Source organism: Balaenoptera ricei, chromosome 15 (assembly GCF_028023285.1).
Source record: "Balaenoptera ricei isolate mBalRic1 chromosome 15, mBalRic1.hap2, whole genome shotgun sequence".
NCBI lineage: Eukaryota > Metazoa > Chordata > Mammalia > Artiodactyla > Balaenopteridae > Balaenoptera > Balaenoptera ricei.
The window spans coordinates 18656319-18885906 of NC_082653.1; the positions used below are offsets into that span (position 1 = coordinate 18656319).

Below are 229588 nucleotides of genomic sequence, written 5' to 3' on the forward strand. Positions count from 1 at the left end.
TCCCTCTTCCCTACTTTACTCATTTAAAAAAAAAAATTTATTTATTTATTTGGCTGCGCCAGGTCTTAGTTGTGGCATGTGGGATCTTCGTTGCCACGTATGAGATCTTCGTTGTGGCATGGGGCTGTTTTCAGTTGCGGCATGTGGGATCTAGTTCCCTGACCAGAGATCAAACCCGGGCCCCTGCATTGGGAGCACAGAGTCTTACCCACGGGACTGGCAGAAGGAGAAAGTCCCCTACTTACTCCTTTTGCCTCTCACTCCTGCCCTACAGAATCAGCCTCTGCATTCTGGAGAACCCAGGCTAAGACATCCCCATGGATGGGTACAGCTAAAAGACACTTAGCTGTCTCTGTTTCCCCTCCAGACCCTGGATACTGTGGAAGTGTTTCAAGGGTCAGATTCCACTAACCTTGGTCGGTTCTACAGACTTGACTCTTTGAAGGTCAAGCCTGCTGCCTCTCCTGAGTATAGCTACCAAATCTTTCCTTTGCTTGTACCTGTACCATTCATTTGTGAATCAATCATGCATTCCTATTGATTTCTTGTTTAGTGATATAACATTTGTGTCTTTGCGTGTGTTTAATTTCTTATGTGCTACTGACTTTTCTCAAGTTTAAGAACAGGAATTACTGACAAATCTACCTCCCTCCCCCCTCCCCCTCCCACACCTCACAACACTGTCCTTGCTTTTATGCTTTGGCATACACACTCTCCTCCCTCTGCCTGGAGTCCCATTCCTCCCCCACCTCATTTGTGCTATGTCATCTTTTGTGGGCACAGGATTTGATTGTGTGAAAGGAGGGCCACTCGACTCCCATGTTGGACTCACCAAGTCTGCCTCTGATATAACTCTGCTCCCAGCCCCTTTCCAGAAGCTAAAGTTCACAAACCCAAGTCCCATGAGCAGTTTTAGATCCTTGATCCTGGTGTCAGACTGAAGAGGCTGTAGCTACCAGCTGTCTGGTCCTGTTTCAGCCCCCGAAGCCGCTGGTTCAGGAGGGCAAGTCCGCTATCCCCGTGAGTCAGCGGGGACAAGCAGCTCTCTGCATACTCACTCCCAGCAGCTTGGCAGGACTGGAGCTCTTCAGGATCCATGTGTCAAACTCCGCCTTGTCCTCAGCTAGACTATAAGCTCCCTGAGGTCAGAGATGTCATCTGCCTTGTTTAATGTCTAGAACAATACCTGGAACATAGGTGGTGCTTAATAAATATTTGTGTAAGGAAGGAAGAAAGAGGAGGGAGGAGGGGAGGGCCGTGATACATCTTGGCCAGTCTTTTTTTTTTTTTTTTTTTAATAAAGTTGGGCTTATCCTTTTTTATTTATTTATTTATTTATTTATTTATTTATTTATTTATTTATGGCTGTGTTGGGTCTTCGTTTCTGTGCTAGGGCTTTCTCTAGTTGTGGCAAGCGGGGGCCACTCTTCATCGCGGTGCGCGGGCCTCTCACTATCGCGGCCTCTCTTGTTGCGGAGCACAGGCTCCAGACGCGCAGGCTCAGTAATTGTGGCTCACGGGCCCAGTTGCTCCGCGGCATGTGGGATCTTCCCAGACCAGGGCTCCAACCCGTGTCCCCTGCATTGGCAGGCAGATTCTCAACCACTGCACCACCAGGGAAGCCCTCTTGGCCAGTCTTGAGTCAAATGAAAGAAATGTGCACAGGTGAGGTAGACAGGTGGCGGGGGGCGGGGGCTGCTATCTTTGTATTTTCAAACTGGAGAAATCTCTGGTGTCTGAGGAGAAGTGAAGAAGTGGTCCTCAGAAGAGAGTTAGGGCCATGGGATGAAAATCATAGGAATGCTGGGGTTTCAAAGACACTAAAAATATCCTCTCTCTGGGGTGCAGTAAGGCTCTGCTAAATCATTACAGCTACCTCTGACAAAGTCAAACCATGTTCATCTTAAAAGTATCAGACAAACAGCTCTTGGAATCATCAGGACTCAGATCATTCCTACTTTAATTAAGGTAAAATGAGCCTCCACAGTCAGAAGCCAACCATTTTTTTTTTTTTTTTTTTGTGGGTGTTAAGGAAACACCTGTGAGGGGGCAAGCAGGGGGTAAGGTGGTGAGGTGACTGCCACAGCTGGGAGGGGGGCAGTAATGGATGCCATACAGAGGATTCAGCCAGACAGGCCCAACTCCCCATTCCTCTCTGCCTGCATCTATTTTCTTTATAACATTTATCACTACCTCTCCCCTTGTATTTGTTTATTGTCTTTCTTTCCCCTTAGCAGGTCCATTCCACGAGAGCAAGGTCTTTGTCTTATTGACCGCTGTATCTCCTGTCTTAGATCAATGCCTGGCATTTAGTGGGCATTCAAACATTAGCTACTAACGAACGAATTAAAGAATATTAAACAATTAGTTGAATCACTGCCATATGCTGGGCCTTGTCCTTGAGGATGCTACAAGGATGGTGAGGGAGACAGGCCTGAACATAAACACACCATAGCTCGACACCTGATTTTACGGAGGTATATCCAAGGCGCCGCAAGACCCCCGGGGCTGAAAACTCCCCGGGTGTGCGGGGGGTCCTTGGGAAGAAGCCCGTGTGCCAGGAGTGCCCGGGAGCCAGGAGGAGCGGCAGGGATGCGGCTGGAGACAGAGCTCGGGGCTCCTTGGCTCTTCGCCTGGCTTCTCGGCATCTTCTTTTCCTCACCAACGGGACCTCGGCCCCAGCGGAATCTCTCTGTCGCGGCACCCCAGTCACAACCTCTCCCAGCCCCGGAGACGCCAGCCCAGGGTTTTCCATATGGCTAGCCCGCTACCTAAGAGACCTCCACCTGCTGGCTGAACCCCCGCCCCGCCCGCGCGCGCGCGCTCCAGGTCCCCGCCCCCTGCCCGCTGTCTGCGGCTGCAGGACCCCGCCCCGCCCCCTCGGCCCGCAGGACCCCGGCCCCGCCCCGCCCCCGTGGCCCCGCCGCTCTGTCCCGGGGGGCGGGGCCGCACGCAGCGGCGTCTCCAAGGCGGGGGGCGCGAGGCAGGGGGCGGGGCGGCCCCGGCGCCGGCCAATCAGCGCCGCTATCACATCCATGCAAATACGAGCACAATGGAGCGAGCCCATCACTCGCCCCTGCAAGCAAGCTTGAAATGGGCTTCTGTCTGAGCGGCAGCCAGGCTGACCAATGACTCTGTGTTTTGGGCCGGCGAAGCCCAATGGCATGGCAGGGAAGGCGGGCCCGAGTCGGGTTAGGGTGTCCTTGCAGGGTGTCTGAGCTAAACTTCACCAAATAATAGCTGTTTGTATTTTGGCTGCTGCAGGAGCCATTTTAGGTAAGTTCTTCTCTTAACTTTTTATTTTCCTCCCCGGCCTCGGCGGGTCGGTCTTGTCCGCGGGTCCCCGGCCCCGCACCGCCGGCCGGGCTGCGGTGCCCCTATGAATGAAGCCAGGATGAGGGGATGCGGCGGTGCCGAGGCCCGGCCGGGCCGGGGTCCGAGCGGGGCCGGCGGCGGGCGGCCTGGCGGAGGGCAGGCGGCGGCCTGAGGCCTGAGGCGAGGGGCCGGCCTCCGCCGCGCTCCGCTCCGCCTCGCGCTCAGGCCGGGCGGCTGTCCTTGGGAGTGCGCCGCTGCGGGCCGCGCGGAGGGTTGGGGGTCCGGGCAGCCCCCGGCCCCGGGCCAGGCGTGCGGGGGCGGGGCGTGCGGAGGGCTCCCCCTTCCCTCCCGCCTCCCCGGGGCCCGGCCGAGGAGAGACCCCCGGCCGCGCAGCGGCGGGGCGGGGGTGACCGCTATTCCCGCCGCCGCCCCCGCGGAGAAGTTGCACTATTGGCGTCCTGCGTCTTTTTGCAGGGGTGGAGGAGGGTGGGCTGGTGCCAGGCTGCTGCTCCGGGAGGGGGCGGGGGCCCCGGCGCGTCCTCCGAGCGCGCACCCCCTCCGCCCCCTTCTTACGCACTAGCGCGCACTCGCCCTGAGAATTGGAACCCTGGAGATGTCCAGCAACCCCGCAGCCAAGTTTTGTGCATTATTAGATTGCATGTTTGAGCCTTAAAAAACAAAAACAAAAACGGAATCTGTCCCCTTCAGGGTATTTATTTCCTTCGCTGTTGAGAAGTAACGGAGTCTGTTCCCAAATTTTCGGAGACTTGCCTGTCAGATGTGCAGAGGGTTGGCAGCTACTTGGTTTTTAAAAAGACGCTGTTAGGAAATCCCCTCACTAGTGAGATAATTGAAATTTGAGTTTGTTTGCAGCTTGTTTTATTTGATCCAATTAAAAATGCATAAGCAGACTCGTATTTGTGTACCTAAAGTGTTCCTAGTTCCAGTTATGATTGATGTGACTGTGGTTTCGGTAGTGTATGATCTAATAAGGCAGTATAATTCAATTTTGAACCTGTAGGCCCGTGATCTCCAAATTAGGGTTTATGGACCATTAGTAGTCCGGCCAAGGTTTCTAGTGAATCCTTGGCATCTCCAGGCATCTTTGGGACTGTGTGTGCACCTTATTCTCCACACTGCTCATTTCTGGTGTAGCAGATCCATGAACGGAGAAAATACCCATTTAAAATTTTTTACAATTTTTAGAGTGTCTGCAGTATCGCCTGAGATTCGACTATTGTTTCTCAAATGGCTTATAGGAATACCATCCCGGTAGGCTCCAAATTTCGACGTACTTTAAGGGGATATGCTTGTGACCCCTGGAAGAGTCCAGACAAGGGCCACTCTGCTGTGTTCCCAGGGCTAATTATGAGCTATCTTTCTTACTGGGGATTTGTACCCATCGACTGTGCATGGCACAGGAGAATCTGTTGGTATTACAAATTGGAAGATCAGGTTGGCAACCTCAGGGAGATAGTTCTTCTAAACTTTGTGGCTCTCTGGGAATAGAGAGAAGGTTTGAGATCCATGTGTGATAAAATGATTAGGCGTGAAATGTCAAGTAAAAGGGTTTATGCCAACCAGAACAGGTGGTTTCATATAAGCAATGCATGACTGTAACAAAAGGCCTGGGAAAATGTGGAGTTGTAAAAAGGTTAATTTTGGACTTCTTTTCCGTCCCAGGGCAGATTTCCTAGATGAATTATGATGAATTATTTAAACTTTTTTCTTGATTAATGGGCTATTAAAAGCTAACCTTTACAATTCCCCCCCACCTTTTTTTTTTTTTTTTTTTTTTTTTAGCTAACTCTCCCTTATAGTAGTAACCAGACTATGATACTGTTCTTGCTGTAGTGTGGCCATGGGCAAAGTAAATCTAGATCTGTTGTGAAATTAGCTGTGTCTCATCGCAGTATTACAGTCTGCCTGGAGTCTCATCTTTTATACTGCAGTTATTTTTTTGCTTTTTACATTTAGCTCTTCTGTTATAGCACTGCAAAGTCTTGGAATATGATCACTTTTCCCACAACTTTTTAATGTTCTATAGCTTTCTAATTATTTTTATAATTTATTATTAGTATAGTCCGTAGTTCTCTGAACTCATCAGTGTATTACTTCAGGCAAATCACGGGAGAAATTGAATGGCCAGTTGAAAGTGAAGTGGGAGGCCACAAGTAACGTTACTACATTTCTGGAAGATCCTTTGGCAGTTCGTTTTTTGTATTTATTGATTTACTTTTCTCATAACTATTTCAAATACCAAAGAAAATCTGAAGCAGAATCTTATCTCTTTAGAAACTACATCTCATTTGTGAGTTTTGCTATTATATTACAGAAAACCTATCAGAAACAACAGGCCCTTGGGCTACTGTGTCTTGGGGATCTCTGATTTAGAGAAGTTTCGAAGACGTTTTTCAGATTTCTTGGATGGATATATGGCTTGGGGCAGAGGCTCTGAGGCCAGCGGGGGCAGGGCAGGGTGGGTGTCGGGAGGGTGGAGCCAGAAAGCAGCTGGAGATGTGATAAGAGGCAGGGACTTCATTCAGAGTGCTGCAGAGGCCAAGCAAGGAACGGCTTGTCCAACTGGCTTTCTAGAAAGATCCCTTGGCTGCTGGGGAGGGGTGGACCATGGTGGCCAGAGGGCAGGAGCGAGCCGAGGGAGAGTGACCAGTGGTCGGGCAAGATGTTGGTGGCCTGGACGGGAGGGGCCGCAGTGGTGAGAAATGGGCAGACTGGGGGTGTCCTGGCTTGGGGGACCCTGGAGAGGAGCAGGGCCGGCAGAAGGACGTGCTGTGTGTGAGGTGCTGATGGGACATCACTACAAATGCTGCCTCCCAAGTTACTGTCCCCAGAGGCGACCACGTGGTGACCAGCGGGGGCAAGAGTGCAGCTTAAACTCCTCAGAATCAGAGCTCTGGCCACCTTCCTCCTCTTCCTTCTGAGCCCCCAGCCTTGTCTGCCCCTCGTCCAGCCCTGTGACCGCCGACCCCCCCCCCCCCCCTTCTTGACGTTGGCCTTCCCTGACCTCACCAGCTTTTCCATTTCTCCTAAATGCTGCCCTGGGGGTCAGGAAAATGCCCCAAGCAGAGTTTGTGGTTATGTCTTCCTGTGTTAAACCATGAGGAAAAAGGGTTCCACAACCTCAGGCTTGATTCTTACTGCAGGTGCCTATGTTTTTCAACTTTCATGGGAAGACTTTGTAATAACCAAGTGGAGTCACACATGGATTCATGTTCTGAACCTTTTGAACCGGTTTTAGGATTTAAGGATTCTGCCAGCATAAATATCTTTGATATGTGACAATGACAGTATCTAGGACAATGACAGTATCTAAATCAACTGAGGAGAGTATGTTCTCACCCTGTTCTCTCGTCCCTCCAGTATAGCAAGGTTTGGAATCTTTTTTTTTTAAGTTGTCCAACAATACCATTTTATTTCATGTACATAAGCTCAGGCGCCAGCAGGATGAAAAATAAATAAAACTTTGGGTAATAACTGATAACAACTACTTTTAAGAGAAAACATACCTCCATTAGTGAGTTTCTTGAAAATTTTCTTTTAATTAAAGTATAGTTGATTCACTATGATGTGTTAGTTTCAGGTGTACAGCAAAATTATTCAGTTATATATACATATATATATTTCAGATTCTTATTCATTATAGGTTATTACAAGATATTGAATATAGTTCCATGTGCTATGCAGTAGGTCCTTGTTTATTTTATATATACTAGTGTGTGTCTGTTAATCTCAAACTCCTAATTTATCCCTCTCCCCCGAAATCGTTTTATTTTTAAAAATTATTTAGTATTTTTCTTTATGCTTCCATCCTTCATACAAAGCTTTAGTCTAATTCAGGCGAAAAGCTACAGTGGATTCCACGGGACTGCCTGCATTCCCCTGTACCAGGTTATTACTATATTGAAAACTCTTTGAAATACATAGAATATAGCTAGAGCTTAGATATCTGTTCCCTAGAGAACATTTTTGTTTGCAGTAGAATATAACACACTTGTGAGGGAAGCAAAAAAACTAGCATTGAATGAATGAATACCTGGTCTGTGTCCAGCACTTAGCCAGGTGCTGGGACTACAGGGATGAGAAAAAATATCGCTGTTTTCTTAGCCACTCCATGAGCTCCATGGTCTTCAGCTCAAAGAAATGAAGTAACTTGTTCAAGGCCACAAAGCTGGTTCAGGTTAGAGTCAGAATTTGAACCCACGTCATCTCGATCCAAAGCACATATTCTTTTCACCACCAGCACTCTCTAAAGAGTTCTTAAAAAGCTGGGGTGTGCTGTCATGCTTTCGTGGTATGGTACTAGATTAACTAGCACACTTTGCGTGAGTTCTGTACACCCGTCCATTTTTACTTCTCCATTTCGAGAATTTGTCACTGAAGAGGCAAGTTGGAATACAGTGAGGGCACCCGGCCCCCCCTTGTCTCCATGGTGTAGGAGAGGTCTTTCTAGGGCACTTAGGAGTTCACAGTTAGCCTAGTACAGTAATAACCATGAAGTGCAGAGAGAGAATGCAGTCAGTTTTTCCTTGCCAAAATGTTCTTCTCTTTAGTTCATTTTGTGGAGGCTTTTGTGGAGGCTCATGAGAAATTCTGTTACTTCCATAAAAGTCTTGAAGGTAGTAAACCGGAGTTATTTTAAAATATCCACCTCTTTTCCAATTTCTGAACCAGATTATTTGCATAAAATCCAGAGAAAAATGTTTAGTTTTGCTTGTGGTACCTGTATTAGTTGGTTTTTCTAGTTTGTAATAGTGATTCCTTACATTCTCCTACTTTCATTCTTTGTGTCATTTGCCATCGAGACTGTTAGGATCTTTGATAATATATGACATTAAGAGCTGATTTTTTTTTTTTTTTTTTTTTGGTCTGTGTTGGGTCTTAGTTTCTGTGCGAGGTCTTTCTCTAGTTGCGGCGAGCGGGGACCACTCTTCATCGCGGTGCGCAGGCCTCTCTTGTTGCGGAGCACAGGCTCCAGACGCGCAGGCTCAGTAGTCGTGGCTCACGGGCCTAGTTGCTCCGCGGCGTGTGGGATCTTACCAGACCAGGGCTCAAACCCGTGTCCCCTGCATTGGCAGGCAGATTCTCAACCACTGCGCCCCCAGGGAAGCCCCAATAGCTCATATTTTGAGGAGTTTTTAAAAATTGATGAACCGTTTTCTTTATCGTAATAACGAAGGACTTAAAATTTTTAGCAAAGAAAAAGAACTTAACATACTGAGACAGTGTTTGAAAATTTCAGGAAAACTGGGAAGCAGAATTTTAAGATAACTTCAGGAAATGAATCCAAACACTTACAAAGTGATGGGTGCATGTTTGAATTTTGTGAAAGAGTGAAGGGAGATTTCTTTTTCTTTTTTTTTTTTTGGCGTGGCGGCATGCTGGCGCTTAGTTCCCCACCAGAGATCGAACCCGTGCCCCCTACAATAGAAGCGTTGAGTCTTAACCACTGGAACACCAGGGAATTCCCAAGGGAGATTTCTGTTTGTCTACTTTTTTACTCCTTTATAAAAGATTCTTGTAGGGAGTTTTCACTGATCTAATTTTATGGATCAAATATATTATCAGTAAAATTTCAATATATTTTGAATTTTCTTGTACAACTGTGTGATCAAGGCATTTTATTTTTGGAATATCTATATTTTTAAATTCTAAAATTGTCTTTCTGTAAAAGGTCAAGCTTCAGGTTAAATGAAGGTCTAGCTATTGTAACACTGACCTTTGGTTCCTACCTATTTAGATTGATGCTTTTTATCCTGGGATCCATGGACACCAAGGGAGTCTTTAGCTCATCTGTGAACTGCTCAAAATAGTATGCAAAATATTGTTTGTGTGTGCATGTTTATGGGAAGCCAGTCCATCGTTTCTTATGATTCTTAAAGGGATTTGTGGTCGCCCCCCGCTCCCACCTTCTCCTCTCCCCCATCTCTTCCCACCTGCATGTAAAAATAATATTAAGGGTCATTGATTTAGGTCCTTACAAAACAGTTGTTTTGTTTGAGCAAAATCTTTTTGCCCAGAGGCTGACTTCTTTGGGCCTTTTTTGCCCTTTAGCAGTTCCTGCAGTCTCAGTCTGGATCAGTTGGCCTAGGCTTGGGGAAGTCCTTCTGCATCCTTCAGTGTGACATCCAGGCAAGGGTTGCCCCCACATGCTTCCCTACCTTGTTGTTACACATGGGAAGCTGTTCCATGCCTTTGCCCATGCAGCCTGATAGAGTGAAGGTTGGAGCAGGTGACAAGACAGTCTTAGAGGGTCCTGGGCCTCTCCGTCTCAGCCATCTGCCTCTGCAGATGGGACTGGAGGGGGTGGCCATGGCAGGAGCTCCTCATATTATCTTGCTTTGGATTCTACTTCTTACTCATTCTGTTAGTGCTTCATTCGAGATGTTAGGAGGAAAAGGGTTTTCTTTCTGACACTGTAAGCAGAACAGTTAAAAAGATGGGGCTTCCCTGGTGGTACAGTGGTTGGGAATCTGCCTGCCAGTGCGGGGGACGCGGGTCTGAGCCTGTGCTCTGGAGCCTGTGAGCCACAGATACTGAAGCCCGCGCGCCCGTGCTCCGCAGCAGGGGAGGCCACCGCAGTGAGAAGCCCGCGCACCACCGGAATGAGGAGTGGCCCCCACTCGCCGCAGCTGGGGAGGGCCCGCTGTGCAGCAGCGAGGCTCCAACGCAGCCAAAAATAAGTAAAGAAATAAATTTATTTTAAAAAATGGTTAAAACAGTACATTAAAAAAAACAAATCTCCCCCCATTTTTATATTCCCCAGGTGTTATATGAGATATATACCTTGTAACTTTTAATGTTGTTAATTTTAAGTGGTAATTTTTCTTGAAATAATGTCTAGTTGAGCATGTAACCTTATTTTATACAGAACATGCATATATGTGGAGTTCTGTTAAACCAGATATTACTATAGGAAAAAGGATCACATATTAAAGTTCTCAGAGCCTTATTTTATAATTTATTTAAGTAATAGTCAAACAAACTGGTAAAACAAAACTGTAGAGCAATAAGAAAATTCTTAAGAGTAGTCTCTAGGAAGTGGCCGACCTGAAGTTATCCTGGAGATTTTCTCACAGAAGTCCATCTGTTGGGCTAGACCAGAAGTTGAGTAGAAGAAAAATCAGTTTGTTTGGTTTGGTATATGGATTGAGGAAAACACCTAAGCTTTAGATAGTTTGCTGAAGGACATTGAGTCCTAAAAGGGGATTCTGTTTGATGTGTTCCTTCCCTAAGTATACAAGAGTAAAGAAACGTACCTGGACTGTTCATTTTGGGTTTGGGGAAACCATCAGTATTCATAAGAAATCCTTTTAAGGATTGTGTCTGGAAAGGTAGGTCCAGATCGTCCATTTTATTTACTGAAAGAAATTTTCTGTGATTTAACGCAGAGACTCTATTAATGTTCATTGTGTATCTTGGCTTACCAACTTTTGCAGTGTTAGCAGTCTAAATTCAACCTTGAGTTAGCATGAAAAAGTCAAGCCATCATCTTTGTTGACCATGTGACAGATTTGGATCACATAAATGATGACCTGTCAGGTTGTTTCTTTGAGCAGACCCTGTATATTATTGTTTTAAGGGACTGGGCAGGGGGGAGGTTTCTGCTTAATGGAAATAACATTTTTGCCTTGAGTTGTAAAAATACCTTGAGGAAATGGTAGAGAATAATGAAAGAGATCATTAATGACCAGCTCCAAAAAGATTATCGTAAAAAAAAAGTTCTTCTAGATCAGGGCTACTCACACTTAGTCTGGATCTGTGCAGGTCTGTGAACTGTTTGTTACCTGTCTGTGATGAGGTAAGTTCAGAACTTGAGAGAAGGTATTTAGCTGCTTTTACTACATTTTTTAGAAAAACGATTTGTCTGTTGAATCTGATAATTTAAAAAGTATAAGTTTATGGTATAGTCCTTGTTTAAAATATTTTTTCCTGATAATTAACTTTTCTAGTATTTTATAAAAGTATTGGTCAATGGTGGATAGGAAAAAACAAAAGCTGGTCCTTTACCATAGAGAGGACTACTCAAGATGATAGGCAGTATCAGTATCATCTTGGAGCTTGTTAGAAATGCAGGTTTTGGGCTCCATTCCAGACCACATAAATAAACTACCCGGGGTGGAGACCCAGTAGTGTGTGTTAATGACAAACTATCCTGATGATTTTGTGTACCTTTAAATTTGAGAAACATTGTTCTAGATCATCATTGTCCAGTAGAACTCTGTGCTATGATGTAAAATGTCCTATATCTATGCAGGACTTCAAGTCACATGTGGCTTTTGAAGTGCCTAAAAGGTGGCTAGTATGACTGAGGAACAGAATTTAAATTTTTATTTAATATCCGTGAATTTAAGTTTAAATAGCTACATATGGCTAGTGGCTCTGGCATTTGACAGCACAACTCTAGACCCTTTAAAACCCCTGCCCTCGCCCCCCCGCCCCCTGCTTTGTGGGGAAAATAGTGGACTTTTTTTTTCTTTTCACTTAGAAAGGAGAATACAATATGAGACAAGACTGTCCTTTAGGCTAAAATGAGACTAAACAAATCATATAATAAAGTTTAGCACTATTTTTTCCATTTATGCTTACCTATTTATTTTTATCTAAAAGTTGATTTGATATTAAGAAAATAATAGGATCAGAAAATAAATTTAGATCTGTGTCCTGTAAGGTGTTGCAAATACCAAGGTAGCTGTTCCAGCGAGGCCTTATGACCCTTCATGGCTGTGACTAACATGCATGTCTTTCAGCATGACTGCTGAAGCTTTTTTCTTTCATATAAAGATTTAACACAGGCAGCTTTTAAGTGTAATACTTAATTCTCAGTATAAAACGCTGGTTAGGGGCTTCCCTGGTGGCGCAGTGGTTGAGAGTCTGCCTGCCAATGCAGGGGACACGGGTTCGAGCCCTGGTCTGGGAAGATCCCACATGCCACGGAGCAACTGAGCCCGTGAGCCACAATTACTGAGCCTGCGCGTCTGGAGCCTGTGCTCCGCAACAAGAGAGGCCGCGACAGTGAGAGGCCCGCGCACCGCAATGAAGAGTGGCCCCCACTTGCCGCAACTAGAGAAAGCCCTCGCACAGAAACGAGGACCCAACACAGCCATAAATAAATAAAAAAAAAATAAATAAATAAATAAAAAACCCAAAAAAACCACATAATTTAAAAAAAAAAACCAAAAAACGCTGGTTATTGAGGGTTCTCATTACTTTAGACTAGTTAATGGAGATTTTTTCCTATGTAAAGTATTTCTGGTTTACCAGCTTACTTAGAGGATGGTTTTTCAGTTTATAAAGGTGTAATCTTTGTTTTTAATAATATTCACCAAAGCCCCCTTGAAGGATTGAGCCTTATCCTCTGTCCTCTTCCAATATATTTAAAAATTGAATTGTTAAAAGAAAGGATTTCTTTCACTCATTCAGGGCTGTATATCCTTCCCTGCCTCCAGCCCCATCTACTTGTACTTCAAATTTTAAGCTCATTAAAATCACGGATAGCATTGATTCTAATACATTGATTAATATCCATTGTAGAACTGGAAATTATTTTGTGATTGACAAGTGGAAGGAAATATGGCTATAGAAGTAAATGAAGATCCACATGTAGAATTATAGCTTTTTAGAATGCTGTCTAGACATAATAAAATGGATCTTTCTAAACATAGTGTAATTTTATTAAATTTATTTGCCAGGTTTTAAGTTTTCAAGCAGGAGATTTTTAGTCATTTAGCAGTGACTCTTGAAGCATGAGAGACAGTAAGGAGTGTCCCCATATGCTTTATACACTCACAGATGTTAGAATCAGAAGGCTTCTTAAAGATCATAAATAGGGCTGCAGGAAGAGCAAAATTACTGATGCAGCAGTGTCTCTTGCTTTGTTTATGGCATGAATTAATGTTGTATTGTTTTCCATTGGTGTTCATTAAAAAGCAGCACTGTTTTCCCTTTAATTCTGTTGTAGGGGACAGTCTTATACTCTCAGAGTGAGTTAATGTATGTGGTAGGTTGTATGGGCAGGGGCTACTGTTTAACTGAGACACAAGTATCACTGATTGGGAGAGCTTAACATTTTGTAACATGCAGCTTTGAGCTCTTTTGTTTGACTTTCTCCAAAGGATTTCAAGTTCTTGATCTCTAGGCACATATTTGGATTACTGCTTTGGGGTCTTAAGGAATTGGAAAACCCAGTCTGTTGGAATTGAGACCTGGTAGTTGACAGATCCCAAGTCTTGAAGTTTTGGAGGCTCTTTGCTTCAGGTTTGTTCCTATCACCTTCACTGATTTGCAGAGCTTCGGCTGGAATGTGGTATGAGATGTTACTAAAAGACTGATTCCATAAACCATGCTCAAATACCAGACTCTTTATTTACACATACAGTCATACACTGTCCACCCTTATCTGCTCTTCCTGCGACATTTCATGCTAGCAGGGCTCTCCCCGGGTGCTCCTGACTTTTCTTCCGTTGTTCACTCTTGAACTAAGCTCTGTTGCTACCATCATAGCTGTGGTTGTGGCAGTTATTTCTAGTTTAAGATTAAAGTGTTGTCAAGTCTTACATGATTCAGCATCTTAACTAGATTCTGCTAAACCAGAGCTTCTTTCTGGTTTCTCAGGATTGCAGAAGAGTAGAGTTGGAAGGGATTTCAGAGGCCATCTAGTCAATATTGTCATCTTATGGATGATGGAACAGAGTAACTAGTTGTGTCCTAGTCAAAAATTTTGGTAGGTCATAGAACTGGTTTATGGTCAAGTAAGGATTAGAATTCAACTCTCATTTCACTAAATAAGACTCTTTCCCTAACTCTGATGCTTAGGGTCCTAAAAACCCACACAGGAGGATTTCACTTAAGAACTTACAGGGGGAGTAGGGGAAGGAGTGCTCTGAGATTAGAAGTGAATTTGTGAAAGGCTGCATAATATTTTCATATATTCTCCAAAATAAAATAAAGGTATTGTCACTGAAATTTTACATGTCTTAAAGGAGTCAGAATAAGTGGTACTATTTTGGTAACTCTTGTTTATTACTTTTTGCTTACTAGAAACTTTTTGGCACGTCCCTCCATCATATCATGGTGAGATACTTATAAATTCACCTTTGCTTTATTGCAAATAACGTGCATGAGAGGTTGTTTTCACATCTGCATGTTCATTCAGCTTTATGCCTTAGAGTTATTAGAATAAGTTTTTCCCAGAGCCCTCAATAATCATGATAATAATAACAGCAGCTGCCAGTCATTGGGTGCTTACTGTGTGCCAGGTGTGGTCTGAGCTTCTTTCGTGGTGTGGTGGTGGTTAGGGATGTGCGTCGATATTCTTCTCTTTCTTTTGGGTACATGGTAGGATTGCACTTCTCCATTGCCTTGAAGTTGAGCATGGCTGTGTGACTTGCTTTGGATACTGAAATTTGACTGGAAGTCATGTGAGACACTTCTAGGCAGATACCTTTTTTTTTTTTTCTGAAAAAAATCTGCAGTAGTTACGTGTTGTAAGCAAGCAAGCCCATGCTTTAAACCACTGAGTTTTTTAAACAGGAATTTTAACTGCAGCATAACCAATCCCATCCTGATGAATATACATGGATTATTCTCCTTGATCCTCGTGGCTAAGTGCTGATATTAGCCCATTTTACAGTTGAGGAAACAGGCAAAGGAGTTACTTGTCTGTAATTTCAGAGCTAGTAACCTAGGCAGTTTGAGCCCTACATTCTTAAGCAGTACGGTTTGCTGCCATTCTCTGTGCTGTGCCATCTCAGTACCAACTGCATCTAGAATATGGGCTCTGTCCATGATAACTTCATGCCAGAGCTTCTGTTTACCTCTCTGTTCCATTCCTTCTTACAGATGCTCCTGCAGTTTTAGGTCCAAGGCTGACTATCTCTTAACAGCATTTATCCTTCCCAGTGTTGTGCTGCACACCCTCCATTCCTTTTCTGTCATCTGTTCTCTACTTTTACTGCCTTCTGGAATTCCATCTTTCACGTGATGAGGATAGTTCCTTGCTGTAAATATCCTCGCATCTCTAATGTTTTCCAATAAAATTTCTCAGAAGGTCACATTTAGCTTTATGAATAGGAGGCTGCCTAGCGTTCGTAAGGCACTCCAGCATAGTGGTTAAGTGCATGGATTCTCTAACCAGACCACTGGGTTTGAATCCTAGCTCTGCCACTCACTGGCTGTGTGACCCTCTCCATGCCTCAGTTTCCTCATCTGTAAAATGGAGATACCTGTCCCATATGGTTTTGTTGAGGATTAAATGAGTTAATTTATGTTATGCCTTGGAACAATACCTCACACACTGAAAGCATGACTTAAGTGTTAGATATTACAATTTCAAAGAATCGGGTATCACAGGCCAAGATGAATGGAGGTAAATCATTACTGATTTTAACCTTTCTGAGGTTAATATTAAGATGTCAAAGGTTTGGGACTTCCCTGGTGGCGCAGTGGTTAAGACTCCGTGCTCCCAATGCAGGGGGCCCAGGTTCCCTGCAGGCTCCCTGGTCAGGGAGCTAGATTCCACATGCATGCCGCAACTAAGAGTTCGCATGCCACAACTAAGGAGCCCGCGAGCCACAACTGAGGAGCCCACCTGCTGCAACTAAGGAGCCCACCTGCTGCAACTAAGGACCCGGCGAGCCGCAACTAAGGAGTCCGTGAGCCGCAACTAAGACCCAGGGCAACTGAAAAAAGAAAAAAGATATCAAAGGTTTAATACCACCTTTAATTTTTCCTTTTATTCAGTGGGAATTACTGAGCAACTCTATAAGGCACGATGCTCTGGGGGGAAAATGACCTAGAGCTTGCCCTTGAAGAATTTACAGGGGCGATAAGATATATATATACATAAATACCTGTACACAGAGAATTGTGCTATTATGAAGTAACCCATAAAAAGTGTCCAAGATGAGAAAGATAAAGGGCTTTGGAAGTTCAGAAAGGGGAGGGATGGGGAGTCAGAGAAGGCTTTGAGTCAGACTGGGCATTTATTTGGGTCGGAAGGATATGCAGGATTTGGATATGTGGAGACTGGGTGAGGTAGGGAGCCAATCTCTGCGTGAAAGGAAAGATCAGATCAGAGGCCATAATAAATATGTTCTTTCATCCATTCAGCAAATATGTGTTGAACATTTACTTTGTGCCCAGCACTGATGTAAACCCTGGGGATGCAGCAGTAAACAAAACCAAGTTCCTGCTCTTCGGGACCTTATGTTCTAGTGGTTATTTGAATATGCAGAACTGTAATGTATCAAGTGGTGGTAAGGACTAGGAAGAAAAATAAAGCAGGATAAGAAGACAGAAAATAGATTTAAATAACTAAGAAAAGCATGATTAATTTCTAAAATTTTTTTAAATTAAAAAAAAATTTTTTTAAGGTTATCTCTTGAAGAAACCCAAGGCAGAGCCGAATGGCTTTTCTTGTGCGATGGGCCATATCTCTGCTGTTTTCCATGCTCCTAGTTCTCTGCCCGTTGTTTTCTGGCCTATCTAAATATTTTCCTTCCTTTGAGATTGAGAATAAGTCCCAGTGTCTTCATGGGGCCTTCCCCCTCTGTATGTGCCAGAAGCACCCTCTTTCCCCTCTATACTTCTGAAGTCAGGCTTTGCCTATGTAACTGACTTGGCATTTCATATTGAACTGCCTTTGTCTTTTCTCGTACTGTTACTCGTTTATTCCACAAGTATGTGATGCCCGTTCATTTAGTAAACAATTATCGAACTTTCATTTTGTTTCAGCCATTACTGGGCACTAGGAACTTGAAGATAGATGCACTTGGTCTCTGCCCTCGAGGAATGCACAGTCTATTAGAAGAGACAGGGACTTCCCTGGTGGCGCAGTGGTTAAGAATCCACCTGCCAATGCAGGGGACACGGGTTCGAGCCCTGGTCCCGGAAGATCCCACATGCCGCAAAGCAACTAAGCCCGTGTGCCACAACTACTGAGCCTGTGCTCTAGAGCCCACAAGCCACAACAGCTAAGCCCGTGTGCCACAACTACTGAAGCCCACGTGCCCTAGAGCAGGGGTCCTCAAGGCCTGTTAGGAACTGGGCTGCACAGCAGGAGGTGAGCGACGGGCAAGCAAGCGAAGTTTCATCTGCCGCTCCCCATCACTCGCATTACTGCCTGAACCATCCCCCTGCCCCCCCCCCCCAGTTTTGTCTTCCATGAAACCGGTCCCTGGTGCCAAAAATGTTGGGGACCGCTGCCCTAGAGCCCATGCGCTGCAACTACTGAAGCTCACGCGCTCTGAGGCCTGTGTGCTGCAACTACTGAGCCTGCGTGCTGCAGCTGCTGAAGCCCGCGCACCTAGAGCCCGTGCTCCTCAACAAGAGAAGCCACCGCGATGAGAAGCCTGCGCACCGCAACGAAGAGTAGCTCCCGCTCTCCACAACCAGGGGAAGCCCCACACCGCAACGAAGACCAAATGCGGCCAAAAATTAAAAAAAAAAAAAAAAAAAGAGAAATGTAAACTGCTACTACAAACATCATAATAAATGTCAAATTAGAGCCATGTCCAAAGTTTTGTTAGAAGGCAAGAAGAGGAAGCAACCGTCTACCCAGGGGAGTTGATGAAGGCTTTTGAAGGGAAGGAACTTTTAAATTGGTTCTTGAAAATTGATTTGGAGTTTAATAATCAGAGACTGGGATTGGTGTCTGATTTGAAAAGCTCTTTATGCATAGGAAGTGTCCTGCAAGGGAACAGAGGCAAATGGTTAGTTCATTGTGGGTGGAGTTGGGTGCGTAGTAGGGCTGGAGGAGTAGGTTGGAGGTGTCGAAAGGCTTTGGAGATCGTGGTAAGGAGTTTAGATTTGTGTTGGCGATGAGGAATCGTCAGAGGTTTTAATGCAGCAGAGTAGGTTGTATTCTACCCTTCGTAGCAGCGATTGGTTTAGAACAGTGACGCTCAAACTTTGCTGCGTATTGGAATCACTTGGAAAGTTTGAAATAAATGCCAGTGCCCAGGCTGCATACAGGAAAGTCAGATTCTCTAGAAGAGACACCCAGGCATTGGATTTTTGATAATTTCTCAGGTGATTCCAGTGTGCATCCAAGTTTAAGTACCAGTGGTTTGGAGAGGCTTGACAACCGGTTAATGAATGAGGAGGCCATTGCAGTGGCCTGGCTAGGAGATAAGTCTTTGAATTGAAGCATTGGGAGCAGAGATAAGGGAAGACAGAGTCAACCGTTATTATTGTTCTTCAGTTTGCTGTATGTCTTCTCCAATAAAGTTGTGGCCCCTTGGGTGCAAGGTCCAGTCTTTGTACTTTGAATTCTTCATAGAGGTCTGTGGGTGGTAAGTTCTCAATAAATATTTGCCTTGATTAAAGTCAGTTTTCTTTTGTTCAAGTACCCATAGTTGAGCTCTTAGGGCATTTTTATTTCATTTGTTTCTTTCCTTTTTGTTATTAAATAGAAATTCCTTTAGGGATGAGAGTGGATGGAGATGAAACTTTTTGGTCAGTTTTACTTCCTTGTAATTCTGATTAAAGATTTAGAAAGTTAAAATCCAGTGATTAAAGCAGTGTCTTCATATGGACTTGGTTTATCTGTACTGTCTCTCATTAGCCCGGATAATTAAGTTGGCCTTTAGTTCTTGGCATTTGTGTAAAACCCAGTAGTGTTAATATACCCTTTAAAATAAAGAATCTAGATAGAGTACCTAGATTCTTAAAGTATTCTTAAGGTTTACCTTCCACAACATGTGAAGGGTAAACCTCAAAAATAATACCCAGATTCTGTTAATCTATGTAGTAACTCAGGATGTGGTATAGAAACTGACTTGGTTTGTGCCCTTGAAATAATTTCTCTTTGCCAAATAAATTTATTTATGCATGGGGATAGTATTTTAAAATGCTGTGAAGCATTTTTGTGTCAACTTTTCATTGTGTATTCTAATGGAGGGGAGTTAGAACATAACAGAAATTAAGAACTTTTAAAATATTTGACAGGATTTATACCCCCCTGCCATTTTGTATTTTAAAAAATGTCAAATCTACAGAAAGTTAATGAGAATTGTACCATAACACCATCTCACCTTTACCTAGATTCACCAATGATTAATGTTTTGCCAAATTTGCTTTATGTCTTTTTTCCTGTCTATATATATATAGTTCTTTTTAAAACAATATCCTTTGAGAGTTCCTTGCAGACACTGTGACACTTCACCCCTAAATACTTTTGTTTCTTTATTCTGAGAGAAAGAGTACATAACTATAATAAAGTCGTGTCACTCGGGATACTTGACATAAAACGAACATGTAGTGCATATTTAAATCTTACCCTTCACTTGTTCTCTAGCTTTTTTATTTTTCCTGATCTAGTATTCAGTCAAGGATCATGTGTTGTATTAAGTTGTCATGTGTCCTTTCCTTTCAGTATGGATTAGTGTGATCTGGTAGTCACAGGGTTTCATGAATAGGAATGAAAACCCCCTTTCAAGCATGCTGTGGCCCAGCTTCCATGTTTACCTCCTTCCATGCCCCCCACCACTGGCTGGGAGTTGCCCTTCTTAGACTGATGGCAAAGTTCTAAAGTAGAACCTAGCACCCAGTGCAGACCTGCTTGTACACATCTTCCTGATGCTTGGGGAGGCTTTGTCCTAATAAGCAAGGAGTTACTGTCCATTTTAGGATTAAAGCCATTCAGGTTGCCTAGGTACCTGATTAAGAGAATGTGGTAGCGTTGACCTACTGTATAGCACAGGGAACAATATTCAATATCTTGTAATAACCTATAATGGAAAAGAATCTGGAAAAGAATACACACACACACACACACACATATATATATAACTGAATTGCTTTGCTATACACGTGAAACTAACACAAAATTGTAAATTAACTATACTTCAATTTAAAAAATGGTTAAAAAAATAAAGAGAGAATGTGGTAGTGTTGATGAGACTTTGGGAAAAGATTTTCATAGTTGTCTCTAAATCACCTGAAACATTAGGAGTTAGGAGTTGTCTTCTGAGGACATTTCTTGAGGACCACTGATTGTTATGATCTTGTCTCTATATATTTCGTGGGGCTTTAATTTTTTTTTTAGCTATTAAGAACCTCCCTACCCCACCCCCACCTTTAAATATTCTAGTGGTCGTGTCCTTTTCCTCCTTTACCCTTCTTGCTTTACACTCCGTCCTAGGTAGACTTCTTTCTTGCTTCAGCTCTGGATGACCCTAAAATCTTTTGTTTCCATCCCCATTCTCTTCTGAGCTCCAAACCCTCATTTCCAACCACATACTCTGCAGCTTCACCTATGTGTTCCACATACAAAACTGAACTTGGTATCTTTCTCTGTAAACCTGAGCCCTGGTTTGAATAATTGGGTGGGCGGTGAGAATGAGATGGTATTTGACCAGGACTCTAGGAACACTAGGCTCATGTCCCTTACCAGCTCCTGCCCTCCCTAACGCTTACCCCTCCCTCCTCTCCCCCCCCTCCCCCCCCCCCCACTTCCTGGGAAATAGGCCAACCAAAGGCAAGGCTTTGCTAACAAGACCATTTCTGTCTGAATGTGGAGTCTTGGAAGTTAGGTTTTATGAAATGTTTCTCAACATTTTTTTTTCATTATCACTCCCTTTAAGGAGCCTTTTTACTTTTATTAAAAAAAAAATTTTTTTTAATGTCTATTTTTTTTAACACATTTATTGGAGTATAATTGCTTTACAATGTTGTGTTAGTATCTGCTATATAACAAAGTGAATCAGCTATATGTATACATATATCCCCATATCCCCTCCCTCTTGCATCTCACTCCCACCCTCCCTATCCCACCCCTCTAGGTGGTCACAGAGCACTGAGCTGATCTCCCTGTGCTATGCAGCTGCTTCCCACTAGCTATCTATTTTACATTTGGTGGTGTATATACGTCCATGCCACTCTCTCACTTCGTCCCAGCTTACCCTTCCCTCTCCCCATGTCCTCAAGTCCATTCTCTACGTCTGCCTCTTTATTCCTGTCCTGCCTCTAGGTTCATTAGAATCTTTTTTTTTTTTAACATTCCATATATATGTGTTAGCATACGATATTTGTTTTTCTCTTTCTGACTTAACGTCACTCTGTATGACAGACTGTAGGTCCATCCACATCACTACAAATAACTACAAATAAGAAATTTCATTTCTTTTTATGGCTGAGTAATATTCCATTGTATATATGTACCACATCTTCTTTATCCATTCGTCTGTCGATGGGCATTTAGGTTGCTTCCATGACCTGGCTATTGTAAATAGTGCTGCAGTGAACATTGTGGTACATGACTCTTTTTGAATTATGGTTTTGTCTGGGTATATGCCCAGTAGTGGGATTGCTGGGTCATATGGTAATTCTGTTTTTAGTTTTTTAAGGAACCTCCATACTGTTCTCCATAGTGGCTGTATCAATTTACATTCCCACCAACAGTGCAAGAGGGTTCCCTTTTCTCCACACCCTCTCCAGCATTTGTTGTTTGTAGATTTTCAGATGTTGCCCATTCTAACTGGTGTGAGGTGACACCTCATTGTAGTTTTGATTTGCATTTCTCTAATAATCAGTGATGTTGAGCAGCTTTTCATGTGCTTCTGGGCCATCTGTATGTCTTCTTCAGAGAAATGTCTATATAGGTCTTCTGCCTATTTTTGGATTGGGTTGTTTGTTTTTTTAATATTGAGCTGCATGAGCTGTTTATATATTTTGGAGATTAATCCTTTGTTGATTCGTTTGCAGATATTTTCTCCCATTCTGAGGGTTGTCTTTTCATCTTGTTTGTAGTTTGCTTTGCAAAAGCTTTTAAGTTTCATTAGGTCCCATTTGTTTATTTTTGTTTTTATTTCCATTACTCTAGGATGTGGATCAAAAAATATCTTGCTGTGATTTATGACAAAGAGCGTTCTTCCTATGTTTTCCTCTGAGAGTTTTATAGTGTCCGGTCTTCCATTTAGGTCTCTAATCCATTTTGAGTTTATTTTTGTGTCTGGTGTTAGGGAGTGTTCTAATTTCATTCTTTTACATGTAGCTGTCCAGTTTTCCCAGCACCACTAATTGAAGAGACTGTCTTTTCTCCATTGTATATCCTTGCCTCCTTTGTCATAGATTAGTTGACCATAGGTGCGTGGGTTTATCTCTGGGCTTTCTATCCTGTTGCATTGATCTATATTTCTGTTTTTGTGCCAGTACCATATTGACTTGATTACTGTAGCTTTGTGGTATAGTCTGAATTCAGGGAGTCTGATTCCTCCAGCTCCGTTTTTTTTCCCTCAAGACCTCTTTGGCTATGTGGGGTCTTTTGTGTCTCCATACAAATTTTAAGATATTTTTGTTCTAGTTCTGTAAAAAAATGCCATTGGTAATTTGATAGGGATTGCATTGAATCTGTAAATTGCTTTTGGTAGTATAGTCATTTTCAAAGTATTGATTCTTCCAATCCAAGAACATGGTATATCTCTCCATCTGTTGGTATCATCTTTAATTTTTTTCATCAGTGTCTTATAGTTTTCTGCATGCAGGTCTTTTGTCTCCCTAGATAGGTTTATTCCTAGGTATTTTATTCTTTTTGTTGCAGTGGTAAATGGGAGTGTTTCCTTAATTTCTCTTTCAGATTTTTCATCATTAGTGTATAGGAATGCAAGAGATTTCTGTGCATTAATTTTGTATCCTGCAACTTTACCAAATTCATTGATTAGCTCTAGTAGTTTTCTGGTGGCGTCTTTAGGATTCTCTATGTATAGTATCATGTCGTCTGCAAACAGTGACAATTTTACTTCTTTTCCAATTTGTATTCCTTTTATTTCTTTTTCTTTTCTGATTGCCGTGGCTAGGACTTCCAAAAGTCTGTTGAATAATAGTGATGAGAGTGGACATCCTTGTCTTGTTCCTCATCTTAGAGGAAATGCTTTCAGTTTTTCACCATTGAGAATGATGTTTGCTGTGGGTTTGTCATATATGGCCTTTATTATGTTGAGGTAGGTTCCCTCTATGCCCACTTTCTGGAGAGTTTTTATCATAAATGCGTGTTGAATTTTGTCAAAAGCTTTTTCTGCATCTATTGAGATGATCATATGGTTTTTCTTTTTCAATTTGTTAATGTGGTGTATCACATTGATTGATTTGCATATACTGAAGAATCCTTGCATCCCTGGTATAAATCCCACTTGATCATGGTGTATGATCCTTTTAATGTGTTCTTGGATTCTGTTTGCTAGTATTTTGTTGAGGATTTTTACATCTATATTCATGAGTGACATTGGTCTGTAATTTTCTTTATTTGTAGTATCTTTGTCTGGTTTTGGTATCAGGGTGATGGTGGCCTCATAGAATGAGTTTGGGAGTGTTCCTTCCTCTGCAATTTTTTGGAAGAGTTTGAGAAGGATGGGTGTTAGCTCTTCTCTAAATGTTTGATAGAATTTACCTGTGAAGCCATCTGGTCCTGGACTTTTGTTTGTTGGAAGATTTTTAATCAGAGTTTCAATTTCATTACTTGTGATTGGTCTGTTCATATTTTCTGTTTCTTCCTGGTTCAGTCTTGGAAGGTTATACCTTTCTAAGAATTTGTCCATTTCTTCCAGGTTGTCCATTTTATTGGCGTAGAGTTGCTTGTAGTAGTCTCTTAGGATGCTTTGTATTTCTGCAGGGTCTGTTGTAACATCTCCATGTTCATTTCTAATTTTATTGATTTGAGTCCTCTCCCTCGTTTTCTTGATGAGTCTGGCTAATGGTTTGTCAATTTTGTTTATCTTCTCAAAGAACCAGCTTTTAGTTTTATTGATCTTTGCTGTTTTTGCTGTTGTTTTTTTGTTTCTATTTCATTTATTTCTGCTCTGATCTTTATGATTTCTTTCTTTGTACTAATTTTGGGTTTTGTTTTTTCTTCTTTCTCTAGTACCTTTAGGTGTAAAGTTAGATTGTTTATTTGAGATGTTTGTTGTTTCTTGAGGTAGGATTGTATTGCTATAAACTTCCCTCTTAGAACTGCTTTTGCTGCATCCCATAAGTTTTGGATTGTCGTGTTTTCATTGTCATTTGTCTCTAGGTATTTTTTGATTTCCTCTTTGATTTCTTCAGTGATCTCTTGGTTATTTAGTAACATATTGTTTAGCCTCCATGTGTTTCATGTGTTTGTGATTTTTACGTTGTTTTCCCCGTAATTGATTTCTAATCTCATAGCGTTGTGGTCAGAAAAGATGCTTGCTATGATTTCAATTTTCTTAAATTTACTGAGGCTTGATTTGTGACCCAAGATGTGATCTATCCTGGAGAATGTTCCATGTGCTCTTGAGAAGAAGGTGTAATCTGCTGTTTTTGGATGGAATGTCCTATAAATATCAATTAAATCTATCTGGTCTATTGTGTCATTTAAAGCTTGTGTTTCCTTATTAATTTTCTGTTTGGATGATGTGTCTATTGGTGTAAGTGAAGTGTTAAATTCCCCCACTATTATTCAGTTACTGTCGATTTCCTCTTTTATAGCTGTTAGCAGTTGCTTTATTTATTAAGGTGCTCCTATGTTGGGTGCATATATATTTATAATTGTTATATCTTCCTCTTGGATTGATCCCTTGATCATTATGTAGTGTCCTTCCTTGTCTGTTGTAACATTCTTTATTTTAAAGTCTGTTTTATCTGATATGAGTACTGCTACTCCAGCTTTCTTTTGATTTCCATTTGCATGGAATATCTTTTTCCATCCCCTCACTTTCAGTCTGTATGTGTCCCTAGGTCTGAAGTGGGTCTCTTATAGACAGCATATATATGGGTCTTGTTTTTGTATCCCTTCAGCAAGCCTGTGTCTTTTGGTTGGAGCATTTAATTCATTCACGTTTAAGGTAATTATCGATACGTATGTTCCTATTACCATTTTCTTAATTGTTTTGGGTTTGTTTTTGTAGGTCCTTTTCTTCTCTTGTGTTTCCCACTTAGAGAAGTTCCTTTAGCATTTGTTGTAGAGCTGGTTTGGTGGTGCTGAATTCTCGTAGCTTTTGCTTGTCTGTAAAGCTTTTGATTTCTCCATCCAGTCTGAATGAGATCCTTGCCGGGTAGAGTAATCTTGGTTGTAGGTCCTTCCCTTTCATCACTTTAAATATGTCATGCCACTGTTTTCTGGCTTGTAGAGTTTTCTGCTGAGAAATCAGCTGTTAACCTTATGGGAGTTCTCTTGTATGTTATTTGTCATTTTTCCCTTGCTGCTTTCAGTAATTTTTTTTTGTCTTTAATTTTTGCCAATTTAATTACTACAGGTCTCGGCATGTTTCTCCTTGGGTTTATCCTGTATGGGACTCTCTGCACTTCCTGGGCTTGGGTGGCTATTTCCTTTTCCATGTTAGGGAAGTTTTCGACTATAATCTCTTCAAATGTTTTCTCGGGTCCTTTCTCTCTTCTTCTGGGACCCCTATAATGTGAGTGTTGTTGCGATTAATGTTGTCCCAGAGGTCTCTTAGGCTGTCTTCATTTCTTTTCATTCTTTTTTCTTTATTCTGTTATGCAGCAGTGAATTCCACCATTCTGTCTTCCAGGTCACTTATCCGTTCTTCTGCCTCAGTTATTCTGCTATTGATTCCTTGTAGTGTATTTTTTATTTCAGTTATTGTATTGTTTATCTCTGTTTGTTTGTTCTTTAATTCTTCTAGGTCTTTGTTAAACATTTCTTGCATCTTCTCGATCTTTGCCTCCATTCTTTTTCCGAAGTCCTGGATCATCTTCACTACCATTATTCTGAATTCTTTTTCTGGAACGTTGCCTATCTCCACTTCATTTATTTGTTTTTCTGGGGTTTTATCTTGTTCCTTCATCTGGTACATAGCCCTCTGCCTTTTCATCTTGTCTCTCTTTCTGTGAATGTGGTTTTTGTTCCACAGGCTGCAGGATTGTAGTTCTTCTTGCTTCTGCTGTCTGCCGTCTGGTGGATAAGGCTACGTAAGAGGCTTTTGCAAGTTTCCTGATGGGAGGGACTGGTGGTGGGCAGAGCTCAGTAAAACTTTAATCAGCTTGTCTGCTGATGGGTGGGGCTGGGTTCCCTCCCTGCTGGTTGTTTAGCCTGAGGCGACCCAACAATGGAGCCTACCCGGCTCTTTGGTGGGGCTAATGGTGGACTCTGGGAGGGCTCACTCCAAGGAGTACTTCCCTGAACTCCTGCTGCCAGTGTCCTTGTCCTCACGGTGTGACACAGCCACCCCCCACCTCTCCAGGAGACCCTCTAACACTAGCAGGTAGGTCTGGTTCAGTTTCCTACGGGGTCACTGCTCCTTCCCCTGGGTCCCGATGGGCACACTGCTTTGTGTGTGCCCTCCAAGAGTGGAGTCTGTTTCCCCCAGTCCTGTTGAAGTCCTGCAGTCAAATCGCGCTAGCCTTCAAAGTCTGATTCTCTAGGAATTCCTCCTCCCATTGCCGGACCCCCAGGTTGGGAAGCCTGATGTGGGGCTCAGAACCTTCACTCCAGTGGATGGACTTCTGTGGTATAAATGTTCTCCAGTTTGTGAGTCACCCACCCAGCAGTTATGGGATTTGATTTTATTGTGATTGCGCCGCTCCTACCGTCTCATTGTGGCTTCTCCTTTGTGTTTAGACATGGGGTGTCTTTTTTGGTGAGTTCCAGTGTCTTCCTGTCGATGATTGTTCAGTGGTTAGTTGTGATTCTGGTGCTCTCGCAAGAGGGAGTGAGAGCATGTCCTCCTACTCCACCATCTGGAACCAATCTCCCAGCAGGCAGATTCTTAACCAGTGCACCATCAGGAAAGCCCTAGATTTTTTTGATGATGGCCATTCTGACCGGTGTGAGGTGATACCTCATTGTAGTTTTGATTTGCATTTCTCTAATGAATAGTGATGTTGAGCATCCTTTCATGTGTTTGTTGGCAATCTGTACATCTTCTTTAAGGAGGCTTTTTAGACACTTTTTTTTTTTTTTTAATATTGTCAGCCTCCTACCCATGAAGATTTAATACCACAAATATACAGTGTATCTGTTTATGTACTGCATATATGTCTGCTTAATAACAAGTAAGGTATTTTAACCCCCAAGAACCAGTTTTTGCGCCCTTGGGACGATACTGCCCCATTGAGAATGCATGTTTTAAGCTAAACTGGAGGCAGTCTAAAGTCTAGAAACAACCGAGACCAAAACGTCTGCTTGCTGTCTCGCCTACCCACAGAAAATTTACCTTAGGCTCACATCTGATTGCTGAAGCCAGGGTTTCGTCATCTGGTTGTGATTTTGACTCACAGTAATAACAACATAATATTATGCACAGTATATACTCGTATATGTAATTCAAAGGTTTTAATACTCAATATTTATTCTTACTGCTTGTGATGTACTCTCTTTTTTTCTGTATTCCTTGAAAAGTAGTTTTATTGAGATAATTTGCATACTGTAAAATTCACCTGTTTTTATTTTATATATATTTTGTTTTAAAAAGAAATGCTTGTTGTGACCCACTGACTTGCAAAAGCATGACAGCCAGCCAGCAGAGCAATGCCAAGGCATAGCTGGTCTAGAGACTACCCACAGTCTACCAGAGAGGTGAGAGAAAGATGTGGCATAGTCCTAACCTTGAACCCCTGTAGTTACTGTAGTCATTGGATTTTGTTTTAGTAAATGCCCTTGAACTTGAACAAACTGGCTGTTTTACTCCTTGGTAGGGGTGAAGGCTGGAGAGCTCATGGCAGGGGAGGGCTGCAGTGAGCTTTTTAAGCCCGCAGGTAAAAACTGCTTTGGTGGCAGCCAAAGGGCTTGCCTCCCAAGGAAGGTGAAATGGGCATCTTCATTCTGTGTTTTGTGATGCCAGCACACATACCCCTCTCCCCACCGAAAGAAAGTGAGTGGGGAGATGGAGGGAGGGAAGATTGGGTTTATCCATAAGAATATTGGAGAGAGTGGAATCTGTATATTTGATTAATTTGCTGTCATTGATCTGTTAAAACGGGATAGAGCACTGAGGAAGTGAAGTAGGAAACTACTAAATTTTCATTAGGAGAACGGAAGAAGAGAGGGTCTGAAGAATGAGGTGTAGCTGTGCTTTGTTGGGGTCTATACATGGTCAAAGGGAGGCCTTGCCTATAGCTAGAGGGAATCAGCTGTGCAGACATGGAAGTGAGTGGTCGAAAGGTCCAGAGAGGAGATTTTGCCCCTGCTTACTATTTTTTTTTTGGTCGCACCTTGAGGCATGCGGGATCTTAGTTCCCTGACCAGGAATCAAACCTGTGCCCCCTGCAATGGAAGCGTGGAGTCTTAACCATTGGACTGCCAGGGAAGTCCCTGCCTCTGCTTACTTTTGACCCCGGTGCCAGGCAGGGCAGGAATATGATAGGACCAAACGAAACTGAGGCATCCCATCCCAGAGCAGCAGAATAAGAGCAAATATTCATGGAGTGCTTACTGCATGCTAGAAACTAAACATTTTATATTCTCAGATTTCATCTTTTAAAAGTGTGAGGCTGTAGGTTATGTTAGTGCTCCCCAGCACCCCATTTTATGTTGAAGAAACTGAGTTACAGGGAGGTAAAGAAACTTGTTCAGAGTCACACAGTTACTTGTTCTTACATGTAATGTAAATGCAGGGCACTGGAGACCCTGCCTTGAAGTGGTGAACCCACTGCCTCTGGGACCATGTCTGCTGCGCCAGACTTCTGAGGAGTATAGCCTACCTGGCAGATCCCGTGATCTTCATTTAAGTTGCTTAGTCTCCAGGTTGCTACCCTGAAGTTCACTCTTAGAGGCTGGTGACCACAATACTAAAAATAATATTGTCCTAGAGAATATTTATAGTTTTTTCACTCCCTCTTCTTGAGTACAGACTGTGCCTCATCTGGGAAATACCACTTATTTTAGGACTCTAGAGTTGGACATTTAAATGGTAGGACTTGTTAAGTGGTAGTCATATTTCAAGTTAGTTCTGCAGACATTTGCATGCTTCCTAAGTGCCCTGTGATGTACCCGGTGCCAGGGTGACAAATGTTATCACAATCTGGTAGGGGAAATAGACACAACCAATGTTTAAATTGCAGTGAAACAATGTAAGTAGAACAATAAAAGGAACATTAAGGAGTATGGGAGATTAGGAAGAACTTCCCAGAAGAGTTAACATTTGAGTTGTGTTTTGAAGGATGAATAGGAGTTTGCCTGGTAGGTAAGTAGTTGCAGAATAATTAAGTGAAAATTGCTAGAGAGATGAACAGAGACTTCCTTCTGATATTATTGTCAGTGTGTTTAGATTCTTAATGATGTAGTAGAAGGAGTTTCCAGTTGTAAAATCTCCCCTTTTTCCCTAGTGTCCTGAAATGCCGTTGGGATCCTATGCCTCAATGGTAGGGTTGGACACCTAGGGATTATACTTTGGGCTGGTTATAGGAGGGCCAAAATTGCTACCCATGTAGCACCTGCAGGCACGCTGCAACTCTGAGCAGAGTTTTCAACTTGTGTGAGAAGATGATGGTATTCCCTGCAGCCTAGCTCCAACCCAAGACTGATTGCAATTGCTCAGTGAGATTTTTCTTCTCTCATATGAAAATAGTTGATTGATTGCTGTTACTGAGAAGGTATTAGGCATTCAGCCTCAAAAGTTAATTGAGCACTGACTTTTTTATATGGCGGGTAGGTGAGAGCCATACACAGAAATTGGGTTTTTGAAGTATAACATGCATTCAGTGAAGTGTACAGATATCAAGTATACTGCTTGATGGGTTTTTACATGTGTGTATACCTTTGTAACCACCCACATTCATATCAAGATGGAGAGCATTTCCAGCACCCTAGAAGGTTCTCTTGTGCTCCTTCTCTGGTAATACCCATTACTCCCCCACAGTCTCCCCTTAGCACTATTCTGACTTTGTCACCAAAAATTAACTTTGCCTGTTCATGAACTTTATTTAAATGGAATCATACACAATGTACTGTTTTATATCTGGTTTCTTTTACTCAGCTTTGTAATTGTGAGATTCATACAAATTGCTGGAGAGCACTGATAACCTGTCAAACTGTTAGGAAGACACCCAGAATGTGATTTATGCCACTGAGAGTTGGTATGAATTTATTGGTGGCATTTGTTTATTCAGTACCCATTTACAAGTGCCATACACCGGGAGCTTTGCAAGGGCCTGGGATCAAAGATGAAGACATTCCTGCCATCAAGGACTTTCAGTCTAATGAAGGAGATAGACACATACATAATTAGACATAATACACATAATTAAAGTGAAGAATTGGTCAACTTTTATGGATGAAAATGGTTTTTGAAAGATTTTCTAGAGGAGGTGAAATGTCTTATGATTGTCAGAGGATTAAAATTTTTCCAGGTGGTCAAGTACAAGTGTGGAGATGTGAAGCAGCATGGTATCTTCAGAGACCTGCATTAGTGATGCTTTGACTTTAGATTGATTAAGATGTGTAAGACTGCCAAAAATATCACTTTGGGAAGAAATTTTGAGGGAAACTTTGGTGTGCAAGTTTGGCTTCTGTTTTAGGTGGAGCTGTGGGAGATGACCACTCTAGTGAACGGTTGTAAATGCATCATTATGGAGAAGTCAGAGAATGGAAGTCAAATTTGGTGATTGCTGTAGCCAAGGAAAAACTCCCTGCAGTGCTTTAGTGTTGATGTTGTGGAAGACTTCTATGAAGTCAGAGAAAACTACGGAGATGCTTATAATGAATGTGGTATTTTTTTCAATAATTGAGATGACTTGAGATGTCCCATTAAGCCATCGAAAATATCCTAAGGGTGGATTTTGATGCAACATCTCTCCTTAATTGTGGGGTTTTGTAGCAAAGTGTCTTCCCCCTTCTATCAGTTTGCTGGGGCTACCATAACAAAATACCACCGACTGCGTGGCTTACACAGAAATTTATTTTCTCACAGTTCTGGAAGCTAGAAGACCAAGATCAGGGTGGCTGGTTTGGTTTCTTCTGAAGCCGCTCTCTTTGGCTTGCAATTGCTCCTTCTCACTATGTCCTCACGTGGTCTTTTCTCTGTGTTGTCTGTGTCCTGATCTCTTCTTAAAAGGACATCAGCCGTATTGGACTAGGGCCCACTCCAGTGACCCCCATTTTTAACATAATTATCCCTGTAAAGGCCTGCTCTCCACATACTGTCACATTCCGAGGTACTGGGGGTCAGGGCTTCAACATATGAGTTTTAGGATGGGGGAGGACACAGTTCAGTTCATCATACCCATGATTCAGAACCTGCTCTAACATTGTTGGGCTGTGTGAGGGCTGTCACCTGGGAAACTCAGGGGTCAGAACCACGTCAAGACAAGTGGGGAGCAGTGTTGTAGACCAGAGTCTGCTGTGATCCCTGTGCGGGCTGGGCTTGCTCTTAAAATGCCGTCTCTGATTTCCTCGTGGCTGTCTGTGTACACATAAACCGGTGAGCCTTGGGTAATATGTCTAAAACTGTTAAGACTGGTATTTTGTCAATTAACAGAGGTTGAAAATAGGGACTAAGAAGAAAAGAACCCAACCTGTAAAGGCCAGGTGACTGTCACAAGGAAAGTGATTTCATAACTTTCATAACTCTTAATAATCTGTTCCAGTGCTGAACAAACCATATCCCTCTCCTGCCATTTAACCCTTTTCTTTGATTAGCTGAAGTTAAACAGCCTTGCCATTCTCCTTATCAAAACATTTGAATACCAAAGAGCTGTTTCTAAATCTGATCACCTTAAACTTCCTCCTCCTTGTGGGCAGAAAGTTGTTTTCTGTAGAGGATTTTTTTAAAAATTTTATTTATTTATTTATTTATTTATGGCTGTGTTGGGTCTTTGTTTCTGTGAGAGGGCTTTCTCTAGTTGCGGCGAGTGGGGGCCACTCTTCATTGGGGTGCACGGGCCTCTCACTATCGCGGCGTCTCTTTTTGTGGAGCACAGGCTCCAGACGCGCAAGCTCAGTAGTTGTGGCTCACGGGCCTAGTTGCTCCGCGGCATGTGGGATCTTCCCGGACCAGGGCTCGAACCCACGTCCCCTGCATTGGCAGGCAGATTCTCAACCACTGCGCCACCAGGGAAGCCCCTGTAGAGGATTTTATTTTGAATTTTTTGTTGTGGTGGCCACCTGAGAGGGTGGAGAGTGGGGATTTTTCTTTTAAGGAAGTATCTTAAGGAGGCGCTTTTAGATAGTCACCTCTTAAACTTGTTTCATTGGAGACAGAGAGAAGTCTTGTTAGGATGAATTTTGTAGGGGCTGCTTTTGTTTTAGTCCACATTGGGATTCTATGGTGGCAGATGAGGCTTGTTACAGGTACCTGGGAACTGGAGATCTGGTTTTCAGTGTAATAGTGTTTTCTTTTATAAGGAGTAAGTTAGTTGTTTGAAATGGGTCATAGTTCACAAGTGTACCGAGAATTTTAGTTAGTTTTTGAAGAAACAAAACTCTTTCAAATCTGTTACAAAGCAAAATTCAGCTGAGTAAATTTTAAAGATCCTATTGGCATTATTCGACGATTCATGAATTGGGCAGCATCCCATCCAGCAGACAGAAAGGAGCTCTAAAGAGCTGTACAAAATGAAAGACTTATTTGCAGAAGGGGGTGGGATGAGGAAGTTACTAGCAAAGAGTGGATTGTTTGTGGCAAGGTCACTTTCCTTTAGGGGACTGCAGGGGTCTATCAAGCACTAGGGCTGACCAGGTAATTCCAGATTGACTGGCTTAAGATTCCACTCCTGGGAGAGGTTGCAACTGTAAATTAGGTGTTAAGTCTTTGTTCCACAGGTGACTCCATTTTGGTTCAGTTGTATCTCTCTTAAAAAAGTTCTTTTCTGTTTAGTAAACAATATTTCTCATACCTTCAGCAAATTAAATGTTTTAACTTTCTACATTTTTCTACTTTGTTTCCTGCCATTTCGTTCTCCTCTACTCTTAGATTTGACTCCATCGCCTTTTTTTTGGTGGTCCTTGATTTTTTTTCTTTTTTACAAACTAAGTAGATAATACTATTCTTGAAAAGTGTTTTTTAAGCACAAAGGTGCTGACAATGCTCATATGCTGCGGATATAGGGCGCCTACGACTATTGGACCCACAACAGACTGATTTGAGATTCAGTGTAACTTGGTAGAGTGGTATGTTTTATTGGCACCTTCTATCTGTGGAAATCCTTGAGCATTTGCTGCCATATTATCTAGACATGTCTCCTGACTTTCTTGAGTCCCCCCCGCCCACCCTTTTTAAATTAGAAATATTAAACAAAATAATTCAGATAATATCCTACTTCTTAAGAGAAGAAGAGGTAGGATCCATAGGTAACATTGCACTGGGGAGTGGATGCTCCCAGTGTAGTGTGTCTTTGAGTCTTTGACCCCAATTCTTCAGTTTTCTCTAGTAGTATTTTACATTCCTACCCTTGCCATAACGTCATGGTGGATGGAATTATGTCCCTACTCCTTGATTTTGGGCTTGGCTGTATGACTTGCTTTATAGGCCAGTGGGTTGTTGGTGAACATGATGGAAGCAGAGGTCTGCAGTGTGCTCATGCTGGTGGGCTTGTCCTCTTGTGCCTTTGCCATCACCGTGAGAAGAACCCTGAGTAGCTGTAGCCTCTTCAGTGTGGGCCTCAGAGTGAGACCATAGAGCAGAGCCACCACAGCACATCTGTAGCTTAAAGCAGAGCCAACGCAACTCAGATGCCTGAGGGAAAATTAAATGTTTATGCCAGTGAGATTTTGTAGTTTGTTGTTGTACAGCATTACTGAGGCAATAGGTGACTAATACAGTCACCCTGCTGCATCCAGGACAGTTCCAGGGCCTTAGTAGCAGGCTTTCTTGGATGGTCTCTCCTCCTACCTGGCCATTTACAGGATTCTCAGCTGGCCCACCCAACCCTTTTCTTTCCACCTACTGTTTTCCTCATTCTACCGTATTGTTCTCCTCTACTTTATAGTTTCTGCTTACTTATATATTATGTTCTCTCCTAACTTTTCCATGTCCAAAGCCATTCATGACTCCTCCAGTTTCTCTTACACTCATAACTTCTCAGCTCCTACTCCTGTTGCTTATGCCTTATTCTTTCCATTTCAGATTTCTGAGAGAAAATCGACTTTGCCCAGCAGGTTTTTTTTCCACCCCAGAAATGTCATGTCCTCAGATGTTGGCCTGTTTAGGCACTGGCCGCCCTTAGGTTAGGGGCCCACCTCTGGTCCGGTTAAATGTGTCAGGGACGTGTGGGGATGAGGGACATGTCTTGAAACACATGAGTGCCTAATACTACCTTACTAATAGAGGCTGTGAATGTGTGGAAAGCTTAGTGATAAGACAAGTCTTTTACACAGTATTGTATGTCATCTGGGGATTTTAGCTAGTACTGAAGCTTGTCAGTTTCTGGCCTCATCATTTCTCCAGAGGGGAAGCTTTTAATTTGGCTTTTGCAAGTTTAAAATTTTCTGGGGCTGCATTCCATTTTTCAGTTTCCAAGTTCCAAGATAACCAGCCATACAGCATGAGTTCTCAGGATGAACCTCTTTCGAGGAAAAATGTGAGAGAAGAGACCTTCTACTAGGAAGGAAAGCTGACTCATGGCAAAACATTCCAAAGAGTTGAGAAGAAAATAAGTTGGCCTTATTCTGAAGTTTTAGGCTATTTAGGCTTTCTCATAGCTTTTCTGTATAGGGGAAGAGACTGGTCAAGTTAAAGCTGATTTATAGCAGTTATATGGTTGTGCTTAATTTAGATTTATCTCTTAAGTATTTATGTTTTGGGGTACTATTATAAGTGGTACTTTAAAAATGTTAATTTACAGTTGTTCCTTGCTAGTATATAGAAATACAGTTGGCTTTTGTATGTTGATCTTAAATCCTATGATCTTATTAAACTAATTTACTGATTTTAGAAACTTTATTGTAGATTCTTTGGGATTTGCTGTATTGATAGTTATGTTGAGTGCAAATAAAGACAGTTTTATTTCTTCCTGTTTACTCTGTATGCCTTCTATTTCTTTTTCTTGTCTTATTGCACTGGCTAGGACCCCAGTATGATGTTGAAGTGATATGATGAGATTAGACAACCTTGCCTTGTTCCTGAGTTTAGGGGAAAATTATACAGCCCCATTAACAGTAGGTTTTGTGTCAGTGCTTTTTATCAGCTTGAGGAAGTTCACTTTTATCCTAGTTTCCTGAGAGTTGTCATCATAAATGAGTATTGGATTTTGTTACTTTTTGTGTATCTGTTGAGATGATCATGTGGGTTCTGTCTTTAGTCTGTTGATACAGTGAATTACATTAGTTGGTTTTTGATGTTGAATCCCTCTTGCATACCCAGGATAAATCCCACTTGGTCTTGATATATTATCCTTTTTATACATTGCCATATTCAATACGATAGTATTTTGTTAAGGATTTTAGTGTCTTTGTTTTGATCTTTGTCTTTGACCTGTGGCTTCTTGTATTGCTGTTGCTGGATTTGGTGTCAGCATAATGCTGGCCTCATAAAATTAGATGGGAAGTGTTCCCTCTTCTTCTGTTTTTTTGCAAGTCTATGTAACATATTGGTATACAGGAGATATTGCAGGTTCAGTTCCAGACCACTGCAATAAAGCAAATATTGTAGTAAAGCGAGTCACACAAATTTTTTGGTTTCCTAGTGCATATAAAAGTTATATTTATACTATACTATAGTCTGTTAAGTGTGCAATAGCATTATGTCTAAAAAACAATGTATGTAACTTAATTAAAAAATACTTTATTGCTAAAAAATGCTGACCATCATCTGACAACACAGGGTTGCCACAAACCTTCAACTTGTAAAAAATGTAATATCTGTAAAGTGCATGAAGTGAAGTACAATAAAATGAGGTATGCCTGTAATTTCTTCTTTAATTATTCAGTAAAATTCACCACTGAAGCTGTCTGGGCCTGGAGTTTTCTTTATTAGAAGGTTTTTAACTACAAATTCACCATCTTTAATAGATGAAGGCTGTTCAGGTTTTTTTTTTCTTTTTAAGTGAGCTTGGCTAGTTTGTGCCTTTTGAGGAACTCATCCATTTCATCTAAGATGTCCAAATTTAGAGGCACGAAGTTAATATTATTTTCCTTTTAACTGTGTAGGATTCCTAGAGCCTCCTTTTTGAGTCCTTATGTTGGTAATTTGTGTCTTTTCTCTTTTTTTCTTGATCATTCTGGCTAGAGGTTTATCAACTTTATTGATCTGTTCAAAGAACTGGGTTTTGGTTTCGTTAATTTTTCTATTCTTATTTTTCTGTTCTCAATCTCATTGATTTTTGTTCTTATTATGATTTCTTCTACTTTATTTTTTTTAGACTTTTTAAAATATTCTTTTTCATTATGGTTTATCACAGGATATTGAATATAGTTTCCTGTGCTATACAGTAGGACCTTATTGTTTGTCCGTCCTATATGTAATAGTTTACATCTGCTAATCCCAAACTCCCAGTCCTTCCCTCCCCCACCCCCCTCCCCTTGGCAACCACAAGTCTGTTTTCTATGTCTGTGAGTCTGTTTCTCTTTTGTAGATAGGTTCATTTGTGCCATATTTGTCTTTCTCTTTCTGACTTACTTCACTTAGTATGATAATCTCTAGTTGCATCCATGTTGCTGCAAATGGCATTATTTCATTCTTTTTTTATGGCTGAGTAATATTTCATTGTATACATGTACCACATTTTCTTTATCCATCCATCTGTTGATGGACGTTTAGGTTGTTTCCATGTTTTGGCTATTGTGAATAGTGCTGCTGTGAACATAGGGGTGCATGTATCTCTTTGAATTATAGTTTTGTCTGGATGTATGCCAGAAGTGGGATTGCCGGATCATATGGTAATTCTATTTTTAGTTTTCTGAGGAACCTCCACACTGTTTTCCATAGTGGCTGCAGCAACTTACCCCTCTACTTTAATTTGATCTCCCTTTTTAGTTTCTTACGGTGGAAGCTTAATTCAAGTGAGCCAGGTTTTTTTCTTTTCTTTTTTTTCTTTTTTTTTTTTCTTTAATAAACTTTTAGTGCTATAAACTTTCCTTTAGGCACTGCTTAAGCTGCATCCCGTAAATTTTTATATGTTGTGTTTTGATGTTCATTCAGTTAAAAATATTTTCTAGGACTTTGCTGGTAGTCCAGTGGTTAAGACTCTGTGCTTCCACTGGGGTGTGGGTTTGATCCCTGGTCAGGGAACTAAGGTCCCACATGCCATGCGGTGTGGCCAAAAAAATTGTTTTTCTTATTTCCCTTGTTGCTTCCGTTTTGACCCAGGGTTGTTTAGAAATGTGTTTTATTTCCCATTACTTGTGGATTTTCCAGATACCTTCTTGTTGATGATTTCAAATTTAATTACTTTATGGCAGAGAATATACTCTGGTGTAATTTCAATTCTTTTAATTAAATTTGTTGAGATCTGTTTTATGGCCAAGAATATAGGTTATATTGGTAAATGTCCCCATGCACTTGAAAAATATTCTGCCTTTGGGACTTGCCTGGTGGTGCAGTGGTTGGGAATCCACCTGCCAATGCAGGATCGGACACGGGTTCAATCCCTGGTCTGGGAAGATCCCACATGCCGCGGAGCAACTAAGTCCGTGTACCACAACTACTGAGCCTGTGCTCTAGAGCCTGCAAGCCACAACGAAGAGTAGCCCCCACTCACCACAACTAGAGAAAGCCTGCATGCAGCAACAAAGACCCAACGCAGACAAAAAATAAAAATAAATATTCTGCCTTTGTAGGGTGGAATGTTCTGTAAATGTTAATTAGGCAAGTTAGTTGATAGTGTTATGCATACCATCTATATCCTTACCCATTCTTTGTCAACTTGTTTTATGAATTACTGAAAGAGGAGTGTTGAGTCTTCAAATATAATATATATAATTATATGCTATATATGATTTAAATTATAGTATATATATTTTATATATATATTTCTTTGAGTTCTATCAATTTTTGCTTCATGTGCTTTGACGCTCTGTTGTCAAGTGCATACATATTAAGGATTATTATATCTTCTTGATGAATTAACCTCTTTGTCATTATGTGAATGACTCTTAATATTCCTTCTTCTGAAGTCTACATTGTTTGATATTAATGGAGCCTCTGGCTTGCTTTTGATTAATACTTGCAGGGTATATCTTTTTCCATCATTTGATTGGAAATTTCATTTTCTATCTTTTAACTTGTCTTGAAAGTAGATTTCTTACAGAACATATGTAACTGGGTCTTGTGATAATCTCTGCCTTTTAATTGAGATGTTTATTTTTTTTAAGTCTTTATTGAATTTGTTAAAATATTGCTTCTATTTTATGTTTTGACTTTTTGTCCGGGCATGTAGCATTCCAGCTCCCCGACCAGGGATCGAAACTGCACCCCCTGCGTTGGCAGACGAAGTCTTAACCACTGGAGCACCAGGGAATCCCCTAATTGAGATGTTGAGATTATTTACATTCAACATAATTACTGATATGGTTGGATTTAAATCTATCATCATATTAGTTGATTTCTCTTTGTTCCATCTGATCTGTTCCCCCTTTTCTCTTTATTTCTTCTTCTAGACTGAGAGGTTTTAAACCCTCATTTTATCTCCATTATGGGTATATTAGTTGTACCTCTTAAAAAATTTTTAGTGATAGCCCTAGGGTTTACAATATACATCACAGTCTACCTTCACATAATATTATACTCTTTCACATTTCACATGCTAACAATACAGTGTGCTTCTAGTTTTTCCCTTCCATCCTGTGTGACTATTGGTGTTGTGTGTTTTACATATATTATAAACTCCACAATACACTGTTACTATTTTTGCTTTAGATAGTTTTGGAATAATTAAAAATATGGGGGAAAGGTTTTTTATATTTACTTACATTTTGATCATTTCTGGAGCTACTAACTTTTATGTTAATAGCTGGATCCTCATTTTTTGTCTGGTATCATATGCCTTTTACTTGAAGAACCTCTTTACAATTTCTTGTAGGGCGGGTGTGCTGACATTGAATTACCTCATCTTTTGTTCATCTGAAAAGCCATTATTTTGCCTTCATTTTTGAAAGATATTTTTGCTGACTATAGCGTTCTGGGTCGTGAAGTTTTTTTTTTTCCCCCTTTCAGTACTTAAAAGGTATTACTCCGTTATCTTCTGGATTGCAAGTAGTCTGTTGAATTTTTTTTTTTTTTTCAGAAGGTAATGTCTTTTTCCTCCAGCTGTTTTCCAGATTTTCTCTTTAACTTTGATTTTTAGCAGTTTAACTGTGAAGTGTCCAGGTATGTGCTCTGTGTTGTATTTATTTGTTTGCTTATTGTTTATATTTATTCTGTAGGATTCTCTGAGCTTCTTAGATCTGTGGTTTGATGCCTTTATTTTTGGAAAATTCTCAGCCATTTTTCCTTCAAATATTATTTCTGCCTTGTTCTCCATCTCTAGTTACATGTCTGTGGTATCATTTGATCATATCACAGCTCTTGAATGTTCTTTGTGTTGTGTCCTTCCTATCCCACCCCTATTGCCCCCTCTTTGTGTTTTAGTTTGGGTGATTTCTAGTGATCTGTCTTCAAGTTCATTGATTCCTTCCTTGATTATATTGAGTGTTCTGGTGGGCCCATCAAAGGAACTTTTCATCTCTGATACCTTTACAAAAAAAGATAGCATTTCTGTTTGACTCTTTCTTACATATTCTAACCTTCTGTTGAAATTTACCATCTATTCATGCATATTGTCTACTAAATTCTTTAACATGTTAAGCATTGTTATTTTCAGTTCCCTGTCTGGGTCATCTCTCAGTCTGGTTCTCTTGATAGCTTTGTCTCTGTTTCATACCCACTTAGCTTTTTTGTATACCTTGTAATGTTTGATCAACTGCTGGACATTATTATAGAACAGTAGAGCCTGAGTTGGACATTAAATATTGATATTGAGATTACTATTACATTAGGGGTAGGTTTTTGGGGTAGGAAGGTCATCACATTTGTGCATATAAAATATTCAGGACCTGTTATAGCACTGGGAACATAACTTTACTTTTTCCAGTTATAAAATTTTACATTTCTATAACTTACTGTTCTTTTTATAAGCATCCCTAGGAGTTACCTTATCAGGACTTGCCCTCATAGTTGCTTTCTCATTTGTTTCTGCTCCCACTGTACCTGAAACTCTTCCTTAGTTCTGTTGGCATCCACACCAAATGCCATTTGTTAGCAGGTTTGTCTTTTCTCACTAGACTATGATTTCTTAAAGTAGGTAGAGTGTCTTATTCGTATTTGGATCGCTATGATCTTTTAACTACATTTTAAATATATATATATTTGGTTAGAATTGAATTGATTTTATTAAATGATTTTTATTCCTTAGCCAGAAATCCACACTGCCACCACCCACCCCTCGCCACCAGTTAGTGGGAATATTGTCTCTGGTTTTCCACAGTCAACTGTGATGTATCTAAAAACTGCTCTGGGGTGAAAAGTGAGGCCTGGACGTGGATGAATTTATGAAGAAGTAGCTCTTTCATTACATTTTTTTTTCCTCTACTAGTTTTATATGTATATTTTGTCTCTCTACCTTGACGGTAAGGTTTAGAGAGGAAATAGCTGTCTTCTGCTTCTCCTCTAGTGTCTTTTAGTAAGTAGCACAATGTTGAGCACACGGTAGATGCTCAGCAAATAATTAAATTAAAAATTTCTGGGATTTAATGATACTAATGGATTTTGGAATGAGTTGCCAATAGCTTTTCTTTTTCTGTTTATCCCTAAAAAATTTTGGGTAATGATGAGGATGATATTTTTCCATTCCTTACTGGCTCTGTTTTCTTTGGCAAGTTTCTTAACATCCTGTGCTTTGGTTTATTCAACTATACCATGGGAATAATAACAGTACCTATCTCATAAGATTATTATGGTGATTAAGAAAAATAATGCAGTAAATGTTAGTTGCTGCATTCTAGCTTCTCAGTTATTATTAGCAGTGCATGTTAGAAGGGCATCTTTAAGTTTTTAGACGCTCAGTTCTTTCTGTAGGAGGGTTTTGCTATCTGAAAACCATCTATCTCAGGATGGATAAATATAACTACTTCTGTATTGAATAAGGAAGTAACCTTTGCTCAGAATATTAACAACAAAAAGGGAGCAGAGCTAATTAATTTCTACCTTGTTAGCAATAATGCAATGTTGTACCTTCTCTCTATTCCCAGGGGCATAGAGATCAATACAGAAATAGAGTTCCCAGATCAGCCTTCCCTAGGACCAAAGGTACTTCATCTTACAGGTCATTTTTTAAAAAAAATTATTTATTTATTTATTTTTATTTTTGGCTGCGTTGGGTCTTTGTTGCTGTGCACAGGCTTTCTGTGGTTGCGGCGAGCGGGGAGTACTCTTCGTTGCAGTGTGCGGGCTTCTCATTGCGGTGGCTTCTCTTTGTTGCGGAGCATGGGCTCTAGGTGCTCGGGCTTCAGTAGTTGTAGCAGGTGGGCTCAGCAGTTGTGGCTCACGGCCTCTAGAGTGCAGGCTCAGTAGTTGTGGTGCACGGGCTTAGTTGTTCCACGGCGTGTGGGCTCTTCCTGGACCAGGGATCGAACCCATGTCCCCTGCATTGGCAGGTGGATTCTTAACCACTGCGCCACCAAGGGGAGTCCTACAGATAATTTTTAGTTACAGTTGACCGTTGAACAACACGGGTTTGAACTGCACGGGTCCATTTACATGCAGATTTTTTTTTTTTTTTTTGCTAAATATGTGCTACAGTACTACATGATCCATGGGTGCAGAACCTTGGATATGGAGGGTCGACTGTAAAGTTATACATAATTTTCAACTGCACATGGGGCGTCTACACCCCTTAACCCCACATTGTTCAAAGGTCAACTGCATATTTTAAAACTATATTAATCCTTACCTTTAGGCATTATTTATTGTTGTTTATTTTTACAGTCTCTTCCTTTTTACCACCATTATTGACCAAATCATGTTCAATAGATAAATAAAGCCCAGGGGGAATTACAGAAAGGTGATGATAGCCTGGTGAGAGTTATTTAAAATATTTGGCAGACAACTATTGGGAAAATATTGTTAAAAGTGGTAAGGTGCAATTTTCTGGATTCACTGTTTTCCTTACCTAACAAGAAGGTACAAAACACACAATTACAGATGAAAAAGAATTCTCCTTTGCATAGCCTTGGTGCCTGTATTACTGAACCCCTTTGTTAGATTATTGATTATGATACTTGAACAGTACTCTCTTCTCTAAATTCAGTACACTACTATTATATGTGGGATAAGGATAATTTTTCACATACTTTTTAAGTTTTGGAAGGAAACAGGTGATATATTTGACCTGCAAATCTGTGGTATAATCAGTTAATGTTTTAACTGCTGTGATACCAAGTATAAGGTGATAATAACATAGCACGAACTATGTTAGGAGCAATGGGAATGGAGAAGGGATTGAAAGAAGGGAAGTTTAAATAAACTTTTTTTAACCACAGCGATTTTTTGTTCATTTTACTAAAGAGTATTTCTTATACAAAAATATTTATACGAATGTTGGAAAAAACTGGAAAGTATAGATAAGCTGCTAAAGACTTAGGAATACATACACGCCATTAAAAAAATACGTATTTTGGTAGTCAGTTTCCTCAAATAACTTTTCTCAGGGTAAAGAGGCTTGAAGAGTTCAGTTTGGTGTCAGGACATCCTGTTTGCACCTTGGTAATAGTACATTGCCTAATGGAAAGCACACCTCGAGAGGAATGTTGTAAAGAGAATTTGTGCTGACAAAAGAAATCTGCCCAAAGTATCTCACATACAGTCTTTAGGGGCCACTACTGTCGGCTTTTTTCGTGTTTGTTTTACATAAAGGCTTTCTGCAGTTTTTCATGCCTCGTGGATGGTGGCCAAACTTAGATTTGGTTATGAATTCCTGTCTCTTCTTTCCTTTAACCTCGAAAAAGACAGTTTTTATTATGGGAAATTTCAAACATACACGTAACTGGAGAGAATAATACAGTGAATCCTCAAGCCATTCTTATGTGTCCCTTCTCACTTTCTTTTTGACCTAGAGTATTTTGAAGAAAGTCCCGATAACCTGTCATTTCACCTTTAAATATTTAGTGTGTATATCTGTTGGACAGAAAAGCACATTATCATACACATTAACAGATTCCCTATAACCTAATTCCTTAACATTACCTAATACTGAATCTCTTCCCTTGATTTTTCTCAAAAATGGCTTTTTACAGTTAACTCTTTGAATCAGGTTCAAATAAGGTCCACCTAATGCATTTGATCGATACATACCTTTAATTTCTTTTAATCTGTAATAAATCCCCTCTTTGTTGTTGTTGTTGTTTCTGTTACGCCATTTATTTGTTGAAGAAACTGGATTGTTCCCCTTCCCCACATTATGGATTTTGCTGATTGTATCCTTGTATCATATAACATGTTACTCTTTCACCATATTACCTGTAAACAGGTTGTTAGATTTGGAGGCTTAACTATTTTTGTAATCATTCAGATTTTTTATTATTCATAGGTGGTATATTGTACTTCCCGTTCACATTAGAAAGCCATAATGTTTGACTGTCCTACTTTGTATGCTAAGATTAATTGGCGGGTTCATGTTGGCATAGCCTTTTGTTGTCAAGTTGTATGTATTACCCCGTTTGGCCAACAAAAATCCATGGGGTGACTTTCTGACAGCCTGCTGATTTCCAGGTCTGTCCACCTTTCATCAAATGGTCCTAATTTAACCCTAACTGACGATTGTTGCCTGAATCATTTATTTCACTATTGTTACACTTTAAGAAGACAGAGACTTGTAGAAAATGAAATGAAAAAATTTGGCTAAGAACTTTAAAAAAAACTGAGAGTAAAATGAGGTGTCTGAAAAATTCGTTGAGGCAAAGTACTTTTTTGTCTGATTATGTTTAGTGAAAGAAGTGTAGAAAGGAATGTTTAAAAGTTGTATGTTTAGGAATTCCCTGGCGATCCAGTGGTTAGGACTCTGTGCTTCCACTGCTGCGTGGCATGGCCAAAAAAAAAAAAAAAGTTGTATGTTTAGGTAAATTCCCCTCCATTTATTTGTTTTTGAATGAGTTATCTTTAACAGATTTTACTGGAACAGTTTTTTTTTTTTAACATTTATTTATTTATTTGGCTGCGTTGGGTTTTAGTTGCGGCATGCGGGATCTTTCATTGCATTGCGGCGCACGGGCTTAGTTGCCCCGCAGCATGTGGGATCTTAGTTCCCCGACCAGGGATTGAACCCACGTTCCCTGCATTGGAAGGTGGACTCTTAACCACTGGACCACCAGGGAAGTATGGGAACAGATTTTGAGCTAGACTCCTGCTTTTGGATTATCGTGCATTTGCGAAATATTTTTATCTACGTTGTGGTTTGTTCCAAGGATAAGAAAGTTCTAAGGTTACTTTGGTTGGGGATTATGGATCATGAATCCATATAGGTCACTTGAATTCGTATAGTTCATTTTTTCTCACTGCTGTAGTCACATATTTTTCTTGTTATTTTATCTGGATGGCTGTTGTATAAATATCAATAGTAATATTTAACCTTATATAGTACCTCCTATGTGCCAGACACTGTACTTTGTTATTTGCATGTACTAGTTTATTTAATCCTTACATGATTATCATCCCTGTTTTACATATGAGGAAACTGAGTCAGGGAGATTAAGTGATTTGCCTAGGTCACGCAGCTAATAAATGGCAAGAGCTAGAATTTTGACCCAGACAGTTCGGTTGCAGTATTTATGTTCTTAGCAGAAGGACAGAGTGGATTATGTAGTGTCTCTGTTACTAGAAAAATAGCTCAGGTGCACTGTCCTACTATCCCTAGAGGATAATCTATATTTGTATATAAATAATCTGCATATATACATGTTTAGTTTGCTTGTGTGTGTATATATAGAGAGACACATATATACACATAACATGTCCACTTGGAAGGGCAAGTATGTAGGGTTTTCCCTTTAGGAAGGTTCTTCTTACTCAGAAACCTTTTGTGAATCTCTTAACTGGACCTTAGTTGGAGGTGGCGGAAACAGCCCTCAGACTCTGGTATTATCAGTTGGGGTAGAATCAGGCGGTCAGAATAGATGGTAAGTTCACAAGAGAAACTTGGCAGACAGCTTGAGGTCACAGTCTGATTCACACAGGATATTACTCTGGCCATTGGACCCTTTTTGCTTTAGAGTTCAAGCTACTTGCTCTCTGAACAGCCACCTGGATCTTAGCTACACAATTTCAGGTTGTTTTTGGAGCAGAAAGCCATATAGCTCATATCCAATACCATAAAAACAATTTTTCAAATTCTGCAAATCATAATAAATAGCAGCCATAGGTCTCAGTTATAGAACTAAGAGTCAGGAGGTTCTATAGACTATTTGTCCCAAGTATATCTCTGCTATCTCTTTGCTAAGTAATTTTTTTTTAATTGAAGTACTGTGTCTCATATTTCAACAAATTGTGAAATAATTTTCTTCCCCTCTTTTGCGTCCCCCATTCTATTTCTACTTGAGCAAGTAAATTCATTATTTCTACCAAGTGTCAGTTCAAATGAATAATCTGAGCGGTCATGTTCTTTCACCAAAAAAGTCACTGCCTTTCTTTATGTTTTTATATTCGAATGGTGCTTATTTTGTATTAGTCTGTTAAGAAGTTAATCTGTGTGGATAAGAAAATGACTAGATCCTCAAGGATCTGAACATTGTTGTAACAATCTGATGTTTTAAGCAGTTGGGTATCACTGATAGGGATGAGTTAATACAAAACTATGAGGAAGGCTCCTCAGGTCAGGAGCTGAATGAGCTGGATTTATCTAGTGTCTTTTAGTCTGTGTGTGAAGCTTCCAGCAGTTGTGTACCAGTGGTAAACTTGAACAGGAAAGGCCTCAAGGGATTGATTCTCTAGGTGTAAGAGCGAGGGTGGATTTAAAAACAACATATTTCTTAATTTTATTTATTCTATTTACATATTCAGATATTGACACTTTTATGTAATTTTGGTAATCATCATTGCATGATTAAATTTTCCCAAATTTATAGAATTTCTTAAAGTACTTAACGCATTTTGTTAAAGATGTTCATGCCTTCTAACAGAAGCAGATTTCCTAAATTATCCTCTTGACTTCCATGCATTCTTTCCTTTTTAGTAAGTTTCTTTCCTTTTTAGTAAGTTTCTCTTGGAGAAAAAAAAGAATTTTTTATTACCCTTCTATATTTAAAAAAAAAAACCTAGCTTTCTTATTCACCTGGAGAATGGAGAACTTGGTAAAACAGGGAATATGTTAGTGTTTTTGCAGGATTCGTTTCCCATAGTTTTTTTTCTCTTGATGTGTGGTTATTATATATACTGGGTCACGGAATTAGACAATTTTAGGGCCTAGGATCCTTAGGAAAGGGTTTTTAAAATCTGAGGTCAAATATACCCTCATTTTAAAGTTGAAGAAACAGAGTCGATTCTTTAGCTTCATTGGTGACTGTCCTGTATATCTGCTCTTGTTGGTTGCTTAGTGAGGTGGCCAGCTCCTCAGAGATAAGATAAACCATAAAACCAGAGGGAGATGTTGAATTTGGTGTAATAGAAATTCAAGATGAATATTGTGTTGGGCACATACTAACACAATTCTGGCTAGAATTGAGTTAAGAAAGACAAGCTACATGTGAGTTACCCTCATGTGGCTGAGTCCGTTCCAACATGGTGCCAAACTCTACAGTGGGAGGTTGGCCTCATGTCTGGCCTGTGTAAGTGGGCCTTGGCACCAGTCCCTTGAGCAGGTGGTCACAGCCGGAGCAGTAGAGTTGGTCTCGCTCGGTATGCATGATGTGAACAGCAGCAGCTACATCCTTGAGGAAAACTTGAGGTTGTTTCCTACAAAGTTGGTGATGTTTGTACAGATATATATTTTTTACTGACCTTCTTATAAACTCTTTCTTGGTTCCCATAGTTTTGAAGTTGTTTCTTAAGGGCTTACAGGAAGAACAGTCACATCATATATAAATAATAATTTTGTATCTCTCTTTCTAGTTTATACATCTCATAATTTTCCCATGTATTCTCTAGAATGTCCAGAGCAATGCTTGATGGATGGCGTCCTTGTCTTTTTCCAGACTTCTTAACAGGAGTGCCTGTAGCATTTCACCATGAGATTTGATTTGGTTTTGGATGGATATTTATGAGTCGATACTACTTTAGCTAGATAAAGTGTCTTAGTTCAGCTTTTGATTTTGCAAATTAAGGAGGAAACAACATAGAAAGTTCAGGAGAGAGCTGAAAATATGTGAGGTATTAAATACATGGGGATATTTATCCTAGAGAAGAAAAAACTATGGGATAATTTCATTATCCTCAAGTATAGGTAGGACCTTTGCTGGCAAATTAAAGCTTCCAGGTGATCTTTGAATATGAGAAAACAGTCTAATGCTTTGGGGATGCTACTGGGACAGAGCACCACTAGATGTCCCTACATACTCTCACTGGGCAAAAGCACTGCACCCTTGAACCTGAAAGACAAGCTTCCTTCCTCCTGCGATGCCCCTCCAGCGCCCTCTACTGACCACAAGCTTAACATCACGCTTTCTGTAAAGGGAAAAGGCTTAAAAGAGTCCAGAGCATTATCACAGAGCAGGTACTGAAGGGTGAATTTGGAGTTGAGAGGCAATAAATTGATAACTGGCACTGAAGCCAGACACAAGAGTACGTACTCTATAATTACACTTTTATAAGGTACAGAAACAAGCAAAACTAATCTGTACTGTTTGAAGTCAGGCTAGTGGTTACCCTTGGAGAAAAGTAGTAGTGACCAAAAAGGAGCATGGATGGGGCTTTTGTAGTGCTAAGAGTGTCCTCTTTCTGGATGTGGATGCTGGTTACACGGGTGTGTTCAGTATGTGAAGAGCTATACTTATTTTAATGCATATTATACTTCAATAAAAGTAAAAGTGTGGTACGGTCTGATTCCAAAAGTATAAACTTAAAAGCAAGATCCAGATCCAGGCTAGAACAGGGAAAATACAAAATAATCCAGGGTATCTCAACTTTATTTATTTTTAAAATTACTTATTTATTTATTTTTATTTTTGGCTGCGTTGGGTCTTAGCTGTGGCACACAGGATCTTTCGTTGCGGCGCGTGGGCTCCAGAGCACGCGGGCTCTGTAGTTGCGGCACGCAGGCTCTCTAATTGTGACGCACAGGCTCAGTAGTTGCAGCACGCGGGCTTAGTTGCCCCGCGGCATGTGGGATCTTAGTTCTCTGGCCAGGGATCGAACCCACGTCCCCTGCATTGGAAGGTGGATTCTTAACCACTGGACCACCAGGGAAGTTCCTCAACCTTATTTTTATTTCTTAAAACCTGTTTGAGGGCTGTTCAACTTAATGTCAAAAAACAGGTATCTAGAGCTGCAGAGTTGGAAAGATGGCAGAGGAAGAGCCAAGAAAAAAGATCCCTTTGGTTCCAGAAAATCTCCTGAAGAAGAGGAAGGCTTATCAGGCCCTGAAAGCCACCCAGGCAAAGCAGGCGCTTTTGCAAAGGAAGGAGCAGAGGAAAGGAAAAGAGATCAAGTTTCAGCGACTAGAATGGTTCCTACATGATTCCTGGCGGCAACTACGTGACAGGGTGCGACTCAGACGACTAGAAGTGAAACCTCATGGCTTGGAAGTGCCAGATAAACATTCCTTGGCCTTTGTTTTACGCATCGAAAGGATTAATGGGGTGAGTTTACTGGTGCAGAGGACCATTGCAAGACTTCGCCTGAAAAAGATTTTCAGTGGTGTCTTTATGCAAGTAACTCCTCAAACCATAAAAACGCTTAGTATAGTGGAACCTTATGTGACCTGGGGATTTCCAAATTTGAAGTCAGTTCGGGAACTCATCTTGAAACGTGGACAAGCCAAGGTCAAGAATAAAATCATCCCTTTGACAGACAACACAGTGATTGAGGAGCACCTGGGGAAGTTTGGTGTCATTTGCTTGGAAGACCTCATTCATGAAATTGCCTTTCCGGGGAAGAATTTTCAGGTGATCTCAGGGTTCTTGCGCCCTTTTCAACTCTCAGTGGCCCGCCACGCTACCAAGAATAGAGTGGGCTTCCTCAAGGAAGTGGGCTCACCTGGCTATAGAGGTGAACGCATCAATCAGCTCATCCGGCAGCTGAACTAAACCCAGCATATCTGAAAGCACAGTGCATTGGAAGCATATGTTTTTGTATTATGGAATTGTTACCCAGTATCTTCAAGCAAGATTATTTTCTGCTGTATCATCTTCAGAAACTGGAGGGGAAGGGTCAGGGAAAAGATGGTGATGTTCAGGGCAGGCACTTTTCATCCCACTTCAGTTCCAAGAAAAGTGCCTGTGTGTTTTCTGCAAAGACCGCCGTCCACCTCTGAAACCAGCAAAGGACTTGTGCCATGGAGGAGGGAGTCCTGTTTTATCACACCTGTCCTGGGATTTAATGTTGGTGAACAAACGAATACCCACATACCAATACCAGACAGCAGTGGACCAGGCCCAGGGGCATATTGAACCTGGGGTATCCAAGGGCCTTGTTTTGGAAAGAACTTGAAATACAATTAGAAAGAAGCACACAAAAACAAAAACAAACAAACAAACAAAAAAAACAGGTATCTAATTCATTCAGCAAAAAATATTAGGGCTTCCCTGGTGGCGCAGTGGTTAGGAATCCGCCTGCCAATGCAGGTGACACGGGTTCGAGCCCTGGTCCGGGAAGATCCCACATGCCGCGGAGCACTAAGCCCGTGCGCCACAACTACTGAGCCTGCACTCTAGAGCCTGTGAGCCACAACTACTGAGCCCATGTGCCGCAATGAAGAGTAGCCCCCGTTCACTGCAACTAGAGAAAGCCTGCATGCAGCAATGTGACCCCACGCAGCCAAAAATTAAAAAATAAAGATAAATTTTAAAATACATATATATATTAATTGCCAGGCTACCTTTTTTTTTTCCATTTGGGATCAAATAGTTAATGCTGAGGTGTTCTATAGAGCAACATACACTTCTTATGATGTTGATGTTCTTCTTACCAAGTATTCAAACAGGAGCTTCTAAGTTTTTTTCTTTATGGCTTTTCAGATACCTCTTTGTTCTTAGTTTAAATTCAATATCACTGCTCTCCTCTGTAAGCATTATCTTTGCTTTTATCTTTGTCACCATATACCCTTCTTCTTGAAGCAGTTAAATCACCAGATCCCCTTTTGCCTGGCTAAGAAATTTGGGGGCCCACAGTGGTAACTCCCATGTAAATGTTAATGGGAATGAGAACCATAGATGTTTGATTCAGGAATTTGTGGTGATAGGAGAGTCTCAATGTGTGGCTTTTAAAAGCTGCAAGCAGAAGCAGGTCAGTACTGTGGTTTGTTCAGGAGTAGATAACTCTGGGTACAAAATCTTAGGAATTCACCAAGTTAGGAGTTGAACTTGGATCCACAAGATGGATATGGAATCTGGATAGGAGTCAAATTTCCAGAAAGTGAAGGTTGCTAAGAAACTCTGACATTACACTGTGGATAGAATTTAGGGTGAATTTTAGAGTCAGCTGTGTAAAGCCCAATCGTTGCTAAATCAAATTAAAGTGAATAACAGTAATAGACTTGGAATTACCTACTTTTGTGTACAGAGTTTGGTATCTTCACATATATAGGCTGTGGTTGTTTTTGTGCTTTGAATTGCTGGTGGCACTCTTATATCTAGAGAGGCTTTGTCCAGGCTGAGAGAGTTACTACAAACATGTAACACAGCAGGCTGAAAACATGGAGTGATTCCCTTGCAAAAATTGTTTCCTTATATTTTTTAGCCCTTAAGTCATTTGAGGGTAGAGGGAAGAAAATAGTGTGAGTGGTGAAACTAGCCAGTGAGCCTTTCATTTATAAGTTCAATCCACGTACTCACCAAACAAATACATGGGTATTGACTATATCTTAGGCGCTGTCCTAGGCATCAGGGACTGATGCAGTCCCTTGGCCCTCTGGGGAGTTACTGTTTTGTATTCCTCTGTGTGAGGGCTGCTTTTATTCTACTTGTCTGTGGCATGCAGCTTTGTCACCAACTCCTTTAGGATTCTCTTGAGGCTTCAAGAACTGTTACTTGGATTTCATATCCAGGCTAATGAGAGAGTTTCCTGACTTTATTTATTTCATTTTATTACTAACCTGAGCTTGTACTATGCTACCAATAAAGGGCTTCATTAGCAAATTTAGCATCTTAAAGAAAAGGTGCCTATGATGGAAGTTATGAATCTCATTCTGCACATGTACTCCAGAGTGGCAGGTTGGAAATTTGCTGTCCTCCACAACTGCTCATCTGTATCTAGAACAATTTTAAATCACATCACTACATCTGGTTCTCAGTGCTTGTGCTGATGATGGAAGGGAGCATTGGAACGGGTAATATAAATATAGTGTAATATGAGTGGGAGATTATGGGTATTAAGAAGTTAAATTTAGGGGCTTCCCTGGTGGCGCAGTGGTTAAGAATCCGCCTGCCAATGCAGGGGACACGGGTTCGATCCCTGGTCCGGGAAGATCCCACATGCCGCGGAGCAACTAAGCCCGTGAGCCACAACTACTGAGTCTGCATGCCACAACTACTGAAGCCCGCGCGCCTAGAGCCCGTGCTCTGCAGCAAGAGAAGCCACCGCAATGAGAAGCCTGCGCACCGCAACAAAGAGTAGCCCCCGCTCGCCGAAGTTGAATTTATATTTCAAAATGATTGTCTTTTGATCTGGGAATTGGTACTATTTACCAGGTAAACTAACTGGCCCTTCTCTGTGGTTCTCTTGCTCATTCTGGACGTGAATTCTGTCATCTCCCAGACCAGTCCTCCTTAAATAGTACCACATACCAATCTGAAAACGTGCTGAGTTTTACTTCTGGTTAAGTGATTATTTAGGTGTTAGAAGTCAATAGTTTTAACAATACGTGGTTTGCTAATACATTAATTTAAAATAGGTGACTACATCTATACATCTATACCAATATTTAGGCAGATTAGATGGACCACACATAATATATATACATGGTGTTAGCAGACTTTAGTCAGCTGGCTTAAATTTGCCTCAGGTGGCCTCTTGAGCATTCTACTTATTGCCTGCAGTTTCTGCTCTTAGCGTAGCACAAGCGGATTTGGAGAACCAGGGCATTTTGTTGGCAGGACATTCTGGTTGCCAGCCCCCCGCCTCACCATTCAGCCAGTGCTCGTCTGTGCTTGCTTTTGCAAGGGAGCTTTTCCCTAGTCCGTCACATCATGCAGAGTTTTTTTTTACGTACCCACCCACAGCCTGGTTCTGCGTTTATTATCACAGCGCTCTCTTCCTTTTAGATTTCAGGGAAGGGGGGAGTTGAGGGTGGGAGAGGATTAAGAGCTACTTAATCTTTTAAAAATCCAGAGCTTAAAAAAAATCCTTCTCAGATTCTATTAAAGAAAAATTCTTAGACCCTAAGGAAAGAGCAGGAGGTGCCAGAGTTGTACAGCTTTTAGGAGATAAAACGACCACGGAATCCATCAGGGTGCAGCATCCTCCTGGGTTTGCGGCAGGTGATTTAACGTAAGCTGTGGAAGTTCAGTTTCAGGATTGCACCTTAAAACTGGAATAGTAGGGAATTTGTGTCAGGTTCAGAATCCATTATTTGTCTCGTTTTTGAACAATAGAAAAAAAAAAACCACTTTGGAAAAATCCTGGGTTTTTATTTTACTCTTAACACAGCAGAGTTGTAGAAGTAGGGGAAAAGCCCGTCTTTGTAGTACTAGGAATTCCACAAATTTATTTGATAAGATGTTTTCAGACAGTAGATTGGTGTGCACTTGGGCTGGCTCTCCTGTATCCTGTAGAATAAAGAGTACTGCGCCCGAATGACCATTAATATGTGATTTTTCTTCTATTATTTACCCCAAAGTAAAAACTCTGCTGAGTGTTGTCTGTGTTATGATTTTGTTAATGTGTTTACTTCGTTTCCTGCTGTCTTGGCTAGCCATCAGATAGAGTTTTTTCCTTACTGTAAATTGCTCCAAAACAATTTTATCAATTCAGGATTCAAATGGCAGGCTTTATGAAAGGAGATAAAGAACTTAAACAGAATTACTCGCCAGTTATATCCCTAAAGATTTTTATCTGTGTTTATCATATGAATTATTTGTATGAAATATTTTTTTCACTTGTATGTAATATTATCTGAAGGGTCCATCCTTCTTGTCTAAAATGTGCTTAAAAAGGTCTTCTTGAAAGATAGTTTTATCAGACTGTTTTAATTGCTTCCTCTTCACCCCAAGGATGGATGGAAACCATCCCCTGCTACAGCCTGCTTTTTTTCTTCCCTCCCTTCCTCCCTCCCTCCCTCCTTCTCTCCCTCCCTCCCTTCCTCCCTCCTTCCCACCCTCCCTCCCTTCCTCCCTCCTTCCCACCCTCCCTCCCTCCCTCCCTTCCTCCCTCCTTCCCACCTTCCCTTCCTCCCTTCCCCTAGACTGTAGTAATTTGTCTGTACAATATCTTTCTAATCTCTGCCCTGTCTCCACGTGCCCCAAATAGAACATCTCCAGTCCTGTCCTCTCCCACCATTTTCATATGCCTACAAGAAAGCTTGATATAGTGCTAAGAGGGCTGAATCAGAACCCAGGAAATCTGATTCTTGTACTTTTTGCGTGACTGTGAGCCTTTGGGCAATCAGACTGCTCTGATCCTTAGTTTCATCATTCTTAAGATAAAAGGACTGCATTTCCTGAGCTTTTAAGTTCCCCACCCCTTTACTTTGCTTCAGTCTTTACTGTTCCTTCAAACTTAGCCTGTCCAAAATAGAACTCATCCATTTCCTCTCCCAAAAGATAGTTTTTGTCCGTATTCTGTAAATGAGAAACTAAGACCCAGAGATACTGAATAAATTGTACAAATCATACTACCCTTATGTTCAGAACCTAGATATCTTCGCTCAAGCCTACAGGTATTACTCTTCCTCTACAAAACACATTAAAGTGTAACGATTCAAAAAGGTGTTGCATTACCGGTGAGGTCTCTTGAGACTGAATATGAGTGTCATTTGTAAAACCCTCTGTCTTCCTACATAAGGTTATAGCTTGAATTTTCAGGGCTCTGAACTTTGAGTGGGCTTGGCTGTCAGAAGATTGGTTTCTTCAGTCCTGTGTTCACAGATGGGATCATTCCTGATCTGGGTTAGTTGACATTATAGTGTAGGGTCTAATGACAGAAAAAAAGTGCAGTCAGGTTTTACTTTACAGTGTGTTATTTGATAGCTATGATAATGCCTGGCCATTTGCTTCTACTACCACTGTTAATAGTGATTCTTATCAAGCAAGTTGATTTTCATCACCAGATTAGGAGTTGAAATGATTTTCTCTGATTGAAGAGATGAACTGGGGTTTGGAGTTGATTTTTTATCTTTTGTATTATGCAGATGTGTCTCATTCATCATTAATATCAAAGTGTTTGTGTGATTTCAAAGGTCCCATTCAGTTCTGATTCTGTGAATGCAGCACTATTGAAATGTTTCTAGTCGATTCCAGAGAGCTTCCTTAGTTTACACCTTTACACCATCTAGGTAAAACAGATTATTGTGAGGAATTACGGCAGTGCTAGACATTGGTTGAAGTCAGTAGTAATGAGTTTAAAGTCCTGTTATTTTGCAGTTGACCAATAGGAAGCCTCTTAAAATGGACATTTCTAATACTCTTAATCCAGTAACAAGAGTTTTCTAGCAGGTTATTGCTCTTACTGCTAATTATGCTTTCTCTCATAGACAGGGATTAAAGTCACTACTCTTGATTTGCTTTTTGGCTTGCATTACCCATGTACAGGGTAACAAAGCTTTTAGTGTAACACTTTGAATGTTTAAAACACTTTTCTTTTGAGGAGCGAAGCATCTTAAGTTAATGTTTGAGGCGGTAATTGTACTTTCAAGCTGGCAAAACAAAGTGCTGCCTCAGTTTGGAAGTCGCGATGGTACTGGTGTCTTCTCCCTAGTTATGTTGACAGGTATTTCGAATTAGGCACCTACATTTTTGGAGAGAAGGGTTTTTAGACTAAACCTGGTATATATACCAGTATGATCCTTCTCTTTTGACCCACCATTGATAAATCCATATGTAATATTAATATATTTATTCATTCACAAAATACTGTCCTACGAATTAGATATATAGTAGTATTCAAAATAGATGTCGTCCTTGTCCTCATGGCCCTCTTTTCATCTTGAGAGATGTGAATGCTTTTGACTTGTAGTCATGAAATTAAGGTGGTGTGTTATCTCTAGCCTGTTGCAGAGAGCATCATAGCTCACCCTATACAGATTAGCTCTAGCCTAAATTATACACAAAAGATAACTTTTCAGAGAAAGCGATCTAATTTAAAAATTCTCTACATTGCAAAAAAACTTTCAGGCATCAAAAAATTCATGTATCTGAACCAAAATCCTTTTTTGTTGCTGTGCCACCTTTGATGGAAATATAAAACTCATTCAGAGACTTGAAAACAGAAAAATCCTTAAAATTGTTACAGAGGTGTTTTCTCATGCCAGTTGGACTGTTTTGGTTGTGTAGAAGTGTTTCTACTAGATCACAGCGTCGTCTTTGAAAGGAAAGAGCCACCGCCTGTCATTTGAACGCCCTTCCATTGTTGGTTACTTGGCACAACCTTAGTAGACTATAAGAGTAAAACATCAGAGTCCCCAAAAAAAAAAAGAATTATTGAATGGTGAACATGTTAGCCATAAAAAAAAAAAAAAAGAATAAGAAGGGTTGGAAGATAAAGTTGAGGAAACCTCCCAGAAAGCAGAACACGAAGAGATTAAAAAAATGTTTTTAATGTGAAAATTAGAGGTACAGCCCCGAAGGTGTATCTTTCAAATACAGTAATAGGAGTTCCATTACAAGAAAACAATTCGGGAGGAAATTATGAGGAAATAATCCAAGAAGATTTCTCAGAACTGAGACAGGTGTTTCTAGTTTGTGAAAGAATTCACCAGGTGCCCAAACTCATGGATTAAAACAACCCCACAGTACATCATTATGAAAAGATGTTCCCTGGGGCTAAAGCTTTCTTTGAAGGAAGAGAGGTTACAGATAAGGGGTTAGGGATCACAGTGGTTCAGATTCCTTAACAGGTGGTGGAAGGAACAGGACAGTGGTGAAATGCTCTCAAAATTCTGAGGCGATATCCGTCTCCAACCTGTGATTTGCTACCCACCAAGCCATCAAGGTGGACCATAACATATTGAGGCATGAAGGTCTCAGAAACTTACCTCTCGTTCATATGTTTCCTGGTCAGTTAGTGGACATTGTGATTCACCAGAATGAGAGAGTAAACCCTCAGAGAGAAGAAAGAAACTTGGGAGTTCACTCTTGAGAGGGACAAAGGGAATGAATGAATCCCCAGGAGGATGGCGATGAGAAGTCCTAGGAAATGTGCCTTTGAAACAGATTGAAGAGAGTTGTAACACTCCAGATATAATGATCCAAGGGGAAAAAAATGAACTTAGATTGAGAGGAATTTTAATTTTGAGGCTTCGGAGAAGCATTTTTAGATAAGTTAGTGATTCAAAGAAAACAAAGCAAATTTCTAAATTTTTACATTTAAAGGTACTTACTATCTTTAGGGAAAAAATTACACAAAAAAAATTTTTAGCATAGTATATATATAGTTCATGTCTTAGCTATGAATTGAATATTGATTTAATAAATAATGGTAATAATAACTATATTGGGAAGATATGCTTCATCTTCCATAGCAGGGGGCTACCTGTTTTTGTAGTTTCTTTGGAACCCAGACCAACCCATATGTTAGCATATTGTCTGTGGCTGTTTTCATGTTACAGTGGCAAAATTGATTAGTTGCAGCAGAGACCATGTGGCCTACAAAGCCTAAAATATTTATTACCTGACCTTTTAAAATTTATTTATTTATTTTTGGCTGTGTTGGGTCTTCGTTTCTGTGCGAGGGCTTTCTCTAGTTGTGGCAAGTGGGGGCCACTCTTCATCGCAGTGCGCGGGCCTCTCACTATCGCGGCCTCTCTTGCCGCGGAGCACAGGCTCCAGACGCGGAGGCTCAGCAATTGTGGCTCACGGGCCTAGTTGCTCCGCGGCATGTGGGATCTTCCCAGACCAGGGCTTGAACCTGTGTCCCCTGCATTGGCAGGCAGATTCCCAACCACTGCGCCACCAGGGAAGCACACCTGACCTTTTATAAAAACATTTGCCAACTCCTATTTTATAGGGAGAAGCTGATAGAATAATGTTTAAAATTGGAAAAAACAATATAATAACACTATTAGCGTGTTTTTTAGAAATTTTATTTATTTATTTATTTATTTTGAAGTATAGTTGATGGACATATTTTGTTAGTTTCAGGAGTATGCTTCAAAATCAGGGAGTGTGATACCTTCAGCTTTCTTCTTCTTTCTCAAGATAGCTTTGGATATTTGGGGTCTTCTGTCGTCCCATACAAATTTTAGGATTATTTGTTCTAGTTCTGTGAAAAATGCCATTGGTTTTGATAGGGATTGCACTGAATCTGTAGATTGCTTTGAGTAGTATGGTCATTTTAACAGTATGATTCTTCCAACCTGTGAGCACAGTATATCTTTCCATTTATTTGTGTTGTTTTCAGTTTGTTTCATCAATGTCTTATAGCCTCAGAGTACAGGTCTTTCAGCTTCTTTGTTCAATTTATTCCTAGGTATTTTACTCTTTTTGATGCGATTGTGTTTTCTTAATTTCTCTTTCTGATAGATCATTATTAGTGGATAGAAATGCTATAGATTTCTATTATTAATTTTATATCCTGCAACTTCACTGAATTCATTTACTAGTTCTAATGGGTTTTTGTTGGCATCTGCAGGGTTTTCTATATGTAGTATCATGTCATCTGCAAATAGTGATAGTTTTACTTTCCAGTTTGTTTTTTAAAAGTTCCTACTGAAGGTTCAGGCAAGGCTCACGTTGGGCCAGCTTGGGTCATATGTTCTTTTTTTTTTTTTTTTTTTTAATAAATTTATTTATTTATTTATTTTTGGCTGAGTTGGGTCTTTGTTGCTGTGCTCGGGCTTTCTCTAGTTGCAGCCAGTGAGGGCTACTCTTTGTTGTGGTGTGCGGGCTTCTCATTGCTGTGGCTTCTGTTGTTGCGGCGCACAGGCTCTAGGCGCGCGGGCTTCAGTAGTTGTGGCGTGTGGGCTCAGTAGTTGTGGTTCGTGGGCTCTAGAGCGCAGGCTCAGTAGTTGTGGCTCACGGGCTTAGTTGCTGCACAGCATGTAGGATCTTCCCGGACCAGGGCTCGAACCAATGTGTCCCCTGCATTGGCAGGTGTACTGTTAACCACTTTGCCATCAGGGAAACCCCTTTCCAATTTGGATGCCTTTTATTTCTTTTTCTAGTCTGATTGCTATGGCTAGGACTTACAATACTATACTGAATAAAAGTGGCAAGAGTGGGCATCCTTGTCTTATTCCTGATCTAAGAGGAAATGCTTTTAGCTTTTCACTGTTGAGTATGATATTAGCTGTGGGTTTGTCATATATGACCTCTATTATGTTGAGGTATGTTCCCTCTGTGCCCACTTTGTTGAGAGTTTTTATCATGAGTGGATGTTGAATCTTGTCAAAAGCTTTCTTTGCATCTATTGAGATTGTCCTATGATTTTTATCCTTCATTTTGTTAATGCGGTATATCACTGTTTTCTAGAAATATTTTGGAAAGTAGTAGGAAGAATAGCTACAGATCTACCTCTGGGAAGAGTGAGTCAGGAATGGCGGGGAGTAGGGTCAGAGGGATATTTTTTGCTTTAAGCTTTATATTATTGAATTCTTAAGCTAAGTACATTTTTACTTTGAAAAGGTATGAATGATGCATGCTGAGAAATTGGACTAACAGAACAGAATAAACAGGAAAGGGAAAAAAGATAGAGGCCACCAATTATGATGAAGAAAGTAGGAGCTCAAAGCTTTTTCTGTAAACATAGCTTTCCCATTTATTCACTCACTCATTCCACAGATAGTCATTTATGAGTCCAAATGTCAGGCACTGAGCCTGATGCTACAGGACAGAGTCCCTTCCCCAGAGGGTGCTTAGGCCCTTAACCGATGGCATGCACAGACAGGGAAAAGATGACATGGTGATATAGCTGCTATGGCTTAGTGCTTCTCACGAGATGCTTTCAGGGTTTAGGGAAGTCGGGTAAGACATCCTGGAGAATGTGACACCAGAGTTGAGTTTCAAAGGATAAGAGACAGGAGTGGAAGGAGAGTGGAAGGGTTTTCCTGGTGAAGCATAGCTTGAACCTCAAGTATTCAGTACCGTTGGGTGAATGGTGGACGGTAACGTCAGAGCAGCAGACTCGGAATAGAGGCCAGATCGCTTACGCAGGGCTCTGTGCCATGAGGAGTTTGTTTTCCTTTTTGAAGACACTGCAGAGGTATGATCTGATTTTGTTTATACTTTAGGAAAACATACTCTTGGTCCAATGAGGGTAATGGCATGAGGGTAGAAGGTACTTAGAGTAGAGACTTAGGAGGCTAGATCTGGTTAAAAAAAAAAAAAATCCCCCTGCCAAAAAAGTGGTAATAAACTAAAGAGGTGGACTGGGGAGGAACCACGGGATTCAGGAATTAGGAAGGAGTTAAGGGAAAGAGAAGTAGTTAAGGATGACTGAACTCTGGGCTGGGTGGCAGGTCGTGGGACCCTAGCCTCTAGGGGGGGACATAGGAGCAGGTGTGTGGGTGTAAAGGCAGCACTGAGTTGTGGGGTTTTTTTGTGGCATCTGTGGAATACCTAATTGGAACTGGCCAGGATGTGGATGGACATGCCTACCTGGAGGTCAGGAGGAGGACTTGGATTTGGAAATGTGCAGTCGTCCTGGTGTAGAGATGAAGTCTGGGGGTTGAGTGGAGAACTCAGGGAGCCCTTGTGGTATTAAGCGTGTTTAGCCCTGGGGGCGCCGACATTTAAGGGTTAGGCCTTATATAATAGGAGGATCCTATGGAGGAAGCTGAGCTTTGGAGGCCTGCAGTCAGAGGCAAAGCAGGAGAGAATGGCTTCCAAGAAACCAGTGAGATGAGAATTTTAAAAGGAGGAAATGGTCCATAGTTTAAAGTGCTGCAAGGAAGTCAGGCTAAAGCCTTGGATTTGGCAGCTAGGGAGTCATTGCTAAGAGCAGCTTTAGGGAAGTAATATGGGAGGAAGTGAAAATTCAGGTGTGGGATTTGTTGGTATAGTTACTGTTCTGAGATAGAGTTGAGCCTGTTTCTTTGTTGAGAGAAGAGCTGTAGAAAGAGAGAGGCTTAGTGATGATTTTAGGAAGTGATTCTTCATGGAACAGATGTTTATGGAGCACCTGTTATGAGCCCAGTGCTGGTCCAGACTCAGGAAGTACAGCATGAACAAAACAAAGCTTACACTCGTGTGTGTGCATCTCACAGGTAATAAATTTATAGTCAGCTAGACATAATGTAATGTCAGGTGGCAACAAGTGCCAGGATTCTTCAGCTAAATTGGGCTGAGAAGGTAGAGAGGGCGGGGGTGGGGGGAGTCGCGTGGTTGGGGAAGACTTCAGGGGTTGGGTGACGTCTGAGGGGCAGCCTAAACGAAACGAGGAGAGACTGACTGCAAAGTGATCCAGAGGCTGAGATGGCTGAGAAGTGCGAGAGGACGGACCCCCAGTACTGATGGAAGAGTAGTTGTCCTCAGGAAAGGGGGCCACCTTCTCTCCTCTGACCCTGGCAGGAAGCCCACAGGACAGGCGACACTAGAGGCTGCCAGACAGCTCACGTGCACCGTGCTACAGACACCGGATTCCGAGCCCTTTACGTTCTCCTGATACTCTCTGAGGTGTAGGTGTTGTCACCCTTTTTTATAGGTGAGGAAACAAAGTCTGGAAGAGGTTTTACCTGGCTCTGGCTCATCGCTCTTAGAGCCTGGATCTCCTCTGCTTTTTGGCACTTCAGACCCTCGCTGTTACCCTCTCGTGGGCTGCTTCTGGCCTAGCAAAGGACAGAGATAAATCTGTCCAGTTTGTGCAGGTTGGGTGGGGAGGTGGGAAGTGAGAAGTTGAGGGATACCCCGCCCATCGGACCCTCTTTGTGGTCAAGGATGTCTGTCCCGAGTCTCGGCAAGAGGTGGTCCCTAGGAGCTCCTCGCTGCCTTCTTGATTCGCTTTTCTCAAGTGGGTTGTTATTCCCCATGTCCTGTGCCTGCTCCCTTCTCTCATCCCCACACCTCCCGCCAGCACTGTGGGATTGCCTCATCTGTGCCTGCTGCTGTAAGGGGGGCATGAATTGATGATAAAAGTACATGGTCATTGTGGAAGATTTGAGGTAGATCTGATTTTTGAAGTAGCTTCCCACTTACTCTCTGTCCCAAAGTGCGTGATAGCGTGGAAGGGATTTGGTGGCCTGTTAACAGCGAAGGTCCCTGTCCCTCCTGCTGTCAGCTGTGTCTTCTGCTGTCCCTGTGGATATAAGGACCATGGCAGGGTCTGCTGTGTGTGCACTTGTCCGTGTTTCCGTAAACACACACTCTTGTAATGCAATAGACCCCAGGTGGCAGAATTCTCCAGACAGAGTAAATTTAAATAATTTCTGTAAATGAATGGTAAAATGGTGTGTACCTGTTGTTTTATTATTTTTTAAGTGTCCATAACACAGCACTGAGGAACTTGGAAATGGTGCAGGCACTGGGGCAGAATTTTTGAACTGGAAAGAGAAAAAGTAATAAATTTCAAAATATTACTATTGAAACCTGGCACCCATCTTTCTTAATAGAAGCATCGTGAGGTAGGTGAGTGTAAGAAGGAATGGGAATTTTTATATTGTTTGCTTTTTATATTATTAGCAGCTAACCTTCCTGTGAAGGTAATTAAATGCTACTTTCATACATAAGCATTGAAAGGCAGTGAGGAGTCCTCCCAGTTTTCATGTAATTCAAAAGTTACACACTTTTCTTTTTTTACATACACTTTTTCCTCTTAACAAATTTCCTGGTTTGTCCACACAGTTAGGAGTTTCAGAATATATTTGTATTATGCTTCTAATTAAGTTGTGGGACGCTGAAATTACTGTTTTAATTTTTACTTTATCGAGCCCAAGAGATCTGTCTAATCACAACTTCTGGGTGATGGCAACACAGCAGCAGAGGCCCTAAAACCATTTCCAGTGGTGTGCAGAAGTACCTGCTTTAGGGTAGATCTGGTCATCCATTCCTGCTACATAACATTTAGCTTCACGAAAAGACTAGGTGGTTTTGTATTTTTTAAACTTGTGTCATCAAAGAGGTAAAATAAAAAGTAGAGGTAACCGAAGAAAGAGTGCCTTGTAGCTGTTTGGAGAAATAAAAGTCAACAAATGTTTATTGAACACCTATTGATTTTTTTAAAAATATTTATTTAATTTAATTAATTAATTTATTTGGTTGCGCTGGGTCTTTGTCATGGCAGGTGGGCCCCTTAGTTGCGGCTTGCCTGCTCCTTAGTTACGGCACGTGCATTCATTAGTTGTGGCTGGCAGGCTTATTAGTTGCGGCTCTCAGGCTCCTTAGTTTGCAGCATGCACGTGGGATCTAGTTCTCTGACCAGGGATTGAACCCAGGCCTCCTGCATTGGGAGCTCAGAGTCTTAACCACTGCGCCACCAGGGAAGTCCCTATTGATGTTGTTTGTATCTGTTTTCTTGTGGAGTGGCTGTGAGCTGGTGTGTAGCAATCCATCCAGGTGCTAGAGATGGTTTCACAGTAACAATGTGAGGTTGGCCAAAGACTGCATTCAGTGAACTAGAGCAGTTATTCTTACAGCATCATCACTGGGATGCACTTGGATGTCACACACACCGTCTCTCTCAGAGAATGGGGTGGGGGTTATCTGTGCAGCGTGAATATCCCTGAGGGTGCAGGTGGCAGTATCTTGCATGTGAACAGATGATGGGGGACGGTGAGATTTGGTTTAGAATCTTTCACCCAACTCTTTTCCTCCAACCCTTCTCTCTGCTGAGTAACCACATTCACGCCACACTTGCGTCAGCCTCTTCCCGGTCTTTCCAGCTTGTGCTCATCTGCCGTCTCTGATCTTCCCAGGCCCTGTGATGACACGGGCCCAGGGAATGGTGGGCCCGTGTGACCTCCATGGCCCTCTGCATTGCCTGAGCTCTGCTGTGACAGGCGTTTTCATGTGCCCCACCTCACCGCTGAGCTTCCTCTCGGCTTTATTTCCTGCTGGCTTATTTCCTTGGGATGGATTCCTGAAAGCGGAACTGGCAGATCAATGGACTGTGGCAGTTCATAGATCTAGTGGCACGTTGCCTGAGTGCTTTCAGAAAGCCTGAAACAATGAAAGGTGCCATCAGTAAGGATCAGTTTGGTCCACAGTTTTCCCCACATTCCTGGCAGTGCTGGGGCCCTGTTTTATTTGCATGCTAGTTTGTGGTACTTGATCAGAAATTGTGTCTTTTGATGTCTCTATTGCATTATACTTGATTTTTTTATAAATTAAAAAGTAGTTTTTATTGGCACTGGACTTCTGTATTTTGTAAATGATTGATTTCATTTTGTTGGGTAGAATTTTATTTGAGTATATGTGTCTGGTTATTTATAATATCCCTTTTTATTAGCCAGAATTTATTTTCCAAACGTCTTTCTTCGTTTCAGAATTTGTGGCAGTTTGTGATAGTTGAGAGTGTTGGTTTTCTGGGGTCTGATAATTTGAAATTGAGAGATAAAGAAGATAAACTTGTACTAACGTAGTTTACCTAGTGCTGACACCACTGTAACAGAGTTTAGGTGGTAAAATCCTTTGAACTGCCCTGATTCAGAGCCCTTACCTTGCCATTTCTCAGGAATCTATGGTTTTCTTGAGGAAATTGTTGCATCAAATGCTAGTCCTCACACTGATCCTTAGAAGCACTGTTTGCTGACTTGGCTTTCCCTTTTCTTGATTTGGCCAGTTCTTCTCTGCCCTCCTCTCCTTCCCGCTTGGTCTAGGCCCCGCCTGCACCCACTTTGCAGCTTGTTACCTCCTCGGATGCTATGCTCTTTGCAAGCAGCAATATCCTGGTAGCATTTTATGGTCCTTTTAATAGAAAACGCTTCTGACTCTTGGAGGAAAAAACCCCCTGAAGTTACCAGACTTTAAACTGGTAAACTGTAATTGTGGCCCCAGGGATGATTGAAATCCTTCATTTTTCTCAGTTGCATCATACACACCATGAGCCCACTTAGAAGGTGGGACTGTCTCACTTTAATCTTAAAGTTCTCCCTGATGCCTGCACATCACATTCATTTGGATATGAGAAATAATTATAACGTAAGAATAATTGTGTGCCTCTGGGATGTTTTCCTAGCTCTCTGGGATGTCCAGGAAGTCAAAGTAAACAATAAATATGAGGCGGTGTCTACATCCGGACTAGAACCGGAAGCCGGGATACTATGATCCTTCCATAGTTTGTCTATGGGGAAGGTGAGAGAGTGAGTGACTCAGGCCGCCCCAAATTCTGGGTTTCCTAAAATAGCATTCTTTCTGTTCCCTGGGATGCCCTTAGTGCACTTCAGTGACCTCTCAAGCCACTTGCTGGGCTCTTGTCGCTATGGTGCTGAAAAGTCATTTATGAGAAAAAGTCCAGGTGTCATTATGCTTGGAGTGGGGATGGGGCTTAAGTCCTGGGTACAATAAAATCATTTAAAAAGATCATATGAGGGCTTCCCTGGTGGTGCAATGGTTGAGAATCTGCCTGCCAATGCAGGGGACACGAGTTCGAGCCCTGGCCCAGGAAGATCCCACATGCTGCGGAGCAGCTAAGCCTGTGCACCACAACTACTGAGCATGCACTCTGGAGCCCGCGAGCCACAACTACTGAGCCTGCGTGCCTAGAGCCCATTCTCCGCAACAAGAGAAGCCACCGCAATGAGACGCCCGCGCACCTCAACAAAGAGTATCCCCCTGCTTGCTGCAACTAAAGAAAGCCCATGCGCGGCAACGAAGACCCAGCGCAGCCAAAAATAAAATAAAATAAATAAATTATTTTTTAAAAAAAAAGATCATGTGAAATATTGGAATGGAACTTATTTTGTCAGTTTAAAGTGCACATTGTTTAAAACATCAAGTGATGTAGGAGAGCATGTGATGAAATGCAGGAGTGCCCTGTCCTGTCTCACACCAGCTCCTCTTTCCTTCAAGACGACGACTTTTAACTCTTTTAGCTCTGTTTTATTGTGTATATTTCTTTTTATTTATTTATTTATTTTTGGCTGCGTTGGGTCTTTGTTGCTGCGCGCGGGCTTTCTCTAGTTGCGGCGAGCGGGGGCTTCTGCGGGGGCTTCTCATTGCGGTGGCTTCTCTTGTTGTGGAGCACGGGCTCTAGGCGCACGGGCTTCAGTAGTTGTGGCACGTGGGCTCTAGAGCGCGGGCTCAGTAGTTGTGGCGCACGGGCTTAGTTGCTCCGCAGCATGTGGGATCTTTCCCAACCAGGGCTTGATCCCGTGTCCCCTGCATTGCCAGGCAGATTTTTAACCACTGCACCACCAGGGAGGCCCCTGTTGTGTATATTTCTATTTCTTGATTTCCAGTTGTAGATACTATTTACTGATTTTCTTCCAAAAGAAATGAGGGCTTTGCTTAATTCTGCCCCCTCTCCACCCCTCTCAATATAGTCATGTCATTATTTTTGGTTCCTCTTTTAGTTTCCTTTGTAATTTAATATGCCAGCATCTTTTATAACTTGTTTTATCTACAAAGACAGTATCTTTTTGACTCCACTCCATCTGGAGCAAAAAACTAGGGTTTAGGATGGGAGTAGGTAGGTTTAGGCCTATATGTAGGGCTCTGGCGGGTGCTGGGCTAGAAGACCACTAATTGTGTAAGTGTTCTGTAGAAGTAATCCTCTATTCTGTGTTTTCCTCATGTGTCACAGCTAATCTTGAGATAATCTAAAATGTTTCATTTTGGATTTTAGCATAATCTTTGCCTTTTTTATGTTTTACAGAAATAAAATAATTGCCTTTAATAGATGATAATGAAAATACAGAAGAAAGAGAAGCAGGTAAGAGGTCACATATCTTTTAAGTGAATGCATCCAGCATACACTGGTGCTTTTTTACAAGAGGTGATGCTGGCAGTTTTGGCTTATCTCTTAGCCTCTGGTAGTTACCCTGCTGCCTGTTTCCCATTCTCCACGTGGTAACTGAGAGCTGTGTTCTGAATGACTTAATACATAGATTTTTACTATGCTCAGGTCAGCTCTATCCAGGAATAAATGGAACAAAGATTGTAGATCAGAATATTATTCAAAATCAGCTATGCGAAAGAGAAATAGCTTACCAAGTTTTTATAAAGAGAGAAGTGATCGCTCTTTATAGTTTACATATTTATTATTTTCGATGTTTGGTTAAACTAAAAGCATTCACTTATAGAATTCTTATTTATCGTGATGTGCTGAAGTTTTCTCCTGCAGAAAATAGTGAACATTAACTGTTTGGCATTTGGTTTCCTGAAGGGGAGGGGAGTTGATAAAAACATTTGGCCCTTGTGACGCATCCTGCTAAGATCTTTTTCCTTAGTTGGTACTTATGTGTTCCAGGTGATTACATTTTCAGAGGATCCCAGAGACCTAAACCAGTGTGGCTCAGGGAGGTGAGATGAGGGGACCTGCCTGTGTCTCTTAGAAACAGGCTGTCTCTGATGGGCTGGTTTTCCTTTTACAGAATTGAATGACAACCTGGTAACTGGGGAGATCCGAATCCCTGCCCTTCAGCTGGGACCCTATGCAAAGAGGTTGGGTGGGACCAGCCACTTTCCTCTCTGCTTGTAGAGCACTGAGTAGTCGGATACAGGGTGACCTAGGGCTATGGTTACAAGGACTATTCTCTGTTCTGTTCCCAGTAGATAGATCCTTATGAAACCAAAACAAAACAGCCTGTTTTGGGAAAGAATTGAGTCACCTGCTGCCAATTTTAATAGGAAGAGCAGTGCCTAAACACTGTCTACACGCTGATTTCCTCCTGTCCTGGCTCTGTAGAGTCAAAAGTTAGTAGACAAACACTGTAGAGAATGCAGTTCCATCTGCTAGGATTTTATCCTATGGATATACTCAGATGGGTGTGTAGGTTTCATTGTGACTTTGTTTATTATAGCAAAATTGGAAATGAACTTAAATGTCCATCAAAAAGGCAACTACAGGCATGCCTCATTTTACTGTGCAGGTATTACATTTTTTACAAATTGAAGGTTTGTGGCAGCCCTGCCTTGAGCAGGTCTATCAGCGCCATTTTCCCAACAGCATTTGCTCACTTCGTGTCTCGGTGTCACATTTTGGTAATTCTCTCAGTATTTCGGACCTTTCCATTATTATTATATTTGCTATGGTGATCTGCGGTCCGTGATCTTTGGTGTTACTGTTGTAATTGTTTTGGGGTGAACTTCATTGATAAATGTCTGTGACTGCTCCACCAACTGACTGGCTCTTCCTCCGTCTTTCACCTTCTCCTCCGGTTTCTGAGCCCAGGAAGCAACCATTCCTTGAGACACAACAAGATGGAAGTTAGGCCACTTAATAACCCTACAGTGGCCTCTAGGTGTTCAAGTGAAAGGACCAGTTGCTCGGCTCTCACTTTCGATCAAAAGCTAGAGGTGATTAAGTTTAGTGAAGAAGGCACATGGAAAGCAGAGACAGGCTGCAAGTGAGGCCTCTGGTGCTAAACAGTTTAGCCAAGTTGTGGATGCAAAGGAAGAATTCTTGAAGGAAATTAAAAGTGCCGTTCCAGTGAACACGCAAATAAGAAAGCACCACAGCCTTATTGCTGATATGGAGAAAGTTTGAGTGGTCTGCATAGAAGATCAGACAAATCACACCATTCTCTTAAGTCAAAGTCTAATCCAGAGCAAGGCCCTAACTCTCTTCAATTCTGTGAAGGCTGAGAGAGGTGAGGAAAGTGTAGAAGAAAAGTTTAAAGCTAACAGAGCTTGGTTCCTGAGGTTTAAGGAGAGGAGCTGTCTCCATAACCTAAAAGTACAAGGTGGAAGCAGCAAGTGCTGATGTAGAAGCTGCAGCAAATTATCCAGGAGATCTAGCTAAGGTAATTAATGAAGGTGGCTACACTAAACAACAGATTTTCAGTTTAGACAAAACAGCCTCCTATTGGAAGAAGATGCCATTTAGGACCTTGATAGCTATAGAGGGCAAGTCAGTGCCTGTCTTCAAAGTTTCAAAAGACAGGCTGACTCTCTTGTTAGGGGCTAATGCAGCTGTTACTTTTAGGTTGAAGCCAGTGCTCATGTACCATCCTGAAAATACTAGGGCCTAGTATGAGAATTATGCTAAATGAGATTATCCTAAATTATCCTAAATGAGAGTTATGCTAAATCTACTCTGCCTGTACTCTCTAAATGGAAATTACAAAGCCTGGATGATAGCACATGTGTTTACAACATGGCTTACTGTATGTGTAAGTCCACTGTTGAGGCCTACTGCTCAGAAAAAAAGATTTTCTTTCAAAATATTACGGCTCATTGACAATTCACATGGTCACCCAAGAGCTTTGATGGAGTTGTACAGCGAGATTAATGATGTTTTCATGCCTGCTCACACAGCATCCATTCTGCGGCCCATGGGTCAAGGAGTAATTTTTGTCTTTCAAATCTTATTATTTAGGACATACATTTTGTAAGGTTGTAGCTGCCATAGATAGTGATTCCTCTGATGGATCTGGGCAGAGTAAGTTGAAAACCTTCTGGAAAGGATTCACCATACTGGATACCATGAAGAACATTTGTGATTCATGGGAAGAGGTCAAAATGTCAACATTGACAGGAGTTTGGGAGAAGTTGATTCCAACCCTTATGGGTGACTTTGAGGGGTTCAAGACTTCAGTGGAGGAAATAACTTCAGATGTGGTGGAAAAGACAAGAGAACTAGAATTAGAAGTGGAGCCTGAAGATGGGACTGAATTGCTGCCATCTCATGATAAAACTTGAACAGTTGAGGAGTTGCTTCTTATGGATGTGCATAGAAAGTGGTTCCTTGAGATGGAGTCTACTCCTGGGGAAGATGCTGTGAAGGTTGTTGGGATGACAACAAAGGATTTAGAATATTACGTAAACTTAGTTGATAAAGCGGCAGCAGGGTTTGAGAGGATTGATTCCAATTTTGAAAGGAGTTCTGCTGTGGGTAGAATGCTGTCAGACAGCACTGCATGCTACAGAAAATTGTTTGTGCAAGGAAGAGTCAGCTGATGTGGTAAACTTCATCGTTGTCGTATTTTAAGAAATTGCCGCAGACACCCCAGCTTCAGCAGCCACCAGCCTGATCGGTCAGCAGCCGTCAGCACCGAGGCAGGACCCTCCACCAGCAAAAGCACTGTGACTTGCTGAAGGTTCAGATGATGGTTAGCATTTTTTTTAGCAGCAAAGTATTTTTATTTTATTTTAATTTAATTTTTTTTAATAGAAAACATAAAGGAACTTTAATATCCAAACAGTCAGGGCAAAGAATACTGGATTAATGACCCATTAAGTAAGTGTGAACCACTTTAGGTTCTTCACAGTAACAGATGTATTTTAAAGTAAAATTTGAATGTATATTGCAGAGAATGAATTGAATCCATTTTAAAAACTTTAATTTCCTTACCTGATACTAATACCAGGATGATTTTTAGACTGTAAATTTTTTAAATGATTTAACACTGAGAGTAAGATTTAAAGCAAAGTTAGCAATGTTCCTGAATTACAAATTTGTTCAGTAGTAAGCCTTTGAGTAATAGTACTTTCTTCTCAAAAAGTAGTCAATGTACGTTTTAGAATTGTGCAATAAGAAAATATTGGCTAATAAAAAGTGTTATTACTTGAGATAGTCAAAATGAAAGAAAAACTATACTTTTGCTTGGATTATTTATGCCCAAATAATTTACCCTGCAGTCCACAGATGTATAGGGCATAAAATATTTTTGAATAAGAGAAAAGTGAGGGTCCTAAAATAGGAACATAAACCAGAAGAACCTAAAAACAGCATCCTGTTATTTTATTTTTTGAGTATTTAAGCTGCTTTTGGTTGCATGCCCTGATCTGTAGAAGGTTAATTAACAAGGAAATAAAATTTCCAAGTGTTTAAAAAATTTACTCATCTTCTATAAAGCAAGTTTTAATGTATCAACACTTAAAAAATACACAGTGACTTGATAAAACATCAGTACAACTGCATAGAATTGAGCTCCAGAGAATTATACATTTATGAGCTGTCTTTCCTGGGCTCTGGTTTACAGGTGTATTGGCTTAGAGGCCAGCTTAGAGTCATCTGCTCCTACCTGGAGGATACAGGCCAGGAAACTCTTAGGATTACATGGGCCTTTTCTGTTCCTAAATAAAACACCAGGAGCTCTCTGGTCTTAAAAACAACCAAGCATCCAAATATGTATACTGGGGACCCTTCCCCTTTGTGAGTCAAAGAAGAGGAGAGTTTGTGACTTTCACTGAAAACAAAACAAAACAAAATCTCCCACAATTCTTCTAAGAGACTGAAATGTACTAGAAATTTCAAAACTAGAACAATGCCATCAAAGATTAAACCTCTTAATGCTCGGAGCCACCCCAAAATAATAAAATTGGGAACTCCAGGAGAACAGGTACCAAAAGAATCAAAGTAATGAATGCACTGAGGATTCTCCTCTTTGAAGGCTGTTTAAGGAGGTAGGATTTCACGGGTTTTTGTTTGTTTATCTTTTGGCCTCTGAACATTTTAAAAATGCTTTGCCCAGCCGGTCATTCAGGCTAATTTTGGAGTTCACAAGAAACCGTAAGCCTGACAAGGATATTCTACAGTTTCACAGCTATCATTTGTACATATTAAAATCAAGTTGATTTATTCTTTTTGAGTAAGTATAACTAGAATATGGCAAATTAATATATTTCTTTACATACAACTTTGTGTCTCAAAGTTCTTGAAAAACAAGAGCAGATAACTTTGTATTCAGAGACTATCAAAGTGTGTACTTGATATTCACATGCAAACAAAACCTTATGAATCTCCTGTCAATTGTGCATGATGCCTTTAAGGAGGAAATTACATACAAAGTTGCTAACTGTGCAAAATGTTAAATTGCTAAAACATTTTACATAATGAAATACATGTAAATGTAGAAGTTGACACATGAACTTAACATGGGTTCATAAGAACTTACCACATTTCAGAGATTTTCTTTAGTAACAAGTTTTTGTTTTTATATTTCCTGGTACACAGCAAAGTTTATCACAGAAGATAAAAACCCTTTTAAACAAATTCAACAGGGAATTCTTGAGGCACCTTCTCATATAAAACACAAGATGAATACAATTATCAATCCATCTGAGAAAAGTTTTCAATCTAAAGATCATTTTTTCCCATTTAAGTATATTTTATAGACCTTTAATAAGGCAAGACAAATTTGTGAAAAAATTTAGATACAAAAATGATGTAAACTAATAACTTATACTTAAAAACCCCAAAGGGAAAACAGTGGAGATGGGGCAGCTCAAACAATGCCTATTTCAGAAAAACCTAAAATAGAATTGTGCATATGCTGAAGATTACAAAGAACTTCTAGACTCTGCACAGTTGTGGTTTTCCTTTTTTCTTTTTTTTAATCTTTATATTACATGTTTTAAATCATATCAGGAGTGCAAACTATAACTGCACACACTACTTCAGTGGAAAAAAGTTCAACATTGTGCAATTTTCTGCCTCCAGTTTTAAAAAGTGGCAGCAATCCCTGCATTTGTATTTGAAACAAGGATGTGAGAAACTTTATCAAAAAAGGTAATGAAGGCAAAAATTGGCAGACATCCAGCATATTGTTTCTTTTTAAAATAATGTGGATGGTAATTTCATGATTAAAAAATGAATCTTTTAAATAAATACATTGTATCTGACATTTGCACTGACTGATTTGATAAATCTTTAAGTAAACAACGGCTTTACTACACTCCCTGTAGCCTTAAGCCACTGGCTTTAGGTTCTGGAGTCCTTTTTCACTGGGTTTCATACCCTGCAACTTGATACCCTGCAGGCTGATGAGGCATCATGCTGCCATTCTGTCCTGGAGGCGGCTGCACTCCATAATTTGGTCCCATCCATGGTGCAGAAGACTGTTTAAATCCCTGCTGGTTCCATAGCTGGCCATACATTCCATATGTGGGTACTTGCCAACCATTAGGCATATATTGGCCAATTTGTTGTGCATTCCCATACCACTGGCCCCACTGGCCGTAAGCTTGTGGATATCCAGTTTGATTCTGCTGTTGCATGGGATTTATCATATCAAGAGTTTCTTTGCCCCAGTAGCATTTCACAACATGGCCTTCAATGGTAGTTCCATTAACAGAAACAACTGCATGTGCTGCACTTTCATGGGAATTGAACCAAACAAAAGAATATCCTTTATCTGGAAAGACTCGAATTTCCATTATTTGTCCAAATGGCGAAAAAGTCTGACACATTAGTTGTTGTTTTAGCCCAGAAGTGACACCTCCACCATATACAGTACAGTTGCTTGGACTAGACTGATTTACGACCTCATCCTATGATAGCTGTTTGGTGTTCGACTCATATGTACTCTTTGGACCTGGAGGCTTTCGGGTTGCCCAGTTAGTTCTGATTTGTCTTCCACCAAGCCACTGGCCACCTATCTGTTGAATGGAGTTTTCAGCATCCCATCTGTTGAAAAAGGAGACAAAGCCATATCCCTTAGACTTTCCTGTTGCTATGTCTTTTACCACTTGGGCATCTGATATTCTTCCAAATGGTGCAAAAGCAGCTTTTGTATCTTCAGTTGTAATTTCTGGACTGAGATCACCAACAAAGACATGGAAATGACCTTGTGAACGCTGTGTGCTGACAACGGTACTACTGCTTGTATCCTTTTGACTGCTGTGGGTTGTTGCCCACTTCACTTTGACTTCCTTACCCATCATCTTCCGCCCATTCATAGCAGCTAGTGCTGCAGCTGCATGACGACGCTCATAAAACTCTGCAAAACAATGTGGATCATTTCCAGCTGTGTCCATAATCATTTTGGAGAATTAAAGCTTCTGTCACATCTCAGGGAAGCTTACTGACATATAGAGTCTTAGGCATTTCGTCCTCCATGGCTGCTGCTGTCGTGGCGGGGCCTCTGGGTCCAGCTCTCTACCCTTTACTACCTCACAAATCTTTTGAGCGGCTATGGCTGCGAAATAGCGGATTTTCTCGGCCGACCGGAGGTTACTGCGCCTCCTTCTTCGGCAGCAATTACACCAAACCGCCCAGCCCAGCACGAACAATGAAGCCCCAGGTCAAGATGGCGGTGAGCTGGGCGCCTTGGAGCAGCCTGGGAAGTGACCCGGGCCGCGCAGGCGCAGAAGAATCTTGCACTTTGGACCTCCTGTAATTTAATTTTTTTTAATCGAAGTATAGTTGATTTACAGTGTGCCAAGCAATAAGATATTTTAAAATTAAGGTATGTAGATTTTTTTTTTAGACATAGTGCTTGTGCACACTTAATAGACTACAGTATAGTGTAAACATAACGTTTGTATGCACCTGTAAACCAAAAAATTTGTGTGACTCACTTTACTACGGTATTTGCTTTCTTGTGGTGGTCTGGAACTGAACCTGCAATATCTGTGAGGTAGGCCTGTATATACATCATAGCACATCTACCTAGTGGAATATTATGCTGCTGTTAAAAAGAACACATTACTGAAGAGAATCCCAAGCCCTCGAAACTACTGTTGTTTATGATACATGGGCAGATTTTTATTTCTTAGAACAATCTGCATATTTAATTTTTTAAACATTATTTAAGGTAAGCTTTCATTTCAGTGAAAACATTCTTTACCAGAATTACCCCAACATGAATTTAGGTTCTTTTCTTTTGAAAGTTCATATTAAGACCTTTGGTATGTCAGCCAGTTATCATGTAGCCTCAGTTAGATGGTATTCATGAACTGCAAGACGTTGCTGAGCATGCTAGAGCAATCCACGGGCTCTAAAACCTATCTTTTGACATACCTTAACATATTTTTGTGTTTCTTGTTCTAATTCATTTTGTGCTCTGAAACATATACTTGAGAGGCCAGAGCAAAATGATCAGGATGGTAAAAGACTGTTGACTCATTCAACATGGGGTATGATAGATGAAACTAAGATTACGTAGCCTGAAGAAAGGAATATTTAAAAGCATCTCTTGGAAAAGAGGTTGACTGTGTCTGTTGCTGGACCTGTAGGTGAGATTGGAGAATTATAGGTGGACAGGCTTTAGCTCCATCTGAAGAAGACCGTCCTGAGAAGTTGAGCTGCCCAGCTGTGGCCTGCACCTTGCGGGCACTAAGCTCCCCACTCCTGGGAGAGACTGGAGAGCTGTTTGCTTGTGTGTCAGAGGCCAGGAAGTGGGCGTTTGGGCTGGATGACCTTAGTGGTACATCCTGACTAGAATCCTAGGGTTTACCAGGGCATTTATGTATGGTATTTATCTGTGGTACCAATATAAATAGTAGTCTAAGTAGATACAATTTTTAATTAAAATATTACATAATAATTATATATTACCTAGTGGTTCTTTCAGCTCATGTTACTGATATTACTCAATATATCACTAGCTGAAACAGACACGAAACAATTTTTTAAAAATAGAAATAAGCGGCTGAGTTTTAAATTCTATGAATAAAGTGGCTTTGAGTCCGTCTACATGCAGAAAACATTGGAATAAAGACAACCACTTCTAAACAGTGCATAGAATTGCCTCATCTCCTGTCCTGACCAGAGGGGTCTGGGAATCTCTGGTAACGAGACCTTGGGCCAACTTCAAAGTGGCAACAAAAGATCTAGGATCCGTGACATTTGACAAGTGTCACTGTGACTGTAGAGAATTGCCTCCCTCCATCTAACTTGGATTCACTCTTGGGAAAAGTAGCCCAAAGCTAGTATTCTGAGTATTGTGGGAAAAAAGCAGAAGTAACAGCAGTGAACTTCTTTCCACTTTTGATATGGTTTATGGTTTTCTCATTAACTCACTGTCTTTTGCCTCAGTTAGCCTGTCCCTTTACTATTGATGTGGTTTTGGATAAATTTTGCCAGTTTTGGGAAACTACGTAACATGTAGTGACCAAGGATCAAAAGTTCTCATTTTGGGAGGAAAACTGAAATATAGTACCCACTGCTAACAAAATGTGTTCTTAGGATGGTGGTTTTAGGTCTTCTGGTAGTTGCCAAGTCCACATTTGATGTTCTTTAACCCTCATCTTGGGATCCTTCTGGGTAGAGTTGAAAAGTCTTAGAGATCACTTATTTAATATTAAATGTTCTGCTGGATTGTTTGATTCTTCATGTATTATCCCATTCTGGTCTGGGGAACAAATGGATTTATAAAGAAATGGATAGAAGAGGAAAGTTAATGAGTTAACGGCTTTCTGGGGGAAAGGTTAGGGAGATACCCGTGGTGCTGGGGAGCGGATGATGGAAATCAAGTAGAGGTGGTTAGAGAGTCTTGCTAATTCTTATTCTGAGTTTGGTGTATGCAGAACATGAGGCAGTATCGTGAAGTAGTCAAGAGCAGTGGCTCTTAAAACCAGGAGTCAAACCCGGGTTCAAATCTTAGCTCTAGTACTCACTAGCTGTCTGACTTTGGGTGAGTTATTTAACCTCTCTGAACTTCTACTCTATAGAGTCGTATTTGGAACCATAATATACTTCCTCTTAGAGTTGTTTTGAGACATAATCTGTTTAAGAAACTTAGTATATTGCCTAATACTCATTCCTTAATAAAGTCAGGTATTATTATGATCATTGCTGACATCTATTTTATCTTTCAAATATCAAAACAATTCTGAGTACTCAGAGTGGCTGTGACTAAAGGTCGAGATACATGAAAAGCACCGTTCCCTGCCCACACATAGTATTCCTAACTCCAGGCCGTGGTCTTGCTGGGCCTTGGTATGTGGAAATGGTATTGGCCAGGGTTTGCTTAAGTTCTGGGCTCAGGGGCTCTAGTAACCCAGGACTACAGTGAAATTACAGGTGGGCCAGGAAGGAAGAGGTAGGAAAATAGTCTTATTCTCTCTGTATTTGTTGATCTACTTGGCTTAGAAGATGTCACAAAAACATTTTAGAAGAGGTCTCTCTTAGCCTTGGTTGGCTGAAACAAACATCATTGCACTTTGACAGGTTAGAAAATTGAATCACTTTGAGCTTTTGGTTTGCTCATAAAAACCATAGTTGTTTGGAAAAAAAAACCTCGTACTTTCTAGAAACAACACTTGTTAACAAACAGGCACTTATTAAGTATTTTCCTTCTCTCTTCCTAACTCTTTTCTGTCAGCATCTAAATTTAATAATCTACCTGTCCCCGGCTTTTGTTACCACTTGGAATTAACAAGGTTTAGGTTGGCTTTGCCTAAAGATTTAGAGTAGTCAAAGAGTCTTGAAACATCGTAAGAGAAAAAACCACCACCACCCCATCCTGTTTTAAAAGCAAAAATATGAAAATAGAGGTGGAGACTTGACTGACAGGTTCAAGGACTTTGGGGTAGAGGGGCTTTGCAGAAATTACATCGTCAAATCTGTTGATCACTCTTCAGTCCTTAGCTTACGTGCTCCTCAGCAGCATTTGACACCTGTGATCATTCTGTCTTAAAATGCTCTCATCCTCCGGTTTCTGTGAAGCAACTCTTTCTTACCCTTTTTCCCTCCTATATCACTCACCTGACTGCTCCTTCACCCTGTCTGTAGGTTCTTCCCCCTCTGGGACCCTTAAGTATTAGTGTTCCACAGGTTAGGTCCTGTTTCCTCTTCTCTCTTTATCCATTCTTCTTGGGCGGTCTAATTTATTCTCATAGACATTTCCCTTGGAAAGTATATCCAAGAGTGTCCTGGACACTTCTGCCTGAAACCGAACTCTTCTCCTCCTGGTGCTAACCAGCTGTGACCATGTGAGGAGCCATATAGGATTGAAATACCTGCTTCATCACCCAAAGCACAGAATTCCTGGGTGTGGAAGGATTGAATATGCTGAATACAGGGAAAAAACTCACAAACACAGAGGGGACACACAGACACATGCACACACTGACATTGTCCCTGTCCCTCCTCAGATGGGTCTTGCTCACTCAGCACAAATCTATTTGCCAAATGAATGAGTCCCCGTGCAATTGCAGTGTGATAAAGCCAAGGATATGTGGGGTTTTCTGTCTTTACTGTATTCCACAGGCAGGTGGTAACTATAAGAAGAAAGAGAAGGTGAAAAAATAAGACAATTCTAATTCTAATTGGAAAGTAGCTTTGCCACCTGAAGTGTCCACAAACCAACTCATTAGTAGTAGTAATTACTTCTTATTTTGTATTTTCATTTTTGTTATTTGGACTTCTAAAAAAAGACAGGTCTCAAACTTAGTTAAGCTTGTCTGCTTATTTTTATGTTTAGCTGATTTCTTGATATTAAGTAAGTCTACACAGCAAACACTTTCCTCTCCCTGGGGAAGGTGGAAGACCCTGAAGCGATGGGCAGCAGGGGCTCACTGGGCCGCTCACCGCTGGGTTGAAATTGGAGGAAGCGCTTCTGGGTGAAGGGTGTGCAAGGGCCTTTGCAGCCCAAGTGCAAAGTACACTCTGCCCTGCCCTCAGTCAGATGTAATCATAGTGCTGGCGCCTCTCATATTCTGCCTTTGATTCCTGAATACTGATGATTTGGAGGAGTGTGAATTGTCTGGCAAACAATTTTTCCTTCATTATTAAAGTCTTTAAAATTTTTCTATTACATCTATGTGAAAATTTTTCTATTATAAGTATCTTGAAAGCAGTATTCTCATTATAGAAAATTTAGATGTCTATTTAATAAAAAAAAATTTTAAAACCCAAATTTGCACAGCCTCAAATGATTAACATTTTGTTTATTTTCTTCCATTCTTTCTTCGGTACACAGGTATTTGTTGTCATTTTTGTTTACACGTACAATTTTGTAGACGTCTTTTTTCTCTTTTTTCAAATTGAAAATATTCATTTCATCCAATAATCATATGATTGAGTTTTACTATAAGCCACAAAGATCTTGGGGAACACCACAAAGTCACTGTCTCATGAAGCTTACTTTCTAATCATGGGAAACAGGTAAAGGCAAACAAATAATAACTTTGAGAAAGTTTTGAAAAAATGAAGTGAAAGTTGCCCACAATCTTATCTCCCAGACATAATGATGGTATGTGTCCTAAATTTATTTTAAAAAGCTAATGTTGGTATAGCCTTCTTAAAAAAAAATGGGATTAGATCATAGGTTTTCTTTTTTTACTTTCCCACATGTTGTGGACACTTTTTAAATGTCAACTAAAACTTTGTGTAACAATGGCTGTGTAGTAGTATTCTATATGATGGATGTGCTATTAATTTAAGCATTTTCCTAAAGGTCGACAAATAGAGTATTTACAGTTTTTTACTCTATTAAAAATAATTCTGTATCAGATATTCTTATACATAAACCTTTGGAGTATCTAAATGTTTCCTTAGTTTATGTTCTCAAAGAGAAATTGCTCACTTTAAAAGCATATCCAGGGCTTCCCTGGTGGCGCAGTGGTTGAGAGTCCGCCTGCCAATGCAGGGGACACGGGTTCGAGCCCTGGTCTGGGAAGATCCCACGTGCCGCGGAGCAACTAGGCCCGTGAGCCACAATTACTGAGCCTGCGCGTCTGGAGCCTGTGCTCCGCAACAGGAGAGGCCGCGATGTTGAGAGCCCCGCGCACCGCGATGAAGAGTGGCCCCCGCTTGCCGCGACTGGAGAAAGCCCTCGCACAGAGACGAAGACCCAACACAGCCAAAAATAAATAAATAAATAAAAATTAAAAAAAAAAAAAAAAAGCATATCCAAAATTAAAATTTTAGTATTATTGCTACTCTCCCCTGCAAAAAATCTTTTAATAGTTGATGCTCCTGCCAGCAACATATGAGAGGACCCTTTTCAGTATATTCTTACATTGAATTTTTAAAAATTGAGATATAATTCACATGCTGTAAAATCCACACTTTTAAAACATGCAATTCTGTGGTTTTAGTATATTCACAAGATTGTGTAAAGATCACCACTTTCTGATTCCAGAACATTTCATCATCCCCCAAAGAACCTTATGCCCATCACCAGTCACTCTGTTTTTTCCCTCAACCCCTGGCAGCCTCTGCTCTACTTTTTGTCTCTATGGATTTGCCTGTTTGGGGTATTTCATGTACATGGAATTATACAATATGTAGTCTTTTGTGCTTGGCTTCTTTCACTTAGCATAATTCTTTCAGGGTCTATCCATTTTGTCGCCTGGGTGATCTTCTTAGATTCTAATTTGACTTTCAAGTACTTGAGTGATTCTTAGGGGGTTAACCCAGGTTTGTCCTTGGACCTCTGTTTGGGAACCATTGACCTAGGCTGTGATCTTTCCATTAGTTCTTAAATCCTTTACAACTGACCCAGAACCTGTTTCTCTAGATTCACATTTTTAAGTGTCTTTGCTAGGAGTATTGTAGGTTGATCATCTTCAGTCAATGTGTTTTGTTACTATCAGTGCGGTTTATGAGTTGGCATTGTTGCATGTTTCATCAGTCAGTCTCTCTCAGTTTTATCCTTGTGTTCCTAGATGCTCGTCTCTTTAAATTGTCAGTGTAATGTAAAATGTTGTTACTGTGGTCCATCATCTGAAGTCTGTCCCTTTTAGGGCCATTTTCAAAGCGGTAATTTAATGCCCTTCTTAGTAGAAGCTGAAACAAAGACTTTATTTAGGCTCTTTGCCTTTTTCCCCCACTGACCTTGAGAAACATGGAAGAAATATTTTTTGTCTTATATTTTTAATCCTCAGCAGATATCTTTTCCAGGCTCCCAACAAGGTGCCTTAAAAATAAAAACATTTCTGGTGGATTATTGACTTTCAAGATTATAATTTCATATTTTTGGTTACTAATATCTGCCTTTTGGAACACTTCCTCCTTTTTAACACTGGCTGATTGTGCCGCACGTCTTGTCCCAGCTCTGCCAACTTCCTAGGAATATATCTTGACAAATTGCTTTCTCTCTCTAAACCTCTAAATCTCTAAACAGATTATCTTATCTGTAAAATGAGGAGTGGACTAGACAACTCTCTAGGATTCCTGGGAATAGAATTGCTGGGACATCAGGTAGGTATGTGTTTAGCTTTATAAAGAACCACCTGACCGTTTCCTAAAGCGGTTGTGCACACCATCACATTTAACGTTTCTAACCAAATGTCATCATGCTGGTCTGGTGGCCTGGTTCCCTGACATGTCATGAAATGCTCAACGAAACAAGCATTTGGCCAGAGGGCTCAGATCCAGGCTTCTCTGCTCACTAGTTGTATGGCCTTGGGCACAGCACTTAGCATCAATAATCATTCATTTCTCCATATACAAAATAGGCAGCATGGTGCTAAGTTTGTAGGATTGTTGAAAAGATTAGAGATGTCATGAAACATGCTTTGCGTAATTCCGAGTATATCCATTTGATGTCTGTCCAGTAGCTGCTAGCTGCTGTTAATGTTATTGCCTAGTGATTGAATATCAGTTACCACCACACCTGCCTGAGCTACCTGCTCAGCTTTTTGGAGAGCCCCAAAAAGAGAGACCTTGACATGAGGTATGAGTTGAGGAGAGGTTCTCATTTTGACCTACAGAGTGCTGCCTTGATGGAATTAGGTCTTCAGTGTGTTGTCTTTTAAAGCCTCTTTAATAAACAAACCTGTGTCTCTTGCTTTTTTAGTGTGTCCACCCTTGCATGATAAGCAAAAACTTATTCCTTGAGGGCCAAGTGTCCCTGGCACATAATTAAGTAACATCCCAGGGATGGTTATGCGGTCATAGGATCCCAGCTTTAACTGGATACCTGTTACCGTACTGTTGAGTTGCTTGCTGTCTTTTCTTTTCTCTCTTTCTTTCTCTTTCTTTTTTTCTTTCTTTCTTTCTTTTCTTTTCTTTCTTTTCTTTCTTTCTCTTTCTCTCTTCCTTCCTTTCTTCCTTCCTTCCTCCCTCCCTCCCTTCCTCCCTTCTTTTTTTGTCTTTTTATTGTGGTAGAAAACATAATTATAAAATTTACCATCTAAACCATTTTCTTGTATTTGATTGATTTAAATTTCTTTTAAGTTCACTTAGCTCCTCTTTTTCCTAAGCCTTAAGTACTGAATCAGCAATGAGGTGACAAACTGAATTGTTTTCCTTCCCCCCCCCCCCCCTCCCCGAGTAGTGAGTCCTGCCAGAATGACCAGTTCCCTCTGGATTTAGGCTTGTTTATGACACTGGACTTTATTTATGATAAAAAATCCAAAAGCATCCTCCTTTTCTTTCATCGTTTTCTCCTGGGATTCTCAGTGTTATGTTTGGGAGTATCAGACTATGAAAGGGAACTGGGAAGAAGAACAGCAGGGAAATATGCAGCTGAGTTTTGCACTCCCCGTCAGTTCCAGGGTGGGCCAGGAAATCTCAGCAGAGATTGGGTAACCAGAACGCCAGAGAGAAACCACACCATCTGGCACGTGTCTGTGCCCTTCAGCACAGGCCAGGCCCCTTGGTAAGAGAGCAGGCTACTCAAAAATGGGGCTGGTCCTAAGCCATCATCCAAAGATGATTGTAACCATCTTCCTGGAAAGCCTGCTTGTCTCTCCCCGAGTTATTTCTTTGTTCCCTGAAACTAGCACCCACGTTATTATCAGATTATTGGCAACCCCAGCCTTGTTATGAAATGACAAATGTACTTTGTGACACCAGGCCTGAAAACATGAGATATACCTTCTGCTTCCAAAGAGATGTTTCCTTAAAAGTTGTCATGTCAGGAGGCTGCACTTTTATTTGGTGGTGCTCTAAAACAGCTTTGAAATGTTCTTTTTAGCGTTGCCTTCAGCACCTATGACACTTTCTTTCTAAAGGCGTGTATCACAGTAAAGCACCCTCCCGTACGTTAGTTGGTTTTTGCAAGTGGTCAGAGGTTATCTGCTACTGAGTCTGGTGACAGAGTTAGATGATCATACAGAAGAACACTATTTTTAGTTAAAAATAAAAGGTATAGTTTTGAATGATCCAGATGTTCTCATTGACAGTGAAACCAGGTGAATGTTAATGCTGCTTGATGATATGTGAGAGCAGAGATTTGGGGAAATAAAGCAAGATGTTGAGGTTGACCCCACATCCTTATCACCCTGGTGACATCACCTTTATTCATGAATACATTTGAACAGTAACTTGTATATCAGCATGATAAATGCCACTCAGGGTCAGAACAGTGTGCCTAGGATTCGTGTCTGCTAGCAGAATCTAAAGGTATTTTGTGGGAGACAGTTGTTGCCAGTTCTAGAAATGGAGCTTAAAAAGGTGTTTCAGATTTCTGCACATAACATGGAAATCCTTCAGGTTTTTACATAATATACTAACGACTTAGTCCACAAGGGCCTTGCTCCACAAGGGCAAAAGCAAACATAATGTGTGTCCTGTTTGCCACTCTATGCCCATGACCTGGCACGGGAGGAACTACCACATTGCAGGCACTCAGGAGATGTTGAACAAGTCCATGCATTCAAAGTTAATATCACTATTTCTGTGAAGCTTGCAGTGGAAGAGTAATATGCTTGTCTCTCTCTCTTTTACAGTTGTCAAATTTAAAAGTTCTGAATCACTCCCCAATGTCTGATGCCTCTGTCAATTTTGACTACAAATCCCCCTCCCCGTTTGACCACAGCACTGATCAGGAGGAGAAAACTGAAGATGTTGCCCGTCCCTGTCTGCCCCAGAAGGACCTATACGCTGCTGAAGAGGACGCTGAGACCCTTTTCCCCAGGAAAACGACATCCCATAACGGGACGGAGGACAGTGGAGGAGGAGGCACTGGCGTGAAGAAGAAACGGAAGAAAAAGGATCCAGGAGAGCAAGAAGGGGCAGCAAAGGGAAGCAAGGACAGGGAGCCCAAGCCAAAGAGGAAGCGTGAACCTAGAGAGCCAAAGGAGCCCAGGAAGGCCAAGGAGCCCAGGAAGGCCAAGGAGCCCAAGGAGCCCAAGCAGAAGGACGGGGCCAAGAAGGTGCGGAAGCCCCGGGAGGCCTCGGGCCCCAAGGAGGCCAAAGAGAAGAGGAGCGGCCCTGACTCTGCAGCCAGGACGAAGTCCAAGAAGGCCAGGTGCGTCTCTTTCTTCCCGTCCCGAGCCCCAGGCTCTGCCTCCACAGAGCGGCTGGCCTTGGCCTTACTCCAGCCCCCCTGGACATGACTTCCCCACTTTCAGCCAAAGTAAACCACCTTCTCACCTCCTTAATTAATACTGTGCCTGCAATGTCTTGCCATTCCCTTTGGATTAAGGAGAAGTGAAATATGTTAGCACACACAGGGTGTCAGGGAAGGGACGTCACAGGTGTGACACGGGGAGGGCAGCGATTTGGGGAACGGCCGCAATGTAGGCTGGCAGAGGAGCAGCCGTCAGGAGGGCGCACAGTGCTGGGGTCTGGGAGAGCCGTGGGTGTGCGCAGAGTTCCAGACAGAGAAGGGCTGCCTGGCTCTCCTGGGCTGCGAGCTCCCTAGTGCAGGCCCACGCCTGGTCTGTTTCTCTCATTCGGTATCTAACACGGTGCCTGACATGTCAGCAGGTGCTCAGGAAATGGTGAGTCATTGAGACCAGAGGAGACAGACCGAAGTGACCTGTAGAGAGAGCAGAGGGCGTGGGGACAGATTGGCTGCCGGGGTGATGTCGGGGGCCCTGGCTGTAGATCCTATCAGGATCCAAACACACACTTTATTCGGGGAGTTAAATATTTGTCATCTGTATACAAATGTAATGTTCTTCGTTTCATCTCTTTCTAAATTCTTGGTGGAGAATATTAGATTTAAACTTTTTGAGGACGTACAAAATAAAAAATATATAACCTCTATATATATTTAAGGGGAATTTAAGGAATTTAAGTTTCTAAAATGTAAGTGCAAAGGCAGAGTATAGACCAGGAGCACGCATAAAGATGCAGAGGTTGATGCAATTGCTAACAGAATATAAAGTAATGGGGCCATCAGACCTGTACAGGGTCAGGCATAAAGGAAGTACATTTTAAAGAGAGAAAGCATTTTAGGTGGCGTGTGCTGCTACTCAGAAATTATTTTATGGTTCGGTTCATTTTCAGAAGGACAGTTTGTTGGGACCAGATGGATAATTTTCTAATCCAAGTTAAAACTGCCTTATAATATTCACTCCCTTCTGCCTGGCAGGGGATTTTACCTTTTGTTTATCGTAGAGGCTTGGGTGGGATCCCAGGAATGTAGTTCACAGTGAATGGACATAAAATAACCTCACCAGAAGGTCAAAAGAAGTAGGTAAAATCAGGAGTCTGACTAATGAGCAACATATGGGCCCTGTTTCCGGGTGAACCTCGTGTGCACACACTGATGTCTGATGTGGGTGGGGTGGCTTGTGTGGGGAGTGGTGGAGTTGAGTTTCTATCTTCTGCCAAAAACTTACCAAATTATTTTGGAGAAGCTGAAGTGGTTCTTCAGTGTGGCAGCATGTGTGAAGAAGGAGATTCAGACATGAGCTAGTGGAGTGACTTACTTTGGTTATTACAGGAAACAAAGAAGAATCCTCAAGGATGGTGTTTTAGAATTAGGGCCATTAGAGGAGGGTCTGACAGCTCTCATAAGGAGTTTGGTTTGTGTCTAGAGGCAGTAGAAAGTCATAGGTATCAGGGCTCACTTTAGCCACTGGTCTCTGGTGCTTACAATTTTATCAACTTCTTCTTAAAGGAATTCATATTTACTTTGTGTGGGATATGAAACAAGGTGACGGGTATACCGACATTGCCGTAGATTCCGTTTGGGGGCAATGAGGAGGAGGCATTTCACAAACAAGGTTGGATGTCAAATGTATGCATAGCAATATTAAGGGAAATGATTTGGATCTAGTTAGGTTGTATAAAATATAAGTGCGTTGGAGAAGTGCTTCTAAGTCTGCCAACTTAGAAGACAGCAGAACCTCTTGAGGTTTAGAAATCCAGGAGACACACTCTGAGAGGATACTGACAGATAAGGCTGGTTATCTCTTTGGGAATGTGGACAAGTTTCACGAGGCTTTCAACCTTCCTTGATTTGGGGGCTGTGTAAGACTGACCTGTTAACATCATGGAATTCTTCCATGTAACCCAGATAGGGTTCTGGACTGGTGAGCCTTTCTTGTCTTTTATATATTTATAAAATTGCTTTGGCTCCTTTAATTTATGATCCCACTAGGCAGCAAAAGCAGTTCTAGTTCTGAAAGGACATTAATTGATAAAAAATATGTTGGTAATTAAGTCTTATTTTTTGTGCTCTTTGATTTACTCTCTTGCAGATTGGCTTAAGTACATGTTTTGATTTGAGTCCTTATTGATTAGCCCCTGGATAACACTCCGTGGTTACAGATGATTCGCTGGATGCTTGGATTATTGGAGGAGCTTCACAGCTGATTTAAGGGCTTCTGGTCTTTTCCTGCTTCAGTCCATCTTGCCAGCTGCCACCTGGCTAATCTTTCTGAAGCCCTGCTGTTATCTTACTTATGTTTGTAGCTGGTGGTGGTGGTCAGTCAAACCCCTTCTTCCCTCTCTCCTTTCCAAATCAGCTGGGAAATAGTCAACAGAGATGGAGATAGAGTTATCAGCTTTATTATTATGGGCCAGATTGAAGAACTTGCACTGGCTTGTGGCCAGAATCGGGCTTCCTGTTACTCACTCAGTTGAGTTCATCCACCAGAACTGCAGGCACGTCCCTGAAGCAGAGGGAGGACCCTGGGCCCTGGGTGCTTCATTCCTTTTCCCAAGTCTCAGCAGTCCCATAGGTCCCCAGTCAGAGAAGGTCAGGGAAGTGAGAGGAATTCTAAGAAGGGCCGAAAATATGTGTCCGGTATTGATCCCTCCTTGGGAGTAGGGAAGCATGAGAATATGGAGGGCAGGGAGATGGGATTCCCTCTAACAATTATACCTGCTTAGACACCTCTGATTGTTCCTACTGCCTCCAGGACAAAATCCAGACTCTTTTTTTGTGTTATCCAAACCCTTTGGGGTCTGACCTCTCCCTGCCTCGTGGTCTCTGGCAGCAGACCTGGCCGGCTAGATGCATCTCCTTAGGCCTTAAATAAGGTACTTGGCTCCTCCTCCTCTGGATCGCTCTTCTCCAACATTATGCCCTTTGTCCTCCTCTCAGACTCCCAAGTCCTTCCCTTCTTCAGCTCTGAGTGCAAGTCCCACCCAGTTCCTCCACAGAGCTCCCACACCCTGTGCTAGCGCGTCCCCTCTGAATTTCCACAGCCCTTGGGGCCTCACTTGTATCACAAATCAAAGACTTTTAGACCTTGAAGAATAAAAGAGATCTAGTCCAGCCCTGCTGCAAGCAGCCAGGGAAACAGACCCACAAAGAAGTGACTTGTTTGCAAGGGTGTGTCATAAACGCAGACCTCCTGATTCCCAGTCTTATACACTAACCTCTGCAGTAGGCTGTCTCTCAGTCATAACCCAGTATTTTCTTGTATGTATGACCTGTCTCCTCAACAAAAGTGAAGTGCCTGAGGTCAGGACCACCGTGCTTTGTGTCTTTTATGTCCCTGGGGTTGGTCAGCAGAGAGGTTTGTTGGTTGTTGGACACATAGAAGGGGTGTGTGTGTGTGTGTGTGTGTGTGTGTGTGTGGTTTATATATTATTTTAAAATACTTTATATATATAATTTGTTTTCTTAGAACAAATGGATAGAGCTCTTCTCCCTGAAAATGAGATCCATATAAGATCCCATTGTTAAATAACAGGAGGTGGTTATAATGAAATATTTTATTCTTATAAACTTCATAATTTTAGAAATGAAAACTTCGAGGTAACTTGTCCAAGGCACCAAGCTAATGAGCGGCGCCGTCAGGATTGGGCTCCAGGCTCGCCCGACTGGAAAACCCACTTTTTTCTCCGCAGCTTTGCGCCTCTTTTCACTTTGCTAGGGAAGGTCAGGAATGGATAACAGTGGGGCGATCCCAGTGTCAGAGAAATTGGTTTTTTATTTGTAGGAAACGGCCCCTCTTCTACAGGATTTTAGTTTGCACACTCCATAGGATCCTCTCAAGGACTAAGATGGCCCCAGCTTTTTCCTGTGCTGTGTCTCTTTGCACTTGAGGCAGCAGATAGATAACTGAACACAGTTCCCCTCCTAAACAGATGACAGAGTCTAGCATATGTTCCTTTTCAAGGATGATATTAGTAGCGACACATATCCACTTACTGCTTAGTGGGTAAAAACACTCAGGTAGGAGAAGCCTTTAAAAAAACAAAAACAAAAACTACCCTCTCTTATGGGGATATATGTATATGTATAGCTGATTTACTGTGTTACAAAGCAGAAACTAACACACCATTGTAAAGCAATTATACTCCAAAAAAAAAAAACCTACCCTCTCTGCCTTTCCCTCCAAACTATCTTGGAGTATGAGCCTAGTTCACTCCTTTATTATATAAAAAGCAAGAAGGCTCCTCCAGGAAGCCAAGTTAGGCTCTCTGTCATTTCCCTGACTCTGAAATTTAAAATTCACAAGTACAGTTTATTTGCTTTTACTCTTTTTTAATTATAGTACCTTTTCCCGAAGAGGATGGGGCCGCTGGCATAAGAAGATATACACAAATACACGTACACCTACAAACACATGCGCAGACCTGTACATACGTGGACACCCACGGCCCGCATAGCTGCAGCGAGGGGCTCAGAGAGGAAGGCAGGCCTCAGGTTTGCGAGGTCAGGTAATGTTGATAAGGGCTTTGGGAAAATGCTTTGAGATTAGAAAAGCGCTGGGCCAGTTCCTCAGGGAAGTCAAATTTTTACCAGTTGAGAACATTATGTGACGTAGTGGATACTGTCCTCAACAGTTTTTTACGTCAAATGCTTCTATGTGCCTGTGAATTTCATATTTCTTTTTTGAAATGGCCTTTAGTAAAAGTCAGCTTCATGGCATTAAAGCATGGCTTGGTGAGCAGGAAAGATGGGCCATTCCAGTGTGCGTGAGGGCGTCAGGAGGTAGGTCAATGGCCCTTTGGGTTGCCCTCTCAAACCGGGAGCCAGGCGCTCTGACTGAGCTGGAGGTTGCCTTTGTAAGCCAGGGTCTTGAGTGTTGGTGTCCATGTTGTTGGTTGAGGGCAGAGCATAAGTTTTGGAATTTCCACACATGTCAGAATGGTTTATGTTCTCTCTCAAAGTCAAGAAGTGAATCAGTGTGCTGGCCCAAGTGGAGGGCTATCTAACATCTGCTAGGAATGAAAAAACCAAAACGATGAAAAGAAATGAATGGTCTCATTAACCTCAGCTTTTGTGCCTCAGCTTTTTACCCCCATTTGTTTGGGTTTGTCAACCCAGAACAGATCTTCCTCCAAAATTCGGTAGGTTTGATAACATCCTGGTAGGAAAGTTTTATGTTTTCTGATTTTTGTCTTCGATGGTTGTTTCTAGAAAGGTAAGCCCCAAACCTGATTATATCACTGTTTGAACGGTGAGTCAGCTGATAACTGTGTTGTGGGAGGGGTAATAAAATTCAACCACTTCAGCTCTGCCTCACTGTCAATCACCTGTCTTTGTTCAGCGTGCAGATCTTTATGGAGGCTCGAGAGTGTCCGTTGACAAGATTCTTTCTGTTGGGAGACTTTTTATATTCTGATCATTTATTAGAAGAAAGAAGACAAATATAAAGACATGAATGAGTTCTGAGTAGAGACCCTCTGCTTGGAACCCACTGGGCTTTATGTTAAGTAGGGAAGAAATCTAAATGATAATGTCAGAGACCCACCTCTAAAGCTTTGGACTAAGTCACCATTCCTGTTTTTTTAAGAGCTCCTGGAGTGCTTACTCTGTAATTCCCAGGGCTTTCTGAATTAGGGTCTGGTGTATAGTAGACCTTTACTCCGTCTGTAAGGAAACAGTTACTTAAACAAAAATGCTTGATGAATACCTTCTCATTTACTTATCTAGTATGTATTTATTGCCTCCTGTGTGCCTTGTTTTGTTTATGAGTACTTTTGTTGGGAATGGGATAGTGGAGGAAGGAAGGTATCACAGTGGTATCTATGAGCCTTGTCATTGGGGAACTTTCACAAGTTAGAGAAACAGCCTTGCAAGTGTTCCAAAAACAGGCAAAAATATAAACAAATGAAAGAACCTAGTATAACTGTATATAGAATTAGCTGAAAGGATTTAGAGGATTAAGAGTATTTAGGGAGTTCCCTGGTGGCTTAGTGGTTAGTATTCTGGGCTTTCACTGCCGTGGCCTTGGTTCTATCCCTGATCAGGGAACTGAGCTCCCACAAGCCACATGGTGCGGCCAAGAGAAAAAAAAAAGAGAGAGTCTTTCAGTTCTAGTCTAGGGAGTCCCTTGAAAGAGGTGAGTATTGAGCTAGTTATTAAAGGAATTAATAGATGAGAAAAGACTTAAAGCAAAATGGTATTTAAATAAATGTTCTTTGCGGGATTTCCAGTTTTAAAATGGTAGGCAGAGCATACGTTTATTTTCCCTTCTTCGTCAGCTCTTTAATGAAATGACAGGAAGAACAGAAGGGAATAAATTCTTCGAAGGTAAGAGATGTTATGAATTTCTGGATGAGGGAGACCCATAGTATCATACTGATGGGTGAACACTGTGGAGGGAGTCCCAGCTCAGAGCACATGCAGGAGCTATGTCTGTAGCAGAGGTAGAAGTGCTTCCTCCTCACAATGGCCCTGGCAGCCCTGGAGAAGGGCCAGAACTGGAGGTGGCTGATCAAGGGACTATCTTCAGAGTAGCTGCATGATTTGTCAGCTCCAGGCTGAAGTCAGACAGTTACTCTAAAGAAATTGAGCAGTTTGCTCTGGAAGAGGGTCTAGGCTCCAAGTGGAGACTGACATCCACAACAAGGGGGCACAGGAGCCCAGGCTTCTCTGCCTTTCCCTGCCCATACCCCTAAAAGGGGGAGAAAGGGGCAGCCACCTGTGTATGCAGAGTCCCAGGCCAGGCCTCCCATTCAGGGCTGAGGCTTGTTGGAGAAAATGACTTACTCAGCAGCAGAGAGCCTCATCAGCCACCTGCGTTATCAACCTCGTTCATTTTAAATAGGAATAGTCCACCAAAGATCCCGAGACCATAGAGGAAAAGCAGCAAGGAAGCAGGAAAAAGAGGAATGACCAGGACAACTGTCCTCAGAAGAAACAATTCAAGGAAAAGGACTTGTAAAGATTTTAAGTTAGTATCCTCAGATTCAAGATGATGTCTTGTCTGCAAACAGGAATGGGTTATCATGAAAAAGGAACAGTCAGAAAACAAGAAAGGACTAATAAAAATTTAAAACACGGTAGCCTAAACTAAAAGAATTCATCAAACAACTAGAGTAGAGTAATAGGGGAGATAATATGAGGTCTAAATTCATCAACTTTCGTATCAGGATGTGAGTAGCTATTGCTTAGTGTTGATAAATAAAGAACTAGAGGCATGAACATATTTGGAGTTAGAGAGGTATCAGTCAAAAGCAAATCTCTCTGGAAAGTGGGATTTGGTGATTGTATGTTTCATTTGAAGCCCTTCTACATTAAAAAAAATTATTTTCATTTGCTTTTATCACTTTTAATAAGATTATTTGTTAAAACTCTACTTTTTCATCTTATAAGTATGTAATGTTTTTGTTTCATTTTTTACTATGATAATGTCACAAACTTGTATAATCTTTGTTTTGATGGTGCTAATGATATGATTAAAGGGGTTGAGGACAAGGAGATATGGTTCACATTTTGTCTACAGATGACTATATCTGCACCCAAACCATTTGTTTTGGGTATATGTTTTTCTTTTAACCAATATCTATTTTTTAAAGTATTTATTTATTTATTTTGGCTGTGCCGGGTCTTAGTTGCAGCACGCGGGATCTTTGTTGCGGCATGCGGGATCTTTTAGTGGCAGCATGTGGACTTCTTAGTTGCGGCATGCAGTCTTCTTAGTTGCGGCACACAAACTCTTAGTTGTAGCACATGTGCGGGATCTAGTTCCCCGACCAGGGATCGAATCAGGGCCCTCTGCATTGGGAGTGCGGCATCTTACCCACTGGACCACCAGGGAAATCTCTTAACCAATATCTTAAAAAACCTATGCTCAACTCAGCTCTCTCTATATAGACTGAACGAATATGGGCATTAAGTAAAAGTTGGATTAAGTGTGCAAATGAGCTCTCTGGGGTAATGTCCACGTTTTCAGTGCTGTACTTCCGGGAAGAGGATCAGAGCCCGCAACAAGGCCTGGGTTGGGAGCTTTTCTGGAGAGTTGTTCCTCGAGTGGGGCAGTGGATCCCGGGCTGGACTCCCCAGGTGCGTGCACATCTGCGGAGGCAGTAATTGGCACTGTGAGCTGTTTTCAGTCATCCTGAATTTGGGGGTAAAGGCAACTCACTGTGGCAGTAACTGATTGTTTCCTGCTAAGACTTCGATGGACATTTTATAAGATTTAATTTTAAAATGGGAAGGGGAGTCATTTTGAAATAATGTACTTGGTTTGGTAGATTAAATTTTTTCAATACCTGGAATCCATGGGGGCAAAGTAATAAAAGATTCATAGCAGTGAGTCTCGTACAGTGTTTTGACATAACCAGACTTTCCTCTTCATACTCAGATCCAGGACTCCGTTTCTAACTCTCAGTTCTAGCAAAGAAAGCTGGAGGTTGGGAACTGGAGATAGAGCTAGGAGGAAAGTTGAGGAAGTCTGTCTGTCTAGTGATTTAATAGTACAGTTCCCTATATGGAAGGCAAAAAAGGTACTTATTTTCCTAATGCAACTGCAGAAAGTAAAGATGTATAAAATCTTGGCTAATGAAGTTGTGTAGAAGACAGGGTGAGAGGGCTTTGGGGCCGAGGCCTACTAATAAACTGTTAATTGGTTATTCCCGACGGTTGTCCTGCATGAATGGTATAGTTGATATGTTGGAAATTTCTTGCATGTCATAAATACTTGATAGATGCTTCTTTAAAGTGGATATATGGATATATGTTTTATTATAAAATCAATTTGGGTTTTGTTACTGAAAAAGGGACTTTGAGCCTCTAAAATCTTGTCTGCCATTTTTTTCTGTCCTCTAAGTTAGTTTGTTCTAACTCTGAAAGCTGGAAAAGCGAGGATTATAAAAATTAGATTGCTTCGATCCAGCCTCAAGTGCCATTAAATGGTGAGATTATTCGGCCTTTGTATTATTTAGAACTCTCTTGGTTACAAGTGACATAAACCCAACTTGAATTAAGTTAAAAAAAAAAAATAACAAGGGGGTTCAGTGGTTTTAAGGAATCAGAACCAAGGGCTATACCGTTGAGGGTTCCACAGAGATCTTTGTCTCCCGCCTTTCTGCATCTCTTTGAGTGTCAGCTCCATCCTTGACAACTGCTTTCCTTCTCAAGGTTGAACTGTGCCAGCCTGTAACGGTGGGCTCATAGCTTAACAGCCTTGTAACCTAGGAGGAAAGAGATTCATTTTCCCGCCCACTCCTACCAAAAATTAATCTTTTTTTTTTTTTTAAAGGAAGGAGTCCCAGGTTCGCCTCTCTGGGTCATGTGTCCATCACTGTGGTAAAAGAACTAGGATACCATAGCCCATCCTGACCTTCTGTTCACCGTCGTGGTTTGGGGGATCAGTACTGATTATCAGCAAAAAGATGCTGTACAAACAGTATCCACTTCAGCCGTGGAATAGATATATATCAGAATAATTTATATTTATATATATTTATATGTTTTTTTCCTCCACCATTTGAGAGTGAGTTGCAAATATCATGCCTTTTTATCCCTAAATACTCCAGTGTATCTTTCCTAGGAGTAAGACCATTTTCTTATGTGTAACCATTTATCTAGTTACTGCTTTTGTTTATGTACAACTAATACGCAATCTGTGGAAAGACACCGTAAGATCATGCTAATATCCTGTTCCTCTTCAAATTGTTCTCCCCCCAGATTTAGCATTCCTTGATGATTCTGGACTGTACGTATGTTTACGACAGTGGTTACAAAATGATTTTCCAACTCCACCGATTCTTCTGCATTTACTGTTTGTATTCTATAAGCAAGAGCTTTCCTTTCTCCCTCATTTATTCATTATTTATCTGTCTATCTGTCATTGGAATGGATTCCTATTGTTTTCAATGGCTTATAATTCATTACTGACCTTGATTACTTTGGTGTTCAAATGGCCCCAGTTGTGACCGTGAGCTCTTTAAGCTGACTCCTGTGCCTTTTTGACGTGCTGCCTTAATTTTGTTGAGCACTCCCTTTACTCTCTGACAAAACAAGATGTTTCAGGCTGATCTTATAACTTCCGTGTCTTGGAATCAGCCATTTCTGTGAGGAACTTCGGTGTTAGAAACCAAAATCTGAGCGCTATGTGTGCACATTGCTTTTGGAGCGTCTCTGCTTTTCAGCTCTTTCAGTTGTCAAAGCTAGGGAAAAAATACACAAGACAGACACAGGTACATATACGTACATGCACATATATACACACCTACATGCACACAGTATATTCATAATGCGTATGTACCCATTTATGTGCATGTGTTCATACAGATACTTATTTTAGAAAACATGTGATTACACTGAGGCCTCCAGTTTAGATTCATCCCACAATATCTTCCTTGCCTTACACCATTTCATAATTATGTCTTCCCACTTCTTGGGTGAGAACCACAGCTCCTAACACCAACACATTTACTCATTTGTTTAATCCTATACCACAACTAAAATGGTTTCAGAATTGCTTCACCTATACACGTACCAAAGAGAGTTCAGGATATGTTTGCTGTTCTCCCTACTTCTCCCAAAAGCTGAAAGTATATAGTCAGATATTGTGTTTATAAATTAATGAGATTTTTTTTCCATCTGTTCAGTGTGGGTTATGTTATTCATTTGAAATACTTAGATTCATTTATTTCAGCTTGTTTTCATCTTTCATTTTTAAATTTTTTGATATGTAACATGCTTCCAAAAGTCAGATTTTATATAAAAAGATAGAGAAATGTCACTCCTTCCACCCCATTCCCTCCACTTATCCCTTGTGGATAATCATTGTTTTTTTGGTTTATCCTCTTTGTGTTTCTTTCTGTAAAGTAAGTAGATATATGCAAGTTTTCTTACTTCCTCTTTATTCTTTCACAAAAAGTAGCATATTACTATACTCTTTTGTACTTTGCTTTTTTCACTTAACAATGTATCTTAGAAATCATTCCATATTAGTTTACAGAATTCTTTCTTAATTGTTTTTAAAGCTACATAGTACTCCTTTGTATGTATCCTCATTTATTCAGCACTAATGTTTGGACATTTAAGTCTTTTTTGTTATTTTGAAATTACCAGATAATGCTGAATAACCACGTACATACATATTTTCATATTGTTGGAGGTGTATCTGTAGAGTATATTCCTATAAATGGAACTGTTGGATCAAAGGGTACATACATACATACATAGTTTTGTTACATATTATTTGACCACTATTTTTGAAGAACGTAGAACTTCAAGGAGCAAACAAAACATTCATGGACCAAATGCATCTGTAGGTATAGCAATGTGGAGGTTAAAATGTCTTCATTTGATAAAACTCAAGTATAACGTTTTCAAAGCTCATTCCAAAGACGGGAAAAACACATTTCACCTAGTCTTCCTGGAGGATGAATTCAGGTGATACTTTCTTGATGTCCTATTTGAAAATCCCATTTATAAGCTTATAAGAAATCTTTTCTTCCTGATATTTGTCTTTATCAGAAGAGCTCCAGGAAGAATTTTTGGAACTCAAAATTGATTCTGTTGTCAAAGGTAACCTCCAGAAAATCACTTTCAAGATTTTCCCAGGTAGAGTATCTTCTTGTTTACCCCCAGATAGGTAAGTAGGTGTCACTAGACATTTTCCAGTTTTACTGACATATATTTAAGAAGTTTCCCTTTGCTCCACCCCACCCTCAGCTTCTGGCTAGGAAATCTCGTGGTGCCCCAGGCTGGACTTTGGAGGTGCCTGACTACAGTTCCTCCTTACTTTCATCACTTAATTTGTTTCTGAAAACATGGAAGGCAAATATACAAGCCTTGTTGTAAGGTTTAATATTTTGAGGAGGTTCTGTGACTTCCCTGGTGGTTCAGTGGTAAAGAATCCGCCTTCCAGTGCAGGCGACGCGGGTTTGATCCCTGGTCAGGGAACTAAGATCCCACACGCCGTGGGGCAACTAAGCCCACGTGCCACAACTACTGAGCCCGCACACCATAAACTACAGAGCCCACGCACTCTGGAGCCTGCGTGCCACAAGTAGAGAAGAGAAAACCCGCAGGCCACAACTAGAGAGGAGCCCACGCACTGCAACAAAAGATCCTGCATGCCGCAACCAAGACCCAACACAGCCAAAAAATAAAAATAAATTCCTTAAAAAAAAATGTTTTGAGGAGGTTCTATTCCTTAATTGTGTCTTGAGCTTGGTTTAGTTTTCAGTGGGATATTTCACAATGAAGCATGTTTCTAGCCCATCTATATACAAATATTTAAAATGAAGATTAAACATATACAGACAAAGTTTTCCAATATGAAGTTATATTTAGTAGATAGATAAAATTGATTTCAGATGTTGGGAGAAGGATTTAAGATTTTACAGAAGATTAAATGGGGTTCTGAGCACGGGATCATTATGGTGACTTTCGGTATGTTAGCTGTCTTTAAATGTGTGTCCAAAAAATTAAGCACAAACCTTCTTTTGTTAAGAGAACCAACTATGGATTTATGAATTTTTCTGTATATTTGGGTCACTGGCATGTTTTGTTAACAATTCTTTTGGTCATAATTTTGAGATTCAAATAAGATTAAAGGAGATTTGAAGTTTTTGCATTTATTGAAAGGGAGCCTGGGGTTAAAAAAAAAAAAAAAAAAAAAGGAGCCAGGAAACATGATATGGTATAAACAGTGACAGGCTGTGAGTCACATGAGCTGAGCGCAGGCCTCTGCTCGGCTGCTAACTTTGGGGCCTTTGTTGCTTTTAAACCTGTTTCTTTATGTGGAATATGAAGCTCATGTGCCCTGGCTCCCTCATGGCACCGTGGTTGTAACAGTTCAACGAGACAGAAGCACATAAGTGCTTTGTAGAATATAAATTGCTATGTAATTTTCTTAGCGAGAAGCCATGTAACATGAGATAAATATTCCCGTGAAAATTTGGCATCTTTTTAAACTGTTTCACCTGAGTCTCCTGTCCTGAAACTGACAAGAAGTGCTTTTTTCCCTGGCTTGAGAGCACAGGTCTCTTGTTAAAATGTACAGTTCTCTAAAATGGCAGGATCCCTTGAGTTTCATTTCCTCAAAAAAATTTTCATAAAGAACTTTGCTGATAGGTAGGGAAGCCAGTCTTCAGCCTAGGGAATCGAGGGTGGGCTGGGTCTGCACTCATGTGATGGGTGATCACCGTTGTCGCTGGGTGCTGTCCCGCTACGGGTTCATCCCATTGGATCTCCCGTCTCTGAACGAGGCCGGTGGTGTCCCTGTCTTCCCCCACACTTTCCAGTAACTCACCTGATGGGAAATACCAGTAATCGTGGCTCTTCCTCATTCTCCACATTCTGCCAAGACTTACTGGTACTACTTCTGCTGGATCTTTCAAATCCTTTTCACCGATGAGTTTTCATTGAGCCTATCTCGCCTAGGTCTTCATTCCCTCTTGCCTGGGCTCGCCATCATGCCCTTTTCACACAGGGTGAGTCTCAGCTCTCTGTCCTCGTGTACTCCTGGTTTCCTTCCAGCTCCATTACTTAGTGCTTCTGTTCACTTGCCCTGTCATCCAGCCACACAGGCTATCTTTTACTAAATGTGCCTTTAACACTCTTCCATTCCCCAAGAATGCCATGGTGGTTATGAGCATGCCTGGTTTAAGTACTTTCTCTACCATTTACTAGCCATGTTACCCTGGAAATCTTAACTCACTGTGCCTCTTGATAAAATTAGGTTGATAATACTATCTGCCTTACAAGGTTGTCGTGAAGAGTAAAGGAGATAATCCGTGTAAAGGATTAGAGAACGGTGCCTGCATGTAGTAGGTGTTATATACGAATTAGCTGTAATTATTATTATTCCTGTCTTTCTGTCTATCAAAATTCTGTATATATCTCTGCTCAAATGTGTTTTCCCAAATCTCCCCGATGACACGTAATCGTATCTATCCATTGATGCATCCATCTATCTATCCAGTAAATATTGAATACTTAGTATGTTTTAGGTATAAGACTACTCACTGTGAGGAATACAAAACTTAATCAAGTGCATACTCTCTGTCCTCTGGGAACTTAGAGTCTGATAGGACAGCTCAGAGAAGTGTAAAGTATTCATCCATTCAGCAAATGTTGATCGAGCCACTGCAGAGGATCCCAGGTCCTCTATGGTTCTGAGCCTGGTGTCACGTGTAATGACTAACTTTGGTGAAAGATCAAAGTTTGAATACCTTATGCAAAGCACAGTTGAGGTGCTTGGGAGTGTAGAAAAGAGATTTTATCAGCCAGCAGGGCCCGAAAAGGCTTATTAGTGATGTTGCCATCTTAGCAGGGCCTTTCAGGGTGGATGGACTTTGCCCATTTCCACCTCTCTCAAGAAGCATCCATCGCTGCATTGGGCTATAGCTCTAGGTGGTCTGTAGGAATTCTGTCATTACAACCTCCTCAGGGGCTGGGCAGTGTTGTCTTCAGTTTTGAGCTCCTGGTACTCACTCCAAGTTCTTATGCATAGACCATTCTCAATAGAGGGTGATGACAGATTAGGGAGATGTCTCTTCCCATGTAACTTAAAGGGAGATTGGAAGTGGATGATTCTCAATATCTGTGAAGGAATTGAACTTCCTAGAGAAGACATTTATGTGAAACTGGAAGTGAGGTTTTTTGGAGATGTTCCTATTATTTTATTTCTTATCACATTAATCATATCTATAGTAGTCATGATAGGGGGTATAAAAAAAAGTGAATTTTGCATCATCCTGTGTAGATGTTTCTTCCCATATTTCTGCAAATTTCTGGGAAGAAACTCTTGTAGATTTTCCATTAAAGCCTATCCTGGCCCAAGAATTCCAGGATGTGCTATCAAAACTGTAATCACATGAGAAATCTTAGTTTTAAAAACTGCCCAACAGCTTTAATTCTGAATTTCTCCTTGTAGCAAGGAGCAAGGACCAACCCCAGTGGAGAAAAAGAAGAAAGGAAAAAGGAAAAGTGAAACCACAGTGGAGAGTTTAGAGCTGGATCAGGGCCTGCCGAACCCATCCCTGCGGAGTCCCGAGGAGTCCACTGAGTCTGCAGACAGCCAGGTACCGCTGTGCCCGGAAGCCCTGGTGGGCGTGACGGCTGCCGGGCGGGGTCTTGCCGACACTGATCTTGTTACTCCTCTCTCCCTGTCTCCCGCCTGCATCTCTCGCACACAGACCTGGGCTGGGCTTTCAGTGTTTTAGTGGGTGACGGACCACAGGCTTTTCTTTAGCATCCTGGTCCTTTTATTAATAATCTCCCGGTTTTTTAGTGGTGTTTGCTGGCTTCTTACAAAGTAGCATGATATTAGGCCGCAGTAAGAGTGAATGTGGAAAGTGGAATTGTAATCCAAACTAGGTAAGGCTCAGAGGGCCTGTTTTGCTGTGTAGGTAATACATTTAGGGCTCAGCGTGCTGGGCCAGTCTACACAAGGACACTTTCATAATCCCAGATGCTGGAGAAGTCAGGGATGGATTCATTTTGCCAAGATGGTAAGGAAACTTGGAAACAAGGAGTTGTCCACCTAAGTGAGATTTCTGAAAACATGCCAAAGTGTGCCCAGGACATTGGTAGGAATTTTCTGTCTGAGTTGAGGCTGCCTCTCTTGGACGTGAGTTCTAATATTTGAGAGTGCTGTTTCCTCTGACATCCACAGCAGTTTGTCTGGGCTGTGCTACTGCATGGGGGCCATTTAGGGTAAGACCAACTTACTGCTCCTTAAGAATCATCTGGACCCTCATAGATTCCTAGGTGATCTTCGTTGTAGGAAGGTGTCAGCTCCTAAGGTCGTAGTGGTAAATAAGTAGTAGTGTCTGGAGTGTCAGATCAGAGACCCCCTTTCACTGCCTGTAAACTTGAGTTAGTGGCTCTTCAGTGTCCTGACGGGCAGAGCAGCAAGTACATCAGGTTGATGGGAGTTGGCAGGGGGTTCAGTGTTTCTAGGATGGTGATCTGTACGCGGGATTGGGGGGAGAGCTTTTTATGTGGAATCCTTCATGTAAAATTAAATGTCATAGAGGCGACACAGTGAAGGAATGATGGGAACACAGAGAGAGCCCCAGGAGGTATCTTTTAGATGATAAGGGGGGGGTGAGGTTTGGCTTTTCGTTTTGTTTTGTAAGGTTTAAGTGTCTAAGAGTAAGCTAGCTGGTGAATGGTTCCCAGAAGTGTTCCTACTGCTTGGATGTGATGTGTATGTAGAGATGAACCATGTGTTTTACTGTTTGAGGAAAGCCACTGGGTTGCTTTGTTGTAGAATGTTATCTCTCTAAAAGGTCACAAGCTACTTAATTATAGATGAGTCCTTTCATGGTGAGTCACGAATCTTATTTGGTCACACTTAAGATGTCTGCTTGCATTTCAAAGGGTGTTAGGAGATTCTCAAAATAAGTCCTAGTAAAATTGGTATTATTTAGTTGTTTAGAAGTACATGGTAAGTATGGTGAATTTGGCAAAAAAAAAAAAAATCAAAACCAAAAAAACTATTAAGTCATTGTCATAAACCCTGAGCTTCCAGCTATGCTGGAAGGGACCTCAAAGATGTTGAAGTTACTTCCCATCCCTGTTTTGCTGGAATAGAAACCGATTCCAGAAAGCAGGGTGGGGGAAGCAATGAGGCATAAAACACGTTTCCTTGGATTCTGAGGCTACACCTTCTTCTCACTGGATCCTGGTGATTTGGCTCCCCTCCCTCACCTGGGTCCCATTTTGAGTGAATTTAGTTCTGAAAAGAGTTATGTTTAGGGAAGATTCTTTTTGCGAAGTTAGAGAGGTCTCCTTCGATTGTGAGTGAGTGTAGGTGAGCGTGTCCTTGTGCAAGCTTTTCCCTCTGACTCACAGATAGTCTCTCTGGCGGGTGTGTTTGTCCTGTAGAAACGACGCTCAGGACGGCAAGTGAAGCGCAGAAAATACAACGAGGACCTGGACTTCAAAGTGGTGGATGATGATGGGGAAACCATCGCCGTCCTTGGAGCCGGCCGGACATCTGCCCTCTCAGCTTCTACACTGGCTTGGCAGGTGGAGGTACGGCCTTAAGATTGGGCTGCTGGCCTCGGCTGGACAGTCATTTTGAGTATTTGATGGAGCTGTACTGTGGCTCTTTTTTTAAGCGTAAGTTAGATCACCTTAACTGCTGGTTCTATCCTTCGGGTGGCTTCCTGTTGCACTTAGAAGAAAGTTTAGACTCCTGACTGTGCCTAGCAGGCCCCTCTGTCATCACACTCTCCCTAATTCACCAAATTCATTTTTCAGATACATGACTTTTCGCCATCTCTCTCATTACTCTCCAGCTAAAAGACTTGCCTCTTTTAATGCCATGAATTAGCAGTTCTTTCCCACCTACTGGCCTTTTCCTGTATGGTCCCTTTTGCCTGGAATGCTCTTTACCACATGCTTTACATGACTCTTTCATTTAAAGCAGATCCCTGCCCCTCATCCTAATGTTTATTTCACTCCTGTTTGTTTCTTTCATAGCTCTTATTACAGCTTATAATTGTGTTCTGATGTCTGATTTCATTTTATTTCTTTGTCTCTCCCATTAGAATGTAAAAGTCTGATACGTAGTAAATAGCTGTTCCATGAATGGAATCCCATGAACTAGTAATTACAGTTGGGAGTTGGATCACAAATGTGTATTGAGAGTCCACTGCAGGGCCAGGTCCTAGGATGCAAGGATGAGTATCAAGGCATGGTCCCTGCCTCCAAGGAGTTTCGTCTGGGAGAAGAGGCATATGGCTGTGCTGATACTGTGATAAGTGCAGTCTTAGAAGTCTGTGCTGGACGCAGTGGCTACACAGAAGGAAAAGTGGGCAGGAGAGGGAGGTCAGGGTTTCAGGGGAGGCGGTTCTTTTTTTTTTTTTTTTTTTAATTATTTATTTATTTATTTATTTATTTTTGGCTGTGTTGGGTCTTCGTTTCTGTGCAAGGGCTTTCTCTAGTTGCGGCAAGCGGGGGCCTCTCACTATCGCGGCCTCTCTTGTTGCGGAGCACAGGCTCCAGACGCGCAGGCTCAGCAGTTGTGGCTCACGGGCCTAGTTGCTCCGCGGCATGTGGGATCCTCCCAGACCAGGGCTCGAACTAGGGGAGGCGTTTCTGACATGGACCACAGCCTCACAGCCTGATGGTCCCGGAGGATGTGGTATGGCAGCTTGATGAGCTCGGCCAGGTGGTGGGGTCTGATTTGAGGAGTGGTGGGAGACAAGCCTGGAGTGGTAGGAAGAGTCATGTTACGCAGGCTTTGGCTGTCAGCTAAAGTATTTGGCCTTCATTCATACTGTGGATTGAATGAGGGGCAGGAGGCAGGAGGCATCGTTGGGTTCGAGCAGAGAAGCAGGATGCCCGTATATGCGGTTTAGGAATTTCCATTGGCAGCAGTATCAGGGAGGAAAAGGATAGCATTAGGACCTGGGACCCCCGAAACTAGAAAGGCAGAGGGTAAATGTGGAGAAGGAGGAGGTCTGTGCCAAGGAGCTTACAGAGGAGGAATCAGAAGCAAGAGAAGAAACGGGCTGTGCGTGTAGGAGGCGCCTCGTTGCCGGCAGCACGTTCTGAGACACAGGCTGTCTTTTGTTACGGAGTCGCTGTTGCTGACTTGGCAGGATTCATGTTCTGCGTGTGCAGCAATAGCACAGATACCTGTCCTTCCTCCTGGACACTGTGTGGCTGGCTACTGGAGCTCATGATGCTTTATCTGTGTAAACCACCTTGCCTCCAGAGTAATGCATTTTCACCTAAGATTACTTTTCAAGCACATAGTTAAGAATAGCCCTTGCAAGACTGCTGTGAAGTGATAGGATTACATTGTTTTACAGCGGGTTTCCCTTCCTTGGAGATTTTATGGTTGGTTTGGTAGTTAAAACACTCTAAGGGATTTTATTTTCTCCTAGTAGCCATTTAGCCCAAGTCATTAACCATATTTCAGTTGTTGTTCTGTCTTCTCCCCTGGTGCCTGAAGGGCAGCATGAGCTGATCAGACAGAAATAATTCGGGAAATTTATATATATCCTAACAAGGCTCTTTCTGTCCTCTGAAGGGTGCAGCAAAGAGAAAGTTTGTAGTGGTGAAACATAAGCTGGAATCTGAATTTGCATTAATTACGCCTCAAAAATTGTGACTAAATTTAAACAAGAAAGAGGCCCGCTACGTGGCTTTGGCATTGATGTTTAGCAAGGCAGCTGTGTGGCTCTGGCGTCCACGCCACAGGGCAGACTGGACAGCCTGCGCGGGGTCGAGCGGGCAGCACGGTCAGTGCTCTGTGGAGCCCTCCACTTGCACCTGTTTGACATAGTGGGCTTCCTGGGGGCGTCTGAACAGAGATTTCCCAGGCCAACACAAAGCCCCGAGATCAGGGATCTCACCTAGGATTCCAGGCCACCCTCCGAGTGTCCAGTGGCACAGAAAATCAGTGGAAGAAGATGAGGCTTTTCCTTCATCCTTTTTCCAAGGCCCTGTGGAAGGGTGTCTGCCTGCTTGCTGGCTTTAGCTTGGGGCACAGAAGGGTGTGCAGTCAGCGCCAAAAAGGCCCCGCTGCTACCTCCCCGCTTTCTTTGTAGTGTCTTATATCAGCATGCTCAGCCCACTGCTGTGGCTGCTGGCCCCTGTCCCAGCCCCAGATTGCAGCCTCAGCAGTGCTTACCTAGTGGTGAGTTGCTAAAAACATCTTTCCGCATGATTCAGTCTAACTCGGGACTGGCAGATTAGCACAGCCCTGCTTCGGGGTCTAGAGGCCCGTCCCCTGGCTGAGATACGGGATTAGGGCTGGAAGTATATTTCCAGCCTGACTGTGACTCTTTGCTTTCTTATTCTTTGTCAAACTGATGTCGGTGCCTGGAACAGAGACAGACTTTCACAGTTACGGTACATTTAGTGTATAGATTTTTCCAAGGCTGTCTCAGTTTTTGCCTCCTACAATTTGTGTGGTTTGTATGATTTTGCCTTTGGGACAGAAGGACTTGAATTTGAATGAGACATCCACCCCTGGTGTTCTCCTTTGCCTCCTTCTGCTGCTTTGCAGACACAGTACCCTCTGCTTTGTCTGGTCTTTCCCGTGCCTGGCGGGCTGAGCGCGGTTGTTACCTCCCCCAGGAAGCTCCCTGCCCGCCCTGAGCTGGGGATAAGTGCCCCTCCTCTGTCTAACTCTAATATGTTTAACTTCGTCACTGTCCTTTAAACACCGGCCAGTTTTTGTTTCCTTCGTCTAAGCCATGAGCTACGTTAGGGAGGGCTTATAATCTTTTTTTTTTTTTTTTTTAATTTTTTATGTATCTCTCTGGCATGAAAGAGCTTCAGTAAAGTCAAATTTACATTAACCCCCACGAACTATTCAGATGAAAGTATGGCACTTTCCCTCTTCTGTTTTGTGGAGTATTTATTATATTATGCCTGATGTCCCCCGGACACTTGTTCACAGCCTGTGAACACTTGTTCACAGCCTGTGACTGTTCTGATTCATCAGTGCCTCTGCCATTCTGTTCTGAATATCACTCCTGATTGTTCCCGCCATTAGATTGTAAACTGTTACAAAACAAGCCTCACTTTTTAATTTATCACAATTTTCACCTAACATAGGTAGTACTTTATGTTGGGTAGTAACTAACATAAAGACTTGCATTCACTTGTACTTGTCATGTATTTATTTAATATGTGAATAATGAATAAATATGCTTAAAACTTATTACAGAAACAGGTGTGATTCTTAACTCCCGGATTAGAAAGACAAGAGTGAAGTGTTTTTCTTTTTTCTCGGGCTCTTGTTTTCTCCAGTTCTTCATACTGGCATAGTTTCCCCACTGGTGTTCATCCACGTCTCACTCTGACACCGACAGCCGTGGGCAGGCCCCTTGGCTGAGCGGCTTCTGGCTGGCATGGCTCTAGCTCTGTACCAGCCCGTGTGACTCAGTGCTTAGGCTCCTATGCACTCGGCCCGAGAGGATGGTTTTCATTCTTCCCATTTCTCCGCTGGCCACACCACCGTCGTCCACCCCGCATCTTTCCTCAGATTGTCTCCTGTCTTTGTTTCCTCTTGGCTTCTGCTGCCACCCGTTGTGCTGAGGCCAGTGTTCAAATGACCACAGTTCGCACTTTTGTCGTTCGCTGCCCCAGGTCCCTGTCCTTCCTAATCCATTACTAGACTCATTTTCCCATAATACCAGAGAAGTTTTTGGCTTTTTTCAGTGTCCCACTCAAGAATCTAAGGTGGTTACCTCTTAACTCCTCTGTTTTAGATCAAAACTCCTGCCTGATTTTTTAAGGAATGTGACTGCATACTACCTCTCTACCCTCATTTACCCCCACTCCTCGTTCTGTGTAATGCTTTTCTCTACTAAGACTGGTTCCTTAGTGTTCCAAGTCTGCATCCTGCTTCCCATATCCTGGTGCTTTCATCCTTCGGGTGCATTTCGAGCTTCCTTCCTGTTTGCAGTCCTCTTACGAGCCACCATTCTTTAGGGCCCAACTAAAACATTACTATTCTGTGAAATCCAAGCTATTCTTGCTTCCTGCACTCTTGCTGCCGGACTTAGGGTCACTGTCACACTGATTAGAATTTACCACTGGTACATTTCTAAGAAAAATATGTTTTATCTTGCTTTCACTGAGTGTAAGCCCCTGAGACTGGGCACCTTGTTGGATGCTACTTTGGACCTTCCATGGCACTTGGTAAATGCTTGTGTTTTGGAGTGGCTTCTTCTTGCTAGAGCCTTTCCTTATGGCTCGCTGAATAGAAGTGAATCAGGTGGTTGGTTGAGGTCGAGGGTGATGTGGGTTGAAAATTTTTGAAATTTTCCCTAAGAAAATAAATTTTTAATTTCATGAGGTTCTGACATGAAAGTGAATGAACTAAAATGGTCTCCTTTGAAGGATAATTTGAGAAAACTCCAAGCACTTGAGAACAGATGGCTGTCATGGAAGTATGTTTGGCAAGCAGATTTAGTTTATATCTGTGTGTATCTGTATACACTGAGTGTTTATACACACATGGTCATGCTTATGCACAATCTCTGTTTAGGGGGAAAAAAAATCCTGATTTTCCAGTTTTCTTCCTACTTTGATGTGTATTTTGGAAACGCTACTCTCTTTTTTCCCTTTTATTAGGATAGGATAAAAACCTGCTGTCAGTATTTTGATGATAACCATTGATTTTTTTTTTTTTTTAATACTAGTGTGTTTCCCCCTATTCTTTAACTAGTGCCAAAAAATAAATTAGTTTTTATTTCAAATACCTTAATTTTTACTTGAGAATTTTCTATAATGAAGAATGCTTTAAACCCTCCATCCTTTTAATCCTCAGAGTAAAGTCCTGTGCTTTCTTCATCCACATGTTAACATTTCCATGGATTTGGTTCTAGTTAAAAACTCTGAGAGCAATCAAAATCCTATCATCAGAAACCACCTTTTTCTGCTCTTCATGGTAGGTAAGAATAAGAGACTATTTGAAGCAACCTGCTGGTGAGGAGAGACAGTTGCTCTTTTAGCACGGGTGTACACGTGTGAATGCGTGCTTGCTAGTCTGGGTTATACAGAACTGGGAGTAGGTAGGAAAGGTGCTCAGCAATTGTGAAAGGTTAATGCTAATAGGCAGCCAACTCATTTCCAAAGGCTCTCCTAATTTGTCCAGGTACTCTGGCTCTGTGTTCCCATAGCACTTGCTTTATACTACTATTCCCACGTTGTATTGCAAAATCTCTTAACATTATTTATTCAAAAATATTTATTGAGCACCTACCACTATTGCCCAATTTAGTTATCTAGAGCCACTCCCACCCAGAGTCATCTACCCCTAGAGGATCTATCCTTAGTCTCTTACCAGTTATTTATCTGAATTTTTAGAGATCTGATTTCCCAGATTCTGGGCTGCTGAGAAGGTTTTTGTCAGGATTCATGTTCTTGACTGTCACTTGCTTTATACTACTATTCCCATGTTGTATTGCAAAATCTCTTAACATTATTTATTCAAAAATATTTATTGAGCACCTACCACTATTGAGCGCCAAGGACTGTTCTAAGTGCTGGAGATAACGTCAAGGAACAAAAGAGGCAGAAGTCCCTGCCTTCGTGGAGGGAGCCTACAGCAAATGGAGAGGAGGCCAGCAGCATACACACAACCGATCTCCTCCTCCAGATATTTGCCAGATTTTGAAACTACGTGGGATGGAAAGCCAAAAGGCTAAGCCCAGAACTTCCAAAGGGTAGAAATAACTAGGGAGAGGCTGATAATCAATCTGAAAATAATAAAATTGTGTAGTATGTCAATGGTGGTAAGTGGTATGGGAAAAAAAAATCAGAATAGGCGTGATACAGAATTCAGGAATGAAGCCTGCAGTTTTAAGTAGGGTGATCAGTGTTGGCCTCACAAAGGTAATATTTGATCCAAGAAGTGAAGGAAGTAAAGGGGTGAGGGAGTTGTGTAGGGAGAAGAGTGTTTCAGGCAGAGGGAATAGCAGAGTCCCGGAGGTGGAAACATGCCCGGTGTGTATGAGGGACGGACAAGGACACCTGAAAGGTGACAGAGGAGATGAGAGGCTGGGTACACATCCTGTGGGCTTCTGTAGACCTTTGGAAGACTTTTGGTTTTACTCCAAGTTAAAAGAAAAACATTTTAAGCAGTTTAAGCAAAAGAGTCACTTAATAAAAAGGGCCGTTCTGAACGTTGTGTTGAGAATGGATCAGTGGGACAGGAGTGGAAACAGGGAGACTACTTAGGAGGCAGCTGGGAATAATCTGGGTAAGAGATGAAGGTGGTTTAGACCAGGGTAGAAGCAGAGGAGGGGGTGAGAAATGGCTGGATTCCCGATGTACTTCAAAGGTAAACTCAACAGGATTTCTTGGCTGATGAGATAGGATGTGTGGAGGGGAAAGAACGGAGTCAGGATTACAGCAGGATTTTTGGTTTGAACACCCAGAGGGATAGAGTTCCTCTTAACTCAGCTGGGGAAAACTGTAGGTAGAAAGGGTAGGGGTGGGGGGTTGGCTAAGAGACTAGGAGTTTAGTTTGTGGACATCTTAGGTGTGAAATATCTCTGAGATATTCAAGTGGAGATGACAAGTAACAATTAGATAAAGGAGTCTGTAATCATAGGAGAGGATAAATAAATATGGCAGCCAACACAACATAGCCAGTATTTAAAACCATGAGACCAGATGAGATCACCAAGAGAATGAGTATGGATAGAAAAGAAAAGAAAGCCCAAAAACTAGGCCCTAGGGAACTCCAAAAATAAAAGTTAGTGTTGGAGGATTCTATTCTCAGGTAAGGGTATAGTAGGGCATGGCAGGCCAACACTTGCTGCAAGGGGGGAAAAAAGATAAATTGCAAAGGACATATTTTTAAAGACATCAGATAGCTGTGGAAGCAACAAGAATTAGATGAACTAAAATTCCAGACAGAGAAGAGCTATTCCTAGATGAGCTGACAGTTGCTGACTGTTTCTTCTCTGGAGGCATTCTGCAATTCTGGGCAGGGGCTGAGGGTCAGGCTGGGCCCAAACAGAGACTATTCTGGGTTGAAGAGAAACCATCTGACCCTGCTGGTGATTGATTATGCAGGGCTGGTGAAATGATTGGAAACTAAAGGAATTCCCAAAACAGGGAGCTTTCCCCTGGAGACATTTGATGAATTCTGGGGTTGCCCAAGAAGTTAGTGGCTCAGCCAGAAGGCAGATTGAAATCTCACAGTCTCACGTTACTTTTAGGAGATACAATCTCACTAAAAGGATGGGTCTACTGCAAAAAAAAACCTGACTCTCCCTTAAGAGAGATTTTTAACCTGCCTGGGATTGGAGACTTCAGGGCTCAGGAGTAAAAAGACCTGCTGGACTTAGAGTCAGTGACCTTGGACATTCATACTCAAGGAACAGGTAAAACAAGGGATGGACTGAATCTTGGCAGTAACCCAGTCCTGACCCAACAGTCCCTGATTGGACCAGTGGGACCCACTCCTTCTCCCTGTTTGTCTAAGAGAAAATAGGAAACACTTGTAGTAGAAGATATTATTTGGAGCTGCTGTGATTCTTTTATTCACAGTATTCACAGTATTCATCATACAGTAAAAAATTATTAGACATTCGAAAAGGCTGGGAAATTGACTGAAAATCAAGAAAATAAATATGTTAATAGAAGCAGACCCCAGATGATCCAGATAACAGCAGAAAAGAACTTTTAAATAACCATGATTCATGTGTTAAAGAAAATAGAGGAAAAGATGGACAAAATAAGTTCTAAAGTAAAGAATTCCAACAGAGAATTGAATCTATAAAGAGAATCAGATCAACACTGTAAAACTGAAATTTTCAATTTATAAAATTCAGAACACAGTGGATGAGTTTAAAAGCAGATTAGACACAGTAGAAGATAAGATTGGTGACTTTGAAGACAGATGAACACAAAGTTTTCTAAACTGACACACAGAAAAAAGAATGGAAAGAACATAGCAAAGCATAAACGGATAAAGAGGCAATTGGGGTGCAGTGAAAAGGACTAACACATACATATTTGATTAGAGTCCTAGACATGGAGGAGAGAGTGAATCAGAGGACTGTTTGAAGATAAAATGAATGGCCAGAAATTCCCATAAACTGATGAAGCTATCCGCCAGTACATTCAATGTCAGGTAACCCCCAAGCAGGAAAAATGTAAAAAAGAAAACCATACTAAGCATATCTTAAACTGTAGAAAACCAAATACTGAAAGAACATCTTAAAAGTCAGTAGATAAAAACTGACAGCTAATATTATATTAAATGGTGCAGTATTGAATACTTTCCCTCTGAATTTGGGGGTAAGAAAAAGATTCCATTATTCTCATTTATATTCAGAAATACACTGGAGGTCCTGGCTACTGAACTAAGGAAAAAGAAAAAATACAGGACTTCCCTGGTGGCGCAATGGTTAAGAATCCGCCTGCCAATGCAGGGGTCACAGGTTTGAGCCCTGGTCCAGGAAGATCCCACATGCCTTGGAGCAACTAAGCCTGTGCACCACAGCTGCTGAGCCCACATGCCACAACTACTGAAGCCCATGCACCTAGAGCCTGAGCTCCACAACAAAGAGAAGCCACCTCAATGAGAAGCCCGTGCACCGCAACGAAGAGTAGCCCCCACTCGCTGCAACTAGAGAGAAAGCCCACATGCAGCAACGAAAACCCAGCGCAGCCAAAAATAAATTAATTAATTAATGAAAGAAAAAATACAGGCATGCCTCATTTTATTACTGTTCGCTTTATTGCACTTCACAGATATTGCACTTTTTTTTTTTTAACAAATTGAATGTTTGTGGTAACCCTGTGTCGAGCAAATGTATTGGCACCTTTTATAATATAGTAAAAAAAACAAAACTATTTCTATAAACTAGCAACATCAAATCAGGAAAGGAAAATTGTAAAATACCATTTATAATAGTATCACGGTATTAGATACCCTGTAATAACTCTCAGAGGATACAAGCCTTCTATATGACAAACATTGCTGAAAGAAATTAAAGAAGACCTAAATAAATAGAGCGATATATGACATACATGTATTCAATATTGTGAAGACGTCTATAGTTCAGTCCCAGTCAAAATCTGAGCAGGGTGTTTTTCTGATAGAAATTGATGATGGAAGTACAAAAGACCTAGATTAGCCAAGGCAATCTTGAAAAGGAAGAACTAAATTGGAATACTTACCATAATCCAGACTTTGTAATCAAGCCACAATGAAGACAGAGTAGTGTTGCCATAAGAACAAATAGACCAATGGAACAAAATAGAGTGGTGTGTACTGCCCAGCATGGCTTGTACTTAGCTGTGTGTGGCTATTAAGCACTTGAAATATACCTAGTCTGAAGTGAGATGTGCTGTAAGTGTGGAATACACAGTAGATTTTTAAAGACTTAGTGTGAGAAAAATAATGTAAACTATTCCATTAATAATTTTACATTGATTACATATTGAAATGATAATATTTGGGGTATATTTAAATAAAATATTGTTAAAATCAAATTCATCTGTTTTTTAATGTGGCTACAAGAAGATTTACAACCACATATATGGCTTAATGAATGACGTTGGTGGCAGCAAAGATTCCTTAAACAACACAAAAATATGTAAGAGAAAAGATTGATAAGGTGGATTATATAGAACTTCTGTTCATCAAAAGATACATTTTCAGGTTGAAAATGCAAACCATAGATTGGTAGAAAATGTTTGTATGGATTGTGACAGAGGACTCTTATTGAGAAATAAAGATATATATTAAACTCTCGCAAATATAAAGAACTCTTGCCAATCAGAAAAAAGGACAATTTTTAAAATAGGCAAATGACTTGAACAGGAGCTTCACAGTGAGGATATCCACATGGCCAATATGCATATGAAAAGATGCTCAGCATCCTTAGTTATCAGGGAAATGTGAATCAAAGAGATGATAATACACATCCACTGGGAATGGCTAAAATTTTCAAGACTGACAGTATCAAGTCAGTTGCAACTCCCATACACTGCTGTCGGATGTAAAAATTGTTACAGCCACTTTGGGAAAAGTTCTGACAATATCCATTAAAACTAAACACGGGCTTCCCTGGTGGCACAGTGGTTAAGAATCCACATGCCAATGCAGGGGACACGGGTTTGAGCCCTGGTCCGGGAAGATCCCACATGCCTCGGAGCAACTAAGTCCGTGCACCACAACTACTGAGCCTGCGCTCTAGAGCCCGCGAGCCACAACTACTGAGCCCGTATGCCTAGAGCCAGTGCTCCACAGCAAGAGAAGCCACCTCAACGAGAAGCCCACACGCCGCAACAAAGAGTAGTCCCCACTCACCGCAACTAGAGAAAGCCCATGCGCAACAACGAAGACCCAGCGCAGCCAAAAATAAATAAATTTATTTAAAAAAAAAAACTAAACATATAACGAACCTCATAACCTAGCAGTTCCACTCCTATGTTATATCCAAGGTAAATGAGTGCATTTATGTGAACATTGAAAGCAACCCAAATATTCCTCAGCAATAGAATGGATAAATAAATGGTGGTGTATTTATACAATAAAATACTACACAGTAATACAGGAGAATGAACCACACACTATGTGATTGCATTTACATGAAACTTAATAATAGGCAGAACTAATCAATGGTGGTAGACGTCTGAATAGTGGTTACTTCTAGTGGGAGCATGAGGGTCTTCCAGGATGTTGGAAATGTTATATAACTTGATCTTGGTGGGACTTAAACTTCAACAACTGTACACTTGAGATCTCTGCATGCTGTATGTATGCCATACCTCACTTAAAGCATGTGTTAGCATGTCTGGCAGTTCCTTGATGATGAAGGCTGTAGCTCATTTATTTCTATAAGACCAGTGCATAAACAGAAGGCACTCAATAAATAATGTGGGAGAAATTTAGGAAGGAAATGAAGTAGGAAGGTAGGAAGGAAGTTGGTTCATTCATCTAGTTCCTTGTGACCCAGCCCCTGTTCCTTTGTTCTCTGTCCACCTGTCATAGTCAGAGCTCTGTTTGGCTGCAAGGTTGGGGTAGTGATTTTACTGCTCAGGAAAGTACATCTAGCTTGGGCCCTTTGCTGTTACCCATCTGTACAGTAGAAGATAAGTCCAGGTATATGGAGAAGAGGGAGACTTTTTAATCACATGATGTAGATTAAGAATAATGCTTTATCTTTCCTTGTGTATTTCCGTCTGTGTCTCTTTTCCTCTTCCCTGTTGTTTAGCATTTAGCCAATATTCAATGATCACCCACTGTTGCCTGGCTTTTTCAAGGTATCTAGCTACATTAGTGAGTAAAACAAATAAAGATCCCTGCCCTCACAAGGCTTATATTGTGGTGGGAGAAGACGGGCAATCCACAGTAAACTGCCTCCTTCTCCTTTTCTTAACTTGTGCAGAAGAATCAAGCAGAAGAAACATACTGACAGGAAAACAAAAGCTTAGTCTGTATCCCACCCCATCCTTCTATTGTATGGTAGGCCCAGTTCACTTGTCTTCTGGTTGAGCAGTGGGAAAAGACTTGTCATTTTGGATTAACTTCACAATGCCATGTGTCCAGGGGGACGTAATAAATATTTGTAGCCTTTGGGAGCATCTGTCAGTGCCTGCTGATTCCCATACTTCTTTTCTGCCATCCGCCCTACTCATCTTTTTTTACCATCACCTTTCTGGGAAAAGCTTCATTTAAGTTCTTAGAAAATATGTTTTCTGTAATGGTATGACTTTGGGACAGTTGAGCCCTAGAATGGGCACTGAGATGCAGCATAAACCATCCTTTTGGAAAGTTCTGATAAGGAACCCAAATAGTTATTTTGAGAGTTAGGGTTGTTGTGATGAGTGTTCTTTTCATATACTGTTCTAAATCTCATATTGTGATAAATACTGGATCTGGAAAGGTTATGTAGTGCATATGAAACGATGGAAATAAAACTGCTCAAATAAAGTCCGAGGAAGAACATTTAACAGGAGAGTTGTGACCCAATGCATCTTTTTTTTTTTTTTTTTTTTTAATGTCCATCAAAGGAAGAAGACAAATAGACTCTGGTTTATTAATACAATAGAATATTATACAGTATTAAAATTGAATGGCTAAAGCAACATGAACAATATGGATGAATATTGGCAATATCATATTTAGTTAAAGAAGATTACATCCACCATGACACCCTTTATATAAAGATAAAACAAAATAAAATTTTAAAGAAATATTTGTAGATCCAGTGCATCCTTTTTTAAGTTTGTTGTTTTTTAAATGCAGATTTTTTTTTTTTTAAGTCAAATACTCTGTAGAAAGAGATTTCATGGAGATTAGGAAATGTTGATGTGTATCTAGGGCAGAAAGGAAGGAATTAATTTGTTTCCAGTTGGGATTTGTAGTCAATGGATGATCAATGAAACAGAAAGCCACTTCCAGGTACAGAGGGGAAAGATGGTACAATTTAGTAAAGAATAATTATACTTTGCATTTGCATAGCGCTTACTGTCCAAAAAATGTTTTCACATGCCATTTTATCCTCCCAGTAACCCAGTGAGATATGTGTTTTTAACTCCTATTTTAATAGACTTGGAACTAAGAGGTGTTAATTGACTAGCCCAAAGTCAATAGCTGGATTGTGTCAGAATTGGGACCCTCTGATTCTAAAGCCCCCAGACTCTTCTATGTTAGGCCTTTCTGAAAATTTATGCAGCAACATGTAAGCAGTTTTGGCAGAGAAGGGAAGTCTTAGGGTCAATTTTAATGATGCTAAAGGCAGATCTGAAATGAAGAATCTGAAGCAAATCAAGAAGCAGAATAACTTCCCTGCTCACTTGGGAGGGGAAGGTGATAGGGTGTTATGCCCAGAGGTTAGAATGTGTGTGATCTTTTGATCACTCTGTGGGCTGATAGGAGAGAGACCTCAGTACTCAAAGGTGAACTTTTGGACAAAGTAGTGCCTATTACAGTATTTCTTCTAGAATTATTTCATGGCTCCTGTGGTGCCGTAATTGTCTCTCTCTTTAACCTCCATCTCCAGGAGCCTCCAGAAGATGACGCAAACATCATTGAGAAGATCCTGGCATCTAAGACTGTCCAGGAGGTTCGTGGCTGATGTTTCTGGCTTGTATATCACTAGCGCAGTTTACACCCTCTGTGGAGAGATGTTTCTGGAGTGGTCATTCTTGGCTGGACTGAGAGCTAGGCAAGAACACTGTTTGGCTAGTTGACACTTATTTTCACCTCCATGAAAGATTTTAAGACATGAAATTCTGAAATATTTGAGTATGGCCCAAACCGATGGTTTTTTTCCTTACGATCCTAGCAAAAGGTATTGATGCTTTAGTTGCCATAGCCCACTGAAAGTCATCGGAGGGCCAGGAAGAGATGGGAAAAGACTCCCAATGAAAACATCTTTTCCTTTCAACGTCTCAGGGCTGTGTAGAGAACCTCTAGAGAAAATTTCTGGCGTGAAGGAGTATGCCAGTGCCAGTGAGGGCATAGTTTCATCTTTACCTCAAGTATTTATGAAAGTAAACTTCCTTACTTTGAGAGTGAACATCACTGGAGTTTGTGGGGGACGGTTGGGAGGACGCCGGAAATGCATGTTCTCACTTCTGCACCAGCTCTCAGAGCCCTGGGCCAGTTTGGCTTTATCAGCTGAATGCTCTCCCAGCCTGGACCTAAGAATGACACCAGGAGGATCATTTTTTTTTTTCTAACCTTATAGCTTACCGTGTGTTCAGCCTTTAGAAAGCCTGCTCCAGACCTGTCAGAAAAAGACCTGGGAAAATGAAAATGTCCTCGAGAAATATGTTCTAAAACCAGGAAGAAGTATTGATTTACCTTTTTCGTTTGGCACATAAGGGTGATCCATGGGGATCTGGGCTGATAACTGCTTGCTTTTGGTTACAGGTTCACCCGGGAGAACCCCCATTCGACTTGGAGCTGTTCTACGTCAAGTATAGGAATTTGTACGTCTATTTAGTGTATCATTTGTATGTGTATTTTAAATGAATAAAACTTTCTTCTTTCATCACACCATTATCTTTTATATTTTCCAAGAATGGCCCCTAAGGCATGACCCACAGATCTTGATTGGCTCAAGTTCACCTTAGGCAGCAGTGCTTTACTTTGGCTGCGTATAGAATCACCTGGAGAGCTTTTTAAAACTATTGAAGTCCTTGCTGCACTCAAGACCCGTTGGCTCATACTCTGGGAGTAGTTCTCAAGGATTGGTGTGTTTTAAAAACTCCCTCTGCAGTTCCCATTTGCACCCAGAGTGGAGAACCATGGTCCTATAGCCTATACTTTTCTCTCCACTTAACGTTTTTCTTTCTTTCTCTGCTGTGTGCCCACTTTCACTAATGTGCATTAACGATGGCCTGCCTATACCTGCCCTCCCTCTGCTCTGAGCCAGTTTCTCTAGAAGCCACAGAGTGGTGACCAGTTGCTTGGAATTGCTGCATTGTTTTGTATTCTGTTTTTGTCCTGAAGGGCAAGGCCCTTCTAAGCCTAGTCTCCAGCAGTTCCACAGCAAGTCACTCCACTGCTGCTGTGTTAGACAGTCACCTGGTTATTGAAACACTTTAAAACTTGATGGTTTGCTGGTTCTGTGCTTGTCTCACAATTTGTGTGTCTTTGGATAGTTCCTACTTACACTGTAAATGGGCCACAATGGAAGAACTCGAAAAGGATCCTCGCATCGCACAGAAGATCAAGCGATTTAGGAATAAACAAGCCCAGATGAAGCACATTTTTACTGAGGTGAAGCAATGTTTACTCATTTGATCACTGCTTTTCTTGCGGTATTAAATACCGGGTTTAAGTTTCTTAAAGTTGAAGTCCTGTGTAGATCTATTGCTCAGGTGTCTGCTGATTTGTGACAAGATTTGTCCAGATTTAAGCCAAAGAAAACAAATTATCCAGCAAGGAATAAGGATCAAACCTTATAAACTGATAACTCATAAGAACGTGCATCTAGGTCACGTCCTAGGGCAGAATGTACACACAGAAGGAATGTGCACACAGTTCTTTCATTTCCTCCTCCCCCCTCCCCAAAAGGGCAATTCCAAGAAGACTTAAAGTTTGGGTGTAAAAAATAAAAACAAAGCTAAACTGTTAGAAAATAAGTAAATAAATATATAAACTTGGGAATTTCTAAGTATGGTACCTACAGCAAGAGGAAGGATTGATGGATTTGGATGTCAAAACATCTGTAGTGCCTGTAAGTTAGAAAATACCACAAATAAATCTTTAAGTACATAATGTACATAGACGTATTCACTAATTACGTACATGCACACATACATACAAGGCATACATTCTTCTTACCCAGTATGGAAACCTTATTTATATTTGCATATACACATGCATGATACACATACATATACACATGACAAATAGCTTTAATGACAAGAAATGCTCTTATAGTTCAAAAAGAAAAGTACAAAATCCCAAATAGAAAAAATGGACAAATTAATGGGGAATTCAGAAAAGAGGGGAAAATTACTTACCAACCATACAAAAATGTAGTCAATTTCACTAGCAGTCAAAGAAATGCAAATTAAAATGGGAATCTTCTAGTTTTTACTTATCAAATATTTGAAGGTTTTAAACATAAGTATTTTCCACTGCTGGTGAAGGTGTAGGGAAGAGACACTGTCGTCGTCACTGGTTAGGAGCGTAACTTAGGATGACCTGTCAGGACAGCAGGATGACAACAGACATCCACATGTCTCAATATTTGCCTATACTTTGTCCCAGCAGTTCTGTTTCCACCATTTATTTTAAGGAAACTATCAAGTCTTTGTGCAAAGACTTAGCTATGATAAACAGTTGTTTGTATTGGTGAAAAATTGAAAACAAACAAAATGTTAGATAATAGACACTTGTTAAATTATGATACATCCCACAGAATGCAATACCGTGCAGCTAGTAGAAATGATATTGGAGGACAATTATTAACGTCATAGGAAGAGGCTTAGTGATGTTAACTATTGTTAGTTGAAAATGTCAAGCTCTTATATGAGACAGTTCCATTTTGGGGGGTACAAGAGAGAAGAATCACCATAATAATGCATAGAAAATGTCTGAGTGTACGTGAAAATGATGGCATAATTTTCTCCATTTGATGGGATTGTGGTGATTTCTATTTTCTTTAACATGTAATTTTTCAATTTTACACAGATAACTTATGAAGAAAAAAGCAATAAAAATTATTTTTTAAATGTAGTCACAAATACTAGATAGACCTTAAGAGTGCACTGAGATGCCATCAAATTTTAGCAGATTGCTGCACGTTCTTACCAATTCATTGTTCATGTTGTACTCCTTTCCCACAAATGACAAAAAACTAGTTTAGGATAATGTCAATAAGTGTTCTTTTTGTCCCAATATGGAGTCCTTTTTCTTTAGCCTTAACGTTTGGCCCCAGGCCTCTCCAGGATTGTTGTAAAACCTGTGAGAACTGTTTTTTATGGCATTGTTCCTCTGTAGAGAATCGGAAGGGAAGGACTAGAATTGGAAAAACCATCCTGAAGCCCTGTTGGATACTCTCCCTCGGTTCCTGGAACTTCCTATTCACGCCTCTATTTTAGCAAGCATTTGCAGTGCAGTGACTTGTTTACGTGTCTGTGTCTTCCATTTTGAGCCCTGCGAGACAGACAGGGCCACGTCTTCCTCATGTTTCTATCTGTGGTACTAGGCGCAGAGTCAGTGCTCAGTCACCACTTGTTTGTGCCCAGGTATGGGAGGAGGGTTTTCTATGCCACTCCTGCTCCAGACCCTTCAGCACTTCCTGTTTTCTTGGAATAAAGTCCAAACTACTTAATGTAGCCTGCAAAGCCCCATGAATCTGGTTTCTGATTTATTCCCAAGGGAGTGATTTTTTCCCTTGGTTGGGAATAGAAAACTGTGTTAGGATGTGTAGAAATACTGTAATGGGAATTCATACCCTTGGGGAAGAAAATACTGTAATGAGAATTCATACCCTTGGGGAAGGAAAGGCTTTTGAGAAGATTGGAGGCCATCATGAAAGGAATGAGGAGTGAGAGTGGGGAGTAGTTGCTGTTAACGCTGTCTTCAGTCTTGACCTAGTCAACATTTTTGTTAATAACTTGCATAAATGGTATTCTTATGAAGTAAATAATAACCTAGTTTTGAATAGAGCTTCTTCATACCCATTATTTCCAGCCGCTTTATGAGGTAGCCGAGGGCACATGTGAAGGAGAGTGGGGCTGGAAAGGCTGTGAGTTCCCACGCCCCACGGGGCTGGAGGCCTATGAGACCCTGACTCCTCAACACCAGACCCAGTGCTGGGAGAATACATGACAGAATCAAAGTTCAGATTTACCTGGACAGGAGAGGATGAATGAAGTAATGAAAATGTCAATAAGTAAATGTAATGTCACACATCGGTATTTTAAAGATCTTTACAACTTTGGAGTGGGGAGAATGACCAGATAGCAGTTTGCCTTGGGCCAATTGCAGTAGCTCCTTCAGACTCAGTATCCTCTGTTTTTGTAAATCAGAACTCCTAATACTATCACCCTCACAGACTACCTGGGAGGATTAAATGGCACAGTGTTGATAGAAGTGCTAAGCATGGTGCCTGACCCATAGTCACTATTCCACAAAGGTTAGCTCTCTGCATCACCACGGGATCTAGAAACGTGGCATCTGAAGAACATTGAACACCTGGGGTTAGGGAGGTGTTCCGATATGGAGGAATCAACTTGGTTACTGCTGCTGTAGAGGAAGCAGTTCACACCAATGAGTCAGTTACAGGAGGAAAATTAGGCTGTAATTTAATAGTAATAATGATAAAGATCATGACGCTACTACTGAACAGGCAGAGGTAAAGCTGTCTTGGCAGTGGGTCAGGTCTCAGAGGGCAATAAATTCCTGAACACGGATAATTGAATCCGAGGGTGGATTTGCCAGGGATGCTGTAAAAAAAAAGTGTTCCTGCGTTGATTGGAAGATGAAACTAGACAGCTCCTAAAGTGCCTTCTAGCTTAAGGGGTAATAAGAACATTCCTGCACTTCAGGAGGAGGGCTTCTGGGCAAGAAAGACCCGGGTAAACGTTCTGATTCACGTGGCTTTGCAGCCTCGGTCACGGTACTTATTTAACCTCTCTGAGTCAGTTTTCTCATCTGTAAAGATAATTACGACACCTGCTACTCCATAAAGTAGCTTACAGGCTAAACACTGGACACACATTAAATATTTCTAAATCTTGCTTATTATTTTGTAAGTACACTTTTTCTTTTGAAGCGTAGTGTGTTTAACAGTAAGCAGTCCTAAGGGTACAGCTCAGTGAATTTTTGCAAAATAAACACTCCTGTGTAACCAGCACCTAGGTCAGGAAATAAAACATTATCAGTACCCCTGAAGCTCCCCCCATGCCTCCTTCCAATATTAACCGTTATTGGTATTAAGAAGAAAAACAGACTGTAATTCTGGGTTTCCGAGGGATATCTCTGGAAATCCTCCTTGTGCTGATTTTTGCTCAGTACTGTAATGACCAACAGGAAAGCGTCACCCCGGCCGTGGGGCAACCTGTAAGGTGTGGTCATTTCTTTAAATTCAGTCCTGAAGAGGAGGATTTGGGGACAGTGAAGAAATGTCAGTGATGTGACTTTTATTTTCAAGCGAACCTTTTCATTCTGTGTTTCCCGCCCAATAGGGCCCAGAGGAGGGGGTCACTTCAAACACTGGATGCTGGGTTGGAGGGATGGGGGGACACTTCTTAGCTCTTCTTCTTTGTTTGCCTTAGCCTGACGAAGACTTGTTCAACCCAGACTACGTGGAGGTTGATCGCATCTTGGAGGTGGCCCACACCAAGGATGCAGAAACCGGAGAGGTGGGTATTTTGCTGTTTTGACTCTTCCGAAGTGTCTTTGCCGCTTGCCGAAGATATTTTGCACGTTTCGTTAACGTGTGGTCCTTGTTTTCATGGCATTCGCGTGCTGTATTGTAGGGGGGTTTTCATAGGTCTGTCAGTGTAGGACTGATTCCTGTAATGCAGTAGAAAGAACGTAAGCGTCTCTCCCATTTCCCACTAGGAAGTGACGCATTACCTGGTGAAGTGGTGCTCACTGCCTTACGAAGAAAGTACGTGGGAGCTGGAGGAGGATGTGGATCCTGCGAAAGTTAAAGAATTCGAATCTCTGCAAGTTCTTCCTGAAGTTAAGCATGTGGTAATGTACCCACGTCACTGTTTGGCGCCTCTCGTAACATGTGATTTTAGGAACTTGGCAATCCTGGGGCTCCCCTGGGCTGTGCTCCTGAGTGGTTTCTGTGGTCTTATCATCGGTCACTCCCACTGCAACTGCAGTTTGGGGTGTGTTTCTCCCCACATCACGCTTTGCTAGCACTCAGGTCAGCTTTACGTCCGGGCTCTACTTTGATGTATGTGACGTTTCAGAAGCTTGGCTATGAGCTTTGATTTCTTGGTGTATGGCTGTCAGATGGAGTCAGTAAGATAGAAGGTAAGAAATGCCTGGCTTGGGAAAGAAGCTCAGTAAGTTGTTAGTATCTTTCTTGTTCCTGTTTCTTATCCCTTGCTCCATCGGTGATCTCTTTTCTTCAGTTTTATACTTTGCCTTTACTCAAGTGGAATATTCTTACAGGGAAGAACTGTCCTTTCTCTATAGATAATCGCTGGGACTTTGCAGATAAAACATAGGTTTTCAGTACGTTTTTGTTGAATTGGTTTGTTTTTCTGATTCTGGATTATTACCACCAAGCTGCAAAAATGTCAAAGGAGGCAGAATTGGGATAGAGCCCAGTTAAGACTTGGGAAAAGAATCAGAGCTGTGAAAGAATATAACTATAGACTGGAATGATCATTTTCTATTTTTTTTTAAATCACTATTTTTATATGAAAAACTCTTATCCAGTTCCTTATTCTTGTTTTTATATATATCACTGGGAAAGTTGGGACTCAGAAGGCAAGACTTTGACACTGAACTTAGATCCCTGTCGGAGACCATCCAGAAGCAGTTTTGCTTTTGTTTCTTGGCTCTGAAGGGTATGGAGGTATCTTGAGATGCGGAACTGTGATTAGAAACCTGTGTATTTTACAGTGTTTGTCTACATGATTGATTAATGAATTTTTCTCTCAATCCTCTCCTATAACAGTTGTCCATTGAAAATTCAATTTGTTAGTCATTTACTAAGCACCTGCTGTAGTTTGATTCTTGTGTGGGACAGAGTAAGAAAGAAGGTGCAGGCCCTGCCCCAGGAGATCACAGGCTGACGGAAGAGGCATGTGTGTGTAGGACAAACATGGCACCAGGCTAATTGGGGCATGTGGCCCAAAGCAGAAGCAAACCAGTGGGGGAGCAGAGAATAGAGAGAATTTCATTCTGAAGCTAATTCTAAGTTATCATCTAGAAGTAATCAAGATTCTTACTCTCTCAGCCTGAATCCCACTTATTCCTTCAGACTGACTAGGTGCACTTGGCAAGAATATGAATGCAAGTGTTTTCAGTCCATTTCCCTTTTCCTTTCCTTCTTTGCTGTTGTGATGCTCCTGTCCTCCTCATCTCTCAATGAACTGTGAGATCATTTCACACCTGTCTCTTTTGGTTTCTAATTTATTTGTTCTCTCATTTAAAAGGTATGTTTTGAAATTTTTCTCACCCTAAACTGGAATGATAGCTCAAAATATAATGAAAGTTGTCTTTTTATGTTTTAAGAGAAGGGCTGGCTCCAAATGATACTTTAACTGAATAATTTTTTTTTTAAAGGGCTCTTATCCTGGGCTTTGAAGTTTAGAGATAACCCTACCAGTCTTGATGAATAGGACATTCCATCAGTAAAAGCTTTTTGGTAAAAAATTGGTCACATGTAGGTCAGATATGGAATTTTGGGAGAGCAAGAAATGAGTGTCAGTAACGATTGTGCAAAGAGGGTAGCAGTCATTTAATAGTCAAGACCCACCTTGGAGACTCCCAAGAATCAGTTCTCTTTTGAATTTAATAGTAGCCACTAAAGGTTGTGGAGCCTTGGGGTAAGTTACTTGCTGTAGTCTGTACCACTTAGGAGCCAACCAGACTAGGCATCGGGAATTTCTAGCTGATTTCAAGCCTTATCCTTAGATGGCTGAAATTTCTGGTCATGTTAATGGTGATGTAAAAGTAAAACCTTTAGCACTGGAGAAAGAGGGAAAACCCAGAGGAGTGACGGGATTAGAGCGTGATGCCGCTACATCAGGAGCGCTACCAAGGCAGCAAAGTGGAAATCTGCAGCGCTAGGAGTGAGCCGCTTCAGTCACTAGAGATGAGGAGCATTCCAGGAAGTCTCCCCATAGTATCTAGTAGAGTAGAGTGCCATTAAAATGAGTTACATGGACTTCGGGGATCCAGGCGGAATGATTCCTATAGGTTGAGAAGAATGTAATTTCTTTAAGGGAACAGAGCAAGAGAGTTTCTATAGGAATATCTTTGCTTAAGAGCTTTCTCTTTAAAATTAATTTTTTGACATAGTAAATTATTTTCCCCTTTATTTCTAAAAACACCTGTGCCTATGTGCTGATAGTAATATTCAACAGAGTTCTATTTCAAGGGGCTTAGCCTAACTACAGCTATAGTAATTTTGTAGGTAAGTTGTGGTATGTAAGTTTCTGAAAGACCACACTTTCAGTGGTCTGAACAGATTGGACAGATTACACTTATCTCCAAATATCAGTGATAAGAAATGGTTGGGGATATTTTATTAAATTTCACCTGTGAAAGGCTTCGTTTTAGTTAATAGCATATTTCAGGAGTAAACTTTATTGTAATACTCCAAAGTAGAACTACCAAAGACTACAATTGCTGTTAGAAAAGACACAATCTCAAAATTCTCTTTTATATAACTATAGGCATAGCTAAAAATTTTTATTTTATTTTATTTATTTATTTATTTTTAATTTATTTATGTTTTTTTGGCTGTGTTGGGTCTTCGTTTCTGTGCGAGGGCTTTCTCCAGCTGCGGTGAGTGGGGACCCCTCTTCATCGCGGTGCGCGGGCCTCTCACTGTCGCGGCCTCTCCCATTGCGGAGCACAGGCTCCAGACGCGCAGGCTCAGTAGTTGTGGCTCACGGGCTTAGTTGCTCCGCGGCATGTGGGATCTTCCCAGACCAGGGCTCGAACCCGTGTCCTCTGCATTGGCAGGTGGATTCTTAACCACTGCGCCACCAGGGAAGCCCAAAATTTTTATTTTTAAGACCTTGAAGTGTCAACCTAGGGGCTCAATTTGTCTAGAAGCAAAATAATCAAGTCTATGTCCAAATAATATAAATAAACAAAATTTTTAGATGGGAAGACTTAATACCTAAAAATTAAAATTAAAATTTCCCCCAGATTAATCAAAATTCCAATAGAATTTTAAGGGAACTTGAAATTGATTCTACAGTTATACAGAATACTAAATAAGACAGAATAGCCAAGACATTTTTGAAAAATAATTCCCCATCAGATATAAAGCTGTAGTAATTCAAAAGTGTGGTTTTATTGCAATAAGAGACAGTGCAGTAGGACAGAATGAAAGCTCTAGATAAAGCTCCCTGGATATATTAGAACTTATATGATAAAAATGGCATTTCATATCAATAAAGATCAATTACATTTAGAAATTGGTGTTTCATATGGGAAAATAAAGTAATAAGATTGCTATTATGTTCATGGTGAATTTAAGGAATTTACAATTTTGATTATATAGGCTTTTGGCTTTACTCTAGAAACTAATCAACAAAATATTTGACCCACTGTACTTCCTGAGCTGATTCCACAAGGACAAATAAAAAAAAAAAAAAAATTCTGTCTATAGAAGACTAAAAAACCTGACTAATACTGGCTTGTAGGGAAATTAAAATGTAAGTGGGAGTGATTTCTAAGAGTCTCAGTAAAGCAATATAATACTTATCAAGATTTTAGGTGGGTCTGTTTCTCTTCTTCATTAATTGCTTGCAAATTTTATAGAGGTGTTCTTAGTTTAATCTGCTGAAATCTAGAAAATACAGGGCTGGCTCATTAGTCAGAAGCTAGTAGCTGCAGTTTGCAGCCAGCTGTAGGACAGACAGCATTTGAGATTTACCACCTGCCCCATCCTTGCCTGGTGTCCCTCTGCACATTTTGCCCCTGAAGCGTCATTCTCTGTGTCTTGTGCTCTCTGCTCTCCTTCCCTAGGAGCGACCTGCCTCCGACGCCTGGCAGAAACTTGAGAAGTCTCGGGAGTACAAGAACAGCAACCAGCTCCGGGAGTACCAGCTGGAGGGGATGAACTGGCTTCTTTTTAACTGGTATAACAGGTGCGGAACCAGAGCCGGTCCTGTCTTCAGGGATGATGTTTCTACCGGATGTTTGTGCCTGGAAGGAGACTGTGGGCTTAGCCCGCGTGGAGTAGCAATAGCAGAGTGGCAAGGGCGTGCATCGGAGCCACTGGTTTCGTGTGGTGATCTTTGCACATCAGGCATACCAGGACTTTATTTTTTATGTCAGTTTGGTTTGGTTTGGTTTGGTTTCTCCAACCAAGAGGAATGAATGATCTTTAGGCATCACTGACTTTGTGCTTTTTTATCTTTGCCAGTCTAACCAAAAGGTTGGGCTCAACCTAGATGAAACAAAACCCAAAAGATCCTTTAAAACTGTTTTTTATCTCCCAGTCTTTAGCCAAAGTTGGCTCTAAAGGAGAATGGGTCTGGATTCTAGCCCCAACTCTGCTACTTGTTTGTGAGCCATGGGTGGCCTAGACTTGTTATACTCAGTTTTCAACTCTGTGCTTTAGTTCCCATCAGAATCTAAATGAAACAGATGAAATTTGAGAAAGATGGGTTGAGATTTTCTTAACATTCTAGAGTGTACCCCCGGGGTTGATTTTTAAAGACAGTATGTAGTGGAGCACACACCAAGCTGGGACTCTGGAGACCTGTGTTCTAGCCTTGTCTCTGCCACCTGTTCACAGTGTGAGTCAGGGCACAGCTCACTCAGACACTCCAGGTCTGGGGTTGCCCACCTGTACAGTCAGGAGCGAGACCGGACAGGGGCCACACTCTTCAGGGGTCGCACTCTTCCGGGGTCACAGCTGTGTGCAGTCCGTGATTCTGGGTCACCACAAGAGACCAGCGTTTTTACTCTTGATACGGAACTTAGTATGTGGGTTAAAAGTTTGTCCTTTGATAACGCAAGTAATAGACAATGAGAATCATGCAACTTATGTTTCTGTTTTTGCCTTGGCTTCCATGAAGTTTGTCAGGTAGAGAAACTGGCTTAGATTTGAGGCATTTTTTTTTCTCTCCTTGTTTCAGTATTATTTTAATTTTTGGTATTTTTAGTTTATTTATTTATTTATTTATTTATTTTTTAAAATTTATTTATTTATTTTTGGCTGTGTTGGGTCTTCGTTTCTGTGCGAGGGCTTTCTCTAATTGCGGCAAGTGGGGGCCACTCTTCATCACGGTGCACGGGCCTCTCACTATCGCGGCCTCTCTTGTTGCGGAGCACAGGCTCCAGACGCACAGGCTCAGTAGTTGTGGCTCACGGGCCCAGTTGCTCCGCGGCATGTGGGATCTTCCCAGACCAGGGCTCGAACCCGCATCCCCTGCATTAGCAGGCAGATTCTCAACCACTGCGCCACCAGGGAAGCCCTTAGTTTATATTTAAATGGACCTATTTCATGTAATTTCTCACAAGTTGCAATAGTTCCTTTTTGGAAGTAGGCAGGGTGTGAACAATGATAATAGAAACTTGCTTCCGTTGCATCTCTGGAAAATGCTGATAAAACCTTCACTGATGACCTTACAGGTCAAGGTGTGCTTCTGAAGTATCTTCTTATTTATAACCAACCTCTGCCTCTTTCCTATATTGATGATGAAGTATCTGTGTTTCTTACTCTGCAGAAAAAACTGCATTTTGGCTGATGAGATGGGCCTAGGGAAAACGATCCAGTCCATCACATTCCTTTCAGAAATATTCCTCAGGGGAATCCACGGCCCTTTCCTCATCATTGCCCCACTGTCCACCATCACCAACTGGGAGCGGGAGTTCCGGACGTGGACAGAGATGAACGCCATCGTGTACCACGGCAGCCAGATCAGCAGGCAGATGATCCAGCAGTATGAGATGGTGCACCGAGATGCCCAGGTGAGCCCTCCGCCAGTCACAAAGACCCGGGGACAGCTTTCTGACGTCCCGGTTCAAAACAGCCTTTCTGTCCCTTGTCTTCCAGAGTTTCATGCCCTGCCTCGGGTTACTGCTGGCTTACTCTGTAGAGTCACATGTTTATTGAGGCAGACTTCTTACTCCTTTCTGGTAATTCAATTTGTGATAAAAGACAAAATTGGAGGGCATGCTTTCCACTCTGACATATACCAGAGGCTCTTTAGGACACGGAAAGCTTGGCTTCTTGGTTGGCTTACGAAGTTGCTTTTACATGCAGAAGATTTTATCTGAGTTGTTACGTGCTCAGTGAAGAAAGTGAGCGGAGGAATTCGTGTACAAAGGAAGGATTCTCAGCCAGGGAGTTTGGAGAGAGAGAGAAGGTTAACAGATTTGACATGGAAGGATAAAGAGAAAACAAATGGTTAAAAGCACAACAGAATTTTTTAAGACATTTTTGTTAAGTATAATCACTTTGCTGAGTATCCTTGTATGTTTGTCCGGAGCACTGATTTTTATAAATAAGGTGAAAATTAAATGAACTCAGAGGAAAGGCAGTGCTCACCCCAGAGATTTCACAGACGGCAGGAGGAGACACTTAGAAGAAATTTAAGACGTGCTCTAACGTGATGAAGCTGTGCTTTTTAAAGCGATGGCAGCACTAAGACAGGCTGAAAGACAAAGGTGTGTCCTGCCTGGTAGCACTTGTCCTGGGTGAATCAGGATCATGATGTCGAATCTGTTCTAGAACCCAAGTTACAAGGTGAAATTAATTTTACCTGAAAAGTAGCAATGAGAGTTTCCTTGGGCGTTCAAGCTATGCATGGTTTAGACCAGCTTCTGGCTGGGAATGTGTGAATCAGCACCCATCCGCTTTCCTTATCATGACAAGTAAATAAATAAAAAGCTTCCTTTCTCGGCCTTCCATATTGCTCCTCTGTCTCACTTTTGTGAGGGTACATGCTCTCTTGCTTTTGTTTCATTGATGTAATGGGGTCTCTCTCTTGTCTAAATAGCTGGTTCATTCTCGAAGTCTCTCAACTGAGGAAGAAGTGCTTATTGGCTCTCACCTCGGTCCTAGCATTTATAGTGTTGCCTCCTCTAACCCAGCCGGTAACCCAGTAGCTGGATTCTCTGGCCCTGCGTAAAGCTTTGTCTTTGGTTGTGTCATCCTCAGGGAAACCCGCTGTCAGGAGTCTTCAAGTTCCACGTCGTCATTACAACGTTTGAGATGATCCTGGCAGACTGCCCAGAGCTGAAGAAGATTCACTGGAGCTGTGTGATCATTGATGAAGCCCACAGATTGAAGAATAGGAACTGCAAACTTCTGGAGGGCCTGAAGCTCATGGCCCTGGTGAGAGTTAGCAAGCTCTTTGCATAAACACAGGCCCCTTCTGTTCACAGTAGAGGAAGCATTCTTTAGCCATCTGCATGCAGCTTACTTGTGCACAGTCTGCTCACCCTAGATTTTCTTTTTGCCCACTATAGCTCTGATGGTGCAGGAAGCAAATTTTTTTTGTTATGAACTGGGTCAACAGTTTGGCCTTTGCCACAGACTGATTCCCAGAGGGACCCAGGGAAATCTTAAATACCATGAAATTTGTGACCTGGAATGTAAGCTTGTTTCCAGGTCCCTGAATGATCTGGTACCAAAGGTGATGGCCTTCAACATTACTGCCTTGGCACAGTGCCCAGTCTGTGGCAGGCAGGCACTCCATAATATCGAATGAATGAATGGATGAATGAAGGGGTGCTTTAACTAACGTGAAATTGCTCCTGGGCTCAGGGATGTGAAAGGAAGTTTGATCTGTTTATTGACGTTGTCACACTTATTCTGTAGAGTCACATGTTTTATAACCAACCTCTGCCTCTTTCCTATATTGATGATGAAGTATCATCATCTGGCAAAACAGAATTGCCACCAATAAAGCCCAGAATGCCCTAACATCATTTTCCCACCAAAACCTGCTGTTTTGGTGGCTCAGACCCTGTTCACCCCGTGCTGTGAATCCATGCAGGAGCACAAGGTGCTGCTCACAGGGACGCCCTTACAGAACTCGGTGGAGGAGCTCTTCAGTCTGCTCAACTTCCTGGAGCCGTCACAGTTTCCTTCAGAGACTGCTTTCTTGGAGGAGTTTGGAGATCTGAAAACAGAGGAGCAGGTAAATAGGAGCCTGAAGGATTTGAGGAGACAATGTGGTGATGACCTTCACCATCAAGGGAAAAACAAGTCACCGTGGGGACAGGAGTTAGCAAGTTCTCACATCCCTCGTAAAATGAGCATTGCCTCCTTTATTTAATTTGTTTATGTTGAAGAGGATAAACTGATTATTAGCAGTTCTTACTACTCCAAAGGATAAATGAATCGACATCCAAAATGCCTTATATCCGGCCTCTTGCCTTCACTGATCTCATATGTAAGCTCAGTGATTTTGTTCATAGCTCTGGCCTCAGGGGCTTGCTTCCCTCCTCCTCTGCCTTCTTCATCCTTCATCCCTCCTCCTTCATCACCTGCAACATGTTTCCAGGCTCATTTTCTTGATTGCAACAAAATACACAGGTAGTGAGGAAAAGAAGGCAGGTGTGTATACTAGAGTAGTGGTCAAGTCCAGTTTTGTCCAAATCAACTAAATGTCCTGTTTTCAAAGATCTGGTCCTGAGTCTAGCTTATTAGACTCAAAGCTGTTTCAAAACAAACCAGTCTATCTACTATGGGTAGAAATCTCAACTGGACATTGCAGAAGTAAGGCAGACAAGTTTAAATGCCCTAAGAGGAACAGTTAATAGTGCTGAGGACTTTAAAGGCGAGAAAGGTCACATCTGTTTGGAAATTAGGAACGACTTCATGGAGAAAGTATAATTTGAGAATAGACTTTTAAGGGTGGGTAAGTTTTCAGTAGGCAGAGAGAGAGAGATGATGACTGCTTTGCATAGGAAAAAAATAATCATAATCAGCCATGGAATTTATTCAGTAGTTGGGAATCATCTGGTTGAGCTGGAAACAGGATGGATGAATTGAGGAGTATGAAGCCGGAGGAGTTTAGCGATATATTGTGGGAAGATCTTGAAAGACAGGTTGAAGGGTTTGGTAAGCATTAGAGAAGCAGTGCAGGCCTTTGATTGCAGGAATGACATAATTAGTTCTGCTAAATTAATCTAGCAATGGTGTGAGAGTGGGTTGGGGCCGAGAATTTGGGAACTGAGAAGGTTTGGGAATTTCACTAACAGAGAAATCAAGAGTACACTCTGTGGTCCCAGTCTGTTTGTTTCTACTTCTGTGGTGAGTCAGACTTTGAGAGCAGTGAATAATCAAACTTAATTCCACTTCTTGACATTTGCAGCATCTATTCATCTTTCAAAAGCCAGCTCCAACCCTCTCTCCATTTTTGGACCATTAGACATGCATCCTCTTCTCCCATTGCACTTATTTTGTGGTATGCATTTTTTCTTCTTCCTAGACAATGACCTCCTTGAGGACAAGGCCCACATCTTCTGCAAAGTTGTGTTTGTTGTATTGACCAGCACAGTGTCTGGCATGTAGTATACTCTAAATGATTAAAGGTATGAACCAAGTGAAGGGCAAAAGCTGAATCCAGCATGTGGCAGATTGGTATTTGTCCCTGTCTTTAACGATTACCTAGCTGTGTCTCTCCTCTTTGGGTTCTTACGTAGTAATTCCTTATCCATTTGGGGGATTACATTCCTAAGTACCATGATTGCTAAAACAAAGCATTCATTAAATGGATTAGATTTAAGATTGGGGTTAGTTAGGAGCAAACCACAAAAACGGCACCAACTATCTATATATCTGGTTATAAAGTAAAGCATATTCATCATTGTTTAAAACCTGCTCCAGGAAGTAACTCTTCTAAATCACTCTCTGTAAATCACTTTATATTTCATCAGGAAGCATTGGTACAGCCCATAATTCATTTCTGCAGAATCTATCCCTTCTGAAATTTTTGAACAGCTCTTTATGACTTGAAACTTGATCTTTTGCACTTGCCTTTTCTCTTATTTTCCCACCAGGATTAATCTTATTGGTATCATGTTTTAGCTCAGGATGAACTCAGGTGCCTTGACTTTGAATCCTTTCTCTGCCCTCCTCTTGGGAGAGTGAGCAAGTCCCCGTGCCATTGCGGTCAAGTGCATAGAGATCTGCTCTCCAGGCTTGGACCGTTAGGAGAAGAACAGACAAATCATAGCAAAGCATGTGATCAGGCTCAGAGTGCCCCTGAGATGACAGCTTGCATGATGGAGTGGGAGGTGTCACCTTACCACATTACTGCTCTACATATTGCTACCCCCAAACTTGTTTGCTGCTATCGTTATTTAGATGTAGGAGGAATCCATTTCCAGATTGCCTCTGCTGCTTTTTCTTTTTTTAATTTGATGTAAGTGACAATAACATTATATTAGTTTCGGATGTATGGCATGATGATTCAGTATATGTAGTATATATTATAAAGTGATCACCGCAGTAAATCTAGTTAACATCCATCACCATACATACGTAAATTTTTTTTTTCTGGTGATGAGAGGTCTTAAGATCTACTCTCTTAGCAACTTTCAAATATACAATATAGTATTACTAACTAGAGTCACCTTGCTGTATGTTACATCCCCAGGGCTTATTTATTTTATAACTGGAACTTTGTACCTTTTGACCACCTTCATCCATGTTGCCCACCCCCAGATTTCCTCTGCCTCTTACTTTGTTCTTTCAGCATCTTCCCTTTGTAAGGTATCACTTGTACCTTCTAACGTGGCTTAAAATGTTCCTCAGGTAATTGCTGCACAAGTGTGCGTGTGAGAGAGAGAGGTTTGTTTTCTCCATCCAGAAGAGGTCCTGTCTTTGTATCTTTCTCCCTTTGTATCTTGTAAGGTTGCCACATAGGTTCTCAGTAATTACTTGCGAATTAAAACCAGATCCCTTTTTTCCTTTCAGTCCTATTATAAGCTCGTCATGTTCAGGGATCAGGCATGATCTTTCATTTAATCTGCTGCCACAGTACTATGATTAGATGCTCAAGAGATGGTAGTGAATGTTGGAATACCCCAGTAACGGTTATTGAATCGGGATTGGGACAGGTGAGCAGGTCTCATTTTCCTGGACAGGTGAAGAAACTGCAGTCTATCCTCAAACCAATGATGCTTCGGCGGCTGAAAGATGACGTGGAAAAGAACCTTGCTCCCAAACAAGAGACGATCATCGAAGTAGAGCTGACCAATATCCAGAAAAAGTACTACCGTGCCATCCTGGAGAAGAACTTTTCCTTCCTGACCAAGGGGGCCAATCAGCACAACATGCCCAATCTCATCAACACCATGATGGAGCTGAGGAAGTGCTGTAACCACCCCTACCTGATCAACGGTGAGTGGGGGACATGGGGCAGGCATCTTGATAGCCAACAGTCTTACGTTATCAAGTTCCCATGAAATGCCAGGGTGTGTATTCTGACCTTTTTACAGAGTATTAAACTGAGGTTCAAAGAGGTTGATGGATCTGCCTAAGCAGTCTGGCCAGTGAGTATACAGAGCCCTGTTTTGAACCTACCTCTACCAATTCTCTGCCCATCAGAAGACGGATATCAGTTGTCAGCCTGCTGTGCTTTGTGTACCTGCAGTCTAGTCCACACTTTCCACTTTGGTGCAGGGAGATGTGTTACTTCATTGAAAAAATGATCATGGCGCAATGAGATTAAAACCCTCTGCAGATAAGTTAACAGTTAACGTGCTGAGTAGAGAACGTGTTGGAAACTTTTTCTTTTTTTTTTTTTTTAAATTATTTTTTATTTTTTTAATGCTATTCTTGTCTGCTTACATTCTTTTTATTTATGTATGTATGTATGTATGTATGGTATGGCTGTGTTGGGTCTTCGTTTCTGTGCGAGAGCTTTCTCTAATTGTGGCAAGCGGGGGCCACTCTTCATCGCGGTGCGCGGGCCTCTCACTATCGCGGCCTCTCGTTGCCGAGCACAGGCTCCAGACGCGCAGGCTCAGTAATTGTGGCTCACGGGCCGAGTTGCTCCGCGGCATGTGGGATCTTCCCAGACCAGGGCTCGAACCCGTGTCCCCTGCATTGGCAGGCAGATTCTCAACCACTGCGCCACCAGGGAAGCCCGAAACTTTTTCTTTTTAATTTTACAATAAAACTTTTTATAAAATTTTAAATCAAAATATGGCTTGGATTTACTGATCCCAAGCTTTTATGTTGAGAGGTATGTCTTTTTGTCAGCTTTCTCTGAAGGTTTCTTCACTTGCCTAAGTCAGCTTGGTATTTCAGATCCTTCCTCTCCTTGGTCAGACTTCCCAGGAAAGCAGAGCACCTGTGTTCTCTGCAGGACAGCCCTGCCACTTGTAGAGCCCTCTGCTGAGGGCATGGGACGGACACACAGCATTCCCTCACTGGACTGTTGGTTTGGGACCTAAGAATTCATTTCATTTTTTTCTAGGCTCTGTCCAGCAGAGAGTAGCTATTACTCTTATAGTCTGTTCAAAGAATAGTTTTGTTCCATTCTTTTTCAGGGGCAGAGGAGAAAATTCTGGAGGACTTCCGGAAAACCCACAGCCCTGATGCCCCCGACTTTCAGCTGCAGGCCATGATTCAAGCAGCAGGGAAGCTGGTGCTGATTGATAAACTGCTCCCTAAGCTGATTGCTGGCGGCCACAAAGTACTCATCTTCTCCCAGATGGTGCGCTGTCTCGACATCCTGGAAGATTATCTCATCCAGAGAAGGTGAGCCTTGTGTCAAAGCTGTGCATCAAGCACTGCAAGCAGTTCCTTTTCTTTGATGCCTTTTTGATTCATTCAAAAATTATGTTTTAACAAGAAAAAAGCATTAACAAGTAGAGATAAGAAATCTTCTCATAAAGATTGACTAAAATTCAGAGTTGAATCTTATGACCAGTTTTACCTGTCTAGAGTGAATTTCCTAGCCTATGATGTGGAGCCCTTGCTTTGCTTAAAAAATAAATTTTACATGTTTATTTATATTCTCTTTAGTTGGAAGAAACAATTCAGATAGCATTACAGAAGGTTAAGAAAATAATGTCGTTGTTTTTTTTTCCCTTAATAATGATGAGAAAAATACACCCTGGAAAGCATCACTGTATCAAGTTGCTGAAAGAGCACAAGCTGACAACTGCCAGAAAAAGAACTTGGGGATGTTTTATGTCTTAGCAAACCCTCTAAAGTTTTATGATACACTAACTATGGCATCCCAACTTATTTTTTTGTTCATACTCCTGTAATTCCTTGAACCTAAGTTCCATTACTCATGCAGGTGAAAAGCCTGGGGTGTTATGTGGGTTGTTTGGAGTCTATGTGGGTACTACATTTGTTACATTATACACTGTACCTTCCATTTCCAGTCATTGGGATACATCAATCATCCGAATGGCAAATGGATTTTTTAAATTTACTCTTAATGATAAAGACGTCTCCAGATCTTAGAAACTATTAGCCAAGGCATTGCTAGGTTTAAAGGACATCCTTATTTTTATATAGTCATCATAGCAAATCTCCGTTGTGTTAAATGTTCTGATCCTTAAAGATTCTGTTTGTCCTTGTAACATGTAATTTATAGAAAAAGTATTAAAGGAAACGACCAATTTAACTATGGGTTATGCTGACATTTAACATTACATAAATAATTCTCCAAAATCGGATTAGGCAATAAAAGAATTTCTCAGAGCCCTGTAGTGGAGATCTTTAGGTTAGGAATTCTTGAGACTTACATTGTTTTTTTCTTTGAAGAATATATTGAAACTAGAAAGCAGTTTCGTATTTTATAAATTCACTATAGATGAATTACCAGAACACTTGCTTCTTATGTAAATATATTATCTCACTCTTCAAAATGTATGCAACTACCAGTTTTCAGTTTTTATTAAAGATCCCCCAAAATGAGTAACAGTGTAATGAACAGACTTTTGCTAAGTTCCGATGTCTTTATTTAGCTCCCTTATATGCTATTTTTCCTTATCATTTATTGCTTATTTTTGTTTTCAAATTGTCTAAATATTACAGTTTTTCTTGAAAATAGGGACACGTTATAATACCACCACCTGCTCGAAGTTTCCATTCACACTTGGGCATTTATCTTTTTAGTCTTTTTTTCTTTGTGCATACATATATTTAGTTTTGTTGTTGATTTGTTTGAATTGGGATCATATTTTACATTCTGCTTTGTAACTCACCTTTTTATTTAATATATTATGAACTTTTTTCTTTAATTATTCTTCTACAACATAGTTTTGATGATCTGCATGATACTCTGTCTTATAGGTTGTTTCCAATTTTTCAGCATTTTAAGGAACTCTGTGAATATCGCTTTGCATTCATTGTGAACGTTTCCAGTTATTTCCTTAGGATAAATTATGATGTATATTTTAAAAAGCATTTGATACATATTTCCAAAACACCCTCTAGAAAGAGATTTTTACTGTGTCTTTTAATGGTGTATGAGAATGACTTTTTTTTCATACTCTGATCAATACTGTTTTTGCGTTTTAGTCTTTGCTGATTCAGTAAGCCAGAATTATGGTCTCTTGTTTTAATTTGTATTTCTGATTCTTAATGACAGTTTCATATTTATTAGCTGTTTATATTTCTCGTTTTGTGCATTGCTTTATTCATGTTCTTTCTCCATTTTTTTGTTACTCTTTGCCTTTTCATTTATTAATTTATAAGAATGGCTTGTTTACTTAAGAATATGGTGCAAATACTTCCCCAGTGTTGTTCTTGACTTTTTCTTTATGGCTATGGGTTTTTGTTTGTTTATTTTATTCTTAGAAGTTTTAAATTTTATAATAGTCAAATCTCTCAGTCTTAAAACAGCTTTAAATAAACTTAAGTGCTTATTTATACTTAAATTAATATGCTTAAAAAGGCTTCCCCCACCTCTCAATTATGCAGTATTCTGAAGTATTTTCTTTTCATTCTCTTATGGTTTCTTTACCCCAGCTCTGCACCCAACAGGGTCTTCTGACTTTAATATCATCATTACTTTTCTCTTTTTGATTTAGTTTTTAAATTTTCTTCAAAGTTATACATGCACATAGTTTAAAGAGCCAAATTATTCTATTAGACCTATGAAAAATAGCATTTCCTGATACCACCACATACCCCCAGTTTCTCCCCACCTGAAGCATTTACTTTAAACTCCTTATGCTATTTCTTTTGGTATTTATAGCTATATCTCTAAGTAATGTTAGTAGTTGTAATTTTTTTTTTCAGTTTTAAGTATTATCTGTTCTCACTATGGAAGATGAATATTTCCCTTCTTTCACTGCCCCTCGTAATTACCACATGTGCAACTGCTGTCCTCTCATCTTCCCAACCTGCCATGCAATACTTTGGGTTAAATTAATATTCAGTGTTTATTATGACTTATGGAAATGCTGAGTTATAGCTCAGCCATGTAGTATGCTGTTTACTATTTCTTTCTTGCACAATTTTAATTTTTTCCTGAAGCTAAAAATTATTTTTTATTTGGTGCATATTTTTAAATATACTTATTATAATTCAGCTCCAAAATTTACTCTGGTTGTCTAAATCTCCTCTTGTTACGTTCAAGCACATCAGTTTCATGTCTGAGCCGTCTCTCCCAGGACCTTCTGTCTTTTCCTCTCTGGGCATTTACCCTTCCTGCCTAGTGCACAGTTGCCATCTGTGATCTCTCTTCCTTTATCACGCTGACAAGTTTCTTTCCTTCCCTCTTGAATCAAATCTTGTTGGTGGATCCCATGTACATCTTTTGGGAGCTTCTGAGAAAGGGTGAATGATAAGTGAATTTGAGACTTTGTCAGAATGTTTTCAGTTTACTCTCATTCTTGAGCAGTAGTTTGGTTGAGTTTGAGGTACTAGGTCAGAAATCACTTTCCCACAGAATTTTGAAGATGTTAGTTCACTGTCTTCTAGCTTCCAGGATTGTTGAGACGTTCACAGCCCTTCCAGTTCCTGGTCTGTGTATGTGACATGTTTTTTCTGTTTAGAAGCTTTGATATACCCTCTTTGTCCCGGTCCTGTGAAATCTGACAATGAACTGGGTTTTGTATGGTGTCTGTTGAACTGGATGCTTTATAGGTCTTCCCATTTGAAATTATGTTCCTTCAGTTCTGGGGGATTTTCTTGTATTTTATCTTTCATTATTTCTTTCTGTTTTGTTTTCTCTTTGCGAAACTCCTATTATTCATGTCAGACCTTCTGGTCTGATCACCTAATTTTCTCTTTTCTCTACTTTCCATCTCATTATATTTTGCTGTACCTCTGGTAGAATACCTTTATTCTGTCTTCCAACTTTAATCCCTAGATTTTCACTGTGTAATTATATTTTTAATTTCCTAGTTTTCTTCTGTAATTTTTCAGTCTTTATAGCACTCAGCCGGTTATCACACAGGTGCAGTGTTTTGTCATTCTGAGATTAATGATGATAGATTTTTTACAATCTTCCTACAGTGTCTGTTTTCTCAAGTCAAATTGTTCTTTTTGTTTATGTCTCTGTCTTCCATAGTAGAATTCTGGGTTGGCTTTTTTTTCCCCCTCCTTTCAGCACTTTGAAGTTACTCTATTGTGTTTTCACCCCCATGATTTCTGATGAGAAGTTTTGTAGTCATTTAAGTGGCTGTTCCCCTGTATATAATGTATTGTTTCACTGACTACTAAGATTTTCTTTTAATTTTCGATTTGCAGCAGTTTGACTGCTGTGTGGAATTCATCCTGTGCAGAGTTCACTGACCTTCTTAAATTTATAATGTAGATCTTTCATCAAGTTTGGGAAGCTTTAGGTCAATGTTTCTTTGATTTCTCTTTTTTCCTTTTGCCCTATTTTCTTGTTTCTCTGTGAGACTCCAATTACCTGTATGTTTGACCTTTAGATATTGTCTCACAGGTCCATAGGCTCTGTTCTTTTTTTTTTTTCCAATCCTTTTTCTGTCTCTTCTTTTGTTTTGTCTCTCTTCAAGTTCACTGACTCTTTTGTCTGTCATTTCCATCATGCTTATTAAGCCCATCCATTGCTTTCTTTATTTTACAGATTATATTTTAGTTCTAAGATTTCTATTTGTTTCTTAGTGTGATGTTTTGTTTCTCTGCTGCGATTTCCTATCTTTTCATTCATTATGTACATTTCTTTACTTCACTGAACATAATTATAAGAGCTGCTTTTAAAGTTCTTGTCTGTTAATTAAAACATCTTAGGTTTGATATCTGTTGTCTTTTCCTTTAAGAATGGGTCACGTTTCCCCTGGACATTGTGAATATTGTGTTGTGGAGATTCAGGATTCTGTTATATTGCTATGACGATGTTGATGGTTTTTATTTGGAGGCAGTTAAGTAGGTGAGTCTCAAAATGCAAATGCTGTCAGCGTCTCTGGTAGGTAGCCGCTCCAATCTCAGCTCAGACTACTTTCAGTCTGCCCCAAGCATGTGTGGGTCAGAGGTCAACCAGAGACTTAGAAAGAGTTTATACCCGGTGTATGGGGTTCATCATCTCTGTCTCTACTTTCTGGCAGTCCCCTCTCACCCTCTGGCAGTCGTGGTTGCCCCAGACTCCTTCTCTTGCTGCCTCTGGTCAGAAAGATAGTGGTTTCTCATCAAGATTTATAGCTGCCCTGCACCTTTGCCATAACTCTGGCTTCCTGTCTGGCCAAAACCACAATTTCCTCTTTCTCTCCAAAATCTGCGTGCTTTCCTTAACCCTCTGGTGCCCTCAGATAGGTTTTTCTGTTCATTTGTTTTGTTTTTGTATTTTGCCCAGATTTTGTGGTTGTTGTTTACTGGAGGATTGGTGTGTTAAGACTTTGCCCCTCCACACCAGAAGCAAAGCCTCAAAGGTCAGAGGCTTTCCTCAGATGTCTGGTTTTGGCTGCCAGATGGTAGGCACTCTCCAGAGATTAGAAGCTCTGGGCATGTGGGCCAGCTTGTTGGCTACCATATTCTCCGTCTGTGAACACTGTCTGTCTAGCTGGACCATTTCATCAGAGAACCTCCAGTGTCAGTGCTTTGGGACGTTTTTCTTCCTCTCTCCTTCCCAGAGGGTGGGAACTTGATTGGACTGGGAGCTGACTGTGGGGAAGGGGTGGAGAGAGGTAGGGAGGTCTCAATATCTCTGCTTCTCTTCCCTTTTTAAGTATGGTACCTCTGCCTTTAACTGTGTGGTGTCTCCTAAGGTAGAGAGAGGTACAGATCTTTTTGATCCTCTCAGCACTGGGGTGGATGATGGATAGGCTAACAGATACTTCAACAAATATTTAACTAGTTAGTTCCCTTGCTTTTAGACTCTCTGTATCTCCACTTTCAGGGATACCTGGTGGCACCAATGCCTGATCCCTTTGGATATTCTGCCATATTGAATTAGGTTATTTCTCACCTGGGATTCTGCTTTCTTCAAATCAAATATCACTTGGTTTACTTTCCAAGTCCCAGAATTTTCTCCTGTTCTGTTTGTAGGTTTATTGGGGGGAAGGCATTATTATGCATTTTTTTAAAAATCCCTTTACCTATCATTTTTCTAGACATTTGAGGAGATAAAAGAATTAAATGTGCATGATAACTCATAATCTTTAATTGGACTTCTTCGATTTATTTTATTTTATTTTTTATATTTCAGTCTTCAGTCCTCCTACAATTTTGGTAGAGGGTATATAAATGGGGGTCTAATTTAATTTATTTCCAAATATTTCTGATTGTTTGTTTATTAAATAGTCCATCTTTTCCCCCATTCGTATAAGACAGTATGCATAAAATATACTGAGATATTATGTTTGCTGGGTGTGTATGTAACCTTTCTATTCTTTTGATCAATATTTCTATTCCTTTGCTCATATATTATTACAGATGAACTTCAGAATTCTTCAGAATTATTCTTTTCTTTTTTAAAAAATTTATTTATTTATTTATTTATTTTTGGCTGCATTGGATCTTCATTGCTATGTGTGGGCTTTCTCTAATTGTGGCGAGCGGGGGCTACTCTTCGTTGTGGTGTGCGGGCTTCTCATTATGGTGACTTCTCTTGTTGCAGAGCACAGGCTCTAGGCATGCGGGCTTCAGTAGTTGTGGTGCGCGGGCTTCAGTAGCTATGGCTCGTGGGCTCTAGGGCGCAGGCTCAGTAGTTGTGGCTCACGGGCTTAGTTGCTCCGCGGCATGTAGGATCTTCCCAGACCAGGGCTCGAACCCGTGTCCCCTGCCTTGGCAAGCGGATTCTTAACCACTGCGCCACCAGGGAAGTCCCCAGAATTATTATTTTTTAATATATCCCTGACTACTCCAGTCCTCACTACAGAAAAAAAAATTATATATTTACATATCTGTATTTATCTATGTGTACCTATATCCATTTGTTGGGATTTTGATTGGTTTTTACACACGTAGTAGGGTAGAATTGACATCTTTGCAAAATTGAAGAACATGATATTCACTGCACTTACTCAGGTCTTTTATATACACCGTTGATTTGGTAAATATTTATAAGGTACCAACCTTGTGCTGAGACCTGTATAGGTGTTAGGGACATGGTGACCAAACCAACATGACCCCTATTGCCAACTCCTGCTTATTTCTTATTAAGGTTAATTGTAAGTATTTTATATGTTTATGGCAATCATGAACGGCAGGTTTTTGGGTTTTTTTTTCACTCTTTGTGTTCTCCAGCTGGTTATTGCTGGGAGGTGAGGTGGTTCATTACCCTTCAGGCTTCTGAGGTCAACATTTCCTGTTGTGCCAAAAATGTGTCATTTCCACACACACACACACACACACCGCCTTGCCTGCCGAGTACCCAGAGGTTTTCCAGAGTGCCACCTGCTTCTTGTTGATATTTGACAGCAACTCAGAATTACAGTTTGATCGACCACATCAACTCCTAAGGATTTTGTTCAGAATGCAGTTGACACAGAGGGTTAATTGCTGCACTGATGTTTGGTGCAGAAAATTTAATGATGTCTGATTTCCTCATTCAGATTTACTAGCCCTCAAGATTTTCTTTGTTCTTGAGCCTCGTTGTCACGCCAGCTGTCAGTTTGGTTTTGTTCCCATTTAATTTCGTGCCGTGCTCATACAGGGGTGAGGGCATAGCCAAAGGATCTGGCTCGGGAGTGAGGGGAGTGAGGAACAATTTAATTGAACTCTCAAATCACTGGATTTTTATTTTAGTTTTGTGTTCTTCGAGCACAGTCCCTCAAAACTGAGTGATAGAAATGAGAATTAACGTTCCAATCATCCCGCCCAATTTCTAAAACTGTGTTCTATCATAGATGGCCAAACACTATCTAATTTTATGGGAATTTTTTTCCCTAGGTGATTGCCAAGCTATATCGTCTCTATTTATTGGTTTCTCCTCCCCTTAATAGTATGCTCATTCCCCGCCTTACTCAGATCTGCGGGCATCTGGCTCCTCTCTGATGGTTTAGGGGTGTCTTGTCAAAGAACATTGAGTCCTGTGTGCCTGCAGCACTAATTGTTCACATGTGTGATGGTGGGGTAGTGGCAGCTATCATTTAATTGAATCTCAACTCTGTCTTCTGACTCCAAATCCTGTGCCTCTTCCACTGCATCACATACGTGGCCAAACGTACGAGTAACTCGGTGCAGTTCCTAGGTGCATTGATTCATCACAGTCATTTTGGATATCTGTAGTTTCTCTTCTTACCTTCTGATAGAGTTACAGGTTTTCTAAGTTTACCAGAGTCTCTTACTTACCTTTATTTTTCTCTTTTAAGTTTTTAGGGAAATCTTTCTACTGCATTGAAATGTAGGGTACAGTATGAAGGCCATACAGCAAACTGGTTAAGAGTGTGGACTTTTGAGTCAAATGGATCTCACTTACCAGCTAGGTGACTAAGCAAGTTATTTTGCTTGTGAGGCTCTTGTTGTTGTTGTTGTTGTTGGGGTTTTTGTTCTTGATGTTTTCTCAAGTGTAAAATGGGGAACTACCTCACAGGATTATTGCCAGAAGTAAATGTGATGTTGCATATAAAGCATGTATCACATATCACAGTGCCTGGCACAGAGCTTGACACTTAGGCGCTTACTGCTAATATTGTTGCTGTGGCTGATATTAATAATGATGATAATTTTATCTAACTGCTTCATAGTTGTATAGAATTCAACATATGACCCTTAGCTTTTAGCTTAGGACAAAATCTTCTTAGTCTGCCTTCATGACAATCCTGTAACCACCACTGCTTTTATTTGCTACTGTAGTCTCATGTATTATTCTTAAGTTTATTGCATTAAAAAAGAAGAAGAAAGGAAAAATCTACACCTGTAATTCCAGATATGGGTGCACTCTAGCTTTGTAAAAAGAAGAGTCTTTTTGGACTTGGGTCTTTGCTTTGTACGTGTCCCTTCTGAGCCTGAATTGGTCTGCTTTCTCTACCTGTATTTCCTTGGGTGATTCCTCACATGGATTTTCCTTTTACTCAAGGAAGTCAGGATTATATTGCCCAATTTAGTTATCTAGAGCCACTCCCACCCAGAGTCATCTACCCCTAGAGGATCTATCCTTAGTCTCTTACCAGTTGTTTATCTGAATTTTTAGAGATCTGATTTCCCAGATTCTGGGCTGCTGAGAAGGTTTTTGTCAGGATTCATGTTCTTGACTGTCGTGGGGTCTAGGATGTCGTCCTTTTCTCACATGGTTCCTATTACATATACTTTACCAACCAGTTCTTGCTTGTTGGTCAAAATTGGGCCCAGGGTAGCATCCCCATATTAATTTGTTCATTGTCAAGGGGTAAATAAGAAATAAATAAGACTAAGCAGCTATCCAGATTAGTACTATGTTTTAATTCTGTGCTAATTACATGATCTCCATCATAAACAAACCTTGTATGTTTTCTGATTGGATGGACAGATGCTAATAGGCTCCCGTAGCAGTTTAATTTCCTACTCTCTATCCTTTTACCTTCTCCTCACCATTCTTTCCACCCTTAATTCCTAACTTTCTACACAGGTATATGCCTTCTTAATGATATTCAGCTTTGCTTCCTCACTTTATTTTCCTCTAAAAATTCTCCTGGCTTCTTTCCAACCTGACACAGCTCAGAAACCTTTCCTGTGATTTCTTCCTACTTGCTTGGCAGTATGCTGCCCAGAAGACCTTGGTTTCAGCTATAAACCTGGAGGTTTTGCTTTCTACCTCTGAAGCTTTGAGGAATTGTTAGGATAGAAATGACCAACCCAGACATAAAAAGACGGCCTGTCCATCCAGTCTTCTTCCCATTTTCAGTCCATCCAAAAGCAGATGGAGCCTGATTCGAACTCTGATTCCATGTTATGAGTTCTACTGAAAGTAGATGGTTGAGGCTTTTATTTGCTTTTCCTGGTCTTGTGATTAGATTCAGTGCAAGAAAATGGGGAAGCACTTGAGAGTAAGTTTGCCTGGGCAGTGGGGATTGATACTTTACGTTTACAGTTCTCTAGTCCTCCGTAGTTCGGCTGGTTTTTTGTTTTGATTTGGTTTTCGTTTGATTTGAGAGAGGGGGACATATTGCAGTGCAGTTTTAGGTGTCTGCCCTGCTGCATATGTAGAGGGGGGATTCCTTTTAGACCGCTGACATTAGGTCCATATTTAGAAGTGATGGGTTTAAGGCCATTAGTCAACAGCTTCCTGCGTTGTTTCTTGTTCTCCACTGAAGTCATGATTAACACCTGGGCTTTCGTTCGTTTGGGTCCCCTCAGATACACCTATGAGCGAATTGATGGGCGAGTACGGGGAAACCTGCGCCAGGCAGCCATCGACCGGTTCTGTAAGCCAGACTCAGACCGCTTTGTCTTTCTTCTGTGCACCCGAGCGGGAGGCCTGGGGATCAATCTCACAGCTGCCGATACCTGCATCATATTTGATTCAGACTGGAACCCACAAAATGACTTGCAGGTAACCATTAGGATGATTGCTGTTTGCCTTAGCTGTCCCTGAATCCAAGAACATCATGACAGGGCCTGGCTTAGCTATAGAGAGTGTCTGCCATGCTCCATGCTATTGCTATGGCTTCGGCCAGATGGCAGGCTTAGGGCCTCGGTCAGGGTACAATTGAGTAAAAAGTAAATGTCGAGCCTTCCCACTAATCCAAGTGGTTCTTTCCTTTTACTACAAATCAAATGGTATTTCACAGTGGTAGCCTCCAAATGTAGATTGGAACTACTATTTATTATCAGACATAAAGATACGAAGCTTGAGTAATTCTCTAATTCTTGACATACGGATTGATTCTGGCATTTTCACTCACTTTGTTTGTTAGGTGGTCATATGTCGTATACAGTACATGAGATGACCCAGAGGGCTAGGAAAGTTCCCTGGTGCGGCAGGGGTGACTGAGGCTTCCCCAGTAGTTCATTTGCTCTCCAATGAATGCAGCATAGTAGGGTTGACGTGGGCCCAGTTAAGTGTATTTGCAGATTAAATTTGCTCGTTTTAACCAAACTGAATAATGGTGGCTTGAAAAGATTATGGCAAAGATGGGAGCTAATACATTTTAAAAGCAAGTGTAAACAAGCAAATGACAGAGCTAACACTTCTGGTTCAGAATTCCTCATCAACCCCGTGTGAAAGTAAAAACAATGACATTCTAGCCAGATTGCACAATAAGTCAGTCCAAAAGATTCTAACTTGTCAAGAAGGCTATTTTAGATGACAGTTTTACATCCATTATCATTAACAACAAACTTCATCCTGAGTGTGTATTGGATCTCGGGACATCTGCTGATACTCAGAGCGTGAGTGTGTGGCTCAGAGAGCGGTGGGGACCTCAAAACCTTTTTCATGATACCGGTGATTGATAAGAGAAGTTTGCAGGCTGCTGTTTCACAAAACTGAGGAGGTGCCCTAGGGAATACTGCCGGGAAGGGATGCAGAGAAAAGGAGCTAAGGTGATGGGTATCTGGGCTTCTTCCCCACCTACCATGTCACACAGAGCCGTTCTGCTTTGTCTTTTTCATTTAACGAGTTTCAAAATAACATTTTGTTTGAAGAAAACAATCTACTAGTTGAAAAACCAGTGCTCTAAATTATTATGTTGGTGACAACTGGGTAAAACGCAGGAAAAAAATCATTGTAAAACAAATTCTGTGGCACTATGTTCAACATCCAACTTGAAAAATCAGTGGCCATGGCCAGATCACCATCAGGCCTTTCTGCTGGTGACGGCATATTTCGGTCAAAGATGAGTTGCTAGATATGATGAATAACCAATTTTTAAAGGAGTTAGCATAGTCAATGCCAAAGTAATAATAATCAGTAGAGACTATTTGATCAGGTCACCAGGAAGAACCTAATTAGGATAGTGATGTAGAGCAGGGGGTGGGAAACTATTGCCAGTGGGCTAGCCACCTGTTTTTAAAATAGCCTCATTGCAATATAACCACACCCATTTGTATACCTGTTATCTCTGGGTGCTTTCATGTTACAGTGGCAGGGTTGAGTATTGCAAGAGAGACCTCATAGCCCACAACGTCTAAAATATTTACTGTTATAGAAGGTGTCTGCCAACCCTGAGACAGATGGTTCCTTAAGTAGTACGTTCTTGACAGCTGTAAAGTTCTGTGCTCCTTTGCAGTGCTCACCTGACTGTGAGGTTTGGAACCTGGGCCAGTGATGGTATGAGAAACGGGTGGCCATTTGGAGGCCATGTTAGCTGGGCATGCCTGAAGGACTTTCAGGAGAAAAACTGAAAGCATAGGGCTGGCATTTAGAGACAGGTCACTGTCAGAGGCAAAGATTTTGGAATCATCGTGCTTCACCTAGTGAAGTCTAGACATTGAAGGTGAAATGCCAAGAAATGGAAAAAGCAAGAACGAGAATGTCCAGGCCTGAAGGAGAAGGTAAAGTCCTCTGAGGTGATTGATTTGTCTGTGTTCCAGCCAGATGGGGGTGGGTGGGGTTGTCCAGAATTAGGGTCTGGGGAGAAGGGAGCAACTTTGGAATGGCCGTTTTTAATGGCCCCTGCTGGGGGAGTAGCAGGAGATGAATAAAGGAATAGCAGTGAAGTCCAAACTGAAATTGGATAGTGTGAGAGTTCTGTTTGCCAAGTCAGCTTCTGAACTTCTTCTAATGCTCAAGCTCAGTGGAGAAACAAAGACCATGAACATTCGGGCGACTTAGCTGGGAGTGGAGAACACTTGTAGAAGAACGTAGCAGAAGGTAAATGAGTGACGGTGTCGATGAACAGCCCCAGGTCCACGTTAAAGTTAGAATTCCTCAACTTGTGGTCTTCCAGACTGGCTGCTTTTTTGGTTATTTTTATTTACAGCTTGGTAACCAAGAGGAAACCCTCCTTTATTTTTGAGATGTCTGACCAGACTAGGTAGGAATGAAAGAATTGGCAAGAATAGAGTAATTTTAGGGCAGGGAATTGGGTCTGTGGTTATTGGGGAGTGGGATTGGCGGGGTGGGCTGTTCTGAGTTGCCCCCAGAGACGGAGCTAGGTTCTCGGCTTGCTTGGCATGGGGAGGAGAGCACGGGAGCTGGAGACTACCCCCCAAATGGTGCGCACTCAGCACACTCTCCCTGGCATTTGCCCTTCACCCACGTGCTGTGAATGTGATGTAGAAGACAGCGTCTGGAGAACAGGGCGCTGAGACCATCATGTGGTTCACAGGACTGCAGCTAAATCATCTGTGAAAATCAGCGAAATGCATTCCTATCCCTAACAGAGCAGAAAACTCAACCAGGCGGCTCCCTGGTACTGTCCTTGCTAGGAAGTTAGGTCATGTTAACTTGCACATGGTCATTCACACATATGCACATATTCTGCTACTTTTTGTAAATGAGTGAAAGCTTTCAGTCATCTTTAGTTCTTCATGGTTATTGAAGAACAACAATTCCTACTCTGATACAAGATGATCGTATTTCCTTTGGAAGATGGGCTTGGCATAGAACATTCATCTGTGAGTGGATTGAAGCACATGCTACCTGATATAAACATCAGGGCCACGAAAAGAGAGTCCCATTATGAGCATGGTCTTACCCTCTACCCTAGTGGAGTTTTAGCATAGCTCCGGAGGTCAAGTTCAGATGGTAGAACATGTAAGTGTTCACTCTGGTCTCAAACAGCCTGGACAGATGTGGTGCAGTCCGTGCTTTTCCGGAGTCGGGACAATGTGGGGAAGCAGTGACAGTGCCAGGACACTGCTTCTCGACCCCTCGGCAGACCCCCTCCGAGCCTTGACAGGGAAGCCAACCTGCTTAGGGGGAGGCTGGGCTCAGCCCAGTCCCTGAGGCAGGCCTGCAGACAAGCCAGCTTCCATGGCTGTGGAACAGAGCTGCACTGTCTGAAAACTCAGCTGGAAGTCAGAGAGCAGAGTTACCTTTTCTGGTGCTTTTTCGTTATTAATAAAAGTTCATTCATTCAGCCTTCTGATCTTTTTGCTGGGGTTTTCTGTGCTTTGGGGATAGAATTAGAGGCTTAGGACTTGCTAGAGAAATATATATGTTTTTAAAACCTAGGTCTTCATAAATCAGATGACATTGGATGTCATCCTGTTTCCTTTGGTCTCGTTAGAGTCTGAGGAGTCCAGTAAATTGTATTTCTCTCCCTTGCCTCCAAAAGAACCAGTTAAGAAATAGACCCAGGAGTGCAAAGGATCAAAGCATCAGCTTTAATAAATTGTGATGGTGGATTAGATGGTACAGCTTGACCTGTAGCCAGACTTAGACTTCCGAGGACTCCTGCACTTGCGCACCCTCATCCCACAGTTAACCTTGCCCACTGAGAACTGCTGGCCGCCGCCTGCAGAGCAGAGGCTGTCCTGGTAAGCCTGCAGTGACAGAGGGGGGACTCTGCCCTCCTCAGGGGATGGGGGGATGATGAGTCTATAGGAGCTCAGACTGGATCTCCCGTTTCACTGATGAGATCAGTCACTCCTTTGGAGTAGAGAGGAAGGAGGCGAAAGAGACTGTTGTGTTCCTACCTGGGAGTCGACATTCCCTCCTGGAAATACGAGGACAGAGAACTAGGGCTCCTGCTCTAGTATCCACTCCATCAGCCCTTCCCAAATCCTTCTCTTCCCCTTTCCAGACAAGTGAAGGCACAGGTTCCTTAGGTTCCAGGGCAGTAGGTTCCAGTAAACCAACTTTTAGGTCCCTTTATTAGGGAGATCCCTTTATTAGGGAGATGCTCTAGATGCTATCTAGAGCATCAAGTAAATGCCACATCCTCTCTCAAACCTTGAACATGTCTGTGTTAGCATCAGTGTGTGTGAAAAATCAAACTGTGCCTTCACCCAGGAGGGACAGCTGTGATTCAGTCCTGGTACGTCAGCTGCAGCAGGTTTTGTGTAGGTTTTCTATAGTACCTGTGACCCCTGAGTTCAAAAAATGGCAAAGGGTGCTTACCGTAGCCTGAGAAGGGAAAAGAGCAGTGAAAAACTGGTTTCTTTACTTCTTCTCTTTACCTCTTCTCACTGCTGCCAGCTCTGAGGGCTGAGTGGGCCTGTGGGAAAAGCAAGGTACCGTGCCACCCTTGCAGAGGCCACAAGGTGACAGTGGTAGCGCTGCCCAGGTCCCGTCCTTCCTGTGGATATAGCGCTGCCCAGGTCCCGTCCTTCCTGTGGATAAGGTTGTCCCCGAAGGGAGAATTCAGGAAGCCTGGGCGCAGGTGTCCTAGTCAAGAGCACAGCCACAGGGTAACGCAGCTCCTGCCTATGCCGAGGATTCTGGAAGGGAGGAGGGAATCCAGCCTGAGGAGCTGGGGGCCTGACACTCTGCTCCAAGAAAGGAGAGGTGCTGGTTCCCTTTGCCACTTCCTCTGCTGCCATCATATTGCTGGCACCACCTCTTGCTTGGTAGAATGTATGCCTGCACTTGGACAACTAAACTCTATTGAGTTTACTTTTCTTTGCTAGGAGAAAGTAAGACTTTGTGAGTGCTCCTTTACATGGTCCGGGCGTTCAGTGAATGTTTGTTATGTTTGTTGAACACTGGAATGTGCTGGGCACTGTTTAAAGTGTTGGAGACACAGCAGTGACCGAGACCCATGGTGTGTGCTCTCGTGGAGCTTTCATTTTAGTGGAGCAGGCAGGCAAAAAACAAGGACAAATAAGTAAGATAGTCCCAGATAGCGATACTTATTACGAAGAAACGAAACAGGTTAAGAATAATGGGGATTGGACGCCCTGATGTAGAGGGTGGTGTAGGAAGACTTCTTCAAAAAGGTGACATCTGAGCAGAGACCTAAATGATGGGGGCGGGGATCTTCAGTTATAAAATCAGTAGGAAGAATGTTCCAGACAGAGGGAACAAGAAGTGTGACGACTTAGAGTGGGGTGAGCGTCGGTGGCACACCTGAGGCAGGTGGGACAGGTGCTCACAGTACAGCATCAGTCCCAAATAAAGTGAGTCAAGTTTCTTTTAAGTACTCTCCTGCCTCTCTTTTCAGTGTCCTCTCTTTCTCACTCCCTGCTCCTTTTTTCTGCTGCCCAAAAGCTCCCTTTTCCCATGCTGTTAACTTGCCTCTCCTTCCTTCCTATTCTCAGCCAGGTCTTGACTGACTTATGACACATTAATTGAGCCCTACACACCAGGCCAGGCCCTGGGGAAAGAAAAGTGCTCAGGGCTTTTGAAGCACACAGTGGAAATACAGTGCAATGAGCAGATATCGGTGTTCTTTCCCAGAGATGTTTACATTGTCAGAGGGGTTGATACCTTTCCCCAAAGAATAAATCTGGAGCTGGAAATTTCAGATTCCAAAGTAGGCCTGCAAAGGAGATAGTTGAGGGAGGGCAGCTTCTCAGTGCCCGTTGATCCATACTGCACTGAGAGCCCCTGATTCCTCTTCTGATGAGTAGGTGCCCTGCGGATACAGACTTTCCAGGAGAAAGTACGGATACAGCGTACCAGGAGAAATGTGAAATTGCTGGACTTGAAATAAAATACTCACGTGTAGAAGATGAACTGAGGAAGTGTCCCAGCATGCTGGCCGTGGCTGGGTTCTTGTGGGACTCTAGGTAATTTTTTTAACCTCTCTGATGATGTAGATTTTCATTGAGGTACAAATAGTATTTCAAAGTATTAAAGAAAATGTACCTTTAAAATGTAATAGGACTAATAATTTGAAAGAGTAATATAAGGGTCAAGAGAGGAATCAACATTATGCGTGGTTCTTTGTACCAGCTATTTAATTTTCACGTGACTGTAAGGACGTGGTGTAAGGTTCTGGACTTGGACCTGACAACAGTGAATTGAGGGCTGGAGTCAGTTGGAAATCTGTCACTGTTTGGAGACTCCGCCTTTCTACCCATCACAGTCATTGGGATCTGTATCTGTTTAAAATTTTTCTGAACCTGACTACTTGTTTCTCGTAGGCTTTTGTTCACCTCAAATGTGTTAAAAAGTACAGAACAAGCTAGATGCCTATAAATCATGCAGGAGAGCATTGGAGCTCTGTAATTTCCCCTGGGATGGAGGGCCGTGGGAGGAAGGGGTAGCACCACTGCCTCCTACTGGTGGTCTAGCTCCAAAGGTTCTGTGTTTATACCTTTGCTGGTGTGTTTTGTTTGCGCTTCACCTCAGTTGTTGACTTAGTTCTCAATGTTTCTCTTTACCACATTTTTGTGTATGTGAGTTCTGAAAAGGAAAATAAGGAATATATGAGATTTGACTGTAAAATGACAAGTCTCTTAAATGTGGCAGGACTCATCCTGTTATCCTTCAGGTAAGTCATCTTGGTAGAGCATGTGTTTATCTCCTGGTACCATCTAGCTGCTCGTGACAGTGCCCCCTGCCCACCCCCAGCCCCAGCAGAGGTTTGTTTTCCAGTCCTGTGTATCCCAGGACTAGTGAGGTGGCTTCCTGGTGACATGAGAGTCCCAGGTCCCTTCTGTCTCTCTGCTCCACCATCCTCAGTGAGTGTGGTTCACATGCTCTTGGTTCCAAGATGGATACTTCAAACCTCAGGTAGGAAAAATAAGGAAGGAAGGTGTGACACTTTTTTCAAGAGAGCAGAACTTTTCCAGATATCCCTGAAAGACTGCTGTTACATCTCATTGTCCAGAACTGTATTACCTCGCCAGCCCTGGGAGGCTAGAAATGGTTTCAGTTGAATACATCGCTGCCCTTGTATAAGAGTCCGAGTTCTGGTATTGAGGACAAATGGGGATATGGATTCCAAGAAGGTAATAAATTAGTGATGTCTGTAGCTCTCCTCTATTAGACCTTTGCTCAGAATATTTCTTAAGCTCCCTCTTGTAATTTGCCCTCAACACCAGGTAAGCCAAAAAAAAAAGAAAATCAGTGTCAGTACTTAATGACCACATATTATTACTGACTTATAGTTTCCACAAACTATATTATTTACCTTGATCACTTCCTTTATTTACCAGAGCTATCCATCAGATTTTCTCCTAATAATGAAGATTTACAGTCACTAAAGATAGTAAAAGAAGGTGTGGCAACTAGTTGTAATAGCCAAAAACAAAAGAACTTAGTTGTCCGTCAGTAGGAGACTTGTTGCCTAAAACAGTGTGTTCAGCTTTGATAAAAGAATGAGGAATATCTCTGCATACCACTGTGGAGTCATGTCCTGAATATATTGTTGGGTGGAAAAAAATAAGGTGGAAAAAGTAGGTATAGTATGCTAGCATTTATCTAAAAAGGCTGTCTGTCTGTCTGTCTGTCTGTCATGTCTTCCCTGCCATGGAAAGATAAACAAAAACCTTCATTTTAAATGGTTACCTCTTGGGGGGAGGCGGTGAGGGAACAGGGAAGTGACGAATAGAAGCTAGTTTTTCTGAATATGCCTTTTTGTATATTTGACTTTGGAACCATCTTAAGTATTTTATAGCGTTATAAAACAAAATCTTTTAAAAACTTTTTATTCTGAAATCATTTTAAACTTTTGAAAAGGTGCAAAATAGTGCAGAGTTCTAGGATCCTTTGCCCCGCTTCCCTTAATGTTAGCATTCTGTATAACCATAGTGTAATTATCGAAACCAGGAAATTAACATCAGTACAGTGCTCTGATCTACAGACCCTGTTCAGATTCCTTCATTTTTCTACCAGTGTTCTTATTCTGGTCTGGGATCCAATTCAGGATTTCACATCTCCTTTAGAAGTTACAGCTCCTTAGCCGCCTCCAATCTGTGGCATCTCCTGTCTCCTTAGCTTTCGTGACCTTGACACTTTGGAAGGATACTGACTAGCCGTTTTGTAGAATTGTTTCTCACTTTGTGTTTGCCTGATGTTTCTCTCATGATCAGATTTGAGGTTATGTATTTTTGGCAAGAATTTCATAGAAGTGATGTTATAGCCTTCTCAGGGGGTACGTGATGTCGATATGTCTTATTACTTGTGATGTTAACCTTGATTACTTGGTTGAGGTGGTGTCTGCCAGGTCTCTCCACTGTAAAGTTACTATTTTTACCTTGAAACGTAGTCAGTATGTTGGGAGGAGATATTTTGAGATGCTGTAAATATCCTGTTTCTTATACTTTTGCCTATTAATTTTAGCATTCATCAGTGGTTCTTGCCTTCAGTAATTATTACGATGGTGTTTGGCAAATGGTAATTTTCTATTTCAGTCATTCCTTCTACAGTAGGAATTGGAATCCTACTGTAAAGAACAGCTGTCCTTTGTCCCCCATTTATTTATGTATTTGTACTGGTATGGATTCCTGGATACCTATTTTATGTTATAGGTTATAATCCACTACTCGCATTGTTTATTTTGCTGTTCAGATTTGGTCATTAGGAGGCCCTTCAGGTTGGCTCCTCTGTCCTTTAGACATGCTCCTGTCAGTTTGTGAGCACTTCTTGTTTTCTGGCACCACAAGACACTCAGGTTCATGTTATATTTTTCCTGCCGTATCCATGGAACCGACTATTCCTCCAAGGCTCCCTGGTTCCTTTTAGTTGAGAATGGCATTTAGAAACCAAGGTCTGGCTACTAGGTGTGCCCATTGCCACTGGAGTGTTACTGGTTCTAGACTCTGAGCAGACAGAACTAGGAAATATAGATGTGCATACTGACACAAGCACTGGTACCACACCTCTGTATTTATTCCCTGTCTATCCATCTGTAGTGAGATTTCTGATTCCAGTCCGACATCACAGGATTCCTTCTAGCCTTCTGCACTCTTCCGAATTCGTAACTCCTTTCTCTGGCTGTGAGAAGCCTGGTCTCATTGTCATAACACAGTACATTTACTCATTTATTCAATCTTAGTATACGCATAAAGTAGTTTCAGAATTACTAACCCATATTCTATGAAAAATAAATTTACCTGTGCATAGTGTTGGACTAAAGTGTTTTTTAGGTCGTTAGTCTTAAAGTATATAATCAAAATACCAATTTCCAAAGTTACTTGGTTTAGTTTTTTTCTTTCCCACCCCCTTCATTGTGGTTAAATTAATGTGGGAAAAATCAATCCCTAAAATTCAAAAGCGAAATGAAACAGTTGAACCTAGCTGTGTATGATGTGGACAGCATAACCCCAAGAGTTATGCTCAAATGTTTGTATTTCATTTTTCAGTATCTTCATTGTGATATAATTTCAGTTTGCAACTCCAATATACCCTTTATCCAGATTCACCAACTGCTAACATTTTGCCTCATTTACTTTATCACTTCTGCCCTAACTCTCTCCTGTCTCTCTGAGTACATACAGAGACCTACACACATGTGTGTGCACACACACACACACCACTTTTTGTCTGAACCATCTGAGAGTAACTTGTCCCCTGAGTGCTTTAGTGTGTATTTCCTAAGTGCAAGGACGTTCTCTTATATAATCAGGGTTCAGTTCTCAGAAAAAAGAAATAAGAATAGTATCTCTAATCCATAGTCCATATTCAAATTTTATCATTTCTTTCAACATTCTTTACAGTTGTTATTCCCCCAGGATCCAAACTAGGATCACCCACTTCGTTTAGTTCTCATGTCTCCTTTAATGGGTCAGTGCCTTGATCTTTCTTTTCCTTTCACGACCTTGACGTCTTTGAAGGGTACAGGCTAGATGTTTTATAGATAGGCGCTTATTTTGTGTCTGTATTTCCTCAGGATTGAGTTCAGGTTTAGTGATACCTCGAAGTGATATGTCCTTCTCAGTGTGTCACGTCAAGAGGAACATGATGTCCATTTGTTGATAGTAAGTACTTTGAGCTTAGTTAGTAGCATCTGCCGGATTTCTCTACTATGAAGTTGCTATTTTTCCCTTTGAAATTAATAAGTAGCTTTGGAGAGACACTTTGAGACTATGTAAATATCCTCCTGTTCCTCATCAGAGTTCCACCCACTGGTTTTAGTTTCCTTTGATTATTTTTGCCTGGATCAGTCATCACTGTTATGGTTGCAAAGTGGTGATTTTCTAACAGTCATTCTACATTTTTTAGTTACTTTCTACTCTGAGGAAGAGTTTTCCCTTTTCTCCCATTAGTTTATTTATGTCAGTGTGTACTCACGGGTTCTTCTTTTACTCAGTGGGTTATATTCCATACAATATTTATTTTGATGTTCAGGTAGTCCTGGACCTAACCAGCGGAAGCCTCTTAGGTTTCAGGTGTTATTTTGATGCGTCTCCATCATTCTTTGAGTACTTCCTTACATTCCGGCACAGTGATATGTTTCAGGCTCATCCTATACTTTGACTACCCTGGCCCTGGAATTAATCATTTCTCTAACATGCCTTGTTCTCTCTTATGGAGAATGGAGTTTAGAAACCAAGATCTGAGGGTTCGTTATGTTCTTTGCTACTGGGATGCCATTGCTTCTAGGCCCTCTCAGTGGACACAGCTAGACTACATACATACACACACAGGGAATAAATATACATATATACATAACATGCATTCATATGTATATGTGTGTATATACATGCATGTGTCTACATAAACAAATGCACACACATTCATGTCTGTGTGTGGTTTTATACACATATGTGCACATCTAACCATGAGTTAATACTGATACCTCCAAATCCATTCTAATGCCACAGAGTTGTTCTAGTTTTTCTTCTTTCCATATTTGTAACTTCCTTTTTCAGCAGTGAAAACCCTGGCTCCTGTTACCCTCAGTATATTTACACATTTGCTCAATCCTAGATTACACAGAAAGTGTGCTAGAATTGCTGATCCTGCCACTGTGAAAAAGAAACCTATCTGCAAGTGTGTATTTAAAACACTGGAGTTTGTACATTCTTGGTGGGATATATCCCAGGGTGGGAGGGCAGTAAACCTTACATTGTTTTCAGTAATTATGTTTCGGTGGTGATCATAATGATACTGTTTTTCTGATATTTTATGTATTTGCGGGATAAATCAGATGAGTAATGATATTGGCATGGTTAAGAACTGAGCTTTTCTACATGGTTAAAAAGCGATACAGATGTATAGTTAATGAAGTTAAAATCCCGTAGTCTCAAATTTGAATTAAAATATCAGTATGATTTCATGATGTAATTTGTCTTTTGTGTGCCCATGATCGTATACACTACACACACACAAACGCTTCTACTTTTACCCACTGAGTAGGCCCAGGAACAATGACCAACCTAGTGGCAGGGAGCATCCCTAGAGCGTCCAGACTGTTGTCTCTACTGCCACTTCCCACTGAAAGAAGCTCTTGGACTCCTTGAAAAAATGGCTGAATCCAGGTCTGGGCAGGAAATATACAATGGGAGCATGGAACATGTTGTCATACCAAAAAGCAGGGGAGCTGTTAGAGACTGCTGGTCTTTGATATAACATACAAACATAAATACAGACATATCCATATCTTTTTCTTTACCTATGTGTATATTCACACACACACACACACACACACACACAGACACACACTCCTAACTGTGACTTCATACTGATACCTCCAAATATAATACCAGAATTTTTCATAGTTTTCCTCCTTTCCATATTTGACTGAATCATGTCAAAAGAACTCAGGAGCCAACTTGAGGAGTTTTCCATAGGCCATATTTGAACAGCATTAAGAAACAGGGACTTCCCTGGTGGCGCAGTGGTTAAGAATCCGCCTGCCAATGCAGGGGACACAGGTTTGAGCCCTGGTCCGGGAAGATACCACATGCCGCGGAGCAACTAAACCCGTGCGCCACAGCTACTGAGCCTGTGCTCTAGAGCCCGAGAGCCACAACTACTGAGCCTGCGTGCCACAAGTACTGAAGGCTGTGTGCCTAGAGCCTGTGCTCTGCAACAAAGAGAAGCCACCGCAATGAGAAGCCTGCACACCGCAACCAAGAGTACTCCCCGCTCGCCACAACTAGAGAAAGCCTGCGCACAGCAACGAAGACCCAACGCAGCCATAAATAAATAAATAAACAAACAAATAAAATTTATTAAAAAAAAATAAAGCAACAATGCAGTAAAAAATAGCACAAATATTATTTAAATGCATACTTGCATTATATTCCTTAAGAAACTAATTATAAAAATCTTCATTAGTCACTTTTGGAGGGCGTTCATTTGGAAACTGATTAAATAAAGAGAAAGAATCAGACATTTAGCTTGTCTCTCCTATATGAACTGTACATCAGGGTAACCAAAAAATTGATGAGGGGAATTGTAACCACTAATGAAATCATGGATCTAGGCAGTGATCATCAATTCAAAAGAAAGACAACCAGACATCATGTACCTTTTGATGGAAATTTATACACCAACTATGGATTACACTTGCCAAAGGTAAAATCTTAACCTGATCAAGTCTCAAGGTATAACTCCAGGTTAGAGGAAATAAAGGGAACAGAGGAATCTCTTCAGTGACACAGCCAAAGTGCAGGCGGCAAAATATAGACTGTGAGAAACTGTAGGACAGATACCTGGTCTCTTCAACAAATAAATGGCATTTGGAAAAAAGGAAAGATCAAAGGCAGAGATATATCAACCAATTACAATGCATGGGCTTTATTTGGATCCTGATCCAAACAATCAAACTTAAAGAAATATATATGAGATAAGCAGGGAAATTGGAACACTAGATAGTTAGTACTTAGTATTAATTTTTTGAAGTATAGCGATGGTAATACGTTTTACAAGAGTCCTTATGTTTAGAAATACATATTGGAATATGTGAGGATGAATCGATATGATGCCAAGGGTTTGCTTCATAGTAATCTTGGAGGGTAGAGGCATAGCAGAGATGAAGCAAGAGTGACCATAAGAGGTCCTTATACTTTTCTTTTGTCTATGAAAATTTCTGTAGTAAAATGAGAAAACTTAAGAAGTGGTGCTGCTTGCTCTGGGGGAGACATTTCCCCAGAGAGCGAGACAGCATCCTGGGAATGAGTGCCTGCACTCAGACCACAAGCTAGGGAGGGTAGGAAGTCACCTCCTTCTCATCACTTTGTCCCAGCATACAGCAGTCACTCGGTAAATAGCGGGCAATGAAATGAGTGCTCTTGAAGGCGTAGCTGGCATTTGGGTGAATTCTATTCCAGAATCAGTCCCATGACTCGTAACTGTGAGAGCCAGCCACTCACCCCACATGGAATGTAAGCATTTCCCCGTTCCTTGGGCTGCTACCGTTCTGTCTGGTGACACGATGTGTGTGACCCTCCTTCCTTCCCAGGCTCAGGCCCGATGTCACCGGATAGGCCAGAGTAAAGCCGTGAAGGTGTATCGCCTCATTACACGGAACTCCTACGAGCGGGAAATGTTTGACAAGGCCAGCCTGAAGCTGGGTCTGGACAAGGCTGTCCTTCAGGACATCAACCGAAAGGGCAGCACGAATGGAGTGAGTATGCCGGTACCTGCTTTCGAGCCTAGAGAAGAATTTATCATGCAGCCCAGGGCCTCTGTGAATTCTTCATTCCTACAGCTGTCTTAAGCTTCCCTTTCACTAAATTGAGTCAGGCCGCACATCTTTAATGGGTAATTCCCTGCAATAGAGGGTAATTCCCTGCAATAGAGGGTAGTTCAGGTTCAGGTCTCTGCATTTTATAGATGAGTAAAGGAATCCGTAGGAGCAGTTGGGTGGTAGGATTGCCCAACATGCAGTAACATTTCAGTAAATAGAGTTTTACACATTGCCCGTTGGAAATCAGTAGATCTTAACACTTAACTCTAAATTATCACCATGCTTTTTATCTCATACTACAGACTTTGAGCTCCCTGAAGGTGAGCTATTTTATCTTACCCAGCACCCCAAACAGTACTTGGCATGTTAAAGACGTTCCGTGCATGATGATCAGTGAAAAAATGAATGAATGAATGATCAGCTTGAAATATGGCAGTTAATACAATCTTCTTTTCCCCCTCTAGAGGGGATAAAAATTGCTGCTAAGATTCTTGAATTGTATTAAAGTCTAGGCAAACAAAGCAGAATATCTCCTTAATCTCTGGCCCTTCTGAGTTGTCTTTAGTCCAGATGTTCTACATCCTCTTAGCTATGCATGTGTTGCTAAGTTTAATACTTCAAGTTACCAGTGGTGGGAGTCATGGAATTCCCTTCTGTGATTGATATAGAGAACCAGATTCTTAATTAGAACCAGGAAAGGGTGTTTTGAACTCCCATTTCCTGTTTTCAGCAAGCAGTTGAGAAGATCACACTTGGCATGGGATCCTTTCTTTAGTTAAGAAATGACATCATTTCCAATACTGTTGTATTTATTTAATAATGAATAACTCATTATTCTTTAGCTCATTTGGTACATCTGGAGGTTTTTAAAGATACAGACTCAAACTAAAACATAAAATAAACATTAAATATATTCTCTTCAGTGGTGCATAGTTTTAATGGTTTGCGACACTTGATAATAACCAGCATCCTGAGGAATGTTCGGGCCACTGGGTCGTGTGCTGGGTTTTATTCCAGAGCTCCCTGGAGGATTGTCTGCCTGCCCTCCCCATCATTCTCTTGAGTGTCTTTATCTGGGTTTTCATTTTCTAAATCTTGTGTCTTTATTCTTCTGACATGTGCAATTAGTGGAGGACCTGGGTACTGAATCATGAAGGTCAGATTTGAGGCTGTTTTTCTCCCATGCATTTCCCACTTTGTGAGTAGCCTTTGGTGACCTGTCCAGGTACAGCAGCTTTCAAAAATGGAGGTAGAGGACTTGCTCCGGAAAGGTGCTTATGGTGCCTTAATGGATGAGGAAGACGAAGGCTCCAAGTTCTGTGAAGAAGACATAGACCAGATTCTGCAGAGGAGAACCCACACCATCACCATCCAGTCTGAAGGGAAAGGATCCACTTTTGCCAAGGTATAAGGCCTTCTCCGCAGAGTCCACGTGGGGTGGCAGTGGAAAGAAAAGCCTTTATTCTTTGACCCTCGTTAGCCAGGCTGCTGTTTGTCTAAATGCAAACCGTTGAAATTGTCTGGCTACACATCTGTTGTGTGTGCCACCCTGAAGATGCAGGTTCTTAGAGAGGCTTTGAATAATGAGTCACAAGCTAGAAAAGAAATCACCACTCTGAATCCTTGGAACTGATCTTCCGTGGGCAGGATAGACACTTGGGTTTGCAGTTTGCCTTCTTCACTATTCACGGAGACTGCTCCAAAACCCTCGAATGGTCATCCCGAGTCCCTTGGAGAGCACTCCTTGATCAGTGTCAGGGAGTTGAAATTCCAGTGAACACGTATTTTGTTCTTTTCATGAGACAAGAGATTTTATTCAAGATTCCCAGCTTGTAGTCTTGGTGCCTTTTTCCTCTGCCCGTCAGGTCGCTGGATTTAGAATTCAACTAACCAGACCACTTATCAGATCACTCTCAGGTTCTCTCGCCACAGGTTCTGTGAGCTTCATGACCTGTGTGATTAAATCACCTGTTTGGTGGCTTATGGGGGAAGGGCTTTTTCAGGGACATTTTGTGCGTTAGAGGCATAGCTCATCTCTGTACACCTCATACGGCCCAGCCAGGGCCTTTCCCAGAGTGGAAACTTGGGGATTGGTGAACTGAAAGAAAAACTATATCCAGGGAAGTTTTAAGAATCAGCCCTTTCACGGGCAACTGGACATACGTTGCCATCGTCTCCCAGGGGTTGTCCTCCTGCTTCCCAGTTTAAGTTATAAAAAATGATCCTGTAGGTTGAAATTGTAATATCCTCACCCCACCTTTAAAATAAAATTTTAAAACAATAGCTTCAAGATTTTCACTTTCATTTTGGCAGCTCTGTTAGGGGTTTTGATTTTGAATGCGGATGGAGAATATTCTTGAGTCTCTGGTGCATTTGAGATCACACAGGTGTTTTACTGTTTGTGTTCAAGTACAGCTTATTGGCTCTTTCTTCTTCACAGGCTAGCTTTGTGGCTTCAGGAAATAGAACGGATATTTCCTTAGATGACCCAAACTTTTGGCAGAAATGGGCTAAAATAGCTGAACTGGACACTGAAGCAAAGAGTGAGAAGGTACAGCACTGAGAATATTTTATTTCATTGAACATTTCACTGGTGTCTTATGGGACCGTAAATTCCTACCAGCTCAAATCATTATTTACTCCTAAGCTTTAGTTCTTAAATAAGATGCTGTATGTAACCCACTTAAAACATGCCTGGCACATAGAGCTTGAGAAATGTTATCTTTAAAGTGACCTAATGGGGCATACAGTCTGCTGGGTGTCCAGGAAATTCGATAAAAACAATTAGAACTGGAACTGGCCAAACAGGTCAAGATCAGCCCCTCTGACCCAAGCCAAAATCCTATCCTTGGCATGTGACTATTTTCCTCTATTTCAACACTTCCTATGCAAGGAACTTTACCTCGGACGAACATTAGAGGAGAAAAGCATGATGAAGAAAAGTTTGTTGGGTTCACCTCCATTCTTTTCAGTATCTTGAATTTTCCTATTTCTGAACATGAGAAAAAGAATGGCCTTGGAATAAAACCAGTTTGAATACTGGCTCTGCCACTGACTAGCTGTATGTCTTTGGGCAAGGGAACTGACCTCAGTGAGAGAGTGAAAAAAGACATGTGAACAAAGGAGATGGTGAGGCCCACTTTGCAGAGTTAGAGATAACATTGTGAAGGTGGCCGCCCAGCCCATGTGAGGCAGCCCATACGTGTTAGTTTCCCCTCACTCCATCTCTGACCCAGTTACCTCCCTCGGGGATGAGCACACATCACTTTCTGCCTGTCTTCTCCTGTCTTCTTGGGTGAGTGTTGAGCTCTCATGGACTCACAGCCCCGGGAGACTGTCCCTGCGTACATCTAGCTGATTCAGTAACCAGCGTCCAGCCTTAACTATTCTTCCGTAGGATCGCCAGAGGTTGCTTAATCCAACCTCTTTTCTCCTAGTAGGAGGATTCTGCAGTCCCCTTAATAACCTATTTCTAGTGTTTAACAGTGTCACAGTCAGGGAGTTACTCTGTGTGCAGGACAGTGGGCAAGAGGGGGAAGAAAAAGCTCTTGCCCTGAGACAGTATGCAGGAGCTTAGCTGAGCTTTGGGAAGAGGCATGGGGGGAGGGGCGAGAAGCATGAAATGATGGAGACCAGAGAAGTGATGGTCGTGGCCAAGGGAGCTGCCAGAATGGGTGAGTTTCCCGAGCTAGAGGTTATCTTTTCCATGAAAGACAAAAGGTTAGTGGCACCAGTGGAAGGCAAAATGAAGTGGCAGTAACTTGTGTTCGTCTTCCAAAAGTTGCTGAGCAGATGGAATTCTCCAACTCCTCCTGTCTCCAGAGCACAGGCGGCCTCCGCATGCCGGGCATAACAGCTGGGGTGCACCACTCCCATCCTTCTTGGCAAGAACAGGAGGCCACTCTGGCACTGGGGGCCCTTGCCTGCCCAGGCCCCTGTAGAACCGCAAAACCAGCAGATGGGGGCGGCCAGCACTGGGGGCGGAGGGACACACCAACTTCAGCGAGTCCCAGAGTGTCCCCTCTGCTTGTCGTGGACACGGCAGGTGTGCTGGGAAGAGCCTTTCCTGCTGGAGGACGAGATGGGGGTGGTTCTTTCCCAAACGTGTCCCGAGGAACAGCAGCAGGATCTGCATTGGGACACAGGGAGAGTGAAGAGGGGCTTTCTCCCCAGCAGTCCTCTGTGTTTGCAGGAAAGCTTAGTGATCGACCGCCCGCGCGTGAGGAAGCAGACCAAACACTACAACTCTTTTGAGGAGGATGAGCTCATGGAGTTTTCAGAGTTGGACAGCGACACCGATGAGAGGCCCACAAGGTCCAGGCGCCTCAGCGACAAAACCAGGCGCTACCTCCGCGCCGAGTGCTTCCGGGTGGAGAAGAACCTGCTCATATTTGGGTGGGTATTGGCCTCACCTGCTGGTTCTTGTTGTTGCTGCTTTCCCCTCTTTTGTTCAGTCCCTGAGATTTGTCCAGTGTGTCTCTCCACTCTCCTCTGGGGTCTGGGCTGATGGGGGGGTCTGCTGGCAGGAGAGAGAGCTGTGTGCCTTCTGCCCGCGGCCCCCCTCAGCCACTGCACTCTGCCGCCATGTTGTAGACGGGCTGTGATTTTCTCATATGCTTGTCACGGCAGATCTCTGGTACTAATTTACTGCCTGGTACTGATTTCCTGCCTTTTTCCCCCAAGGACGTATAAGGAATCAGCGTAGCAGATGTTAGAGTTAAGGCATGATTCATGCAGGGCTCTGGCTCTGGTAGAAGTAGAGGGTTTAGCTTCTGGGAGCTCACCATTGCTTTCAAATACTGCAGCTGGAGTCAGTTGGTTTTTTTTAATAATTTTTTTTGTAGATTTATTTATTTTTATTTGTTTTTTGGCTGTGTTGGGTCTTCGTTGCTGCGCGCGGGCTTTCTCTAGTTGGCGGCGAGCAGGGGCTACTCTTCGTTGTGGTGCACGGGCTTCTCATTGTGGTGACTTCTCTTGTTACGGAGCACAGGCTCTAGGCGCGTGGGCTCAGTAGTTGTGGCTCGCGGGCTCTAGAGTGCAGGCTCATTAGTTGTGGCGCACGGGTTCAGTTGCTCCGCAGCACGTGGGATCTTCCTGGACCAGGGATTGAACCCACGTCCCCTGCATTGGCAGGTGGATTCTTAACCACTGTGCCACCAGGGAAGTCCTGGACTCTGTTTTAATTCCAGATTTATTCCTCGCTCCAGATATTTTCGTCCCTCCCTCCAGATATTTTCGTCCCTCCCTTCTTAACATTCTAGTGGCCATATGAAGCTCTCTGTGTCCAGTGTCCAGGTCACCTCAGTGACATTTGGTGTGCTACAGTATGCGATCCTCGAAGGTCTTTCAGGACAGAGCCCTCAGGGTGATCAGTAAGCCCAGGGGTCGAGTAAGCATTCGGCTCCTGTTTGTCCTGCCGTGTCGAAGGCATGCGTGGCCCTTCCACCCTCTAACACCCTTCTGTATTTCCACTCTCAGCTGGGGCCGGTGGAAGGACATTCTGACTCATGGGCGATTCAAGTGGCATCTGAACGAGAAGGACATGGAGATGATTTGCCGGGCCCTGCTGGTGTACTGTGTCAAGCACTACAAGGGGGACGAGAAGATCAAGAGTTTCATTTGGGAACTGATCACGCCTACCAAAGATGGGCAGGCCCAGACCCTCCAGAACCACTCAGGTGAGGGGTGGCACGGGCCGTAGCCGAGAAGCGCAAACCCCTGTAGTTCCTTCTCTCTTCCCATGTTGGCCCATGTTGCTGTCCTTTGGGGACATCTCTTTCTCAGGCGTATTTCCAGAATGCTACCTGTGGGAAAGGATGCTGATGTTTTCCATTTCCATTCTCCCTCAGAATCATCCAGTGTTAGCTGTGATATTTTGTTTAAGTGCAGTTGGGCCCTCTTGAAGTTCCCCACATGCCAGTCCTGCCCACTGACCTGGGTGTCACAGGGGTTCCTTCTCTGATATGGGGACTCACACGGCGTGCTCTGCCTCAGTTCCACCTCTGTCTGTGCGTTTCGTTGTGCTGCTCCTTCCCTGTGCTGAGACACAGCTCACCTTCCCGTCTCAGATCACGCATTCCTTTTCCCCGGCTAGGTTGTGAGGTCCCCACGGGCACAGGTTCTGCTACACCTTTCTTGTCCTGCAGTGATCCTACAGGACACTCGGTAGATTCTTGCTGCCTGACTGAATGGTCCTGGGGGGGACCGGGTGTCTCCTCGCCATCCCTGCCTGGGGGACAGAGGAGTGGGGCCCGTCGTCCAGGGCCACCGTGCATAGCCCGGCTGCCTCTTTGCCACCCTAGCCCAGCTCTGTTCCGACAGCCACGTTTAAGCCGTCTCAGCTCATGTTCGTACCTACTGTCTCAGGGCTGTCCGCTCCAGTCCCCAGAGGGAGGAAGGGGAAGAAAACGAAGAACCAGCTGCTGCTCCCAGAGTTAAAGAATGCAGACTGGCTGGCCACCTGCAACCCCGAGGTGGTCTTGCACGATGATGGCTACAAAAAGCACCTCAAACAGCACTGCAACAAGTGAGTGTGCCCCCCTCACCCCTGGGTGGCAGCTCCGCTCTGACAGCGCGGCTTCCTGGGACCCCCACGGGGCTGTGGGAGGCCACTTGATGCCCCTGTACCACCGTGCAAGGTCTGGAAAGGCGGATAGGCTGTGTGCTTGAAGCTGGGTCAGGGTTCAGTCGCATTGAAGCCTCTCTACTTCCTTTCTTTAATCATCTCTCTTCTCCCCTGGAACCCGGCCTCTCTTACCAGTGCAGTTCGTACAGCATCTTCTGACCTGACTCTCAAAATCCACGGAGGACACTGGTGATTTCGCTGCTTGCTCTTCTTTTCCTTTCCCTCCCTCCACCCCTGAGGGCACATCAGGGAGAGCAGAAGACCGGCCTTGGTGGCCACCGCTCTCAGCCACACCCCCTTGCCAGGTTGCTTCCTCTTCAGATTTGCTTTGACATTCATGGCCTCCCGGTGTTTGATGGACATTCATTTGAGATAGTATTCTTTATATCCCGAGGCTAACAGCTGGGGTGGGGCAGGCGCAAATAAAGGAGAAAGTGATAGAAAATGAAACTGTTCTTATGAAGTTTAGTTTGGGGGAGTTAGGGCACCCAGCCACAAAACAATGACAGGTTTGCATGTGGGTATTTGCATCGCTGTACAGTGTATCTGTTAGAAGTAAAAGGACCCTTGGCAACCATCTAGCCGTGCTTCCTAGGCCAGGCAAGACTTACCTCCTCAGCATTCCTGGTGGGCAGTGAGAAGGCCTCAGCTTGCACACCTCTGGTTATAAAGAGTGTATTATCCTGTAAATTAAGATGTTTTGCTAGGTCTTTTCTTCCTCCCTGTAACATCAACCTAATGGTTCTGTAGTTGTTGGGTTGTGGTTTTTTCCCTTTACTGCTGAAGCCTAACTCTGTCCGTTGATCCCTCCAAGTATCTGAAGATAGGTCTCATGCCCAGTACTGTAATAAAAACTACCGCACACAAAGGTACAAGCTCTCTGGGGCAGTAGATCTCAAGCCAAGACTTAAAGGGCACTCGCTGTTGATAGCAGAGCCTGGCTGGGGCAGGACCCGACGGCATGTTCACTGTGACTGAATCAGAGTCACTGTGAGGGAGCAGAAAGGAAGCTGGCAGGGACGAGGGCTCCTTGATGGGAGACCTGGTATGGCAGGCTCACCGAGGAGTCACTCTGTTGTAAGTGCTAAGCAACCATATTTCTTGAACAAGTGAGACATGATAAAAAACGACACTGGGGGAGAAAAATTAATCCGGTAACAATTTGCAAGATGGAGTAGGTGTTTACCTGGAGCTGAATGGCCAACTAGGAGAGTTCTGTCATAATACTAAGTATTGATCGTGATGACCTAGATTAGGGTGCTGACTGTAGAATTGGGGAGAAAGGGTCAAATATGAGAGATGTGACTAAAGAAGAATCCATCATGTGTGATGAGGAATACAGAAAGCAGGTAACTCTGTGGCCGTTAGCCTCGTAGGCTGGAGAATGGCGGTGCCTGTAGCCATGACAGAATCAGAATCGTTACATTCAGTAAACGTTGAAGAGCAACACGAAGGACTCAGGTTTTGCCTTATTAAGTCACAGCAGCAGCATTTGGCTCTCCCATCCCCAGCTGCAGAGGTGGGTCTGGAGCACTGAAAATAGGCTGAGCTGGAGAGATTAACATAGAACTTCCCTTGACACCCGCACAGATGATCACAGATGTTGAGCAGAACTAATTGTGACCTTTGAGGAATTCCTTAACATTTCTAACCACCAGCCCCAAGATCTTTCCTGAGTGCAAGCCTTACCCCGAGAATCGAAGAATAATGCAGTAAAGCACTTCTCTGGGTTTGAAGAAGCTGACTGCTGTTTATTAATCTGAATCTGATGGAGAGTATTGTCCTCTTTAGTTCAGGCTCAGCGACCAAGAGATTCAGAGCCGGCAGGGGCCTTGCAGCTCCTCCGACGCAGCGTGGGAATTCTGTGGGCAGCGTCCCAACAGGGACAGGCCCCAGCCTCTGCTCGAGCCTTCCTAGTGATGGGAGTTTACCGTTTCTCAGCCACGCTCATTTAATTACCAGATGATTCTAATTAGTTGTCCTTCTGTATATTGAATCTAAAAGCCGCTTCCTTGAATCTTCCACCCTTTGATCTTGGGTCCTGGTTCTGGCCTGAGGTGCACCAGAGAACAGGCAGAATTTCTTTAGCATAACTGGACTGTGAGCTTCTAGAATTGTGGGCTCTGTTGATTAGCACATTTACTGCCACCCCAATACCAGACATGCGTCAGGAAAGGCTCTGGGGTCAGGACTGCCTGGATTTGAGTCCTGGCCCCATTACTTACCTGCAGGTGAATTATTTTAAAAATGAGAATAATAGTTCCTGCCTCAGCATTGTTATGAAGATTAAGTGAGCTAAGCACACTAAGATTAAGTGTGCTGGCACACAGTGAGTACTCAAAGCATTTGCGTAATTAGTAATACATATAGTATTTAGGGGCGTGAATATGTTATCAAAGAACTTTAAGAGGTTAAAAAGCAGCTGCTTCAAATCTAAGCTCTAAGAAGTCAGGGCAGTGACTCTCTGTTCAGAGTGGGTATAGTGACCAGAAGGGACTACCAGGGGGCCTTCTGGGGAAATGTTCTGTTTCCTGATCTGGATATTGGATACACATGTGCGTTTTTAGTATGCGGAAATTCATCAAGCTGTACATGTATGCAAAATGCACTTTCTGGAAGTATATTTCATACCAAGAGAATAGTTTTTTAGAAAAAGAAAGAAATGAAAGAAAAGGCAATACCGCCACCCAAAAGTATTAATAGGTTTTGTCTGGCTAAAGTGAAGGGTGTCACAGACCAGCTCCAGCTCTCCTTCCCTGTGAGGTCACATGCCACCTGGGGTTATCATCTCAGCCTGGGAGGAAGTGGCTCTCTAAGAGGAGTTGTCTGTCTGTCCTCTGAGTTGATTTACTTCTCATTTGCAGTATAGGTGAATACTACTGGCTTTCAGTTCTGTTCTCCTGTGCTGTAGGTACTGCTAGATATCAACCCCTTTGCCTCTTTTTGGAGATATAGAAACAGCTGCATCTTACATCTTCTGGAAGCCTTCCTCTGATTGAGGTAGATCCAAGCGGGCAGGAATCCTATACCTAAGACAGCCTCTTTCCAGTTCTCGCTAAGGAGGCCATCAGCTACTGCCAGCTAGGCAGAAGGATCAGGGACGATCGCAAATTCTTAGAGTTCTCATTCTCTGAGCTTTGAAAAAACATCTCGAAATTGAGTTGATTGACAGCTGAGGTAAGGAATGGTATGGCAGAAAAGTAAGGGTTCTTTCCCATCTAAAAGTTTGAGCTTTTATGTTGCCACCTACGACTTAAGCCCACAGTGGCACTCTCAACCCAGATCTAAGAAACTGTGCTTTTTTAGAGGCCTCAACCCTTCGTTATTTAAACACCTTTTGAATAGGTAATACGTACACGTGTTAACAAATATTTTTTTGTCAAAAGTAAGTTTTCCTCCCGCTCCAGCGCCCCGGTTTCCCTCTCCAGAGGCGACCACCGTTAACCGGGTTCCTCCAGAGATGCTCTGTGCAGGGCCCAGCAGTGGGAACGCACAGCCGCCTCTTACCTTCTCTAAAGTAGTATGTACTTTACGTGCTGTTTGTGTTCTCGTCGCTCTTTTTAAACAACTTACATGGAGATCAGTTCCTACAGAAGTACGAGTGAACGAGCTTCTTTCTGCTTTAGTAGCTCGCCTTCACTCTTGCCTGATGTCAACACAGTGGCAGGTACTCTTGTAACCCTCACTGCAGCATCTCCTCAGATGTGGTGGGCTTCTCTGTTCCTGTCCTTGGCTTTCACTCTGTGTTTTGCATACCTTAAGCCACCCGCCCCTAACCCCCCACGGCCGTCTGCTGTGCTCTGATTCTCTTGTGGCTGGCCTTATTTCACAATTGGACTGTTGTGGGCTCCTCAAGAACAAGGTTAAACTAACGTTTACTTGTGTTACATACTCACGGTACCAGCACGGTGCAGGACACACCAGTTGCCCAACAAATACTTAATTGCTTCATCTCAAACATGCTGGGGCATTCCCATGAAGCCTGAGTGTGGTCCAGACCGAATCACAGGAGAGAAGACGGAATTGCTCTCTGACAGTATCGCCATGAAAAAGACTTTAAAATATTCATGTAACATGTAACTATGTGCCAGTGAAACTATTTGAAAACAGCACCATTCAACATAACCTCACCTGTCACTAAACTCGGAAACTAGTAACGAGCCTCTTGGAAGGCAGCTCTGCCTGAGAGGTCATTGTGGCCGTGTGGACAGCATGAGCCCTCTTAAGCAGGGGTCCCCAACGCCCAGGCCACAGACCAGTAGTGGTCCAGGCCTCACAGCAGGAGGTGAGCGGCGGGCGAGCGAGGGAAGCTTCATCTGCCACTCCCCATCGCTTGCATTACCGCCTGAACTATCCCACACACCACCCCCCGGGTCCATGGAAAAATTGTCTTCCACGAAACCGGTCCCTGGTGCCAGGGATTGTTTGGGGACTGGGCTTCCCTGGTGGCGCAGTGGTTAAAAATCCGCCTGCCAATGCAGGGGACACGGGTTCGAGCCCTGGTCCAGGAAGATCCCACATGCCGCGGAGCAGCTAAGCCTGTGCGCCACGAGTACTGAGCCTGTGCTCTAGAGCCCGCGAGCCACAGCTACTGAAGCCCACGCGCCTAGAGCCTGTGTTCTGCAACGAGAGAAGCTACCGCAATGAGAAGCCCACGCACCACAACAAAGAGTAGCCCCTGCTCACCACAACTAGAGAAAGCCCGCATGCAGCAGTGAAGACCCAGTGCAGCCAATAAATAAATAAATAAATAAATTTATTTAAAAAAAAAAAAAAAGTTGGGGACCACTGCTCTTAAGGACCAGGTGGGATGCTGTTTCTGCTGCCCTCACCTCCCACGCCCATAGGGTGACCTTAACAGATGACTGATGAGATACGTTTTCTTGAGTGAAATGGAGATATCACAATAATTTCTGCCATTAATACCTAGTGTTTTCTTTTTCTAGTGCTTTCTCATATATAACTTCATAGCCCTAACAACCTGGGAGCACCCAGAATTCCCCCAGGTCAGCTTGGGGATGGCAGTTCACAGGCAGCTTATGGGTTCTAATGTGTTTCATTACTGTGTTCATGTATCATAGGGTACTTTTGCGAGTCCGGATGCTGTACTACTTAAAAGCTGAAATACTGGGAGAAGCAGCGGATAAAGCATTTGAAGGAACTCCGGCCAGGTAAAACAGGTCAACCTTAGCTCCCAGTGTTAAAGAATTGCCATAAAGTGCCTGTTGATGGAAATGGACAAACCTGCCTGTGTTTCAAGAGGCCCGTGTTCCCTCCCACCCAGGACCAGTTCCTGGTAGAGCAGGCAGGTAGAATGAGGATGATTCAGCCAGATCATCTACGAGTGAAATAAAGGAGAAAACAGCTGCTTAAAAACACAGCTCTTGGTGAGGTTCTTAGTTGGGTTTTTTTTCTCCCAGTAGTGTTGTAAAATTGCTTTTAAAGCAATCATTTCTCTACCTTAACTAATCATTGTTGGATAGATATTAGTGACTTTGATCCAACAGGTGTAGACTAAAAGCTTTACTTGGAATCCCACTCTTGGCCTTAGTCCTCTTCTACCTTTGAGTGGTTCTCCTTTATTTGCTAGTCGTATTACTAATACTTTGTCACCATTTGATGTGTTGTGCCTTAGTTTTGTAAGCTAGTGTTTCCAAAGCTGTAGAATCCTGTGGGAATATCCCTGGATTTGGGGGAATGAGGCTGCTGAGCCCCCAGCTACTACTTGATTGGACTGTCAGAAGTCACAGTGTATAAGTGGGATCCCCAGACGGCCTCCTTCACCTTCCCCAGATCGGCAGTTTGCTCTGGCCCCTACAACGCCGCTTGTTCCCAGGGGACATAGCAAGTGCTGGTATTTGAACTGTGCTTTGAGATTCCCTGGGGCCGTGGTTTCTTCTTTCTCTTACTTTGCATTGGGCAGTGCTAATGGTTTTAGTGGTCACAGGAGCACTAAAGAAGGAGAGAGGTGAAAGGCAATGACAGTCCTACCCCTGAGGCATTTTGTAATTAGGACCAGTCATCACATTGACTGTTACTACTTGGTAGTTACTATGGGCATTTCTAGTAAGGATAGGGAGGTTGGGTGTATTGGTAAAAAGGTTCAATTTGTGAGTCATGTATATGCAGCAGAATTCAACCTGCTTATTTATATCCAGTGTTACTGGGCAGAAGTAATGTATCTGAATTTACCCATCCCCGTCATGTGCTTTCTTAGATGCGTAGATGCAGGGAAGTTAGTAGAACTTGGAGCGAGTAGGTCCATTGCCCAGCCCCTTCCCCCGCTTCCCTCCTTCCCTCTGCTTTCCTGAATCTTAGCTCTCACTGGTCCCATGTAGATCTTATTGTGCAGAAAGTGCCATGAGGAATGAATCACAGCTCACCCCCAAAAAGTTGTTTAGCCCACGGCACCACGCAGGCAGAGCAGTGGGCCCTGAGGTGGAGCCAGATAGGAGCACTGCCTGGAGAGGTGGGGGCCAGGGAGCCCCATCCCCACAGGGAGAGCTGGGCCTGGCAAGGGGCAGGCAGCCCCGTGTCACAGCAAGAAGAACCTGACGGAAGAAGAAACTTCAACATTGCAGAGGCACCATCCCAGGCAGCTGGGAGGTGGGAGGGAAGAGCCATCCAGATGGATGTTCTCCCCCAAACCCCAGAGCCTTCAAAAGAGTAAGGACGGTGCTCAGACAAGTAAAGCCAGTCAGCTAAGGGTCCATGTGAGCTCTCAGAACATGGACAGAAACTCAGAGAGGGGCTGATGCCTCCATGTCTGCTCCCTGGGGTGAGCTGTGTGCATCCCTTTGGCCAGAAGTTTTACCCAGCAGACCGTTAGCAGACCCTCACCAGGAAGCACCTCCTACTGTGGCTGCTAGCCTCTGAAAGGCTCTCTTCATACCCCACGTGTAGCAGTGCAGACTAGCTTGTTCTCGAATAGGGCTTGGGGTCTCCAAAGGTTGCATCAAGATGATTTGGGCACTTTGCAGCATTTGATCCTGTATGAATTCAGACACCTGAATGCATGTATCATGTATGAAGTCAGAAGGGGTGTTCTGCCTTCACATAACCAACCTATTGCTGGCTTTTGCCGCAGTTGTCAACCGAAGAGGCACATTCGAACCACCTGACACGTGTAGAGCCCACAGCCCGACCCCAGGCTGGCTGACTGTGCGTTCTCCACAAGGTGCTCTCAGATTCTGCATCATTCAGTCTGAGAGGAGCCTGAACACCAAGTACATCTGCTGATGTAGCTCCCTGTGTAAACCAGGGGCAGAGCCCTGGTTAAGATATCTTGGCCCCCAGCTATCTGAGTCCTCTCATTTGTTGTTACTTCAGCTTCTAAGCGTGCAGCTCGGGATGTGGCTTAGTACGAGGGTTCAGGCCGGGAGCTCTTGTGTTGTTTTCTGTCTGTGTTGAAGGCACTCTTGAGTCCACGCCCTTCCTTCCACAGGGAGCTGGACGTTCCTCTGCCTGACATCGACTACGTGGAGATCCCAGTGGATTGGTGGGATGCCGAGGCCGACAAGTCGCTTCTGATTGGCGTGTTCAAACATGGTGAGTATTTCAGTGAATATTTTCTCTTTCCTGAAAAATTCCATAGGCCTGTTGCATGTCTCTTTAGAAAGTAGAGCCTCACCTCTGTCCTCTCAGAAATTTGGCCGGATGAATGTGTGAGTCATGAAAATATAGCAAATGTAAGTATCAGTGAGGCACTTTGAAAGGGTGGCCACAAGGGCTTTGTTCAGTGTGTATCTTCCTCACTCGCCTCACCGCACCATTGTGCGTGAGATTGTTCACTCGTACAGTCCCAGCCTCTGGCCCAGTGCCTGTCACGTGGTAGGCCCCAGGGTTTCTTGAGTAAAGCAGTAAATAAATGGGGGAAATGTTAGGTTTTAGCATGTCACATGCATGCAGAATTCTAAGGTCATTCTAGCTAATCTACATATTCCTAGGATGTATTTTTTGCCCTATTGGTATAAAAATTCAAGAACAGTAGATGGCATAAACATCTTTTTTTTTTTAAATGTGGTAACCTAGAGACCAAAGGGGACTGAGAGAGGTTTTTGAATAGCTTGGAAAAACTGAAATAAATGTCCTGTTTCTTCACTTCTGGCCTTGTTCAAACTACCCGCCCTTGCTTTCAGCCAACTGTTAAAATGAATATTGAAAGTCCCACATAATATCCACTGTAATATGCCTAATACACACCTTCCCTGCCAGGTGAATTACCCAGAATTTTGAACTGGAGAGCAGGGGTTAAAGTGGGAAGGGTTAGGTGTACTTGGCTTTCACTGCCAGCTCTGCCACTGACTAAATGTGTGGCCTTGGGCAAGTCATAAACTTCTCTGACCTATTTCCTCACCTGTACACTGGGGAGAGTATCAAGACAACCTACCTGGAGAGTTTGAAGATTAAATGAGACAGTGTAGGTGGGCGGCCTAGTGCCCACATGCGCTTAGTGCATAACAGGTGCTTGGCGCTGTTCACTGTCACTTATTCCTCTGCCTTTGGAAGGTTAACTGTCTTTCTAACACACGCCCTATGAGTAGAATTCTTCAACATTTGCAGGCCAACCTGCAATATTTACGTAACAACCACGCGTGTACCTATTCTAATGAAGAATCCCTTCAAAACGTAGATTCTGGTGTTACAGATGCAGGCTTTGGGAGGCTCTGTTGAGAGCCCTTTATCAAACCACTGGGGAAAGGGAGTCAGAATCAAGATGGCAGAGCAGGAACGCCCTGAGCTCACCTCCTCCCACGGGCACATGGGAATTACACCTGCTCACAGAGTAGCTGTCTCTGAGAATGACCTGAGGACCAGCAGAAAAGAGGTTCCCCAAATGAAGACGTAAAGGAGGAGCCACAACAAGATGGGTAGGAGAGGCGGAGGTGCAGTCTAGCCTGGGACCCACATCCCCGGGTTGGTGACCCACAGGCATCAGAGGACAGCAAAGCACGAGTGTGGACGAGGATGTGGAGAAAAGGAACCTTTGTGTACTTTCGATAGGACTGTAAATTTGTGCAGCCACTCTGGAAAACAGCATGGAGGTTCCTCAAAAAATTAAAAACGGAATTACCATCCAGTCCAGCAACTCCGCTTCTGTATATTTACCCGAAGAAAACAAATACACTCATCCAAAAAGATTTGTTCATTGCATCATTATTTACAGTAGACAAGATATGGGAGCAGCCTGAGTGTCCATCAGTGGATGAATGGATATGGATGGATATCCATATGAATGGATGTGGTGTGTGTATACAGTGAAACATTATTTGAGCATAAAGAATGAAATCTCACCATATGCAACAACACGGATGGACCTAGAGAGTACTATGCCAAGTAAAATAAGTCAGGCAGAGAAAGACAGATGCTACATGACCTCACTTTATATGTGGAAACTAAAAATCAAAACAAATGAACAAACAAAACAGGTGCTTATAGATACGGAGAGCAAAATGATGGTTGCCAGAAGGGAGGGAAGTGGGTTGGTGGGCAAAATAGGTAAAGGGGATTAAGAGATACAAACTTCTATTTATAAAATAAGTCACAAAGAATATGGTCAGTAATCCTGTATTAGCTTTGTATGGGGACAGATAGTTACTAGACTTATTGTGGTGATCATTTCATAATGTATTGAAATGTCCAGTTGTATACCTGAAACTAACATAATATTGTACATCAGCTATAACTCAGTTAAAAACTTTTAAAACCACTGAGGTTAGGCTAAAGCGATGCTGTCCACTAGAAGTACTACTGATGGTGGAAATATCCTGTTTCTGCCCCGTCCTCTGCGGATGCCGCTCGCCGCGTGTGGCTGTTGAGCACTTGAAATGTTACTAATACAACTGAGCAACTGTATTTTTAATTTTATGTAATTTTAATTAGTTCAAATTTCATTAGCCATATGTGGCTCCTCTGCTGGACAGTGCAGGGCTAGAACTCAGCTCTGAAATGAGAAGAGAAACCATGTGACCTCTCCGTGAAGCACAACGAACCAGTCTCTTATCAGAAATGGTAGAGTCAATCTGATGATATCTAAGGTTACTTCCAAATCTAAAATTCTTCTGCTCAGTGAAGCAGCTTGCAGGGTTGCAAGTTAATAATTCCTAAGTGTTTCCTGAGCACGCCTGTGAGACTTGAAGATGGTGCATCACCCATTCCGTTCAGGTTCTCCCAGTTGAGTGAGCTCTGGTATTCAGGGTCAGAGGTGGGGGGCAGGTGCCGGGGAGGTGATGCACGCAGTGCCTGAAGTACCTGGTGTAATGTGATGAGCTTAGCAGACACGCTGTAAAGATGGGGAAGACTTAGCCTCTTTACCCAGTGCTGGGGGACTGGTGTTAAGCCACACATGCAGACCGGCTCACTCTTGGATGGGACCAGACCCGTGAAGTTGGACAGTGACACTGGAGTCAAACCTAGGCTGGGTTGGACAGATGCCTGTGCTTGGCTCCATCCTCCTTGGCGTCTTGCGTTGTCCAAATCAGATCCTGCTCCTGGCGGGGTGCTGGTCAGCCCCCAGCAGACATTCTGTGAGCCTAGGCTCAGACCTGTCCTCACCTGGGTAACACACCTCATCACCCCACGGAACAGCCCTCTCCACAGGATAACCAAACCCACACAACGTGTCTTACCCGGTGACAAACTCCCAGGTACCCAGCAGCCGATGGAGATGTGGTATTTTCAGAGAGCCAAGCTGTCTGGTGTTTGCTTTTCAAGGTTCTATCAGGAACTCTCTCTGCCTTGCCTCCCTGCCCTGGAGACATAGTATGAGCTGTAGAGCTGCAGCCATTTTCTTTGTTAAGAAATACACAGCTGTTCATCGTCCAAGGTTTTGTGGATCTTCTACTACCCCCCAGACATAGCCTGCTGCAACCCTGCTTAGATCAGAAGACCAAAGCCCCGGTTGCATCTCCGAGCTGACCACTGTGGAAGAACTGGCTGGAGCTTCCGCTTACAGCAAGAAGGGCCCTGCAGCCAGTCTGTTCTGAATGATGCTCTTGACCGCATTAAGAAATGGTGGCCGCCCCTCTAGGGCAGCCTGGATTTATGAAATACTCATCAGGCTATGGATTTTAGTATCTCTGTTCATATTCTCATAGAGGAACTTCTAGACTAAGTGGAGAGAGGCAAGCAGCCTATGCCGCCTGTTGCTCTACTATTTATGTCTTTATGTTGCTATTACAGCTCCTACTACTCTCTGTTCAGGACAGTTGTTAGGGTTTTCTAGGGAACTGGGTCAATCACTCTTCCTCGCCTCCAGCTTCATAGCTGGTTGAGAAATAGAAATGCCGAATTTGTCTAGACTTCAGGCCTGCACATGACAAGAAGAAGTCTGCAGAGCAGAGACTCAGCCAGGTAGTAGGCACCTGGAGGGACCAGCCTGCTTCAAGCCCTGTCCAGCGCAGCATGCGTGAGGGCAGGACCCTCATGGACAGTTAACCTCCCTCCATGATAAAGGGTCAGAGGAGGAAGCTTTCACCACCTCAGCTATGAGATAAAGCATCCCTCTTTTCCTGGGGAGGGGGCAGATAGAGACGATGGCAGGCACGTTCTCAAGACAGCAGGAGCATGGAGGGCATTTCTGTTGTGATGTGAGCTGAGGCAGACCATGGGGAGAGGGTGAGAATGGTTCTTCCTACAGTGATTATTGGAAGAGAGTCTGGGCCAAACTGACACATCCAGTCAGCGGTTTGTTGAGTGTGTACAGTGCCAGGCCCTGTGCCAGGTACTGAATGTATAATGATGAGTAAAAACAGATACAGATTCTGTCCCTGGGGAGCCCACAGTCTCATGAGAGAGGCTTACGGTAATCAAACAGTTGCCCTAAGGAATAAGTGAATAAAGAAGAACATAAGGCACCAGTTTTTCCTGCCATATGCCTCGTGCAGGCAGCACCTGTCATGGAGATGGCAGAAATGTCACTTTGAATTAAAAGATACAAGTACCTGCAGCTCCTCAGATAAAAAGTACCAGGTGCTGCCTACACGTGAGGGCTAGAACAGCGTCAACAGTGATATCAGAACAAAAACCAATATAGAAGGGAAATACCCAACAGAGTAAAATCAAGTCTGTTACTAGCAGCCAAGCCGGTACTCATTTTAGGTACAGCATCTTACATCACCTGTGATGGGATCTCTCTGTACATACTACAGAGCTAGAAATTGACTTAGTTAGGGGCAACGTGGAAAGGGTTTTGATGATCATGAAGGAGTTTCCCCCAAAATAGTTCGATATGACATTAGCTGTGACCAAATACTCCTGTCTCATTATAGGATTACATTAGATACAATAAAATAACAAATTGTCATGCATGGCATTATCAAATTAAAAGGGATATTTTTTCATTGTTTTGCCTTCTGTCTGAGGTCTCTATTCTGGATCAGAAATCCTCCATCTGTTTTTGACTCTGGGGATATGGTGAGAGGCAGTTCCAAAGCCCTGGCCAGTAGATTAGGATTTCATACTGAGTTTGTGAATATAGAGGGAACGGGTCTGTTTTAATCCAATCGGCAATCACAGTAGTCCTCTTTATATTTCATCCTTTGCATCCATTACTTTGCTCAGCTTCCCTTTCTAACACATGGGATAAAATTGGACCATAAGAAAACTAGGCCTGTTCATGAGATGACAAGATAATAGGGTGTCCAGAGTTGGGGGGTTGGTGAGGGGAAGAAATTGCAAAACCAGCTTGCTTGATTCCCTTGCTGTCCAAAAGACGCAAACAAGTGGGAATTTTATCTGTATATTGTGTGTCTTCACGGACACAGAATATTTACATCAGCTTTGATTTTGGGGCAAGCACTACTTCCTCAAAGGTGTCCACTTTAGTGCAAGGATCTTCCCCTGACAGGAAATCTTACAGGATCCGGTTATTTTTAAATCAGTATTTTTTTGTTTGTTTGTTTTGCTTTTTATTTAATAAGGGAAACAAAATGACTGTCTAGGGCGCAAGGCAGATCTTGTGAGTTCTGACATGACCTCGTTGTTCCTCATTACCCCTGATCAGGTTACGAGAGGTACAATGCCATGAGAGCAGATCCAGCACTTTGTTTCCTGGAGAAGGTTGGGATGCCAGACGAGAAGTCCCTTTCTGCAGAGCAGGGTGTTACAGATGGGACCTCAGACATTCCCGAAAGGTGAGAAGCTTCATGGGCCAACCACAGTGTGACTTGTCGCGCCACAAATCTCTGACCGCATACATCCAGCACGCTAATAGTCTCTTCCTCACGGTCTGGCATCTCCCTTAAACCTGAACTGCCTTCCAAAATTGCTGCTTTGGTTACATCCTACGATGCCTCAGGCTTTTCCCTTGAATCCCAGACACTTTGAACCAAATAGCAGTTCCTGTCCTTCCTGAGTTCCCCAAGCTGCCCGCCGTCCTGCCTACTCCTTAATTAGGCTCGTCTGGTCAGAGGATTCTCAAGGAAGAATTCAGATCTCTCATAACTTCTCATACTTGGCAGAAAGTTCAGAAGCGGTACAGCAAGTTCAGGCTTCCTGACCTTGAAGTGCCTCAGATGAAATTCCAGTGTTATTTAAAGATTTCATGGTCCATGAGTAAGGTGGACTTAGGAGCCACTGCTTGATGGCCATGGCCTTCAGGTCTTGTCACTGGGTTGTGTGCAAAAAAGTATGGAAGCGTCCCCTTTGTCGAGTTTTAATTACTTTGGGCATAACTCCAAAATGTGTAAATTCATAGGAAAGCTAAATAGCGAAAAGCTGTGGTTTTCACATATATATATATATATATATATATATATATATATAATTTGGAAAACATCACATATATCTCTTAGCTTGTGTTTGGTAAGCTTTTGGCCTGATCTTCCCCCCAAAAGTAGCACTTCCTAGGGCCACGGGGAAGCCTGGACATGAGGGTACACAATGCCAGGCCCCCTAACCATGTGCTAAGGCTGAGAAGAGGATGAAATGTATTTTCCATCTGTCCTTAGCTCCTGATGAACACCCTAGCTATCATAACGTTCTCTGCCCCAAAGATAATAAAGATGCATTCAGAGAGATACTAACAAATGCCCAAAGGACCAGTGGTGTTAATGTTGGGCACACGGGGTCAGGGAAAACACCACCTGGGAGAGGTACCCGAATGTGGCTTACAGCTTATATCTTTGGGGCTGGCTGTTCTTTCTGTGGTTAAGCAATGAAGGTAGGAGGCTCCTTCTGCCCCCAGGACCTGACCAACAGAGAGAAGAATATTTGAGACAGGAATCCTTCAAAGTTGATTTTACCAGGGATCCTGAAAAACAGGTAGGCATCAGCAGTAGTTAAGCTCACAAGGAGACGACATTAGGCAGCTAATCTAGGGGCGAGCAGCTGATGGTCCGGAGGGCAGTGTGCTTCCTCAGCAGGCACAGCAGAGCTCCCCTTCAAGGAAGTGACGGCTGCTAGACGTGAGGAGCGATTCTGCATCCGTGGCATCCTACTGTGGGATCTGGGGGTCGGCACATCAGGACTCTTAGTTTGCATGGCTCTCAGCCTCTAGACTCTGTTCTTTTATCAAAGCCGCTTATTCAGACAGTTCTTGATGGGCAATAATTACCTTTTTAAAGATAGCATCATTGTTGAATAGCCGGCCTCTGAACTTGCCTGAGTAGATCATGATTCTCGTGCTAAAGTCTCATTTGAGTGGAAGTCGTTGCTCGTAGAAGTTGTAACACTGGAAAAACCAAGATTTTGAGGCCTGTGGGGAAAGGGATCTACTAATGTTCTCTTTGGTCAGTGATTCTGGGGGATTTTCATGCAAGCATCCTAGTTGCAAAATAGCTCCTAGGTGGTGTGTGATGCTTTTTTTTTTTTTTTTTTTTTAATTTTATTTAGAGGCAACACAGATAAAGAAGACAATACAGAAGACAAAGTAGATGGCCTCCAGAAACAAATGGTGAGTCAAATGTGCTGTGTTTGTAATCCACACGATCTTTAATATCAAGAGAGAAATCCCCATCTTGGTATATTGGTCTTTGGGGACTTGATTGCATTGCTGCAGTTGCATTGCATTTTCCCCAACATTTTATTGTAAAAATCGTCAACTCACAGACTGCGTTGCCCTTTTATTCTAATGAAACTTTTGCTTTTGAGGTGACTGTAGATGTTAGATGGAATTGTAAGATACAATACAGGGTGATCCCGTGTACCTTTTATCCAGTTTCCCACCAGGGGGACATCTTGCAAAACTATGATACAATATCACAGGCAGGATGCTGACATTGATAGAATCAAGATACAGGACATTTCCACGACCACAGAGATCCATCACGTTGCCCTTTTATAGCCACATCTACATCCCTCGTACCTTCACCTCCTTTTTAATCCCTAGCAACCACTAACCTATTCTCCACTTTCGTAGTTTTGTCATGTTAAGAATATTATATAAATGGAGTCATACAGTATGTAACCTTTGGGGCTTGGCTTTTGTCACTCAACATAATTTCCTGTAGATTGATCCAGATTGTTGTGTGTAATGATAATTCATTCCTTTTTATCACTGAGTAGTATTTCACCCTTCATGCATTGAAAAACATCTGGGTTGTTTCCAGTTTTTCACTATTGCAAGTACCTCTGTAAACATCTGCATACAGATTTTGTGTGAACTTACATTTCCATTTCTCTGGGGTAAATGTCCAGGAGTATAATTGCTGAGTCATGTAGTAGTTATATGTTTAATATTTTCAAGAAACTGACAAGCTGTTTTCTAGAGTGGCTGTACCATTTTACATTCCCACCAGTGATGTATGAATGATCCACTTTCTCCTCATCTTCACGGGCTTTTGGTGTTGACACTAATTTTTATTTATTTATTTATTTATTTATTTATTTATTTATTTATTTATTTATTTTCGGCTGCGTTGGGTCTCCGTTGCTGCGCGCAGGCTTTCTCTAGTTGCGGCGAGCAGGGGCTACTCTTCATTGCGGTGTGTGGCTTCTTATGGTGGTGGCTTCTCTTGTTGCAGAGCACAGACTCTAGGCACACAGGCGTCAGTAGTTGTGGCATACGGGCTCAGTAGTTGTGGCTCATGGGCTCTAGAGCGCAGGCTCAGTAGTTGTGGTGCATGGGCTTAGTTGCTCCGCAGCATGTGGGATCTTCCCGGACCAGGGCTCGAACCTGTGTCCCCTGCATTGGCAGGCGGGTTCTTAACCACTGTGCCACCAGGGAAACCCCTCTGTTCTATTTTCCTCTTTTCTAGATATTTGGGGTGGGAGCTTAGATTACTGATTTGAGACTTTTGGACTTATTTAATGTATGCATTCAGTGCTATAAATTTCCCTCTCAGCATTACTTTAGCTAGGTCCCACGATTTTTACTATTTATTATAAATCGTAAAATTTGTTGTATTTTCATTTTCATTCAATTAATTTTTTTTCCCTTGAGGCTTTTTCTTTGGCCCATGGATTATCAGATGTGTGTTATTTAATTTCCAAGTATTTGGAGATTGTCCTATAATCTTTCTGTTTTTTATTTCTAGTTTGATTCCATTGTGCTCAGAGAATACACTCTATTATTTCAGTGGTTTTAAATTTGTTAAGTTATTTTTGTGGCCCAGGATATGGTCTCTCTTGGTATATGTTGCATGGGCACTTGAAAAATATGTGTATTGTGCTGTTGTTGGGCAGAGCGCTGCATAAATGTCAACTCAGTCCTGTTAGTTGATAGTGTTGAGTTCTTCTGTATTCTTGCTGATTTTCTCTCTAGTTGTTGAGAGAGGAGTATTGAAGTCTCCAACTATAATTGTGGATTTGTGTATTTCTCCTTTCAATTCTATCAGTTTTTGCCTCACATGTTTTGCAGCTCTGTTGTCTGGTGCATACACATTTAGGATATGTCGTCTTGGTGGGTTCACTCTGCTATCAATGTATAATGTCTCTGCTTGTGTCTGATAGTTTTTGTTTGCTCTGAAGTGTACTTTATCTGATATTAACATAGCTACTCCTGGTTTCCTTTGATTAACTTTTGCATGATATAACTTTTTCCATCCTTTTACTTTCAACCTGCCTATTTGAAATGAGTTTTCTATAGACAGTATTTAGTCAGGTTATATTTTTTAATGCACTCTGTCTTATAGGTGGTGTATTCAGCCACTTACATTTAATGTAATTATTGATGCATATTAAGCCTTAAGTCTGACATTTTGTTTTCTCCACTTTTTTATTCTCTGTTTTCTTTTTCCTGACTTCTTGTGGGTTACTTGAAACTTTTTTCCGATCCCTTTTTTGATTTATCTATGTTGGGTATGTTTTGGTTTTTTTTTTAAGTTTCTTAGTGGTTTTTCTAGATATTTCATTACATATACATAATATATCACAGTCCACTGGTATCATCATTTTACCAGTTCAAGTGAAGTATAGTGTCCTTAATTCTGTCCCTTTATAATATGATTGTCTTAAATATTTTTTCTGCATACATTTAGAATCATATCAGACAATGTTATCATTTTTGCTGCAATTCTGAAATATAATTGAGAAGATTCAAGAGGATAAGGAACATCTACTGTATTTACCCATATTTTTATTTACTTTGTTCTTCTTCCTGGTGTTCCAAGATTTCTTCTTTCTGTTGAGAGAAATTCCATTAGCTGTTCTTTTAGGATAGGTCTGCTGGTGACAGTTCTTTTATTTTTCCTTCATCTGAGAATATCTTAATATCCCCTTCATTCCTGAAGGATATTTTCACTGGATATAGGATTCTGGGTTGACAGTTCTTTTCTTTCAGCTCTTGAAAAATGTTGTGCCACTTCCTTCTGGCCTCCCTGGTTTCTGATGAGAAATCTTCTGTCACTCAAGTTGTTTTTCCCTTAGGTAAGGTGTCTTTTCTCTGTTGCTGCTTTCAGGATTTTTTTTTCTTTCTTTAGTTTTCAGAAGCTTAACTGTGTTTTTTGTGTGTGTGGATTTCTTTGAGTTTATCCTATTTGGTGTTTATCATCTTCTTGAATCTACAGGTTTGTGTCTTTCACCAAATTTGGGGAGTTTTCAGCCATTATTTCTTGAAGTCCTTTTTCTTCCCCTTCCAGAACTCTGATGGTATGAATGTTAAATCTTTTATTATAGACCCACTGGTCCCTGAGGTTCTGTTTAATTTTTTTTTTTTTGTGGCTGTGCCTCATGGCTTGCGGAATCATAGTTCCCCGACTGGGGATCGAACCTGGGCCACGGCAGTGGAAGCGCCAAGTCCTAACCACTGGACCATCAGGGAATTCCCTGTTTAATTTTTTTTTTAATCTGTTTCTCTCTGTTGGTCACACTGGGTACTTTATATTTTTCTCTCTTAGAGCTCGCTGATTCTTTTCTCTTTCTCCTCCATTCGCTGTTGAGCCTGTCCATTGTGTTTTTGTTTTTGTTTGGTCTGGTTCATTTCATTATTGTATTTTTCAAATCCAAAATTTCCCTTTGGTTCTTCTTTGGATCTCTGTTTCTTTGCTGAGATCTTCTTTTTCTTTGCTGAGATTTTGTGTTATCATTTGTAGCAGGTATGTTCAGAATTCCTCATTGAGGACTGCTTTAAATTCTTAGGTCAGATAATTCTAAGATCTCTGTCATTTCAGTGTTAGCGTCTATTGATTGTCTTTTCCCATTCAGTTGGAGATCTTCCTGGTTCTTGATGTGTTAAGTGATTTTTGACTGAAACCTGGACATTTGGGGTATTACATTGTGAAACTTGGGATCTTATTTAAAACTTCTGTTGTAACTGATTGCCTCTGACACCTCTGTTGCAGGGGAACGGGGTGGGGTGGGTGGCAGAGTACACCACCTTTTTACTGCCTGGTGGGAGTAGAAGTTAATGTTCCCAGTCAGCCCCCAAAGATACCCAAGGCGGGGATGTTTCTCATTACTGTTGGGCAGGAATGGAAGTTTAGATCTCCCCATGGTCTTTGCTTACACCATGGGTGTTGGGGACCTTATTACCACCTAGCAGGGATAAAAGTCCCAGCTCCCTACTTGGCTTTTTGACACCACCCAGCAGGGGAATGGGGTGCCCTGTTACAGCCTGGCAAAGGTGGAAGTCTAGAGTCCACCTTTAGACTCTAGAGGCCCACTCAGCCTTTGCTGGCATGGATGTGGTGAGCAGAAGTTTTTTCTGTGATGTTGAGCTGAAGTGTAGCACATCTTGTCTTAACATTTTGTCCATTCCTAGCTTGCCCTTTTCCTAGTCCTTCACTAGAGAGAGCAGGCTTTTGTTGGGGCTTTTTTTGTCTGTACCCTTTGTCATTTCCAGATAGCCAGCTTCTTTACCTCCAGATCTAGGATATGTAAGGCAAAAAAGAAAACCCAGGAAACTCACCACTGTGTCATCCCATGTGTCCCAAAGTCCCTGGTTGGTCTGCCTTCTCTTCACCTTTCAGAGTTTTCTTAGGTTTGTTTTATATATAATGTTCAGGGGTTTTAGTTGTAAATATTGTGTGGAATAGGGAAATATGCATCTTCGCAGAAGCAGAAGTCTATATTGCATTTTACAGATGAGTTTCTAGGGCTTTGCATAAGCAGACCAAAACCTTACTAGGGCCCCAGCACTATTTGACCACATTTTCTCTGGCTTTCAGTGGAGCAAATAAATCTGTTAGAATTTCATGGATTCTGTATCCCAGAGGTTACTGTAGCATTGTCCTCACTTGACTCCATTACTAGAATAATCTTTCTTCTCCTCCTGATCATCAACCAAAAGTTTTCAATTCTCTTCTTTTGGTTCTAGTTTGGAGAATGATATTTACTTTGGTTTCCATCAGCTCTGATTCCTGTAACAGTAACAATGACATCACTTTCCCAAAGTAAGAAATAATTATTTTTTGAAGATATGTTTCCATATCTCCTTGAGGTTTGCGAAGCAGCGGATTGAAGCAAATCAGCATGAAGCTTCAGACCCTGGACCTGAAGGAAGTTGGGTTTGGTCTTGACAATTAAAATCTGAGCTCTGCCATTCTGGTAGAAGCTCTGCCTAGCTTCTACAGTTACTTTCTTTGTCTGGAATGTGGGATGTGTTTTCCCATGGAAATAACTTGAGTACCAAAGAAATGAAAATAGTACCTTAAATTCATATGGAAATTTACTCTTTCCAAAGCACTTTTCCCATTTGTTTCAGTTGATCCTCACCTCAGCCATGTGAAATAAGAGCTTCAGGTGTTATTGCCCTCATTTGAGAGCTGGGGAAATTCAGGCCCAGGAAGTTAAAGGACTTTGCCAGATTCTCACAGCTACTAGATGATAGAGTTCAGACTAGATATTCTGGCTTTTTTTTTTTTTTTTTCTGATCAAATATTCTTTTCATAGTCAAGAGAGTAGAAAGTGTTTTAGCTGTACGTACACACCCCTTCTTCCATCAGCAACCTCTCTGAAAAGGCAGCCCCCAGACCAACCGCAGGCCAGACCCAGCTCTGAAAGCTGTTCATAGTAAAGTTCACATGCTTAACTTCAGTCTTGGAGAGATCTGGGCACTGAAGTGGGAGTTGTGGCAGAATTGGTAAAATAACTCAAGTTCCCTTATAGTATGGTTAAACTCCTCTGGAACTACGTTTTTTTTTAATTCATTTATGAAAGTCATGCCTGTATTATTTATTTTGCTCTTCAGATCCCTAAAACCTGGGCTGTAGAATATAATCAAAAGCAGAAGGAATGGGGAGTGCCTTCTCCCAAATTTTGAGGTGAACAGATTATAAACAGATTAAGATGGACTTCTAGTCCGTGTGCTAGAATAACCAACGTAGAGGAACAGCCAACGTCTGAATCAAGCCTGCTCCCCCCACCCCGCCCCTTGTGCTGAAGACACTGGTTGGGTGTTTCCTTCTCCCAGTTCTGTTCTCGGGCAGATCAGCAGGTTAAGGAAGCCCAAAGAGCGTATCATCCATCACTAAGTTAATTCATCTGAATTAAACAGACCTGGGCATAGGAGGGGACCTGGTCGGTAGATGGGAGAATCTCAGCATTGCAAGGATCCTAACGCATGTCTGCATGGCCTCGGTGTTCCATCCCTTCTATGACATCGCTGTGGGGTCATTCCAGGCAGGTGTAGGTGCTTCCAGGAATCCAGGAAGGGAAAGGGGGAAATGTGCTGTCTTCCAAGGAAGCCCATTTCATTGTTGGGTGATATTTCCTTATTCTGACCCAGAAATCTGACTCCCAGTTGGTTCCATGGACTCTGTCTAGTTTTCTTCTGGTCCTGCAAAGAGCAAAACTGTTCTTACTTTCCTCTCCGATAAGACTAAAAAGTTTTGAGACCAACTAGCTACCGTAATCTCTGTCTCTTTTCAGGTGAAGTATCCCTAATTCCTCTTTCTTTCTTCGTATCATGTTGTCTCCAGACCCCTTGCTACTCTTGTGCCTTCCAGAGCTCACTGTACTGTTGTCCTCTTCACACGTGGCCGTTGGAGAACCACAGAATGTTAGAGGGACATGTGAGATGATTAGTCTACTCCCTTCCCCCACCCTCTCTGTTTAATACCAGTAGAGCTTTTGATTGGTAAACAGTTGCAGCTAGAGTCAGTGGACATGCCTTCTAAAGCAGTTAGTCGAAAAGTTTACTTGTGTTTGGGATGGTCTAGAGCCTAGAATGGTAAAGGAGATCGTTCTCTATCAAACCTAGTATGCAGGGAGGTTACCATCTCCTTTAACTGAGATAGTAATAAGTAACGGCTCAGCTCTGCCTGGTGTAGTCCTTGTGTCCTAACCAGCAGTCTGTCCTTGCTCTGCAGCACGTCCTACAGCAGGTGCTCTCTGTAAAAGGAGGGTGAGGTCATATGCACAGTGAAGTAGGAAGCAACTCCTGCAGGGAAACTTAATGCCTAAAATGGTCAAATCCCACTATAAGAAAAGTTCAGTGAGGAACTGAACAATGACTCTTTTCTTATGAGTTGAGAGTTTGAGGGGTCTCTGAACTTAAATAGTGATATTTGAATGTAGATGGAGTACTTCCACGCTTACAAAGCACTTTTCCCCTTCAGTTAGGCGTTGTTCTTATCCCCATTCTAGACAGGGGAAGCTCAAATAGTTTTAATGAGCTGCAAAAAAAAAGTCATACTCGTCAAGAGCAGTGTCTGCCTGCTCACATCTTTTTCTAAATCCTGCAGTCTTTCCATTATAAAATCCTTGAATTTTGTGTTAATGACGTTTGATGTGTATCTACTTTCTACATGAAATTTATGAAGGTAGTAGGATGCTTGATTTTTCTGCAAAATGAAAACTGCTGTGGGATTTTTTTTAACTGCGCCTTCATGCATCCTGTTACCTCTACACAAAGAGTTCTTATGTTCTCCTGGTGAACTCCTGTGTCCTTCAATCTGAAGCTCAAAAGTCACCTCTCAGATGTCTTTCCCCTACCTGATTTGGCCCATACAGAGTTGGTGACCCTTTGTGGTTTTTCCACTGTGTTTAGGAGCACTCATCACACTGCATGGCCAGTATTTATTTTATGTCTCTTGTGATGGCCAGAATGTGGGCTCTAGAAGGATAAGGACTCCATCCTTCCCATTGTCAGAGCTCCTGAACCCAGCACAGTTCCTGGCAAACAAATGTAGGAAGGCAGCTCATCGCCGCTCTGTTGGCCCTGGGGTTTTGTAAGGGCTTAGAGGAAATTCCCTGGGTCTGCAGGTCTGTGCTGCCGCCCCACTGCCTCCACCCACACCCAGACCAAAGAGGGGAGGCAGCCGGGCCTGGAGGAGCAGCCACAGGCAAGGGGGATCTGCTGTTCTCAGATCAGGAAACAGCCCTGCATCCTCGGCAGAGAAGTGCCACGCGGGAAGCTAAGTTACTGTTAGTGACTGACAGTGCATTTGATTCAGCCAGGTGTATCTTCAGCCACCGGAGGCAATACAGCGCAGTGGTTAGAGCTCCTCGTCTGGGGTCAGGGCTTCTAGGTTTGAATTCCATCTTCACCACTTAATAACTATATGTAGTATTAGATAAGATTATCAACCTCTCATTCTACAATTTCCTTCTGTCTAAAAATGGTCATTTAGCCATTTAGAATGAATAAATGAAAAACGCACATGAAGTACTCAGTATAGTATCTGGCCATTTATTTACCTGTAGACTTTTGTTGTTATTGCTGCTGTTTTCCACTGTGTCATGAAGCTATCCTTAGAGAGCACACTTCAGTTGAAAGATAGAAATGCTGAAGGATTCTCCAGCAGTTGGGCCTGTACGTGGGTATCTCCTCGATACCGGCTGCCGTATGTCGGGCATTTGCTTTGTGCCAGCGTTTGGTTAAACACTTTGCATAATCAACTCATTTGTGCCCCACGATCACCCGTAAAGTACTATTATCTCCATTTTGCAAATGAAGAAATGAGCTTGAGAGAGGTCGAAACAACTTGCCCAAGGCCAGAGAGCAGTGGCCTGTCAGACTGCAAACACAGGCGTGCTCAAGATGGAGAAACGGCAGGTTGGAACTAATCTGTTGCCCTTGCTTTGACAGTCTTACTTGTCAGCACTCTCTGGGACCCTGCACTTGGGAATGATTGATTCATACTTCTTCTGAGATGAATATTTCTTTCAGATTGATTCGCAGAGGCAGAAACTAGGATACTACATGTTCACCTGCAGACTTCAGAGGCAGGGCTTTCCATGTGCTCCCTGCGATACCGGTCTGTCACACTCACATTAAATTGGTTATGTGACCACAAGATGATGACATCTTTTTCACTTCGGCTGCTGCTAAGCCAGGTCTTCTCCTTTCTGTCAGTGATAGAGAGGGGACCTGCCATCCAGAAAGGGCAGGAGACAGAAAGGCACTTACGGCTTCCAGAATCTTTGCTTACTTGAGGGTTTGCCTAAGGCCAACAGAAACTGTTAGGGAGGGTGGAAAGGAAGCCCGGATGGCGGTGTGCCTGCCTCACACCAAGCCCGGAGCTACCCCTGTGGATTCGGTGCCCACGGCAGCCGCACATCCCTCGTAATAAGGAGCCGTGGTAGCCCTGGCGCCAGACCCCACATCTCATAGGCTGTACAGCATTTCTCAGTCTATACGTGTCTATAATTACAACTTTCGGCATTCTAAGGGTCTTCATGGGTACTCTAAGAATACCCAAAAATGTTCTCTATGGCAGGAAGGATGGAAGGCATGGTTGTTGGTTTTTGCTTGCTTTTTAACCACCTAAATAGTGGGAAAGTTTGCTTTGGCATATTTAAGTGTCACTTCAGAATGGTGCAGTAGATCAGCTTGAAGTTTCTTCTCTTCACTGAGAAGAAGAGACACTTCTTCTATTCTTCTTCACACTATTACATGGGCAAAGAAGAGAGATTAAGCTAGCGTTCTCCAATTCTAAATATGTTGCACTCTCTAAATCAGATTTTCAGCCAGGACTCTCTTTTTGTTCTTTTTTGGGCAGCTCAGTGGTTACAGTATATAGGTTCTCATCAGACTGCTGTGTTCGAAACCCAGCTCTGCCCCTTGGTAGCCATGTGACCTTGGCAGGTTACAGAACTTTCTAGGGCTTGTTTTCTGCCTCTGTAAAATAAGGATAGTCATACTTTCTACCTGGGGAAGCAGTGCTGATGACCAAAGGAGATAAGCCATGTAAAGGGTTTTGCACAGCAACACGTAGTTCTCGGTAACGTCAGCTCTTACCACTATTCTAGTAAGAAAGAAATGCATTCAGAAAATGAACCCCTGCCCCTCTGCCTTTCTCAGGTCCTTCCCCGCTATTAGGGGCCTAAGAGAGTGGTTTGAATTTTAACTATTGCCAGTCATAGGTGTCTGTCCATCCCTCCTGAACCGAGGTACTGCTCTCCTGGGCTGTGTCCCAGTTTTCTGTGAAGGACCAGACAGTAAATATCTTAGGCCTGGGGGCCAGTAGAGCCACATCTTCTTCACCTCCTTCTCTTTCTCCCCTTCCTGCTCCTCCCTTCCTTCCTCCTCCTCCTCTTCTTCTTCCCTTTAAAAACCATTCTTAGCTTAAGGGCCACACAAAAACAATCTACAGGCTGCAGATTGCTGACCCTTATTCTGACAGAACCTGACCCTGCGCTCCACCATGGCCAAAGTCATGAATCATGGGGTTATTCTCGCCTATCATTCAGCTCAAAAGACGCAGGTCAGGAAAACAGTAAGAGGGCTTCCCTGGTGGCGCAGTGGTTAAGAATCCGCCTGCCAATGCAGGGGACATGGGTTCGAGCCCTGGTCCGGGAAGATCCCACGTGCCGTGGAGCAACTAAGTCCGTGTGCCACAACTGCTGAGCCCATGTGCCGCAACTCCTGAAGCCCGCGTGCCTAGAACCCGTGCTCCGCAACAAGAGAAGCCACCGCAATGAGAATTCCACTCACCGCAACGAAAAGTAGCCCCTGCTCGCTGCAACTAGAGAAAGCCATGCACAGCACCGAAGAACCAAAGCAGCCAAAAATAAATAAATAAGTTTGTAAAAAAATCAATAAAAAGTAAAGTTAGTTTTTTTTTTTTTTTCCAAAAGGGGAAGAGGAGGAAATGAGGAGTCTTTTTTTTTTTTTTTTAATTGATTGATTGATTGATTGCTATGTTGGGTCTTCGTTTCTGTGCTAGGGCTTTCTCTAGTTGCGGCAAGCGGGGGCCACTCTTCATCGCGGTGTGCGGGCCTCTCACTATCGTCGCCTCTCTTGTTGCGGAGCACAGGCTCCAGACGCGCAGGCTCAGCAGTTGTGACTCATGGGCCCAGCCGCTCCATGGCATGTGGGATCCTCCCAGACCAGGGCTCGAACCCGTGTTCCCTGCATTAGCAGGCAGACTCTCAACCACTGCGCCACCAGGGAAGCCCCTAAAGTTAGTTTTGAAAAAAGAAAAAAGAAAATAAGATAGGTGGGAAAATGGGTGAAATACGTGAAAGGGGATTAAGAAGTACAGACTTCCAGTTATAAAATAAATAAGTCACGGGGATGTGATGTACTGCATCGGGAATGTAGTCAGTAATGTTAGAATAACTTTGTGTGGTGACAGATAGAAAGTACACCCATGGTGGTGATCATTTCTTAATGTATAAAGATATTGAATCACTGTTTTACACCTGAAACTAATACGATGTCGCAAGTCAACTTTACTTCAGTAAAAAAAAAAAAAATAAGTTTTTGTGTTAAAAATGGGGTAAGTTGAAGACTCGCACTGTCTCTTTGCCCACATCCAAACTCCCACATGCTTTGTGTATAAGGAGCCTTTGAAGTTCCATTCCTGAGACCAAGAAAGGCTTCATAAAGGAATCCATTAGAGCCAGGTTGACGTATACTCCAACTTGGATAAGCTCTGTGCCTGTGATATTACTTCAGATTCTGAGCCTCAGATCATGATTTTAATTTTAAATTCCTGGAAGTTTGTGCCATCAGGTCTCCTGTGTGGAGCAGTCATGTTTTAGGAAAATAGCGTCTATTGCTGTGAAGTAAATGAAGCATAATGAACATGAGCATGACAGTTTTTCACAGCAAAAATCCAAAAATGCAGGCACATGCTTTGTGAAATGACAGTATTAGACTGCAAGTGATGATAGTAAAGCAAATATTTAATTCTCAACTAAAATAGTGCGTGTAAAATGTAGTTGCCAGGGGAGCATGCCAGTTCATCATTCTTAAAGCTAATTCTCTATGGGCAGAATCATTCCACACAATTCCAGGGGGAAAAATGCTTATTTTAAATAAACTGCTTTCTGGCTCTTTTAAGACTGTGCATAAGTAAGCTTTATTCATCAGGGACCATCTTGATCTTTGAGATGTTCTTGGGCAGGGGATGTCTCTTGTGCATCTTTACTCCTTCTGTGTAGGGACTGGGTTTCTGAGTTAGTTTCTTCAGAGCTGCAGTTTTGCTGATGGCATGACTTCATTTATCCCTAGGAGAGTTCCAGTGATGGAGGTGATGGCATTTTTGGTGAAAAGAAGGATGACAGCCGGGCAGGTGAGACTGTGTCCTTCTGAAGGCAAAGAAAAGTAAGGTCCCTGTTTGTAGTTATCCTAGAGTTCATGTGTAACAAAAAGAAAAAAATGCTGTTTTTTAAGGAGGCTCTTTTTAAAAGCCAATTAAGTTGACCTTCATCAAACTCTGCGGGAGTCACACAGGGAGCGTTAATGTGGCTCTGGCCAGCTTTCTCCACCTGGCACTGAATTCAACAGTGAAATAAAGTCAGGATGGAGTCTGAGAGACAAAAAGGAATCGTGGTTTCAGTGATTTTTTTTTTTTTCTTTTGAGAAAAGTTAGGGGTATTTGGTTTGTTCTTTTGTTTGTTTGTTTTTCTGAATTCAAACTTAACGGAGGCTTTGATGTTTGGAAGGCCCAGCTACACAAAAGCCTGTAGTTCTAAATGGAGACGGCCACAGAGCGTCCACGTAAGCCGATGCCTTAGAGCAAGGCCCTTGAGTCAGTTCTGCCCCCACAGACAGGCACATTTGTACTGGAGAGAGAGCAGAACCCACCACACCTAAAGCTGCTTCTAAAGTGCAATTGCAGCCTTTCCAGCTGTGCCTAGCTTCCGAGCCGATTGTTGAACAGCAGCTACTTGCATTAAGGTTACTGCGTCAGCTTTAGTTTTCTTTAAACGAAGGGGAAGAACAACTACCAAAAAACCCAGTTGCCTTTGTTTTAGTTCTGTTTGTAAATACTAATATCCTCACTGATGTTTGAAGCCCAGGATGGCTCCGACCCAGACAAATCACCCTGGCCAGTTTCGTCTGCACTCACAGCTCGTCTCCGACGCCTGGTCACCATTTACCAGCGCTGTAACCGCAAGGAGCTCTGCCGGCCCGAAATCCTGGGACCAGGAAACCAGGGATACTGGGTCCAGGAAGAGATGTTCCGGAGATCCTCAGAGATGGATCTCATCAACAAGGAAGCCCAAAAGAGGTAAAAGCCAGTGACCAAAAGGGCGTGCTGAGCTGCCCACTGGGTAAAGGTGACAAAGGGAACCCAGCAGCTGGAGGGCAGGTGTGTCCAGTGTTCTCATATGGAGTCAGGTTGTCTCTAGAGTGAATTAAATCCAGCCTCCGACTGCAGTGGTGTTTTCGTGCTGACTGGGGAGTCTGGTGATATCTAGGACACCCTCTCTGTTCACAGTTCCCAGACTTGTGTGATTTTCCAACCTTACCCTCTTCCCTAAGTTAGACCCCAGTCTCTGGGGATGTGATTTAAACACCACACTAGCATGCATCAGATCATATTCTTTCAGCAGCAAAGTGAATAGTGTGCATTGAAGTTGTCTTATTGTAGCCAACAGTCCTTATCAAGCCTTTGAGAACAATAAGTACCATAAAATGCCAGCCCAGAAGGAAGGAGTTACTTGCCCATCTGAGAATTAAGGTAAAAATGTCTGTCTAAGGCCAGCACAGGCTAAGAATGATGCCATGAGAGCAAATCAACAGAGCTGCTGTTCTTTGAGTCTTTATATCTCTCCATCCTTTTGATGTAACATCCAGTGAATTAAATAATACCACAAAGTGAATTCAATTATTGATACTTCTGTATACTCCTGGCTTTATGAAATTTGGTAATTCAGGGAGTAGATTTCTCCCATCTAGCTCCAAAGAGAGAACCAGAGCCCCTTCTTCCCTGCTTCTCACTCTTCCACTGACCCTCTCACCCGACTCCTAGCTGACTGCCTCTGGGGGTGGCGAGTACCGTGCCCAAGAGCCCCTGGTAAAGACTACAGTGGTATATAATAATCCATTTTCCTTAAGTCATTATCTTAATCCTGCAGGATATAAAATCTAGAGAACCTTCATGTCCTAGGAAAGATTATCGTTGTGGGCAACCTGCCTACGTAACACCAGGAAGAAAGCCAGTGTGAGATATGGGAGTCAGGGAGGTGGGTGGCTGAGGTAGTCTCCTCCCCGCTCTGGACCAGTTTCTCCATCTGTAAAATGAAGGAAGTGAATTTAATGGTTTGAAAGGTCCCTCCAGGATTCTGTGATTCTCCGTTGTCGTACGGCAGAATGTTTAAGCATATAGAGTACTTTTAAATTAAAATCTTTATCTCCCACAAGAGGAAATGAACTAGGTAATTTGTAAAATTAATGAATCAAGGGGAACATCCCTGGTGGTCCAGTGGTTAGGACTCTGCGCTTCCACTGCAAGGGGCGCAGGTTCAATCCCTGGTCCGGGAACTAAGATCCCGCTGAGCAGGATGGCCAAAAAATGCTGCACAGTACGGCCAAAAATAATAATGATAATAAAATAAAATTGATGAATTAAGATCTCAAGTACGCACACATGATTTGAAAGTGGTGGTAGGCTGAGGGGCTGTTTTGTTATCAGCCACTCCACCCAACTCAACTTGAATAAAAATAAACAATAAAATAGACCAGCTCTGCCTGCTCTCTTGACTTCCTGGGCTCTCCCAAGTAGGTGCTCAGTAAGTAGTTGTTGGCTTTTTTTAACTGAAAAAGAAAACAGCTCACTCTCCTTCTCTGATTCCCTCTCCAGGTGGACTAGGAGAGAGCAAGCAGACTTCTACAGAGCAGTGTCTTCCTTTGGTGTCGTTTATGATCAAGAAAAGAAAACCTTTGACTGGACGCAATTTCGCATCATTTCCCGTCTGGACAAGAAGTCGGACGAGAGCCTGGAGCACTACTTCTACAGCTTCGTGGCCATGTGCCGCCACGTCTGTCGTCTGCCAGCCTGGAAGGATGGTGGTGAGGGCACTCTCTGTCACTGTATCCCAGGTGGGGCAAGGAGAGAACATGCTAATTTTCAAGGTACAGAGTCAGGTATAACTATAGACGCGGAGCCGACGTGATGAACTCAGGTAAAGACCAGTGGGTTTTCACAAATCCACGGACTTCTAATTGGGTCCACCCTCATAAAATAAAATCTCTCTCCCAAAATGATGTGATTCCAACGAAAATTGAAATTCAGATTAAAATGTCACAGAAATATTAAGAAACTACTATTAATTACCTTTTCCAAAGTGTGCTTTTTTTTTTTTTTTTTTTTTAAGTCTCACAGAATTATCCTACTATGAGCTTTGCACTTTCCTTAGATTAAATCTTAAATGTTGTCTCATGTGTTGACTTGTAGCTATGGAAAACTAGCAGCTGTCATTTAAACTCCCTGGGCTCCACTAGAGACCTTGTCTAAGAAATTTCTTCCTGGTTGGAATTTGCAGCAGCTTCCTCCTTGTCCCTCTTCAGTCTCGTACTCATAGATTAACTCGCTCTGGACCATATGACTGTATTCTGGGAAAACTGAAACAAATGTCGAGCCTATTCAGTGTGGGTTCTGGGCTGGCGGCAGCATGTACAGACACCCCACCTTCTGCCCGCGTGTGGCACAGTCAGGCTGTTTTCATTAAAGCCAGGGAGCTGCATAGATCGGAAAGATCTGGACCTCGGAGTCATGCTGACAAGACCTGGACTGGAGTCCTGGTTCTGCCACCTTGAGCAAGTTAGCTTATCTGAGCCTCCTTCCTCATCCTTACACAAGGGTAATGATGGTATAGCATAGAGTTCTTGTGAGAACTAAATAACAGCCATAAAGTACCTAGTTAGAAGGTACCTAGTCCATGCTTATTGACCGGGAACTAATATTTCCAGAACTGGAGTTTTCAAGCTCTTCTTTCCCCTTCACTGGTCTGTCCGTGTTTCATAAAAACCTTCCCTTCTCTTTCAGCTTTTCATTTTAGTGGGGCCACTAAGGCCCTGCCTTGCTGAGGACCCAGGGAGTCAAACTATAAGATCAAAGATGCAGGCACTCAGGTGGGCAGGAAGTGTCCAAGGGCCACCTTAAGTGACAGGCTCTGTGTTCACCTTTGCAGGCCCCCCAGATCCCAGCATCTGCGTTGAACCCATCACTGAAGAGCGGGCCGCGAGAACCCTGTACCGCATTGAACTGTTGCGGAAGGTCCGGGAGCAAGTGCTGCAGTGTCCTCAGCTGCACGAGCGCCTTCAGCTCTGCAGGCCCAGCCTCTCCCTCCCCGTCTGGTGGGAGTGTGGAAAGCACGATCGGGACCTATTGATTGGCACTGCCAAGCACGGGCTGAACCGCACCGACTACTACATCATGACCGACCCCCAGCTGTCCTTCCTGGACGCCTACAGAAACTACGCCCAACACAAAAGAACCGACCCCCAGGCTCCAGGGAGTCTCTGTTGCCTTTACCAGACCAACTCCAAACTGTATGAATCTCTTGCATATACTCAAATGAGCAGGACTTCCGAGTCCCTTGAAAATGAACCTGAGAATCTAGTGAAAATAGAAGGTAGGGATGATCATCTTGGTCCACCTCGGGGCAGCTTATCTGACATGACTTGTGAAAACTTTATTTCTAAAGTTCAGGATGTCATTTCCATCACCCATGATGAGAGTCTGCTGCCTGAGTCCTTGGAGAGCATGATGTATGGTAAGAAAGCACTAAACCAGGAGCCAGTCTCTTTTCAGGAGAGCCCAGGTACCAATACTGAATCCAGACAAGATGCCGTGGCTGTCGCAACAAGCAGAGATGGGAACTTCCAGCTTGGTGGCCACGAGGCAGAAATAGCCTCAGGCCCCTCTTTTATGGATACATTAGAAGCAGGAGTAGCTCAAATGAACATTAAAAATGGAAAACATTTGCTGGTGTCTCTTTCACAGGAAGGGGAACTCTGCTGCAGCGAGGCAGGGCAGAGGCCTGAAAGCCTTGGGCAGCTGGAAACCAAATGCATAGCCTCCCCTTCCTTGGACGAAGGAAATGAGAGCGGGTTTGTGGACATGTGCAATCTGAGTGTCTATGACTCCAAAAGAAACCTGTCATCAGATCAGCAGTTGATTGATTTATTAGAATGCAAAAGTTTAGAAAGTAAATTGATTTTGGGTCGGAACCACAGTGATGAGGAGGAGGAAGAGGAGGAAAATGAGGAGGAAAACCTAGACCTGGCCGCAGGCATGCGGGAAAGGCCGGAATTGTCGCCTCTTACCGAGCCCACTGCTCGTATGGCAGGGGAGAAGAGCCTCAGCGGCTTTCTTCTGGACGAAGCCAAGAAAGGAAGCCTGGAGGCCAGAAGCCAGCATCCCGGACCGCAGGGCGCTTTTCTTCCCGCAGCCTGTCAGTGTCACTGCAAACACATGGAGAGGTGGACGCAGGGCCTCGAGAATGACGAGTTTGAAGTGGAGAAACCCCAGGGTTACAACCCAGACCCATACAAAAGCAAAGCCAATAATGTCACACTGGGGGGCAAGCTCACTGCTATTCCGCCAGAGCTGTTTCAGGTGAAGCAGGAACTTTTGAAAGAACCCTGGAAAGAAAGTGCAGAAGGGAAACAAGGTTTCCCTACGTATCTCGAAGGGAGTGAACTCAAGGCGGAAGACGTGGATTTTGAGAGTAAAGATGATTATGATAGAGACGGGAACTGCCAGAGTCAAGGTACAGTGTGTGGGATCTTGTATTTTGGATAAGCCAGTTCTCGCAAGACAGGGAGGGCAAATGTGTTGTGGAGGGGGGCGGGGTGGTGTTAAGAGTTTTACAGCTTCTGAAAGGGACCTGCTTACACTCACCGTGTGGTTTAAAAGCGAAGGTCACAGGCCTTGGTCTGAAAGTGAGGCAGAGTAGCTTAACTCTGATCATTCCAGAAAACTGAGGATGATTGTAGACAATCGTAGCACCTTGGCTGTGTCAGCTGCGTGATTTGGGCAGGGGCTGTGTGCTGTTTTATGATAGATGCCAGATACAGTGTCGAGGGGAAGGAATTCGTTCTTCCACCAGGTAAAGTGCTACAAACTGCATTAAAGTAGAACAGCAGGGAATGCCAAGAACCTGCAGTGTTAACGGAGGTGCAGGTAATTTTTCAGAACGCCACAAAACTACAAATAAACGTGATCTTTATTAAGGTGAGCCAAGACTGTGCCCTTTATTCACGTGTTTGTCAAAACCCTGTGTTGTAATGTCGGTACATTGGGTTGAGATTCCTTTAAGTAACTCAACAGAAATAAGAATAACCAAATTACATGCCACTCAATAAAAAATGCAAATAGATTTGATCTTTTTAAATAGGGAAATCTTAGGTAAGGAAGGGATTTTAAAATGTTAATCTAGGTGACCCTGAGATTTGTATATGCTTTGCAGGAATATGAATACAGTGATTAGAGATCCTGAGCCAACAACAAATGGGTCTTAACTTTTTCACTGTTGTCTTTATGTCATCAGACCCAAGAGGACATATTAGGGTGAACAAAAGATAGTTCTGTTTATCCGTGTCAAAAAAACAAAAAATACCCTGTAGGTGCCTGGCCTGGTGCCAGGTGCCGAGTGATGCTCAGGGATGCAGGCAGGCCGGCCCCTCCCCCCAGGACGGTGACTTCATCTAAAGAGGGAAACCCTGCCTTGGGTTGTCCCACTTCCTTTTTACTTCTGAACTCCCACCTTTGGTTTTAGCCTCGTGATAACTTGGGAAAGGTCTTGAACCCAAATTAAAATGTACACACCAGCCAAGCTGAGGACATAGAAACTGAACTGAAAGGAGCTTCATCGGCCTGTGGCCCCAGCCAACCCAGGAGGAGCCAGCCCAGATCTTGCCCCAGGCCACGAAGGGTCCCTGCCGCGTGTGGAATTACATGTATACATTGCTCTTGGAACTCTGTTGTGGGGGAAGTCAGCGAGTACTCAGTTCTGGGCAATGTAGACAATCCAGTGGGGATGGGCTGGAGGAGAGCTGTGCTGGCCTGGACTTCCTCTGGTGGCCGTGGCATCCGGCTGGGCTGGGCTGGGAGACAGCAGTGAACTTGATAGGCTTTGGTGAGCATTGCGCACACTCAGCCGGGGTGGGGGTCCCTAGCACCAGTGCTTTTAAAGACGCTTTGACAGACCCCAAGGGGCTCCTCCACACATGAGATGTGGGAGAGGTGAGGCAGAAGGGGTTGCCCTATTTCTGAGGATGGAGCTCGGCCACTGAAGGAGCAGTGACTGGCACGGCTGTCAGGGCCAGCGCCCGGGCTCCTGGCTCCTTCTCCAGGGTTTTCCCTCACACAGCATTCCGCTTTTTTCTTAAAATTTAAGTTCAGCTTTTCTGCTTAAAGCCTTTCACCGGTGCTCCCCATTGGATCTAGAATAAAATTCAAATTTTCTGTCCTGGCCTGCAGAGCCCAGCATGCTCCAGATGATCTGGCCCCTCCGCCTCATCTTTGTACTTTTCCCCTGGGTATCTCGAGTCCCCTTCCCCCACTGCCTCCTCATCTTCCTGGGTGGTCTCTCCTTTGAAAGGTCCTCTCTACCAGCCTTCCCTTCTACCAGTCGGATTTTCCCTCTTATTCCCTATCATGACACCTTGTTTCTTTCCCTTTATGGCCCTCACCCTTGTTTATAATTTAACTATTCGTTTATAATTATTGCATTTTCCCAACTGTCTTTCCCTCATGGAGCTGTAAGAGCCTAGAAAGCCAGGGCCACATCTGTCTTGTTTATCCTTGAATCCCCTGGCCTAGCAAGGCCCTGGTCCTGGTGAGGCAGGGGGGGGCGGGGGGGGGGTCTCTGCGGCCCCCTGGGAGACTTGTTGCACAGTCAAAAGTGAGACCACCACGTTTCAGAGGATAGACATTCCGTGTCATTTCACCACGGAGGAGGTTCACAACTTTTCCTGGACGTTATGCTACACACAGTTCATTCCCTGTCATCTCCGTTAAGTGGATCTTTGAAGATCCATTTCACAAGTGATAGTAAACATTCACCACTGAAGACTGAAAGAATGAGTCGCATTTCCATTTCTTTCCATCAGTGAAGTACTTTAAACGGTCTAGGTTTCTTTGCATCATTTTTTATGTAAATCAGGTCTGTTTTACCTTCGTTGTAAGTTTCAGGACTTTTCTTCCTTCATCGTTAATACCAGCCTCTTGCTGTGTTACATTTCCTACACTATCCCCACTTCTGTATCAGAGCATAATGTTCACGTTCCTCTCATCCACTGCACCAAACGGGAAAGCCTCTTTGCGGTCCTTCATCGCCGTTGGTGTTGTTTGGTTGTGTTTGCAAACTCTTATTGGATGACTTGCATGGGTAGCCCTAGAGCAGGTTGTGCCTTTATGGCTTAACCGACAGAGTGCTTCTGGAAATAGAAAGTACGGTAATTAATAATTCAATTTAAAATAAATTAGCACACACTGGGCTAATTAAAAAACAAGATCAGATGTCCTTATCTTTCAGATCACTACTATCTCCCGAGCGCCTAATTCATTTTTTTAACCTTCCTTCCTAGATTATCCAGGGAAATACTCTGAGGAGGAGAGCAAGAACTCGACCTCGGGCATCGTAGGAGACCTCAGGGACAGCCTGCAGGAGGCACGGGCTCCCACCATCGCTCAGCTGCTCCAGGAGAAAACCCTCTACTCCTTCTCCGAGTGGCCGAAGGTACCTCCCAGAGCCTGCATGCTCCACCCAGAGTATCCTCAGCTTTGAATCCTTTCCTTTAAACCTTTTAGAATATTTCTGAGAAACAGACTCAGACAAATGTTTAGTATCTTTAAAAGATACTAGTTATGTGACATTAAAGATATATGTGCCTAATTAGACCATAAGACAGAAGTGTCAGCTTATCTTCATATTTACAGCGCTGTGGCTTTTAATCTTCATTGTCCAGACTTTACCATTTCTTTTAAGACTTGTAAAGTGAGTCCATTTGTGTGCGCCCTTTTCTAATCAATTCCTTCTGGTTAAGAAACTTGCCACTTGATTTCAAGGGATTTTGTGAATTTGGGTAACTTGGTACTTATTCCTCAGAGCTTTTGTTCTTTTTTTATAGGATCGCGTGATAATCAACCGCCTGGATAACATCTGCCATGTGGTGTTAAAGGGGAAGTGGCCCTCCAACCAGCAGTATGAGCCCTCGGCCGCGCTGCCCACCCCCGTGTTAACCAGCGGCGCAGGTCCCCGCAGCAGCCTTTCAGAGCCAGAGGCATCAGAACACGTCTTCAGCAGTGGCGCAGCGTTGGTGGCCCAGATGCAGAAGGTGAGGCTGTAAGAATGTTCTTGACCTTGAAACAAAGGAGGAGGACGCTTTGCACTTCTCGATTGAGTCATTCATTCAACAACTACTGAGTGGATAGGAATTTTTGTCTTTCTTTTTTTTTTGGGTCAAGCCATAAGTGTTCATTGAGGAATCTGGATTTTATCCTGTGGGCAGCAGAGGCTGTAGTTTTGGAGCGGGGAAGTGCGTGATGAAAGTGCGTTTGCAGCTCAACGGGAGTGGTGTGCAGGTTCATGGGAGATGGGGGTCAGGGAGGGGCTGTGCCTCCAGGGCTGGGAGGCAGGTGGGCATCTGAGGAAGAGGTAAGTTCTAGACCAGCTTAGTGGCAGAGTGGCTCCAAAGAAAGGGGGGGAGTTGGCTGGCGTGGTGTGATGACTGACGACTATATGAGGAAGGGGAGGCGTGAACGGATCGGGATGTTCAACACTTGAGGACTGAGAACGGTGGCAGCAGATAGAAATGAGAGGAGTCAAAGCAGGCATGAGTTTTATTTGTGGTTTATAAACTCAAAGGTCAAGTTTAAGGACGCGTGGTTATTAGCACACTAGCTCTCACTCTCAGCTGCACACTGGACTCTGCTGGGGACCTTGAGAAGCTCCGGATTCTGACTGAATTGGTCCAGGGTGTAGACTCGATATTGGCTTTTTTTTTTTTTTTTAACTTCCCAGTTGATTCTGATGTACAGCTGAGGTTGAGATTCCCTAAACTATGATCTTGCGATTCCAGGTGTATAGTTCATGGACTCGCCGCTTTCACAGCATCTGGGAACTTGTTGGAAATGCAGAGACTCTCAGGCCCGCTGAAGTTGGATCTGCATTCTAACAAGCTGTCCAGGTGATTTAGTAGTCAAGTTCGAGAAGGTTTGAGTTAGAAGAAGTTCTGAGAAGGTGATCACTAGCCCCAAGGAAATGGGGCCTAGAAAGAGCTGGCATTCAGCCGCAGAGGTGGCGTTCAAACCTCTCTTGCCACATGTGTGTGTTCGCAGGAGAGCTTCTTGGCTTCAGTATTCACAAAGGATGAACAGAAGCACAGGCGTCCTTATGAGTTCGAGGTGGAGAGGGACGCAAAGACCCGGGGCCTGGAGCAGTTCCCCGCCACCCACGGGCACCCCCCCATCGTCCTCAACGGCTGGCACGGAGAGTCAGCGATAGACCTCTCCTGCCCATCGGAGGGGTCCCCGGGGGCCACATCCCCTTTCCCAGTGAGCGCCAGCACCCCTAAGATTGGGGCTATCGGTTCGCTTCAAGGAGCCCTTGGCATGGACTTGTCTGGGATTCTGCAAGCCGGCCTGATCCATCCAGTAACTGGACAGATCGTCAACGGAAGCCTCAGGAGAGATGACGCTGCCACCAGGAGGCGGAGAGGGAGGCGGAAGCATGTAGACGGAGGCGTGGACCTCATCTTTCTGAAGGAGCAGACACTCCAGGCGGGGATCTTGGTGGGTATATGAGCCACAAAGTACAAACATTGACCTCTGTACACTGAGCAACAAACCCTTCTTCCTCAGACACAGCACTTTTTGATTATGGATCTTTTATCCCTATTTCAATTGTCCTGCTTATTTTCTCGTCCTCAGTTGCTCTCAGTCTCTTTTAGAAATAGGTATTAGTCCATCGAGGGCCCTTAACCTGCATGCAACCTGGAAAAACGAACCAGGAGGTCTCACCATTTCACACAGTAGCAGCCCAGCCTCCAGTGTCTTGGAGCCACTGGTGATCCAAAGAGTAAAGCAGAAGCAGGGCTGTGTTTGCACCAGCGTTGTTCCAGGTCAGTGGGCTTTCCAGGAGCTGGGATTTGGGAATCAGGACGTCCTGAACATTAATCCTGGCTCTGCTGCTTGACCTGCTGGCCACCTTGAGCGCCCCCCTTTGCTCCTCTGTAAAGAGGGGGCTGCAGCTTCTACCACAGAGGGTTGCTGTGAGGCTTCCTGAGGTCACACTAAGGTGTTCTCAGCTCAGAGATCCTTGTAAACCACAGAAAAGGGCAGAAACTGCACACCTGGTCCAGAGAAGTCCCCTCAGACTTTGTTTAATGTGTCAAAGACCACTGACTTCTCTCTTTGTATTTTGATTTTTCCCATTTATTGAATTTTGAACTCTGAAACAAGAATCACGTTTCATGTTTTCTTACTTTAAAAGGAGTAATAATGAACAGTACTTACTGAGTGCCTTTGCCAGGCACTGCATTCAGGGTTTTACATGACTGTCCTGTGTGATTTTCACAAAAACCCTGTGAAGGTGTTGTTACTATTCCCATTTTGGAGATGAGCAAACTGAGGCTTACAAGCATTAAATAATTTGCCCAAGATTATCCAGGTGGTAAATGGCAGATCAGGGAACCAAACCAAGGACTTGGTTCTCTAGAGCCAGAGAGCTCTGCTGTATCGCTTGGTATATGTTTCCCTCTTAGACTTTCTATAGAATTTGGGAGGCTGAAATGACAGGTTCTTGCCCTGTCCAATCCTCCAAGTCTATAAGAAGGTTGTCTCATTTTTTAGAGGTGCAAAGCCAGTTTTCCTATAATGATTGTAGAATTCTAATGGAAGAAGTGAAACTTTTTTCCTTGGCCTCAGAGTATTTTGAAAAATTTATTATGCAGATATTTATTTAGCACTGACATTGTACTTTATCAGCAGACCCCATATAGGCATTGGGAATACAGAGATGAGTAAGACAGGCTTTGGCAGTGTTGAGAGAGAACTACGTAAGGCAGCTGCAGTAAGGTACTTTCTGTTGTGTGAAAACCTGTGACGAGTGCTACAGGGGAGAGGAGCGGGGTGGCCGGTGTCGCCGGGACTGTCAGTGATGGTGACAAAGGCGGCAAGAGGGAACCTGAGCAGACAGGACAGTACGGAAGTCTACCGCGGAGACGAGAGGGGAGAGGAGCCGTCGGGTGGAGGGAACGCCCAACACGTCAGGAGCTTCTATGGGGGCTTGATAGTCAGGCACAGGCGGAGTCATGTTCTGGTGGGAAGATGCAAACAGCACCGTATGTGTTTTCCTTTGAGAACCTAGTTTTCATTCTGTCGTGATGAACTGCACGTACTTGTCTTCCCTTCGTCCAGGAGGTCCACGAAGACCCAGGGCAGGCCCCCCTGAGCACCTCACACCCTCCTGAAGGGCCAGTGCCTGCCACGTCGACCCCGGAGCCGGCCCCGGTAGCCGGCAGCCAGGCCGAGAAAGCCATTCCCAGCAAGAGCCTGCTGGACTGGCTGCGGCAGCAGGCTGACTGCCCCCTCGAGGTCCCCGGCTTCGGCGCGGTGAGTGTGTGTCGGTGCCGTCTGTGACGGAGGTGCTGAGGGGGGCCGGGAGGACCAGGAAGCCTGAGGGAAGTCGGTGTCCACTGAGGACATCACTGTAAAGTGGGGGAAAACAGTTTAAATTCGGGTTACGTTTTCCAGCAACAGAAATTACAGCCCAAATCAGAATGCCATGCCGGAAAGTAGACGTGGAGATCTTATGAGGACAGAACTTGCCTCAGCTCAGCCCCACCTTCCCCCAGATGATCCCATTCGTGAGCTCACAGAGAATTCTTTAGGTTGCATAAGCGCTGCCACTTCGTGGAAATGTTCCTGTGTATTCTTCTCAAGTTACTGCATCACCACTTTGAGGTGATGGATTAGTTTCAGTTACTGCTCAGGAACTTTTCCTCAGTTCCTTTTACTGCCTCTGCGCTCAGTCCTTCAGACTAAGAATCTGGAGGAGAGGGCTCCTGAGCTCCGAAATCGTCTCTTGGTTTTTCGTTTCTCATTTGCTCGTCAGCCCCACCACCACCTGTCCTGGGTACATCTCATTAGTAAGACGTGTCAGGAGAAAGCTCCCAAGGAAAGGAGAAGGATGCACTCACAGATGCACACTGTCCGGAGACAGACGAAGCCCGCCAAGTAGGGAGCAGTGAAGAGAGAATCCGAGAGAGTGATCAGGGGGAAAGTGGAGGGATTGAGCAGTGCCCTGGGAAACGGGTGGGTCAGCCAGGTGCTCTGGTCTGGAGGGCCAGGAGGCCCCCACAGGAGACGTGCCTTCCAGCTTGCTGCAGGAACACCGTGGCTTCAAGGACAGAGCCTGGCTGAGGGCCAAGGGGCTGTTCCCTTCAGCCTAACCTGATGGGTCCTGTGCAGAGGGCCATGAGCGAGAAAATAGCAAAACCAGCTGAGAGAGAACCACCCTCATCAGAAGAATCTGTGGCAGAATGTTTTGTAATGTTGGTTTCCATTTACCTCCTAGAATTTTTCAGACAAACCCAAGCAGAGGAGGCCACGCTGTAAGGATACTGGAAAATTAGACGTCAACTCCCTGAGTGGGGAAGAGAGGGTTCCTGCCGTCCCCAAGGAGCCAGGCCTGAGGGTAAGGAACACGGATATCGCGGTGGAGCCCGGCCTTACAGACTCAGAGACAAATCCCCAGCAGGGAAGGCGGTAGCCAGGCGACCTTACCAGGGGCACCAGGAGCTGCACAGAAGGTTGATAAGTAGTGATAAGTGGTGTTGGGGTGTTTTCACCAGCAGCATGACCTCCGTGGTCGTTTGTTTTCAACCTTTACCTCCGAAACTTTTGGGTTAAGTCTGTACTTAAACCATTCCCAAAGCCTGATTCCCAACCCGCTCCCCCCCGCCTCCCCGCCCCGCCCATTTTAGACAGTTCAGGGAAAAATACCTTTTAACCCTTATCAGAAGTCTGTTTCCAGTGTTTAACGAACTTCATTACTGGAAATTTTCATTTTCCAATCAAAGTTTTTCTGGCTACCATTTAAGCCATTTCCTCCTATTCCATCCTCGCTGGCAATGAAAAACAGCTGACTCCAAGCAATGCCCTTTTCCTATTATAGAATCATGAGCCTGGAAGCGACTTCAAAGACATCTGCAGATACTTGTAGTGGAATGAATCTGAGTTAATTATAGTTTACAGATGAGTACAAATTTGGAATAGAAAACTCGTAACCTCTAGGGGGCGGTAACATTTCAACCTGAAAATGTGTTGAGCTTGGGCAAATGATACACAAATGTGCCTTTAACCTCCTCAAAGTGCGCTCTGCCCAAATGGGGCGCTTCTGAGGATCCTCGTGGGGCTCTGCCCTCCCTGGGTTGTCCTCTGAACTCGCAGGCTCTCCTGACCGCCTTCCTTAGCGCTCTGCCAGCTACGGCTGTCCTGGGTATGAATTCCCTTCTTAGGGGGACTTCCTGGATGCCGTTTCTTTTTTTAATTCCAAGAGACCACCCACCCTAGTCATTTCCTGCTCGTTAAAGTCCCCGAGGAGCTTGTTTCTAATTGGTCGCCTGGAGGGTCACTCCTCCAGCAGCCCGACAGCCGCTGCCCTCGCTCATCCCCACGCGCTGCCGTGGCCACCAGGGAGGATGGCTGGGGCCCACTGCTTGTTAGAAGGTTTGTCGCGTTGGAAAAGCTGCCCTTTGCCCCCCTCTCTTGCTTTATCCTCAGGAACTCACACCTTAGACCCGCACGTGCTGTACAGACTGATTCCGCATTGGTTCTCATCCCTCTGTCTCTCTCGGCCCCACTCGCGGCCTCCCCTCGCTCTCCTTTTGTCAGGAGAGAACCCCAGTCCTTACTTGGTGGAGTCTCTGACCTCTTGGTTTAAGGATGTGGTTTCCCCCTTGACTTTCTCATTTCTTTCTACACGTCTAACAATTTCCCTCATGTTCTCTGGAAATTAACATTCATCACTCCCCTGCAAACGCTGACCCCCTGCCAGAAAACTCATTTCTGAGCTGTCCTTACGAGCCAGCCTCTTACTAGAGATGTGCTTTCCCTCCTTTGTTAAATGAACTCAGGCCCTGCCTTGGGGTCCTTTGCCTGCAGTAAGGCCTGAACAGAAAGCACGCATCTGCCTGGTCCTCGGGACTGCTCGGCCTTCCCGAGGCCCCTCCTGGGACCGGAGCCTCTGGGGCGTGCTGCACTCTGTGTCCGTCCCCTAGACACCTTACCATTTCTCATAGAAACACATTCAGATCCCGCAAGGAACTTCTTCCTGCCTTTAGCCTCTTCTGCCGTGTGTGCCGCCAAGCCCCACACACAGCATCACACGGGCTGCGGTCAGGCCGCGGGACTCGGCTTTAAGAATGCCCCCTGGGGGACTTCCTTGGTGGCCCAGTGGTAAAGAATCTGTCCTGCAATGCAGGGGACCGGTTTCGATCTCTGGTCGGGGAACTAAGATCCCACATGCCACAGGGCAGCTAAGCCCATGCGCTACAACTACTGAGCCCACGTGCCTCAACTAGAGAGCCCACGTGCCACAAACAATAGAACCCATGTGCCCTGGAGCCCATACGCCACAACTAGAGAGAAGCCCGAGCGCCGCAATGAAGATCCCGCGTTCTGCAACTAAAGACCCGACACAGCCAAAAAAAAAAAAAAAAAAAAAGATGCCCGCCCAGTACATAGTGGTTGCTTATCATTAAATGTGTGTACGCACACGCACATGCCTCTTATTTTATATGTGAAGTTATGTTTGTTTTACATGTGCGTAGTGGCAGGTTTTTTTTGCTTGTTTCTTGCTGAGCCATTTGACAGTAAATTGCAGAGATGACATGTCACCCCTAAATACTTCAGCATGTGTCTCCTGAGAATGTTTTCCCCCATCACTCTTACCACCATCACACACGTCATTATTAGTAATATCTTGTAGCTAGCCCATATTCCGATTACCCCACTTGTCCCAGAAGTGTCTTTCAGGGCTAGTTTTTGTTTTGTTTTGTTTTGTTTTTAGGATTTTTAAACCAGGGTCCTCTTACTGAGTTTGGTTGTTAGGCCTCTTTCCACTCAGGGAATGTTTGTTGGCCAAGCCTACTCACCTTCCTGGGAGGAGTAAGGAGGTTTTGGTCACCACCTCCTTCTCTGCCTCCGCCCAGGAGTGAAGTTTTAGAGCTGGAACGCGCAGGCTTTGGAATAAATGCTGCCGTGTATTGGTGAAGAAAGATGTTCTAGGGCTGGAGTGCCCGTGCGGTCATCCACGCCTGCAGCGTTGCTGAGCGTCTGCCCCTTCTTGTCTGCCTCTCCTTGCCCTCCCCCCGCCGCCTCCCCAGGAAGAGGAAGCAGGTCTGTTCCCAGGGTGTAACTACCAGGAAGGAGAGCTGCCAAAGCCCGCCTTGCCCGCGGTGTGTGGTCGCCGAGCTGCTGGGAGGGGCATCGGCCCTGGGTGGGCAGCCGCGGGCTGGCTGGGGTGACGCTCGCGCCCGCAGGAAGAGGTGGAGCCGACTTCCTCTGCAGCTCAGCTCGCTGTGCTGGGGGTGAAGCTCTGTTCTCCTCCCCCGGGCCTTTCTGCTGCTCCCCCACTCTGAAGGGGGGCAGGCAGCCAGCCTGGGCCTTCTGGGCAAGTTCCCGGTTCTGAAAGGGCCCAGCGCTGTCTATGTCAGTGGTTCCCAACAAGGGTGGGGACATCCTGGTACCTGAGGAGTGCGACTTGAACTTGCTGAGCAAGGGCACAGGGACCAAAGGTCCTGCAGGATGCAGGCTGCCCCAAGTGAGCTCTCCAGCTCCAGATGCCCTGTTGAGCTCAAACTAAAGCATGTTAAAGAACGTCTGCTTTATATATAGCAGATTGTTTGAAAAGAAGATGGAGGCATTATTCATCAAGTTCGAAGTTTCTTTTCTTCCCAACAGAAAGACTTCCAAGATTGAACAGGCCCTCCCACTGGAGAGTAACGAGGAGGGTGAGGATGAGCCTTTGGGAGTATAAAGGGAAAAGACACAGCTGGGACCTCCCCCTGGCTCCCGGCTGTGGCTGGGCTACCGGGAACAGGTGTTGGAAAGCCTGTTAGTCGAGTGGTGGTTACCACGGCCAGGCCCTGGGCTGAGGTGGGCTTCCCAGCAGGGGCCTGAGGCTGTGGTCTCTCCAGAATGAGGCAATCTGCGCCGATGGGCTCAGGATAGACCAGTGAGAAATGACACTTTTAGCCTGGCTCCATCCATCGCATCCAACCGTCTCTCTTAGAGGCAGGGGCCGGGCGGGAATTGCTCCCCAGGCAGCATCCCCAGACCCAAGCGCAGCTGAGGACAAACCGGCTTTCAAAGTGCAGGTGGCTGGTCACGTGTGAGAGTCAGGTGGGCTGGGGCCACAGGGCCTGGGCTCTTGCTGCCTCTGTCAGTCACCAACTGTGCCCTGGGGGCAAATCCTGCCCTTCTCGATTTGTGACAGAGAAAGGTGACTAAACACGACGGTTCCAGAGGTTTCTCCCTCTTCTGCTTTTCTTTTTTTGGCCACGCTGCGCGGCTTGTGGGATCTTCATTCCCAACCAGGGATCAAACCCAGGCCCTCGGCAGTGAAAGTGCAGAGTCCCAGCCACTGGATTGCCAGGGAATTCCCTCTTCTGCTTTTCTAAACCAAGGCCTTTTGAGAAGACTTTTCTCCTCGAACAAAGTTCACCGTCGTAAAGCTTTTTGCCCATGATGACCTGGTTTTTCTTTAATATTCTTTGGGAAATTCTTCAAAGGACAAATATAAGACCTCAAAAATAGCATTATTCCTGGGGACTTGGGAACATGCAAGTGCACATTTTTCGCATGTGTATGAATCTCTGAACTCCCTGTAAAATGGCTGTAACAGTAGTAGCGACTTGTAGGGTGGGCATGATGACGAGTTGAGATCCGACACACGGAGCCCGTCTCCCAGCGCCCGACCCAGGGCAGATGCTTATTTTGTGTTGCCACCAAAAAGAGCAGAGAGCCCTGCCACTCTTCCGTTATCACCACCCCCTTCGTTAGCACCTCCGACGGCCAGTTTCCCTCACTGTTGAGACCCTCACTACCGAGACCCTCACTACCAAGAGGAGCAGCGCATCTGAGCCAGTCCTAATGTCGGGGCAGATGTGCACACGTGTGCACGCAGCCCACTGAGAGCTTGACCTGTGGCGCCCACTCACCTGCCACTGTGACTGCTTCTTAAGCAGAGACCTGTGGCAGGCATCTTCTAAGGATCTGACTTAGGTACCATTGTCCTTTCTCACCCCACAGCTGGGGGTTTAGGTCAGGACTGAGATCTTCCTGCTCCCAAGCCCCATCCTCCTGCCCTGCTTTGTGGCTTCAGTTAAAAGCCGTCCTGTGTCAGGAGGGAGGCGAATGTGGGGTCTGGCCGAGGGCTCGCAGCCCCACAGGTCTCGACTGCCAGCCTCGGCAGCACATGCGCTCAAGTCAAGGTGAAGCAGAGAAGACTGGCACAGCCCTGTGCAAGGATGACACGGAAACTCATGAAGTTGTCCTTTTTTGTTGTTTTTACATTTTACACGTGAAACTACTGTAATATTACGTCAGTTATCCCTCGATAAAAAAAGTCTCGACTAAGACTTGAGGTCTCTGGCTGGTTCCAGCTCCCAGTGCTCCAGCAGCCTCTCCGCAGGGCGGGCGCCCCTCTGCCGTGAGCACATTGGAAGCGGCTCGGTGGTTTCAGGCTCTCAGCCTCGAGGGAGAGGCCCTTGGGGCACAGAGCTGGGCAGCTCCGGGTGGGCAGGCGGACAGGCAGGGCCGGTGAGGAGCCCTCAGCTGCTCACCCGCCATCCAGTAACCTTCAGCATCTTGTGTCTCTCTGTCCTTTTTCAGGGGTTTCTCCCGGAAAACAAGTTCAATCACACCCTTCCTGAGCCTGTTCTCCGAGACTCAGGCCCCCGCCGGAGGGGCAGGCGGCCCCGGAGCGAGCTCCTGAAGGCTCCCGCCCTCGTGGCGGACTCCCCCTCCGGGATGGGGCCTCTGTTCATGAACGGCCTGATCGCCGGGATGGACCTGGTCGGACTTCAGAACATGAGAAACATGCCCAGCATCCCCCTCACGGGGCTGGTGGGGTTCCCGGCCAGCTTTGCAGCGATGCCCACGGGCGAGGAGGTCAAGAGCACGTTGAGCATGCTGCCCATGGTGCTGCCGGGCGTGGCCGCCGTGCCCCAGATGTTTGGGGTCGGGGGGCTCCTCAGCACCCCCATGGCCACCACCTGCTCCTCGGCTGTGCCAGCGCCTTTGTCAAGCACAACGAAGAGTGGCACGTCGGCGGCTGAAAAGACTGCAGAAGACCAGCCCAGCGGCCGCGATGTCAAAACGGACACGTCAGCTGAAGACAAGCCCGGTCCTAGTCCATTTTCCGATCAGGCCGAACCCGCAATAACTACGAGTAGTCCTGTGGCTTTTAACCCATTTCTCATCCCAGGAGTGTCCCCCGGACTCATTTACCCATCCATGTTTGTCTCCCCCGGCATGGGCATGGCTCTGCCGGCCATGCAGCAGGCCAGACACTCGGAAATAGTAGGTCTGGAGAGCCAGAAGAGGATGAGGAAGAAAACAAAAGGGGACAACCCGGACCCCAGCCCAGAGCCTGCACCCGGGTTGGAGAGGGAGCCGGGCAGCGCCCAGAGCCGCCCCGAATCCAGGGCCCCCGCGCCCCTAGAGAGAGGACACGCAGCACAGGCCGGCGAAGGGGGCCCCCAAGACTCTAACAGTGTCACCAATTAGAACTTTTTCATTGAAGAAATTCTTATGACTTGTAAGTTTCTTATCCCATCAAGGTTTGTTACTTCCCTCACTTCACTGTCATAAGAACCTGTGTTTCCATAAGTACTATTACCTACCTGATTTCCCGTCTGAGAACTATGGTAACAGATGTTAATAGTCACAGGGTCTTGCCACGTCATCAGCTAAGTGTCGTTGACCTAGTGTAGGAGGCGCAGAATCCTCACTCCGTTACCCAGTCGTTCATTCCAGCAATCGTAGTTAGTGCAGACGTGGGGACACGCCCTGCCCCCTTCTCTTCCAAGTTTCCCACTTATTTGAGGAGGAAAAATGGCAAAGGAAAGCCGTCTAGGGATTTACCAGTGAAGAAGGGCCGAAGGAGAGGCAGAGAGCAGCTCTTTTTTCCGTGAGCTGCGCTGAATGGGAAGAATGTGATGGGGAACCAAAAAGCACAGAGAAAGAAGTGCTGGTGCATATTTTTTAGTTAAAATATTTCCCAGTTTTATCATGATTACTAAACGAGTAGGATAGGCAGAAGCATATAATTAATGGTTGAAACCACGTATGTTCATTTCTTTCTAAAACCTTACTGGTAGTAACACCCTTGTGGGTTTTCAGGCACCTGCAGCAAGAAGAAATACCGATGGGGCATTACTTGATACACACGCATCCCCCCTCTCCCAAGTTACCGGGGGGTTCTCAGTACGAGAGAGCTGTACACACCTTGAGCCGTTGCCGGCGACGATGGGGGTGGAGGACTGCACATGACTAGCGATGCCCCCACCGAGGCCTCTTAGGGACCGCTCTGGCCACTGCCAGGCCTCCTGGCTCCTTACTTCACGCTCCCCTTCGCCAAGAGTCAGGCTCTTTCTGGAGCCTGCAAAGCAAACAGTCCTTCAGCACTCTTAGACTCGCCAGGGTTTGAGGTTTGTACCACCTCTTGGAATGTGACTGTGAAAAGTTTTTTTTCTTCTCTCCGGATTTTTCTCTACTCGGTTTATATTTTACAGTCGGACCCGGATCCCAAAGCGTCAATTTAGTGGAGACCGTGTTGCAAATTAACATTATTCCCCCTTCTTCCTCAGCTGCCCAGGCCGGGAAGAACCCTCCGGCCCCCGGCAACCCTCACCTGCTTTCCTTTGCCCTCCCAGGTGGTCCCTCCCTTCTGATGGTGTCACTTTTCACCCACAGTTCACACTCTGAGACTTGAAAGAAGTTCGTGGTTCAGTCCCCAGGGGCACAGGGCTGTGCAGGACCGTCAGAAATGTTGGAAGTGTTACTAGTACCAGTTTCACCTTTTGTTGTCACAATTTACTGTATTTTTTACTTTTTCTGTTACAGTTTTGCTATAATTTATCAGAAGGTCCAAAAGTTTGACATAACTATTTCAGTTTGCATTATTTATTTATGATGCTTTTGTCATTGTCTTTTATACATTTGGGATTATAAATTATGTAAATGTCAAAATGAGCATCTCAAAGAAGTCTGTTAAATCGTGGCCGAAAAAAAAAAAAAAACTCAATCAGCTGTATTTTCAAAAATTGGAGTCCCAGTTTTATGAATCAGAGTTATAGATCAGAAATTCTATAAACTGATCATATAAGAAGAAAGAATCCAGTAATTGAACAAATTCTATTTAATGACATCTTTGTAGCATAGGTGATCTCTAATGCTGACAACAGATTTCTTAGAAATGCTGCTCTCTCTATTTAACTAACATTTTGTTCAGTTTTGCCTCCAGTGGAAGCAGAAAAGGTTTTTTCAGCTGTTAAATCCTGAAAATCAATATAATTTATTTATGTAAAAAAAAAATCACTCAATTGATATATTTTTTGAACCTTTTAAGTACTAATTTTCTTTTTATCAAGTAGAAAAAAAACTGTATTTGCCCTAAATCCTTAAAATACAAATGCTATAAAAATTCATGTATCTTGAAAGCCTTACTGCAAATGAGTATTATAGACATCCAGCAGAGCCTGGGTTTTCTTTGTTGTCGTTGTTTTGTATGGAAAAGCTGCTTTCCCCAGGTTCCACTTAGAACCTACAGTAGGTCACAGGGTTCAATATGGATTTGATTTAAAAACCCACCAGCATGCTGAATCCCGTGTTATATCTTATCGAACCTGTATGTTAACTCTCTGGGTGTTTAGGCTTCTCTTTGACTGCTATTGTGTCCCTGTTTGCAAAATGAAAATGACACTCTGTGGATTATTTGCTCTGTAAGGCATAAGTGCTTCTTATGATTATTTTGACGTTTCCAAGAGCAAAAGCCAAATTTAAACTCTCTTCAGCAAACTTGAGCCTTTTCATCTAATTCCATGTCACTCACAGCCATAACTTTCCTTGATCATTCTTCACCCCATGTCTTACATAATAAATTGTCTGTGGTCTTGATCCTGGATTTAAAAAAAAAAAAGTTTAAAAGTCAAATTTGTATCTGAGGACTTAAGTGGCACTTGGATATCTCTTGCTGCCTGGGCATTTTTATGAATGCATCATATGCACACAGGAATCCACTGTCTTTCCTAGGTGCCCAGTTTATGCCGGGCACCCTGTTGGGGGCTTGTTAAATATCATTCATGAGGGTTGGCTTGATTTACCTCTTGAGCTACCAGAGCACCCAGTTAAAACAGATGCCGTAGAAGGGGGTGCAGCACTGCACCTGCTCCCCAGACTTGGGGCCTGAACGCTCGCAGCTGATGCCTCCACTCTCTTAAGCCCCATTTCATAGGCCCCACCTCAGGTCACACACCTGGGGCTTCAGGAGGGAAACTCTGTGGGTTGGAACAGGCCCCAAAACACAGAAATGCCTCAGTAGCTAAAGTTCTTACAGCTCGTTAAGAACTTCGTGATCCTTAGCTTTGGGTAGCTGTGTCAGAAGTTACCAACGAGGCTGGCAGGAAAGTGCCAGAGTCTCGGTGAGGCTGAGCAGGAACCCCACCAGCCTCACCCTTGCTGGGTCCCTTGCTGGTACCAGTAGGTGGTGGATGAACAGCCTAGAGCATGGGTGGGCCGTGGTTCCAGAAGGCCTTACGGACCTCTGCTACAGTTTGCTTTGTAGATCTTTAGACTTGGGGAGCCCTCCTTCTGGGTAGAAGAATAAGTAGTAAAGAGTCTTGGTTTCACTCTTGACCTCCAAGCCTGCCCCAGTAGATTCTACCTCCTCGTATGAGGGTGGGAGAGTACAATTAGTCATGTACGTTGGGCTAGTGTTTTAATGTTTCGTGCGTGTTTACCATAAGTGACCTCGTTTGTTCTCAGAGCATCTTGGTTGCTGGGTAGAGGGATTCTGGCGTCCAGTCTGCCTCACGAAAGCCAACGGAGAGGCTGCAAAGCTATCTCATCAACCACAGAGAACAGAGCTGGGATAGACAACCCCCCAACCCCAGCAGCCTGAGGCCAGGACGCTCCAACCTTTGTGATACTTAGTCTGGGACCCCCTCAGCCTCAGAGACCAGCTCTGACTGAATTACACTCGGGAAAATTGGCATCGGGAAACATGGAACAGTTGTGTCACACCCTCTGGGAAACTTTATGCTCTATTCATTTATACCTTAAAATGGTTTCCTGCAAGAATTACTGTTCATTTGCCTGGTCTAGAAACCACAAAAGGACCTCTTTCTCAGGTCAGCAGTGGGGTTCACCCAGCCCAGTGACTATCACCTTGGTTCTGGACCGTGGCTACTCAAAACCCAGTCTCCGAGGGATGGGAGCGCAAGGGCAGGTCCTCGGGACACACGGCTTGTGCTACCCAGTGGCCGGCATTGTGACCACGCTCAGCGGGGTATCTGTGGGGTAAGATAGGAAATAAGGGAAAGGGATGAATAAAGTACCGGCTCCTACGAGGAAGGTGTTCCCCGCGGTGCGTTTGGAAATGACTGAAGTTGGTGCTGTGGAAGCCCGTCCTGGTGTCCGAGCTCCCAAGGTCAAAAGGACAAAGGGAGCAACTAGGATGGGGGGGCGGGGGGAGGAGAGTGGAGGCCCTGGAAGAGCTGTGGTTCCCCTGGCGGAGGCAGGAGCAGCATTCCCACCTTCTCTAAGCTTCAGTTTCCTCCTCTGTGGAACAGGGATTATTATAACTTGAACCTGTAGGGTTGTTGATGGGGTTGATGGAAATGATCGATGTCAAGTGCGTACAACTGCTTGTTATATTTGAGTCATATACCTTTACTCCTTTTAAATAGCTGGTAAGGTGAGGATTGCCAGTCCCGGAACGATAAGATAGTTAAATTAGGGGTGTAGCAGGGGAATCAAGGGTGAGGAGAATCTTGCTCCAAGCCCCGAGGCAAGTACAGAGTAGATCTGGGGTTGGACTCAAAGCACCTGCAGGAAACAGGTTGTCTGACTGCCTCTGTCCCTATGACCCTACACACAGGAAAGAAGGGGCCTTTCCACGCAAGCCCGTTGATCAGAGTGAACTAAAGGGGTGAGGAGACTATTGTGGGGCTGGGGGACAGGGCAGCTCCCGGGTCTGTGTAGCCTCCGTCGGGGTAGGGTTGCCAGATTTAGGGGAAAAAAGACACCCAGTTACATTTTAATTTCAGATAAACTAATATTCTTGGTACACGTATATCCCATGCAATATCTGGTAGGTAATTATGCTAAGGTGTTTTTGGTTTATCTAGATTTCAAACCATTAAGGGACCAGGCATCCTGTTTTCTCTGGTCCCTTAATGTAATGATGCACATTTACTAGGAACTTCTTTGAGTGGGGCTTGTGCTTTATGGCCATATTCCCAATCCCCACAGTAACTCTGAGGTTATACCCATTTTACAGATGAGAGAACTGAGGCCCAGAGAGGCTAAGCAACACCCAATCACCCAGCTGATAAATGGCAAGGGATCTGGGGACACAGAGAAACCAATTCCAGAGCCATGAACTGGCCAATAATGGAGTCAGGGTGGGCATCTGGTCTGAGGCGTGGAGGAGGCTGCCCCTCAGTGCAGCTTTGTAAAGTAGCAGTAAACAGGGATGATGAGCAAGGGGAGAGGGACTGATCTGGCCCGTGCTGCCCCCTGGCTACAGTGGCCAGCCCTGAGGCCAGAGGAGCCAGGTCACCCAGGGAAGAAGGTATTTCCTTCCCATCCTGCTGTGCGAGCCTGGGGGCGGTCATGGCGTCTGGGTGCTTGGACTCCCCAGCCTGGGTCCAAGGGGAAGCATCCAGCCTTAGAAGGTGGAAAAGAAGGATGGCAGGGGGTTGTGTAACTGCTCAGCCAGAAGGGCTTGGGGGGAGGGGAGGAGTGCTCTGAGGCTAAGAGAAGAGAGGCAACTTGGCTTGCGGGTAGTTCCCCAACCAGGGATTGAACCCGTGCCCTCGGCAGTGAAAGCGAGGAGTCCTGACCACTGGACCGCCAGGGAATTCCCAAACTGTACTTTTTTTTTTTTTTTTTTTTTGCTGAGAGGCAACTTGCAAACAGACCATCTCCAAAGGCCAGAGCCTCATTTCAGCCCAAGCTTTGAGTAAGGACCTGGAAAGCAGGACCAGAAACCCCAACTGCGAGAGCTTCGGTCTGGCTTTTTAGTGTGAAAACTGCTCGCCTCTCGCCCTAGGGTGCCGTCTGCACCCACCAGGCCCTGGTGACCTTCCTCCCCCTGCGAGGCCCAGCCCCACGTCCGCTAAGGGTCCCCAGCACCACCTCCCGCTGCCTGCTCTGCGGCCTGCTGTGCCAGGCCTCGACGCCCATGATCTCATCCCAAACGTGTTCCTCAGATGAGGACGAGGCCCAGGTGGTTGTCACCTCCTCCAGTGGCCCTGTGAGTGGAAGGACAGGAACCTAGAGGGGCGTCTGATTACAAAAGCGCAGGCCCCTCACAGTCTTCCTAGAGCATACAGCCCATCGCCTGGTTTGGTACAGCCCACAAGCCAAGAATGGGCTTTTACATTTTTTAATAATGGAAAAGTCAAAAGAATACTATTTCACGACCCGTGAAAAGCATACCAAATTCAGATTTCAGAGACCACGAGGTTTTCTTAGAGCACAGCCACGTTCCTTTACGTACTGTCCGGGGCTGTCTCCACCCCACACAGCAGGCTTGAATGGCTGTTCCAGAACCACATGGCCTGTAAAGCTGAAAATATTTGCTATGTGGCCCTTTCCAGAAAAAGCTTGCAGACTCCTGTCCTGGAGCATCCATTGTATTCACAGATTCAGTGCAAAAACTAAGTCATTTAAAATATTTTTATATTAATTCAAACGTGGTTTTGTATAAATAGGAACCATACACTAGTATAGAAGAATGACATCTACTTCTGAGATAAAACAGACTTCAAAGAAGTGCTGGACTTCGGGCCTGTCTCAAGTTTCCGCCTCCAAACCCCCAGGGCATCCTTTCACTTCAGAGGGAAAGTCAGAACCGCCTGTCCTGCACTCTCTCTCCTCCATGCCATGTCCTATTTGGGGCAAAGGAGAAGGAAGCCAGAGGACAGATGTGAAGCTGCCAGCGATAGAGAAGCAATTTTTAGAGAAAGGACCCAAAAAGGGCAGGGAGACGTGTGTTCGGAGGACACAGGCAGAGGGAGACACACGACGTGGGTTAAGGACCAGGAGGCAAAACCACCCATGCCTTGGGAAGGGGCCTGCAAGACGGTCCTCAGTCAGGGGCTGTGGGCTGACTACCTGCAGTGTGGGCTGAAGATGGGCCTGGCGGACGAGCCAGCTTGGGTCATGGTCCCAGCTGGAGCTCAGGCAACAGGAAGGCCAGATGCGGGGAGCTGAGTGCAAGGCAGCGGTGGCCGGGAGCCGCCGGCGGGTGCCCTGGCCAAGGCTTACTGGCAGCCACGTCCTGGAAGCTGAGTTCAGAGGAAACAGGAAAGAGCAGCTGGGACCAAGTCTCTGCAGGGACAAGTGAGTTCCCCTCACACACCCGCCCACATTGTGACTAAGGGCAGCCGGCACACCTCATTGGGCCCCAGCCCATGGCCAGCTCGACCCTCTTGTGACAGAGGGCTGGCGAACTGGCCTCCCAAAGGCACAGGGCCCTAGGACACTGCCTGGGGACTTCCGGCCCGTCCTGCTGTGCCGCAGGCTGGGCTGTGCTCCGGACACAGATCAGATCGGGCACCACCCTGCTGCTGGGGGCCTCAGAGTCTGGTTGGGGGACAGGACTGACCCACAGAACCACCGAATCTGCCGGACGTTGCCCTCTCCTGACGCAGCACCAGGCAGAGGGACGTGAGACACTGAATGGATTCAAGGCTCCTGCGGGCCAGCGTGGATTGTGCCTGGGAGCAGCTGCCGGGGAGCAGACGTGGGCGATGACAAGGGGGAGGGCACGGGAGGGAGGAAGTGCCGCAGTTTTCAGGGGAGGAAGATGGGCGATTCGGCTAATGACTTCCTGGTAAATTTGACATCAATGCAAGTGGGCAAAAGTGTAGAAAGGAGTTTTAAAGCTGTGCCAAGGGTTTACCTAGAATAAATCAAGCCCCATCCGCCTCTGTCCTTTTTTGGGAAGATGACTCTTGGGTGAAGAGAGCCATGCTGGGTGTTTTTCACAGTGATGGAAAAAACAGAGAGCTGTGAGCATGTGTCCCGACCTGAATGGCCATGCCCAAGGAGAACTAAGAAACAGGTATGTGTCCCTCTGGGGAGACCTCAGTGGCTCATGGGCCCTTTTATTCAATATATTGCAGTGTTCGTAAACTCGCATGCCTCCCGGGTGAGGCAGGTGACACACATGAGTGACACGGGCCAGAGTTAAGGCAATAAATTTAAGATTTAAGACAAACTTAAGACCGATGGCAACTAGAAACCTCTTGCCCTGACTAAAAGGGGCAGCGGCTACCAGCTACAGCCAATTGATGCCATAGAGGAATTTGGGCCTGTGTTGCCCAATACCCTGATTGTTTTTCAACAGAGGATGGAAATTCAGATATTTGTATAGAATCCCCAGATTTTTAAGTGTATGCAATAAATTCAGATTTTCAAAAACTCCAGGGGCAGACAAATGTCTGTTGACAGGCTGGATCCAGGGCACTTGGGAACAAGTCTGCTACTTGAGCGATGGCAGAGCCGTGGGCGTTGTCAGGCTCCCGATACAGCCCCCAGGTGACATGTGAGAAAGCAGAATCAGGATGCGTTTTTGTTTTTTTTTTTTAATTATATTTATTTATTTATTTATCATTTTTGGCTGTGTTGGGTCTTCGTTGCTGCGTGCGGGCTTTCTCTAGTTGGGAGGAGCGGGGGCTACTCTTCCTTGCGGTGCCCAGGCTTCTCATTGCGATGGCTTCTCTTGTTGCGGAGCACGGGCCCTAGGTACACGGGCTTCAGTAGTTGTGGCTCGCAGGCTCTAGAGCGCAGGCTCAGTAGTTGTGGCACATGGGCTTAGTTGCTCCGCGGCATGTGGGATCTTCCCGGACCAGGGCTCAAACCTGTGTCTCCTGCATTGGCAGGCAGATTCTTAACCACTGTGCCACCAGGGAAGCCCTCAGGATGCATTTTAAGGGAGGTGACTATCCTGTCCCCCACTGGGGTGTTCAGCTGGCTCTCAGAAGCAGGACACGAGGAAAGGCTCCGGAGTTCACGTCGGTGCAGTGCTGGCAGCTAGCAGCCCCCGGAGGACTGAGCTCTCCCCCCCAACGTCCAGGAAGGCACTGCAGTCGCACATGGGGCGACCCTGGGCACCTGCCAACATCTGATGGGACCCCCCCGACCCCCTGGACTGAAGCAGCCGTGTGAAATCTCCTCAGTCTCATCAATGGGCCCCTGGAGCTCGGGTCCTGGCTGGGTGCGTGTGCCTGTCGTGTTGACACTTGGGCCTCACCCTTCTCCGTCCCCAGCGCATGCAGGTTCCTGAGAATCCTCAGGGTCTTACAAGGAGTGAGTGATCTCACCTGCGGCCACCCTGCAGGTGTGAGTGGGGGAGGAGAGCAGGATGGGGGAGGGGTCCAAGCTGCACGCAAGCGGCGTTAAGCCTCGGTCCTGGCTCTGACTGAGAGGAGGCCAGACCGGGAGAACGAGATCCCGGTCCCACGGCCCACCCCTTCCCCCATCCCCACTCCGGCTTCGATCCAGGCTTTTCCATTCACAGTTCCAGGCTGGCAAAGAGCCAGGGGGGCTGCCAAAGCCCCAGTGAATGCCTTCGGGGGGACTGGGGTGGGGGGATGTGCAGGCCTCTCAGGTGGATTATAGGGGCCTGAGGAAAGCCCCCAACCCCAGTCCCCGGGCCCACAGTTGGGAGACCCTCCAACTCTCACCACGGTCCCTTGTCAAATCTCCCCATCGGGAAGCAAGCTGTGTGTCCATAGGGAAAGGGCCCTCAACTTGTACTCCTGGCATGCGTGTGCATCTGAGAGACAGAGTTGGAGGGCGGGGGGCCTGGGGGAGCAGGAGCTCCCGCCAGCTGAGCCCCTGTGGCCACTTCCTTCCTTTCCCCAGACAAGTTGGAGATGATTAGCCTCCACTCAGGGAGGGGATGCAGACGCAGCCCCCCACCGTGGACTGGGGTATGGGAGGGTTTGGAGCCCCCTCCAGCTGTGCTCTCAGCACACGACCCACCATCCCAAACAGGCCCAGGGAGCAGCCATGGTCCACTGCCCGCCCCCTGGCCCCGCTGGCCCTGGCACCCCAGCCTCGTAAGCAGCAGGAGTTGAGAGATAAGACACCCATCCAAAGTGGCACTGTCTCTGCCCATTCGACTTTGGGGGCGCAATGCTCTTCAAATCTGACCTTGTGATTTTGGGTTCTCGATTATTCCTTGCGCCCTCTGGCTCCCCTCCCTTTCGTGCTAAGCCAGTCAGCGGGTCTGTGCTCATTTCTCAGGGACTTGATATGACAATGAGCAGAAAAGAAAAGAAAAGAATCTCCTCCTGTCTTTTGACTTTCAAAAGCAGCCCCTGGCCTGGACACAACGTGACAGGTAAGAGCAAAGCTTCCCATACCGCCCCTCCCCCCATCTAGAAAAAGATTCCTGAGGGCAAGAGGAGGGTCTGTCAGGGGGGACCTGCGGGGATTGGGCCAAAGGAGCCAGCCTGTCCCATCCCCGCCCAGGAGCTCCTGGACCCCAGCTGGCTCTCGGCAGCAGGACGCGACGTCAGCCCCACAGACCTCTGGGCTCCTCCCTGGGGGCCCGTGGCGCTGCCCTTCCCGCGTGGCTGTGGCACCCCCAGCAGCCCAGCAACACGTCCCCGAGCACAGACAGTGAGAGTGGCTGTCGCCTGTGCCCCGGGCTTCACTTGGGGTCAGACCTTCTCGCCCCATTGGACAACCCTCCTCCCAACACCCAGGACACCAGCCGGAGCCCTGCGCCGTTAGAGGGTGGGGCCCGGGTATCGGTGGGGGGAGGGCAGTGCGGAAAGCCCACCCGCCCACTGTGCTCTGAGGGGCTGGGAGGAACCAGCCCAAGGGCCCCGCACCCCAAGTCAAGTGGGTGCTTAGTAAACCCCGCCCTGTGATGCGGGGGCTGCTCGAACGCCCACTGACCGACTTGGAGCCCAGCGGCTGTGAGCTCTCTGCAGGCCAAGAGCAGAGAGCCCAGCCAGGCCTCGGAGCCCCCATGCAAGGCCGCGAGAGAGAGGAAGCAGCGCCCACCTCCCTGAGGGTGGGAGGGCTCGGAGTTTATCCACAGAAGGGTCTCCGGGGGCAGCGGGATGCCCGGAAGGGACTCAGTTTCTGAATGGCCGAGGGCACCGCTCTGGGTCTCTCCTTCCCTGTGCTCAGTGGGGTTCCTGGGGTCCCTGCCAGCTCTGCTGCCCTGAGATGATGTGTCCCCCTCCCTGGGGGTGGAGGGTCCTCAGTCTAAGCTCAGCCTCAGGACTCGAGGCCCTCTCTCTGGCTGAAGCTCAGTTGACTGATGCTTCCATTTCCTCCTGGAGCTTGGAGCGGGGGTCCTGAGCCCCCTCGGCAGGGTCTCCACCTTCCTGTTCGGCTATTCCCCAAGAGCCTTTTTATAAAGAGTTCGGCTGGGATCCAGGGAACTTTGGGAAAGTATGTATGGGACAAGCCAAGCTGTACTAACCTGTCTTCCTCCCGGAGCTGAAAGGGGCCAGGTGGTTCCCAGACAAATGCAGAGGCGGGCTTGGGGGTGGGGAGGAGGCTTGCACACGCTCAGGGCTGAGGGGAGGGTGGGGAGGCATGGCCAGAGGCAGCAGAGATGGGGGCCTGCTCCCAGGTGTCTTGTGTAGACACACATGAAACACACACACACACACACACACCCCAAAAGTGCTTGGTTACGCAGCTACATAGGCATGCAAACATGGACAGTTGTGTGCTGTGTATACAGAAATATGCACAGGCACATGTACAGAGACTGCAGAGACGTGCTCAAACGTGTTCACACACACAGACCCGCACACACGTATGCACGTGCATACACACAAAGGATGCAGATTGAGAAATTCCAGGCCAAACCTAGGAGGAGGGAGAGGGTCTGACCACCGTGATGACCCAGCTCCCTCACACACAAACACACACACACACACACACACACACACACACACACACACACACACACCCCTTGGGAGGGAACCACTTCCTTCAGAGGAGCTTTTGGACTCAGGGCAACATGCAATCAAGACCTTGTGCTGGGAAAGAAGGCGCCTTTGTGTGCTGGAATGGGGCTGCAGGAGCAGCTGCAGTTCCTCCAGGATAAGGGCCAGGCCCACTCCGTTCTGTTCCATGCCCCAGGGGAGGAAGGTCAGGCGGGGCCAGGGATGGAGGGCGGGAGTGGGAGCGCCAGCAGGCCCTGCACCAACCCTGGGTTACTGTCTCTGGCAGGCTGCCCAGAGCCCAGAAAGCCACTCTGACCCCCAGCCCTGGTCTGGCCCTGTCCCCAGAACGCCCCGTGGCTCTGCCCCCAGGTCTGGTGCGATGCTGACCCAGACCGAAGCCTGGCTCTGGCCTCAGGCTCCACGCTCGCCTTGTGCCAGTGGCCTTGCTTTTTTTTCAGCAGAGTGAAAAAAGGTCAGGCTCTCGAATTATAAAGACGTGAGGTTGAGTGCTGGCTCTGTCGCTCGCCAACGGGATGAACCTAATTTTTTTGAGCCCTAAATTCAAGTTCTTGTTACCGTGCTCAGAGCCTGGAGGCAAATCCTCTTTATTGATCCCTCAGAGCCTGGCGCCCTCTCTGTGTGTTTTATCTCCAGGCCTGGGCGGTCGGGCTGGTAGAGCATCCTGCCAGCTTCTGTTGCCCTGGCCCAGGGAGGAGGGCAGAACCCAGGCCCAGTCCCTGGAGCTGCCCCCTCTGAGTTCCTTCCTCCCTTTGCCCTCCTGCCTTTGTGGTCCTTGCCCCCAGCTGCAGGCACCCAGGGCCCCTCTGAGCCTCCTTGTCAAACTCTGAAGGTGCCTCCCCCTCCTCCCTGCTCCCCCGCCCCAGATCCAGCCTGCCCCCTGCTCCCTCCGAGCTGGGTTCTCTGCAGGCTGAGCCTCCAGCAAAAACAGCCCTGTGATCTAACTCAGGATTCAGCAGAGGGAGACCCAGAGGTGACTTCAGCACCATCTCCAGACACTGTGCTGGGACTATCTCCAGTCATTCAGTCAACAGATATTTACTGAAGGTCTACTATGCGCCAGATGGTGTTCCAGATGCTCGACATTCAGCAGTGGACAAATAGACAAAAACCTCCACCCTTGTGGGCTCACGTCCCAGTACCATTACCATAGCGCACGCTGTTGGGGGCCTTGAGCGTCACACGGTCCCCCATGTCTACCCTGAGAGCTGTAATCATCCTACGCACACAGACAGCACTTCCTTCCTGTGACACCACAAAACTTGGGCATGTCACTATCATAGCTCTTTCTCTCCCCTCAGCCACCCTGCCCCGAGACCATGGGTATCTCAAGGGCAAGGGGGAGCCTGGCATAGATCTGGTATGAAGCCATGATTGTCGGACTCAGCAATGGCTTTCAGTAGTTCAAGTGCGTTCAGCTACCACTGCCCCTTGGTGGGTGTCTTTCTTTTGCTCTAACTGTAACTAGGCACTTCTCTTTCAATGTATTTTTAATGTGTTATGTAATTGTGTATAATTACATAATAGTCAATGAATCTGTGTCCCTATTGTTAATAAAATTGTTCTGTTTTAGGAAATGACTTACCCTGAAGCTCAACTAACCTAGCGTGGGGCGTGTCAGGTCAAGTGCTCTGCTCTGTACCCGAGGTACGATTGATTCATCTGTTCATGCAGTATTAGTTGAACACCTGCCCCACGCAGACCCGGAGTCGGGGAGCGGGAGCCCAGGGAGACCCCTGTCTAGAGGGGCCCCTGTCATCTAGCAGGGGACCAGGACAGGTAAGCAGAAAAGTGCAATTAAGTGGATGGAATGATGGGCTGGTGCTGCAGGAGCCTGAAGGGAGACCCCTGGGAGGCTGGGTGGATCAAAGATGATTATGCAGAACCGGGGACATTGATCTGAGACTTCAAGGAGCAGTTGGGTGTATTTTTCCGATAGAGATGAGAGAGGGGTGATCCAGACAGAGGCACCAGCATTTGCAAAAGTCATGGAAATGGGAAGTGCCTGATGTGTGTGAAGGAACGGGGAAATGTTAGATGTGCTGGGTGGGGCAGGTGTGTGTCAGGCTGGGCTGGAGAAGAAGCTGGCGCCAGATAGGACTGTGGATGACAGGGAGAGCAGGGAACCCCTGCCACATGGAGGGCACCCAACCTGGCCCCAGAGCTGCTCCGCTGAGCTCTCCCTGTTCCCATCAGAAGGAACCCTCTGGCTCAGCCTTGCCGTCCCCACCTCCAACCTGCCCTAGGAAACTCAGGTTTCGCTGTGGTCAGATTCCCTCTATTCTTGGCTTAGATTAAAAAAAAAAAAAAAAAAAAATTATGGGCGGGAATTTTTGTAAGAGCTCTTTATATATTGAAATTCTTGATTCTTTGTTACATAGCTATCTTGTTTTTTGTTTTTCTTTGCAGTTTGACCTTGATTTTGTTTTGATGGAAAGAAACCTGACATATTTTTGTTGTCATATTCATCAATCTGTTCATTTGACGTTGTCTTAGAAAATTATTGCCTATCCTAAAATTGTATACGGATTAGGATTCTTTTCTGGTTTAACTTCCAACATTTAAATCTTTAAGCCATCTGAGGTTTATTTTGGTGTAAGGTAGGGATCTAACTTTATTTTTTCCAAATTGTGAGCCAGTTGTCCAGTCCCGTTTAGTGAGTAATCCATCATTTCTGCACTGGTTTGTTTATTTTGTTCAAAATTCATTTCCTCTCTTCTTGATTTTGAAAGTCATACTTGCAATCTAAAAATTAAAAAAATTTTTTTTGTAATTTTAAAAAGAGGAGTAGGAGGAGGCAGAGTAGTCCAAATGTCATGGACGTGTATGACATAAAAGGTGAGAGCCCTCCCCTGGGCTCAACAGTTTGTTATATATCATTTTATTATTAGTTTTATAACACTTATTAGATTTCCCTTTAAACAGAGAAGTACAAAGGAGAAAACCCAAGAGGAATCAAAATCTCTAGATAACATATACTGACATAAAATTATGCTGACATTAAAAAAAAAGAATAATACATAATAGGGTTGGAAAAGTCAAGCCATCCTGAAAGATACAAAATGAAAAATCAGGGAATTCCCTGGTGGTCCAGTGGTTAGGACTCCGTGCTTTCACTGCCGAGGGCCCGGGTTCAATCCCTGGTGGGGAACTAAGATCCCGCAAGCCTCGCAGCATGGCCAAAAAGAAAAAAAACACCTCTCTCACTCACTATCCTCTCACACCAAGTCCCTTGCCCCAAAGGTAACCAGCTACATTTCCTATTTGCTTTAGTTTGAAATGCATTTCTTTACCACACTCTGTGTTCATTTGTGGATGGGTCTATTTCTGGACTTTCAATTTTCCCTGCCATTTATCTCTTTGCTCTTCTGGTGCTGGTACCATACTGTTTAAGGTATTAGAGTTTCACCATATGTTTTAACAGCTGGGAGGGTAAGGCCTCCCTTACTGATCTTCACATACAGGGATGTCATGATTGTCTTGGTCCGTTCTGGCTGCCCTAACAAAGTACCATAGACGGGGTGGCTCAAGCAGCAGACATTTATTTCTCTTGGATCTGGATGCCGGAAGTCTGAGATCAGGGTGCTAGCATGATCGGGTTCTGGTGAGGCCCCTCTTCTGGACAGGCAGTCTGCCAGCTTCTCACTGTGTCCTCATGATGCAGAAAAGGAGCAAAGGAGCTCTCTGGGGTCCCTTCCATGAGGGCACTAATCCCATTCATGAGGGCTCTGACCTCTGTTACAATTATCTCCCAAAGTCCCCGCCTCCTCATGCCATTACACTGGGGGTAAGGTTTCAATACATGAATTTGGGGTGAGGAGACACAGACATTCAGTCCATAACAATAGCTATTCTACACTTATTTTCCATGTCAACTTTATATTGTAAACCTCCCCCATTTGATCGAAAATTTGTTGGACTTGCATTATTTTTATGGGTTAATCTGGGGCTGGTTATCTTCTTTGAGGGACTGAATGTTCCTGTCATGAGTAAGGGCATGACTGTCTCCTGGGACTACATTCAGGTTCTCTGATATTTCTTGTTCAGGATCTTGAACATCCCTCCTCAGGGCACCTTAATCTTCATCCACGGGATGCTATAGCTGCCACCCCCTGAGAGCAAGAGGACTTGGGGGGCTTGGTCACTTTCCTCTGGCACCCGAGGGCCCTCAGGTAGAAGAGGGAGTAGACATGCTCGGCAGGGCTCCAGGGATGGACCTCGGACCTCTGGGGGTCACACAGAGGCCGCCTTTGGCTCTACAAAAGGAAGAATGTTCTGTCTGTTGGAGCTGCAGGGCCACGGAACGAGGAACAAGCTGCCAGGGGAAGTGGGGAGCGCTTCATGGATGGCACTTTTCCAGTGTTCCAGGGAAAATGTCGCCTGTGCTGCCCAAGGGCTTGCTGGTTGGGTGGGGGGAGTGGGGGGAGGAGGGGCGCTGGGTCACAGGGCCCAGCCCTTCCACTCTGACCAAGTGGGAAGGTCCAAGGCTTCCCAGCACCCCCTCTGTGCCCCTCACCTTGCTTCAGTCTCCACAATGACCCCTCATGATGGGATGGTGTTAATCAACTTCACCTCCGCGGACAGTGAGGCTAAGCAAGGCCGAGAGTCGTAACCAAGGTCACCCGGCAGCACTGGTGCGACTCGGATTCCCAAGCACATGCCCCCGCAGGCCGCCTTTCTGTGACTGTCCCCCGGGGGCCCCTCTTCAGAGTCAGGGCTGACCAGTAGGAGGCTGGACCACGCTCCCCACCCCACCCTCAGTCGGGGCACAGCTGCCAGGCAGGTGAGTGGCCCAGTGGACAGCGGGAGGCACCGCCAGCTCCTCTCCCATGCCTGGTCCTGCACGTACGTCTGCCTCTCTCCCCCGGGCAGCTCTCCGCTTGGCTCTCAGTGTCCTCCGGGGGCCAGTGGGCTTCTTGATTCCAGGCTGCACATCTGGAAGTTGATGCTATTAAAACAAACCCCATTATATAACAAACAGACATCTGGAACCCGTTAACGCCGAGCTTTTAGAAAAAGAAATTGTTTTGGATGTGCTCTCTCCTAAGAATGTGGCAAGGAGCCCTCTCCCTGGCTGTCCAGGAACCTACCGGCCAGGCGGCTCCTCCTGGGCCCGTTTCTCAAGGTATCTCAGGCCAGACCAGAGGTGGGCCCGGGGAAGAGGCGGGCACAGACTCCCCCCAACCGGCCTGGCAGCTTCACTATCTCCTGAGGGCTACGGCCTTGGAATGCTTCTTTCCAATTTCATTCAAATATTTATTCAGCACTTGTGTACCTACTATGTGCTGCTAACTCCATATCATTCACATGCCCACCCTAACACCCACACTGAGCCTAATTTCTCCATGATGGCTCAAGAAAACAGATCATGGACTGCCCTGGGTGCTAAACAGTCATGCTTTAACAACTCTGCACCTCTGCTTCCTTGGATGCGGAGCCTGAACACCTAAGCTAGTCCCCGGAACTCCCTAGCACCCTCAGGCCTCTCCCTGGATTGTCTTCCTCCCCTTCCTCCTTGGACCAGGTGGACTGGGGCTAAAATATTGAGGGGGCATTCATCCACAAATGATGGCATGGGGTTGTGGTAGTTCCCTCTATGAGTGGACCTTGATCTAGCAATGAGGATGCTTTATGAGAAATGTCTGGCTAATATTTTCAAGTGGAAATTTTACTTTTTTAATACTTTTCCCCAATATTTTGTGATGAAAAATTTCAAACATACAGAAAAGTTGAAAGAACTGGACAATGAACACCCACGTGAAACCACCACCTAGATTCTGCAGTTGTTAACACACTGCTGTATCTTTCCATCTATTCACTCATCAGTCAATTGAAAAGCAATCTGCAGGTACCACTATACTAGTCCCCTAAACACTATGCTTGAGTATCATTAACTAGAGATCAATCTTTGTTTTTGGTTTTCTTTGAGGTGAAATTGACATTCAATGAAATGAACAAGTCTGAAGTGTAAGATTCCAGCAAGTCTGACAAAGGCAAATACCTGTGACCCAAACCCCTATTACCATAGACAATTCACCATCAGCCCCAGAATGTTCACCATGGCCCTTCCCAGTCAAGCCCCATGCGTCACTCCTCCCAGAGGCAACCACTATGCAGGTTATTCTCACCGTAGATTAGGTGTTATGGGCTGAACTGTGTTTTCCCAAAATTCATATGTTGAAGCCCTAGCCCCAGGACCACAGAATGTGGCTGTATTTGGAGGTAGGACCTTTCAGGAGGTGATGAAGGTAAAATGAGGTCATATGGGTGGGCCCTGATCCAGTATAACTGGTGTCCTTAGAAGAAGAGATCAAGACACACATATGCACATGAACGGAAGAAAGACTACATGAGGACACAGGGAGAAGATGGCCATCTACAAGCCAAGGAGAGGCCTCAGAAGGAACCAACCCTGCCCAAACCTTGATCTTGGACTTCTAGCCTCCAGAACTGTAAGAAAATAAATTTCTGTTGTTTAAGCCTCCTAGCCTGTGGCAGTCCTAGCAAGCTAATACATTAGCTTTGCCTTCTCTAGAATTTCATACACTATGTATTCTTTTGTGTCTGCCTTATTTTACCCAGCATAAGGCCTTTGGGATTCATCTATATTGCTACATGAGTCAGTACTGTTTTCCTTTTCGTTGCTGAGTAGTATTCCATTATATAAACATTCTAGTTTGTTTAGCCAGGGCAATTTATTTTTTAATGACAGAAGAATCATTTTATAACGTTTCTCTCTATTGTATGTTCTATATGTCATCCCAGCAACAGAGAAGACGTTCCACAGCTAGCCCTACTCAGCAGGGAGCTTTAGAACTATATGCGAAAGTCTAATCATCCTGAAATGTATATAAAACACATTATACATCCTGAAGTGAAAAGATGAGATTAAAGAAGTGGTGCATCATTTTTATCTCAGTGAATGCAGTTTACCTGTTTGGTTAATGACACTGGTTTTGGTGTCGGGGGCTTCGGGTTTGAGTCTTACTTGCTGTGTGACCTTGGGCAAATCACTGAGCCTCACTTTACTCACCCAAGAAATGAGGCTAATGATCCCATCCCTAAGGGTTGCTTGAAGACTGAATGAACTAATGAGTTCAGGGTGTTCCCAGTGGCTGGAAAGAGTAAGGACTCAGGAAGTGTTCCCTGTTGTGATTTGTCCCACTCAGCAGCCGTCAGAGCCAGAACTCTCTCATGATAGGGCAGCAAAAGTAGATTTCTAGGCCACAAAGGGTAGAAAATGAGCTTCCTGCACTGACACATATAATAGCTGAGACCCAGGAGCAGGGTGGTGAAGACCATGTCAATGTCAAATCAACAAGCTGCTGAGATCGATTAGGCTGATGCAATCACCACAGAAGTGATGCTTTCAGAGTTTCATAAAACACACTCTGAATTCTGGGATCCAAAAAGTGCTTCCAGTCTGCGCAAGTCTTACACATGTTTGGCCATTTCTATTTCTTATTTTGTTCTGTCTGAATGGGGCAGTTCAAAAATTTGTTTCACTTGGTCATGATTTTTTCTAGGGAAGTGGAAGTTTAAATCTGATAATCTAGAAACCCATCTTTTATAATAGATTTTAATTGAATATTTTCCTTCTGACCCAGCAGGAGAAATACATAATCCAAATGGCTGTCATTTTATTTTATTTCCGAAGTTCTTTTTCCTCCTGAAAAAAAATTTATTTTTCAACTTTAAAGTCCTTAGGAATTATTTTTTTGGCATAATTTATCCACTCTGCCCCAAGCGGTTTTGAAATGTTCATAATTCCTCTCAGATGATCTTTTCTGGCTTTTAAAGACAAAGAAAATATCTATAGTTTCACTTTGAAGCTCTTGAGAAAAAATTCCTGGGACGCTTACCATGTGGTAAAGGAATTTAAAATAAAAAAGATACATTCGGATTTGGAAACAGGGCTATCAATTGGACCCACTGATTACCTGCAGGATGAGAAGGATCATTTACCACAACTTCCCACGCCCTCATGGGATCTCAGCGTTGTCCGTCACCCATCACCGCTGCAGGTGTGTTAAAGAAATCCCCTTCCTCCTGCACGTTTCATGAGCACCCCGCTTCCAAAGGTTTGCAAAACTCTTTTGGTAGGTACATCATGCTATGCCAAAAACAGAACTGAGAGCATCTGACAGCCTTTCCTTTCCTCACAAAACTTCACTATCACCAGACCCCAAACATGTACAGAAAAACCCCAAACTTTCTGCTACCGACCAGGGTTCTTGGCCTTCCCCAATCAATAGAAATTGACTAGAGGCCAGACAAAAAGTTCAGGCAAGGCTTTGTCGGGGCCCCTGCTGCAGCAGATGGGAGAGCAAGCAACAGGTTCCCTTGCTTGTTCTCCTCCTGAGGGGAGGCAAGCTTATTTCTTATATGGGGTGAGGGTAGGGGTGTGTCCAGGGGTCGGGCCAGAGGGGTGGCT

At 43.6% G+C, this 229588-nt stretch overlaps 3 protein-coding genes across 5 annotated transcripts; 2 read left to right on the forward strand and 1 right to left on the reverse strand.

Annotated features, from left to right (window-relative positions):
* The first annotated feature begins 3195 nt into the window (after positions 1 to 3195).
* On the forward strand, positions 3196 to 212088 carry CHD6 (chromodomain helicase DNA binding protein 6). 3 transcript variants are annotated; one of them, XM_059898585.1, is made up of 37 exons: positions 3196 to 3276; positions 66198 to 66254; positions 82832 to 83352; positions 98363 to 98510; positions 100321 to 100470; positions 113937 to 113999; positions 114812 to 114870; positions 115546 to 115663; positions 119677 to 119763; positions 119966 to 120100; positions 124076 to 124197; positions 125785 to 126028; positions 127221 to 127397; positions 128062 to 128205; positions 131162 to 131417; positions 132572 to 132782; positions 142728 to 142923; positions 156557 to 156721; positions 158010 to 158189; positions 159225 to 159335; positions 160977 to 161179; positions 162263 to 162462; positions 163151 to 163310; positions 168491 to 168580; positions 170854 to 170957; positions 176413 to 176542; positions 178242 to 178302; positions 190189 to 190249; positions 190975 to 191191; positions 192767 to 192975; positions 194097 to 195680; positions 198502 to 198653; positions 199045 to 199251; positions 200255 to 200707; positions 202334 to 202528; positions 203493 to 203612; positions 208814 to 212088. In XM_059898585.1, exons 2-37 carry the CDS (start codon positions 66222 to 66224, stop codon positions 209708 to 209710), a joined length of 8163 nt encoding a protein of 2720 aa, XP_059754568.1. In that variant the 5' UTR covers positions 3196 to 3276; positions 66198 to 66221; the 3' UTR covers positions 209711 to 212088. The 3 variants fall into 3 exon arrangements, with proteins under 3 accessions (XP_059754568.1, XP_059754570.1, XP_059754569.1); XM_059898587.1 differs by lacking the exon at positions 3196 to 3276 and adding an exon at positions 14385 to 14406; XM_059898586.1 differs by lacking the exon at positions 3196 to 3276 and adding an exon at positions 41442 to 41465.
* Positions 48632 to 49806, forward strand: LOC132348864 (large ribosomal subunit protein uL30-like). The gene has a single exon (XM_059896794.1). It carries the CDS (start codon positions 48644 to 48646, stop codon positions 49385 to 49387), a length of 744 nt encoding a protein of 247 aa, XP_059752777.1. The 5' UTR covers positions 48632 to 48643; the 3' UTR covers positions 49388 to 49806.
* Positions 72105 to 73264, reverse strand: LOC132348766 (cytotoxic granule associated RNA binding protein TIA1-like). Its single transcript, XM_059896628.1, is given in 2 exon segments — positions 72105 to 73053; positions 73087 to 73264. Coding segments are annotated over 2 exon segments (1008 nt in total). The 5' UTR covers positions 73250 to 73264; the 3' UTR covers positions 72105 to 72208.
* Positions 212089 to 229588: the final 17500 nt, after the last annotated feature.

What these genes read in the sequence shown, in the direction of transcription:
- LOC132348864 (XM_059896794.1), top strand. Translation starts at nt 48,644, where the DNA reads ATGGCAGAGGAAGAGCCAAGAAAAAAGATCCCTTTGGTTCCAGAAAAT.
- CHD6 (XM_059898585.1), top strand. Translation starts at nt 66,222, where the DNA reads ATGATAATGAAAATACAGAAGAAAGAGAAGCAG. An exon ending in TACAGAAGAAAGAGAAGCAG is followed by an intron (nt 66,255 to 82,831) that starts GTAAGAGGTCAC and finishes TCTCTTTTACAG; the next exon opens with TTGTCAAATTTAAAAGTTCT. An exon ending in GCCTGAAGCTCATGGCCCTG is followed by an intron (nt 127,398 to 128,061) that starts GTGAGAGTTAGC and finishes GAATCCATGCAG; the next exon opens with GAGCACAAGGTGCTGCTCAC.